Below are 276312 nucleotides of genomic sequence, written 5' to 3' on the forward strand. Positions count from 1 at the left end.
GAGCCTGTAAAATCAAAAGCAAGTTAGTTACTTCCTAGATACACTGGGGATACAGGCATTGGGTAAATACAGCTATTTCAAATGGGAGAAATTGGCCAAAAGAAAGGGGCTATAGGCCCCATGCAAGTCCAAAATCCAGCAGGGCAGTCAAATCTTAAATCTCCAAAATGATCTCCTTTGATTCTGTGTCTCACATCCAGGTCATGCTGATGCAAAAAGTGGGCTCCCGTGGCCGTGGCTTTGCAGGGTATAGCCACATCACTTGCCTGCTTTCATGAGCTGTCATTGAGCTTCTGGCTTTTCCAGGTGCACAGTGCAAGCTGTTGGTGGATCTACGATTCTGAGGTCTGGAGGACAGTGGCCCTCTTCTCACAGCTCCACTAGGCAGTGCCCCAGTAGGGACTCTTTGTTGGGGCTCTGATCCCACATTTCCCTTCTGCACAGCCACAGCAGAGGTTCTCCATGGGGGCCCTGCCCCTGCAGCAAACTTCTGCCTGGGCATCCAAGTGTTTCCATACATCCTCTGAAACCTAGGCAGAGGTTCCCAAATCTAAATTCTTGACTTCTGTGCACCCACAGGCTGAACACCATGTGGAAGCTGCCAAGGCTTGGGGCTTGCACCCTCTGAAACAACGGCCCAAGCTGTACCTTGGTTCCTTTTGGTCATGGCTGGAGTGGCTGGGACATGCTACTAAGCCCCTAGGCTGCACACAGCACAAGGATCCTGGGTCTGGCCCAAAAAACCATTTTTTTTCCTCCTAAATCTCTGGGCCTGTGATGAGAGGGACTGCTGCAAAGATCTCTGACATGCCCTGAAGACATTTTCCCCATTGTTTTAGTGATTAACATTCGGCTCCTTGTTACTTATGCAAATTTCTTCAGCAGGCTTGAATTTTTCCTCAGAAAATGGGATTTTATTTTCTATCACATTGTCAGGCTGCAAATTTTCCAAACTTTTATATTCTGTTTCCCTTTTAAAACTGAATGTCTTTAACAGCACCCAAGTCACCTCTTGAATGCTTTGCAGCTTAGAAATTTCTTCTACCAGATACCCTAAATCATCTCTCTCAAGTTCAAAGTTCCATAAATCTCTAGGACAGGGGAAAAATGCCACCAGTCTCTTTGCTAAAACATAACAAGAGTCACCTTTGCTCCAGTTCCCAACAAGTTCCTCTGCTCCATCTGAGACCACCTCAGCCTGGATTTCATTGTCCATATCATTATCAGCATTTTGGTCAAAGCCATTCAACAAGTCTCTCTGGAGTTCCAAACTTTCCCACATTTTCCTGTCTTCTTCTGAGCCCTCCAAACTGTTCCAACCCCTTCTTGTTACCCATTTCCAAAGTCACTTCCACATTTTCAGGTATCTTTTCAGCAGTGCCTCACTCTATTGGTACCAATTTACTGTATAAGTCCATTTTCATACTGCTGATAAAGACATACAAAGACTGGGCAATTTACAAAAGAAAGAGGTTTAATGGATTTACAGATCCATGTGGCTGGGGAGGCCCCACAATCATGGTGGAATTTGAAAGGCATGTCTCACATAGTGGCAGACAAGAAAAGAGGGTTCGTGCAGGGAAACTCTCCTTTATAAAACCATCAGATCTTGTGAGACTTACTCACTATCATGAGAAGAGTATGGGAAAGACATCTGTCCCCATGATTCAATTACCTCTCACTGGGTCCCTCCCACAACACATAGGAATTCAAGGTGAGATTTGCTTGGGGACATTGCCAAACCATATCACTCCTTCAGCCTGAAAAAGCCATTGATGTTTCTTCCCACTCATGAAAGCAGCCACATGGAGTACACCCGGCAAAGCTATTGGGGCACTGCTGCCTGAGGTCTTGAAACCCAGTCCTTGAACTAGTCCACAGAATGCAGGACATGAAGTTAAGGATTATTTTGGAGCTTTAAAATTTAATGTCATCCTTCCTGGGTTTTAGACTTGTGTGAGGCCTGTTACCCTTTTCTCTGGGCTGATTTATGCTTTTTGGAATAGGAATCTTTTACCCAATGCCTGTACAACCTTGGTATCTTGGAAGTAAATAACTTTTTTTTTTATTTTACGTGAACATAGCTGGAAGAGACTTGTCTCAGATGAAACTTTGGACTTTGGACTTTTGCTAGAACAAGTTAAGACTTTGGGGGATTGAAAAGGAATTATTATATCTTGCAATGTGAGGAGGACATTATTTCTAGGAGCCCAAGAACAGAGTGCTATAGTTTGGATGTTTGTTCTCTCAAATCTCATGGTGAAATTTGATGTCCACTGTTGGAGATGGGGCTTAATGGGAGGCTTTGAAGCCACAGAGGTGGATCCCTCATGAATAGATTAGTGCCCTCCCTGAGGCAAGTCGCAGGGATGGAAGTGAACTGCGGTGAGAACTGGTCATTAAAAATAACCTGGCACCTTGCTCCCTTCTCTCTTGCTTTCTCTCTCACCATATGAAGAGAGAATTTCTGCACATCTGGCTCCCCTTAGTCTTCTGCCATGAGTGGAAGCAGCCTGAAGCTTTCATCAGATGCCCAATCTTTCAGCCAGTGGAATTATGAGCAAAATAAACCTTTTTTTTCTTTATATACCCAGCCTCAGGTATTCTTTATAGCAACACAAATGGACTAAGACAAAGGTTAAAGACATTTTTAAAATTTAAACACCATTGACAACTTTTTTTTTTAATTTAAAACTAAATTTGAAGCATTTCTCTAGAGGGCAGAATTAGCCGGTAATTATGGTTGAGAGAATGATTCAGTGCCTTCTTGTTTAGTCCAGTACTATCACATTTTAGTTGCTGCTGTTGACACCTTGAGACAATCAAAAACAGAAAGTGGAAAAATACTTTATTAAAATTCCATCTTAAATTTCTTTCTCTGAAAGACATCCTGAGGTCATCAATGACTCTTGTATTTGAATATTTCCATCCAGCATCTAGAACATTAAATATACCAGGACTTCTAGCTATCTAAAATAATAATCCTTGTATTTCAGGCAGTATGGCTTAGAAGATAAGGAAGTGCATTCGATTTCAAAGTTACAATAATGTACAAGATAAATAGGATATTACTAGAGTTATAGCCTACAATGTAATTCATTATTTAGAACCACATAACATTTATTGTGAAATTTCCAAATTCTGTAATGATCAATTTATAAGGTATTGTCAGTATTATTGCATTATAGTAGTTTTCAAGGCTTAACTTTTATATTCCTAGAGTGCTCACTGTGTTGAATTCATTATAAAGACAATGTTCCAACATATATAAAGAAAAAGTAGAAGAGACAAGTCAACATACTGCCCTCATATTTTGGAACATTTTCTTGCAGTCTTAGCCTATTCCGTGCATTTACAGTTCTGTATCCTCCCTTAATACTAATTTAATTAGCTACTTCCATATTTTTTAATTTAAATTTTATTTTATTTTGTAATTTTAAAAACAAAGTTGAAAAATAGTCTTAGGAATACTTCAAACTGTTGGTTATTATATATTTCTGGTTATAAGTCTTTTTTTCATAAACAAAAAGTCTGAAAGAAGATTACACAAACATGGTAAAAAAAAAAAAAAAAACAGAAAAAACTGCTTTACTCACCATTACACACAGATAAAATTTATAAACTATGTCTCTGGATTCTTATTTATCTTTTCAGAAAGAAGCAATCTATAAACTATCCTTTCTTCTAGGAATGCTTTGACATTGACATTCCTGACCAGGTTTCTATGATGCATTGCTTCAGTATACTGATCCAGTATTAGATCCAATACTGATCTGATTTGTGTGGTCATTAGTAAGTCATACTGAATTACTATTTATAAGACAAATTTTCATTAACATGATAAAAATTAAGTTTCAACTGAGAATTAAAAAATGAATAAAAGAGAAAAATAAAGGATTAGATAATAAATACTACTTAATTCAACATGAATATTCATATTCAGTAAATTATGCTAAAATATTCATGTTAAATAAAATATGCTAAAATATTTATATTTAAAAATATGCTAAAATAAGGTCATTTCAAAGACATTAAAACAAACTGGCCTCCTAGAGTCATTCCAGACTGATGAGGAGAAGCTCATAGATCACTCATCATCCTTTGCTCAATGATAGCTTTGATTGATAGCATAAGATATCATCTTTGTATTTTATCTTGTTTAAATCTAAAGTCACACATCATAATATATTTCTATGTTAGCCACTTAGTGTAAGTAAAATAGTATATTTATGTTAGAGACTAAAAATTTATCATAACATCCCCCTAATCGGCATGCAATCCTTAAAGTGCGGCATCAACCTTATAAAGGGGAAAACGGATTACCTGCATACACATACGCGTACAAATATTCATACATCCACAAATTTGGATTCAGACTCATCTGAATTTTCAGCCTTGTGCTTTCCAGTCATACTGTTTCTTCTTTATATGAGAAGGCATAAGCATGAATATAACCATTCTTTTTGTGTTTGTTTTTGTTTTTAAACTCTTCTGTATCTAAGAGGTAAAAATAGATTCTTTTAAAAATCCCCTAATTAATAATAGTAATAACCAAGGTATGTACCCATGTGTAAGCAAATTATTGTAAGAAACTTCAGAATATTCTGTACCAATGTGTAAACATGTCATTGTAAGAAACTTCAAAATATTCTGAAGTAAACTTACAGTAACAACACCCATAAACTAATGTGTTCTGTGACAACTTAGAAAGCAATTCTTTTTCTGTGTGACATTTCATATAAACATGGTACCTTAATCCAAGTTTTATGATTTACTTACAATTATAATTTATTGACCAACATATTTTTTAAATAGACCATTTAATAACCGTATTACAATATGAATAATATCTAGAACATAAAAATATTCTGACTTTGGAGCTGGAGATCAGCCTGGTCAATATGGTGAAACTCCATCTCTACCAAAAATACAAAAATTAGCCAGTCATGGTGGTGGGCACCTGTAGTCCCAGCTACTTGGGAGGCTGAGGCAGGAGAATCACTTGAACCCAGGAGGCGGAGGTAGCAGTGAGCCAAGGTCGTACCACTGCACTCCTGCCTGAGCGACAGAGTGAGACTACACCTCAAAAAAAAAAAAAAATCATTCTGACTTTGAAATCTAATATTTTATGCCTTTGAATAATGCAGGAAAGTATTTAGAGTATAGATGATGAATTAACTAGTTGATAAGAGCAGTATACTAATGAGATTTTGGTTCCTTTACACTTCATTTAGTTTTGCATATCTTTTGCATATCTCAAAAATATACCCTTAAATCTTCAGACTGTGTGTCTTGGATTTCTATGTGTAATGTGCATGTGTATGTAGGTGTGTGAGAGACAGGAGTGAGCACACTGAATTAAGGTAAATGATCCTTATATCAAGAGCTATAAGTACATGTGTTTCTTACACTGGATTGATAGTACTGTTTATTTGAAAATGACATTTAACCATATTGCTTGTTAATTAAGTCACAACATTCTCTAAATCTAAAGTCTATTATGGTCTCCATTATATCATGTACAATTCTATAATTGATAAAATAATTTTAGTAGGTCTTTTCAGCAAATTTACCAGTGCTGATTCCAGGAATTAAACCTACTTATTCGATTGCTGTCCTGTGGCCTCAAAAAAAAAAAAAAAAAGTCACTAAACTGCAACGCATCTTACTAACTTGATATAATAAAAGCATCATATGTGTATCATAGAGCAGATATAGTAAAACAAAACATTCTTTTCCATTTTGGAAATTATTAAGAAACCAAATTTGATAGGTAGAGTGAATCCATGCGGAAAGCTCAGATAAAACAGTAAAACAATATAGATAGTGCTGCTCTGTAGAATTTTGATCCTGTTAAAATTTCTCTGCAGAATGTTACATAACTATCATCAATGACTGCTACACTGTTCACATTACAATAGCTACATTGTGTGACAAATGGAGAGTATATCTGTTTCAAGCATGCAATGTCCTATTAAAAGACTGATGCTTGGCCGTTATTCAGGCATCTCATTTCTCTCCTCAAAGTTAAAACACATATGTCATGATATTACTATTAATATTTCATGATTATACCACTACTTTTTCCTAATAAAATTATTTAGCATTTACTATGTCTAATTTTTACTTACCCAAAATTTATTTACACAAAATTTTATTTTGATGTTAATGTGATTAATCAAATACTATTTTGCTATGCCATCATTACTACTGATTACAGCATTTGCAAATATCTAAGGTAAGTCATTACAAGGAGGCCATTTTCAGGCATTTCTACTGTACCACAACGGTGGTGGGTTTTTGCTACCATAAATTTGTAATTTGTTAATGTAAACTAAAATATTTTAAGAGAACCCTTAAGTTCAATCTATATAAGCATGCTGATTTATAGTCAGTGAGCTATAGCAAAACAAGAAGCTAAGAGGCTTTAGAGAGAAGAGACTGGTGAGGTGGAAGTACATGGATGAGAAGAGCAGTAGAAAACCAAGATTTAACCAAGTTAAATCACAATCACGTGAATTTTTAATCTTAAAATCAATGTTCTTGAAACAGCAAACTGTAGAAAACGTTCTCTTTTCCACTAGGAAGTGCAAGAAATGGAGGAGGAAAAATGTTTACGAGTTACTGGGCACTCCTAATGAGAAGAAGATAATAGTGCTCCTTTTTTCTGCCTCTAGAGTAGAGGTGTTACCCATCACTATTGTCAAACCCTGTGGTCCAGTTTAATGAGTGCTCTCCTGAGTGGCTTTGATTAGCAAGATATTCTTTAAGTAAGTCTTCCTTCCTTTCTAGAGTATGATTCATGAGCTTTACAGAGAAGTTCATATGCTTATGAGAATTCCATGCAATAAATATGTGTGTGTGTGTGTGTGTGGAAAGGAACAAAGAATTGATGTTGGTGAGGAGGCAGTAGCCAAGTGAGCAAACACAAATAGAGATAATTAGTAACAATGAAAGATGAAATAATGACTACAGGATGAGTGGAGTTCATTAATTTTCCCTATTTCAGGCTTTAGCACCATTTAGCTGGAGAAAATATACATGGTTCAAATGACAGTAAAATATTTTAGTCTGTTTAAGATGCATTTATTCAACAACTATTTATTGTTTACCTATGGTATTTCAGGCATTGTGATCTCGGATAAACTTACTTTTCAAACTTTCTGATAAACATGAATTTTAGGACTTCCAAACATCCTGATAAACATGAATTTTAGCTCTTTTGCTTTTTTTTTGGAAACAGGGTCTTATACTGTTGCCTAGTGAGTGCAATGGTGTGATCACAGCTTACTGCATCCTGGAACTCCCCTGCTCATGCCCTTCTCCCACCAGCCTCCTCTGCTTTTTGTACTTAGTATCTTGTGAGTTCAATTTTTGAAAAATGTATAAAAGGTGGATGGAACGTTGTAATAAAAAAACACCCATGTAACTTAAAAATACACGAAGAAACTTTGAATTCAAATGTTTTACTTTGGAAATCAGACAGAGAAGCATTCCTACAGGGCTACATTTTCTCTTTGAAAGAACACCTGCTCAGCCCATTTGCCACACCTGAGAGATGCCTAGGCTATTTACATATCACGTTAACAATTTCAAAGATCTACAACCACCATAGGGATCAAAATTCTTTCCTGAGGCATTTTCTCAAAACAAGATCTATATTTACTAATTATTATGTAAGAAAATATTAATTGGGGAAGTAGTTGAAAGTATTGTAATTTCTCATCTAGTTTCTATGTGAGGTTCCAATATGAAAAACACATGAGTGGAAATTTGGAATAATTTTTACCAAGAAGAAAAAAATTGTCTTTACTGCAAAAATAATATAATATGAAAACAAAGATTATAACAATTATTACACATCATTTCATCTGTTGGCACCTAGGCCTTAATGCTTAAGAAGAAACACTTCAATAATTTTTGGTTGTTTATTTTTACTATTTTAAACAACTTTCTTTCAGATACTGTGATTAACAATGTTTTGGTTCAATAATCTTAATACTATGTTCAGAATTATTAGTTTAATATCAGCATAAGTTAGTTTATAATCAATACTCCAGGGGCAATTTTGTGGTCTTATGCAAAAAGTAAGATGATGAATGCATTTATGCTCTTTTCAACTTGGATTCTTTTTCCCAAAATTAGTAAAACTCTGTACTCTTCTTATTGCCTTAATTTGAGTAGATCAAATGGCAGTTACCCAGAGAATACCAGAGAATCCATAAAAGAAAAAGAGATAGGTACAATACACTCTCTCAAAAAAAAAATAGCTACACCTGGAGCTATAAAACTGGAACTAAATATTTTATAAGGAATATAAGAAAGACATCAACCTTTTTAGAAATATATCCAATAAAGACAATGCTTAAAACAAACTGAAGAATTACAAAAAACCACGTAGACTAAGAATTACGAAAATTTTTAAAACCAATATAGGACACAAACATTGAGAGACACAACAGAATAGCTAATGCATTTGGAAATCACAAGAAATAAACCCAGAATTGGTCAAAAAGAAGGCAACATCCCTACATATACTAGAACAAGTTTTACTGCAATTTCTTAGTAAAAAGGGAATCTGCAAACCCACTGTTACACATAATTATGTTCAGTTGATTGCAAAGTAAAATTTATAGTTTTCATTCCATAATGACTAAACATAAACATAATTCTTTATAGATTCCTAATAAAATAATCTTCCCAGGCATATTTGCAATGATGACCCCTGTGTTATTATTCTAGCCAAATTCTGGTGCCAGGAGTAGGAAGACAAAATAAGCAGATACTTCTCACAGGCTATTGTTTTTAACAAGGCTTATTTTTGTTTGGGTGCTCTACTTATTACATATGCATGCCTGATCTCTTGTGAAACTAAAGCCTTATAGGAATGTCAAGGTTAGAAGGGAGGCTCTGTAATTTTCCATTAGTCATCAGTTAGTAGATTCAAGCAGCAGAGAGTGTCTTTTGATAGGTTTACCTAGCTGGTGCCAAAGTCTGTTCAAATGTCCCCTAATGTTACTTACTTTTGTATTTGTGACTCAAAATACTACTGCCAAGGATTCTATGAGCTTTTCAAAACATTTCAATAAAAATAGGTTTGCAAATGCAATAGGAATGATTATATTAAGGAAAAAGTTCAAATAAATCTATAAACGAGTGGGGAAAAATGTACTTCCACGTAGATCATTAATTCTTAATAATGAGGATAATAAAAGTAAGACACTGATGATATACTATATACTTAACATTAGCTATGGGAAAATGATTAGCCAGTAAAAATACACAAAACACCAATCTGCACGATGAGCACATTCCGAGCAAAAGGTAGAGCAGAAATGAACCAAAATGGCAGGAAGAACAAGCCAGGAAAGTCGGAAGAAGAACAAGGATTACAGAATCCTGGCAAAGTGTTTACAGTTGGATTCTCTTGCAGAAGACATCAGTACCCACTTAAATGGCCATTTCGGCAAAACTCTGGCCCATATGCCTAGGGTCAGGCAGTGAAGGGGTAAAACCTACAACAGATGTGACCAGCTAAACAAAAGGGTACACTTGTGTGGAATTAATCCACCAAGTCTGCAGGACACAATTCTCATTTTTTTTTTCTAGTGTCTAACAGCATTCTCAAATTCCTTCTTTCAAGTATGTCATAGCTGCTATTATCATCTGATATCAGCTCTTTAAAGCTACTGCAACTTTGTCTGTTGGTTCCTAGGAATCAGTCTGTGTCTACTATCTGTTTCAAAATTTTGGATATCACACATGCCCATTTTCTGTCTTCTGAGTCTCTTTGTCCAATTATTCTTAAAATAAATCAGAAAATGACTAATAGTAAACATGAAAGAGAATTTAAGACAGATAACAACATTTTCATGATATTTACTACATGTATTCTATTTAAAAGTGATATCAAAATTATTTATGATCAGATCAAGCCAGGTATACAGGAGAAAATACAGCTACCCAAATATAGAGTCAAAGAGTCAAGTTCCATTAATTATTCACCCCTTTATTTTATTTTTCATAAAAGTGATTTATTTCAAATTATAGTAATATTAACATGTATTTCAAAGCCAACATATCATTTCTCTATTTTATGAAACGATATTGTGAAGATACTGCAATGAATGAGAAAGACACAAAGACACAAAAAGGGGCTTTAAAATTTACCCAGGTACTCAAGGTCAGAAGAGGCAATAGGCACAAATTCCAGGAAAACTGTTTGGGCAACAGAGATCAGAAAAGAAAGTAAAAAACCTAGGCAACATAGGCCAACCAAAGGCAAATCTTGTACACGATTAAAATTTAGAACCCAAGTCTGAATATTAATGGGAATTATAGGATACCAACATCAAATAGGGCCCTGAACTAATGAATTGGATTTGTAACTTTATTGTTTGAGGAAAAGAAAGTAAAGAGTTTTGAGCCTCATAAATGAAAAGCCAAGACAAATCAGAACCTCCATGCTGAAAGACAATGTAAGATAAAGAGAAAAAAATAGATTCTAATACTTTATCTAAGAACAAATTTTTAATAGTTTATTGAAGTGTAACTTACATATAATAAACTATGTATTTTAATTGATCAATTCAATGAGTTTGAGCAATTGCCCACAACCCTATAACTGTCACCCAAAACAAAATGAAGAATACTTATACAATCCCAGAAATTTCCCTTATGCTCATTTTCCTGTCAATTTCTACCTCTACCTGAGGAAACCACTTTCTGCTTTCTATAACCAAGTATTTATTTTGCCTTTTCTGGGAATTTGTATAAATAGAATCACATTATATGAATTCTTTGGCATCTAGATTTGTTTGCACAAAAAAAGTTCTTGAGATTTGTCCATGTTGCTTATACCAGTAGCTCCTTTTTATTGATGAATAGCATTCCATTATATAAATTACGAATGTGCAAATGTATGTCACCTTGCTTATCCCGTTGATGGATATTTGGTGTCTTTTTTTTCTCCAAGTTATGGCTAAGTATAAGGCTGCTATGAGTACTCATGTACAAATCTTTTTGTGGACATGTTTGATGTCCTTGTAGATCTCTGGGTCTAGAATGCATGTGTTTATAAGAACCTGCCAGTTCTCAGCCAGGTGCGGTGGCTCATGCCTATAATCCCAGCACTTTGGGAGGCTGAGACGGGTGGATCACCTGAGATCAGGAGTTCGAGACCAGCCTGGCCAACATGGTGAAACCCCGTCTCTACTAAAAAATACAAAAAAATTAGCCGGGCATGGTACTACTCAGGAGCCTGAGGCAGGAGAATTGCTTGAACCCAGGAGGCGGAGATTGCAGTGAACCAAGATCACGCCACTGCATTCCAGCCTGGGTGATAAGAGCAAAACTCCATCTCAAAAAAAGAAAAAAAAAAAGAAAGAAAGAAAGAAATTACCAGTTCTCTAAAGAATTGATTTTTACATCCCACTAGCAATACCTGAGTATTTTAAATTATTCCACACGTTTATCAATGAAATTTCCATGTACCCCATGCCCAGTTTCCCTATAACAGCTTACATTAGCAAGGTACATTTGTTACAATTAATGAACCAATAACGATACATTGGCCATACTTTATTCTGGTTCCCTTAGTCTGTACTTAATATACTCTTCCTGTTTCGGGATTCCATCCAAGAAGTATTATTACATTTAATTGTCATGTCTTCTTAGCCATGAAACTGTGACAGTTTCTCAGACTTCCACTCTTCCACTCTTTTTGACGACCCTCACAGTTTTGAAGAGTTCTGGTTATTTTGTAAAATAATTTGGTATTTTGTAAAATGTCCCTCACTTGGGATTTGTCTAATGTTTTCCTCATGACTAGATTGGGTGTGATGGTTAATTTTATATGTCAACTTGGGTGAGTCATGGTGCCCAAACGTATAATCAAACATTATTCTGGATGTTTCTGTGTGGTGTTGCTTGGATGAAGCTTATATTTAAATCAGTGGACTTTGAGTAAAGCAGATTGCCCTCCAATAATGTGGGTGGGCTTCATGCAATCAGTAGAAGGTCTGAATAGAACAGAAGTCTGCACCCCACAGCAACAGGGAATTCTGCTAACACATGGTTTTTGGACTTCAACTGTAACATTGGCTCTGAGTTTCCATCCTGACTGCCTTTGTACTGGAACTGCTACTCTTTCCTGAATCTCCAGCCTACCAGCCTCCCCCTTCAGATTTTGGACTCACCAAGCCTCCATAATCATGTGAGCCAATTTCTTAATATAAACCTCTCTCTCTATCTCTCATACACAGACACAGACACAGACACACACACACACACACACACACAGACACACACATTCTATTGGTCTATTTCTCTGGAGAATCCTAACCAATCTTAGGGAGGAAGACTCAGAAATCTTGGGGAGAATCCTAACCAGTCTTGGGGAGGAAGACTCAGGAAAAAAAAAGTGTCATTCTCATCACACTATATCTACGGTACATAATATAAACATGACTTATCCCTGTTGTCAACCTTGATTATCTGGCTGAGGTAGTATGGGTCAATTTCTAAACTGTGTTTACCATTTCCCCCCTTTCTATACTGTGTTCTTTGGAAGGAAATCACCATATGCAGCCCGCACTTAGGAAGTAGGGAGTTATGTTCTGCCTCCTTGAAGGTGTTATATTTACATAAATTATTTGGGGCCAGGTGCCGTGGCTCATGCCTGTAATTCCAGCAATTTGGGAGGCTAAGGTGGGAGGATCACTTGAGACCAGAAGTTTGAGACTGGCCTGTGCAACACAGTGAGACCTCACCTCCACACATACAAAAATAATTTTTTTAAAAATTAGCCAGGTGTGGTGACACACACCTGTGGTCCTAGCTACTCCAGAGGCTGAGGTGAGAGGATTACATGAGCCCAGGAGGTCAAGGTTGCAGTGAGCCGTGATCTTGCCACTGAACTACAGCCTGGGTGACAGAATGAGATCTTGACTCAAAAAAAAGTATATAAATATATATATATATATACATATATATATATATAAAAATATGTATATATATATATATTTGGAATTCTCCTACATAGGAGATTTGTCTATTTCCCCCCACTCATTTCCTCAGTCATTTATTCATATCAGTAAGAACTCATGGATGTGTATTTTATAATTTGGTTTATCATCCAATGCCACTTTATTTATATCAATATTATTGCTCAAAGTATACCAGTTTTGGCCATTGGGAGTTCTTTCCATTGCCTCCTGTGTCCCTTTGACAGACCCTCATTACTCTCAGTTTCTGTGAGTTGTGTGTATGCACTGAATTTGCTAATATTTTATTAACATATTTGCACCTCCATTTTCTTTTCTGATAATATATTTATCAGGTTATGATTTCAGGGTTATGCTGCTTCATAGAGCAAGTTAGGAAATGTTCCCTCCTCTATTTTTAAAAGGAGTTATTCATTTATTTAAGATTGGTTTTATTATACTTCTTCACTTAATGTTTGATATAATTCACTGGTAAAGCCATCTGAGATTGAGTTTTCTTTGTGAGAAAGTTACAATCACGAGTTCAATCTCCTTAATAAAAACAGGGTTGTGCAGATTTTTCTATTCCTTTGTCAATTGGGCAAGCTATATTTTTCAAGATATTCATTCATTTTTATCTAAGCTAATGAATTTACTAACACAAAACAGAGCTTCTCCACCTCAACATTATTGGCATTTGGGGCCAGGTAGGTCTTTGTTATGATAGGATAGTGTGTACTACAGGATGTTTAGCAGCTTCCTTGGCCTGTGTCCACAAGTTGTGTAGTAACTTTCCTCCCGGGTTGTGACAACCAAACTATTTCCAGATATTGCCAAATATCCCCCCTGGGAAAAATTACCCCCATTTGAGAGCTACTGTCATAAAGTTATTCATAATATCCCCTTGTTATGTCTTTAATGTTTGTAAGATTTGTAATGATGTCTCCTCTTCTTAAAATGATATTAGTAATTTGTGTTTTCTCCACTATTTCTTTGTTACGGGTTTGTTAATTTTTTCAAAGAACTGACTTTTGACTTTAATTTCTCTATCTTTTATTTCACTAATTTCTACTTTTATATTTACTATTTCATTTCTTCAAGTTGGATTTTATTTTGTCTTCTGTTTCTTAATGTAGACACTTAACTAGTTCACTGTAAACCTTCATTTTTTATTCTAGGCATTTAATGTTATAAATTTCCATTTTACTGGTAATTTGGGTGCTTCTAACAAATTTTGATAGACTTCTTATCATAGAGTTCAAAATATTTTTCATTTTACTTGTGATTTCTGTGACTCGTGGATTACTCAGAAGCAAAATACTTAATGTCTATATATTTTGGTATTTTCTAGATAATTTTCTGCCACTGATTTTTATTTTTGGCCATGGATCATATACTCTATGATTCTGATCTTTTGAAATTTATTGAGACTTCTTTTTTGTGTGCTGTCATCTGATTAGTTTATCTTGTTGGGTGTTCTTCGTGCAGTTGAAAAAAAATTGTGCTTTTTAGTTGATGGATATCATATTCTATTAACTCAATTATGTCAAGTTAGTGGAGAGTGTTAATGAAATCTAAATTTACCTGATTTTTATTATTCTATTAATTACTTATTATAGACTTGACTATTTCCCCCATTTAATTCTCTTAAGTATTTCTTTGTGTCTTATAATTGTTACATATTCTTAAATAATGAAGACTTTTATCATTATGAATGTGCTTCATATCTCTGGTAATACTATGTGTCTTGATGTCTTACTTTTCTGATATTAATATGGTCATATCTTTCCTATGCTTATTGTTTTCATGGTATATTTTCCCCATCCTTTTATTTTATGCATTTTTTTAAAAGTTTGCCTTCAGTCAGCCTGGGCAAAATAAAGAAGTCCTGTTTCTACAAAAAGTAAAATAATTAACTTGGCATAGTGACATGTGCCTGTAGTCCCAGGTACCTGAGAGGCTGAGGTGGGAGGATCACCTGAGCCCAGGGAGATCTAAGGTGCAGTAAGCCATGATTGTGCCACTGTGCTCCAGCCTGGACGACAGAGTAAAATCCCATCTCAGGAAAAAAAAAAAAGTTTGCCTTCAATAACAAATTACTACTTAAAAATGTAAGAAGGCTGCAACACTATAATTCTATTTACACTCTCTCCTATACAATATGGCTTCATTGCCATGTATTTTACTTCTAGATATGTTCTAAACCCAAAATATACAGTTATTAGTTCACTTTAGTCAATAATTTTTTAAATATATACGTCTCTATAGATAAATATGTAGAGATATGATATATGGGATACACATAGAATGAAGACAATACAAAATGTTTCTGTATGTTTATTTATGTATCAGGACTTCCATCTGGTGTCATTTCACATTAGCGTAAAGAGTTTCTAGACATTCTGCTGGAGGTGTTCTGGAATAAATTTGCTCAGCTTCTGTCTGTATGAAAATAGCTTTCTTTTGCTTTCAATTTTTTTTGCTAGACATTGAATTTAAATTGATATATTTTATGTTCTTAGACACTTCAAATATGCTATTCCATTTTCTATGGCCTCCATCACTTTTGATATAGAAATTAGTAGTGATATTATTATTGTTTCCCAGTATGTAATGTATATCTTTCTTAAGACTAATTTTAAGGGTTTTTTTATTTGCTGTTTCCCTAGGTTTAGTGTTCTTTAAATTTGTTTTTTGTTTTGTTTTGTTTTTAGGATTCACTGAATTTCTTGAATATATGGATTTACATATTCAGTCAGTTTTGGAGATTTCTAAGTTTTTATCTTTTCAATATTTCTTCTATCCCCTTTCTGCTCCTTGGATTCCAAGTACATATGTGCTAAATGATTTGATATTATCCTAAAGATATCAGATGCTCCCTTCCATTTGTCCTTGATTTTGCTCTTTATATTCAGTTTATATAATTTCTACTGACCGTCTCAAGTTTACAGGTTTTTTTCCCTCTGTTATGTCCAATTTGGTGATAATGCTAAAAAGTGAACTTTTTACTTCTAATATTTATTTCTAATATTTCAACTTGCTTTTTATAAATAGTTCCCATCTTTTTGCTAAAATTCCCTGTCTGTTCATGCATGTTTTCCATTTTTTATACAGATGCTTTAACATATCTATCAAAGTGATTTTAAAGTCTCTGCCAGATAATACCAAATCTGGGCCATTTCTGTATTTTCCCCTATTAATCATTTTCTCTCTTGACCATGGCTCACATTTTCTTGCTCCTTCATGTCTCATAATCTTTATTATATGCTAGATATTGTATAAAAGAAAACAGTAAATAACATGTACCTCAAAAAACATCTTGCCATTTTTTCTATCAAGATTATTGTTTGGAAGGCTGAATCAAATCTTTCAACAGTGAGTCAAAAACCCACATTCTGGGTTTTGTTGAAGTTTTGATTCAGTTTATTTACTATTGCTTTCAAATATGCTTGAGTTCTTGGCACTGGCAAAATCTCAAGATTAATGTGCACCTACTAGCTCATTCCACCAAACTATTCAATACTTTCTTAGCTCAAACACCTAGCTTCCAATATCTCCACAGGTTGTTCTGTTTACTCTCCAGTCTTGCCGGTCATTTCTGTGCCTCAGGAGAATCCTGGGCAGCCTGCCACCCTGCCTCCAGCCTTCACAGAGCTGCTGCAGTACACTGGTTAAAGGCCTAGAATCTGCAAAGAAATTTCTTCAGCATTCATGCCCTACCCCATGCCTTTAACATATGACATTTGAGCACTTAATGAAGACCTTTAGGAGAGAATTGGAGAGTGAGTGCACACTCGTTCTATCACTGGAACGACATGAGATTGTAATCTATCATCCTGGTCCACACACAGGGGTGTCATTCGGCAGGTCTCCCTTCGGCCCTGTTTATGGTGCATTCCTCCTTCTCCCACTGTTTTGTAGGTGATTAAAGCAACTCTAATTCTATTCTCTCTTAGGAAGCTCTCCTTATCTTTTGGATTTAAGTGTACTTAAATTTGCGTCCTCATTTCTTTGATAAGTTTTTTAAAAATGTTTAAAAAAAAAAAAACCTTCTCTAGCTTGTGTTTGTTGTGAAGAAACAGTCTTTTATAACATAAATCCTAATTGGACTCTGTGTTTTCCTTATTTTATATTCGGAACACCTCCTCAAGGATTTCTGGACCCAATTCTCCTCTTTTCAGCAGCAGTGATGATCACTTAGCAAAAGAGTGAAAATACCCTCTTTTCCCCCCCTAACCAGTTAACTTTACTCACCGTCATCACTTATCTTTGTGTAGTAAAAGTTGAGGACAGAATTCACTCTTCCAAATTTAATACAGATATTCATGCCACAGTGGTTAATAGCTGTAGCTTTGCAGTCAAAATATCCGAGTTCTAGTTGCTAGCTGTGTGGTCATGTGCAAGTCATAATACCTAGGATCCTCTATTTCCACTGTTTGAAATAAGATATGGGATAATAACAGAACCTAATCCATAGCATTTCTATAAAAATTAGATGATATAAACTACTTTACACAATGCCTGGCACAACAAATTCATTCATTGGCCAAGTGTTATTGAACTCCTAAAATTATTCTTACTAGAAATTATGATTATGACAAAAACCCTACAAAAGATGACTTGAATATTTGGGAAAGAAAGTTTTAACACATGGGAAAGATTAGCTCCATGCAGGTGTGAAGCAAGATGAATGAGACAGAGGAAATATAGAAGATCCTGCCTAAGAAGGAGTACAGAGACATAACCAAGAGTTTCAGATAGGTAAGTTATTTGCAGAAATTAATAAAGACCTCTGCTTTTAAAATAATTGGAATGACAAAGATGTGTCAATAGAGTCAGGAGTTTACTGCCTGTGAATGTAAGTCAGGTGGCACAGCGGGAAATGGTAGTTTTGCTAATGGTAGTTTTGCTATGTATCTGGGGCACTATCTCTGAAAATCAGCCAGACAAACTTCAATCTTTTCAATCCCTGGTTTCCAATGTAACCTATCCAGGTTTCTAACATAATCTGACCAGCATATCAGTGGAAGGGGGTGAGCTGAGAGAGACTTATATATTAACATTTGACAAATTATATGTTTCAAAATAATTATGTTCCTTTTCTGCTTATAATTTTTAACAGCTAATTTCTAGAAAAGTAATTTTTGCAAAATTTTTAGTTATGGCTGACTGCTATTAGGATTTGGGTGATTTACCATTAAAAGAGATAAAAGAGAATTGAAATGAGAGATAAGGCTGTTTTCAAGATTTAGTACAACCTAGAGAAATCCCTTAGCTTCAGCATCATACTAAATATAACCAGAAATCATTAAGAAAGAATGTTCTTCTATTCAAACTTATCCCAGACTGTTAAAATTACTGGCCTTTATATCTGATAGCACCTAGACCACTACTGAACTCGGAACTCAAGAAATCACTGTTAATCAAATAATTGGAAGCTTTTCAGAAAATTTTCCTTTCAAAATGTGCTTCAATGAAAAATAAGGCATAGGAACAAATGTACCAAACATTCAATATCTGTCTTTAAAGTACTTCCTTGTTATATGGATGATAAATTTGTAATCATAATATCTAATATTTACTGATTGCTCTGCAGGTATCAGCTCCCATCCATAACCCTTTGAGACAGACATTATTACTATCTTCATTTTGCAGATAATAAAAATTAGGTATAAAGAAGGCTAAGTATTTTGCCCACTCTTACAGAGATTTTGTATATCTCTGTCAGGCTGGGCTCATTTTCAGGCCATATGGCTCCCAAGGCTGTGTTCCCAACCCTGCTACTGAACTGCTTCTTACAGCAACATTCTCCCAGGAAGACTTATTCCTATGTGAATTCCAGGAATTTGGATAAGGAACTGTGCTATATGGCCAGCACGTTTTAAGTTAAATGATGAGGTTGAGAAAATACTAAATACTCCCTTAAGAATTAAAGAAAAAAGTAACTTTTTCACTTAAGAATAATATATATTACATTATAGAACCATTTGCCTATTTAACAATAATAAAGAAAAAACATCCATGCTCTCAAACTACAGGCAACTGTTTATATTTTGTATATTTCTTTCCATTTCAAGGCAGATATGTAATATATTTATATCTATATGTTATCTATATGTGAATATAGTTTACATCCTATTACAATACCTCATATCCTATACTTTGCATCCTGATTTTAATTTTATATCACTCCGCGTATAACAGCCTTATAAGATGGTTTTTACTGGCTTTATAAAAACTCAATAGATGGCTATTCCATAATTTTAAAAACTCAGTAATTCCAAGGGGAACATCATATCTCCACAGGTGGACTGTCAATAATTTTGAGAAAAATTTTCCCCCATGATTCTGATTTGTTTTAACCAACCTATTAATTTTGAAATTTCAAACAGTGTTAATGGAAGACACCCTGACCCTTCCCTTTGGAAAATATGGGCTAAATAAAAGCGGTTGAAAAATAATGATTTTATCAATGTCCCTTGTTGGACATTCAGTTTATTTAAATGGATACACCTCATACCCAAATCTTTTTAGAGTTCTCATTAGGTTTAGGATACTTCTGAAAGGGTGGAATTGCTGGACCAAACGATGTGAACATTTTAATAGTCTTGATACATACTGACTGTCTGCCAGAAAACTTAGGAGTTTTAAATCTCCGACAACATTGTATGAGAAAGCTCATTATCTCACATATGGATCTACAGTAATCCTCTTAAATTGTATATCGTTCTGACTTGTATTTCCTACTTTTACATAGCTTCATTTCCCAATTCCTGTTAGAATTCCCTGATTCTAACAGGATCACACTGATCCTGTTAGAAGAGAGAAATATATGACTCTCACTTCCTTGCTCCTGTGACTGTAAGAATGCCTACCATTCATTAAACGTTAAACTCTCCGCAGGAATGAGACTAGAGTGCCCTTAATATTATTACCGGCATCTCATTGATCCCTCAAAACGACTCCTTGTCGTTGTTCTTATCTTCTAAGTGAAATGACCTAGACGTTGGGGGAGGGCAGCCCCAACCCACAGCGAAGAGCTTAAGTACTGGGATCCGAGACGGGATTTCACACACCTGTAACTAGCACCAGAGTTAAGGGGTGGGGAGGGGCAGCGTGGGCAAAGCGAAACGAAACCGAGCAAAAACAAAAACTACGGCCTTGCCGCTTGCTGTCTCCTTCTAGTTGGCCAGTTTCTAAATTAAAATAGAGGTAGCTTTGCTGCTGTCAGCGGCGTGTGTACGGACCAGTTTATTCCATTCCTAAGGACCAGACTGTCAGCGACAACTCGCATTGCGTGAGCGAGGAGGCTGCTCAGCTGAAAGCTGAGGCAGATGGTGCACATTTATACCCTTTGCAAAAGGAAATGGTCTGATATGGGAAATAGGAGGAGCGACTGTTCCTAGGTAATTCGTGGCTACAGTGGACACTTTGAAGTCTGGGGGACGCGAAGGTAATGAAACCTGAAGAGCGCACAATCTCACACGATCGACGCCTCTGGGCTCAAACAGGAGGAAGAAGGACGCATGCGTCACGCGCACGCCAGGGGTGTCCCTCCGGGAGCGCTCTGCGCAGGCGCGGACGCAGGTTACAGCAGCGCTTGGCCTCTGCTGATGCCGTCGTTATCCTACCCCTCCCCCGTCCCAGCTCTACGGCGGCCGCGCGCTCCAGGCCGGTCGCTCCACCCCCCGGCTCCCGGGACTGTGGACTCCACGACCCTGTCCTCGGCCCTGTCCGCGCCGAAGCAGCCCGGGACTGCGCAGCGCCCCGCGTGCCGGTGAGCGACCCCGGACGTGCAGTCCCCAGGTCCCCTTCCGGAGCGAGGCTGAGCGGCTGCGCCGCGGCTTGAGCCGGGCCTGACAAGGAGGGGAGGCCGCTGGGGTGCTGGGCCAGCCGCAGGTACGGCGGCGGTCAGGGCTGGTGATCGAGTTGCTGTGTCGCCTCTAATGAGGCCCAGCCAGGGAACACTCGGCTTCGGCCCAAGCCCTACCTCTGGGTTGCCTCTAGGCCCTCACACCTTGAGCGCCAGGTGGCCCTCTTCCTTTTGCTGTTGATGAATGTTCTTGCCGTGGTGCCGGGATCTTATTTTGCAGCTTTACAGAGTAGGCTTTGTGCTAGGTGTTGTTTATGGAGCTTTTCAAAGGCGCTTGTTTCCTTAGTTCTCAAGCCCTTTTAGAACTAAAACCAGTGTCTACACAGAAGATCAGGAGCCATTTAAATTGGAGTGCTGTGATATATTTTTTCTCTCCAAACTGAGTCTGATATCCATGTTGACTTTCAGTAAACTAAGGAACCGCTATAATAAATAACACTGAGCCCACAGAGGTTGCAGAAGAGGGTCTAGCACCCCTTTTTTAAACCATTGAGTCTCCCAAGAATAAAAGTGGTTACACTTGTCAGTTCTCTAAGGAAAATCTAGTAGAGAAGGCAAGGGATTCCCAGTTTCTCACAGAGTCTGGCACTTGTCCAAACACCTACCCTAAAGCAGAATCGATCATGGCAGCTATTAGATTAGGACAGAAAACAGGCTCAAACGGAGAGCCACTTGAGTCTGCCTTTCTGTGTCTTTTTTCTCAACGCGCTCCAGTTAAGATGCAGCTTACAGCCTGGCTGTGTTGACTGAGATCCCAGAAAGAGTGCCCTTAAGGCCTTGCTGATAAGGCCCAATGATCCCAATTCATCTAGTGTTCCGCATAGACCCCAAGGTTACAGTGTGTGGGGACAGTGATGTTAAGTCTTCCCTATCCTACCTGTGGCTGACAGGTGTTGATTAAGACAATGATTTTTTAGAAGTCATAAATCATTTGTATTTTTGATGTGGGCAGTGATTTTTATAAATACATAGTTTTTTTTTTTTGAAAGAGTGAAAATCTCATTTTACATTTGTTTGCATACCATTTGTATAGTTTTTTAAATTCTGTTTATTTGAGTGACAGCAACAAGTGGATGGCATGCGAATTTTATTTATTTTTTTATCTTTGTATTTATTTTGTGTATATTCATGGAGTACAAGTGCCATTTGCTACATTGATACACAACATCCTGGTGAAGTCAGAGCCCTTAGTGCATCCAGCACTGGAGCAACACACATTGTACCCACCAAGCAGGCTCCTATCAGGCATGCCAGTTCTAGAAAGTAAAATTTTCTTCATACTCTAGGATGAACTGACTTACTTGGAATGTCTGTTTTGTTTAATCAAATAAGTGAGAATTTTTGAAAGAAATACTATCTGTCTGAATGTATGTAATCTATTTTTAGGAACCGCTAAAAGACATATCAAATTTAGAAGGAGTATAATTATGTTATTTTTCAGTTTTACTTTTTCACTTTATTTTTTCTCAGGATATAAGCAGGAAAATACCAGCAGGGTGTATTATATGACTGTTAAGTTCTTTTCAGCTTTAAAAGGGTATGACCTTAAGTATAAAGTTACTTCATTATCTACCTGCAGAAGTTATTTTTGTGTAGGCACTAGTACTAATTATTTATTTCTACTTAGATTTTTACATTTGTATTGTTATTTTGATACTCTTATCCTAAAATTTTTGAAGTTAGTGTTCTAAATTTTGCTGCTTTGTATTGGTAACTTATATTTAATATTTTGGAACATTGGCTTCATAATTTTAACTGTCAACTGTTGAATGAAAAAAAAACTGTGATTTTGGAATTTTGGGGCTTTTTATTGTTGTTGCGAGTGTTTAAATGTTTAAAGCAAGAAATTTAAGGATGGAAAAGAGTGGTGATTGTATTTATCACAAAGGTGCGTGAATTTTCAGAGGCTGAAACGTACTACTTTGAAGTTACTTGGTGATATACATCAAATACCTAGTTATCGTCTACCCAAAGCAATTTTTGCCTTTAGTGCTAACTAGTTAAAAGGTAGAATGTATTTTTATTTTATTTTAAGAAAAATGAAACCTGCATGTTTCTTTTCAGAGAACCTGCAGGTGTAGACTTTTGTCAAATGTTAATGTTTGAAAGCCCATTCTCATCATAAGCATGATAGGACATCATTTCACATTATTTGTTTAAAAAAACACTTCTGGACTCTAGTAAATGGCTCCTTTGTTTCAGACATTATTTTGATTGGATATAATCCTAATCCAAAAGGTATAATCCAAAAGGTAGTTTGAACATTCTCTTAATGTTTGTTCTGTAAACCAAAAATAAAATTCTGAGCCCCCCAACTAAGTGGAACCCGCTTCTCTGTCAAGGGCATTCCAAAGTAAACCTAAAAAGGTAGTTCAGGCCATGATGAAAAGGTGGGTGGAGGGGATTGAACATGCCCCGTTGTACCTTCCTCTCTTTGGAATTCAGGCACAACTGACCAGCATCAATTAAAACAGAGATTTGAAGACTAACAAGAGTCTCTTTGTAGCAATAAGATATCAAATCCCAACCTGACTCTAATATAGAATCACTCGACAGATAGCAGGCCCTGAGAGAAATTGAAATATCTTACCCCAAAATATATTTCTTTGAAATGGCCTTGCAAAGCTGTCTCTCGTGGGGAAGATCCACATTCTGTACAGAATCCCCTTTCCTTTCCAGATCTTTTCCTAATTCAGCAGCGATTTAACCAAGAGCCTGGAATATTTTAAGGAGTAATAAGAGACATTTACAAACTATTCTCTCTGAAGCCTGCTACCTGGAGGCATCATCTAGATAATCAGAACCTTGGCTTCCACATCCTCCTCCCTTGTCTTAACTACAAACATTTCTTTCTGCTGACTTCAACTCCTCAGGTAGAGTTTAACCGTTTCAACCAATTGCCATTAGGAAATCTTTAAATCCACCTATGCACCTATGACCTGGACACCCCCCAGCCTTCCACCCCTGCTTCAAAATGTCCTGCTTTTCTGGGCTGAATTAATGTATACCTTACATCTATTGATTTATGCCTCTGCCTGTAATTTCTGTCTCCAAAATGTATAATCAAGCTGTAACCCAACTACCTTGAGGACATTTTCTCAGGACCTGTTGAGACTGTGCCTCAGGCCTTGTTCACTCATTTTTGGCTCCGAATAAATCCCTTCAAATATTTTACAGAGTTTGACTGTTCCTTGACTGTTCTAAATTAATTAGTGTAAATATCTCAGAGTGTTCTTGAATGTACTTTTTTCCCTGAAGTTTACTGTAAGATTTTTATTTTTCTTTAGACATGGGAAAGTCTCTTTCTCATTTGCCTTTGCATTCAAGCAAAGAAGATGCTTATGATGGAGTCACATCTGAAAACATGAGGAATGGACTGGTTAATAGTGAAGTCCATAATGAAGATGGAAGAAATGGAGATGTCTCTCAGTTTCCATATGTGGAATTTACAGGAAGAGATAGTGTCACCTGCCCTACTTGTCAGGGAACAGGAAGAATTCCTAGGGGTATGTGTTATTGTATTGTTTTCCCTTTAAATGATTTTAGGTATTTGCTCAAGTATTATAAAAACTGTGGGTCTCAGGAACCACCTGTTTTAGAGGACTCTTAGAATTAAAGTTGAAACATCATATCAGTTACCTTCAGTCAAAAAGATGCAAAAGAAACAAATAAAGTATTAATTAAGGTTCCTAAAGCAGTAAAGAAAACCACCTCACTACCTCCAGTATTTTTTCATTCCCACCTGCTATTATAGCAGATATTCACTGTCTTGTAAATGAAAACTTTTAGTCCTATTTGGCATCTGTAGAGATGACATCATAGTTACTTGCTACTTTGCTATATCAGATGTTAGAAGCAATTTAAGTAATTTGTTGACCTATTTTTTTTTTTTTTTTAAGAGATGAGATCTCGCAATTGTTGGCCAGGCTGGTCTTGAACTCCTGTCCTCAAGCAATCCTCCCACCTCGGCTTCCCAGAGTGCTAGGATTATAGCAGTAAGCCACCATGCCCAGCCAGAGTTAATGTGTAAGGAAGCTTATTCTTTCATGTTATTTTTAAAATTTTATTTTTTTAATAATAAGGATGGAGTTTCCCCATGTTTCCCAGGATGATGTCGAATTCTTGGGCTCAAGCGATCATCCAGCCTTGGCCTCCCAAAGTGTTAGAATTACAGCTGTGAGCCACCACGCCTGGCCAACCTAATATTTTTAATTCATTATCTAAAGAAGAAGAATAAGCTGGCTGTGCCCTAATGAGTTAAAGAAACTCTGTGAAGAGGGATGGTACGTGAAAATGAGCCAAATTGAAAAAAAAAAATTGTTTGTGATATATCATAGGGGACGTCAGAAGGAAATAATCCCCTGTGTGCTGCTTGTAAGCTACTTTAGGAACAGTGGCAATAAGTAGAAATAATAAAGATACTTTATGCTGTTCTCATTATCTTCTTGGTGAAAGTTGATGTGTGACCCTGGAGATACCCAGAGGGAAGAAGGTCAAAGTATAAAGTATACTTTGTGTACCTTTTTAAGATGCTTAAAATGTATCTTAAAATGCTGTGGGTTTGAATTGAAGTTTACATTTGCGTTGGCCTTTGAGTATGATGGTTTTATTTTCACAAGGATAGTAGCTATTTAAGAATAAAATAATTATTGTAGTTGAAGGGATTAATGCACCAGGCTCAGGGGGTAGGGGAGTACTGTTTTAGCAGTCTGGTTACATTTTTGAGGTATGACCAGTAAACTTTTTTGGCCGCCTGGATACAGATTATGGAAAGTAGGAAATCAAGGATGACTCCAGAGTTTTTTTGGGGGGGTTTGTTTGAGCAACTGAAAGAATGTAGTAGCAATTTATTAAAATTGAAAAAAAAAAGATTATTTGAGTGTATATGTCACAGGAGAGTTCAGGAGCTCAAGTTTAGACATGGATATTTGGAGATGCCTATTTGACGTGGAAGTGGATATGTTCATTAGGCAGTTAGTTATCATAAGGGTCAGGAATTCAATTGCAGCGCCCAGCCTCAAGTTACCAATGTATAGATGACACTTAAAGCTCAGCTGGATGACAGCAGCAAGCTAGTCAGTGCAGATGGCAAAAATGAGACCCTAGCGAATCCTGAGACACTGTAGCATATCAAGGTCAGTGAAAGAATTAACAAAGGACCCTGAGAAAGAAAAGTTAGAATGAGAGGAGGAAATCATTGTGTGTGGTATCATGGAAGATAAGTGAAGAAAGTGTACCAAGGAGGAAAGAGTGACCAACTGTCATATGCTACTGATAGATTGGGTAGTGTGAAGACTGAGAACTGGCCATTGGATTTGGTTATATGGAGGCCACAGAAGAGTTTAAAAGAGCGGTTTTGGTAAAGACGTGTAGCATGTATAGAGTGGGCTCAAGAGTGCATAGGAGATGTTACATAGAGAGAAAATAGATTTTCTGAGGGGTTTGGCTCCATAGCAGAGAGAAGAGAGGTAGTCATTAGAAGGGGCTGTGAGGTCAGGAGAGGGATTTTTTTTTTTCTTTGTAAGATAGAGTGAATAATAGACAGTTGTATACTGATGAGAATTATCTGTAGAGAAAACATTGGTAATTCGGGAGATAAGAGAATTATTGGAGCAATGTTCTTGAATAGACAGAAGGGCAGATCTACTGCACAAGAACAAAGAGCTGCTCTTTTTTTCTATAAAAGGTAAGTTATAAGCACAGGTGGTTTATTCTTGGTAATAAAAGAGAAGGTAAAGTATGGACACAGAAGCAGGTAGGTGGATAGATCTGATAATAGAAGCTTGTAGAAATTATCTTCCATTTATCACATAATGAACTAAGAATGAGGATAGCGAAGAAGATATTAAAGATTTGAAGAGAGTTGAAGTTATAAAATTGTGGTCTTGGAGAGTCAGCTTGAGAGTATGAACTTGGGAAATGTAGTATGATTGTTGACATCATTAAGTGCTACTTGACATGAGTGATCAAAAATGAAACCAGTGAGTGTAGTTGTGTGTTTTTCTGTGTCCATGTTTAGCTCTGTTGATATATGCATAGGAGCCAGAGGGTTGGTTTTAACCAGGGTTGTAGTTTTAGCCAGATGAATACCACTAAACAAGGTGAGATATGTAAACACACAAAGATACAGATATCCATGTTATATGTATTTGTATAATTATATATGGGTGTGATGGGGGAGCACAGATGAGAGGAAGAGTATAGATGTGTCGGGGGAAATAACAGAAGCATTTTAGAAAGCTTTTAAAGAGAACTTGACTATCTGATACCTTAATAGTTAATATGATAAGCCAACTTCTAATAAGATTATAAAATTGGCATTTAAAGGTCCATTTATCCTTTAAACTTATGGATATAGCTCAACCCAAGAAAGAAATCACGGATTTTGAAGTGACTTTAACATGGATTGGGGTGAGACCTGAAAGGGCCCTGGAAGGCTCATTATGTAGGGGGCTCTTAAAGCTTGAGACTTCTACTTCAGAGGCCGGTTTTGGTTTTCAAGGGGGACAATGTCAGAAGCTCTGCAGTGATAGAGATGATAGAGGTTTCAGGAAAGGGCGATACCAATATGTTTCTTCTTTTATCATCCAGACAACCAAATCAGAGTCTTAATGGACACCAGTGAAGCTGAAGGAAGGCCTGGTAAATTTAGCTCTTCTGAAAGCTAGGACTTAGATTTTTTTTAGTGGAAGAAAAAGTAAGCCCTCATTTGTTATACTTTTTTTTTTTTTTTTTTAGCTAGACATTTACGTGTGAAAAAACACGCTGTCTTCTCTAGAACTTCTGCTGGATACTTTCTGAAGACTTAGCAATTTACTAAAGGAAAGAGATGAGTGCCAGATGATATTCTGGTCTTTCCAAACCAGATTGTGATGGGGAGCCATTATATTTTTAACTAATCATAGTAATTTCTGAACTTACTTCTTTCACATTTAGGGCAAGAAAACCAACTGGTGGCATTGATTCCATATAGTGATCAGAGATTAAGGCCAAGAAGAACGTAAGTGATTCTAAGAATATGGCAGTGTTTTATGTTTTATTTTTGTTTTTTGTATTTTTTCAAATTATGTATAATAACTAGTTAAAACTATTAAAAGAAAAAATGCTGTCACGTAGTTAAATTATGTCATCATATGCTTTGTATCCTTAAACAGACAAGAAAGGATTTTCTGGTTGGGGTAAGGTCTTGAAAGCAGTATGGTATCTTTATCTTCTCAAATCTATGGAAATAGATCTAGAATAGCAGTACAAACACACACACACATAAAATTTTCATTAAAAATTGGATAATAAGGTGTACTCCACAACCCCAGGATAAAAATTGGTATTTAAACATGGTGACAGCAGGGACCCCAACGGCCTTAGCAGCTGTGTGGAGGTTGTGAAGGAAAGCAAAAAGAGTTACTAAGGATCATATGAGCCCTGATACACAAAGCAAATACTTTGTCCCAAAAGAAGAGGACACCCAGCAAATATTTCCAAGAATAATCTGTAAAAATGACAAGATTTGCATGCTCTAGCTTGGAGAAAGTGCAAAAAGACCACAAGAGACCTGCTAAGTATCTTCGAGATCAGAAGGAACTGGACCATCCTAAATCCTCAGAGACGTTAGGAAATGTGGAAGCAAAAATTATTGCAAAAGGATACAAATACATATCCTCAAGAAAAAAGTTGAGTAGAATCCAATGTTTACAGGACAGGAGTTAGGAAGGAAGGAGAGAACAGATTGACATATTAGGGAGATCATCTCAAAACTGTGGAGATAAATATACATGGAGGCCATATTTTCAAATACTTTGTATATCAACAGAGGATGGAGCCCTTGAACAGTGAAGCTAGCAAAGCAACGCTGGCATATTCCATCACCGCAAATGAAACCTTTTCTTGAAAGTACAAAAGCTCTTTTCATTTAAACATGAGCACCTGGAAAGGATTGCAACAAAGCATTATACAAATATACTTTTTAAGAAGTTGAAGAAAGTAAGCTAAGCAAAATACTGACACTTTAATAAAGGCATGTGAAAAGAGCAGATGAACACTTTAACTTAATACTATAAAAGCTATAACAGGACAGCATAAGGCAGAAATTGAGAAGCTCAGAAATGAGATAACTAAACAATGGGAGTATGTGCAAAGAGAATTTACAGACCTCTGGAAAGAATTAGAAGAAAAACATTTCCACAAAACTGGAAGAACACAAGTACAAATACATTGGAAATACAGTCAGGGAAATAGAACATAAACGGGAGGAATGAAAACATCAACAACAAATTGTGTAAAGGATTTGAGAGAAAATGTCTAAAAGTCACATAAAGAAAACTAAACATGTATGTAATTGGAGCATCTGAAGAAGAAAACCAAAGGAATAGAACTGGACAAATGCAAAACATTAAATCAAGAACACAGGGACCTGCATATTGAAAAGACACCACAATCCTGAAAAAAATCAACCCAGGTTAGTGAAATTCTTGAACTTTAAGAAAACAACAAAACTCCTAAATACCTAGGCAAAAGGATCAATTAATTTATAAATGTTAGAAAATCAGATTGACATGCTGCTTCTTGACTACAGTGCCTCAAACGGATAAGCAATGGTGTGACATATTTAAATCAGGAAAATAAAACAAACCAAGGATTTTATAAACAGTCTGACCTTTTATTACAAAATGTATAGACAGATATGAATATGAAGGAAATTAGGATTAATCCCTTTATAACCTAAAAGTGGGAGAACTTTTTAAACTATGATTTTGAATGCAGAAAAGATAAATTTGACAGATGAACTTTTACAGGATGAAGACAAAACCTTAACTGAAGTCAAAATACAAATAGCAAACTAAGTAGTAAAGTTTACAAATCATATCACAGACAGAGGGCCAATATCCTTACTCTATAAAGAGCTTCAGAATTTGAGAAGAAAAAGGCCAACCTCCAAAGCAAAATAGAAGCTATGAACAGCTAGTTCACAAAAAAGAAATGCAAATGACCTTTAAACATTTGAAAAGATGTCCAATCTTGCTCATAATAGAAATGCAAATTAAAGCTACACTTAGATGCCATTTCTATCACAGTGGCAAAAATCCAAAATGTTGACAACATACTTTGTTGGCAGTAGTGACTGAAAACAAGTATATTCATTCCTTGCTAGTGAATGAAAATTTGGCATTATTTGCCAAATTACATCTGCATTTACTTTTTGGCTCAGAAATCCTACTTTGAAAAATTTATTCTCAGGATAGTTGTCAAATATAGTAAATGGTATTTGCGCAAATTATTTATTGTGCCAATGTTTGCAGAAGCAAACAACTGGAAACAATGTAAATACCAATAATAGAGGACTGATGGAATAAGATACTATGTGTACACAATGGTAAAATGGAAGGAGAACTATATTTTACCACAGTGTGATATTGACAATATGTTTTTCTTTGAAAACACCACACACTCAAACCCACACATATACACACAAAGAGACAAACAATGGGATGATAAACCAAATCTAATACAATTGGTTCACCTCTGAGTTTGGGAAGGAATTTGGAAGAGGGAGTGGATAAGCAAGTAAAGTGTGTGTGTGTGTGTGTGTGTGTCTGTATCTGTGTACATTTTTTTTACATAACTTAAAAGATGAAATCAAAAGTAACTGCCAAAAATTGAGACAAAAGGAAACATTATTCTAACTGTATATGAAGTTGGTGACACTAACAAAACTGAAATAATTATTTTAAGTGACTTGAAAACATTGTGCTGTGACTATAAATGTCGGGAGTTGTGTTCCAAATGGCAAAGAGAATCACAACAAATTTTAAACTGTACTTAATAGTTGCATTATTAGGAGTACCTTTGATGTAGTTTGGAAATTTTATACTTAAATAAGTTATTATGTAAATGCCTTAGGGAGCAAGAGTTTTAGCAATAAGACCAAAGAGATACAAAATCAAAGAAATTGAATTTTCCACTTTTGACCCAAATAGAATAATGCCTGAAATACCCCACCTGAAATCACTGTAAAACTGGACAAATATAGTAAACAATATTTTCAGACATTGGACATCAGCCAGCACAGGGCAGTGATTCCTGAGAAAGCAAAAACAAAGGAGATAAGCCCTATGATTGCACCAGCAAGCCCTGTGATTGTACCAGCTTACTGTCTGAGAAAGGTTCCAGCCTGCAGCACAAGGAAGGAACCAACCCAGGCAGAGCTCAGTGGTCTTCCTCAATGGAGATGGAACTGGGTGTCCAGAAAGCCAAAATGACTAGAGTTAGCAGGGCAGAGTACCAGAAGGTAGAGAGCTGGAGAGGGTGCTCTTAAGCCTGCAGCTGTGTCCTGATCAACATATATGTGTGAGGAACATACCTGAGGCTGAGGAAAGACCACCCAATAGGAGCAGAGAGAATAGTCCTCAGAGCTCACACAAGGCCAAGAACAGTTGTTGTTTCTCAATTTGTAATAAAATTATAATATTTTGGGAACAACTTTGGGTCTTTATTTCTTTACAAATTGAGTGATTTGTAAGATTATTAGAAAATTATATTTATCAATTGCTTTTGTCTGTATACTTTAGCTATGTCATTTAATCCTCAAACATGGATTTTAAAGAGGAAGAAAAGTAAATTGCATTAAATACTGCAGGTAGGAAATGGCAAAAATGGAATTCTAACTTGATTGCAGATATACCACACAACTTTCATAACTTCATTAGCACCTTATAACTCCCAGGATTTGGTTGCTATCACTAGAGCCATAAGAAAAATCATTACTAGTTAATTTTGTAATGGAGACATATATTTTGTCAGTAAACTAGCCAACTTTTCAATTTGGAATGAAATACTAGATGGAATGTTGTTTTATTGTCCCACCAGGTTCAGTAATGTTCGTTATGGCTACAAACGTGGTATACAGAGTAATTTAGAACATGATTCATTTATTCACAACTAGGACTGACTTATAAGCCCTAAGGACTAGATTATGATGGATTCACCCGCCCATAAGTAATTAAAAATAAAACGCTGAAGTGTAGAAAATCCAACAAAGTTCAGATTTTATTATGATGATGTTAAACACTTCTTATGCCTTTTTATGTATTTTGGTGTGTTATAGATACTATAAACGTGTTTAAATTTCCTATTAGGTAATCCAGTGGGGATCACTACCCCTACTCAGGTTGAGAGAGTCCAAAATGAGTGAGTGGGAACTGTTTTGATTGCTCAAGACAACAGCATGGACTTAGTAGCAGTGACTTAGCAAATTTGTGTTTGCTTGTATTATTTTGTTTTTTAATAAACCAGTTTGCTCTGTTCTTAACTTGGGCAACTTAAAACACTAAGAAATATTTATAAAATATCTGCAGGAGGCACTTTAATTGCTCTTGTAATACATACAAAGATTAAATCCATCAGAGCATTTAGAAAGGAAATGGTGGCGGAGAGTGGAAGAAACAATAAAATGGAAAATTTTTGTATAAGTAGATTGTAAGGAAAATAAGTAATTGTCATGCAAGACTCAAAAACAAAAAAAGGATGTTGTGGGCATCCAATAGAGGACTTGTATGTTAGAGAGAACAGGAAATAGTTATTTGAACTCTGGTTTTGAGGTTAACCTTGAAAAGAGGAAGTTTTTACCTACAAATTTTTCCTTGTCTTATACCTGCATGAAATATCTTTTCTTGATTAGAAAAAGAAATGTAACAACACCTTCAAAGCAGAGTTGATCAATGTAAAAAAAATCTTAAAAACTGAGTATGTAAGTACTTTGAGATGAGAATACTCAAAAAAAGACTAATTATAGTAAGAATCATTGATGAGCCATGTGGTTGTGTCATTTTTTTTTAATTTTAAAAATATGGAGGATGTGCAGGTTTGTTACATAGGTAAATGTGTGCCATGGTGGTTTATTGTACCCATCAACCCATCCCCTAGGTATTAAGCTCAGCATGATTAGCTATTTTTCCTAATGCTCTCCCTTCCCCATCATTATTATTTCTAAGATGGTTCTGATGAGCAGTCACTTTAGGGGATCATGTAATGGCAAAACTTAACATGTGAAAATTCTGCTTCAGTGAATTCAGAGGGAGTTTTGAAATGTGCGTTTGTATGAAGCTCCTCAGCTTGAATCTAATGTGAAAACTGCTCTGGCAGTCAAAAAAGTAAATGTTCTATTGTTTTTAAGCCCAAAATTTCAGTGTCCAAAAATGTGATTCCTTTTTTTTTTTTTTTTGGTACAGAGTCTCGCTCTCTCGTCCAGGCAGGAGTGCGGTGGTGCGATCTCAGTTCACTCCAACCTCTGCCTCCCGGGTTCAAACTATTCTCCTGCCTCAGCCTCCTGAGTAGCTGGGATTACAGGCGCACACCACCACACCTGGCTAATTTTTGTGTTTTTAGTAGAGATGGTTTTTCACTGTGTTGGTCAGGCTGGTCTCGAACTCCTGACCTCTTGATACGCCCGCCTCAGCCTCTCAAAGTGCTGGGATTACAGGCGTGAGCCACCGCATCCCGCCGATTTCATCTTTTAAAGAGAACATCTTAACACTTAATAGACTCAGACTCAACCATACCCAATACTTTCAGATGTGAAAATTTGGTAACATTTAGCATCTTATATATGTTGCTGCTGATATATGGGGGAAATTGAACATACCTTCTCTAATGTTGTGTTATATAATTTCTGATGCACATGTACTTAAATACCCTCTTTTCCTTTTCAGAAAGCTGTATGTGATGGCTTCTGTGTTTGTCTGTCTACTCCTTTCTGGATTGGCTGTGTTTTTCCTTTTCCCTCGCTCTATCGACGTGAAATACATTGGTGTAAAATCAGCCTATGTCAGTTATGATGTTCAGAAGCGTACAATTTATTTAAATATCACAGTGAGTATAAATTTATATGAAAAATGTTTAACTTCATTCTTTTATCCTATTAAGCAGCACCTTTGTCCCCATTGAGAAGAGATGTTTGTTAAATGTGACACTGGTCAGTGTGCTTTCTGTATGTCTTTTCTGTATTGACGTTCTCTACCATTTCTGGTTCTGCTAAAAATAGCAATAATAAATACTGGCAATTCTGTATATACAGAATGATTTAGCATTTGAAAATGTCTTTAGGAGGGTAAAATAAACTAAAAAAAGAAAAAAGGTATTACAATTTACTTTTCAGCATATGACTCTGAATAACTTCTAGCAAAGTGTTGACATAGTTGATTTGATAGATTTTATAAATGTAACATTTTGATTTCATTGTATTTGGGAAATACAGTTTTTGCCACGTTTAATAGACCATTCCTTTATCAGCTTTAAAGATGAAATACAGGTGACTGGTTTCTCTTTTGTAAATTAGCATATGTGAAAATGCCGTGTTTTTTTTTTTTTAATTATTAAGTTCTAGGGTACATGTGCACAGCATGCAGGTTTGTTACATATGTATACAGGTGCCATGTTGGTGTGCTGCACCCATTAACTCATCATTTACTTTAGGTATTTCTCCTAATGCTATCCCTCCCCCATCCCTCCACCTCACGACAGGCCTCGGTGTGTGATGTTCCCCTCCCTGTATCCAAGTATTCTCATTGTTCAATTCCCACCTATGAGTGAGAACACGTGGTGTTTGGTTTTCTGTCCTTGTGATAGTTTGCTTAGAATGATGGTTTCCAGCTTCATCCACGTCCCTACAAAGGACATGAACTCATCCTTTTTTATGGCTGTATAGTATTCCATGGTGTATATGTGCCACGTTTTCTTAATCCAGTCTATAATTGATGGACATTTCGGTTGTTTCCAAGTCTTTACTATTGTGAATAGTGCTGCAATAAACATAACGTGTTAATGTGTCTTTATAGCAGCATGATTTATAATCCTTTGGGTATATACCCAGTAATGGGATTGCTGGGTCAAATGGTATTTCTAGTTCTAGATCCTTGAAGAATCACCACACTGTCTTCCACAATGGTTGAACTAGTTTACAGTCCCTCCAACAGTGTAAAAGTGTTCCTATTTCTCCACATCCTCTCTACCATCTGTTGTTTCCTGAACTTTTTAATAATCGCCATTCTAATTGGTGTGAGATGATATCTCATTGTGGTTTTGATTTGCATTTTTCTGATGGCCAGTGATGATGAGCATTTTTTCATGTGTCTGTTGGCTGCATAAATGTCTTCTTTTGAGAAGTGTCCGTTCATATCCTTCGCCCACTTTTTGATGGGGTTGTTTGATTTTTTTAAGTTCTTTGTAGATCCTGGATATTAGCCATTTGTCAGATGGGTAGATAGCAAAAATTTTCTCCCATTCTTTAGGTTGCCTGTTCCCTCTGATGATAGTTTCTTTTGCTATGCAGAAGCTTTTTACTTTAATTAGATCACATTTGTCAATTTTGGCTTTTGTTGCCATTGCTTTTGGTGTTTTAGTCATGAAGTCCTTGCCCATGCCTACATCCTGAATGGTATTGCCTAGGTTTTCTTCTAGGGTTTTTATGGTTTTAGGTTTTTTAAATATTAGGTCTAACATTTAAGTCTTTACTCCATCTTGAGTTAATTTTTGTACAAGGTGTAAGGAAGGGATCCAGTTTCAGCTTTCTACTTATGACAAGCCAGTTTTCCCAGGACCATTTATTAAATAGGGAATCCTTTCCCCATTCTTGTTTTTGTCAGGTTTGTCAAAGATCAGATGGTTGTAGATGTGTGGTATTATTTCTGAGGGCTGTGTTCTGTTCCATTGGTCTGTATCTCTGTTTTGGTACCAGTACCATGCTGTTTTGGTTACTGTAGCCTTGTAGTATAGTTTGAAGTGATGCCTCCAGCTTTGTTCTTTTTGCAAACAATGTGTGTTTCTTAGGACATTGTTTTTGAAAGGACCGTGTAGCCTTGCCACTCATGAAAACAAAACAAACAAAAACCTTAGAGAGGTTTTCTACCTGTTTTACATGTTAACGTTTGTTTGAAAAGAGCACGGTTTGCTAACTATTGAATTAGGAAAAGGGATAATATTTATTGGCCAGCCATGAGATATATGTGAGTGACAGTGATCTGCCAGGAAGAGTGATAGTTGTTTTTTCTTGCAGAGGTTAATGGTGTGGTTAAGGTTGAGGTAGAGATGTCTGTGGTGGTGGTTGGAAAGAGGGAGGTTTGTCAGGACAGTGAGTGAAATGGAATGGTATGTTAAAGTGGAATCACTACTTAATTACAGAGAAAAAATGGATCCCGTGGATCCATTTATTCTTATTGCTTTCTGTCAAAAGTTGCCGGTTTAAGGGCTTTTTCTTTAAAAACAACAATATAGGAAAATATACGTATATGTGAATAAAACGTTTGTAACACAATGCTAATTGTAAATTGTTTTATGCAACTGGGGAATTGTTGGGTATTTTCTCACTTAGCCCTTTGGAACAAGGAACATATTTTCTTTTTTATACACTGTTTAAAACATTGGCCAGACTTTTTTTGGCCTACCTCCAAAGACTTTTTTCATGTCAAATAACATAAATATGTACTAATAAATAATAAAAAACCCTGTGATGTTTTCTTTTAAGTACCAGCAAGTATATTTAAATGTGAATATCATACTCTATTTTAAGTAATTATGCAGAAATTCTCACATTTTGGAATACTGCCACTTAAACTGAGACAGACTGAACATTAAATGAAAAATAAGATTATTTGGATGAACATTAACTAGATGACAATGAGATAAGAGGCTGAATTTTCTGTACATTATCTATAAGTATGTTGAAAATGGAACTGCTTTGCTTTCTTAAAATGATTAGTATATATTAGTAGTACTACTTTTTAGTAACATTTGTCTTTCTACTTATGAAAATATTTGTCATTATAAGACATTTGAGAACTATAATGTATAAAGATTTTTACTTCTGCTACCTAGGTCGAACTATTACCATATACATATATTTACGAACAATGCATATACATTTACAAATGTAATCATTCTCATGTGTAAAGGATACACACATTCATTCACATATATACAAATGCACATTTCAACTGAGGTCACAGTACATTTTCCCATGTTAAATGGTCTTGTGTAGTCTTTTACATGATCATATTATAATTAATTCAACCATTTTCTTAATGAATGTTTAATTTTACTATTACAAATATTAGGAAAACATCTTTGTGCTTAAACTTTGTTTCCATTTCAGGTTATTTCTTTAGGATAAATTCCTGAAAGTACATTTGCCAATTAAAGATCATAGGTAGTTTAGGGTCTTTGTTAACAATTATGGTGATCTCTTTTCATCTTTTAAATTAAATGGATTCTCACTACTCTGAGCAACAAATGTCTAACCTTTATTACTAAATTTTTATTTATTCTGTCTTATTTTTTCTTTGTCTTAATTCTCATAAGGATTTGTATTCTCAACCTGTATTACATCATTGATCCCTTAAATATTCTAATGAAACTGTGGACAGTACAGAAAAAGACATGTACCAGCATAATTTTGCATATACAAAGACTTCCAAGATTCTTCTAAATTTCAATCCTTGGTCTTATCAGAAGATCCATTGACCTCAAATTAACTATCTCTTTCCTATCATGTCTAGAAATGAAATTGACATGAACATTAAGAGCCAAATAGATAAAATGTTTATATATTTAAAGATTATTTTTACTGTGTTTGAGAACATTTTTGAAATTTCTTTACATTTGTGACTATACCAATGTAAATGACTCCATAAATGTAATCATATAATTGCTGACTCTAGCATATTCTTTCATCCTTTTTTTTACTAAAACTATTTTCTCTCCTTCAACTCATCCCATATTGCATCTTTTCATATCTTTCTACATATTCCTATTAACATTTATGTATACTCACATATTCAGCTTTATAAAAATCAGTATTTTTAAAAAATATTATTTAGTACTTATTTATGTGCATCTTGGTTTTCACATTTGTTAATACCTTGTAAAAATCTTTCCTAATTATCTGACTTAATTGATTCTTTTTGATGGCTTCATAATATTCCATATAAGGACTTAATATAATTTATTCTTTCTTTTTATGAATAGAATTCATTTTATTGTCAGGATTTTTTTTCCCATTCCAAATAACACTGTCATTAGCATCCTAATGTTTTTATTTCTGTGGAATCGGTGCTCAGAAGTAGGATTGCCCGATCAAAGTCTATACATAATTCTAATTTTAATGTATATAACTAAATTACTGATGAAATGGCTGTAACACTTCACATATTTGCTAGCAGTATGAAAATATACCCTTTTCCCATATCTGTGCCAGGAATAGAATTTGGTGCTTTCTATAAATTGTACTAGTTTGAGGAATTTAAAGCAATATTCCATTTTTACTTAAATAAACGTTTTCCTAACTATAAATGAATTTGAGCATTGTAAAATATTTTTGGCCATTTAGCTTTGTACCTTTTTGATTTGTTTATGTATGTCCTTTGTTCTTTTTTCATTTCCTGTTAGAGTTTTGTCTTTTTCTTTTCAATTTGTAAGGGCTCTTTGCATGTTATAGATTATAACCGATGCTTACAAATATTTCTTTTATTTATCATTTAGTGTCTATGGATTTTGTTTATGTTACCTTTTGGTATGACTGTTACAGATCTTTTATATATCTGTTATTTTTTATTTAACATTTTTAAATTTTTTAATGACTGTTTTCTACAGTAATTTGAGACAACAGTTGTAAATTAGAAATGTAGAAGGTGATCCCAGCTATTAGTTGTTACTTAAGCATGTGAATGATGCAACCACATTTCTCCCCAACCAACCAGACTTGAATCTAGCCCATTTCTTCTTCATAGTGAGCTGTTGTAAATCTCTACTAGTGTACAAGTTGAAATAGCAATTTCTTTTAAACAAAAAAGATTATTTTAGGTACTGTTGAACATTTTAAATGGTCATCTTTGTATTTAATAGAATAGGAAACAGCTTACTAATGTCCATATTCTGAAGCTATACATTTTGTTTTTTTTAAATACTGAATTATGTTTTTATTCTTGGCATATTACATACATAGTACTCGTGCATAAAACCAAATAATTGGTTTAATTTTCTTTGACATTTTGGTATTACTTTCTTTTTCTTAATAAATGAAGCATAGCTACAGCTGAAGTTACTTTAATTTTAAATACATATTTGTATATTTTTAGCTAACTTGTAAATTTTCTGTGTCCTTTTTTTGTAGAACACACTAAATATAACAAACAATAACTATTACTCTGTCGAAGTTGAAAACATCACTGCCCAAGTTCAATTTTCAAAAACAGTTATTGGAAAGGCACGCTTAAACAACATAACCATTATTGGTCCACTTGATATGAAACAAGTAAGAATCAATCATGAAATACTTTGTAAGAGTTAAATGAATGTCAGCTTTGTATATCATATAACTTGAAGGAGGTGGGGGATTTCCTCAAAAACTTGATTTAGAAATGTGTCTCTGCTGGGTACAGTGGCTCATGCCTGTGATCCCCGCACCTTGGGAGGCTGAGCTCAGTGGACTGCTTGAGCCCAGGAATTCGAGACCAGCCTGGGCAACATGGTGAAACCTCATCTCTACAAAAAAATACAAAAATGTGCTGAGTGTGGTAGTGTGCACCTCTCTTCCCACCTACTGGGGAGGCTGAGGTGGGAGGATCACTGGAGCCCAGTAGGTCGAGGCTCGCGAGCCGTGATCACACCGCCGTACTCCAAACTGGGTGACACAGTGAGATCCTGTCTCAAAAAAGAAAAAAAAGAAAAAGAAATGTGTCTTATACACATACAAGATGAAATCTTTGAGAATCAAGCTTGTAAAAGGAGAAAAATTTCTAATTATTTGAAGTTATGAAGTATATCTGAAATGTTTGATGTTTTGATCTTGTTCTCTATCGAATTTCTCCTTTTGCCTTTCAGATTGATTACACAGTACCTACCGTTATAGCAGAGGAAATGAGTTATATGTAGTAAGTTCTGATTTATAATAACTTTTTATTGTCAAATAATGAAGTGTATAAAATAAAGTATAAAGAGTATACATATTTTTTAATTTCCGTTATCAGTCAAAAAGAGTACATTATGTAGTATTCTGGCTTCTGGTCCTCTCTGTTCCTCTTTTTCAACATATATAATATTCATGTATATATACACATAAAATTTGTTTTTTTATTTATTTTTCAGAATTAGGGTTATACCATGTCACTTTATTTTTCATTACTATGTTACTGTGTTAAACTTGTTACTATGTTAAAATAATTATAAATTTTCATCATCTTTTGAATAAGCGTAGATACAGACTTTTAGGGTAAATAACAACCTAGTTATCAAAATTTCAGAAGATGAGCAAAATATATAAGTAATTTATAGCCTGCATTTAAACAACCCTGCAACTGCAGTGGCATGAATACATACATGTTTTTCGAGTAAGAAGTCATGAATATATCAGTCATTGTTTGAAGTATAGAAAATTCTCAACCAACAAATGCTTATTATATTTCTTAGCATCTCTGTTAGCTTTAAGATAGGAGGGAGAATTTTTAATTTATAATGTAGTAACTTGCATTTGTTCACATTTTAATTTCTTTAACAGTGATTTCTGTACTCTGATATCCATCAAAGTGCATAACATAGTACTCATGATGCAGTAAGTACAAATCTTTTTTGAAAGAGATTTTGCTTGTTAACATTTTGGATTTATAACATTGGCTTATAATATACACAACATCTTTATAAATGCCACCTCAGTTGGGTTTTAAGCCTTACAAGAGTGCTATGAGTAAATATCACCCACTTTAAAAATTACGAAATGGTTGTTCAGAGAAGTAGTGAAAGACTACGTGACTGCTAAGTAGTGAATCTGGATGTCACAAGAGTTCAGGAAAATGGAAAGGATACAGGGAACTGAGCCCCACATCCAATTCCTTACTCCCTTGACAAATAGTCATTAACAGTAATAAGAATATTATTGGTTTGTAAATTGGGTGTTATCTAAGCCAATAAAACATTGTTGATTATAGGTTTGGTGTTTTGACCATTAGCTGACATTTGATTAACCTTTTTTTCTATGATAAGAGAACCATGGTCACTTTTAAGCATATAATGAACTTTTATATTTTTAACAGAAGATAATTGTTTTAAAATATTACACTTATTATGTGTAATTATGTCTACAGGGCTCACTCAGCTATCCATTTTTGTTGTCTGTTGGGGAAATACTCCTTAAGAGGATTGTGTGCACAATATTAAGTTATCATTAATCAAATATTCTCTTCTGGGAGATAATTTTTATGTGTTAAAGTAGTCTCACTATGGAAAAACTTCTAATATAACTATTAAATGTCTCTCCTCACTTACATTATTTTTAGAGTTACTGTGACAACAACATACTTTGGCCACTCTGAACAGATATCCCAGGAGAGGTATCAGTATGTCGACTGTGGAAGAAACACAACTTATCAGTTGGGGCAGTCTGAATATTTAAATGTACTTCAGCCACAACAGTAAAAACTGGAAGAGATGGATTTAAAGAAGAAATATCTATTGATATTTCCTATACTCTCAATGAAGAGGTATTTCCTAATAGGAGACCTTAAATTGAACAAACCTAAAGTTTACACTTCTAAGAGTACAGTTAAAAGTATGTGGACCTGCAGTTCTTGTAACTCTCCACTCTGTGTTAATGATATATTTGTACTAGGATCTTTTACTTGAATCTAAATTTACTGGTTGATTTCCTTCTCCAGCCTATCCCCTACAGGGAAAAGCTGATACTTCCCCTATAGTACAATAAATAATTATTTAAAAGTCATAGCTCCAGTCACTACTGAAAACATAATTTTGGTGATAAACATAATTTGAGAAACTTAATTTCTGAATGTTTTTATAGAAAATTACTGAAAGTCTATTACTCATGGAAGACTTTTAAAGAATAACCTTTTTTCCTGTTTTATAAATTCCCATTGTTATATGGTAGTATTTCAGCTACACAATATTTTAGCTTTTAGCTAGACATTTATAGCTTTTCATTTGTTGAAATGGTAATCATCTGCATGTTTTTGTCACTTATTTCAGGTTAGTGATTGCCTAACACTTATAAGCCAAAATAATCTTTGCAAAATTCCATACCTAAAATTTTGAAAGCCCCTAATGTTTTCACACATCTTTCTGTATTAGTTATAGTTTTGTGAAATCTTTGTGTGATCTTCAAACATTATCATTTAATGTACAATACTGTAAATAAACTGTGCATGGCTTTTATACAGCTTTAGTAAATGTCAAATAAAGTGGTACAGACTCATTACAACAAGTTTCTCATAAAAATACAATAAATAGGAAAATGAAATTCAGAAACCCATAGACTGGGAATAGGTTCCAGTTACAGCTTGGATCTGGCATAAAATAAATTTGAAATAAAATATTTTGATGCTCCATTTTTTTATGTTGCTTTTCATACTAAAGAATGGTGTAGACATGTTTTGCAACTGTTAGGTACCCAGTTATCAATTTTATCAATGTTTTAGAGGAGGAAATTATTTTTTTGGTAGAAATTGTTCAAGAAATCCTTAATTGAATGTCATTAAATGATGGTGGCCAAAATAAAACCTATTTAGAAATTTAATCACTTTGCACATCACTTGGAATATGATGCCTCTAGTAGTTACTTTTTTATAGTTTTCTACTTTTGGTTTTATTTAAAATTGTTTTCAAATATAGATTATTGACTTATTCAACTTTGCTGTTTTATATTTTCAGTATCATTTTTCATTTTTTTTTTTTTTTGTCTTTTCACTTACCAAGTTCTAGGGACATTTAAAATATGTACTAAGTGTAGGAGTGGTTATGATACCAAAAAATGTAGCTGGGTTGAGATTAATTTCGTTCTGTTTTCTCATGACAGAAATCAGGTTTCCCTTTCCCCACCCCTAAGTGCCTAACTTAGGTCTGAAACAGCCTGTTTATTAGTCTGACTCTCTCAACCATAAAACATAAGCTTTATTTAATTCTGCCTTTAAACACACTCAGGTTTCCCCTTAATTTTCATATTATTTTCTGCAAGTTTTCTTGAGTATCTTCAATTCGTTGAATGTGGTTTTTGGTTTTTTTTTGTTTTAACACTAGTCTTCCCTTAATTCATTGCTAACTCAAGCCATCCTTACTATTAAACCCAAATCAGTCCTTTAAGTTCATTATGGCCTTTCTAGTATTTAAAAAAAAAAAAATCATTTTCATTTTTCTTCTGCTACGTTTCCTGACTACTACTGCATACTTCTCTGATACAGGTTCTGTTTGTATTTTTTATATCATTCTCATTTTCTCATTTGACATGATCTATGTCTATATATGATATAGGTCCCCTTTTGTCTCAAAATTTTTAATTATGTGACTTCAAAAATCACCTGTATCTGTAGTAGGGCTTCCAAATCTGCTTCTCCATATGTGACCAGTCACCTGTCTGCTTTCACATTTAGCTAGTGAACTACACATTTACTAAAATGTGTAAATTTTACACATTTAGTGACTGTGTAAAATAAAAAAAAAGTTATTTTATCATATCCTTTCTATTATGTTCCCATCCTGTCCTCATGTCCCATTTACTTTATTATCACCATTCATTTCTTCAAAATTATCTTTTAGATACGCTCATACAAAAATCAATCCTTGTTTTCTTGCTTGTGTCTTTTAACCTTGGAAAATTACATCGTGTAAATTAAACAGATTTTTCTGATGATCTGTGCTTCTTATATACTATTAGAGTGCATGATAGTATCTCCTGAAAAGGATGGAAAGTAGAAGCATTTGCTTTTAGTCACTTAATTTTGAATCTTTTTTCTTCATCTTTTGAATTAATTTTTTTTATTATATCTACTTTTAGTGGAGTTTGAGTCAGAAAAAAACAAGAATTTGAAACAAGTAAAAAGATAGAAGAGAAATAAAGATGGTATGTGACTACTTTCAGAGAGAGTTAAGTAACTGTCAGAATAAGCCTGGAACAAAACAGGCTGTAAATTAATAAAACTACAAACACACATTCAGGTGAAGCAGAAGTATAGCCATAAAACATCTAGAAAGAGTGAATGAGGCTTTTAGCTTTTCTTAGGTCAATGTCCAGTGTGCTTTTTTCCATGGGAATAGGATAGGTATTAATACGCTTTTCTAAACTGCTCTCAGACCTTATCCAGAGGACATGGTAAAGATATGTTACAGAAATTTTTCTGATACTTCCTGGAATAACTTTAAGTTACACCCTAGTAGACTGGTCATTCTAATAAAATCCAGTACTATAACAAACCTCTGTATGTTGATAGCACATTGGCCCTTTTTAGAGTTCTTTCCTATGTTTTTCTTACGTGATTTCCCACAGTTCCATGAGTCCAACAAAGGAGAGTGATAGGCTCCTTATCTTTTAGAAGAGGAAGGAAAGGCATGAAGAAGTTGAGGGACTGGCTGAAGATCACGTACTTACTAAGTAGTACAACTGGAGCAAGATCAAGTATCTCTGTCTCCCATATCTGTGTTCTATCATTTAAAATATATATTGGAAATCCCTGCTGACTCAGATTGGTATGATTAAAAATGAGAGGAAAGTTCAAATAGTTAGTAGTGACAAACTAATACTGCTGGACTAAGATTTTGGTAGCATTGTTTTCTAAAATATTTTAAATGGAGAATGAACACTTATAAAATGCTTTGGAACATAATCTTTAGCTTAATTTTCTGTTAAAATTTAGTACCCCTTCATCATTCCAATAAAGATAAGACTGATCCATTGTCTAAGGAAATTATTTATAAATAATAGAGATTAATTTATTTGAGATTTGAAATAAGAATAGTATGAAAATATTAGATACCACATAAATTGTTTGAAATTACTGAATAACCATCTTAAGTATGGAACATTTAAATGGCTATATTTTATTTGTGTACAGTTTTTCTGTGCCTTGTTAGGCCAGTGAAGCAATTATTTTCTCTAAGAAAATGACAATAAAATATAACACACTTCAGATTGTCTGATTTACAGTTTGGAAAGGACACCGCAATGTTCAAATAGGTAGGAGACCATCAAAAACACAATTAAAGTAACATATTAGGAGACTTGAAACTTCAGCCTAATAAATCCTTCATGGTTCTTAGCCTTATTATTGTGATATAATTCTAGATATTTTCTTGGAGGGCATGTGCCCAACTCTCCCGCACCCCATTTTGTTTGTCTTTTAAAGTTCTTAGAATAAACAGTTCTTTATATAATAATTATATTTTATTTAAGAAAATAGTTTGTTAGGTACTTTTTAAAAGATGTAAATTTTTAAATTTACAAATACATATGGGTCTTTGATAAGCAATAGGAATTGAATTACAAGTTACTAGGGTTATAAGCAAAAGGTTGCTTACCATAATGTCATTAGGTCACGATTTTTAGCTCACATCTGGAAGCAGCAACTACTTGGCTCAAGTACATATAAGAGTAATTAGTTTTATTCTCTCTTTTTTATAAAATCGGGTTTCAGATGAGATGTTTATCTTAGACTATTTTAGGGAAAAATTTTACATGTTTGAGATGGTGGAGTAAAAAGACTGTTAAACATTTCTTTTAAAAAATTATTTTTACATTACAACAATATATTTATGATGTGTTCAGATCAAAAATTTAACTTCTGTGTCCCAGATCTACTTTCAAAGTGAGATTTTCACTTGTCAGCTTAAATTTCTGACTAGAACTAACATTTGTGTATTTTTGTGCTTAGTCGGAATACAAATTTCACAGTGGATTTTTGAAGTTTGTCCTTAAATTGGATAAAATCAAGTGATTAAAGTTACTAAAGAGATAAAAATGGTAATTTCCATTTTTAAAAGTAATTTGGTTGTGTTTATAGTTATTTGTACAAGTATTTATCACAGACTCTAAATTGAAAAATGTAGTATGATCTATATTTGACCCTAAAAATGTTGGATTAATTTAACAAATATGGCAGATTTTTCATAACTAAGTCTTAAGTCTTCTAAAAGGAAGCTGTTACCCTTCTGTTTTTAATTACATTAATTGAAATGTGTTTTAAGAGATACAATTTCAGCATATTTTATATATTAAAAAACAAAAAAGGATTAGTATTGAGCCAGTGGCCAAAAGGTAATATTACTACCATGTAGACTGTTATAGTTCAAATTGTCCCACTTCACCCAGAATTTTAGAAACTAGAAGTCTGGGAGGTACTATATCAGCTGTAGTTGGGTAATTCCAAGTGCTGATAGTACTATTCATCTTTTTTATTATTGTGTCAGATGAAACAAATGCCAAGTTGCAAAATATGCAGATTTTTATTATATAATGGTTTTAGGCATAAATTATTAACAAGCCATGCCTTATGTGTTTCATCTTATATTTTTCTTTAGAACTAAACTATAACAGATTTTGGAAAATGATTTGACGTGCTTGCTCACTTGATTGACTTGGTCAGATATTTGAATGATGGTATTACCTAGATTCTAATCCTTGATTCTAGTTATATAATAAATAATATAGAATATGAAAATATGTTTGGGCATTTACTGTTTATATTATGTAGTAGCCTCCATCATGACACACTTACTACATTTATGAATTGAGCAGTTCTGTAATTGTAATTATTATTGCTGTTCATGTAACAAAACATGCTTATAATAGCAAACAAATAGAAATGCCCCCAAAATGCTATTTTTTTAATTCAGTTATAACTGTTACTCTTGTAGTTGTGTATGACGCAATAAAATTTGTAAAAAAATTTCAGCATGAAAAATAAAATTTGTATCACTTATGTATTTTGGCTATGCTTTTGAAATTTCCTTAACATAAACAAATCAGTGTAGATATTCAAAATCTTTTACCTTTAATCCTTTTCATCCTTATAGTCCTTACCTGAACTCTACTTTAGCATTATCTTTGATTTCTTTTTTTCATTCACTTAACTTCCAATCAGTACTCAAGCTTTATCCATTCTACCTCTGTAATGTCTCTGGAATTTATCTCATACGTGAAATTTCCCTTGATATTATAGACATACCTTGGATATATTGCAGGTTTGGTTCCACACCATATCGATAAAGTGATATAATCAAGCAAGTTACACACCTTTTTTTGGTTTCCCAGTGCATATGAAAGTTATGTTTACATCATACTGTAGTCTATTAAGTGTGCAATAGCATTATGTCGAAAAACACAATATATATGCCTTAATAAAAAATAGGCTGTGTGCAGTGGCTCACACCTGTAATCCCAGCACTTTCGGAGGCCAAGGTGGGAGGATCACCTGAGCCCAGAAGTTCAAGACCAAATTGGTCAACATGGCGAGACCCCATATAAAATATATACATACACACACACACACACACACACACACACACACACACACACTATTGCTAAAAAATGTTAACGATCATCTGAATGTTCAGAAGTTTATACTCCTTTTGCCGGCACAGGATCTTGTCTGGATGTTGTTTGCTGATAGATCCATGTAGTGGTTACTAAAGTTGGGGTGGCTATGGCAATTTCTTAAGACAACAATGAAGTTTATCACATCTATTGCCTTGTCCTTTCATGAAAGATGTCTCTAGCATGTGATGCTGTTTTGATAGCATTTTACCAATGGTAGGTCTTTTTTCAAAATTGGAGCCAGTCCTCTCAAACCCTGCCTCTGCTTTATCGACCATGTTTAAATAATTTTCTAAATTCTTTATTGTCATTTCAGCAGTGGTCTCAGCATCTTCACCAGGAGTAGATTCCAACTCAAGAAACCACTTTCTTAGCTCATTCATAAGAAACAATTCCTCATCTGTTCAAGTTTTGGCATCAAGTTGTAGCAATTCAGTCACATCTACAGACTCCATTGCTAAATTTTAGTTCTCTTGCTATTTCCACATCTGCTGTGACTTCCTTCACTGAAGTCATGAACCCCTCAAAATTATCCATGAGAGTTGAAATCAATTTCTTTCAAACTCCTGTTAATGTTCATATTTAGACCTCTTCCCCTGAATCACAAATGTTGTTAATGGCATCTAGAATGGCAAATCCTTTCTGGAAGGTTTCAATTTACTTTGCCCAGATCCATCAGAGGAATCACTACCTATGACAGCTATGGTCTTACAAAATGTATTTCTTATATAGTAAGATTCAAAAGTCAAATTTACTCCCTGATCCATGGCTGCAGAATGCACGTTGTGTTAAGAGGCATGAAAACAACATTAATCTATTTGTACATCATCAGAGCTGTTGGGTGACCAGGTACATTGTCAATGAGTAGTAATACTTTGAAAGGAATTTTTTTTTCCAAGCAGGTCTCAACAATGGGCTTAAAATATTCAGTGAACCGTGTTGTAAACAGATGTCATATTATCCAGACTGTTCCATTTATTGAACACAGGCAGAGTAGGTAAAAGTTTTAAGGGTCCTAGGATTTTCAGGATGGCAAATGAGCATTGGCTTCAACTTAAAGTCACCAGCTACATTCACCACTAAAGAGAGTCAGCCTGTCCTTTAAAGCTTTAAAGGCAAGCATTGACTTCTCTTTAGCTATGAAAGTTTTAGATGGCACCTTTTTGTAAAAGAAGGTTGTTTTATCTACATTGAAAATATATTGTTCATTGTAACCACTTTCATCAATGATCTTAGCTAGATATTCTGGGTAACTTACTGCAGGTTCTCCATCAGCACTTACTGCTTCACCTTGCACTTTTATATTATGGAAACAACTTATCTCCTTAAACATCATTAACCAACCTCTTGGTAGCTTCCAACTTTTCTTCAATAGCTTCCTCATCTCTCTCAGCCTTCATAGAATTGAAGCGTGTTAGGGCTTTGTTCAGGATTAGGCTTTCACTTAAGGCAATGTTGTGGCTGGTTTGATCTATTGAAACCACTAAAACATTCCCATATCGGCAATAAGGCTGTTTGATTTTCTTATCATTCATGTTTTCTGGAACACTTTTCAATTACTTACAGTAAGGAAATAGCACTTTTAATTTCCTTCAAGAACTTTTCCTTTGCCTTCACAACTTGTGCAAGAGACCTAGCTTTCAGCCTATCTTGACTTTCCAAGATTGTCCTTGGTGAGAAATGCTTGATTACTAGGTGTAATTATTTCTAGCTTTTGATTGAAAGTGAGAGATATGTGACTCTTCCTTTTACTTGAACAGTTAGAGGCTATTGTAGGATTATTAATTGGCCTAATTTCAATGTTATTTTGTCTCAAGGAGAGAGGGATGTGGGAACAGCTGGTTAGGAGAGCAGTCCGAACACACACTTTTTTTTATTACTTTCACTGCCTTACATGGGTATGGTTCATGCTGCCTCCAAATACTTACAAAAACATCAAAGATCACTGATTACAGATCATTAAAATAGGTTTAATAATAATGGAAACATTTGAAATATTGCAAAAATTACCAAAATGCGACAGAGACATGAAATGAGAACATGCTGTTGAAAAAAATGGCACTCATAGACTTGTTGGACACAGGATTGAAAGAAACCAATTCATCAAAACCACAATATCTGCAAAACGCAATAAGGTGATGCACAATAAAAGGAAGTATATCTGCACTTCCTTCTTTTTTACTGAAAAAGCCCAAGTTCTTACTCTGGTGTTGAGAACCTTTCATTAGCTGGCTACAATCTCAGTTCACAATCATTTCTTATTGCCCTTCAACAATGTCCTGACCAAATCGAGTTCTTTCTCATTGGGAACAGTTCATTCCTTTATCCCTTCGCTCATTCTGTTCCTTTTTTCTTAGAAAAATTATTTGCCCATGTTTTTTATCCCCCAATTCTATCTTTTTCAATGCCCACTTCGTGTCCAACCCCTCTCTACTTTCCCTCTAAACTTACTCAAACACTTGGTGAACTTTTTCTGAATGTTTTTTCTGAATGTTTACTTTTAAAGGAGTTGCCCAGTCACAAAGTTTGAGCCAAGTTTTTTTGTTTTAAACTTGTTTTAAACTTTTGTTTTCATCAACTTTTTTCAAACAATTTTTGTCAGCTTAGAGGTTGTGTTTTAATTACTATTTTTAAAATCTTGTATGAGGTAGTATGATTTGAAATTAGATGGAATGTGCCCAAAATTATCTCTGTAGAATAATATGGAAAAACGAAAATGAAAAGATGTATTACCTGAATGTGCTCCTCCTAGCCAGTTTCTCAAGGGAGAAGAATCATTAATAAGTTTGTGAGGCTTTTTTTTTTTTTCTGGTAGATTTCTGTTTCCTTGATCAGTGGTTTTTCAGAATTTTTTAAAGCTTGTGAAATACTTATTTGTAAATAGCATCTTATGAGGAACCTTGATATGTGACAAAACAGATGCTTTGATTTGAGAGCAGAAGACCTGCAGCCCCTGACTGCTCACCTTTCCAGGGACCCCTGAACATTGGCCTAGAGGGTAGTGTACAGTCACTTCTTCAGTGATAACTTACTGAGTGTGATTCAACAAAACTGCTTTGGTTTATGGGTGAAACATAATTTATAACTAGGCAAATGTCAGCTTAAATTTATATTTTCTAAATAGCACTGAAAATGACAATAGACAAATGTAATTTCTGATTTTTAAGAAATGATTTTCCATTTTAACATACATTTTAAATGTTTTGTCTTCAAAGGGAATCCTTAAAAATGATATATTGGAAACCACTGATTTCTTATTTTCATTTCATGAATTTCAGATTCATGAATGGAATATATTGATAATAGCATTTTTTAAGTTGCCCCAAAAAGATGAAATACAAATAATTTTAATCCCAAATCTATTTCAGACACCTAACTTTTTTTTTATTTTTTATACTTTAAGTTCTAGGATACATGTGCAGAACGTGCAGGTTTGTTACATAGGTATACACGTGCCATGTTGGTTTGCTGCACCCATCAACCCGTCATCTACATTAGATATTTCTACTAATGCTATCCCTCCCCTAGCCCCCTACCCCACAAAAGGCCCCAGTGTGTGATGTTCCCCTCCCTGTGTCCATCTGTTCTCATTGTTCAACTCCCACTTATGAGTGGCAACATGTGCTGTTTGGTTTTCTGTTCCTGTGTGTGTTTGCTGAGAATGATGGTTTCCAGCTTCATCCATATCCCTGAAAAGGACATGAACTCATCCTTTTTTATGGCTGCATAGTATTCCATGGTGTATATATGCCACATTTTCTTTATCCAGTCTATCATTGATGGACATTTGGGTTGGTTCCAAGTCTTTACTATTGTGAACAGTGCTGCAATAAACATATGTGTGTATGTGTCTTTACAGTAAAATGATTTATAATCTTTTGGGTATACACCCAGTAATGGGATTGCTGGGTCAAATGGTATTTCTGGTTCTAGATCCTTGAGGAATCACCACACTGTCTTCCACAATGGTTGCAATTTACACTCCCACCAACAGTGTGTAAAAGCTTCCTATTTCTCTACATTCTCTCCAGCATCTGTTGTTTCCTGACTTAATGATTGCCATTCTAACTGGCGTGAGATGGTTTCTCACTGTGGTTTTGATTTGCATTTCTGTAATGACCCGTGATGATGAGCTTTTTTTCATGTTTGTTGGCTGCATAAATGTCTTCTTTTGAGAAGTGTAAGGTACTTAATTCTTAAATTAAAAAAAAATACCCGGCCGGGCACGGTGGCTCACGCCTGTAATCCCAGCACTTTGGGAGGCCGAGGCGGGTGGATCATGAGGTCAAGAGATCGAGACCATCCTGGCTAACAAGGTGAAACCCCGTCTCTACTAAAAATACAAAAAATTAGCCGGGCGCGGTGGCGGGCGCCTGTAGTCCCAGCTACTCGGGAGGCTGAGGCAGGAGAATGGCGTGAACCCGGGAAGCGGGGCTTGCAGCGAGCCGAGATTGCGCCACTGCAGTCCGCAGTCCGGCCTGGGCGACAGAGCGAGACTCCGTCTCAAAAAAAAAAAAAAAAAAAAAAAAAAAATACCCTTCTTTAACAAAATCAAGTTTCAAGTTTTCTGCCTTGTTGATAACTTGTTAACATTTTTTTATTTTAGAATAAATCTAAACAGAGACCACACTGATATCTGTAACAACCTATGTAAAGTTAAGATTAAGGTTAAATCACATTTTTCACAGAGAGTGTTTTACTGAAATATAAACTTTTATGCATCTGATATTATCTAATTGTGTCCTTACTGGGTAACTTGTGTATTTTTCAAGTTAAAGGATTTCCTAAAAATGCTTATTTGAATATTTATGTCATTTGTCACACATACTTTCAAAACATAACCTTCTTCAACGAGTATCTTCTTTTCCTTCCTAAAATACTGTTAATAGCTGGCTATTTTGTAAGCCTGTATCTGGTTTAAAAAAAAGAAGTGAATATTTTCAATACTTATGAACCATAGAATTCTGTATTCTTTTCATAACTTTTAACTTTTCCATAGGACCTATCACTATGTAAAATATTATACATATCTACTGATTTATTTATTGCCTATGTACCTATACTAGAACATAGTAAACATGAGAACAGGGAATCTTGGTTATTAATTCCTGCAGGACTCAACTACTTATCACTCAAACATTTGTTCTTGAAAAGAACTTCGTATAACATCATTAGATTTTTACAGAATCTTTAAAAAAGCTTTAATATTTTCAAGGTTTTTTATTTATATAAATATTGTTACTTTACCACTAGTGATTTCAATAGTGGCATTGTCACATGATTCAAGAAGAGGAGGCCATTACATTACTGTTGTATTAAAAAGTCAGTTCAGGCTTAATATATATGACTACTATAAGTCAACCTCACATTTTAATGTATGAAGAAGATTGTATGAACGATCACATTAATTCATTTAAATAGTATGTATTTTGATACTAATTTTTAAGAAGAAATGTATCATTCTCATGGAAATAAAAGATAATTTGAAAAGCATGTTGTGCTATTTATATCAGGGAAAATTTGTTCAGCTCACACAAAGCCATACATTGACATATTTTTTAAAAATGCTGTAGTACTCTATAGTCTTTGAACTTACTTAATACCTGTTAAGAGATATAACAAACTGAAAAGTTATTTCAGGAGCTAATGTGTTCAATGGAATAAAGTTGATGTACTAAGTAATAGATAAAATGTTAAGAGTTTTCTCCGTGTCAGGCACTATAACAAGCATTCTTTAGGCATTTTTTTTTATAATATATACAGCCTTACGAGGTATGTACTATTGTACTATTGTTGCTATTTTCCTTTTTACAGTTTAAAAACTGAGGGTTAGTTCAACTTGGGGTTTAAACTTTGACTTGCTCTTTCAATCTAAAAACTAACTCATTAACAATGTTGGGAAAATGGTACATTGTTTTATTTTTGATCCACACTACTTAGGTTTTAACTTAGGCTGGATTTTATCATCATAAGACTTATTAAAGGCAAAATATTATGTAAGTAGTACCACAATCTCCCTTTATGAAATTATTATCATCTTTTTCCAAGTATATTTAAAGATCTAATTATGACACTTAGAATTGCAAGAACTCAAAATGGTGTGGTGATGGGTACCCAAAGTTTCAATCCAGTCAACTATAAGCAACAACTATACACACGGCATTGTGTTTGATTGTAGGGGATACAATGATGAAAGTATACAGTCTCAAACTCAAAATAAGACAGTTTACTGGCCAAAAATACACTGTTTCATCCCCTTTATCTCGCCTACACATTACCCTCTTCTATTTTTCATTATCTGTTACAGTACTACAATGGAGAACAGAGCTGCAGTACAACTATAGCATTTTGAGGGGCTGGGAGAACGGGATACAGGGTAAGGAAGATCATGAAGAGTCTAAGCAGAACTTTCCAGTCATTGTACTACAATGGGTTGCAGGCGTGCCAGCCCTCTGGTGGCCACATAAGTCCTGGAGTGGCTGGTCATCTCAGACTGGGAGCTTCCTCATTGGTTTGTCCTAATGGGCTGAGCAAATGTTTTCTGTGAATGGCATGAGGACAAATGTTGGGAAGCCCTGTACTCTAAGGAGGTGATAAAATAATCTCTCTTTGTTAATCCTATTAACTCTGACAGAAAGTACTTTGTGACATATTTCCTAAGCTTTGATTGGAATAGACTATACTATTATTTACTTAATTTTTCAAGTCAAATCCGGGTTTTAACTTAGATCTGCTTTTATCCTTTTATGACTTATTGAAGGTATATAATTTTTAAAACATAAATATTTATCTTAATTCAAACAATAGTAAGATAAAACTGACTTGCCTGAATGGTCATCTTATATACCAGTTATGAGTATACAGGCATACTGATTTCGGGAAAGCCAAAATGACTTTAGATAGGGTGCGTTTTTAAAGCAGCATGATTTTAGGTGCTGGAAGCATTGTTCAAATCCTTTTTTCACTTCTCAATTCTAGCAGTACAGTATTCAAGGACACCTGCTCTCAGTGGTAAGCATTTTTATTTACTTTATCTAGAGCTGTAGATAAAATACTGGCAGCAACCTGCCACTTTCAATTTTTTTACAAACTACCTATTTAAATGTTTAGACAGTTCATTCTAAGAGTATTCCAGTTGAGTTGAAGAGACATTTACCCAGTCCAGTTGGCTGTATCCAGAATTAACTGGGACTCAGACTAGTGTAAATATAACAGATATATCTTTCTTTATTTTGAAAGTCTAAGTTATTTTGTGGCTGAAAAGTTGAAACATTAAGGCAGCCCAGTAAACATTTCTGTTTATTCTTTTTATGAGCAGTATTTTCTATTTCATGTCATAGGTAATGTAATCATCTGATTATTTGGCCCACTTGATTTTTAGCTTACTCATAAGTTTATGATCTTATGATTAAGTTTTTTAAAAGAAAAGACTAACACAAACTCACCCTTTGTAATTCAATCCGTTTGTTTTAGAGATCAATTTTTAAACTTTTATTTTTGAGACAGGGTCTTGCTCTGTCACCTAGATTGGAGTACAGTGACACAATCACAGCTTACTGCAGCCTCAAACTCCCAGACTCAAGCAGTCCTCCCACTTCAGTTTCCCAAGTAGCTGGGACTACATGTATGTGCCACCATTCCTAGCTAATTTTTTTTTTTTTTTTTTTTTTTTTTTGTAGAGATGGGGTTTCACTATGTTACCGCAGCTCAAGCTGCAGGGCTCCAGTGGTCCTCCTGCCTCAGCCTCCTAAAGTGCTCAGATTATAGGCATTAGCCACTGTGCCCAACCAGATATCACTTTTAATCAAAGTGTACAAGTAGGAATTTATACTTGAACTCAAAATTAATGCAAATAAAATGCAATTTTTTTGAGATTAGAAAATATTTAAAAGATTTATATCAATCACTAATGACAAATGTGTGGAAGTGGTCTCAATTGTGTACTCTTTTGGTAGAAGGCTGACTATATCCTCACTGGAAAATAATTTTTCATTATCTCTCAATTTCAAATATACATGCCTCAACCAAACAACTTTTTTTAGGAATTTTTTATCTGAAATATTTGCATGAATAAATAGGCATTTCAAATTTTAACATATTAGATTGAACATATTCTACAGTATATATTCTTTACTCAAACTATTTTTTTTAAAAAAAGGAATACCTCTACCCTAAAACAACAAGAGGTATTTCCAATTGACTAGCAACTGAAAAAAGAAAAAGACAGGATTATATTAAAGAGAGAAGGTAATACATCGGACAACAGTATTCTAAAAGATGGAAACGAGGCTACATGCCTGTAAGGGTGGGGCTGGGAGGAGGAGAGAGCCCATGGGAAATGCCACAGTGGGATCATCTCTGGGCAAAACGACAGGAGTTATAGCAAACAAAATAACTCCAAAATATAGAAAGCAAAAAGTGATATTACAAACAGAAAATGATAAGTAAACCGTGTTAATAGGAGATTTACTTGTTCCTCTGAAACAAAAAGGTCAGAATATTGAAGATTTAAGTACAAAATTTAATGGTCTTTGATCCATTAGTTATGTATGGAGATGTTTAACCCAAACCAGAGTGCACGTTCTTTTCAAATACACATACAATTTTGTCAGACCATTGCTGTATACTGTTATATTACTATATCTTGCTAACATATGTTAATATAAATATATATACTAATATAAACTATATTACTATATACTATTGCATAAGTAACTTCCACTCGCTTGAATGTAATACAACTAGGAATAATAATAACATTGCATAAAGCTAGAAATTTAAAAGGTTTGTAACTCAAGACAAAGAGGACATTAAAATAGTTCATTTAGAACTAATTCAGGTCATTACATTTCAAAAACTTCAGATATAGCCAAGTGACAGACAGGAAAAAATATAGCCTAAATGCATTCGTTAGAAAATGAGAGAGATTGAAAATATCTAATCTATATTTCAACTCACAAAACTAGAAAAATTTTAAAAAGCAACAAAACTGTCCCACAAAAAAGAAAATTGTCCCCAGCAAAACCTGACAATAGAGAAAAGCCTATGATAATAAAGCAAAGATTACTAAAATTCGATTCCAAAAATCAGGACTTCTTTTTCTAGCATTGTGGTGGCGTAGATGTCTAGAAAGACCTTCTCAGCATGGAAACCCTAAAAACACTAGAAAAAATTCAATATATGCATACAGCTAGGCTGGTGAGAGAGAAACCTTTGAAGACCGTATATCACTTAGATTCAAATGACCAAGGTTACATATCAAAGAAAGTATGTCATGTATCACAGCCAAAAGACCACAAACAGAAAAAATAAATTATTCATACTTTCACAAAAATGGTGAAGGTGGGGGAATGAATAGGTGAGAATAAAATTAAATAAACCCCAGGTAGTTCCAAAGCCTCATTCAATTTCAGCATGCAGTTTAAAGCCTAGGCTCTTTAGGGATTAGGGAGTCCTTTCCATGAGGTCTAGAATTAGCTTCTCATTTTCTGGTGACCTATATGCTAATGAACAATTATTTTCTCTCAACACAAGCAAATAAAGATGGCTGCAATAATGCGCCATGTAACAGGGGAGAGATGGGAATTACACAAAATTACTACTGCATGGCACATATCAAGTATTACTGGGCCAGAACTACATGGAATCCTTACCCTAGAAGTGAATTGTGTTCTTTGTTTAGTCAAGTTGACAGTTCTAGTTCTACTCTCTGAGAAAGTCTCACTTTATTGTTCTCCACAGTCCCATCTGAGAGGATTTCTGGGTAGGGAATGGGTGGCCACAGATATGGATTATAAGGATAAAGAATGGGAAGGAAGAAAGGGTACCTCCTTTGTTTACACATATAGTATTTCAAGAGGAACAACTGAAAAACTGTTCAAACAGTTCATAAAGTATCTGAATTGAATATTAGCACACAAAAGTAACTTTCCGATATTACATTAATAACCAATTATAATAAAATACCAAAAAGTTCACTATAGTAGCAGTAGTAAAGTATTTCAAAATAAATCAAATAAGAAATGCATATAAATGGCCGGGTGTGGTGGCTCACGCCTGTAATCCCAGCACTTTGGGAGGCCGAGGCGAGTGTATCATGAGGTCAGGAGATCGAGACCATCCTGGCTAACACAGTGAAACCCCATCTCTACTAAAAAATACAAAAAATTAGCCAGGCGTGGTGGTGGGTGCCTGTAATCCCAGCTACTGGGGAGGCTGAGGCAGGAGAATGGCATGAACCTGGGAGGCAGAGCTTGCAGTGAGCTGACATCACGCCACTGCACTCCGACCTGGGTGACAGAGCGAGACTCCATCTCGAGAAAACAAAAAAAAAAGAAATGCATATAAATGTATATAACTTATAGAGAAATCAATAATAGTCAACTGTGAAATATAAAGATGTGAATACATAGAGAAAAAGACTGGTATAGACTGAATATATCCCTCCAAAATTCCTATGTTGAAACCCTAACCCTAAAGTGATATATTAGGATGTGGGGCCTTGGCGGGTAATTAGATCATAAGGTCAGAGCTCTACGAAATGAGATTAGTGCCCTTATAAAAGAGACTGCAGAGAGCTCCCTCATCCCTTCTGACGTGAGGACTCAACAAGAAGATGATGGGCTATGAACCAGGAAGCATGTCTTCACTAGACACTAGATCTGCCAGTTCTTTGATGTGGGACTTCTCAGCCTCCAGAATTGTGAGAAATAAATGTTTGTTGTGTTATAAACCATTCAGTTTATGGTATTTTATTATCACAGCCCAAGCTAAGACATATACCTTGATTATGAATGAGAAGATTCAATACAGTAAAGTCTCTTTCCAAAACAGGCTTAAACATTCAGTGGTATCCCAATAAAAATTCTAACAAAAAATTTTTATGGAAATTTTATGACAAGCTGATTCTGAAACTTCAAAGAATAAGGTACAAGACTAGCCAAGAAATTTTGAAAAATAAGCCAAAATTATAGTTTTGCAATACAAGGTACTAGATCATATTTTAAAGCTATAGAAATCAAAACAGCCTACTATTGACCAAGAAGTAGAAAAATAGTTTTTAGGGACTGAATACAGATTTATAAACCATCTCATTACTTTAAAACTGGCCTTTAAAACTGGCATAAATCCCTCCGTAAGAATTTTGGAGGCATATATTCAGTCTATACCTTTAAAAAGACCTACTATTTAATAAATGGTATCAGAATTCACTATTCATTTGGCAGAAAAAGTTAAATTTATGCCGCCTCACATTTTTTAATGAAAACAAATCCAGAGAGATTAATTATCTAAATTAGGGGTCAGACACTTTGACTCATGGGCTGGCTGCCCATTTTTGTAAATAAAGTTTTATTAGAACACAACCACCCCCATTTGTTTATGTATTGTCTATTTCACCTTTCATGCAACGGCAGCAGAGCTGAATTGTAACACAATGAAGACCATATGTACTGCAAATCCTGAAGTATTTACTCTTTGGCACTTTAAGAAAAAAACTTGTCCAACACTTGATGTACGCATTAAAGAATTACCATACGGCATTTTTAAAGGGGTAGAGAAAATAACAAGGAATTTTTTATGACTTGTGAATATACTAGTTGTTATTAGTTATGGTAGGCTAACTACTGTATCAAGTAATTCTGGCATCAGTGGTTTATCACAGTAAAAGTTTACTTCTCACTTGTGTCCTCGTCCTAAGCTGATTGCTCTTTTGCATCATAGTCTCTTAGGGGTGCAAGATTTTACCATTTCTTAAGACCATGAAGTCCTGGCCTACCTCCTCTGCTTGAGAGCATGAAGGATCTTGTGGGAGGATTTTTAGGTTCCATTTCCAGACTAGCACACACCATTTCTGCCCACATTCCACTAGAAAAAACTCAGTCAAACACCTCCAGCAAACTACCTAAAAAGCTAGGAAGGTAATCACATAATGGAGCCAAGAACTCTGCTCCATATACAGCTAATCTTAGGACCAACTGCTAGAATTGTAGTGGCTAGCCACCGACAAGCTCAACAATGTGCACAGCTGAAGAAACAACAAGACCACAGGTCCATGCCAGAATGAAGTGTCAGATGGGCACAATGTGATCCAAGTACTAGTTAGGACATGAAAAACGATTAGGAGTAAATCAGTGGCAGAGAGAAGGAACAGATAAAGTATCTGAAATAATAAAAGCCCGAATTTTTCCTAAGCAGAAGATTCTCAAATTGAAAGGACCCAGAGTATCAGAAAATATTAAAAACAAACAAACAATAAAAACCACTTTTTCCAAGTCTTTCCTAGGAGGAGGTTTATAAGGGAAGATTATGGGCAATAGATGTCCATTAGTGTGGATAAAGCCTCAACCACATTTTTATCCAGTTTTTCCATTCTTCTTTTTCCAGTTTTCCTTCCCATTACTGAACATGAACAGCAGTTTTTGTTTGAAACCCAGGAAGGAGGAATGAGATCAAGAAAAGTATTATAGAACCAGTAAGATTGACTGACTATGTGTGTCTGTATGTATGTATTTCAAGGACTTGGCTTACATGATTGTATAAGCAGGTCCATAAAAGAGACAATGAGGAAAGGACAACCATAAATGACTTGAACTCAACAGGCACAGATTGAACTGCTGTTTATGGCTGGAGTTTCTGCTCCTGAGAAAATCTTGGCCCAGCTTTTAAGACCTTTTAACAGATTCAGTCAGGCCCATCAAGATTATCCAGTATTATGTTTCTTCCTTAAAATCAACTGATTTGGGGCTTTAGTTACATTTTTCATATACCTTCATGTAATACCTAAATTAGTGTTTAATTAAATAACTGGGGACTGTAGCCTAGTCCAGTTGATCCAGCAATGAAACCATCACAATCTATAAATTGTCAATTTGGTACCCATTTATACCTCCTTAAGCCATATTTAATCTCTAAATATATATCATATTAAAATTAAACTTCCACATAACATGATAGACAACTTCTCCTATTCTATAACTTAATTCCTGAGATATAAATTTAATTATTAACACATCTTCTGTTATATGATAAGAAAACAACATAGAAAAGAAAAAAATACGTGATACACACATCCACACACAGTCTATCCTCATTATTTGTGGAGGGCAAATTTGCGAATTAGTCTTTTTGCTAATATTTATTTGCTACCCTCAGATCAAGACTTGCATTGCTTCTTGAGTCATTTTGAATATAAGCAGAGTGAAACACAATTTGCAGCCAAATTGGCTGCAAAAGGTGCACCCAATAGATGAGCAGGCTTCCAACTAAAGTGGAAAAAGGCAATGCTCTTCCTTCTCATTTCAGCCTTCATCCATAAACAAGTGTCATTTTTTACACAGTCTATTTAGTACATGTTTGTTCTTTTTGGGGGGTGATTTTGCTGTTTAAGATGACCCTAAGTGGGCCAATATTCAACATTCTTAAAGAAAAGAATTTTCAACCCAGAATTTCATATCTAGCCAAACTAAGCTTCATAAGCAAAGGAGAAATAAAATCCTTTACAGACAAGCAAATGCTGAGAGATTTTGTCACTGCCAGGCCTGCCCTACAAGGGTTCCTGAAGGAAGCACTAAATATGGAAAGGAAAACCCAGTACCAACCGCTGCAAAAACATACCAAATAGTAAAGACTATCAGTACTACGAAGAAACTGCATCAACTAATGGGCAAAATAACCAGCTAACATCATAATGACAGCATCAAATTCACACATAACAATATTAACCTTAAATGTAAATGGGCTAAATGCCCCAATAAAAAGTCAAAGACTGGCAAATTGGATAAAGAGTAAAGACTCATTGATGTGCTGTATTCAGGAGACCCATCTCACATGCAAAGACACACATAGGCTCAAAATAAAGTGATGGAGGAATATTTACCAAGCAAATGGAAAGCAAAAAAAAAAAAAAAAAAAAAACACACGGCTTGCAATTGTAGTCTCTGATAAAACAGGCTTTAAACCAACAAAGATCAAAAAAGACAGAAGGGCATTACATAATGGTAAAGGGATCAATGGAACAAGAAGAGCTAAATATCCTAAATATATATGCAACCAATACAGGAGAACTCAGATTCATAGAGTAAATTCTTAGAGACCTACAAAGAGACTTAGACTCCAATACAATAATCGTGGGAGACTTTAACACCCCACTGTCAATATTAGACAGATCAACAAGACAGAAAATTAACAAGGATATTCAGGACTTGAACTCAGCTCTCGACCAAGCAGAACTAATAGACATCCACAGAAATCTCCACCCCAAATCAACAGAAGATACATTCTTCTCAGCACCACATTGCACTTATTCTAAACTTAATTGGAAGTAAAACACTCCTTAGCAAATGCAAAAGAACGGAACTCATAACAAATTGTCTCTCAGACCACAGTGCAATCAAATTAGAACTCAGGATTAAGAAACTCACTCAAAACCACACAACTACATGGAAACTGAACAACCTGCTCCTGAATGACTTCTGGGTAAATAACAAACTTAAGGCAGAAATAAATAAGTTCTTCGAAACCAATGAGAACAAAGACATAATGTACCAGAATCTCCGGGACACAGCTAAAGCAGTGTTTAGAGGGAAATTTATAGCACTAAATGCCCACAGGAGAAAGCAATAAAGATCTAAAATCGACACCATAACATCACAATTGAAAGAACCAGAGAAGCAAGAGCAAACAAATTCAAAAACTGGCAGAAGACAAGAAATAACTAAGATCAGAGCAGAACTGAAAGAGATAGAGACATGAAAAACCCTTCAAAAAATCAATGAATGCAGGAGCTGTTTTTTTGAAAAGATTAACAAAATAGATAGATCACTAGCCAGAATAATGAAGAAGAAAACAGAGAAAAATCAAATAGCCACAATAAAAAGTGATAAAGGGGATATCACCACTGATTCCATGGAAACACAAACTACCATCAGAAAATATTATAAACACCTCTACTCAAATAAACTAGAAAATCTAGAAGAAATGGATAAATTCCTGGACACATACACCCTCCCAAGACTAAACCAGGAAGAAGCTGAGTCCCTGAATAGACCAATAACAAGTTCTGACATTGAGGCACTAATTTATAGCCTACCAACTAAAAAAAGCCCAGGACTAGACAAATTCACAGCTGAATTCTACTAGAGATTCAAAGAGGAGTTGGTACCATTCCTTCTGAAAGTATTCCAAACAATAGAAAAATAGGGACTCCTCCCTAACTCATTTTATGAGGTCAGCATCATCCTGATTCCAAAACCTAGCAGAGACACAACAAAAAAAGAAAATTTCGGGCCAATATCCCTGATGAACATCGATGTGAAAATCCTCAATGAAATTCCTGCAAACCAAATCCAGCAGCACATCAAAAAGCTTATCCACCACAATCAAGTCAGCCTCATCCCTGGGATACAAGGCTGGTTCAACATATGCAAATCAGTAAACATAACCCATCACATAAACAGAACCAATGACAAAAACCACATGATTATCTCAATAGATGCAGAAAAGGCCTTTGATAAAATAAACACCCCTTCATGCTAAAAATTCTCAATAAACTAGGTAGTGATGGAACGTATCTCAAAATAACAAGACCTATTCATGCCAAACCCACAGCCAATATCATACTGAATGGCCAAATGCTGGAAGCATTCCCTTTGAAAACTGGCACAAGACAAGGATGCGGTCTCTCACCCTTCCTATTCAAAATAATGTTGGAAATTCTGGCCAGGGCAATCAGGCAAGAGAAAGAAATAAAGGGTACTCAAGTAGGAAGAGAGGGAGACAAATTGTCTCTGTTTGCAGATGACATGATTGTATATTTAGAAAACCCCATCATCTCAGCCCAAAATCTCCTTAAGCTGATAAGCAACTTCAGCAAAGTCTCAGGATACAAAATAAACGTGCAAAAATCACAAGTGTTCCTATACACCAATAACCAAAAAAGAGCCCGCATGGCCAAGTCAATCCTAAGCAAAAAGAACAAAGCTGGGGGCATCATGCTACCTGACTTCAAACTGTACTACAAAGCTACAATAACCAAAACAGCATGGTACTGGTACCTAAACAGATATATAGACCAATGGAACAGAACAGAGGCCTCAGAAATAATGCCACACATCTACAACCATCTGATCTTTGACAAACCTGACAAAAGCAAGCAATGGAGAAAGGATTATCTATTTAATATATGGTGTTGGGAAAAGTGGCTAGCCATATGCAGAAAACTGAAACTGGACCCCTTCCTTACACCTTATACAAAAATTAACTCAAGATGGATTAAAGACTTAAACGTTAGACCTAAAACCATAAAAACCATAGAAGAAAACCTAGGCAATACCATTCAGGACACAGGCATGGGCAAAGACTTCATGACTAAAACACTCAAAGCAATGGCAACAAAAGCCAAAACTGACAAATGGGATCCAATTAAATTAAAGAGCTTCTGCACAGCAAAATAAACTATCATCAGAGTGAACAGGCAACCTGCAGAATGGGAGAAAACTTTTGCAATCTATCTATCTGACAAAGGGCTAATATCCAGAATCTATAACGAACTTAAACAAATTTGCAAGAAAAAAAAAACATCAAAAAGGGGACAAAGGATATGAACAGACACTTCTCAAAAGAAGACATTTATGCGGCCAACAAACATATGAAAAAAATCCCATCATCACTGGTCATTAGAGAAATGCAAGTCAAAACCACAAGAGATACCATCTCACACCAGTTAGAATGGCGATCATTAAAAAAATCAGGAAACAACAGATGCTGGAGAGGATGCGGAGAAACAGGAATGCTTTTACACTGTTGGTGGGAGTGTAAATTAGTTCAACCATCGTGGAAGACAGTGTGGTGATTCCTCAAGGATCTAGAACCAGAGAAATACCATTTGACCCAGCAATCCCATTACTGGGTGTATACCCAAAGGATTATAAATCATTTTACTATAAAAATACATGCACACGTATGTTTACTGAAGCACTATTCACAATAGGAAAGACTTGGAACAAACCCTAATGCCCATCAATGATAGACTGGATAAAGAAAATGTGGCACATATACACCATGGAATACTATGCAGCCATAAAAAAGAATGAGTTCATGTCCTTTGCAGGGACATGGATGAGGCTGGAAACCATCATTCTCAGCAAACTAACACAGGAACAGAAAACCAAACAGCACATGTTCTCACTCATAAGTGGGAGCTGAAAAATGAGAACACATGGACACAGGGAGGGGAACACCACACACTGGGGCCTGTTGGGGGTGGGGGGCTAGGGGAGGGATAGCATTAGTAGAAATACCTAATGTAGATGACAGGTTGATGAGTGCAGCAAACCACCATGACACATATACACCTATGTAACAAACCTGCACGTTCTGCACATGTATCCTAGAACTTAAAGTATAATTTAAAAAATGCCCCCTAGGCATGATGCTCAAGTGCTCTCTAGTGTTCCTAAGTACGAGACTGTGCTATGCCTTAAGAGAAAATACACATGCTTGAAAGGCTTCATTTTAGTATGAGTTATATGGGGAAAAGTAGTCCTGGTAATGTTCACTTCTCTAGTTTCAGCCTTATCAGAAGTCAGCTGTGCCTATACTTACCACCCCCATCCTTGCTTTTTGCTTTGTACTTTGTTTCTATTGCTTGCACATGTTATTTCACCTGTATCATAAGTGAAATCACAGCAAGTAGCAATAATAACTGAGAAAAAAATACTAGCAACGTATGTGACAAAGAGTTGTATTCTTTAAAACTGAAAAATCAGTAAGTGAAAAGCCCTTTCATTTTTAAAAACAATCTTTTCAGGTATAAAATCTCATCTGAGTTTAAATCAAAATTTCAATCTTTGAATTCAAAACTTAACCCTAGTGTCAGCTTAGGCCTTGGTGATGTTCACTTCTATATTTATCATGTAAGCAGTCTATGTTTGTTTTGCATAGAGATATTTAATAAGTCATTTAAAGGTTAGGTTCCACAAACAGTTTTCTTTTACTCAATGCAATATAACAATACAACATTCCTATTATGATATCTATTTTTAATATGAAGACAGTTTAATGTTTTATTCTCCATAGTAGCAAATGATTTTTATGGAATAAGAGTCTTACATATATTGGCTAGATGATTGACGATTATGGAAATCAAGTTGATATTGCTTTGTTAATCTTTACATGAAGTATGCTCATTTAAACAAATATATCATTTGTGAATTATATACAAACAATGTAATGTAGGTGAATTGTACTGACACTTTAAAGGTAAATATAGTGTTTGGATTTATGTGATCTCAAAGAACAAAGCAGCTATATGACTAACAAATCAGCTGCCCTTCGTGTGATGGCTTCTTTATGTGTTAGTCATCTATTTGGGACTCTCTTATGATTCTAATAGCACATTTTCTCATGAAGATAATGTCATGACTTCCTTGGATGGAAACTTCTAGTTGTCTCACAACATCTATTCTCCTTTTCTTTCTTAGAACCCTGTGTTTTAGGTGGGCCTATTGCCAATCAAAGATTACCTTTAGTAGCTCATCTTGTGGCTAGATATGGCATATGATTAAATCTAGGTCAATAATATGCAGGCGGAAGCATAATATGAGACTCATGAGTAGTGATGAAAGAAAAAGGGCCTGCTCTTATGTCAATCATCTTCTCTGTTGCCTCGAACCCAGACTTAATGATGGGATCTCTAACAGGTTTTTCAGACTATGAAGTAATTATAAACTTGGAAACAACACTGAAAGTGATGAAGCACATGATAGAATTCCCAGTCTTTGTGACACAGTGAAGCCTCTCTACTGGTTTTAGATTTCTTAGCTTCAGACATTTTTTAAGAAAGAGAAACTTCTATCACATTTAAGCAAATATTATGTTTGACATTTCTGTTATATGCAGCTGAATCTGACAGAATCCTAAATTTTCTTTCAAAGAAGATTAATAATTTTTAAAATACACATGTGCTCAATATATATCTGATACTGGCAGCATGTTAAAGAGGAGGAAGTGATCAGCTTATTCTAATGTAGTTGATGGTATCAAGTATAATGAATACTGAGAACCAACCACTGGATCTAGTAATGTGAAGATCATTGCTTGCTTTGAAAAGAACAGTTTTTAATAACTATTGACGAAAAAAGGAGACATGAAAGGAGCCAAAACACATTTGAAGTAGGTTTAACAGAGAATGGGAAGAAAGGATTTGCAGAAGAGGATCTACACAAGTCATTTAAATAATTTTGTTGCAAAAGTGATAAATAAAAGGAGAAAGCAACAGAGGAAATGGGATTAGAAGGTATTTTAAAAGAAAAAATAAAAGCATTGTTGCATGACCGTAGGTATGATCAAGGAAGAGAAGGAAATATTGCTAACGCAGAGCCTAGACCAACTGGGAGGGATGTGATATAGAGCCCAGAGGAGCAATCACTTCAAATGGGAACATGGATGGCTCATTTATAGGCCCAAGTGGGAAGGCAAAAGTTGTGAGTGGGAATGGTGGTAAGTGAGTACAAGTCGTGGTGGAAGACTATGCCACTTATGTATTGCTACAGTTTTTAAGAAATATAGGAAGCAAGGCCATTGGCTAAGAGTGATGATAGAGGAGATTTGGAGGTGTGAGAAGAGAGTCTTTTAAGGGGATGCTTCCCAAACTTAAATACACTATGCAGAAGAATCTCCTAGTATCTTGATAAAACTCAGGTTCGTATTCAGTAGGTCTAGGATGGGGTCTGAGATCTGTATTTCTCAGAATATCTAGGTAATATCAATAGTGTTGGCCCATGGGCTACACATGGAGTAGCAAAGTTCTATGAGAAATGAGAAAGTTGAGTGAATCAGGAAAGTACTGAGTGCGTAACAGCATTAAACATCTACTGGAGTTCATTGCTGTTAACTGAAAGTGAAACTAATCAGAATATTTGTGTGTTTTGTTCCAACTACTCTGGGCTTAAATGAGGCCAAATGTGGCTGGAAGTGAAAGTGAAAATGATGAAGGAAGAGAGATATGAGTCAAGGGTGTGTGCACTGGAGAGGTTATAATTGGTAAATTTAAGCTGGGTTAGGAGGGAGAAGTGTTACAGAGTGAATATATCCTGCCGCAACTCATTTGTTGAAGCTCTAACCCCCAGTGCAATGGAATTTAGAGGTAAGGCCTAAGGGAGATAATTAGAGCTAGATGGGGTCATGTAAGTGGGTCCCTCATGATGAGATTAGTGGCCTTATAAATAGAGTATGAGAGAGACCTCTCCTCTCTTTACCCAAAAAAAAAAAAAAAACAAAAAAAAAAAAAAAAAATATCAGTGCACCCAGAAAAGATCTTTGCACTGAGGAAAGATCACATGAGGACACAGCAAGAAGGCAGCTGCCTGCAATCCAAGAGACAGCTGTCACCAAAACCTGAATTGGCTGGCACTCTTGATCTTGGACTTCCCAGCCACTGGGACCATGAGAAAATACATTTCTGTTATTTAAGCCACCACACTTCGTTATGGCAGCTTGAGCAGACTAGTAACGAAGGAGACGGAACAACAAGAAGGTAAGGGTCAGTAAAAACAGATTCGTGAAAAAGGTGATGTTGAAATTTTTGTGATGAGGAGACTAGATAATGAGATTATAGTTGGGGAGGATACCAGGTACTGACAATGTCAAGGTCTAGGATGTGACCATGAGACTGAGTGGTTGAATTAGGGTGGAAGACAAGCTTTGGGGAAGAGGGGAGTTCAAGAAACAGAGGCGCCCACATTTAAAAGGACTATTCATGTTCTCATCAAAACCTGAAATAAAGAAGAGAATGACAGTGAGTCAGGGGCTAACAGTTATAGTGACTGATGTAACTGATGATACTTTCAAAGATGCAAGTTTCAAAGAGAAGAGGTAATAATGTGCTAGAAATGACAACAGTAGATACCTTTTGCTGAATGCCTTCTAATACAAGTTAAGCACTCTGTAGACATTGTGTCTGTTCATTCACAAATAACATCACCATTCACACCATTCATCACCATTCATAAATAAAGAATCTGAAGTTCAGAGAGGTTAATTAACTTTCCTAAGGTCACACAACTAGTAAGTGGATGTACTATGGTTTCAGAACCAATCAGTTTGAATCTAAAGGCCCCATGATGGATAAGCTGCTTATTTTAAAGTTTTTTTTCCTTAATAGTTTTTACATATCCAGAAGCAAAAGCAAGAAAACATTTTTCAACAGTTTCATCTCCTCAAAAATAAACAGAAACTAGAGCTAGAGCTAAAAGCCTATTTCTTTCTTCTTGTTATTCAAACCACACTCACTTCATACTACCTCATACACTTCAGTCTGTGATATGATACATAGTAGGTCTTCCAGACTTTAAAGTTTAATGTTCCACCTTTGTGATTTTTGTCATTTCTACTTACTTCCTAAACCCAAATTCTACCTGATTTAGCTTTCTCCTAGGGAATGATATCTATCATACCACAGTTTAGTGGGGAAATAATATTATTTTAAAATGCAGTGAAATATATAACTAGTAAAGTATACTTGTGTACAGAGAAAAATCAAGTTCTATCTCACTGGTAGCAAGCATATCAAATTTGGGGAAATTCAGGGATGGAGGCTATGGCATCGGGCTAGAAGTCAAAAGGCTAGAGTTCCGGACTAGCTCTTCCACTTATGGAGCTGTGCACTTGCAAAATATGCAGACTTTCAAAGCCTCTGGTCTCTGGAATGGATTTAGCACAATCTTGGCACATTGTATATTTTTCAATAAATATTAGCAAATATATCAATAATTTTCATGTCACCCACTGGTTACTTATAATCCCTCAAATATTTTGCCTCTTCTTTGTATCTCTGGAAGGAGATGAAATAGCCTTTCAACTACAGGTTTTCTAAAAGCTGGGTGTGCACTGTTTCTGCTATGCTACAAGAAGGTGAAACCATATAACTCAAAAGAAAGAGACAATCCTAAGAAAAATGAGTTAATTTCATAAACCTGAGTTGTAATTCTCAGATGCAGAATATTAAAAAGCCAACACTTTCTGTAAGAGCTTTCAGGACTCCAGGGGAAGCTTGATCTGTCTAATAAACTATAATGATAATAACCAAGCATACCTCACAGGGGTACTAAGCTTTAATGACTCAATACTCGTGGAACCTTTTGAGCACCTCCAATGTTATGTAAGCATAAATGAATAAGTAGGGACATTATATACCATTGTTATTTCTGCATTAAATTTATCTTGATAATTTCTTACAATATCTTATAAGGCAGGCACTGTATGAGACTAATACATGAACAAAGATATGAAAGAAATATAATATATAGTAGTGCTTTCCAATGAAATAATTATACTCTTATATTAGTGAAAGAGAATGGGGTCATTAATTGTACCTCTAAAAAGTCATTCCTCGATTGTAAAGAAGGCAAATGAGAATCTGGAATAGACACTTAAGATATAAATGTCTATAAAGAGTTTGAAAAAACACTTGCTATTTTTTTTTCCTATGGAAGAGACATCTAAGTTTTTAGATGCATTTTTTACACTGAAGAAATTTTAATGATTCTTTCACTGTTTAAGTTATAACTTCATAAAAATTTCATACATTTTTATATATCTTTCATCTTGCCTTTCTATCCTCTCCTCCATAGCATCTCTGTGCTATGATAGTACTTTAATGTCCTAGTTTAACAATAAATCCTCGCAACCCTATATATGTTTGTCATATTTTCCAAAACACACAACTGTAATTGTTATACTGTCCTGAATTTCAACTGAGGTAGCTAAGCATAGGATACAATGACACAAGCAATCTCTTCAACAAACTTTGGTGTAATACCTGGATCTCCATCAATGAAAGAGTCATTTTTGTCAGAAAATATCAACCTTTAAAATGGAAAATCCCCTGAAAGAATTCTACTGAGGAGACTGCTCTTCTCACCCTTGCCTTTTTTCTTCTACCTAGCTGACATCATTTTCCTCAAGACAAAGGGAGTTTGTAAGGGTGAGAGGAGAGAAAAAATAATCAGTCATCTCTTCATGAGGAGAGTAATTCTGGGTGTGACAATTCTGTACCAAGGTTTGAGCAGATTTCACTTCCTGAGACAGGACAGGGGATGTTGGGAGGTGGGAAGACATCAATACTAAATCCACATGCTTCCCATTCTTCCTAGGAGCAGACAAGATTGGCAATAAGCAGCAGAGTCACATGCCTCCAGTACCAAGATCATATTTTCCATTTACTGAATATTATTCTCAGTATTCTGGGTCAAGGTCCAGAACTTTCATGCACAGTTAATTGTATTTTACGTGTCAAACACCCTAAATTTTGTCCCTCCGGTAGCATTGTTATCAATAGAACTCAGACCTGGACCAGAAGGGGCTGTGCCTCAGCAGCTGCTAAAGCTGCCTTTCACCACATACTCCCCACAGGGCCAAGGACATGTGGCCACTCAGAGCCTGTGCTCCACCTTGTAGACCATGACATGGGTACCTGGGACTCTGGATGGCTGTTCCAAAAGCCCCAAGCCCACTTCCCAGCTCTGTGGGGCTCTTTCCTGAAGTATCTCTTTCTGCTGAGTTGCCGGCAGGGTGTGTCCAGGGTGAACCACAATGGTGTCAAGAAACAGCCGTGTGTTCTCATTGTTCAATTCCCACCTATGAGTGAGAACATGCAGTGTTTGGTTTTTTGTCCTTGTGAGTTTGCTGAGAATGATGGTTTCCAGCTTCATCCATGTCCCCACAAAGGACATGAACTCATCATTTTTTATGGCTGCATAGTATTCCATGGTGTATATGTGCCACATTTTCTTAATCCAGTCTATCATTGTTGGACATTTGGCTTGGTTCCAAGTGTTTGCTATTGTGAATAGTGCTGCAATAAACATACATGTGCTTGTGTCTTTATAGCAGCATGATTTATAATCCTTTGGGTGGGGGGGGGGAGGGGGGAGGGATAGCATTAGGAGATATACGTAATGTTAAATGATGAGTTAATGGGTGCAGCACACCAACATGGCATATGTATACATATGTAACTAACCTGAACGTTGTGCACATGTACCCTAAAGCTTAAAGTATAATTAAAAAAAAAAAGAAACAACCGTTAACAGAGATGTCCATTGTTCTTTGTTGTGAGGGTGTCCTGAGGGCACTGGAAGCCCCTCAAATGCAGGATGCTGCTGGGATGGTCAGAAGCAGCAGAAGAAAAGTGGATGGTGGAGTGGAGACAGCTAGAGGCAGGGGACCAGCTTCCACCATCACATTCAGTTGCAGACCAAAGGGTCTGAAAATTCTAAATGAGAATCTTGCCTTCCAGCCTAGCCTCGGCCTCCTTCTAAGATGTTTAAAGAAAAGCCTGGGACATAGGGCCTGAGGTCACTAAGTGGACAGAGGATTCCAGGCATGGACTGGGTGAGGTAAAGACAAACCTCAAAGCCACCAAGAAATTTCTCCCCTTCCCTGACTGAGCTACCTTGCCCCCACACTGTTTATGGCAGAAACAAAATTCAGAAATTATGCTATTCATGTTACTGTTCCTTTACACATATTTTAAAAGCTTTTTTCTTATAAAGCTGTATTCATTTGTATAAATGTACAAACTTTTTACAGTTTATCTTTCTTATTCCTTTTTTATATTTAGACAGGCTGGATCTGATTATGTAAGAAGCACTCATGGCTTTCCTGGGTATAAGATTTGGTATAAGGGTGAGAGAAAATTACTGATTATAATGAGTATATTTTTATTTTCATGCTACCATGCAAAAGGGGAATGAGAGATGGAGGAATATTATGCAGACTATGAAGTTTTCTTGAAATCGTACTTTAAGAAACATATATTAAAGTGCTTCTTTTTCCATTGTGAGCAAAGCACTGATCTATATATAAAATGGAAAAATGATTAAATTTGTAATCAGAAGTATGAATAGATAAGTGGCTATTATGTAGAAACCTATATTAAAGTATATTAAAAAATTATTGTAGAACTTTATCTTAGGCAATAGAATGGAAGAATTTTAGAAATAACCATTCATTTTATATGTGTAAGAAAGTTGAGACCCAGAGCCTCAGCCGAGGCCCCATAATTAATTAGCATGGCACTAGATTTCTAATTTAAGGAGTTTTTGCTGTAGTCTGTCACAAATAATGGATCCATCATTAAGACAAAATACCCAAAAAGCTACTTAATAATACCTATGGCTCTCCAACTATTTCTGTTGAACTAATGTAAACATTCCCCAGTCCCACGTCTCTACATTCCTGGTTTGTTATATAAGAATTGCTAATTATTGCTTGCTATTTGATTATTGCTTAATGGCTTACCTGGAATTGACTGACTAAGCCAATATTCTGCAAACCTAGGGAAAACTATGTATAAATGGTTAACTGAATAGTTATGGTCCTTAGCTCTTAATTTAAGGACTCCTTGGCTAAACAATGAAAGGATCACTGAATAACACATTTCATTTGAGGGAAATATTCATCAGAAGTCTTCATTCAACCCTAAAATTATGGGTGTTTTAGATCTGTGATCAGGATCACCAATCAAAACACCACTTCTCAGTGTTTGACTAGAACATTAGAGTATAAATGGTCTTGTATATACACGGCAGAAGTCTGATTTAGTTTTTAAAAATGTGAACAATGAAAAAATGGTTATAAAAATTACATTAACAATTTTAAAGAAATGCAAATTATATTTTGATACGTTTCTATTTTGTCTGTGCGACACAACTAAAAGTGGATTATGTTAGAGAAAATCAAACCTACATTGATTTTATTTGCATGAGAAAGGTATCTTTTCAAAAATTCAAATGTAACTTACATAAAGTGTTTAAATCTTAAATATATATCTCGATTATTTTTTATATGTTGACTTACTCATGTAACCACTTCCCAAATCAAGGTACAAGACATTCCAGACCCCTTCCTTGAAGATTCCCTTGTGCTCTTATCCAGACAATACTCTCCACCCCACCACACAATTCTGACTTTGGTCACCACATGTATTGGTCCATTCTTACGCTGCTATGAAGAAATACCCGAGACTGGGTAATTTATAAAGAAAAGAGGTTTAATTGACTCACAATTCCGCATGGCTAGGGGTGCCTCAGGAAACTTACAATTATGTTGGAAGGCGCCTTTCACAGGGTGGCAGGAGAGACAGTGAGTGCAAGCTGGGGAAATGCCAGATGCTTACAAAACCATCAGATCTTGTGAGACTCACTATCATGAAAACAGCATGGGGGAAACCAACACCATGATCCAGTTACCTCCACCTGGCCCCACCCTTATGGAGATTACAATTCAAGTGAGATTTTGGTGGGGACATGGAGCCAAACCATATCACCATATTAGTCTTGTTTCTTTTGGAACCTCCTGTAAATAGAGTCTTACATCAGGTACTATGTTGTGTCTCACTTATTTCACTCAACATTAACTCTGTAAGATTCATGCATGTTGTTGTGTGTATCAATAATCAGTTCTTTCTCACTGCTGTGCAGGAATTGGTAGGTTGACGTGTATAAGTAGGTTTAGCATTAGTAATGAATATCAAATATTTTTCTAAATTAATAAGGTAAAAGTTCTAGTTATTTCACATCCTCACTCATTCTTAATACTTTTGCTCATTTTCATTTTAGCCATTACCCACTGATGGGTAAGGAGTGACTTTAACTGGCATTTATCTGATAACTAATATTCTGAGGATCTTTTTATATATTCATTGGCTATTTTTCTATTCTCTTTTGGAAAGTGTTTAAATCTTTTACCCCCTTTTAAATGAATTTTTAAATTTAATATAAGTACTTCATTATATGTTCTCTATAAACCCATTATTGGGTATATATGTACTGCAAATATTTTCTCTCAGTTTGTGCTCACCTTTCATTGTCTGAATAATTTAATGAACAAAAAGTCTTATGTAAATAAAAGTCAATAGTTTAATGGTTATTATACAGATATGTTTTATCGTTTTCTTGGAGAATGTTGACTATTTTAGCTTTCAAATATAAGTCTTTGCCCCATCTTCAAAGTAGTTTTATGTGGTATAAAGGCCCATGTCCTTAAAAAAAATGCGTAATACAAATGACCCAACACCATTACTGAGAAGATGGTTATGTCTCCCTTGACTTGCAATTGAGTGCCCATGTTATTATATTGGTCTATTTTTGGACTAAATAAATCAGGTGCAGATGTTATTATATTGGTCTATTTTTGGACTACCTACACGTTTTTGTTTTTTTTTTTTTTTTGAGACGGAGTCTCACTCTGTCACCCAGGCTGGAGTACAGTGGCACCATCTTGGCTCACTGCAACCTCCACCTCCCGAGTTCAAGCAATTCTCCTGCCTCAGCCTCCCAAGTAGCTGAGATTACAGGTGCCCACCACCATTCCTGGCTAATTTTTGTATTTTTAGTAGAGACGGGGTTTCACCATGTTGGCCAGGCTAGTCTCGAACTCCTAACTCAGCCTCCCTAAGTGCTGGGATTACAGGCATGAGCCACCGCACCGGGCTTGAACTATGTATCCTTTTCACTGGTTTATTTGACTCTCCTTGCACCAATATTACAGTCTTAATTACTGTCTCTTTATAATAGGTCTTTGTATCTGTTAGTGTTGAGTTTTACAGCTGTGTTCTTCTTCAACATTACTGGACTCTTCTTATTCCCCTGCATACATTTTACTCTTCACACACATTTTAGAATAATCTTGATTTCCACTAAAAAAAATGCAGAATTTTTAAATGATATTGAATCTATAGACCAATTTAGGGAAGATTCACCTGTTAAAATATTTTCTTCCTATCCAGGATATCATCTGTATCTCTGCTTATTAGGTCTTTAACCTCTGTCAGTAATGTTTTCTATGTAATTCTAAACTCTGATCTTTGATTTTTTTTTTTTTTTTTTTTAACCTAGTGAAACTGCACTCTCTGGTAGGCTTCATTGCCTTGAGACTGCACTATCTGAATGGGCTCTATTTTCCTCAGTTGTTATACAGAAAATACCTGAGCAAGAAAGTTAGTGAATGTGGATACTTACCACATCTTCCCTTATCTCAAGAATTATAACTCTGTATGGTGGCCTCTTAGTGCCTGCAAATTATTGCTTTTTAAATTTAAAATATTTTTCCAGCTTGTATTGTATCCCAACATGAGCGAGTTTAAATCTGTTTCCAGCTACTTCAAAACAACCAGAACCAACCCTAAAATTTTAAAAGTAATTTTTACAAGAAAAATTGTATTTTAATATGTATTTTAACCAGTAGAATATTTTATCTACTTTTGCAATTTTTTGTTTTATTCTATAACTTTGTTCCCAAAAGACTGTAAGATATAATGGAATTGAAAATAAGAACAGTTTTTTTTTTTTTAATTCCTTCTTTCTTTTTTTTAATTCTTTTTTTTTTTTTTTTTTGAAAATGGGGTCTCTCTGTTTTGGCCAGGCCGGAGTGTGGTGGTACCATCTTGGCTCACTGCAACCTCCACCTCTTAGGCTCAAGCGATCCTCCCACCTCAGCCTCCTGAGTAGCTGGCACTATAGGCAAATGCCACCATACCTGGCTAATTTTTGCATGTTTTGGTAGAGATGGGGTTTCACCATGTTGCCCAGGTTGGTCTTGAACTCCTGAGCTCACATAATTTATCCATTTCAGCCTCTCAAAGTGCTGGGATTACAGGCATGAGCCACCATGCCCACCTAGAATCCAGTTTTTTAATGACAGTGCAGAATATCTGTTTTCTCTGATGTATAAGGTATTTATAGTAAGCGGCATTTTAAAAACTAGGTTTCCTTATGAAAGATTAATTCTACATGCTGAATACTTGATCCCAAACCAATGAAGTTCTTAATAAGATTGTTCGAGCTAGTCAGGGACCTAGCAGGATAAAAGAAAAAATGATACATTTAAATTAGGTAATTAGAGGAGTGTTTAACACAAGGGCTATTTACAAGTAGGTAGACATGGTGTAGAAAAACTACAAGAGTTAGTGCTATACTTGGACAAATAAATTACAGCACTAATACCACCCTTAGTAAAGAAGTGGCACAAAAATAGAGAGGGCTATTTTAAGAGGAATTCCTGACAAGAACTGAGATATTTAGTCAGGAGATTCATTCTTCCACGAAAAGGATGCCAGAAACGAAAAAACACATTCAGACCTCATTTTTCTCCCTTCGTTTATTCTCCTGCTGGAGCTTACCTTTTGGTCCAAATGAACAGGATGCCAAAGGAAAGGGAGCTTGTTGATGGAATTCATACAAGTTCAGTCTTCCAGAACACAGTGTAGGATGGAAATAAATAATGTTTCTGGTTGGGCAAACAGAAACTGTCTAGCACATCAGCGATAGGGTTTGTTTCTCCCCTAATAACCATTTCAAGTTGGACTTATTTTCTCAGAAAATAAATTCATAACACACATGCATAAATGCATGCATGTGTACATCTATCTATCTGTTACACCTCAGTTAAGTAAATTCCTAAAATCAAGTTTAATTTGAGACTATATTAACTACCTATGGAAGTAAACAGTTTTGTAAATTTGAAAATGGAAATTGCTGTTTACCTTATCTTGCACTTTCTAGCAGGTTCAAAGGCAAAGTTGTGAAGTAAGTCCTTTTCCTCCTCACTTTTGAACTCTTTCCACATTTTCTGTTTTATTAGACTATGAGAAGTTTAAGGCCTTAATGAAATGTAACTCCTCTCTATGGTACTCTACCCAACCTCTTAATATCTCAGGGAAAGACTTTCTATCCTACAATGATATCAATTAAACTAGAGTGACTTTCACAATACAAGTAACTGATACAGGATATATTGTATTTAAGAAGATGATTTCATAGGACAATAAATCCTCAAAGCCATAGTGATAATAATTTTATTGCAAAATGAATCACATAGTATCTTTTTGTTTACTCGAAGGGGAAGGTCCTAGTTTATGGTCCTTTTATACCTCTCTAACACTTTCTTATTCCCCTCTTCCCCCTTTAAATAGAGAGAGAGCATTCTGTAAACTCAGAATTATCATGATTGTAGTCCTGATAAACTGACATCTATTAATTAATAAAGGAGAGGCTGGGTGTGGTGGCTCACACCTGTAATCCCAGCACTTTGGGAGGCTGAGGTGGGCGGATCACCTGAGGTCGGCAGTTCAAGACCAGCCTGACCAACCTGGAGAAACCCTGTCTCTACTTAAAAAATACAAAATTAGCCAGGCATGGTGGTGCATGCCTGTAATCCCAGCTACTCAGGGCGGCTGAAGCAGAATTGCTTGAACTCAGGAGGCAGAGATTGCGTTGAGCCGAGATGGCACCATTGCACTCCAGCCTGGGCAACAAGAGCAAAACTCCATCTCAATCAATCAATAAATCAATCAATCAGTAAAGGAGAGAGTAAGATCTCATCTCAAAAAAAAAAAGTAGTTTTGAAATCCTTGCATTAATTTATTTACATTTACTCTCTATTAAGAGCAAATACTACCTGTTTAACACATATTGAAGTGATTTATTATATAACTTTATGTAATTTTTGTACATAAATTTCTAAAAGTAGAAAATATCAAGTCCATAATAGCATAAGCAGGACATATATAGGACAAACCTTATCCAGGTGGTAATTCTTAAGGTTTAAGGAAAATGGGCAATGTCTTTGTTTTTGTTCTCTGTTGTATTTTCTATTCTTTTAACAATGTGTGACACGGAGTAGATCATCAATAAACATATGTTGTGTGATTGAATTTTTAATTGGAATTTAAGACAGACTAGTAAAAAGAAATGTCTTTGGAAAGACACCTTCAAGCTATATCATGTAGGTCAATTCTAGTTTTGCCTACCCAAGAGGCTGAATCTACTGTTATGGAATGTGTTACTTGTCTTTCAAATTTCATCTTTGCTATGGTTTGAACGTTCCTGTTCCCTTTTGGGAAGTAATTAAGTCATGTGGGGTCAGCTCTGATGAATGGATTAGTACCCTTAGAAACGGGCTTGAGGAAACTAGCTAGGCCCTTTTTATCCCTTTGCTTTTTCCACCATGTGTGTGATGGCAGCGGTGGGCTGTATGGAGCTGCCATCATGCTGGCTTCAGCAGGGAGGTATGGGCAGTGGTGGCAGGAGTTGCTGCAGGAGCAGCGGTGGCAGCAGTGGGACCCCTATGTCCCACTTCCCCAAGGCAGCCAACTGTACCACCCCCATCCTTGCACAGCCAGGCAGGACCCGCTCACAGGCCCAGGGCCTCTGCCACAGCCTCAATCTTACTCCCCACTGCGTCCTGGGAGCCTGCGAGCACCTGGGCAAAGGTGCAACAGGGACTCGCAGGGCTGGCCTCAGGAACATAGGGTTCATTTGTGAGGGGTTGGCTGGGGCCACTGCACCACCTGCACCTCACCTGCCACCACTGCAAGGAAAATGCAGACAGGAGGCATGGATGGGGCTGCATGCTCCATGGAGCCAGTGGGAGCCGGGGACAAGCAGGAGCCCTGCCCCTTCCAAGCTGGCAGGGCAGAAGTTCCCCAGGTACAATTGCAACTGTCTAAGCCGGGGCTGCAACCTGGGCACCCCTGTGCTTTTGGAAGCCAGAAGCAGACAGGAGGCCTGCCCTCCCAGGCACAGTTGTGGCAGCCCAAGCCATAGCTGCACACCTAGGCACCTCTGCACTCTTGGTGGCCTGGGAAGACTCCCCATCCCACCACAGGCTCAGAAGTGCCTGCTCCCACTGTCCAGCTTCTCCCTGCTGTCAGCGCCCACTCTGATCAGACAGCAGAGTTGAGGCCAATTCTGGGTGATGTTGCAACCTAGCCAGGTATGTGCACACTTGGGGCAGTGATAACACGCCAGGCCCCTGCCGCCAGGCCCCTTCTGGACTTTGGGCACCAACAAGCCAGGGAGGGAGGCCAAGTGGTAGCTGAGGGCAGCTTGACCCTGGCCTGCAGGTGCCTCTCAGCATGAACAACCTGGGTGCCATGAACAGGAGCAGGAGGCAGACAGGCTCCTGTGTAGAAAGGGGTGGGTACCAATGAAGCGCCACCTTCAAACTGGGGAAGGCCTGAAGCGTGGGGGCCAGGCTGCTGGTCCCACAGACCTGAGTGGGAACTTGTGGCACATTTTGGGGACCTGCTCATGGCCGTCCATGGACCAATCAGCATGCACTTCATTCTCGCTGAGGCCCATAAAAGCCCCAGACCTCAGCCAGACTAGAAGACATGAGGAGATGACCAACTGCAGAGAGGAGCTACGCACTCTGCTGAGAGCAAAAGAGATGAGGGGATGACCAGCTGCATAGAGCAGCTACCCTCTCCCCTGAGAGCAGAAAAGATGACAGAACAACCAGCTGCAAAGAGCTGATACCCTCTCTGTTGAGGAAGAAGAGATGACAGGACGACCAGCGGTAGGGAGGAGCTACCCTCTCTGCTAGGAGCTGAACACTCATTGGGACACCCTGGCTACGGAGAGGAGCTACCCACTGCAGGTCTCCTCTGAGCTATTCTATTGCTCAGTAAAGCTCCTCCTCATCTTGCTCAACTTCTACTTGTCTGTGTACCTCATTCTTCTTGGATGCAAGACAAGAACTAGGCACCTGCCAAATGGCGGGGCTAAAAGAGCTGTAACATAAACTGGACTGAAACACACGCCTTACTCACAATGTTGCAGGTGACAAGAAGGAGAGAAGAGCTGCAGCCCTTAAGGGCCCAGACCTAGGAGCTCCCTAAGCCAAGGCTCTGACACCCTCTTTAGGGCTCTAAGGTTCTTGGCATCTCCAAGCATCTGGGTGCCACTGCATTCCCCAGTGTCAGCCAAGGAAGCTTCTTATGGTACACCTGGTCCAGCTGTGCTTCATAGGGAGCCAGCACCCATGCCAGTTCCTGGAACTGCCTGCCCCACCGCAGCCAGCATGTCTGGCTGTGCAGTGGCTGGACCCCACACTTGCTCACACACCCCTTGCTGCTCTGTGCCTGGCTTGCCCTTGGCACGTACGGTATCCAGGCCAGTAGTGTGAGCCAAGTGCAGCCTGCTGGGCCAAGTGGGTGGAATGAGCCCAGTAGGCCAGAGCAAAACTCAGAAAAAGGTGCTACTGGCCACAGAGGTTTCTGGCTGGTGAAGTGACACCCCAACGGTATTATAACATGAGGACACAGAATTCAAGGTGCCATCTTGAAGCAGAGGGAGCCGCTTTCACTCAACAATGAACCTACTGGCACCTTGATGTTCAGCTTCCCAGACTCCAGAACTGTGAGAAGTAAATTTCTATTCCTTGTAAGTTACTCAGTCTCAAGTATTTTGTTATAGCAGCACAAACGACTATGACAGTCTCATTATACAGGTTGAGCATCCCTAATCCAAAAACAGAAAATCTAAAATACTCCAAAATCCAAAACTTTTTGAGCATTGACGTGATACCACATGTGAAATATTCCACACCTTATCTCATGTGACAGGCCACAGTCAAAATGAAAGCACACAACACCCAGTTTGTTCAGTGTACCCAAGGTAGAAAAGATCCTCCCAGCCCACTTCTGCTGTGACGTATCTTTTCCATTCATGCCCAGATTCCCCCATGCAAGCGCATCCGAAAAGGGTAAGAAAATGGGACATGGGCAAGTCAGATGCACCAACAAGAGGTTCCCCATAATGCGCCACATGGGGCCAAGACCTATGTTCATTACTCACTGTGTGTGTTTTTTGTTGTTGTTTCTTCTCTGTTCTGTGGTATAAAGATGTTGTTGAAAATGTCAAAAATAAAAAGCTTGCAGATATTCCTATGTAACCGTGTTAAGAAGAAGAAGAAGAATGTATGTTTATCTACAGCACACAAAATTAAGCTATTGGAGAAACTGGACAGTGATTTAAATATAGATGTATTTTAAAAGTGTGGTGTTGGAATGACCACCACATATTACTTGAAGCAACAGAAAGATAAACAATTAAAATTCTGTGCTGCAAGTGATGAACAGAAGTTAATGAAAAATAGAAAATCACTGCCCAAATTTAAAACTGAAGATCTCAATGATGTATTGAAAGAGTGTATCCATCAGTGTTGCAGTGAACACATGCAACTTAATGGTATGCTGATCATAAGACAAGCAAAGATCTATCATGATAAACTGAAAATTTAAGGAAACTGAATATTCAGCAGGCTGGGTGCAGACATTTATGAAAAGACACAGCATTACATTTTTTAAGACTTGTGATGTTAAAGCATCTTCTGATCACAAAGTAGTAGAGAAATTCACTGATGAGTTTGCCGAAACATGATGAAAATCTGATGCCAGAACAAGTCTATAATGCTAATGAAACATTGCTGTTTTGGTGTTATTGCCCTAGAAATGGATATTGAAAGTGTTTTTAACATTGATAATGAGGCTCTAGTTCTTCACTCATTGACTGATTGTGAAGAGTCAAAATGGTTCCAAATCAAGGTAAGCATGATAGTATTGATGACCAAGATGATGTCGATACTGCAGGAAAAGTGGCTATAGATGACATGGTGAAAATGTATGATGGGCTTGTTGAAGGAGTAGAGCATCATGCATTCATAACAGAACAATAAATCATGTCTGTTTATAAAATCAAAAAAAAAAAAGACTACTCAGACAAAAACCATTGTTAATATGGCAGATGACTCTAGAGGAAATATTTTAAAACGTCATTCAGAAGAATGCCTCCTCATTCTACTTAAAAAAAAGTTGTACAGTAACCTTTCAATCAAAATACAGCATTATAGGTGGAGACCAAAATCCTACCATTGTTAGTTGTTGCTGTTGTTTAAGAGCTCATACGGGTATTTTTGGTATTTCTATTCCTCATAAATTACTCTGTCTCCATGTGCTGTTTATTTATTCTGAACACATTATTTTTCACTATACTAATGAGTGAATACATGTAAGAAAATGTGAATATTCTGCTGAGAATATAAATTCAGAGTCAGGAATGATGGTGATGCCAAACAGTCATAAATGGTTCACATGGGTGGCTGAGATAGTGACATTTTTGTTTTCTAATGGTTCAACATATACAAATTGTGTTTCATCCACAATATTATTTAGATTATTGTATGAAATGACCTTTAGGTTATGTGTAAATGGTCTATATGAAACATAAATATCATGTTTAGACTTGGGTCCCAACCCCAAGATATCTCATTGTGCATATGCAAATATTCCAAAATTTGAAACACTTTTGGTCCTGAGCATCTTGGACAAGGAATATTCAACCTGTATAACTAAAATTGTATTAAAATACAATAGTCCTCCCTTATCCACGTTTTCACTTTCCACAATTCAGTTACCCATGGTACAGTGCAGTAAGACATTTTGAGAGAGAGAAAGAGAAAGAGAAAAATGGCACACTCACATAGTTTTTATCACGGTATAGTGTTATAATTGTTCTATTTTATTACTGTTAATCTCCTACCGTGCCTAATTTACAAATTAAATTTAATCATAGGTACGTACATATAGGAAAAAAAACAGTATATATAAAGTTTGCTACCATGCACGGTTTCAGGCATCCACTGGAGGGCTTGGAATGTATTCCCTGCAAACAAGGGGGGACTATTGCATAGCAATTTTTTAAAAAATTTATTAATTCATAATATGTGTATATTTTATAGGGCACATATGATATTGTTACATGCATAGAAACTGTAATGATCAAATCAGGGCATGTAGGGTATCCATCGCCCTAAATATTTATCATTTCTATGTGTTGGGAACACTTCAAGTCCTCTTTTCTAGCTATTTTAAAACATGCAATACATTGATGTTAGTAGCTTCAGTCACCTTACTTTGCTAGGGAACATTGTGATTTATTCAATCTATATAACGGTATGTTTGTATCTATTAACCAACCTGTCTTTGTCTCTATCCCACCCCTACCCTGGTACACCTTTCCCTGCCTCTGGTAACTATTATTCTACTCTACCTCAACGAGATAAATATTTAAGCCCCCACATAAGAGTGAAAACATGCAATATTTGTCTTTCTGTGCCTGGCTTATCTCACTTAACAAAATGACCTCCTGCTCCATCCACATTGCTGCAAATGGCAAGATTTCATTTTTTTAATAGTTGAATAGTAATCCATTGTGTATATATAGCACATGTTATTTATTCATTCATCTGTTAAGTAATAAACTTAGGGAGATTCCATATTTTGGCTATTGTGAACAGTGCTGCAATGAACATGAGGGTGCCAGTATCCCTCTTATACACTGATTTCATTTTTTATTGGAATAAATACCCAGGAGTAGGGTTGCTGTATTGTATTGTAGTTCTATTTTTAGGTTTTTTTTGAGATATCTCCATACTATTTTCTACACATAATGGATGTTCTAATTCATATTTCCACCAACAGTATACAAGAGTTCCCTTTTCTCTGCACCCTTGCCAGCATCTGTTCTTTTTTAAATCTCTTTAATAATAGCCATTTTACCTGGGGTAAGTTAATATTTCATTGTGGTTTTGATTTGCATTTCTCTGGTGACTGGTGAAGTTGAATATTTTTTTCATATACCTATGGACAATTTGTATATCTTCTTTTGAGAAATGTCTATGTCCTTTGCCCACTTTTTAATGGAATTATTGCTACTTGTCAGATAAATAATTTGCAAATATTCTCTCCCACTCAACAGATTGTCTCTTTACTGTTTATTATTTCCTTTGCTGTGCAGAAGCATTTTAGTTTAATTTACTCCTATTTGTTTTTGCTTCCTGTACTTTTAGAGTCTTAGCCATAAAACCTTTGCCTAGACCAATGTCATGTAGTGTGTCCCCTGTGTTTTCTTCTAGTAGTTTTATAGTTTCAAGTCTTTTGTTCAGGTCTCTAGTCCATTTTGAGTTGATTTTTGTGTATGGTCCAAGATAAGGGTTTATTTTCATTCTTCTGCCTATAGATATCCACTTTTCCCAGCACCATTTATTAAAGAGAGTATTATTTCTCAAAAATATGCTCTTGCATTTGCCTATAAATGTGGATTTATTTCTGGATTCTCTATTCTATTCCATTGGTCTATGTTCCTGTTTTTATACTAATATCGTGCTATTTGGGCTACTAGATCCTTGTAACATATTTTAAATTCAGGTAGTATGATGCCTCCATCCAGCTTTGTTTTTTTGTTGTAGTTTTTTTGTTTTGCTCAGGATTGCTTTGGCTATTTGAGCTCTTCAATTTCATACAAGTTTTAATTTTTTTCTATTTCTATGAAAAATGACATTCCTATTTTGATAGAGATTGCATTGAATATGTAGATTGCTTTGGGTTGTATGGTGACTTTAACAACGTGAATTCTTTCAATCCATGAGCATTGGAATTTTTTCATTTATTTGTGTCCTCATCAATTTCTTTCATCAGCGTTTTATAGTTTTCCTTTAGATCTTTCATCTCCTTGGTTAGATTTATTCCTAGGTATTTTTTGTAGTTTTTATAAATGAGACTGCCCTCTTGATTTCTTTTTCAGCTATCTCATTATTACTGTATAGAAGTGCTATTCATTTTATATGTTGATTTTTGAATCCTTCAAATTACTGAATTTTAAAAATCAGATCCAAGAGTTTTTTGATGGAATCGTTTTTTCTAAATATATGATTATGCCATCTCCAAAGTGGGACAATTTGACTTTCTCTTTTCCACTTTAGATGCCTTTCACTTTTTTCTCTTGCCTTATTGCTCTAGCTAGGACTTCCAGTACTATGTAGGAGTGGTGAAAGTGAGCGTCCTTGTTTTGTTTTCATTCCTAGAGGAAAGGCTTTCAGCTTTTCCCACTTCGGTATAGTATTGGCTGTGGGTTTGTCTTATATGGGCTGTATTATATTGACATGTATTACTCCTATGCTCAGTTGGTTGAGTATTTTTAACATGAGGAAATGCTGAATTTTATCACATGCTTTTTCTGCATCTATTGAGATAATCATATGGTTTTTGTCCTTCATTCTGTTGATGTGATGTATCATGTTTATTGATATACATATGTTGAACCATCCTGGCATCTATAGAATAAATCCCACTTGATCATGGTGTATTAACTTTTTGATGGGATACTAGATTTGGTTTGCTAGTATTTTGTTGAAGATTTTTTGTATCTATATTCATCAGGGATACTTGCCTGTAGTTTTCTTTTTGTTGTTGTGTCCTTGTTTGGTTTAGTATCAGGGTAATGGTCTCATAGAATGAGTCAGGATGAATTCTTTTCTGCTTAGGTTTTGAAATAGTTTGAGGTGAACTATTAGTTTTTTTCACATAAGTTTAGTAGAATTTGGTAGCGAATACAGTCCTTGGCTCTTCTTTCTTGGAAGACTTATTACTGTTTTAATCTCATTACTCCTTTGGTCGGTTTCAGTTTTCTATTTCATTCTGATTGAATCTCGAAAATTTCAAATTGAATTTGAATTTTTTTTACTTTTGAGTGTAGACATTTATTACCATAAAATTTCCTCTTATACTACTTTTGCTGTATTCTATAGGTTTTGTAAGGTTGTGCTTCCATTTTCATTTGTTTCAAAAAGTTTTTATTTCCTTCTAAATTTTCTAAACCATTTTTCCAATGGTTGTTCAGCAGCATTTTATTTATTTATTTTTAGAGACAGGATCTCATTCAGTCACCTATGCTGGAGTGTAGTAATGTAATTGTGGCTCACTGCAGCCTCAAACTCCTGGGCTCAAGCAATCCTCCTGCTTCAGCCTACTGAGTAGCTGAGACTATAGGTGTGTGCCACTATCCCCAACAAATATTTTAATTTTTTTGTAGAGATAGGATCTCACTGTGTTTCTTACACTGGTCTCCAACTCCTGGACTCAGCTGATCCCTCCACTTCGGCCTCCCAAAGCACTGGGATTATAAGCATGACCCAACACACCCAGCCATAAGAATGTTATATAATTACCATGTATTTGTACAGTTTCCAAAGTTCTCCTGTTATTGATTCTAGTTTTATTCTACTGTGGTCTGAGAAGATACTTGGTATAATTTTAATTTTTTAAAATTTGTTGAGACTTGTTTTCTGTCCTAGAATATGATCTATCCTGAAGAATGTGCCATGTGCTGATGAGAAGGATGTGTATTCTGAAGCTATTAGATAAAATGTTCTATAGATGTCTGCTAGGTCTACTTTGTCTAATGTGTTGTTTAAATCCAATGGGTTTTTTCTTAAATTTTTTTATCTACGTGATCTAATGCTAAAAGTGGGATATCAAAGTCCCCAACTATTATTGTATTGGAGCTTATTTCTCCCTTTACTTCTAATAATGTTTGCTCTATGTATCTGTGTGTTCTCGTGTTGAATGCGTATATATTTAGAATTGTTATATTCTCTTGCTAAATTGATTTTTTATCATTATATTATGACCTCCTTTGTCTCTTTCTACTGTTTTTCACTTAAATGCTGTTTAATCTGATATGTTAATTACTCATACTTGCTTTTGGTTTCTATTTGCATAAACTATCCTTTTCCATCCCTTTCAGTCTCTATGTGTCTTCACAAATGAAGTGAGTTTCTTACAGGCAGCAAATAGTTGGATCACATTTTTTAGCCATTTAGCCATTTTTTATCTTTTTAGTGAAAAAATTAATCCATTTATATTCAAGATTATTGTTGGAATATGAGGACTTATTCCAGCCATTTTGTTAATTGTTTTCTGGTTCTTTTATATATCCTTTGTTCCTTTCATTCTTTTCTATTATCACTGTGACTTGGTGTTTTTCTGTAGTGGTAACATTTGAGACTTTTTTCTGCCTCATTTGCATGTTTGGCCTACTTGTGAATTTTATACTTTCATGTATCTTCATGATGGTACACATTGTAGGTAGATTTTGCTTCCAAGTGTAGAACCCCCTTTAACATTTTTTGTAGAGCTGGTCTAGTGAAAATTTTCCTCAGTTTCTACTTGTCTGGGAAAAACTATTTTTCCTTCATTTAGGAAGGATAACTTTTCTGGGTATAGTATTTTTGGCTGAAAGTTTTTTTTTGTTTCTTTTAAGCACTTTGAATATCATCCCATTCTCTCCTGTCCTATAAGTTTTCTGCTGAGAAATCCAGTGTTATTTGGATGGGGTTTTCTTTATATGTGACTGGATGCTTTAACCTTGCTGTTTTTAAAATTCTCTTTGACTTTTGACATTTTTATTATAATATGCCATGGATAAAACCTTTTTGGTTTGTATCTATTTGGATATCACTGAGCTTCCTGTAGGTAGATGCCTAAATCTCTTGCCAGACTTGGGAAGTTTTCAGGTATTATTTTATTAAACATGTTTTCTATGATTTGGGGGTTTCTCTTTACCTTTTGAAACTGTCTTCCAGTGCTGAAATTATTTCTTCTGCTTGATCAGGCAGGTTTCTGTCTCTGAGAAGCATGCAATTTGAATCCCTTTGTTCTGGGGTCAGCCTCCCAGTGTTCTGTACTGCCTATTCTCTGGGGTGCAGGACATTGTGTGTGCTAAAGTGCTGAAGACTGTTCCCTGTTCCTTTGCTGGGTCCAACTGGTGTTGCATTGCTGCAGCCACTCAGGTGAACATGATAGAATGCCAGTGGGACTCCAGGCATGGGAAGATGCAGGGACTATTGGGCCCCAGGGCAGAACGCAGTGTGGTAGCAGCTGGGCTCTCAAAATGGCACCATGTTGTAGTTGTTCAGGATTTTGAGGTGGTGTGGAACACAGAGTGAGCTCTCTCTCTGGATAAATGTCATTGTGCAGTCTTTCATCATCTCCCTATGCTAGTCTCAGGGCTTATAATGGTAAAAGAGCTTTCCTATGACTAGGGTTGCAGGAGTACATGGTGGGAATCTGGACTGCTGAAGATCTCTCACTTACTCTGTTTCCCTGAAGTGGGAAGCCTTTCAGCTCTCAGCTAATCCTGGCACAGCTGGCTTCCTTGCTTCCCTTTTCTTCTGTGTCTCAGATGTTTCCTGCCACTTCTCTGTTGAATCCTAGTGATCTTCTTGATTTTTGTTGTTTGTGAAAAATAGTGAGTGCCAGATGTCCTAGTCTGCCATCTTTAGGCCCCTTCCTATAGCAATTTTGAGGTTTGAGCTACTACTGAGGATGTTTTCATCCATTTTTTAATACTTTTTAAAGTTTTTGCAAGTAATGTCTTAACTGTTTTGCCATTTATTCATAGTTAAAAAATATGAATTACTTTATATTTTCAATACCCCTAAATTATTTTAATGAAGTTGATTTTCCCAAGGTAAATTACTGCATATTTTTCTTACATCTAAGCTTTTATTACTGAACCACAAAAATTAACAGGCTGTTGACTACAAAACTTATTTCTTATACTCATAATATGGTATAAAAATTTACCACACAATATGCTTATTTTATTTTTAATTAGGCATCAAAACATTTAAACTAGAGAGAAATTCCTCTACAAATCCTTAAAGATAAATAGGTTTTCAGGGCTTTATACAAATTTAGTAAATTAGTTTAAAAACTATTTAAAGGAAAAAAAATAGTCTATATTTTTTTAAAAGCCCTGTTAATATGGATGCTGTCAATGGAAATGTGGTTAAATGTCAAAAGTGATTTGAAGAAATAGGAAAAAAAGGTATTAGATCTGTAAAGGAGGAATTTCAGTAATCTATCTTGGATTTACAAGAGAAGAGGTATATATCCAAAGAAATTAAGTGTAGCAGGTATAGAGTTATAAATTCTAAAGTAATTTTCTGACTTGTATAACTCTTCTAGGTTGTTGGAGTAGAAAACAGAAATATAATTGTAACAAATCAGTCAGGGTCCTGGTAAGAAACACATATGTACTCAAGTTTGGTCATGAAGGGGAATTTATAGAATGACTCTTTACAACGGTGAAAGCATGGTTTAGAAAAAGCATCAAGGCATCATGCACCAGTCCTGTGGAAATAACAATGGAGTACCAATACTAGTCATAGGTTTAGAGAGGCCAGGGGAGGTAGCTAATGTGAGATCCAGAAGAAGCCATATATAGGAGGTTTCCTGATAGCGGACCAGACAACAAGATATGATGAAGCATAGAAAAATCTGAATGAATGGATATCTTGACATTATTCTCTTCCCTGACTGCAATCTACGGGCTTGGTCCAATGGGATGAAGCCAAAGCCTGCGGGCAAAGAAATCACAGATTTCCCCTGAGTTCAGCCTCTTGGGGCACAGAACTGGGTAGAGAAAGATAGAGCAGGTAACTGTAGAGACATGCAGAACATGTAAAGCATGTCACTGGAAACAAAACAAAAATGAATATCTCAAAAGAAGTACCCTCTCACAGGAATAATTTATTAAAAGTGTTCAAATAAAATATAAAATATTAATAGCTAAAGTGAGGTTTTAACGGGTTTAATTTACTTCATCACACATCTCTGATGTGTCTCACAAGTTTTTAAATACTATGGAAAAATTTAATCAGAAATATGAAAATTGCTTTAGAAAAAATTAACCTTCTTAATGACTATGTAATAAGCCATCAGACTTTAAAATGTTGCTGCATGGTAACTGGCTTGGCATGATTGTCAAAGTTCTGTGGGATTCAATATGAGTGCTGTGAAGTGAAATGAAAGGATATGGTGAAACAGAGTTTCTCAATTGATTTTAATAGCCTTTGAAATTAGAAATAGATGTTCTCTGACAAATAGCTTAACCTCAATTTTCAGTTGAAGTTTTCTTGCACTGTAGCTTTTCAAACAAGTTCTGATACTAAAGAAAAGTGAACTTTATATATGTAGCTTTATCTCTTGTTAATTATACGTTATCCCTAACCCATTTCCTAATTTTAAAAAAATCATATTCCAGAATAGTGGATATTGAAAAATAATTACAATTAAGATTCTTTAAATTTTGATTGCATTTAGAACTTGTGTTTCTGCAGTACTTTAAAATCCTGCACATCAATCCAGCATCACAGCACTGAATTCTTTCCTTATCAATGTGATAATTGATGTGTGGTTTATTATTAAAACAGTTTAAATGTGTACCTATGTAGCATAAAGTGGTGATTTATAGATTATCAAATTAATTATTTACATTAACTTTATATGTAATTATATATTATATAGTTATATAAAGATTATTATAATTAATTACTCTTGCTAGTTACAATTTTGGGTAAATTATCACTTTGTGCTAAGTAAAAATAAATACTGTCTACCTATGTAAATATATTTTTTGTAGCAAATACTTTTAGTTGCCTACTCAATATTTATTCTTTTTTGCTGCTTACTAACAAAACCTCAATTTTGTTTGTAGTAACAGTGTGTCCAACTATATAACTTAATTACTCTGGAGTAGATTTTAGTTTACAAATTCTTTCTCGTAAAACAAAAGTTGATGATTCCTTGGAACACTTTTGCTTTCCTAAAGAGGCACTGCTTTGTCCTCATTCTTCCTTCCTGAAACAGATGTAAGCCTGGATATAAGCAACTATCATAGGATCATGAGTCAGCCAGATTGAGAAAGGCAATTGAATGCTTAGATGATAGAGTAGAAAGAGTAGGAGCCCAGGCCACTGATTATATCACAGAACCACAGTATCACACCCAGACTCTCAACCTCTGAAATTGTTATGTCAGAAAAATTATTCCTATTTGTTAAGCTACAATTGTTAGGTTTTCTGCTATCATCAGCTGAATGCAATTTTAACATTACCATATAGATGCATATAATCTATAGATTATATGTGTTATATATAATGCAACTTTAACATTACCATATAGATGCATGTAATCTACCATCTATAGGTTATTGCATTATATATAATGCATATATTTTATATATTTATACATATTAAACTAGAGAGAAATTCCTCTATAAATCCTTAAAGAAAAATGAATTTTCAAGGCTTTATACAAATTTACAAATATATTCATATACAAATGTATATAAATATATTTTATAATATATATTTATATAAATACAAATATTTTATATAATACACATGTTTATATTTATAATAAATATATGATGTATATATAATCTCCATGTTTTGCATGCTTTCCAGACTTCACTGTGCATACAAAATACCTGAAGGTCTTGTTAAAAAATGTAGATCATGACTTAGTATGTCTTTGGCAGGACCTGGAATTCTGCATTTCTAACAAGCTGCATCAGGGGGTGTTAATTTATTGGCATTGTTATCTTACCATGTACACAAGAAAAATGGGCTCCAACTTCAAGGAAAAAATTAGATGTCAGGACAAGTATGAATTAAAAATTTTTAATTTTAATTTTAGATTAAACTTTTAAATTTTAATATAAAAAGAGGTTTTCCTCCCCTCCTGCTTTGTCAGAACATTTACCTTAGAAAACTTAGCAAATATAGGTACTTATTTTATATTTTCAAAATGTATATGAATCTTTTTAGAAACTGAATCAGGCTTTTGTGGACCTCATAACCTAGGAATAATCTTTCTCGAGGACCTGGCGCCACCTCTTTAAAATGTAACCATCAACGGAAACAGTCTTCCAAACTCCCAGTTTCGGGGGCACTGGGAGCCTAACTTAAGTGGGCCCCTTGCTCCAAGCTGTAAAACTACCTCCTGTAGTAAAGATATGAGAAGTTTTTTTCCCTCTAGAAAAAAAGCTAATTAGCTAATATAGACAGTCACACCAATTACCAGGTAAAGTTGGGAACTAAATGTGACAAATGGTGCTGTCAAGTCCTCTTGAGTCCTAGTTATTGCTTATCTTAAAAACATGTATAAAATTGGTTGTATCTGGTTGACTATATAAAGGGGTGAGCTTCCTTTCTGTCTTTGCAATCTATTTGTAGATTGCCTATGATGAGCATCACATTCTGTTTTAATACTTATTCAATAATAAAACTGTTTTATGTCTTTACTACCTCTGTAATAGAGATTTTGGGTTGGCAGAAGATTTTGTTTTTAATACATGTCTTCAACACTAGTAAAGAAATACAGTTGCTGGATGTCAGGGGTTTGGAGTAAAAATAGTTCATTCCAAGGGTATTTAGGTGGGACACTAATAGGATCTGGTATAGTACAATAATGCTCCATGTGAAATCCACTTCTGTTGCTGACTCTTTAGGGTGATGACTGGTCACAATAAAAATGAATTACAGCAAGATGTTCAATAGAACTAGACAATATTCATAATCTTCCTCTTCTATCACCCATCCTAGATTTCTTTCACATAGGTCATGCTTCAGCTGATTTTTGTGGCTTGCGTGGTGGAGCAAACTGTCAATTCTGAGGCCCTGAATGCCCTTGCTCTCTACAGGCAATGGTTGATGCAATTGTCCATTCACTATTATCACTAGGGCTGATGGAGCAACAAAAGATATCCAACAGAATGGTTTAGATTTCTGATATATTCTTTCCTGCCCCCATTATGCAGAAGTAACCTTATTTCTATCTATTATATGATAATCAAGCCCAATTACCCCTCCCAGTATAGTAACTCTTTGCATGCTGGTCTTCTGGTATCAAGAATCTAAAACGTCCAGGTGACAACCACAGCTAAAGAAAAACAAACCAACTTCTTCCTGTGTCCTCTGATAGAAGCTCTCCATCCCAAACACCTCCTCAAACTAGTAACTCTAATGCAGCAGAGGCTAAAATTTTGGGAGAATAACACACATTCCCTCAACTGAGCCAGTGGGAGTGATGATGAGAGAACCTACTGCTCCTCCCGTGCCTTGGACTCAGTCTCATACATTTTAACTTTTGAGAAAATAACACTATATAATGGCTTTTGGTTTAAAGTATATATTGCAACTTGAAGGACTGCATCCCAAACCCCAGCAATTCAGGGTATCATCCCCGGGCTAAAACCAGGCACTTACGAGGCCATTTCAAAACGTTTTCCGCCTGTCAGCTCTTGGGCTATCAGATATATAGTATGACCAATAGAGTTGATGGTCATACACTTTGTTGTCCCTCCTCTGCCATAAAATGGTCCTCAGTATCAGTTGCAGTTCAGCCCAATACCCAACAGTTTTTGAAAATTCTCAGTATTCCTCTTCCCTCAGTGTGTAATTGTCTGGGTACATATCACTCATCTGTGGGAGACCAGAATATTTCACCCCAAAAAATGAAAAATTGTTGGGCTGAAGACAATGGAGAAGAAGCAGATGCAGGAAAGCTCTCTGCTCTCCCTCTATTTGCCTAAAAGCAAGACATGGATTTAGAGACACAGAAGGTATCCTGCACCCTCTTCTACCAGGGAGAACAGAGGTTAACCACTGAAGACAATTTTAGACCCTTACCTCCTGGAGATGATACCAGAAGAATACATGCTGACAAGCTTTATTAACTAGCCTTTATCTGCTATTTAGTTACCTTCCCACAAGTTGTTAGAGAATCAAGGTCCTTTTCCTTTGTCTTGTCATTTCTCTAATAATTAACTATTCTTTGTCAAAGATGCTATATAAGCTGGAATTCAAAGCCACCTCTTTGAGAACTACTCCTTACCTAGGTGTCTTCCATTGTCTTTCATGGTGCCTTCCAGGAAATCTACATGCTAATAAATTTTTTTTCTCTTGCTAATCTGTCTTTTGTCATAGGGATTCATTTTAACTAAGAATCTATGGGGGCTAAAGAAAAAAAATTATGTTTCTTCCCCTACAAATATCTCTGGGGACCAGAAAGAAAACACTTATCAGACCTGTTGTGGTATTACGGGGATTTTCCTCAACAGCACCAAGGATCTCTTCCAATTGGGAATGAAAAATGAATTGGGTCTAGAAATTGAGTAATGGAATCAGTGATTTCTCCACTGTACCAGCTGACGTCAGTCTTCTGTTCACCTTGATATTTTGGGGTTATATAAGTCAAGAAGTATTCTTATTGGCTGCTTCTCCATCTTGTTCACAGGTCACTATAGTATATTAGCCTTACTTCTAATTGTCAGCATGTGCATTCCCTTGTCAGAGGAAGTTTTCTAGCTGTTCGCTACCCACATAGACTGAAATACCAGGAAAATAATATTTTCCTTTCAGTTCCCTCAAATATCCCTCTAACATGACTGATGGGAGTTTGTAGATAAATGCTATTGCTCCCTCAGAGTTTAGGTAAGTTTGAGGTGCGAGTCCAACACTGTGAGACAACACTGCAGTTGACAACAGTAAACTTCTTAGTTGACTTTCTTTCCTTCTTTGGCTCATTTATCCACTACCCTGTAAGTGCTAACCTAAGACCATCTTTTGGTATACTAGTTGCACTCAAATCCTTGTTTCAGGGTGTACTTAGGGTGGGGAGAAATAAAATTAAGACAGGTGATGCCAAAAGTGAATCCTTGGATGAGATAATGGAATTGAATTACTCACCAGCTAACTGCCAACAGAGTCTCATTGCTAGTGGTAAATAGAATCATTCCCTGGTATGTTGTAGTTCAGTTTCTACTGAATGTGTATTGCTTTTGCATCATCTTCAATTTGAGAACCTGAACCACCGTAAGTTGCGGACCATCTATATAATGAATTAAGTTCATCAGAATTTTAGAAATAAAAAACTAATGTTGTTTGTGTTGTGCCTCTTGTTTCGTTGTTAACAAAGAATGTTGGTTGTTACCTCAATTTAGTGAATATTTAGGTATCTGAACACCAACTAGTTCTTGTGCTAGGTTTAACAACATTTGTTACCCACCCCTAGCATTGGTGCACTATTTTTTAACATAATTTTATGTTACTTTATACTATTTCTGTGAGTTGTATAGAAAAATATCATAAACATGTTATAGTAGAATAGTCATAAGATTCCATAATCACTGGTGTGCTAGTATTTATTTTATACCATAAATTTGATGGGTCAAATATATTATCCTTTATATGTGACTAGAAACACTATTGGATCCTACTGTAAAGTCCCCAAATTGAGGCGAGTTTTAAATAATTTTGAATCTAAGCACATTCATAGAAACTGAGCTTCTATCACATTAATTATGTATCATGTGTAAAAGAAGTTACTCTGAATTTGTTATCTTTATTACTTTACATTTATTGCCTATTAGTGTATATATAACACATTTAGCATGCATACATTTTAAAGTACATATAATACAGATTACACTTACTTTTTTTAGTCATTTCCTTCATTTTAAGAATCCCTCTTGTTTTCTCAATATAGCCATGTTTTAAATTATTAAAGCAGTTCATGAATGTCAATTTATGACTTGAGAAGTTTATTTAAAGTTCAAAAGACCATTTTGAGGGATCATAAACAGATAAACAGTAACCCAGAAATGCCTTTTTCCTTTTTTTTTTTTTTTTTGAGAGAGAGCGAGATAGGGTCTCACTGTGTTGCCCAGGCTGTAGTGCAGTGGCCCTATCTCGGCTCACAGCTCACTGCAAACTCCACCTCCCAAGTAGCTGGGAGCCTCCCGAGTAGCTGGGATTACAGGCACATGCCACTATGCCCAGCTAATTCTTGTATTTTTTTGTGGAGATGGGGTTTCGCCATGTTGGCTAGGGTGGTCTCAAACTCCTGAACTCAAGCAATCAGCCCACCTCGGTCTCTCAAAGTGCTGGGATTACATTACAGGCATGAGCCACCGTGCCTAGTCAACTTTTTCAAATTTAGTTCATTAACTTTTAAAAAAAAAAATTGTGACAGTCTCACTCTGTCACTAGGCTGGAGTGCAGCAGTGCAATCTTGGCTGACTGCAACCTCTGCCTGCCAGGTTCAAGGGATTCTCCTGCCTCAGCCTCCCGAGTAGCTGGGATTATAAGCGTATACCACCACACCCGGCTAATTTCTTATATTTTTGGTAAAGACAGGGTTTCACTGTTTTGGCCAGGCTGGTCTTGAGCTCCAGTCCTCAAGTGATCTGCTCACCTTGGCCTCACAAAGTGCTGGGATTACAGGCATGAGCCACCGCACCCGCCCAACATTTCTTAATCTGTGAAATTAGCCTTATACTCCAAATTTCTGACATATTTAGTATAAAACTGAATATGTTTCTTGACTATTTACTTTTTATCTATTTGATAAGTTCTTACACAATGTCTTTCAAGGAACATTCAGAAGACAGAAGACTAAATGACATTGACACAACTGGCTTTTTCTTATGACAATATGAATATGAGTCAGAAATATATGTGATAGACAAATTATCCTTTTTGATATTATTCTCTTTTGAATGCTTTAATATATACAGTAAATCAATTGACTTGTTTCAACTTATTAAGTGAAAATTTTGATTAAAGTTGTATTTAATGATGCTGAAAGACTGCATGTTTTTTTCCCTCTTGCTTTCTATGTATAATTATCAATGTGTATTCATCATTTCTGACTCTGTGTGTATAGAGCAGATTCACCTGACAGCAATAATTTAAGCATACTCTATGGTCTAAGAAGAGTGTTGGTTCAGAGTTCTGAGCCAAGGAACCCAGGAGCAGCCAATCTAGAGGCTTACTCTATGAAGGACACCTGAACCGCTGGTCCATTTTGTGGACTGCAGGATATGCAAGGAATTAAGAGGCCCTTTGTTTTGAGCTAGATGTGGATGTTGCTAGGTAGAGGGTGCTAAGTGAAAATTGCCATGTAAACTGCATGCTGCAAACAGTAGCGGTCTTCCTGTCTAGCCCACCACTCCTTGACTGCCCCATACGTAAGTCCTCCATAAACCCTATGTCTTTGTTCTTTGGGTCTGGGTCTCCTCTGTCCTCTTGGACATAGTGCCATCCCCATTGGAGTCAGTAGGGGTTAGTCACAACCGTGTGATGTTTAATTCATACTCATATATGGTTTTCTGTATTTATCAATTAAATATATTTATAAAGAAACTAAATATTAAAAACATTCTTTTAATCACCAGTGGAAATAAAAAGTGAAAAAGAGCTATTAAAACACATTTCAAAGCTAACTATTAAGGTTACAATTTTTAATATAAAGATACTGCTTTTAAATGTAAAATTCAATGAATTTATGCAAAAAATTTTCAAAGCTTAAAAGAAAAATTTAACAAAAGTTATGTTCATATTAGAAAGGACAGCATAAATTTAACAAAAATAACTGTCATAAGTTTCTGAGAACTTTTCTAGGATTTTGAAACCTAACTCATCAGATAGGGCTTCAAAATACAGAGCTTTGTATATGAAGTAGAAATTTATCCTGTAGATGAAGGGAACATCTGGGCAGACTCAGATGAAAACAGAATGCCACAATCAGCTTATAATACAAGCCAATTCAAATGGAAAGAGGCTATTCTCAAAAAAGAAAACCCATTTTGAGAATAAAGGAACATACTCAAAACCTACAATTTATTCTTAATGATGCCTCATTTTTCATTTGCTTTATAGCAGCCTTCTACCCCGGGGCAAAGACTGACAGACTATTCCTTAGTACCTTAATTTTAGCTGTCCCCTTAACTATGACTCTGGGGCTGAAATACATAAACAGGGCAATAAATCAGAAGGAACAAAGAACCTTTAAGACTATAAGGCAGTGGGAGGAAGGAAAGTATGTTGAACAATTCCCTTTACATGTGTCCTTAATAATTGATAACAGGTGTCTAGTTTACTGAGTCCAGTTACACATTTTTTAGACAGATCTATTGTTTATGTTGTTCCCTGTCTAAGCAATACAGAGAGTGCTGTTTCACATTCCCTTCGTGTTATAATCTAGTCAATTCACTTAAAATTAGAATAAATTGCATTTGGTTTTAGAAATATTCATATTTGCCATTTCCTCTGCACATTGAAAATATATAATTTTGTTGGTTTAAAGTGTTGAGGCTCAAAAACTGAAACCACCTTTGCAAAAATTATACAGAAAATTATGACAGTGAAATAGGTCTGACTTAACTGACTTCATCTTGCTTCTAACCTCTAACTGTCCTTGTTCATTCCTGGGTGTAGGCCGAACTAACTTTGGGAGGGACTTAGTTTATAGTTTAACTTTGAAATGACAATAACAGCTTTTTCTCAAAACAAATCCCCTTCCTGCCTGGGGATTAAACTGCCTTTGCAGGACTAACAAATTAGCTACAAGATTAGAAGTTATGGTTTAGGACTCATGCAGCTAGAGGCTGCAAGATTTTGAACCTTTCCAAATTGCTCGTGGGGGTAACATCACTATTGTTAAACCTAAGATTAGTGCTTGAGATCTTTTGCAGACACTGCATTAGATGGATAAGCTGGCATCACTCAGATTGCTAACTGTCTCAACTTGTCTTGCGACCCCCACCCAGGAATCAACTTATCAGAAGAGGACAGCATTGACTCCCTATGATTTCATCAATGACCTGACCAATCAGCACTCCCTACTTTCCATCCCCCTACACACCAAATTATCCTTTAAAACCCTGATCCCTGAGTTTTTGGAAGACTGATTTGTGTTGGGTGATGTACCAGAGCCCCAGCAATGGAAAGTGACTGGCTCGCAGATAGTAAAAAGAATTTACCCACAATGGTATAGTTTTGGAAAGGAAAGTTTTATTGAAAGAAAGAAAAGAAAGAAAGAAAGAACACTGCAGAAGAGTGCAGCAGGGCATCTCAGCAAGAGAGGAGTAAGTGTGTCACAGTGGATTTTTACTTAGCAGTATTTTACGGACCTTAAAGTGGGATCTTAAGGGTAATTTAGACCATATCAGCAGCCATGTAGATCATGATAAATGATTACACTTGTAGACATTTTGGTGTCTCGATGATAGCAATAGGAGACAGTTAAATTCCTAGGCAGACGAACAGGTCCCTGTTGAACCCTGATCTTCAAGCCAAAGACAGCCTGATGCCTGAAAACTGAGCTTCCAGTTCCAGGTAGAGTACATGACCAGAGTAAGAACCTCCTCGATGTCTTTTAGCCAATCGAATGGTGCTTTTTCCAGGCCTGCCCACGAACCAATCAGCATGCACTCCCCAATTCTGAGCCCATAAAAGCCCTAGACTCAGCCTCACAGGTGACTACCTGCTTTTGGGCCCCCTCTCACACACAGAGGTACCCACTTCTGTTCCCCTCTCATGTCAAGAACTTTCCTGTCACTCAGTAAAATTCTTCTCAGCCTTGCTCACTCTCTGCTGTCTGCATACCTCATTCCTCTTCATCATGGGGAAAGAACCTAGAACCTACCAAGTTGTGGGTGTGAAAAGAGCTATAACATGCACTCCCACTCACCAACCTATGGGAGTGAAAAAAACTGCTGGGTGCCATACGCCCCCATTCACTGAACTTCAGGCAGTGGGACTGAATGAGCTGTGACACACCCCCATTCACTGAGCCGCAGGCAGCAGGACCGAAGGAGCTGTGATATGGCCCCATTCCCTGAGCTGCAGGCCACAGGAACAAGAGTAAGCTGTAACACTTCTTGGGGACTCAGACCTCGGGACTCCCTGGGCGAGAGCTGTAACACCCCTTGGGGCTCTATGGTTGTTGGCATATCCAAATTTGGGGCACCACCATGTTCCTCTCATCCAGATGCCGGTGCCCAAGGTGGAAGCTGGTCACAGCCTGCCCAGTCCAGCCACAGGCTGAATGTGGATCTCATGGCGGGCACAAGATCTGAGCCATTGCATGAGCCAAGCTCAGCCTCCAGGGCTGAGTGGGTGGAGTGAGCCCAGTGGGCCTCAGTGAGGCTTCAGGAAGAGGTCACAGCAGCTGCAGAGATTTCCGGCTGGCAGAGCAGCACTGAAAAACATCCTGTAACATTTCCAGGGGCTCATCTGGGATTGGCAGAAGGGTGAATAAGAGTGGACCTCTTTCACTTTCATTCCAAGGCTTCTTGTATGGAGATTTTTTTTTTTCCAAAAACAGATGAGGCATTGGGCCTCTGTTAGCCAGTTAAGAGTGAATGGCATGTCTTCAGAGGACAGGCTTGCTGGGGAGGGGTTTGTCAATCACCCATCGCCCTTGGGTGTTGGGAATGTTGGCTTTGCTTCAATCCAGTTTTCTTCATGGAGGTCTAGCCATTGCATGGAATTGGAAGGAAGTTCTGGGGCAATTATCTGGCTGAGGCTATACTTTGATGTTACCCAAAAGGCCACTGGACTGACTCCAGTCACCAACATCCCATTAGGGTGTTGGTGTTAGGACCTCCAGTCTTTTCTATGGCATTATCCTTCTTTCTTTCATGGCTTTAGTGGCTTTTATCTTTTCTTTATATATTAATACAATGTTAAGGGTGTTGTTGCAAAGCACAGAGATAATATAAGTGGGTAGAATGTGCATTTGGCTTAGTCATCAGGAGCGTAATTCAGAACAATGTGTTTTCTGTCTATTCTTAGAAGCAAGGAGGATGTAATGATTGAGAGTTTTCTTTCCCCTGTTGAGGAAACCCATTAGCATAGGGCAAGAGGCTACTTTCCCCCAGGCACCTTCCCTCCCCTGCATTTAAGGTTTTTATTTTTTCCCACCATGTCAGTAGTCAATATAGTCCTGTGAATACAGGGAGCTTTTCTATGTGAGGGATTAATTTTTTCCTTTTGGGAGACATCTTATTAGGCCCCAATTCCTGGGACTCGCTTTCTGTCCCTTGTTTGAGGAGCATCTGGTTTTACAGCTTCACTTTAACATCACTCCAGTATATTTTCCAAGCTTTGGAGTCCTGAGGGACCCAGAGGCAGTCAACAGCAGAAGACTAGAGTGCAGCGCAAGCGAGCACGACTACTGCTGCTGACTACTCCTTACCATTTCATGGGTGAAGAACTTGCTCACATTCATAGCACAGATGGGGTCTAGCAAACCCAAAGGTTACCGACAGCAGAAGGCTAGGGCACAGCATAGGTAAGTGCGACTACCCCTACTAACTATGCATTCCCACTTCATTGGTAGAGGTCACACTTGTATTCATGCATGGCACCTATAGAAGCTGCCACAACTCAGGGAAGGAAAGGGTGGCACCTATAGAGGTTGCCAAGACTTGGGGAAGGAAAGGACACTTTTTTTTTTTCCTCACATGCCCTGGGTTTTCACTGAAAGAGAGAAAGGAGCTAAGGGATGCCTTTTACCCTCTCTTTCAAATGGGTAACAAACCATTTTCAGCCTGTACTCCTTTTGAGTGCATCCTGAATCACTGGGAGTCCTTTGACCCTCAGATTAAAAAAATGCCTTATGTTCCTTTGCACTAGGGCCTAGCTGGGTTATAAGTTGCAAAGGGCAATTCCAAACCCCGGAGGTGCCTCCAGCTGGGGAGTCAGCTAAAGCCTTTAACCCAATATTTTTCCTCACCTCTTAGTTGTAGTTCAGGAGACCTCATGTTTACTCAAGACTTTTAAATCATACCTGAAAGCCCAACTCCTCTGCTGAGTATGGATATATTAGCTCATATGGGAACCACCATCCTTATGGCTCTGGGACAGACTCTTTGTCTCCTCCTAGTGGAGACCAACGTTAACCCAGAAGTTTGGGCAACTCAAGGGAAAATTGGCAGAGCCACAACTGCCATGCCAGTCTGGATCCATCTTAAGGACCCTACCTTCTTCCCTAATCAGAGATAATATCCCTAAAACCAGAAATTAGAAATGGGCTAGAAGCCACCATTGATAACTTGAGGATGCAGGGCTTCTTCAAACCCTGAAACAACCCTTTTAATACCCCAGTACTGGAGGTACGTTAACCCAACAGAGAGTGGAGACTGGTCCAGGACCTCTGCCTCGTTAATGAGGCTGTGGTTTGAATTCACCTGGTGGTTCCCAAACCCCTATACCCTGCTTACTCAAATACCTAAGGGAATTAATGGTTCACAGTCTATGACATAAAGGATGTCTTTTTATGCATACTGTTACACCCCAACTCCCAATATTAGTTTGCATTCAAGGATCCATTCAACCAGACCACTCAGCTAACCTATGCAGTGTTACCTCAGGGATTGTGAGACAGCCCCCACTTGTTTGAGCAGGAGTTGTCAAAGTATCTCTGAGTTCTTTTATTCTCAGGTTAAAGTTTTACAATATGTAGATCACATTTTCCTTTGTGCCCCAGCTGAGGAAATCTCTGAGGAGGATAATAAGGCTTTTCTTAATTTTCTGGCTAACAGAGGATATAAGGTCTCAAAATCTTAAGGCTCAGCTCTCTCAGACTTCAGTGAAGTACCTAGGTCTAGTCTTGTTAGAGGGGACCAGGGCAGTAGGGGAATAAAGAATTAAGCCCATCTCCTCCTTTACCCTCCTCAAAACCCTCAAGCAACTGAAGGGATTCTTGGGCATTACAGGATTCTGCAGATTATAGATACCTGGGTATGGAGAAGTAGCTCATTCCTTATATCACCTATTAGGGAGACCCAGGCAGCTAAGACTCACTCCCTAATTTGGGAACAAGAGACTAAAAGGGCCTTTGACCAATTCAAAGAAGCCTTGCTTGAGGCACCTGTCCTTAGTCTTCCCATAGGAGAGACTTAATCTTTATGTATCACAAAGGAAGGAAATGGCCCTGAGAGTTCTAACCTGGGCCTGAGGTTCAGCCCAGCAGCACATAGGCTACTTAAACAAGGAGCTTGGTTTGGTAGCTAAAGGATGGCCAGCCTACCTCTGGGCAGTTGCAGCAGTAGACTTGCTGGTACCAAAGGCTACTAAGTTAACCATGGGAAATAACATAACGATTTATACCCACGTAATGTGGCAGGACTGCTGTCTCCTAAGGAGAGTCTCTGGCAAATGGACAACTGCCTCCTCAAATATCAAGCTCTGCTATTAGAGGGATCTGAAGTCCAGTTAAGAACCTGTCCATCCCTAAACCCAGCCACCTTCCTCCCAAAGGAAGCTGGGGAGCTTGAATATGACTGCAAACAGACAGTAGCACAAACCTATGTGGCCAAGGAGTACCTCAAAGAAACCCCCTTAGAGAACTCAGACTGGACTCTCTTTACGAACAGAAGTTCTTTTGTAGAACAAGGGATCCATAAAGGAGGGTATGCAATAGCCTGAATGACACTGCTGAGAGCGTGCCTGTCCTCAGGCACAAGTGCTCAACTAGCTGAGCTAATTGCCCTCCTGAGGGCACTTGAATTAAGCAAAGGGAAAGCAGTTAACATTTATGCTGAATCTAAGCATGCTTTCCTAGTCCTCCATGCCCATGCCACTATCTGGAAAGAGATGGATTTCCTCACAGCAAATGGGTCTTCCATTAAATACCATCAGGAAATTAACAGACTATTATTCTCAGTTTTCCTCCCATGGGAAGTGGCAGTAACACATTTTAAAGGCCACCAAAAAGGGATGAATGAAATAGCTGAAGGAAATAAGTTGGCAGACCAAGCAGCTAAATTGGCAGTGAGAGGGCCCCAGATATCTGATCCACTTGAGGTCCCTCTGATCTGGGAGGGCTCCACAAGAGAAACAAAACCTCAATATTCTCCTGTGGAAATAGAATAGGCCACCTCTCAGGGATACGCCTTTCAGTCCTCAGGATAGCTACAATCAGAAGATGGCAAACTTCACCTTCTTCAGCTTCCAGCCAATGGAAAGTTCTTAAAATCTTTCACAAGCCTTCTACCTAGGTAAGGATAAAACATATCATTGGCCTAGAGGTTGTTCTCAGGTAAAAATCTGCTAAAAATAGTGAAATAGGTCATTAATGCTTGTGAGACTTGCCTTAAAAATAATCTCAATTGACAGCTTCTCCCCCCTGGAACCCAAGAATGGGAGGCTACCCAGGGGAAGACTGGAAGATGAATTTCACCCATATGCCAAAGATAAGGGACATCCAGTACTTCCTGGTATGGGTAGATACCATCATTAACTGGATAGAAGCATTTTTATGTTGAGCAGAGAAAGCCTATGAGGTGATGAAAGTACTAATTAATGAGATAATTCCCCACTTTGGACTCCCAATGTACCTCCAGAGTGATAATAGTCCCTTGTTCAAGGTAGCTGTAAGCCAGGAGTCTCAAAGGCACTAGGCATACAATACCATCTTCACTGTGCCTGGAGACAACAATCCTCAGGAAAGGTATAGAACACTAATGATACTATCAAAAGGCACTTCAGAAAACTGTCTCTCAAGACACTCATCTCCCTGGATTACTTTTCTTTCCAGAAATGTTCCTTTGAAGCTGGGTTTAATCCCCTTCAAAAAGATATATAGATGGCCTTTTCTCATTAATGATTTCTTGCTAGACCAAGAAACCTCTGGTTTGATTAAATATGTAACTTCTTTGGCCCATTTCCAACAGGAACTAAAACTGTCGGAAGCCCAACCTCATGAACTAGGGCTACTTCTGTTCAACCCATGGGACTTAGTTCTGATCAAGGCACTTCCTTCCTTTTCTCTCTCTCTACGCCCATGTTGGGAGGGATCTTACACTGTACTTCTTTCTACTCCTTCAGCAGTGAAAGTCACTGGAATAGATTCTTGGATTCATTATACTTGAGTAAAGACCTTGGAAAGTGACTTTCCTCTGTTGACCCAGAGGAGCACCCGAAGCACCAGTGTGAAGAAATTGGAGACCTCAAGCTAAAGATCACAAAACATAAGTGTCACTAACATTTTATGGATATCCTCTTTATAGTCTCACCTATGCTTGCTGTTCTTGCCTTCATTCTATTCCTCACCATAAGGCATCTTTGCCAAAAATCCCTTAATCCTGAAAGCCCATGGCATTATCTACTCCCCTAAACAGCTATCTCTTTTCTGAAGTTTAGCTTCCCTACCCCCATTAAAGACTTACTTTCACCAGGGTGAAACAGCTCTGATCAAAACATTGTTTTCAGAATGATTAGTATAATACTCATATTTGATCCATGCATACTTAACCTCCTTTTAAAATTTGTTTCTTCTTACCTAGAGACCATCAAACTCCAAATGGTCATGGAAATAGAGCCTCAGATGATGGCTCTTTTTACCGGGAACCCATAGGTAGACCTCTGAGAGACATCTAACTGCTGTTTTCCCAAAACAATGCCCCTGTCAGCATGAAGCAGTTAGACCTGTCACCATCCCTGTAATAATGTCAGTTAGACGTACCTCTTCAGAGGGGGGATTGATAGTGACAGTAAACAGTCAAATTCCTAGCCAGAAAGGGTCGTGTCCCCAGTGAAACCTGACCTTAGAGCCAAGGACAGTCTAAAGCCTGAAAACTGAGCTTCCTGTTCCAGGTAGAGTTCACAACCAGAGTGAGGACTTCCTTGATGCCCTTTAGCCAATTGAATGCTGCTTCTTCCAGGCCCACCCATGGATCAATCAGCATGCACTTTCTCATAAAAGCCTTGGACTCAGCCTCACAGGTGGCAACCCACTTTTTGTTCCCTTCTCACACAGAGGGCTACCCACTTCTGGGCCCCTCTCATGTCGAGAGCTTTTCTGTCACTCAATAAAATTATCTGCCTTGCTCACTCTCCAGTGTCCACGTACTTCATTCCTCTTCATCACGGGACAAGAACCTAGAATCCACTGAACAGTGGGTGCGAAAAGAGCTGTAACATACACTCCTGCTTGCTGAGCTACGGGAGTGAAAAAACCGCTGAGTGCCACATGCCCTCATTCTCCAACCTGCAGTGGCAAATCCAAATGAGCTGTGACATGTCCCCCTTTACTGAGCTGTGAGCAGTGGGACTGAATGTGCTGTGACATGCCCGTTTGCCAAGCTGCAGGAATGAGAGACAGCTGTAACACTTCTTGGGGCCTTGGACCTTGGAGCTTGGGAGTCCCTGGGCAAGATCTGTAGCATTCCTCAGGGCTGTGCAGTTGCTGGCATCTTTGAGATTTCAGTTGCTACTGCATTCCCCTCATCCAGATGCTGGTGCCCAAGGTGGAAGCTGGTGGTGGTATGACCGTTCCAGCTGCAGGCTGAGTGTGGATCCCATGGCAGGTGTGGGATCTGGGGCGGGGAACAAACCAAGTGCAGCCTGCTAGGCTGAGTGGGCAGAGTGAGCCTGGTGGGTCCAAGCAAGGCCCAAGGCAGAGGTCATGGTGGCCACAGAGATTTCCAGCTGGCAAAAGCAGCACTGAAAGAATCCTGTAACACTAATGTCAGCAAGGGTTGCATTATGAGTCTCAACATACATGCATTCCAGAGATGAATAGAAATTCTGGTTACTTATAAATTCTTGAGAAAGAAGCCTGGTACCAGCTGCTGGCTTTAGATAATAGGGAAGTCTAATTACTTCTAAATTTTTCAGATAAGGAGTTTGACTTTGGATGGTCTGCTTGATGGGCACTAGGCGATTTTTGTCCTCCTAAATTTGAGTAATAAAACTAATTTGGCCTTCAGTACAGCTAGCTCTGAGTGAATTAAACTCATTCTCTATTGCAATTTTCTGGTCTTGATAAATCAGCTGTGTCTAGGCAGTGGGCAAGGAGAACCCGTTGGATAGTTACAAAACCAATACCCCAAAATATGATGTTTTGGCATGTTGAACTGAAGAAACCTCAAGGCCTCTCTGACCTCCCCCATTATTTAATCAATCTGCCCCATGTTAGTGATATTCAGTGAAACTTCAGGGGGCCAAAGGCCATGGCCCCCACAAAAGCAAAGCTTCATTTAAACACTATCTTTTCAAAAGAAATACATTGGTGCTGTAGCCAATAATACCCTGAATTTAAAGTTTCTCCTTAAATTTAAAACTTCTAAGACAAGCTTAATTTACCAACTCCAAAACATAGGTACTAAAACTTTTTAGTCTCTTGGATTGTTAGAGTCCAGATCTTAACTGGATTTTTTTTTCTTTCCCGATTTAAATGTTCTACAATTTAATAGCTGAACTATGTTTTATATGTGATGAAATATTGATGATAATTTAAGACACCTTCAACCTAAGAACTAGAAACATGACTATTAAACAATTGTCACATCAGCATTTATGATTTTATTTCTGGTCATTTTATTTATTTAAAAGCACAGTGAGGTCAGAAGGAAAGCTCAAGAATGGGGAGCAGGGTACAGTGGATTTTGGAGTGTGAAGGAAATAAAAAATTTTACCCCAAAATATATTAATTTGGCATATTTTTAAGTGGCCCTGCAAAGCTGTCTTCTGTGGGGGAAATTTGCATTTGTAGATGTGCAGAGAATCTACATTAATGCAGCCAGCCCGTCTCTTATTCAGATTAACTGAGAAAGATTAACTGAGTCTGAAACATTCAAAAGTCTGAAAAAGACTCTTACCATCTATTCTCTCCAAGGGCTGCTGCCTGTGAAGCAAAGCTTCATCTATATAACAACGCCACCTTTACTAGCTAAGCTTCCTGTTTCCTCCCTCCCAGAATCTGTCTTGCCACTAAGACCTGATTTACCAGCATAACCTGTTTTGGGTCATGTTCTGAGCCCACATTCCTTCTGCAACCTCAAGATGATGCATAAGCATCTGTACCACACTGGGGGTAAAATCTTCATTCTGAAGTCTCCTATGCATACATATTACATAAATTTATATGCCCTTTTTTTTTATTATTAATCTGCCCTTTGCAAGTTGGTTTTTTTCAGCAAACCTCCAGAGGGCCAAGGGTGAAGCCATCTTTACAAAAATTATAACGGAGGAAATTATGACAATGAAAGAGATCAGACCTAACCAACTCCATCTTGCTTCTAACCTTTAAGCTGTCCTTGTTCGTTCCTGGGCATAGGCTGAACTAACCTTTAACTCTGAAACAAAAATGATACTAGCCCTTTCTTTAAAAAAAAAAAAAAAAAAAAAAAAAAAAAAAAAAACCTTCTTGTCTGAGGACCAGTCTGCCTTTGTAGGACTAATAAATTAGCTACAAGATTAGAAATTAAGGTTTAGGGGTCACGCAGCCTCCAGCTACAACAGTCTGAACATCCCCAAATTGCCCCTGGGAACAACATCACTATTGTAAATCCTAAGATCAGTGCTTGAGATATTTTGCAGACCCTGCACTTGATGGATCACCTGACACCACCCAGAAGGGTAATGTAGTTCATCCAGTTCTATGATCCCACCCTGGGACAGAAGACAGCAAGGAAAACTCACTTCGACCCCTATAATTCTATCTCCAGCCTGAGCAGTTGGCATGCCCCACTTCCTGAGCCCCTACCCGCCAAATTATCCTTAAAAACTCTGATTCCCTAGTGCTTGGGGAGACCAATTTGAATAGTAATAAAACTCTGGTCTCCCACACAGCCAGCTCTGCGTGAACTACTCTTTCTCCATTACAATTCCCCTGTCTTGATAAATCAGCTCTGTCTAGGCACTGGGCAAAGTGAACCTGTTGGGTGGTTATAAGGGTTCCCCTTGGTCCCTACAGTTGGAAAAATTGACCTAGTTATTTGCCATTTCTCATCAAAATGATTGTTAAGTAAAATTTATAGAAAGCTATTATTTGAACTGGGCTTCTGCACTACGCCCAACAGGCCAAACCAAAATGAAGTTACTTATGCCAAAATGAAGTTATTTATGCCGAAGTTCAAAGCCACCAAGCCAAAACTAAGTTGTTTATCAGATCTTTCAAGAAATCAGGAGAGAGATTATAGCTGCAGGGGACAGGGGAAAACCTTCCCTTCACCCTCTGAAGTTTCACTGAAAAGTCAACTTACAAAAAACAAATTGAAGAAAAAGCATACAGATTTGTTAGCAATCATACAAGGGAGAACTACAATGTAATTACCCTACCCTGGAATGGTGTTCAGATGTTTTTATAACATCTTGAGGTTACAGAAAGAATAAGGGCTTGGATTGCTCGCAAAACAGGTTAAGGTGGTGATACAGTTTGGCTCTATGTCCCCACCCAAATCTCATCTTGTAGCTTCCATAATTCCCATGTGTTGTGGGAAGGACTTGGTGGGAGATAATTGAATTATGAGGGTGGGTCTTTCCCATGCTATTCTCATGATAGTGGATAAATCTCACAAGATCTGATGGTTTTAAAAATGGGAGCTTTCCTGCACAAGCTCTCTTTCTCTTTGCCTGCTGCTATCCATGTAAGACGTGACTTGCTCCTCTTTGCTGTCTGCCATTATTGTGAGGCCTCCCCAGTCACGTGGAACTGTAAGATGATTAAAAATCTTTTTCTTCCCAGTCTCGGGTATGTCTTTAACAGCAGCATGCAAATGGACTAATACAGGTGGTAAAGCAGGATATGAGAGGGGGAGAAGAGGAGGCCTGTCTAACAAAGATAGTCTTGCTATGTAAATGAAACCTACCCTCTCTGAGGATAGCAGCCCTCAGAGAGAATAGATAGTAAATGCTTTTAAAAACCTTTAAAGGTGTTGAACTCTCAGTTAATTTTTCCTTGATCCAGACAAGGAGAGGCCTCAGAGAAAACCTGGGCTCACTAATGTAGATATTCTACAGATGCAAATCTCTCCTACAAAAGATAACCCTTCAGGGTTATGTCAGTTTGCTCTCTCTCTGAACAGCCATCTCAAAATATGTCAAAGAAATCTATTTTGGGGTAAAATATTTTTATTTCCATCATAGCAGAATCTCCAAACAGGCCAGTTTTAGCCAGCATGATAAGGAAGTAACCTTTACAAGGAAAGCAATTTCAAAACACCAATTGTCTTTTTGTTCTCTGTTTCTGCTATCTTTAGCACTTTTCTGTCTATAAAGCCAAATAACTTTGCTCAGTTCATCAGGACATTCATTTTATTTTATCGAATAATGTGTTGTCTGATTCTAAAATTGCAAATAAAAGCCAATTAGGATATTTAAACTAAGTTTATTGTAATTTTGTCTTTTGACAGTATCTGGTTACCAGAAGAAGGGGACCCAAAATGCTGCTGAAAATTTATGAGACTTATTGAGGAACACAGGAGAGCCTCCATTGACCCCTTCATGGATCCCCTTTCTTCCTTATGGACCGCTACATGCTGCAACTTCATTTTGGATCAGACTCTGTTCTTCTTGCATTGAGTGTTCCCCCAACCCAGATCTTTTTGGCCTTTGAATCCAGGCTTAGATTGTGCTGTAAAAGAGAGTACCAACCTTGGGGTGTGTGGTTGACAAGTCACCGATAAGAGTGAAAGTCACAACAGAAACAGGATTGGGTTCTGTAGGGAGGCCTCAGGTGTTTGACTAAGTCAGGCAGAAACTAGCAGTAAATGGCAATTACCGCCGGAAGTATGAACTTTGGCTTTTGAAAGTTTTCAGAAATGTGTTTTTTTCTTGCATGCTTAGGTAGAGAAAAATTATTAGCTATGTTGGTCAAGGCAATCTCAGAGCCAAAGACACAAACTTGACTGGTGGGCATGCTAGTGGCAGCAAATTTGTGCAGGTCTGGAGCAACCTCAATTCTTGCTTCATCAGAAGAAAGAATTCAACTGAAGGGGCATAAGGCAGAAAAAGAGACTGAGGCAACTTTCAGAGCAGGAGTGCAAGTTTATTAAAAAGCTTTAGAGCAGGAAAGAAAGGAAAGTACATTTGGAAGAGATTCAAGTGGGCAGTGTGAAGGCAAGTTCCCCATTTAAACTTGATCCTAAGACTTTTATGTGCTGGCCCACTTCTGACCTCTTGCATCCCTTTCCCTACATTCTTTCTGAAGGGTGAGCTGCCCACATGTGCAGTGCCCTCCTTATGCTTGGGAGGTGAGCATGCACAGTGTGTTTAGGAAGTTATATGCATGCCCACCTGGGTTTTCCCTTTTCTGGTGGAATGCCCCCAGAAAGCCATACTCTGCTATTTTGTCTCTTAATGCGCATGCCTGAGCTCACTTGGCCAATTCCTGAGATTTTATTGGAAGCTGATTACCAATGTCAAGTGTTTTTATCTGTTTGGGAAATTGCTTCTCCCTGCTGCCTGCAATTAATTATCACTTTAGTTTGAAAACTGTCAACCATCAGGAAGTTGCTTCTCCCTGGCACTGGCTGCCAATTATCATTTTTAGAGAGCTACTGTGATAGCTGCTGAATGGTCACCTGATGATTGCCTGACGTTCCTGGTGGGGATAGGGGTGGGGGTGGGTGGAACCGTCTCCTGCCACGCTCATACCTGACTAATTACCAGTAACAGGCATGGAATAGGCACCTAAGAGGTATTGGAGCAGTCACCACCAAAATAAGACTCCCATGGTCACAAAAATGGGTTAGTTGATGTAGGTCACCCATCAGCTTCAAGAAAACTTTGCGCAATGAGGTACTCTGTGAAAGTATTAGAATACACAATGCTCTGGTCTTTTCATCATAGGATTTTATCTCTGCTCTGATTGACCCAAGGGCCAGAATAAAAACAAGATCCTTAATTTCTAAAGAACTGACCACTCCACTTTCCAGCTATGCCTGCTTTTTATACGTATAAATATTAGGCACTGGTAGCCTCAAATTTTTAAAGGCAAAATCTTTTTTAAGATAATGGAGAATTACAATGGCCATTATATAGAACCTCCCAGATGAAGAATACTGTACTTTAAAAAGTGCACTTAAAAATGAGGGGTACCAAATTAGGCTTACCCAGGGATTCCTATTGATGTGTGGAAGCCTCTAGAAAGATTTCAGTACAATTTTTATTGCATCTTTTAAAAGACTTGTTTACAAAAGGCAATTAAAAAGCTTAAGAGACTAATTGATTTAAAAAATTGAATCTGTCAACCTTTAGCATAGTTACTATTCCTCCCTAAAGGAATAAAGAAAGCTAAATAAAAAGTAATTTTGGCCCTCATGTAAAGAAGGTTTTCTTCCTTTTCAGAGTTATCCATGTGGAGTCCAGGCATAGAAAATGCTTGTTTGCCCTATTCATTAATGGAGCCCACCCTAAATAAACTGAGTAATCTAGAATCTAAGTTCTGGATTACTGAATCTAGAATTTAGAATTCTGTTTTAAAAGCAGAAGATTCTGTTTCCTAAAACAGAAACTGTTAGAGTAGGTAGCTAGGCAGACATGTGCAGGGCAAGAGAGGCCTTCCCCTGACAGGAATGTCAGGGGGCCATCAGGTGATCAGACAGCTTGTTCAACTGTCTTTCTAAAATAATAATTGGTCGCACCTGGTGCCAGGAAAGGGCAGTCTCACAATAGAAAACACCTGAACCTGGTGAGCAGCAGCTTCCTGGTAAGATCTTAGGAGTTGGGTAAGTGGGCTCAAGTATCCACACTAAGAGGCAAAATGGTAGAGTTTAACTGCTACATGACCTTCCTCTAGGAACCCTCAGCTGGTAAAGGAAAACCACCTCAAATGAGCATACGCACAACTTCAGGAAACACTGTGCATGCTGCCCCTCCCAAGTGCTAGCAGGCAACTGTGCACATGGACAACCCAGCCCAAGGTAGAATCAAGGGAGAAGAAACAAACCCTGGAACCATGCCAATGTATAAAACCCCCAAGTCAAGGGTTGGACAAGGCACTTGGATCACTTAAATTGACCGCTTGGCCCTTTTCCAAGGGCACTTCATATCCTTTTGTTTCTGCTCTAAAACTTTTTAGTAAACTTTCATTCCTGCTCCAAAACTTGTCTTGGTTTCTCCCTCTACCTTAGGCCCCTCAGTTGAATTCTTTCCTCCAAGGAGGCAAGAATCCAGTTGCTACACATGCATATGTATTTGCTGCAACTAACATACTTTGGTGTTGTGACTCAGATACGTTACCTAGTTGTAAGATCTCTCTCTGCCTTGCCTCCTTTGCCTGGAGTTATTCAATCCCCATATGAGGTTTCCTTCTCCCCCTTTGCTCTCCTGCTTACTAACCAACCCTCAGGATGATTTCTGTCAGTCACAGTGGCTCTACTTCCCCTGGCTGATCTCTCAGCTCACCCTGACAGTGACTCACAGGAGTAGAAAGAACCTTGGAGTCTGCACTGAGTACACCTGAGACACTCATGGCCCTGCTGGACAGGAGGCTCATGAGAATGGTAGGTCTAAAGCCTAACACTGTGCAACGTCTGGGGTTTCCTCTGATTTATCAACTAAAATAAACTCTTTCCAAAAAACCTGCACTGCGTATTCTCCTGTTTTCTCTGTGTATATTTTGAAATGGGCTTGAAAACCCACAAGGCTATTCACCTTAGGGACAAGTCTGCCTATTCTCTGCTTTCACTTTACGTGCCTTATGACTTCCTTCTCTGCCTGAAACATACACTGTTATTCATGGTGTAGCTCGTGCTGTGTTTGTGCAGCAGCAAAGAAACAGGCTCTCTTAAGGATGTCTTTTGGCTCACTGCCAGGAAAGACATTAATTGGAACCCTGGCTCTGCCAGCTCCTTATGATTCACCATATATCTTTTGTCCCTGTTATTCTTCAGGGCCAAGTTTTTTTGGCTTTTGGTGAAATTTGTCTGCCTTCATAGGATCTCCGTCTGTGGCCATTTAAGGACCCCACCTACTTGCTTTTTTTGAGCCAGCACCCCTTTGGGAGGAGGGAAAATTATTCCTTTGCCATTTGCGAGCCCTTATCCCAAGCCCCAAGTCATTCAGAATTTCCTCCTTTATGTCAAGAGGGCAAATCAACATTGCCCTCTCGAATCCAAGGGATGCTGTTTTTGTGAGTGTATGGAAGCTTTCTATGAGTATTCTTCTTGCTTTCTCCCACTTCCTCCTGCAGCAGAGGAATTGTCCTGTCTGTTTAAGCATTTGTCTTCTGCATGTTACTCCAACAGGACATGGAACCTCAAATACAAATTTTCCTCCATTTCTCTAATTACCTCCACATCTTTCTCAACACTCGACTTGTAAGGGAAAAAGGCTTCTTAAATGAGCACGTACATAACTTCAGTAAACACACTGCACATGTGTCCCCTCCCAAGTGCTGGCAGGCCACTGCACATGCAAACAGCCCACTCCAAGAAAGAATCAGGAGAGAAGAAAAACAAATAACAGAAACATGACAATGTATAAAACCCCAAGTCAAAGATTGGACAAGGCACCTGGACAGCTCAAGTTGCCCACTTGGCCCTCTTCCAAGTATACTTTACTTCCTTTTGTTCCTGCTCTAAAACTTTTTAATAAATTTTCACTCCTGCTCTAAAATTTGCCATTCTTGCTCTGCCTTATGCACCTGGGTAGAATTCTTTTCTCTAAGAAGGCAAGAATCAAGTTGCTGCAGACCCGTATGGATGCACCACTGCTAACAAAACCAAGTTAAACAGAACACCTATGGAACTAAATTAGGCTCAAAAATGTAACTTTTTAACATTTAGCTATTTTGAAACTCTTTTGAAAAAAAGATATATCTATGAAGGAAAATGAGCAGAAATTCTTACAATGGGGGAGAGCATTGGTCTAAGCAAACCTCACCTTTGACCATTTTATTTTAACTGTGCTTCCTACCTATACTTTTCTTTGTCTAGGCAAATAATGGCATTTAGGCCGGAAATTTAACTTATGTGCCTTTGAGATGTAAATTTTCTAACTTGTTCTATATAAGATCTTTATCTTTAGAAATGCAAACTTAGGAAACTTTTTACATAGTTATTAAAAATGGAATGAATATAATCGACAGTAATGGGGTTAAAACAGAGGTCAAATCTACCAAAGATTGTATGGAACAGAGGGACCCCCAGCTTGTCCCCTGAAATCACACTTCCCAAGCCAGTCTACTCTCTTTATACTAGTTTGGAGAAATTTACAAAGCCAAAGGGCACAGATTACAGTGAGCAACCTAGATAAGAATTGCTTAGGGCAATAATCAAGTAGTTCATTCAAGAAAGGGAAACATCTTCCTTAACTCCTCATCTGCAATGGGTATAACAGTCATTATACCTGTTGCAAAAAAATTACACCTGAGAAAATTATGACAGTGAGAGAAATATGACATGCTTGACTCTAACTTGTCTTTAGTCTCATATGTTGGCTGTCTTCACTCATTCCTTGGGATGGGCCAAACTTTGGAGGTAATTCAGTTTATAGTTGAAATAATAGCCCTTTTGAAAATCAAAACTCTCCTTGTAAAACTAATGAAAGGCCACCAAGTTAGGATGAGAGGGGTTTGAATTCTAAATAACTTCCAGCCATTATTCTAGAGGTCATAAGATTTCCAACTTACCCAATTACTCTTGAAGACAACATCACTATTATAGAACCTAAGATTGGCCTTTTGAGATGTCTCTTCAGGTTTTTGCACTTCTGACAACAAGATGGCCCCACCTGGACCTGCCAACCAGTCCTGTGCCCCACAACCAGGAACTGACTCAGCATAAAAGGACAGTTTTTGACTCCCTATGATTTCATCCCCAAGCCAACCAATCAGCACTCCCAACTCACTGGCCCCCAACCCACCAAATTATTCTTAAAAACTCTGATCTCTCAGAGAGACTGATTTGAGTAATAAAACTCCAGTCTCCCATACAGCTGGCTCTGCATGAATTGAGCTCTTTATTGCAATTTCCCTGTCTCAATTAATCGGCTCTGTCTAGGCAGCAGGCAAGGAGAACCCATTGGGTGATACAGTCAAGGATGAGAGAGATTCTTAGAGTAAATAATTTTTGAAAAGACTGAAAGAATGGTTTGTGACAAGGTCTTTATGAGTGTGCCAAAGTCTCCTCTCCCATGATGAAGTTAATCTTCCCTGGTTACTGGAATTCCCTGGGGAGAGAATTAATGACAATAGAGTTTTTTTTTTGGAGGATTTCTCTTTTGGCAGATGAGAGAAATTCAGAAAGCCCCACCCTGCATTTTACTATTTTTCAAGTGCCTTTAGTTCGAATTACAAGCATATCTCAGAGACATTGTGTACTCAGTTCTACGCTATAGAAATAAAGCAAGTATCACAAGAACATGAGTTACACAATTTTTTGGTTATGCAGTGTATATAAGTTATATTTATACTGTACTATAGTCTATTAATTATGCAATATCATTATTTCTAGAAATACAATGTACATTCCTTAATTTAAAAATACTTTATTGCTAAAAAATGTTAGCTATCATCTGAGCCTTCAGCAAGTCAATCTTTGCTGTTAGAGGGTCCTGCCTTGACGATGATGGATGCTCACTGATCAAGGTGGTAGTAGCTAAAGGTAAGAACAGAGACCCCACTTAGGGGTTTGCCAGCCCCCCACCAACCCCAAGAAAATAACCACATGAAAATAAAGGAAAATTCTTGCTTTCCAAGGAAATTCCAGCTAGCCTTGAGAATTAAAGAACCCAATAAGGAAGAAGATATTAATAGCTTAAACAAGCTATTTAGTTTATAATTTGTTTATAGCTTTTGGGAAGAACTATTATTTAAACTACAAAGTAAGTAGCTTAAACAAGTCACCCAAGCAAGTCAACGTCTCAGAGTGTTTTGGTTCTCTAGAGAAACTAAAAGATACATTCGTTCTTGAGTTATTTTTCAGAAATCAGGATGTTCAGCAGATGGAAAATGATGACCGCTGTCACCTAGATCTCAGATAAAAGAGAACTGAGGACTGGACTCTGGCTGCCAGTCTTTGTTCTGAGTTTCTCCTTGAGGGACCTGGAAAGAGTCACACCTTCAAGCCATTATTCTTACTAACCTGGTTGCTCTGACCCAGTAAATTATGGCTTGTTCTCCTGGCCTGACTCTGGCATGGCACCCTATAATGATTAACAGTTTCCCCTATCTTAACTAACCTATGTTAAGCCCAAACCTTCACATTTCTTTCCGTCAACCACAAGTTTTTGAACAAAGCCTTGCTTCCTTAATTGCAAATCAAAGAATCTCTGAATCTTCCTATAATCTGTAAGCCCCTGCTTCAAGAAATCCTACTTTTTGGGACCAAACCAATGTATAACCTTCATGTATTATGATTTTGCCTATTACTTCTGCTCTCCTGAAATGTGCACCTGCCTAATAAACTCTTACTTGTAAGCCATCAGAAACTTCTTCTTAAGCATTAACTGCCTGTCCTTCTTGCTTGGCACCCTGCAATAAATGCCCATCTTTCTCTAGCTGCAAACGTTGGTATCATTTGGCTTTCTGGTGCCAGGCAAGCAAATACAAGTTCAGTTCAATAAGAAAGATTGGTATGGCTGTGGAAATAAGGCAACAGTGAAGTTTGCCGGTTCGATTGACCATTTCATGCACTTATTTCTCTGTAGCATATGCTCCTGTTTGACAGCATTTTACCTATAGCAGAACTTCTTCCCAAATTGGAGTCAAGCCTCTCAAACTCTGCCTCTGCTTTGTTAACGAAGGTGTTGTAATATTCTATATCTTGTTATTTCAATAATGTTTACATCATCTTTACCAGGAGTAGATTCCCTCTCAAGAAGCCACTTTCTTTGCTCATCCTTAAAGAGCAACTCCTTTTTTTTTCTTTTTTTTGAGATGGAGTCTCACTCTGTCGCCCAAGCTACAGTGCAGTGGCACAATCCCAGCTCACTGCAACCTCCACCTCCCAGGTTCAAGTGATTCTCCTGCTTCAGCCTCCCAAGTAGCTGGGATTACAGGCACACGCCACCATGCCCAGCTAATTCTTGTATTTTTAGTAGAGACGAGGTTTCACCGTGTTGGTCAGGCTGGTCTCAAACTCCCGACCTCGTGATCCACCTGCCTCGGCCTCCCAAAGTGCTGGGATTACAGGTGTAATCCCAACTCCTGTACCAGGCCAACTCCTTTGGTTTTTTATAAGTTTTATCATGAAATTGCTGCAAGTCAGTCACATCTTCGGGTTCCACTTCTAATTCTAATTATCTTGAGTGGATTTAGAACAACTTTTAAGAGCCCTAGGATTTTAAGGAAGGATAAGGAGGATTGGCTTCAACTTAAAGTCACCAGCTGCATTAGCTCCTAAGAAGAGAGTAAGCCTATCCTCTGAAGCTGTGAAGCCAAGCACTGACTTCTCCTCTTTAGCTGTGAAAGTCCTAGATGGCATCTATTTTTAATAGAAGACTGTTTAATCAACATTGAAAATCTCTTGTTTAGTATAGCCACCTTCATGAATGAAATTAACTAGATCTTCTAGATAACTAGATACAGCTTCTATATCAGGGCTTGCTACTTAACCTTGTACTTTTATGCTATGGAAACAGCTTCTTTTCTTCAACATCATAAACCAACCTCTGCTACCTTGAAACATCTCATTTTCAGCTTCTTCACCTCTCTCAGCCTTCATAGAATGAAAGAGAGTTAGGGTATTGCTCTGCAGGGAATGTTAAAGCAGGTTTTATCTTCTATCTAGACTACTAAAACTTTCTTCACATCAGCAAATAAGGCTATGTAATTTTCCCGTATGTGTTTACTGGAGTGGCACTTTTAATTTTCTTTAAAAACGTCCCGTGCATTCACAACTTAACTGTTTGGCACAAAAGGTCTAGCTTTTGGTCTATCCCAGCTTTCAACATGGCTTTCTCACTAAGCTTAATCATTTCTAGCTTTTGATTTAAGGTAAGATACGTACAACTCTTTCTTTCATTGAACATTAGAGGCCATTTTAGGGTTATTAATTGGCCTAATTTCAATATTACTGTGTCTCAGGGAAGAGGGAGGCCTGAGAAAAGGAGGAGATGAGGGAACTGCCTGTTGTGGCAGGAGTCAGAACTGACAAAATTTATGGATTAAATTTGCCATCTTATATTAGTGCAATTTGTGGAACTCCAAAACAACTACAATAGTAACATCAAAGATCACTGATTGCAGATCAACATAACAGATATAATAATTGTTTGAAATATTCCAAGAATTACCAAAATGTGACACAGAAACATGAACTAAGCATATGCTGTTGGAAAAATTGTTGCTGATAGATTTGTTTGATTCAGGGTTACCACAAACCTTCAATTTGTAAAAAACACAGTATTTGTAAAGTTCTGTAAAGTATGATAAAATGAGGTATGCTCAAAAATCAATCTACCAAAATGACATATTTTGCATAGCATTTTCCAAACTTCAATGGCTAGTTTTGTTGAAGAAGCAATTCAAGCATAATTGTTAACAACAAGTAAATTAGGTTAATATAAATGGGATAAAAGTTTATAAATAAAGTTGTCATAGTGGCAAACATCTTTTTCAATAACTTGAAATCTTAAAGTTATGCTAATATATGTAATAGATATTCATGAAATACTCAAGTCATTTCTAAATTAAACTGAAATATTAATTGCTGAATCTAAGTTTAAAGTATACATCTTTTGGCATCTTGCTTTTATGTGATACAGAGAAGCTAAACATGTCTCAGTTTGAAAACATGAAAAAATTATGAGGAAAGATACGGATTTTTATGGCTTTTAAAATTTTAAATATTGCTGGTTCTTTTAACATTTTGTTTTTCAGATTTAAGGAAACTTTTAAAAAAGCTATCTATAGCTTATAGCAATTTGGTAAGGTATACCCTTGTGATCAAAAATTGAAACGTTTACTTTTTCCTATCTAATCCCTCCAAAATCCAGAAACTATTCATGAGTATTCTTATTTTATGGCAATATATGTTCATAAATTCAAAAAAATATGCTTTTATAATAAAATACAATTGGTAATATTGACTATATTTCCAAGCCTTGGACTGGGATGCCATATTTCAGAATGTACATAGAACGAATCTATAGGTACTGCAGGAAAAGTCTCAAGTATGCATTGGCTTGGCTTTCTAGCCTCAAGAGGTCTTTAAAAGTCCAGCCTGATATTGCTTATCAAAAGTTTAGCAAAGCAAACTTGGAAAAAATAAAAGGGCTATGTTTTCAATTGCTATTCTTGGTGCACTTAAATAGGCCAATTTTCATGAGACTAGACTTATTTTGCAAACAAAATTAGTCTTACTCGGATTATCTTTGGTGTAAGTGGGGGCGTCGCTGTTAAGAGAAAAATTATATTGATGAAGAAAGACTATAGTGAACCTGTTATTAGATTGCAGCCGTGCTTATTGTTTGAGTTTTTTTTATCTACCTGTAGACTAGAGTGGATCCTGAATTCTGTTTTCCTCCAATATCTAGCTACATCCAATATCTGACTATATTTCCTCCAATATCTGGTTACAACCCTACAAGAACTGCTCTGTTCCTGAAGCCCTATAAATTGAGTTTGGACAACTTGATGTAAATTTCAAGGACAGATCTCATGTTTGATGTGTGAGCTACACAGATAATTTAACAATAACCAGAGACATTCAACCTGTAAACCAGGATGAGAAGTTGATGACTTCATGTTGTGGACAGCTTTTCCCAAGACATGTTGAGACCAAAACCCAAAATTATGGTGACTGAGAGCAGCATTGATGACCTAAGTTTCATCACACTCTCAGTGAGAGTGTGACAAAAAGGGAGGAAGTTTTAAGTGAAATCTATGGAAGGTAGATTGGGTGCAGTGGCTCACACCTATAATCCCAGCAGAGAATCGCTTGAGCCCAGGAGTTCAAGACCAGCCTAGGCAACATAGGGAGGCCTCGTCTTTACAAAAAATAATTAGCCAGGCATTGTGTCTTTTATCTGTGGTCCCACCTTATCAGGAGACTGAGGCAAAAGGATTGCTTAAGCCCAGGAGTTTGAGGCTGCAATGAGCCATGATCACACCACTGCATTTTAGTCTGGGCAACAGAAGGAGATCCTGTCTCTAAAAAAGTAAATACATAAAATAAAATTATAGAAGGCCATTTGGTTTGGACTGAGCTTCTACACTAGTCCCTTACGCTGAAGTTCCACTAAGCCAAAACTAAGTTGTTTATCTGACCTTTCAAGAAGTCAGGAGAGTGAGAGATAATAGCCAAATCCACAAACAAGCCAGTTTTAGCTGTGATATAAGAAAGTCCCTCTGTTTAACCTTTATAAGGAAAATAAATTTGAAATGACCAATGACTTTTTATTCTGTTTCTGCTTTCCTCAGCCCCTTTCTGTCTATAAAGCCAACCTCTCTGCTCTTTCAACCATACTTACATACATATTAATATTATAGTAATTGCATGTAAATAAACAATTAAACTGTATGGAAAAGTAGTGTATTCATCTGTTTTCACATGTACTGCTATACCTGAGACTGGGTAATTTATTTAAAAAAGAGGTTTAATTGGCTCACAGTCCTGCAGGCTGTACAGGAAGCATAGCACCTTCTGGGAAGGCCTCAGGAAACTTTCAGTCACAGTGAAAGGCAAGGGAGAGCCACCACTTCACATGGCCGGAGCAGGAGGAAGACAGAAAGCAGGGAGGTGCTATACACGTTCAAACAACCAGATCTCTATTATAAGAACAGCACTAGGGAGATGGAGCTAAACCATTAGAAGCGGCCCCCATTGTCCAATCGCCTCCCACCAGGCCCCACTTCCAGCACTGGGGATTATATTTCAATATGAGATTTGGGTGGGGACATAGATTCAAACCATATTAAGTAGCAATGCTTTTTTGTGATTATTATCCAACTCTATGTAAGGGAAATTAATATATTCACTCAAAAATTCACTTTTTTTTCCTGTCTGTATTTTTTCCTTTTCTGAAAGCTTTTGATCACATTATGTCAATCTATACACTTTTTTCCTTTTTGTAATCAGATTCCACATCTTCAATCAACAATACCCATTCTGTTACCAGATGTGCTATGTCTAAAGAGAATTGCTCTGCCTCTCTTACTTAGAGTAGAAAAGAATTCATTTATTAATCTTTAACACTTCCGAAGCAATTTCACATAGAATACTCAGTGATGATGAGCATGGCAATATTCAGAAGAACCAAAATTTATTTATTTATTTATTTATGAATTGGTCTTGATTCTTCAGAATTCTATTTCATCTTGGTTGAGGTAAAATACCCTTTGTATCTTTCATATATCAAAGAATAAATCCCAGCTTCACAAAGAAGTAAAATGCTAACTATTAAAATGCAAGTGTTCTGCTAAGACAGGGAGAGAGAAGGGACTAAACACCCTGATGCCTTTCTCCCCCTGACCTTAGATTTGCTGCTGCTGACTCCTTTTGTACTGTCCCCATTAGGGAGTCTAGAAGAGGCACTCTATAAAGATCAATATGCAGGGCACAGCATCAGGGAGAAAGTGGGCATGTGCATTCAAATGGCTAACCACCAGTGCAGATGGGTTAAACAGCAGATTAGACACAACTTAAAAAGATAGTGTCTGAAGAAATTGTCCAGTAGCACAGAGAGAGAAGGATTTAGACAATAGGAAAGATTAGTGAATTGACATGAAGATTGGAATGAACGAATGTTTTATATTTCTAAGGAGCATTCTAGAGGACAGAATACAAATAATGGGGGTGGTGGGCAATATTAAAGGAGATTATAATAAAAGTAACAATTATTCAATAATAATGGTGAACACATACATAGTATTTACAATGTGCCATGGCACTGGACATAACTAATTTAATCTTTATAACAAACCTATGAATAGGTATGGTATGAATTCACAGATACAGGAAACACAATAATTATAGAGCATATAAATAATTGATATGCAGATGCCTTGAAGTCAAACTATAGAAAATCAAACAAAAAAAGAATGGAAAATAGCTACAACAAAAGGTGGTAACAATGATTACACTGACAACAGAAATTTTCAACTGTAGACAATGGAATAATCACTTGGATATATAGGAATAAAGAACCATTGACCTAGAATTAGGTATCCAGCAAAACTATTTTCAAATATGAAAGAATAATAGTAAGATTTTAAGATAAAACAAAGTTATGATCATCAATAAACTTTAACTAAAGGAGTTTCAAAATGGGTATACTTAAGGAGGAAGAAAAGTAATTCCGCAAAGTCAAGGGTCAGGAAAGAATGGTGAGAAAATTGGACAACAACCAGCCATCCCATTACTGGGTATATACCCAAAGGACTATAAATCATGCTGCTATAAAGACACATGCATACGTATGTTTATTGCAGCATTCATTATTCACAATAGCAAAGACTTGGAACCAACCCAAATGTCCAACAATGATAGACTGGATTAAGAAAATGTGGCACATATACACCATGGAATACTATGCAGCCATAAAAAATGATGAGTTCATGTCCTTTGTAGGGACATGGATGAAATTGGAAATCATCATTCTCAGTAAACTATCGCAAGAACAAAAAACCAAACACCGCATATTCTCACTCATAGGTGGGAATTGAACAATGAGATCACATGGACACAGGAAGGGGAATATCACACTCTGGGGACTGTTGTGGGGTGGGGGGAGGGGGGAGGGGGAAGGGATAGCATTGGGAGATATAACTAATGCTAGATGACAAGTTAGTGGGTGCAGCACACCAGCATGGCACATGCATACGTATGTAACTAACCTGCACAATGTGCACGTGTACCCTAAAAGTATAATAAAAAAAAATTAAAAAAAAAAATAGATGGTACAATTGACCCTTAAGCAAAAATAAAAAAAAAAAAAGAAAATTGGACAACACTTAACTAAATTTAAGCAAATATTGTCTGTATAAAGTAATAGCAATAGTTTCTAATTTAGGATATAAATTATAACAATAGGATGCAACTTACAAGAGAGTTGAGAGGAGTTAAACTGGTGAATCATATATTTGAAATGAAGATCAACAGTGATTTACATTTAGTTTCTTAGTTATGAGAATTTCAAGGGTAATAACCAAAAGCCAGTTAAAGAAAAAAGATGAACCAAGAATCAAACAAACGTAACATCTCTATCAATCCAAAATAAAGCAAGAAAGGAGAAAAAAATAGCAAAAGAAAAGCAACACAAAACAAAATGTTGCAAATAAGTCAAAATGTATTTTTAACCACAATAATTTAATTATTTTCAGTTGAAATATAGAATGCTCAGAATACAATAACCCAAAGTAAGGTGTGTTGGTGTGCTAAGCACATTGAACAGAAAGGCTTCAGAAGGACCTCAGAAGGAAGGTCTCTCTGACCTTCTCCCATCCTCCTATCTCCAGCCCATCTTCATTCACCTGAGCAATTCATAGAAATCAGACTTCCTTTTCTTCAAAGTGAATCATTGAAACTAGAACTCTTCTCCCCACACACAAACCATAAAACCCAGAAGGGTCATTCACACTTCTCATTTCTCCCTTGAAGATCCTCATTTCAGAGGAGTGCTGTCCAATACTCAGAAGAAATGCTACACAGAGAGCTTAAGAATCTGAACAGACAGGACTTGTTGAGTTTCCCCCTTCAGTTACCATTAGATTATACCCTTTTATATTAGATGAAACCCTTTTATCCAGTTACATTTCTACATGCCTGTTCATTTTTCATGGAACCTAAATATAAAAATAGACAGTTGTCCTTGGGTCTTTGGGTCTTCATTTCTGAAGTCTCCTGTGTCATGTAAAACTTTGATTAAATAAAGTTATTATGCTTTTCTCTTGTTAACCTGTCTGGTTATAGGAATATTGGCTGTGACTTTTATGATTGGTAAGGATAGGTATTATATCTTTCCACCCTAGTATTTACAAAGGAATTTCAGGTTGAAATTGAATTTATGTGGTACACATAAAACCTAAGATAGACAGGCTGAAAGTACAGTAGAAAAAGATTAGAAAAATATTTTATTTAAAAAACAGGGTAGCTATAGCAATATCAATCAAAATAACCTTTAAGCAAAAGTATTATTAGGAATAAAGAGGTCAGAACATTTATTGATTTAGAAACAGCTATACAATGTTAAATGCATGCCAACCATTGTTGTAGGCACACAAGCAGGCTTATAAGTATTAACTTATTTAGTTCTCATTTCAATTTTATTAGGTAGGTATTATTTCTATTTACCTTTCCATCTTTTCAAACAAGGCAATGGATGAAGGAAGCTTAAGCAATTTGCTCAGTCACACAGTCAATGAGGAGAGAAATCTGGACTCAATCCAGAAAGCAATCTGGCTCCAGGGTCCTTGAACTTAACCACTATGCAATGCTGTCTAAGAGGCTTAGCTAGCATACTATAAACTTGTATGCACCCAATTTAATGGCCTCAAGCATAGAAAGAAAAATTTGATAAAACTACAGGGAAAAGTAGACAAATATAAAATAATAAAGACATAGTTCAACATATTTTAAATTACTACAAGCTTAGGCAAGCAAAAAATTTGCAGGATAAAGAATTAAAGAAGTCCTAACCAGAGGAATCCAACAAGAGAAAGAAAGAGCATGCAAATTAGAAAGAAGTCAAATTATTTTTTGCAGATAATATGATCTTATATTTTAAACCCAAAGACTCCATTAAAAAAAATACTATTAGAACTGTTAAACAAATTCAGTAATGTTGCAGGATACAAAAATTAACATAAAAATCTGTAGTACCTCTATATGCCAACAGTGAACAATCTGAAATAGAAATTAAGAAAGTAGTCATATTTATAATGTTATAAATAAAATACCTAGAAATAAACTTAACCAAAGAAGTGAAAGCGCTCTATATTGAAAACTATAAAACACCGATGAACAAAATCAAAGAGAACACCAAAAAAGGGGAAAGATATTCCATGGATTAGAAGAATCAATACTGTTAAAATGTCCCTACTACCACAAACAAGTTATAGATTCAATGCAATCCCCATCAAAATACCAATGGCATTCTTAAAAAATAGAAAAAATAATTCTAAAATTTATATGGGACCACAATAGACCCAGAATAGTCAAAGCTATTGGCAAACAGGTGTATGAAAATGTGATCAGCATCATCGAGCATCAGAGAAATGCAAATCAAAACTACAATGAGATATCATCTCACCCCAGTTAAAACGCCTTTTATCCAAAAGACAGTCGATAATGAATGCTGATGACAAGGTGAAGAAAAAGGAACCTTTGTATACTGTTGGTAGGAATGTAAATTAATACAACCACTATTGAGAACAGTTTAAGCAGAATAACCATTCCTATGTTTATTATTGTAACACTGTTCACGATAGCCAAGATTAAGAAGCAACCTAAGTCTCCATTAACAGATGAATGAAGAAAATATGGCACATGTACACAATGGAGTACTATTCAGTCTTAACAAATGAGACCCTATCATTTGCAACAACGTGGATGGAACTGGAGGTCATTATGTTAAGTGAAATAAGCCAGGCACAGAAAGATAAACGTTGCATGTTCTCACTTATTTGTAGGAGCTAAAATTCAAAACAATTAAACTTATTGAGACAGAGAGTAGAATGATGGTTACCAGAAACTGGGGAAGGTAATGGGGGTGGGGGGTAGGCAGGGATGTTTATGAGTACAAAACTATAGTTAGATAGTATGAATAAGATCTAGTATTTGATAGCACAACAGAGTACAGTCAACAATTTATCATGCATTTAAAAATAACTAAAAGAATATAATTGGATTGTTTATAACACAAAGAAAGGATAAAAACTTGAGGTGATGGATACCCTATTTACCCTGATATGATTATTACACATTATGAAACCTGTATAAGTCTCTCATGTACCCTATAAACATATACATCTACTATGTACCCACAAAAATTAAAAGAATTAGTGACACAATTTAAAGTTCCAATATAACAGAAATTAATACATTGTGCATCCTTTAAGAGAACTATAAAAGGCAAGGATAATGTATTGGTTATGTACTGCTGATGAACAAATTACTGCAGAAGGTAGTAGCTTAGAACAACACACATTTATTATCTCACAATTCCTCTGGGTCAAGAACTCAGGATTGGTTTAACTGAGTGCCTCTGGCTCAAGATCTCTCATGAGCTTGCAGTGAGGGTGTCGGCTGTGGTCTTTTCTAAGATAAGACCTGGGTATGATCCACTAGAAAGTTACTCATGTGGTTGTTGACCCGATTTTATTCTCTCAGGGCTGTTTAGACTGAGGGCCTCATTTCTCCTGCCTGTTGGCTAGAAGGCTCCCTCAGTCCCTTGCCTTGTGGGCCTTTTATAGGACAACTTCAAACTTACATCATGGCAACTGGTTTTCCGTAGAGCAAGCAAGAGAAAGAGGGAGTGAAAGTGAGAAGGAGAGAGAGAGAGGAAGAAAGAGAGAGAGACGAAAGCTACAATTATTTTATAACCTAATATCAGCAGTGGCATTCACTACTTTTGTTTCATTGTATTTGTTAGAAGTGAATCACTTCTAACAAGTCTAGTTCACTCTGTAGGGAAGTAGATTACATAAGGGTGTCAATACTGGAAAGTGGGGGTCATTTAGGACCATCTTAGAGGTTGCCTAGCACAGGTGATTAACATAAAATACAGCAGGATTATAATAAAAGCAAAGAAGTCATCAGTACAATTGTATTGGCTTTGGCATATTTCTGAATTAGATGATTGAATTGTGGGTGTCCATTTTGTTATGCTTTATAAGTTTACAGATATAGTACTCTTTTCTTTTGTATATATAAAAATCACATAATTTTTTCAAAAAATAAGGTAGTCACCATCTTCTAAAATAAAACAAATCTCTAGCTATATGAGACTGACCTCTCGATAACTCCAGTTTTTACTGAAAATTAACCATTGCATTTCATCTGATTTGTGAGTTGTTGGGAAAGTTGCATCATTCCCTGTGCACCTCAAATTACCTATATGAACTGAACAGTGCATTTTAATTCTATCTTTAAAATAAAATGTTCATTAATTCAATTTGAACTCTCAAACTCAGTCCTTTAAAAGTTTCAGAATTTGTACATAAAAGACACTCTACAAACTTACAAGTAGGAAACATTATTTTATGGTATATTTGCTCCCACAAATTTAGGCAAATGTGAGCTTTTTGCTTGAATTATTCAAGTCTAAACTCTGCCATAAATGTAACCTGTAAATATTTAAACTAATGCAAACAAAAGAACTTGGTTTTATCATTTTGATATGTAGTATCTCTCTGCCCCACCACCCCCTTGTCTGGTGTTATCAGAAATACAGTTTGATAACATGAATCAAGCTAATAACATTAGCTTATGACTGATTACCTGTACAGTTTGGCCTGATACAAAAATTCTGCGTAATTAATTTTAATCTTACAATAACACTGGTGGGACTGTAGACCATTTCCCTTAATTTAAATACATAATTTGCAACTTGAATACATCTGCAATAATGAAATGTCAGAATCTTTTACTCTGAAAAGAGCATAACTATAAATACAACTAAAATTTTATACACATAACTTTTTTTATTAATTTTATTGCCCCTCTTGAATTAAGAAAAATAATGCAATGATTCTTTAATTTTCAACTCATATTATTCTTAAAGTCCCTAAATTGGTATTTCCAAAAAGCTGCATTAAGGCTAATTGAAGATTCTGCAAAAGATACATTATGAAACTAAGATAACTATAAAAATGTTAAGTAGTACAAATACATATAAAGTAATATATAAAATCTACTTAAATCACCCCTTACCTCCCAATCCCACTCCCCTGAGGTAACAAATCTTAATTATTTGGTATCAGTCTTTTTATACATTTTCTATAATACTAAAAACTTATGTGTATTCACATATATGTGTGGGGGCCAAAGGCTCTTGGAAGATTCTCTGAAAAATCAACTCACAAAAGGCAGATTTATAGAAGAAAAAGCATACAAATTTATTTAACATGTATACATGGGAGCTTTCAGAAGACTCAAGGATACAGAAGAAATTGTCAATGTTTATGTTTAGGTTATGGATAGCCATGTAGAAACATGATCGGACAAAAAGGGCAAGATATAATGATAATGGGCTGAGTGGGGAAACTCTGGCTGTCTAGATTCTTCTGAGCATGCATTCCCTCCTTGGTGTGAGGAAGAGCCCTCTCTAGAATGGGGGTCTCATGATCTACAGTCAAACAAGGTATGTCAGACAATTTCTTTATGGCCAGTTTTTACACAGAAAGGCAAGGGAAAAATAGAGTAATATTATTAGGTTTTATGACTAGCTTTGGAGAAAAGGGGCTCTGATTTCTGTGACCTGCCTTGGGGAAGAGAGATTCTAGTTTTTATGGCTAGCCTCCAGGGAGAACACGACTGAGAGACAGGGGAACAGGAAAAGGTCAGAAAAAAACTTTTGCTCTGAGGCTGCTGCGGAGGCCTTCATTTTAAAATACTGTTTTCTGAGCCCCATCATATGAAAACATATGCATTTTTAAATTGGAGTATACTATATTTATTGTCTGGAAATATTTCTCTCATCTTTTCATCTAACATAGTCATCTTCATACAATATAAGATATAGCTCTACATTAATGATTGTTTTATTGGCTATATAGAAATCTCATGGCTTGAAATATAATGATATAACTATTTTTCTATTAATGATCACTTAACATTTTATTATTTTATAATTGTTAATTTATCACATATAATTTATTTTTAAATTTTAATATTAAAAACCATGCTACAATAAATGTTTTTGGAGATAGAATTTTACTCTAAGCATTGTCTCTCTTAAATGGCTATTTCTAAATTTCCACTGATCGGTCTCCTTTTATAGCACTGCTCTTAAAGGGGAAATAACTCAAGTTTGGTCCTCAAAGGTTACACATCTTGATTTTAATTTGTATTTGTTAATCTAATTCAATTATTGTTCAATATTAGCTGAAGTATTCAGGCCAACTTCAACTCAAATGAGCAACTTAAAAATAAGAAAAAAGCTAAGAAGGTGGATGTTATGTGTTCTCACCATAAATACAACTATATGAAGTAATGCATTCACTAGTTAGCTAGATTTAACCATTTCACAACATATATATACTACAAATCGTGTTATACATGGCAAATACATATACTTTTATGTCAATTAAAAATAAATTTGAGAAAAAAGAAATAAAGTTGATTGTATAGTTTATCTATTTCAGAACAAAAACTGTAATATGGGAGTTTAAGCATGTTTACTTTCTCTGACAGTTTGGTAGGTATAATAAAAAATTTACCTTGTTTTTTTAAAAAATAAGTAGCAGTCATTTTAATTAATTGCAATGTGGCTTTTAAAAAGAGCTTGAGGCCTAATTAGTTAAAATCTTACATGTGTATTTTCAGCATGAGTGTTCTATTAGAAGCTAAAAACTGGTTACTCATTTATTTTTAACCATGCTCATCATTTTAGTATTCCCTGATGGTGGGGAAATCTAACATTCTTTTTCTAGCAAGTTGTCTCACTGCTGCTTACTAACAGGTACTGGCAGAGCCTGTAATCTGCCTACCCACAAAGGTTAGAAATGAATTTTGGCATTTTGGTGGACACTCAATATTTACCCACTTGGAAGACAACAATAGTGCTCAAAACAATGAGATATATAAATTTCCTTGTTCGGTTTAACGGTGGCTGGAAGATAAGTCACTCAAGCAGTGCTGACAGGTATTACTCTGTCTGAGATCTCTGTTCTCTCATTTGAGAAGAAAAAACAACAAATTCCTTGTCACCCTCTTCCTTTCTAGTGCAAATCTAAGACTGGAAGTTTTTTTGAACATATTATGCATCAGGACTTGATCATTAACTGGAAACTACCTTCTGTCCTCTCTAGTTCATTGCTCCTCTTGGTTCAGCCCTATGGATCTAGAAAAATCTCACCCTTGCTCCACACACAGAGCCAGGCAGACAGCCCAGAGACAACCCTCAAAGTGAGCAATTTAGGTTTTGTTCTGGTAGCACAAAATTCCATTTCCTCTAGTTATTTTTTCTTTTATAGAAATGAAAATAAAATAAAAGTATATTTTTCAAAATATTTGCCTGTGATTTATGTAAGTACCCACATGTTAAACCAAACTCTGTTGCTGCCTTGCAATATTTTCCTGGATTGAACCAGCCAGTATCCTTCAAGTCTTCTATGTAGGCCAATCACTATTAGAAATGAGTGGTCAGAATATATTTGTCTGTAATGTTTAATTTACTTCATCTGTAATGCTGCAGCCGGGGTATTTTATGGCATTACACTGGAAATGGCTTGACTCTTTGATATGGGGAGATAGATCTCAGGTCAAAACCCAAGGAATAATTGATTATTTTCACAAGAAGAGGGTTGAAAACTAATATCCTCCCCTCCTACAGTCCTCAGAAAATATCAGCCAGCAGTGAGAATGCATCATCAGAGAATGCTGATGTAATAGGCAGACAGATCAGGGAGATGAAGTATCACACAGTCACCATCTCCATTAACTAATGTAGGAGGAAGCATCAAAGTTGTCCACAAAAAATAATTGACAGGTCTTGGTGCCTAAAGACACATACACAAGCCGTAAGAATTTCCTTTCATTTAGTAATCAGAGCCCTCAACAAAGAAAGGAACCTCTTAGCTTGGGCAGCATTAAAACAAAACACTGAAGGAAGTACAGATGATTATCTTGAGATCTTAGACGAAACCAAACTAGACCCTAACAATATCGCTTGACCATATTATCGAGGATTATAACCAATTCCTTGGTGAGGAAGATTAAAGTTTGATAATAGAATCTACTTTATATACATTGTATCTATACCTATTTGTCTAATCTATCATCACCTGTATATCATCTATGAAATTAGAAAATAAATTGGGATAATTCTCACTATAATGTGTATGTCCAGTAAGTTTCATTATTGTTCTTAAGCTCATAGTGTCTCTAATCAAAGACTCTCTAGATACAGTCATGTCCAGATATATAGTTGGGAGAAATCCACTTACTTCAGACAAACTTATGGTTTTTGTCTGAAGAAGCATATTTAAGAAAACATTATCCCTTACAAAGACTTTATTTTCTGTCAGGGTGTGCTACATATTGACTTACTATTTCTCAGTGACAGGGGAAAAGGCATAATCTTGAAATATTTGAAAGTACTGGCTATCTTCACAGTTTTTTTCCAAGTTCAATGTATACAGGAAGTAAAAAATGTTTTCTGCCCAACCTAATATTACTCAGAGAAATTTTAATCTCAGACGGATTCAGTTAAGTCACCAAATCTTCGAAGGAAAGTAGTATCTTTTACAAGCACAATGAGAATTTTTAACTGCTCTCAGACAAGTGGCTATAATTATTGGAGATTATCAGGTATAACTAAGACTCTAGGCTCACAGGAAAAACTGATGTCATATTAATTATGAAGAATTTTATTTTTGAAAAATGTCATGTTTGCCTTAAATATTTAATATTTTCTCTTATCAAAATGTGTTACCTGGGAACTGAGGATCTAGCACCATCTGCAGGCAAAATAAGCTAATTTCATCTGGCAGTAGAAACAATTTTACAGAAGTTTAAAACAGGTTAAAATTCTTTCAACAATGATGTATAAGTCTGTCCTTACAATAAAAAAATAAATTGGAATGCCACCTGCTTTGTCCTCCGTTTCTTTTATTTTCTCAAAGCATCTGCAGTGGCCGTTGATAAGAGTACTGTAGTCTCTGAACTGGTATGCTTAAGACTACAATACTCTTGCCAGGAAGGGCCCCATTTTGATCAGCGGGGGAGGTACATCGGCTATGGCCCACAGTATTTTTAAAGGCCCACAAAAATGTTTCATGTCTTTTAAAATCAGTATTAAAAAACTTTTAGGTCAAATAAACTATTTTAATATATGATATTAACGTATTCATCTTTATATCAACCCAGTTATAAAATATACTTTTTGATATTTTTAAATGGAGAGAGGGGTCTGTGAAGACAAAAGTGCCGAGGGCCCACTAAGTTCAAAAGGGTCTTTTTTGGAGGCTGATGGCTAGAGTCCAAAGAACTACACAGGTGAATACGGAGGGGAATCAACTTAACCCTGGTTAACTACTTAGAACACAGCTTGGCACGCATTCAGCTCTCAATTTGAGTCATTATATGCCAGCTACCTTTAGCCTTCTTAGTCTGGTTCTCACTACTTGTATGCCAGAGCTTATTTAAAGTTCATGTTTGCATATTTTGTTTTTAATCTCACATCTTAATTAGTGCTTTTTAAAGTTAATCAGTGAACAAAATTACCAACATATAGTAATCATTGGAAAACTCTAAAATCCAAACAGAGAAGTCTTCCTGTCATTTCTTCAGCTGGTATGACTGATTCATCTTTAGCAACAACAAAAAATAACAAAATGCATGTGTTGGGGATTTAGATAACAACCATTGTGAAAAATTATTTGCAATTATATTAGCCCATTTTCACACCACTCTGAAGAACTACGTGAGACTGGCTAATTTATAAAGAAAGAGGTTTAACTGACTCACAGTTCCATATGGCTGAGAGGACTCGGGAAACTTAAAATCATGACGAAAGGCGGAGGAGAAGCAAGCACGTTCTTCACACAGCAGCAGGAGAGGACGGGGTGGGGGAAGTGCCACACTTTTAAACCATTCGATCTCGTGAGAACTCACTCACTATGACGAGAACATCATGGGGAAACCACCTTCATGATCCAACCACCTTCTACCAAGTCCCTCCCTCGACAAGTGGGGATTACAATTTGAGATGAAATTTGGATAGGGACACACACAGAGCCACAGCATATCAATAATAATCTCATTTTAAATTTAAAATTACACAGTACTCTTATGATGTAAATATTTTTTATCCCCATTTTACAAATGAGGGAATTCACGTATAGAAGGAGGTAAAGTTCTCTGTGCGAGTACACACAACTGTGGTGAGTTAGAGCCAGGATCTGGGATCGAATTAAAATCCAGGTGCACCTGACTCTGAAGCCTCACAGCAATGTGTCCTGCAGCTGTCCTGCCTCCAGTTCTATTTCTACATGGTGCTCTTCGCAGACACCTCTCCACATACAAATGTATATCCACAGCTAGAACAAAACAAACTGGTAATTCTCAAATTCTTCTTGAAGTGAGTTTTTTTCAAAATATTTTTGTCCAACAAATAAATTAAATACCTCATTTTAACAGGCATATTTTTATTAACCCATAATGTGGATTGAAAAGCGGAAAGAAATATCTTTAATAAATTATCAAGTGATCTTGAGCCATTAAACATTCTTGGCTTTTTCTAAAAATAGATGATAGCATGTAGTTAATAGGCCTTGGTGTCAGATATGCATTCAAATACAATCACGGCAAAGTGTAAGCAGCAGGGTATTTAGGAAACAATTGGAGTTCTCTAGGCTTTGGTGTTGTCATCTGTAAAATAGAGAGAAATCTTTTCTCTCAAAAACTTGATTGTCTGAAAGATTGTTAATTAAAATCCCTAGCATCACGCTCAATACATTTTGGTTTTCTTTCTTCTAATTATCCCCACTTAATTTATTTAATTGATAATCACATAATTGATCTACTTCCACTCAGGAAAGCACTTCTGATTTTTATGGTGTGCTATTGAATAATTATGAAAATAAAGTGGATGCTGAGTGAAGAGGTTATCATACCTAGCAGTCTTTTGACAGAAATATTTGTCCATAGTAGTTTTAGTTTACCTGCCTTCAATAAATAAAGCAAAAATTGAAAATCTTTGACAACCAAGCTCTGAGAACTTTCTGAATTTAGAACTGTTGCCTTCCCAACTCAGAACATGAATGATATGGTTTGGCTGTGTCCCTATCCAAATCTCATCTTGAATTGTAGCTCCCATAACTCCCTTGTGTTATGGGAGGGATCCAGTGGGAGATAATTGAATCATGGGGATGATTTCCCCCATACTGTTCTCATGGTAGTGAATACGTCTCAAGAGATCTGGTAGTTTTATAAGGGGAAACCCCTTTCACTTGGGTCTCATTCTCTTGTCTCCCGCCATGTGAGACACCTTTGGTCATGACTGTGACACCTCCTCAGCCACGTGGAACTGTGAGTCCATTAAACCTCTTTCTTTTGTAAATTGCCCAGTCTTAGGTACGTCTTTATCAGCAGTGTGAAAATGAACTAATATAATGAGCTTCACCATAACTTAGCAAACAGCCAATTCCATCTGCCATGATTCTGCTGGCCCTGATCTGGGCTGATTGCCTAGGGATGGTCACTGGTTCACGCCCATCCAGTGGTACCAATTTCTGTGAGATTTTTCTCAGCCAAGACTTTTGAACTAAATGTCATGTCTTCTAGTCAATGGGTGGCAGTAATTGGAACAGAAAGATCATCACATTGATCTGCTGGCTACATTGAATCCTGAGGAAAATCAATAAAGAACAGCAATGGGCAAAGAGAATTAAAGATTTACAGAGAGGCCAAGAAGAGACAATCCATGCAGGTCCAGAAAGAGAAAAGAATGAGTCTCTTGATTGCTTCCTGGCTCCCATTAAACCCAGCCTCACTTCTTGTCTTGAATGCTGTATCTTTTTAATTAACCACCATGTCTATTGAGTTGAATCAAAGGAAGAAAAAAAAAAACCTTAACTCGATGGCTCCCACCTGGAAAAGGGGAGGCAGTTTCCACTAAAGTGGGGCTGTTAGAAAAAAGATAGAAAATTAGGAAAACTGAGGGTAGTTTCCCACTCTTCATTGCCAGGGATAGGTAGCAATCCAACATATCTGTCTGCTGCAAACTTGTCCTGGCCATTACAAGCCATGACTGTTTAAAGGAAATAGAGTGTCAAGGATGCTGCCCATATTTTCAACATCATCAAAGAGTTTAAGTGTTACATGATGAGGTCCTTGTGAGGCAAACTGAAAACTGGAGGAAATAAACTTGACAAGAATTGTAAACAGGTCAGTTTGTGCAGCCTGTTTTCTGAAATTAAGGGCTGAGTTCTGTGAAAAATAGAAGTCATCTGAGAATAAGTCTTATTTCTTATTCAACATTACATATTAGTGATTTTAGCACACTTGCTTTACTGCTGTTTATAAATATCTCATCTACTTCATCAGAGAAGGAAAATGTATTAAGACTTAAGCAATTTTTTTAAGAGATGGGGTCTACGTTGCCCAGGCTAGAATGCAGTAGCGATTCATCAGTATTCACAGGTAGAATACTCACTCAATACAGACTTTCAACTCCTGGGCTCAAGTGATCCTCTTGCCTCAGCCTCCCAAGTAGCTGAGATTACAGGTACAGAAAACTGCAACCACCTGACTTATGCAATCTTTAGGAATTTTGTCAGACTTTTTTTTCTACAAACAAGAATTGAGTTGATATTTCCAGTATCTTTTGCAAATAGTGATTGAGGAAACATCAGCTGCAGATAAACATTGATTAACAAGCTCCACTTAGATTCCCTACTTTGCTTTCTGTGAACAAATAGCCATTCTTCTCTTTTAAAAATAGCAGAATCTTATAATGTTTATTATTTATTTCTTATTTACAGTTAATAACATTTTAGATACGCAGTACAGTATATCTTCTTTTAGGTTTTCTGTATTGTATTTCTCCCCCTATTTGACATGTTGTTTAATATTTAGGCCACTGCACCTCATTTTAGAAGTAACTGGCATGCATATTATAAGTCATAAACAAATTATTAAGTGGCATAAAGGCAAAATTTTATATTAATTTGATTAATATAAATATGCTTGGTTTAAACTGTAGCACGTAAGTCCATCAAAAATTACATAATTGTGATGGATTTTTTATAAAATTGAAAAAATACATACAATATGTCTATATTGTCATTATGGGTTCCAAATATCCCCAAATAGTTTTAACCTGAAATTTTAAATACTATCGTGTATTTCATTTCAATGTTAGCATGAATAAACACAAAACAGTCAAATATATTAACTAAGCAAAGTCTATAGTCTGAATTCTTTATAAGAATTCAGTGTGAATAGACACTACACTCTAGCCTGGGCAACATAGCAAGACCTTATTCCTAATAAATAAATAAAATTATAAGATAAATATTGAAAGTTACACATTTTCAAGTACTTTTGCTTAATTTTTAAACACTCATTATTTTCAAAGTATTTTCCAAATAGACTGTGAATAAAGTATGTTTAAATTAATTGATGTGAAATATCACCAAGACATAAGCCAAAAATTAAATCTCTTGCCATCAATTTATCAAATTACTTGCTTTTCTAAACTCACATTATATTCTAAACATTACTTTCATTTCCATGAGTCATTAGCTTTCATAAGGACGATTTTACATAAAATTTGTAAACCACAGCATTTCTTCATTATTAACATATACAGGTCCATTAAGTCAATTATAAATGGATAGTGTATTGATTAATATTTTAATTTTATTGAGATTCTTGATGTAGATCTAAAAAATGTTTATGAAAAATTTAATGTACACTCATGCATCACTTAATGAAGGGTATATGTTCTGAGAAATGCATCATTAGGCAATTGTGTCTTTGTACTAACCTCGTAGAATGTATTTACACAAACTTAGGTGGTATAGCCTACTACACCTGCGCTGTATGGTACAGCCTACTGCTCCTAGGCTACAAATCTTTACAACATGTTACTGTATTCGAATACTGTAGATAATTGTAGCACAATGGTAAGTATTTGTAGATCTAAACATGGAAAAGGTACAGAAAAATATGGTAATATAGTCTCAGGGGACTACCATCATATATACAGTTTGTGATTAGCTGAAACGTCATTCATTATGTCGTGCATGACTGCATTAGTTTAGGTATCTCAGAAAAAGTCTTTAAGCAATTATTACTTTTCAACCATAAAAAGTTTATATTGAAAATCAATTTAATAAGACTATTGATAAAATTGCTATGTGGTTGTGATATTTTGAAATATATATTTGGTTTTCATCCCATTCCTGATATATACTCCTAAAATCATTATAATGTCCAAAGTGATAAGAGTCTTTTTGTATGCTAATGAGTTGACCAATGGCTGGGGACTCCTGGATAGCCAGGTCATAGGAGGCCGGTCATAGGAAAGACCAAGATAGCTTTAAGCATTTCAGCCCAGCCCCTCCAACCTCCAGGGAAGGCGAGAGGCTGAAGGTTAAGTCAATCACCAATGGATAATGATTCACTCAATCATGCCTACGTAATGAAGTCACCATAAAAGCCCAAGGACAATGTTCAGATGAGCTTTCAGATAGCTGAATACACAGAGGTTCCTGGAGAGGGCATAGAACCTCTGCACCCCTTCCCACATGCTTTGCCCTACACATCTCTTCACCTGTGTCCTTTGTTACATCCTTTATAATAAAGCAGTAAACGTGTTTCACTGTGTTCTGTGAGCCGTTCTAGCAAATTAATCAAGCCTGAGAGGAGGAGATAGTGGGAACTCTAATTTATAGCTGGCCAGTCAGAAGCACAGGTAAAACAACCTCGGGCATGTGATTGGCATCTGAAGGGGTAAGTCTGAGGAATTGGGGGACAGTGACCTCAACCTGTGGCATCTGATGCTACTACAGGTAGATAGTGTCAGAACTGCATTGAATTAAGAGGACATCCAGCTGATGTTTGCTGCAGAATTGATTAGTTATTGGGGAGAACTCCCCCACAAACTTCTTGGTGACCAGATGTCACAGAAACCTTCTGTGTTGATTGTTGTGTTGTGAGAATATACTGGGAAGAAACTGAATTTGTTTTCTTCTCATACAATTGTATATTAAGCAAAGTTGTCAAACTGATATAAAAATGTATCTATTTTCATAGTATTTTAATTCCAATTACTAAGTTTAAAAAGTATTCATTTGTATCTACAATGCTATTTTCACAAAAGCTGAAGAATATTTGTACAATACTCTTATTTTCACAAAAGCTGAAGAATTTAAGTATACACTAAGTGTTAACATTTATTTTGCATTTATATTTCTGAATTTCTGGTAACATAAAACATAGTGAAGCATCTTATTGTTGATGAAAAGAGTCAAACTGTGTAAAATATTTGAAGATATTTATTCGGAGCAAAATGAGTCATCATGGCCTGTGACATGGCCCCAGGAGATGCTGAGAACACGTGCCCAAGGATGTCGGGCTACAGCTGGGTTTTATATGTTTTAGGGAGACATAATAGGTGGATTCAAGAATTTTCTGATTGGCAATTGGTTTATCTAAAGACCCAGAATCAACAGAAGGGAGTGTCTGGGTTAAAATAAGGGGTTGTGGAGACCAGGGGGTTCTTACTATGCAGATGAGGCTTCCAGGTAGGAGGCTTCAGAGAGAAGAGATTGCAAATGTTTCCTATCAGGCTTAAAAAGGTGCCAAACTCTTAGTTTATTCTCTCCTGGATCAGGAAAAAGACCTGGAAAAGGGTGGGATTCTCTACAGAATGTAGATTTTCCCCAAAAGAGACAGCTTTGCGGGGACATTTCAAAATATGTCAAAAAATATATTTTAGGGTAAAATAATTTCTTTCAGGGCCTGTTATCTGTCATGTTGCTATCTTATTGCTACAAAAAGTCTGCTTTGTTATTCTTAAGGTCTCTGTTTTGATGTTAATGCTGATGGGTTGTGCCTGAATTACAAAGGGATGAGGGTATAATGAGGCATGTCCGATCATCCATTCCCATGATGTCCTGAACCAATGTTTCAGGTTTACTTTGGAATTCAATTACTCGAGAAGAGTTCTTTCCATTGTTTGGGAGGCTTTAAATTTTATTTTTGGTTTATATTATGTTCTCCTAAGTAATCTATTAAAACTACCTTTTAGTAAATATAAAATGATAAATTAAAAACTCTTTAATTCTGACATTGGATGTTAATACTTAAAGAGTCCTTAGCATATGTAGCAATACTTTTATTCTGATTGCGTCTTACTTTATCTTACAGGTTAGATATGGCTTAGGAATGCTCAATCTTTCTACTTAAAAGAAAAAAAATGAGCCTTTGTAAATGTATATGATTTAAGATGGTCATGTTCAAATTAAAATAACTTGTTTTCTGAAAGTCAAATGAAATGTCTGAGGTAAAATATGAGATAGCAGGAAAAAGGAAACTTTATAACCCCAGGTAACTTGCAATTATTTGGGTCTCTGAGGCAAATCTTTTAATTATATGTGTATTCCTTGTTGTTGTTACCCACTTCCCCAACTATTCATGTATTGTAATTTAACTTTGTTTTTATTAAGCATCCAGATACACTTTTCTTGTGATATCTGTAGAAGGATTTGGTTTTGTGATCATCTCTCTCGATTCATATACCAAAATGGATCATGGTACAGAAAAAATGGAAAGATGGAAGAGCAATCAGATGCAGACCTTTTAGCATGTCTGGTGTTTGTTTTCTCACTTTTGGGCCCAGGACACCACTGCCACTTTTTGTAAGGCTGGGAATTACATTTTTCAGAATCCACTTACCTGTGTGGTTCTGGGTCAGAGTTTGCCAATGAGAAAAATTTGCTGGAGAGTCAGAAGAAGGAAATGAAGAGGAAGCCATCAGTCTTTTCAGAGGTGTTTGCAGCTTGATGCTTGGAAAGATGAAATTCACAGTGGCTTTCTAGCAAAATTTTGAGAATAATCCACTTTGCCTGAGACAGTTGGTGGTAGTTTTTAAAGATTCTCAAGTATTATAGCAGCTCCGGGAAAGCCTCTGAAAAGAACCTGCTTGGAGCTTTGGGCTAACGTCTTCATTATTACCTACTCTGATCAGCGGTGGCTTTCCTAACCTGTAGCTCCCAACCCTCATTCCCCATTCTTCAAATACTTACTTCTGTGAGCCCCTCGTTCTGCATTAAGCATCATTTATTAGGATGATATCAAGTGGCTTCCATTAGGCTGACTGACTCCTAATGATGCAGACATAGTCACAGTTAGGGCTGAGAAAATATTCAGTTTATTAAATATTGTGAATGGGTGGAATATCAGATACATCATCTCAATATGTAAATATCCTATCCCATCTCAACATCAAATTTAGATTACCTGGATTTCTTCTTTGCTTTTCTCTATGATTACAACAGAGATCATTATGTATTTTATTAGTTTCTTCAGTCTTTAAGATATTTTTTGAATGATGTTCAAATAAACTCCAAGTTATCTCCAACTTTTTCTGAACAAAATATTTCCATTCTTAAGATACAGGCTTGTAATTCATATACTTGATGCTACTCAATGGCGTCTTATCTGTAGTAGGAAGAAGGAAATTGTGTTTCAATGAATAGTATAAAATCATTTAACCCTTACTCATTATTTGTTGCCTCCTTCCCTCTGACATGATACGTAAAGCTCTTTTGGTTCTGTTTGCCACTAGACTCAATACTGTTTTCATAAAATTGAAATCAAATCAAGATCATACTTAAGGTCCAAGCTGTCATAACCAAATGGAGCTTGCATACTAGGTGATTCCATCGTGGCAAAATGTTACACTTTAGAAACATCCATGCCCAATAAAACTAATTAATGTTTTGATATCCCTCAGGAAAAAACCACTGATACTCATAACACATTGCAGTGTTTCTCTGAAGTGTCTTTCCCCATCCTTTTCTTTCTCCACCTCTTTCTATTCCTCTATTGGATGTAATTAGTTACAAACTCTTACATAGTGCTTGTTATGTCCCAGGCACCACTCTAGGTACTTCACATATATTAACATATTTAATCCTTACAATAAGCCTAACATTAGGTGCTACTATTAATGCCATATTGCAGATGAGAAAACTGAGACTGAGGGGGTTAAACTTGCCTGAAATCACAGAGCAAATAAGTGGCAGGGTCAGAGTGAGTGCACTCAGCCACAAGCAGGAGGTTATGATGCTTCTCAAAGCCTTTTATCAACCCACCCTCTTTAGCACCTTTTTCTTCCTTTACTTATTTTCCCTTTCTCTGTGTTTCTTGTCTCTAGCCAGTAATTCTTTTTCATTGAAATTCTAGCAATGCAATCAGTAAGCTCCATTTCTTTTTTTTACCCACTATCTCAGGTTGCCTGAGGAAGAGCCAGGAGGTAGTTAGCCAGTCTGAACCCTCCTTTGGGGAAGGTAGGGAAGAGGGGAGCAAGGGATGGAGTTGGAGAAGGTTCTATGGATACCCATGGATGGTGATTGCTTTTTTCCCCACTAAAGAGAAATTTATGTTTTAACCTATGTGTGGGAGACAAAGAAATATCGAAAGCAAGTAAAGAAAAAAAAGACACCAGTGATCAACAGAATAAAGCCAGAATGAGATTGAAGTTAGAAGCTTGGGAGAGCAGGTTACAGTAGAACAGGACATATTGTCCTCATGCTTAGCCTTTTATGCCCTTTTCCTTCCCCATGGCCTTCTGGCATTTTTTCCCCTTAGTGTGATTTTAAATGCATTCTTAGAAGCAGCATTAATGGGGATAAAGATGATTTGCTATTGATCATATGAGGAAGGATTCAGATGGCAAATAAATACATAAAATAGAATATAGAGCAGCCACCTAGTTTAGTACTGTCAAAGTGGAGTTAAAAAGCTTTAGAGGTCATAGGGTTTTCTGTGCCATAAAAATCTCACATCAAATCAAATCAAATAATATATACTTAGGCTGCCTTCAAACCCAAGGAAGCTCAAGCTTTTATTTTTATTTTTCTCAAACAATATTTAATCAAATAAGTACTCAATAACTTTTGCTTTCCAGTTTTCAAACCATAGCCCTATTATGATCTGGTTATTTTCACAATGGGGGCCAATCCTACAGGATGACACCAGTGCTCGGAGAAAACTATACATATATCCATTTTGTCTCCAAGCCAAATTGATCCATATCAAGCTTCAAGAAGAAAATTTCTAATCAGTTGTCAAATTCTGGTACTCCAGCATACTTTTATATTCATGACCCTGGGGCATTTTGAAGTGCTAAATAGCATATAATGACTTTTTAAATTACAACTCCTACATATTAACTTTAAGACATTTTTGAGAGGTTTGCTGCATTTGTCTGTATGTTTGTATGAGAGAGAGAGAGATTATTAGAACTACCCTTGTGTGTATAGGAATTAGGACTGAAATAACATCTCGGCTGTTGATATTTGGAAATTTAAGATTAGAGACAAAACACAATGCAGTTTAATCCTATATGAAGAAATAAGATCACAGAAACTTTTTAAATATATGTTTTATAGCACTGGCCCTACAAATAAGTGTCTTGAATCTATATTGTGGAACATTTGCTGTCTCAACTACAGTGTCATGAAATACTGCGTTACATTGGACAGTTGTATCTATACATTGAAATTCCTTAAATACACATCAAAATTTTATATAATAACTCTACCAAAACACAAAAATGATACAATTTTTAATTTTAGAGGCAAATAAATGCTTTTTTTATTTTGGAAATAATAAAAAAACATTAATTAGTAACAATTACTAAGTAGAAGAGATATGCAAATGTCAATGTCTAATATTTATTTTCTCTTTAAACTCTGAAATACCTGTATTTTCTTCTCACATTTGACTCCAGAGTATTCAGTGCGGCAGGAACACACATTGGGAAATATGCATCTGCCTCCATAAAGACATTTTGGGTTGCAAATTGCTGCAATACACAAATTTTTACAATGACCATCCTTTGACATGAAATGCTTGTGGCATATTCTATCCTAGTGGTCTGGGGCTATCTGGTGATTGGACACCAATGCAGTCATAAGAATCTATTAATGAACCATCAATGAATGGATCTAATCTATGTACTCTTGTCTTTCAGAGCACACGCACACATCAAAAACAAAGCACCCAAAATTCAAACAACACTTTTGGAATTCTATAAAGATATTATTAAAAGAAACAAAAATTTCATTGGCTACATTTTGAAGTATTTGAAATATATCTCTTTTTTTTTCTAGAGGAGCTGAAGTCATTAACAGAAGATAGCATCTATAATTTACTTTTTAACATTAAGCAAAAATTTAAAAGAGACAACCCAGTACTGGCTAGTGTATGGAAAATTTGACAATTTTTATACTATCATTGGAAGTTTAATGTGAAATAACTACTGAAAATTTCTGAAAGATACTCATGCTGTCTATATCATACATTTCTTACTTGAAATCTTTCCCAAGGCAATTAAAAATACCTACATCTATCTCAATATCTCAATATCTCAATCTATTTATCATCTACCTGTAGAAAGAAAATACTTATAATACTTAATAATAACTTGTAAATAACTAAAATGTTAAACATAAGAGGGGAAGTAAAGGGAATTTTTGTAGTATTTATATTATGGAACTTAATATATTGCTTTAAATTTTGTTTTTAAACAACATAAATTCTTTCAAACAATATTGAGTGAAAATGAGCGTACCACAAAATTATATATAATAGTTATTTTTATAGGACAAATACTGCTTCAATATCACATACTTGAAGCTTACACATTCAAGAATAATTTGTCCTTTAAGATAAATGCAACATTGACAGGGTTGTTTTCATCAGGCTGCTGTATACAATTGGGCAGGTTGTGAAATCCACGAGGGCTCCACAGCTGAGAAAGCACCATTCACATGATACATATCATAGATTTGAATTTTTATTACAACAATTTTCCAACAGATGGTAGTAACATATTTTGTTTAAGAAATATCATTATATTAAGACAATTTCTCAATAGTTTGAAATAAAGAATTTGAAGTAGGATGACTTTTAAATTCACATAAAAATGCTGCAGGATGCAGAAACAGGGTGCACAGCTTCAGGCTGTGCTCAGACAACCTCAATCTGCAACCACTGAAGCATATTTCCCCATTAATATGCTTTTAACATCTTCTCATCCTTCTCTCTTATGGTCCGCATAGAGCTTACTCCAGAACAAGCACCCAAGTTGAGGTTGCTAACTTTTTTTTTCTAGCATTTTATCACATCTAAATTCCAATTGGAATTATCAATATTTGAGCATACATATCTTATGTAAATACCAGCACTTAATAGTACTTTCATATATTTTTCTAGGATAAGAAATGTATACATTACAATAGCAATTACTAATAAATTAGGGTCTAAGAGTCACAAAAACTACATGCAAAATTTCTGATGCATGGAAACAAGGGTATGGTTCATAAGACATTGAAATGGAGGGTACATTATTTCTAGTAAAAAGGCATGATCATAATAAATCTGTGTAATTTCAGTTTACAATACACTTGGCCACCAATTTTTAAATTATGTAATTATTAATCATTTGGAAATATTTTGAGGGATTTGCAGTTTTTCCCATTAAGTTAATCATTGTTAATATTTTAACATCTTTTTTCAAGTTTCCACAAAAAATTTCAAAATTGCATGAAATTTGATCTTCCTCTACATCTTAAGATTTCATCTATGTAGAAATTTATAACTAATACTGGATGGAGATATACTAAAACTCTAAAAAAGCAACCGAAATTAATTCTAGATGGTGAAATTTAGAGTGACTATTTTTTTTTTCTTTTTTTACTTTTTTTTTGAGACGGAGTCTCGCTCTGTCGCCCAGGCCGGAGTGCAGTGGCGCGATCTCTGCTCACTGCAAGCTCTGCCTCCAGGGTTCACGCCATTCTCCTGCCTCAGACTCCTGAGTAGCTGGGACTACAGGCGCCTGCCACCACGCCTGGCTAATTTTTTGTATTTTTAGTAGAGACGGGGTTTCACCGTGTTAGCCAGGATGGTCTCGATCTCCTGACCTGGTGATCCGCTGGCCTTGGCCTCCCAAAGTGCTGGGATTACAGGCGTGAGCCACTGCACCCGGCCTAGAGTGATTAATTTTTAATACATTTTCATATTTTCTAAGGTATCCATGATACATATGTATTTATCTTATAATATGAAATAATATTTAAACTTCTATATATCAATACCTTCTTTGGCCCACCTGGGGAAACTTTATTGGTAATCCACAGACCATAATTTGAAATTATCTCTTCACACAAACTATTAATATATTATACTACACTTTTTTCTTTTAAATGGATATAAAATTTAGGAAGTTTTTGTTTTATATCTAAAATCATTTTTTAAAAAGGATCAGCATGCTGGAGTTTTTTCCCCCTTATGGACTTGTCCTAAAGCTATACTTTAATTATTATAACAGATTCCAATTCAGAACATATAGTAGGAAAAACATCCTGTGGGCTTACGTATTTGACACCGCACTCCTTCCCAGGAGGAAGGACAATGGCATATGCTGGGCGCAATGCATTCACCACCGTTTTTACATTTCTGCAAGCAGATAGCTGCCAATCGAAATATAAACAAGTTAAAATTTTAAATTACTAGTCAAATCCTATCCATAACCCACAAAACTTTTCATTAGAGAGAAAAAAAGAAATAGTTACAAGTAAGTGATTAAAGAAATTTTTCCCTAATATTTTATCAAGAACATTTTTGAATGTCACTACATATTCTTGGAAAATGTGACCTTAACAGTTGCAAAATGTTCCATTGTTTGAATGCGTCGTGATTTAACTTTTCTCCAGTTGTTGGACATCTATGTTGCTTCTCATTTTTTCATTTTGATCAAAACATTCTAGTAGCAGCTAATTTAAAACAATTTATAGAAAGGAAAAAAATGAAACATTTGAATAAAGACAGCCACCCTCAGGAGCTAACCAGCCTGAGTGGCACTGTTATCTTCTCTTGGAAAGGTCAGAACTGGATGGTTTGAGGTGGGGCCAAGAAGTCAGTAATTTTTAAAACCTTTCCCCAACCCCAACTTCAGGACTTAAGGACTTGTTATTTTTTCTGGCAAGTGCAGTAGAAAAACTGAAAAATACAAGATATCCTCTTCTGCTAACCTGAAAGAATGAGTTCAGAAGAGTAAAAACTCTTTGTGTTTCAAAGAGGTATCTCCTAAAGCAAGAATAAATATGCAAAAATTTTAAAAAGACCAAGCAAACAAAAGTGAAAAAAATGCTCTGTTTTAAACTCTGCTTTACATTCCCATGAAGGACGAAAGCTTCAGTGTTTTAAGAGTATTCCTCTTACGTGTGTTGCATCGTTTCCCACTCCAACCAGAAGGACAAGAGCAAGTGCTTGGTCCCACACATTTTCCTCCATTCATGCACGTAGGATCACAGATGCCTTAAGGTAAAAGCATGAAAAGTCAGCCCTTAAATTCAACAGTTTTGTCTTGGCTTTAGCTGTAGTTGACAAATACATTTAGTGATGTCTTACTTTTTTGGAATCTCCTACCAGTGTATCCTTCACGACAGACGCACACATTATTTCTCATGCAGTGGCCACCATTCTTACAGGGAGGGTGACAGAAAGCTAAAAGAACACATGGCAGCAATCTGTGAATATTACACATCCCATTACTACATATGATACATTGCATCATGTGCTTGTCATCAATGAGGACATAAGGCAGAGAAATGTGCTATTAAAATAAAAGATCACTCATTAAACCTGTCCTTTCTAAATCATGAAATGCAATGCTTATACCTATAAGCTACTAGTGGGTTAGCACAATTTGAAATATATTGGTTAAGTGTTCATAACAAATTGAGTCTTTCATATTACAATGAATATATTATAAACCTTATGTTTCACTATACAATAAAGCATGGAATGATCTAGACAAAACCCAGAAAATAAGTCAAAACGTAGCTCAAAATAAGAATGTGCCTGTTCTTGTGGAAATTAGACAAATCTCAACAATTTTCCACATATTTAAAAAGCACTTTTAAATTAGCTTTCGAGTACTTACTGAGGTTATGAAGGCACAGCTTTATATGTGACTTATTCCAGAGAATGCTTGGTAAAAATATTTTTAACAATAAATCCTTGGTTTTGTTAAGAATATTTGTTAGATAATTTTGAATATATCTTACTGGTAGTTCCTATTTGTATAATTCTGTTTTATGAAATTCAGAGTAACGTTAATATGTATTAATTTTATGAGATGGTTATGATTACTTCATGTTTCTTCCATATATGGAAATTAAATGCAGGCATTTCTTTTAAGTAATACACAGGCAAGCCTGTCCAGAAAATTTAAAATTTAATTTCTTCCTAAATAATAATTAAATAAATGTTAGTTTGTATTTTAAAAATAAATTTCAAATTAACTGGTATTAATAACAGGACTAGTGTGGACTGACGCCCTGTTTGAATTACTAGCTGCTTTCTTTATTTCCAAACACTGTAAGAAAAATTCTACTGTTTTCAAATGGATTTTAAATGGAAATAATATAGAACTTTATAGTAATAATATAACTGAAAGCTTTTAGCAAACAGATAATTTCCAGTATTTTAGGCTGAAGTTTTTTTTGGTTCATGCTTGAGTCTACTGTTATTTCTCTGACATTTTATTGATACTTTTTATTGGTAGAGAAATGTTCTTACATTTTCTGCTCCCTATCCTTCATACAATTTAAGATTATTATTATTTATTAGAAAATATATATTCTTTCTACTACAAAAACTCCATATAAAATGCCTGTGGTTAGGAATTTGAAACGTAAAAAAGCTCCACAAATTGTTTATGATGCGTAATCTTGCTATAATTAATCATCCACAAAAACTTGAAGTGTAGAAATAAATTATTTATACAAAAAAGCATACATACTTAAAATAATATATACAAAGGGCATACAATTTAAGGGTGGCCATGTCTACCCATAGTCTCACATTAGGAAAACGAGGTTTATGAGAAAATCCACCCTCCACATATATTTATGAGATCTATAGGCCTCATTCTGTCACCAAATCCTGAAGTGGGCTAAGTAATTGGATTCACTCTCCATGTGAAATCCAAGAGGTGAAGCAAATTGGAAGGTGTATTTAAATATCTCTCCAGCCATACATCCTAAGCCTTGCTTACTAGTTTAGTAGTTTAACTTTTTTGTGATGTTTCTAGCTCAATTTCTATCTTCCTCTTTTAAAATTCTATAGTGCACATAGTATATGTTTTTCATATGATTTTACATTCCACCTAATTTTATTCAATCACTTTCAATGTGTGTGCCATCTTCCCTTCCCACCATTTAGGCTCACAACAAGATGAGATCTAATAAGAATTACATGTCATAGCAACTGTCTAGATCATACTTGAAAGCCAGAAAGTCTGAGGCATGGAGCCTTCAAGTAAATACCAGCAAGAAAGCTGTGGAGGCAAGCTCATTGTAAAACCTACTCTCTCCCCACAATGATAATCTGTTTTCTGGCCCTTAAAGCATGGAATACGTTCAATAGATAATTTTTAATTCAGTTTAATAATTGAGAGATTTCTTCCTTTATCCACTTATACAACTGGCATATACATTTTAGAGAACTTTTCTTACTTCATCTTACAACTACTTCAAGTAGCATGAAAGATGTAACGTTTTCATTTCCTTCCTTACATTCTCCATTCAAAACTACATATATAACTCTTTAGCATGGATTTAACCATAGTCTTCTAGTTTTCAAGATTTCCCTTAACTTAGTCTTTACTTCTTTCTGTTTCTCAAACTGCTTCTTCAAAGGAATACGAATTACAGGAACTCATTCGCTATGCCCGTATATCCTGTGTTAGCGGGATGACTTCTTTTCTGCTTTATTTCCATCCTAAGAATCCTAGCCAACATCCAAAATAAAAGAAATAGAATTGCAAATCAAAGTGCATCGTGGCAAGGAAAACCTAAATTTTAGGAATTAAATTATGGAAATACTCTGACATGTTCTATAGTAAAAATCTACTCTACATTTTTAATAAACTCGAAAATATGAAGATGTAGAAAATACACATTACATATTATTGGTTGACATTAATTCATACCCTCAAGACATCCCCATTATTCCGAAAATAACCTGCAATATTAACTATATGAGGGAAAGTGTTAAAATACTAAGCCCATGAAAGAGAAAAACAATGCATTTTTATGTCTCTGTATCTTCTTGCGTAGCGCTGTGCACAGGTGATTCTTCATAAATGTTTAATGAAACTAAGGTGAAAAGAGATTATGGGATAATAGTGGACAGTAGATTGACCATAAATCAAACATTTTTGCTGTGTAGGCAACAAAAATGACACAATTTCATTATAACAGACTACAAGAGAACTTTGCTTATCTGTTTCATACCTTGGGCCTACAAAGCTGCACAGAGAGATGCCAAGGTATGAGCTTCAATATATCGAGTAAATATAACCGTTTTACATAATAACTTTGATATATTTTTGTAAGCTAGTAATTTGGTGGGCATACTTGAAACATCGCAAGAATTCTGGGGAAAAAATCGCATCTTTCCCTTTGAAACTTGTCTCATGTTTACTCAGAGCTCTGTTGATATCTAACTTTCCATTTGCCCTTTTTACATACAAAGAAAGAATAATTACCATTCTGACAGTGTTCCCCAAAGAATCCATTTGGACAGAGGCAAGTATTTGGCTTATTACACGAACCACCATTGAGGCAGACAGGGTCGCACAAAGCTAATAAACAGCAGGAGGAAAAGAGAACATAAAAGTTTTATTATTTAAAAAATGAAAGCTGCACAGAAGTGCAAAATGGTGCATAATGAAATATTTTATTTTTACTGCAAGTAAAGCCCATAATGTATAATTAATTAGACTTTGCCAAACATAAGAGGAATGAAATTACTGGATAATCGCTTTGAAAGTATGTTCATTAAGTTTACAAATAACACTAAGCTTAGAAAAGCTAGAAAGGGAGCTGGAATTTAAAGTGGCGGTGTTTGTCCAAGATGACGGTGCTCCTGCTCTATCAAGAATGTAGAGGCTATGATTAGAATTCAGAATGCCTTCACTAAGCTAGAAGAAACGATTGCAAGTTAAGAGAAGACAATTCAATTCAACAGTGTTAACAGGATGGTTTGTAATCTGTTCAAATACATGTAGCCATGCACACCTCTTTATCGCCTTCCCAATTAAAATGAGAACACTGCACTCAAGTCCTAGCACACTCAAAAACATTCTTTGTTTTTGCTTCTTTATTTTTGTTTTGCTTTGAAAGACATCCCCAATTTTATTTTTCACCCTAGATCCTACCCATTCACCAACATCTACTACAAATACTATTTTCTTCCTCACTCCACTTGCCAAAATTAATTTCTTCCTTCTCTGCTTCTAAGGAACTGTGTTTCAATAACATTACTTATCATAACTCAACTTGTATCATAGTCTTTTTTATAATTTTATAATTTTATAATTCTGTCACTAACAATATGCGACTTGAAATGAGGGCAAAAATCAAGTGGATCCTTGTTTCCATTTGCATCATGCTTCACAAATAATTGGCCAGCTATAAACATTGAATTACACTTTCATTGAGAAAAAGTCATTAGATTATAATGAATTAGATCAAACATAGATAACTGCAAACATTGCTGCCAAAGAAACAAGCTTACGCCGGGCGCAGTGGCTCACGCTTGTAATCCCAGTACTTTGAGAGGCTGAGGCAGGCGGATCACGAGGTCAGGAGTTTGAGACCAGTCTGACCAACATGGTGAAACCCCGTCTCTACTAAAAATACAAAAATTAGCTAGGCATGGTGGCATGCTCCTGTAATCCCAGCTACTCGGGAGGCTGAGGCAGGAGAATCACTTGAACCTGGGAGGCAGAAGTTACAGTGAGCCAAGATCGCCCCACTGCACTCCAGCCTGGGCGACAGAGTGAGACTCTGTCTAAATGAAAAAAAAAAGCCTAATACTGTGATAAATAAATGGAATAACATGAAGGGTATCCACTTAATTCAGAATTGCTTAGATATTTAATGAAATAGGATGTTTGTATTGCGATGAAAAACTTAAAAGAAACCTAGAAGATTCAACACGTTTCTCTTCACCACAAGGTAGGTGAATGAGGGAAATATAAAAGCAAAAAAAGTATTGGTTGGTTAAGATAACAGTAAAGCTGTAAGACACCATACGGTTCAACATAAAAACAAAGGGAATGAAGATGAAAGAGTTTTAAAAATCTGTCTGAAATAACAACTTCATACCTATCTACCTGTCTTGTCAGGTCAGTTTTATGTTTCTTAGGTGCACGTCTTCAGGACATTGGCATATTTTAACTTTTAATTGACATGTTCATTGAAAATATTTCCAATTTTACCTGTACTACAGGTGGGTCCATACCAGCCAGGTTTGCACTGGCAAATATCTGGTGTAAGACACTGGCCTCCATTTTCACAGTGCCTGTTACAAACCACTGAGATCATAGAATAAAGAGAAAAGAAAGATTAGGCTTGGAGTAGTCATATTGTTGGTTATTATCTAGCTAGCTCATAACTGCTAATCACATCTGCTAATTAATAAGATTGCAGAGAAAGATAAAATACAATTTATATTCGGGTTTCAAATGCTTTCTGATTCTCATATTCAGTTATTTTATTTTATTTTTGGTTAATAGAGAGGGAAAAAATAGAAAACCATTGAGCCAAGTGATAAACAAGACTTGGCTATTTGGGAAAATTATTAGTTATTGATGAAAGCAATCATAGACATAAATTTAAAAAGAAATTTATATGCAATTTAACAGATTTGAATTCCTGTTTTCTCAAAGAAAGACCATGAATAGCATCATATCTTAGTACTGGCCACTGTGGTTGATATCAGTGCTATGCAAGATGGTAACTGTTGTCATCAATCATCAATGTGTGTTCTTTTTATTTTTTTCCTGGGATAAATCTATTTTATTTATTTATTTATTTATTTTCCATTTTCTATTATTATGATTATTATTATTATTATTATACTTCAAGTTTTAGGGTACATGTGCACAATGTGCAGGTTAGTTACATATGTATACATGTGCCATGCTGGTGTGCTGCACCCATCAACTCGTCATTTAGCATTAGGTATATCTCCTAATGCCATCCCTCCCCCATCCCCCCACCCCACAACAGTCCCCAGAGTGTGATGTTCCCCTTCCTGTGTCCATGTGATCCCATTGTTCAATTCCCACCTATGAGTGAGAACATGCGGTGTTTGGTTTTTTGTCCTTGCGATAGTTTACAAGAACTATCACAATGTGTGTTCTTTACGTAGAGTTTGGGTTCATTTCACGTAGCATTAAGGCCATCAACTATTCAAAGAAGCAGTTTCATTATATCAGACATCAGGAGAGCTTTGCTTACTTGTTTCACACCTTGGTCCTACAAAACCATAAGGACAAGTGCAGAGATTCCCAGCCAAGCATGTGCCACCATGTTGACAAGGTGGGTTACAATGTTCTGCAGAAACAGATTATGTTATTATGTCAGTTCTTAATTTTTAAAAAGTCAGTTTATATTTATAAAGCACTGTCACAATAAAATCTTGTTGTAAGAGTAATTTATAATACATTAAGCTCTCTTTTACTACAAAACTTAGTTCTGTGGGACTGACTATATTAATTCACACTGGAAACACTTACAAATCAACAGCATGCTTTGATTAATAAAACGTTTTGTTAACTGGAAGAAAATATAGGACCTTGGCCTTCTTCTGAAAAGTGAGATTTGAACTTACTTATTCCTGCCTTACAAATAGAGCTTTTCTATAGTTCCATAGTTATTTTCATATGCTATTTTTATTGAATGTTTCTATTAGTTCACCCTAAATTTACTTTAATTTGTTAATTTGTAGCTTGCTTTGCCATAAAAACATTTAACATGGCTCTCAGCTTATCCATAATTATATGCACCATCTACCAAACTACCTTTTCACATATTATTTTAAAATAAACAACTTATTTCTTTAAAGTATCATCCACTTTAGGAATGCTATTTCATAAATTTTCCGCTTAAGATTTAAACCAAAGCAATGCAATTATATGGCTACAGATGTATTTTTACAAATTCACTTTTTAGGTTTCTTCTTACTACTTTACATTTTCTAGTTATTTGGCATTTAACACTTTATTTGAACCATATTTGGTAGATCATTCAATAGCTGTCTTTGCTTGAAGCTAAAACATTTGTAGATATATAGTACCTTATAACTAAACCTCAAATCATTTCAGAGGGTAATTTTACCAATAACAAATAAGCTATTGCCCCTTGAATCTCTGATTTCAGAAATTTAATTCTTTAGAATCTTTGAATAAATTATATTTAATAAGTATTTTAAAATGTAGAGTCCTATACCAGCTTTGATAAGAATATTTTAATATATACACAGTAAAACTGAATTGTCTTGTAAAATGGTTTTTAAAGAAAATTATGCTATATTTTAGGCCTTATATTTGATTTTTAATTTGAATTATCACCTTCATCACAGGTTGCTCCACCATGTCCTGGAAGACACTGACAAATGTTAGGCTTAATACATTTTCCATGGTTTTTGCAATCAGGGTCACAAAGAGCTGTATAAAATAAAGCCCAAGTTTTAGACATATCAATTACCAAATACAATTTATCATGCAAACTAATGAATGATGTTACCTACCAGTTTGGCAGTTAGAACCAATGTAACCAGGTTTACATTTGCAGATGTTTGGGGCAACACACTCCCTACTTTTTCCACATGGATATTTACAAATGGCTAAAAAAAAATCAAAGAAAAAAAGGTTGATTGCTAAAACAGAACATACATATTGCTCAGAGACTTAGTTATGATAGAAGCAAAAGTCTCTGAAGTTTGAATAGTTAACTAATAGTCCCTCTAGATAATACTGAGAACGTAAGAATACTCCAACAACTCTCTTGCTTAAGTTTAGTCTCAAACAAGCCAAAACACAAACAAAGCAAAACAGTAACACAACAGTAACACAAGACAGCTTCTATGTTGCCAAAGCCAAAAAGTTGATTTTCATCAGAGAAAACAATGTTAATAATTGTGAGAAGATAGAAACAATGCCTTTAAAATTAAAGTGATATATAACTTGCTGTAATCTCGAAAGAGTTGGAAAGATTACAGAGAAACCTAGTTCATGCAAATAAGCAAATATGCCAGAATTAGTATTTGAAGTGCCAAATGCCCACCGTGAGCTGAAAAGAATACAGACCACAATGTTAATCAGATCTATATTGACATCTTTTATCTGTTTAGCTGATTAATGCTGGGAAATTCAGTGGGCACTCCAAAACTCTGTTTTCTCATCTGTATAATGGGAAAAATAATACCCAATTTGTGGGGTTCATGTGGATAATATGACACAGTTGATACAAAATGTTTCCACAGACCCTGGAACACAGAAAGTACTCAAATATATTTGTAATATATATTATATAGTTGTAATACTCTATAATATTAACATGATTTTAATAAATAACTCAGCAGACCCACTTTTGTTCTTTCAAAATGTGATGAGAATACAGTATAAATGATCAATAAATAAAATAAACGGAAATAAGTGAACTAAGCAGAATAAATAGAAATTAGTATATGGAAAAGCATATCTTTTTAATAACTTAAACTTGAATTAGATAATTTTCTTTGTATCTTCTGAAGAGTTTCATACTACCTCTGCAATTGATACCATCTCCATAATACCCAAAGGGGCAGCGTCCACATTGGAAGTGACCATCTGAGCTTGGCACACAGGAAACACCAAGAAAACAAGGCTAGCCAGCACAAGGTGATATTTTGGTTGATCCAAACTTTTCTGGCAAAATAGCAATTGCTTTTGTAATAGATGACACAAACTCATCTTCATACTGTGTGTAACCTTGGGAAGACCTGCTAATTTGAGAATATACCCTCCTGTCTCTGTTTGGATGGTGTTCTGGATATCATCATTTGCTTTGCCATGGGTGTTGTTTGGGTTCCTGCTTAAAGAGCTACTGTTCTTCACAGAAACTTCCAACTCACCCAGACTGAGATTTGTACTGAGACTACGATCCACATGTTCAATATCTGATATCTGATGGGAAATAGGCTTTACTGAATTATCCATTTGGGCTGTAATTAATTTCAGTGATGAGCGGGAGATGTTGTTAGTTGTGCTCAGTAACTTTTTGATAGTAGCGGGAGTAGGAGTAAATCTTGTACTAATTAGTGAATATTCTGTTGATGGTGGCTGAAAATTTATAGCTACACAACCAAAAAATAAAAAACGTTAGTCAATAGCATTTATAAATAGTCTTCTCTACCTGAAATATTTTACATTAAGTAATTCATTCCTTCATTTAGTATCTACACATGTCTAACATTGTAGTAGGAGCTGTGTACTAACAAGAAATCATGACACTGTTTCTGCCTTCAAGGAGCTTATAATCTTTTGGGGTACACAAGATAACCCAGAATGTTAAATAGTATAAAAGTCAAAGTACAATAATTTATTTCATTAAGATTTTGAAATGGCTAACAAACACCTGTTGATCACCTCATACACATGAGCCTCAAAACAAAGGAAAGCACAGCCCCTATGCCTGAGCAATTTAGAATATTGTCAAGGATAGAGACATGTGAGCCATTCACTATGAAACAATCATTGAGAACTACTACAAGAGTGATAAATATAAAATGAAACCTACAGAAACACAGAAGAGTAAGTAATTTTCCCTATAAAGAAGACAGGAACTAAATGTATAAGCAAAAATTGGGAAATTATATAAATGCTATTTTATATGAGAGGCAAAGAACCACAGGTCTAATAATTTTACAAATGTGATAAAATCAGATTTTATGTCCCCATCTTTCTTGACTGCTCAGCTAGAAATTAAAACATTTTTACACATCTTTTTGGCGGGGGCGGGGGGGATCATTATTTATTTCACCTGCCAAAATACTTCATTTCCTTATTGCACTTTTTTACTTCTTTGGTATGGAAAAATCTAACGGGTTTTAGAGTATGAACACATTTTAAGCAGTGATTAGATACGTTTTTCTTGTTATGCTTTCTATTGCAAATTTAGGATTTGATTTTGCACTGTCTTCATGCAAAGCTCTTCTCAAAGGTCTTAAAATATAAAAAACACTTAATGCTTCTCAAAGCATTAAGATTTTATGTAAATCAAACCAAAACCAGAAAAAGACAGAAGAAAATGAACCAAAAACAACAAAAATAATCCTTAACATAGTTGGCAACAAGTGCAATGAAAGATTTTTGAAAAATGTGAGGACTTCGTGAAACATAAAAAGCATATGGGTTCAGACTAATAGAAACAAGAGTGCACCAAATATAGCCCCAAACATAAATAAGGGCAGTGAGGTAAGCACAGTTGTGTCAAAAAATACAGCAAAAGTGCCCTGGACTAGCAGTCCCCAGAAGAACTGCTTTAGATGATCTGGGCCAAGTCAGTGTCCCATTCCCTCAGCCTCTGTACACAGAAGGGACTCCTTCCAGAACCAAATTGTTTTAAGTGAACCTTCTCCTTAGGAGAGTTTTTATTGTCAGAATTGGAGAAAGAAGCAGAGAAGAACTGAAACTCCAGATTACAAAAATTACCATTAAAGAAAGTAAGAAAAGAGCATATGTTAGCAAATGTATGTTAGTAAAGCACATTTTTTCTTTTGAAATGTAATGATTCAATGTTCCTATGAAGGTATATATCAGAGATATCATAAAAATTACAAAATACAAGAATCATGAGAAGATATTGGCCTTACAGATACTAAAATGTAGTATAAAGCCACACTAATCAAAAACAATGTATTATTGGCATAAAAAAGACTATTAGAAAATAATAACATAACAGAAAGCTCAGAAATATATCTCAACATATAAGGGACTTTAAATAAAATATATGATATTTAATCGTGAAAATGGCCATACTGCCCAAGGTAATTTATAGATTCAATGCCATCCCCATCAAGCTACCAACGACTTTCTTCACAGAATTGGAAAAAACTACTTTAAAGTTCATATGGAACCAAAAAAGAGCCCACATCGCCAAGTCAATCCTAAGCCAAAAGAACAAAGCTGGAGGCATCACACTACCTGACTTCAAACTATACTACAAGGCTACAGTAACCAAAACAGCATGGCACTGGTACCAAAACAGAGATATAGATCAATAGAACAGAACAGAACCCTCAGAAATAACGCCGCGTATCTACAACTATCTGATCTTTGACAAACCTGACAAAAACAAGCAATGGGGAAAGGATTCCCTACTTAATAAATGGTGCTGGGAAAACTGGCTAGCCATATGTGGAAAGCTGAAACTGGATCCCTTCCTTACACCTTATACAAAAATCAATTCAAGATGGATTGAAGACTTAAACGTTAGACCTAAAACCATAAAAACCCTAGAAGAAAACCTAGGCAATACCATTCAGGACACAGGCATGGGCAAGGACTTCATGTCTAAAACACCAAAAGCAATGGCAACACAAAGCCAAAATTGACAAATGGGATCTAATTAAACTAAAGAGCTTCTGCACAGCAAAAGAAACTACCATCAGAGTGAACAGGCAACCTACAAAATGGGAGAAAATTTTTGCAACCTATTCATCTGACAAAGGGCTAATATCCAGAATCTACAATGAACTCAAACAAATTTACAAGAAAAAAACAAACAACCCCATCAAAAAGTGGTTGAAGGACATGAACAGACACTTCTCAAAAGAAGACATTTATGCAGCCAAAAAATACATGAAAAAATGCTCATCATCACTGGCCATCAGAGAAATGCAAATCAAAACCACAGTGAGATACCATCTCACACCAGTTAGAATGGCAATCATTAAAAAGTCAGGAAACAACAGGTACTGGAGAGGATGTGGAGAAATAGGAACACTTTTATATTGTTGGTGGGACTGTAAACTAGTTCAACCATTGTGGAAGTCAGTGTGGCGATTCCTCAGGGATCTAGAACTAGAAATACCATTTGACCCAGCCATCCCATTACTGGGTATATACCCAAAGGACTATAAATCAGGCTGCTATAAAGACACATGCACATGTATGTTTATTGTGGCATTATTCACAATAGCAAAGACTTGGAACCAACCCAAATGTCCAACAACGATAGACTGGATTAAGAAAATGTGGCACATATACACCATGGAATACTATGCAGCCATAAAAAATGATGAGTTCATGTCCTTTGTAGGGACATGGATGAAACTGGAAATCATCATTCTCAGTAAACTATCGCAAGAACAAAAAACCAAACACCACATATTCTCACTCATAGGTGGGAACTGAACAATGAGAACACATGGACACAAGAAGGGGAACATTACACTCTGGGGCCTGTTGTGCGGTGCGGGGAGAGGGGAGGGATAGCATTGGGAGATATACTTAATGCTAGATGACGAGTTAGTGGGTGCAGCGCACCAGCATGGCACATGTATACATATGTAACTAACCTACACATTGTGCACATGTACCCTAAAACTTAAAGTATAATAATCATAATAATAAATAAATAAATAAATAAATAAAATATATGATATTTAAATTCAATGTGACTTATCTTATAAATGATACTACATAATTGCCATTCATCTGGAAGAAAAAAAGTATTGGACCTCTTCTTCATATAATAAAATAACAAATTTCAAATGAATTAAAAACTAAATGTAAAATATAAAATAATAAATGTTCTAAAAGAGACTATGAGTTCATATTTATAATTTAAACTTTGAGAGATCCTTAAAGAGAAGCTATAAATAAAAGATTTAAAAATATATTTATTTGATTACATAAAATCTTAATGCTTTCATATAAAAAGACAACACAGATAAAGGCAAACCACAGAGATAAACACAATAATTTAAGTACCTATTATGTATAGGATCAGAATATATGAAGTGGCCAGAATATATAAAGTACTCCTACAAATCAATAAAAAAGGCAAGCAAAAGGATATCAATTAGCACAAAAACAAATCTAAATGATTATTTGAAAAAAGAAACCCAAATAAATAGATAACCTTTGGCAACTTCTATCTAGGAAAAATCAAAAACCATAACAGTGGAAAGATACAACTAAACAACTTTGGAGATGAGAAAAGTAAAATAGCTATACATAAGAAGACAATTTTAAATTATACAAGAATACTACATGTAATTGTATACAAGAATTTGAAATCTAAATGTGACAAATGATTTTCTGGCAAAATAAAAATGATGAAATTGACTCAAGAGGAGGCACAAACATTGATGGAAATAGAAAAACAATCTAAAATTACTCCCCAAAATAATGCTAGGACAGACAATCTAATGAAAAATTTTACCAAATAATTAAGGAAAGGGTATTTTCAAAACTGCTGCAATGCACAAAAAGAGATGAAAAGTATTATAAATGTTTTATTAAAGTGGCATAATCATATAGTCAATATATTTGTGACATATAAAAATTTAAATGAAATACTAGCAAATCAAAGGTAGCAGTGCATTTATGGAAAAATATATCAGGATTAGACTTGTACCTATTAATATAATTATATAATTGCATAAACACATAATATGGAAAATATAAAATAATGTTGAAATATAATATGCATTAATTACTGATTTTAAATATTGTGAGAAAATTAGTCTAAGGAAACTTTGTTAACTACAATTATAGCAAGTAATAAATGATGCTGAAAAAGCGTTTGATAAATAACATTTAAAACCCACTCCCAATTTAAAACTAGGAATTCTGAAAAAGCAACTAATAAAAGGAAAATTCATCAATTGGATAAATGGTATCTAGCAGAAACTGCAGTGATATCATAGTGAAACATGAGAAGAATTCCCATACCATTAACAAAGCTCTCCCTTCACTACAGGCTTTGTACTAGAGGTACACTACACTACAATGAGAGCGTAAGTTTGAGACCCTGGTCTCTTCAGTTAGATTGCTCAGGCTCAACTCTCTCTCCTGTAATTTAAAACTCCATAATCTGAACACATTACTTAAGCCTTCTATGTTTCTGTTTAATGATCTGTAAAATAGAAGTAATAACAGTTACTGTAAATAGCTATTATGAGGATTGAATGAGGTAAGATACAAAAAATGTCTGCCTAGTGCCGGCACATTATAAGTATAAATTAAATCTCACTATTAAGACAAGAAAGTAAATAAGAATAGCAGACAAAACCCCCTATTTGCAAAAAACAATTATTGTCTGCCTGTAAAATCAAGAAAGAGAATCCACTATAAACCGTAGTGTACATCAGAGTATTCAGTAAGGTGACAACACCGGAACAATAAGAAAGTCAAGACACATTTCCTATGTTCCAGGAATCAAAAATGTCTTGAGAGATATCCCATTCACAATAACAGTTGATGTTACAGAATGCAGAGGCATAAAGAAAGCCAATGTGAAATGTACAAGAACTTTATGAAGACAATCACAGAATGATTAAACCAAATGAGGGCTATTAAGAAAGCACTATGACACAGGAAAGGCCTTGTGAAATAGTGAACTTCTTATCACATTTAGGGTTTGAGCAGATACTGGATGACCAGTTTCCAGGGATTTATAAAATATAAGTTTGAAATAGTCCCTTCCAACCATAAGCTTCTCCGAAATCACTTTAAATGATGCTTTGTTCATTAGAGGACATAAACGCATTTTTTCTAAAATATAAGCCAGATGATTGAATAGATTAGCAAGAGAAAGGATAAATTTTAAACCGCATCATATAACCTTTAGGTGATCTTTCTAAAAATAAAAATACCTGAGGAATAAATATGTTGGTCTTCTAGAAAACAAGTAAGAGGAATTACTTGTCATTAGATTTTAACTATGACCATTACTTACTGAAGGCATTTCCACTTGTTGGCTTAACATGCCTCTTTCTCCCTTGGGCATTTTTATCATCCTCTTCTTTATTTACACTTTTATCAGATCTTGTGAGAACCACAGTTTGTGTAGTAAATTGATTTACAAACTGTGTTTCAACTGTAAATGAGAACAAGGAAAACAGATTAGACTTAAACTATTAGACAACCAAAGCACCACAAATAAGAATATACAATACAAACGCCACTTGGATTAAACTCTGCAAATTAGACTGAATAACTCACTTAAATGTCATCTCTTCTGCACACTTTTCTGGTATGGACTGAATTGTGTTCCCCTAAAATTCATATGTTAAATCCCTACTCCTACATGTGAACATGTTTGGAGACAGGGTCTTTAAGGGGGTAAATAAGATAAAATGAGATCATAAGAGTGGCACCCTAATCCAATAGGACTGGTGTGCTCACGAAAACAGGAAGAGATACCACACATGCAGGGAAGACCTGGTGAGAACATAGCCAGTCTGCAAACCAGAGATATCTCACCACAAACCAACCCTACTCGCACCTTAATCTTGAACTTTCAGCATTCAGAACTGTGAGAAAATAAATTTCTGTTGTTTATGCCCCTCAATCTGTTATAGCAGCCCAAGCTAACGTACCTTCCTTCAGTTGAATTCACCCACCCGATCAATTTTGCCCATTTGGGTTCTCCCACAGAACTTTGCCCTTCATGCTATTGATTCTTATGTGCCCCACTAGTTAGCAATAACCTCAAGAATAACTGTGCTTTATTCATGTTGCTATCCATTGACTCTGGTACCTATCATAAAACTAAGAAAACACCACCAACAACCAAAAGTCCTTTTGTATTAATAAGCCCCTTCCTACAATACACAAATGACTCTGACAATGTTAAGAAACATATTTAGTCACTCATGTGTAAGGGGATTTGGTTCAACTTGTTTTTCTCTTAAATGCCACTGAATGAAGTTTTTATTGAAGAAATGGGTCTGTTTGGGAAAGAAAACGGCTAGATCACTTATTACAATGGAAGGTGTGAATATTAGGGATGGGATATTCAGGAGTAAATGTGAGAAGCAGAAGTAGAGAATTCCCCTTACCATCCTATACTGTGTTGCTCATATCTGTGGGGCTGGGCAGGCTCAGCCCAATTTGAAGCACAAGATGCTGCTGCTTCCTTAGTACATAATTGTCATCAAAAAGGGTCCCATTCACTTAATTAAACCAAAGGTATGGATCTTCAACACTGTCTTCTATAACTTAGTTTTTTCTCTTTTAATCTTTTAAAATGTTGATGCCCACCAATTTTTTTTGTCCATTTTCCTCTAAATCTAAGGGTTTTCCTGGACAATTCTATGACATAGCTGATTATTCTAAGATTTATATTTTCAACTTAATCCTCCTTTCTGAGCTTACATGGATATTCCATAGTAACCCTAGTTTCTGTGCATCCAAACTGAATTCATTATAATTCCCCTCCAAAAAAACTTGTTCTTCCATTACGTTGCTTGTGTGTCTTAGTCAGCTTGAGCTGCCATAACAGAATACCACAGACTGCGGGGCTTAAACAACAGAAATTATCTTGCCATTCTGGAGGCTCAATGATCCAAGACCAAAGTGATCAAACTAGCTGACTGAGTTTTTGGTGAGGGCTCTCTTCCTGGCTTGAAGACGGCCACTTTCTTGCTCTGTCTATACATCACAAGCTCTCTGGTGTCTCTTCATATAAGGATACTAATTCTGTGGGATCAGGGCTCCACCCTTATAACCTCATTTAACCTTAATTACTTCCTTTCTCCAAATATAGCCACACTGGGAGTTAGGGCTTCAACATATAAATTTTGGGGGGACGCAGTTCTATCCACAGCAATGCAAATGCAAATTCTACACACCCATTCACTAAAATCAAACACTTAAAACTTAATGAATCTCTTTCTCTCATCATGCTAAAACCAATCACTGGCCAAGTACAATCAACTTGCTTCTTTATTATCCCTTTCATCATTACCTCATCTTCATCTTAGGTTAATATATCTTCATCTTTTTTCCTATATATTTGAAGTATTTTCTTAACTCTTCTTCCCACCTTCAGATTTACACAGTTCCCTACCCACAAGTGGTCCATCCTACACACTGCTCCTTAAACTATCTCACATGTAAACTGTATTGTCTTTCTCTCCCACTTCAAAATTTTAAGAGAGTCTCCATGGTTTTTATGTGGTCTTGCTACTGCTTACCTCTCTAGCTCCAACTCTTGTAGCAGCTCCCCTTTCTTCCTATATTCCAGGCACACTGAACTATTCACAGTGGCTGGCTGCCCAAGGAGTGCTGTGATGTTGCCTGCTTCTGTCCCTTTGCTCCTGCTGTTGGTTTTGCCTGGAATGCCTTTCTCTCTCTTGATCTATCAGATTCAGTTCTCATGTGTCTAGTATAGTCTAGTCGCTTCCTTTTTTAAAACTTTTTCATTATTTCTCCAGGTAGATAAGATTCCCTGTGTAGTATTCCTACTAGCCCTTTTGTGATTTCTATCAAAAGACACAGAACACTTTATTATACTCTGTAATTACTAGTCATATTCCCTGCTGTTACACTCTACCTATTAAGTCAGAAAACATGTCTTATATATTTTTGCATCCTTTGTATCTAGTTCAATGCATGACACTTAATGCATTTACACTAAATAAATACATGAGTCAAAAACAGAAACTATGCTATTAAAAAATAATTAACTGCAGCAAAAAAAATCTCATAGCAGAAAATAGAAACTTTTACCATGGCATATTTTTCCATCCCCATAAAATCCTTCTGGACATGAACCACAATGATAGGAACCAAAGGTATTCAGGCATGCTACTCCCTCAAAGCAAGGCTTGGAGTCACACTCATCAACATCTTCCTGGCAATTTTTGCCTGTATAAAATATAGATCAAGAGCTCAGATTATTTAATTTGAAAAACATCGTATGTCCAATTGTCTTATTATATAACTTCTACTTTTTATGTCTGTCCTTCTAACCCCAAAAGAGCTGCTATGCATTATGAGGACAGAAGTATGCTGTTTTTAAAACTTACTGTATAATCAAATATAAAGTCACTAATTACATTCAATTTAATATTAAACCAGACCTTTCAAGTACATACGATTTTGTTTTTGTAAATAAGATGAGTTAAGAACTCCATTAATAGTTAAGGCAAAAAGCTTCATATTACAGCAGTAATTTGAACTTTGTTTAAAAAGTCAGTAATTTTTAAAAGTTATTTAGGATGGTTGTCTGTTTAGCTTAAGGACAAATTGTTTAGTCTAGTTATAAAAATTCATGAAAGTTGTTTGTGTTAGGAAAGTCAGTCCGTCCTTAATCAAAGTTTTTGAGTTGATGTGGTGCTCTTTGAAATGCTTAACAACTCATCTGAACGAGTAAATTCAGTCATACGTGGATGGTAGCCTTTATTATACTAAAATTTATGAGGCAATCAACATTTGAATTCTTTCAAATAGAGTCTACAGTGAAGTAGAAAAGAGATCTACATTCATAGTTCCCAATGATAAAATTTTTGTTTTAAAATGCTGAAGAGGTCAGACCTGTAATCCCAGTACTTCGGGAGGCTGAGATGGGCGGATCACGAGGTCAGGAGATTGAGACCATGCTGGCCAACATGGTGAAACCCCATCTCTACTAAAAATACAAAAAAATTAGCCGGGCTGGTGGCGGGCGCCTGTAGTCCCAGCCACTCGGGAGGCTGAGGCAAGAGAATGGCGTGAACCCAGGAGGCGGAGCTTGCAGTGAGCTGAGACGGCGCCACTGCACTCCAGCCTGGGCGACAGAGTGAAACTCCGTCTCAAAAAAAAAAAAAAGTGCTGAAGAAAATTAGAAGACACATAAATATTCTGCTCAGTTCTACTGTATTGTTAAAATGGGTATCTTCAAGAAAAATATCAGCTCATTAACTATATATTTACTTATTTAATATTTACATCTATTAAATGTACAGAAAATATTCATATGAGTTTTTAAAAAGCTGCGGGAAATTAAAGGTTGGCAGTCATATATTTATTTCCGTAATCACACATTTTAGGGCAATTAATGAGTTAGTAAATATGCTAACATTTCATTTGATTTCAACTTCTTACCATGATATTTCTAAGTCAACGAATTATCAGTAAAACCTCTCTTAAGTGATAACTTTTGTATTTTCTCTGGCATAATTCCTTTATTTTTCCATATTATATCTTAATAGTAATACATTTTAATACACTTCTCCCTACCAAATACAGGTAGGAATGTTTAGGAACCTGCAAAACAGGTTCCTACATTGCTATAACAGTTATAAAAATTGGCAAAAATGTAATAGTGCATGGAACTTGCAATTTACAAAAACAAGGGATATGGATAGTAATTATATTTGTAATAACTTTTATTAAAATTGTAAAGATGTGTACTAAAATCTTTAGGACCACACATTTGCTTAAGTAATCTGTAGATATGTGTTTCAAGGAGCTTTTCTTTCTAATTTGTTATGAGGAGCAAAATCTTACCTTTGAGCTCAGGTGGACAATCACAGGAATAACTGTGAAAACCACTAATATAGCTGCCAAGACCACAAGGGTTGGATTGGCACCCACTAATGTCCACTTCACAAAGGCTGCCATGGAAGCCAGGCAAGCAGACACACAGGTACACTCCACTCCCTGGAGAAAAGTTCCTATCAGATACACATGATCCACCATTCAAGCAATCACAAGACTTCACAGTCACCTACAAAACAAAAAAAAAGGAAATGTCTTATTTTTCAATAAAATTATCTTCAGTTTATGCCCCAGAAATCATGACAGTCATGTATGTTTATGTACAAGTATGACCAAATCACTTATATTTGATATATATACACACACACACAAATGTAATATAAAATTGTATTAAAAATAGTTTAATAAGGCAATTACGCCCACTCCCAGGTGCATAACCACAATATAATACTAAGGATAACTTTTCTAAAAAAAAAGTTACAAGATGATCAATTTCTGTCATGCAAGTAGAACAACTTAAAAAATCATTAAAGTGGAAAGCAGTTAATCACCTGGGTTATTCACAAATCTAGAGAGCAAATGATCTCCCGAATTACTGGGTTAATATGGCATAGAACGCAGCTGCTCTTACAATATTACTTCAGTGTAAAAGCGTGTTCCAAGTTTCAAATGAGCAAAGGACATATAAAGGGTTTCTAAGTATTAAGTGCTCATGACTGACATAATCAAAAGAAAAGTCAATAAAGAAAGGAATTATAGTTGCCAATTATTTATCTCAAGTTGTATTTATAATCTTGATTTCTAATTCAACATCTCAGGTCCTTTCACTTGATGGAAGAGGGTATAATTATCAATCTTAGATTAATCACACATCTTTCATGAAGGTGGAGCTGAAGGAGTTCTTTATTCTTGTCATAGTGAAGTGCCAAATAAAACAGTATAGAAATTATTAATTTAGATCTGTGCTTCTAGGCTTGAGACTCTCTCTAAGGTTTTAAATTCTTACAAAGAATAGTCAAAGTTTCGGCAGTTTAATTTTCCATACAATGTTTAATAACTTTGTTGCTCTTTACAACTAGCAATATGGCTTGTATTTTAAATTCAAATAAAGTTGTTAAAATTGCAAAAGAATCCAGTGGCACTTATGTAATTATAAAGATTACCTCAATCGTGACTCTAGTTTCAGCATCGCAGTCATCATTAAGGCGTACAGTAATTTGTTGGGTAGTTAGTAAATCTGTTTTCCACATAAAAAGCCCTGCAGAGGAAACACTTGCCCCTTCAGGACCAGAGTCCAACGTAAAATGGATGTCAGAACCTTCTGGATCGAAGGCCACGAACTGATACTCAAAGTTTTCACCATAAAATGTCTGTAATTTGTCTTGCAATGCTTGAATCACTGGGGGCTGGTTGTCTGTAATAGAGAAAACACTTAACTTTATACCCGTGTAGAAAAAGGAATGAAGTGTACTTCTGAGAGCTCCCACAGAGATATGCATTTTGATAAAGACTGAACTCTGCTAAAAGGTCTATTAGCTGCTTTCATTTTTTTTTTTAACATTCTGAGTAAGTTCAATTCCATTCTTAGACACATGAAAGTAACTGACAGGTGCAAGACCTCAGGCATTATTATGAAAGTATGAAATCACTTTGGATACAGCACAGAATATATAAATACCCATGCACTGGCCACACTGGATGCTGCACCTCTTCTGTCTTACTTCTTGGTGTTGACTGCCTCACTACTCTCTCTCTCTCTGGCTGTGGATCCTTTGCACTCTGTTTCTTTAAGCCTCACTTTCTCCCTCTACTCCCTTTCTCTATTCCTCCCTCACTGCCCATGACTGCTCCGTTTCTTTGGCTCCTTTGAACGTTTCTCGCTGTACTTGCCTCCCCAGCTATAATACGTGGAAGCCATTAGTCATACTCATCTTCTGATCCTCAGAGGTTCTTCCAGTGGCTGAGTGCACACACTAAAAAAGAGGCTATTTCAGGATGGGCATGGTGGCTCACACCTGTAATCCCAGTACTTTGGGAAGCCAAGGCAGGAGGATCACTTGAGGTCAGGAGTTCCAGACCAGCCTGGCCAACATGGTGAAACCCTGTCTCTACTAAAAATAAAAATTAGCAGGCATGGTGGTGGGTACCTGTAATTCCAGCTACTTGGGAGGCTGAAGCAGGAGAATTGCTTGAACCCGGGAGGTGGAGCTTGCAGTGAGCTGAGATCGTGCCACTGCGCTCCAGCCTGGGAGACAGAATGAGATTCTGTCTCAAAAAATAAAAGGTGGGGGGGGCTATTTTAGAGGACAGGCAGAGTTCCCTTTACACTCATGAAACAACTGAAAATCTCTTTTTATATTGTCTTATATTAAAAAATGTCTACCTTTCCAGCCCACTGGCTTAACAGTTGGAACAAATAGCCCCATTACATTGTACTGAGCACAAAAATTCTGCTTGCATCCACAAAGCACTAATGCCCCGAGATTGTAGCTCTGACTCCTGTTCTGCCCCTGCATATCCTTACACAAGCAGCCTAACTTATTGATCTTAATTTCCTCATCCTCAATATGAGAGATTTAAAAGACATGACATTTTTATGACCCTTTATGACTTTGAACACTATGAGACTATAATGAATCAATCAGTCAAACTATAGCCATTGACAAAACAGAGGCACCAATTCAGAAGTTGTATTGTATTTTCATCTCTTGCACTACATTTTTCCTCAAATTTCCATTGTCTTCCCACAGCATTCCATGAGTCTTAAACCTAAGCAGTGAATCATCTGGCAAATGTAATGAAACACAGTAATGAAATATGCACATACAATTATAATGATATTACACAGCATTGTATAAATATAAAGCTGTATGACTTCCTTAAATAAAATTACATGGGGCCAGGGAATAATTGTGTCCTATTGTCTCTAATAATGTCTCATCTCCCTGTGAGGGAAGAGAATTTGGACACCTATATGGAACCAACATAGCTCTATTTATGAAAGTGAGGAAGTTATATGGTACATGACTATAATTTGGGGTATTGTTTGAAACAAAGTATCTCAAAATTATCTGTACCCAATATTATACTCATGACATCACACAACAGTAGTACTGGAAGGCACTTTATAGATTACTGAGTCCAGATACCTTGTTTAACAAGTGCTGAATCCATGGCCTTTGAGCTTAAATGGTTAATAACTTCAGAAAACTGAACAGAGGTAAGGCTAAGCATAGGAAATTGTGTGTAGCTGAGTTAATAATTCTCATTTCTTCCATTAATAAATCACAAATCCTTTCCTAATCAAATATTAAAATAAATATCCTATACCCTCAACGTAAATTTTGCAGTTAGGAGAGATGCTAAATTAAACACAGAGGTCATTCATCTTAAACACATTTACGTAACTTCTGGCTGAAAACCACTTTTAAAATGTCTTGTATAGGAAATATTTGGATTAATAAAGAGTAACTTACTTTCTAAAAATGACCAAGTAAATCTTGAAATTTTGGGTCTACAAATCAAACAAGGGCTGGTTGGATTTTTGTCTCCTTCAACATAGCAGAGTCCATCAATAATGCAAACATTTTCCTAATGGAAAATTTTTAAAAAAGAAAACATCAAAGTACAGCGTGTAGAAAAAAAAAAGTACATAGAAGGATGGCAGTGTATGTATTGATGATTCCAACGAAAGCACATACATCTATTTTGATACTTCATAATCGTAAGTGCATATGAGGAAACAAATTACCTGAATACGTAAATGTCTACAAAACTGATCAATTTGGAGGTAATAAAAGTACACATAAGTTTTATCTTTACAAAGTTATAGCTTATAATTTATAAATAACATGGGAGAAAATCTCTCTTTTGGTATTTTTCACTGCTAAACTCATCCTAGGAGTGCTTTATTCATAAAGAAATAAAACCAACTTCTTTTTTTTCCTCCACAATTTATAAAATCACATTAGGTTATAGCTATTTTCCATTTCCCTAGCAGCCCACTGTGTTCTGTGAACACAGCCAACTAGACCAGATCTTTGGCATAATTATATCCACACTTGATAATGGATATCATTACACCAAACATTTGAAAGAGATGCTGATAAGCACAGAAAGAACATTAAATGTAGAAAGTATTCTTAGGGAGAGAATTGAATGTTATTCAGGAAATATAAACTTAGCTCATTTTACAAAATCTCCTTTAATATCACTTGGAAAATTGCACAAAAGTTAGAGCAAAATAGCTCCAGGAGGAGAAAACAATCTTGAATAATAATATTTTTAAAGTACTTATGAATATATGGAAATGGAATATTTGGGAAAAATAAAAATCAAACAATCTCTCAAAACCAGAGATTTGATCTGATGACTAATCTCAAGAAAATAAATTTTAAACTTAGAAAAAATAATACTTTAAAATTTTCATGTACATAAATATTATTTGTATGCACCTCAGCTTTGAGGAGTCAAGTGTCTCTTAAGTCAGCAGTTCACATGTGAGACAGCCCTTCTGATAAATACGGAAGGCTGGATATAGACTAAGAAGAAGTTGTGACTTCACCTCAGCTCAGGCTGCACTGCTGTTCTGTAATCCATCAAGTGGCAGGTATTTACATGCTCCAATAAAATTAGTTGCCAGGAAATACTCCCCATAAAAATACTAACTTTATACATTTTACAAATTTTAACCAAATGTATGTCACTTGATGCAAAGAAGAGTAGGTAACGTAAGATCTCTTATTGGAAAGTCATTATTACTACTGAAAAAACAATGTAGGTAGGAGTGAAGTAGTAAATAATTTAGTCTGGACTTCCTCTTACAATTTTTTAGAAGTAATCTGCCATTTCAAAATGTTAAAGGTAGGAACCTCTTCGTTGCAGGCAGAGTAACAATTTCAGTTAACTTATATAAACTTGAGGAAGGCTTTTCTCTATTAGTTTTTCTGGTATAAAAGTGAAAAAACTACAATTAATGTGCCCACAGCATAGGAAATGAAAATACCTATGATGTAAATGTGAAAATACATGAAAAAAATACATACCTTTATAGTACATGAGTCATTTTTATAGAGACCACAAACTTGGCAAGCACCATCATATATGACCGTTATTTTGGGATTACTGAATTTATAACCATCATTAGATACCTGTAACATAATAGTTCTATAATAAGATGATTTGTTCTAAATGTTCTAAATTCATTATGAAATGTTAAGTATTTACTTTGTTTATAAATATGAAGATGTCTTTTTATTTTTTACCTTCAACTGCCACTTCCCAGTTGGTTTCCCACCCACCAGATCCATGGTATCAAACTGCTGAACATCAGTGGGCAGCTGACAATCAACAGCTCTGCTATTGTGGAAAACAGTCTGTGTATAGATGGGTTCTCCAGGCATCCATTCACTGCTATTATACTGAAGACATAGTGAGAAAAAAATTAACCTCTGTTAAATTATGGAAATATTTTGTTAGTAAATTACATATAATGAAAACATAAATTTTAAAATATATGCCTAGTATAATGTAATATATAACAGGGAAACAAAAGTCACATTGGGAGTGAGTTTTATTCAGAATAACGAAAAACATATATATGTTAATATGATGCAAATTGCTCCCAATGAATCATGCATTTCTTGGCGGTTCAAATCAAAGAAGTTACCAATATTGGTCATATACAATGGATCACTATGTAACGACTTTTGTAGCAAAACACACTTGACTATATAGATGACACACAGTGGATTGATTTTCTGCCCAGAAATTCCTTCATTTCTCCTGCAAAAGCTTCCATCACCTCATCTACTTGAAACTGTCCTTTCTGCCCCCTACACAATTCCCACAGGGTCTCTCATATTCCTATATGACCAATCTCCCTGACTATGCTTGACTGGTGCAGGGGCGGACCTAAGCTAGGCCAATATTTCAATACTCATGATATTTTAACTTTGTACCAATGGAGATGTCATGTCAGTTGGCCTCTGATGGCTTGAGTTGCAAGACACAAAACTATGGAGTGGTTGGTGGCCATTTTTTCACTATGGAGAGAAAGCCAGTATATAGTGAAACAGGAAAATGAAGCCCACAAACAAAAGCCAAATTGAGACAAACATACACACACACACACACACACACACATAAAAATGCACACATACTGAGTCTTCATGGTGTTCAAGTCCCAAGTTCAAGATTTTTCTTGAGAATTCAGCTACTTTCTTATTCTTGATTCTCTAAGAAATATACTATCCTCATAATAAATATTTTTGCTCAAGTTAGTTTATTAGTAATTTGAAACTAAATAAACTCTACTTAGTTCACTCTACTTAATAACTCAGTGACACATTATGCTTAAGCTACACTTTTAGTATTGTTTTTCAGTATGAAAATGCACTGGTCCCAAAAGAAGAGAAGCCAGCATAATGTTCCAGGTACGGATAACTACGTAGGAAACCAAAAGCTATATTTTGCTGTCAAAATTTAGATTTAGATTTTTCTTTGAAACTTATTACTGTCAAATGTTTTCAACCACTCAGAATTTGTCATAGAGCATGCTGATGCTTCAATATTGTGGGTCAGCAGGAAAGGGAAAGGAAAACATGATCACCCTAATCTGCAGCTAACAGAAATTACGTTTTTGAAGATTTGATGATTGAAAGAGTGAGCTGCAAATCTCCATATTTAAGGGAGTATGGAGAGTCTAGCCTAGCAGATCTACCAGTGGTTTCCCTCTTGTAGAAGAAGAATGATGATTTCTCAGAGTAGTCATGATATCTACACTTAGGTGAATGTACAGTCTCGGTTTCTTGTGCAGAAAGAAAGCTCCAGCTAATGACTGGCAATATAGAGATTATTCCCAACTTTCTATTTCAAGGGGCCTACCCAAAATGAGGAATATACAGTGTTCTATTTCCTTTTCATTCATCAATATTTTGTGAGTATATATTATGTGCTGAAAATATCTCAGTGAAAAAAGATCACAAAGAAAATGACAGACAATATATAATTGTATTATTGCATTAAAAGAGACTCAAATAAGATATAATACAAAAGGAGTTATTAAGTCTAACTAACTAGCACAGTCAAAGAAGCCTTCAAAAAAGCAAACACTTCTCTTCCTGAAAATAAAAAGGGAGACTGCTATTTGGACACTGGGAGCAGAAGTGGAAAGAGTGCAATTCACATGAATGGAGGGAATAGTGTATGAAAAAGACAGGGATGCATGGAACAGCATAAACAGGAAGTTCAAGCCTACAAATATAGACAAGAGCTAAATCATAATGTGCCATCCATTTCTTGGTTAACATCCTGTATTTAATCCTATAAATCAGCAACCTTAAAATTGGATTTTGTAGAGTCTTGACTGCTTTGGGGGAGGAAGTGAAAGAAATGCTTAAGTGGTTGAATCTCTAGCTAAAGACTTGCTTAAAACTACTAATACAAAAGTAGAAAAAAGCATGTAAAATATGTTACACTTTATATTAAAAAAAGAGTTTCTATCCATTTTTTGTACCAAAGAAATATAGTAAGGATTAACCAGAAAATGATGACAGTAGAAACATACTTTAATGAAAAGAAGGAGTGATGGAAAGCAGATGACAGGGATGACAAGAAAGTAACAATTCTATGTGCATACCTTTGTATAGCTTCAACTCTTAGAACTATAATATTTCATATACCCTCCAAATAATTAAATAATTATAATCAACCAGAGTGTGGAAGAAACTCAAAATGGAAGACAAATATTTTTAAAACCTAGTTGTATTATAAATAAAACAGATAACCACTCTAAACAGAGTGGAAAATAGTTAATCTAACTCACTTTGGAAAGCAGTATCTGCCTTTATATTGTGACCTTGTTTCATGAATTTGTTTTTTTACAGAGGAAAGGCTTAGAATTTCTGAAACTGACTTACATATACATTTAGATTGAGAAACCAGGTAAATATATTGTGGATCATGAGAGCCAGTTTTCACTTGTAAAGAAAAGAGTTACAAATAAGGAAAGGAGAAGGCTAGAATGAACCTTATGGCACTGCACTGAAATCAGAAGTATCAGTATCAACTCACAGAGATGACAGATAGATAAACCGATAGATAGGTAGTTACGTGTGTGTATAAGTGTACATACATAGATTTTCTAACTGTATCCATTAAAAGGGCCAAGAAGGATTAACTACCCTGTAACAAGAAGCACACCTTGCACCCAAGTCTTGGATTTTAAATGACCCTCTTTGATAAATGGAACTACAGTCTTTAGAGAAACAGTTGATTCTAGAGTTGGGGTAGGAAAAATATGAGTCTGGAATATCATATGATGCCAGAATGTGATAAATTGTTCAAAAAATTATGGGAGCAAGTTAAAAGGACGTGTGAACGAATTTGTAATAGTTCCCAATGGTCAAAGCTAGAATAATTTAAACAGCCAAATAAAGAATGATAGCATTGAGTTATAATTCATGAAATAAGTTTCCATTAGTCTACACTGGCATGAGTAAATAAATGAATAAATAAATTGGAAACAAGGAACAGCTCTTCCTTTCAGTAGAATTCCAGATAATATGTGTAGAAGAAATGATGGAAATAGAAAATCACCACTGGTAAATACCATAGTCATAATTGCTACAAGCAAAAATTATAGTTGGATGCTAAAATTAGGAAGAAAATGTTTGAGGAGCTATCATATATTTGCATAATCTAAAAGTGTCTCCCTACAACGTATTTATTAGTTAAAAAGGGAAAAACAGGGAGCTTAAAGTGAAGATACATGGCAAAAACCCCTTAAGTAAGTGATCAAAATTTACATTGCCCGTGATTAGATACATTGCATCATGAAAGGATGCACTAAAAATTGTACAACATGGCATGACCTCAATCTAACCATAAAAAAGGAACATTCCACAAAATAACTGGCCAGTGCTCTTCGAAAGAACCAAGTGTGCAAAAGATGAAGAAAGATGGAGCACCGTCACAATATTCAAAAGAGCCAAGTGTGCAAAAGATAAAGAAAGATGGAGCACTGTCACAATACGAAAGAGACTGAAGAAACATGACAAAATGCAGTATAAAATCTTAAATTAGATCCTGAATCAGGAAAAGGACCATTATTAGTTGGACAACTGGTAAATTTACAGAACAAGGTCTGTAAATTTGTTAATAGTATTGTATCGAGGTGAATTTTCTGATTTGAATAATTATTTTATGAATATGGTTTATAAATAAGATATTAACTTTATGAGAAACTGGGTGAAGAATTACTGGAAACTGCATTATTTTTACAATTTTTCTGTGAGTATCAAGTTATTCCAAAATAAAAGTTTTTAAAAATTACTTCGTAAAATGGGAAGTCATTAAGGATTTTGCATGACCTGATTTCCAAAATGCTAGATTTTAAAGAGGAACCCAATCTTCGAAGGGAACTGAAATTTGAACTAAGAAGGTGAGCAGGAATCGATTCACGTTGACTGAACATGTAATAGGGGAGCTAGGAGAAGACATTAGCTTAGTGGCAGGGCGAGCACATTCCACACAAAGTGAATGCAAGGCTTTGAGCAGGGCCCATGTTCGTAGGGTTGGGGATCCTAAAATAGTGGCACATTAAACAGACTTGACTGGAGGTATGAATTAAAGGCTAGAAGAGCCTTTAAAACCCAGCACTGGGCAAGACTGGCGCTAGGAGAGACAGACTTAACTTCAGCACAATGTAAAATAAAGACGGATATGCACTCTAATTTTAGTTTGGGCAAGTGAACATCTTTCTTTCTATAGTTTTTGATTTGGTTTGGCTCTGTGTCTCCGCCCAAATCTCATCTCGAATTGTAATCCCCAGGGATCGAGGGAGGGACATAGTGGGAGTTGACTGGATCATGAGGGCAGTTTCTCCCATGCTGCTCTCATGATAGTAAGGAAATTCTCATGAGATCTCGATGGTTTAAAAGTGGCAGCGTCCCTCTTAACTCCCTCTCACCTGCCACCTTGTGAAGAAGGTGCCTCCGTCTGCCTTCTGCCATGATTTTATGTTTCCTGGGGTCTTCCCAGCCATGTGGAACTGTGAGCCAATTAAACCTGTTTTCTTTATAAATTACCTAGTCTCAGGTAGTATCTTTATAGCACTGTGAAAATGGACTAATACAGTTCTGTATAGTGTGTTAGAGGATTCCAGATTTTACTCTGTATTTATCAGAAGTTTGCAGGAAGTGGCAGGTAGTATGAGAGTAAATCACAACAAACAATGCATCTGAAGGTAAGTACAAGATGTGCTTTCCAAGAGAATATAAATCTACAAAATTCGCTCCTGGCACATCACTTAGTTTTCATGTGATGTCATATGATTTATTCTGCCATGACTATTACAATGTCTATTCTCTTAAGTGATATTAAAATTACTTACATGTACCTTTCTATTTTGTCTTATTACTTCATTGGGATTAAAATATTTCATGACTTACTTAGAAAGCCTCCACCCATAAAATCCTGAAGTTAGCATACTTGTGTTTAACTACTTGATAAAGACACATACAAACCTATTTCCTCCTGTAAATTCTCAATCTCAGAATCACATTTGGCTTCATTAATTTAGAGAAAAAGTAAGAAGAATATTATAATGTGGTTTGCTGTCTTAAGTTTTCAGCTTACCTACATATACTTTTGAAATTCATAGAGTCATCCTTAAAATAAAATTTCCATGTGAATAAAGACAAGGAAGACCATTTAAATAATCATCAAAAATAAGGTATAAGTTGATATACTAACGTTCAAACTGATCATGTCTGTTTCTGTGGCCTTTAGAAAGATAAATACTATTTTTTAAAGGTGAGTCTTTTCTGTCTAAAATCCATAGTAAGGAAAATATAAAGAATAAATGCAATTAGTCCTCATTTTTTGATTTGTAAAAGGGAAATGTTCATATCCAGTTGATGCAAGATGTCTTGGCTAAAAACAATGTCTCTTCTTTATGTTTTTACATTTCAAGAAATACAGAGGCTTACATAAATCAAGCTTGATATTCTTTTAGCTTTTTAATATAAGTGAAAACAGTGAGCCGATACTTCAATAAAAAGTTTATAAGATATTTTAATAAAGTTAACAAAGAAGCGTCAACATTATGTAACTTAATCATTTTCCTGTTCAGCTCTCTAGATATAATATCGTTTGGATTTATGTTGCTAATTGATAGACCGAATTAATCCAAGATAATATTAATCTGAGTATCTCATACACTCTATTGTTTCTGAACTCTATAATTAACATACCTGTAGCTTAGTAACTTCACATTTAATTGAAGGTAATTCTTTGAAGCCTTTGCCAAAAACTCTCACCATCATACAATTATATTTTTGAACATCACAGAATCCAGCATTCCCAAGCTCTGTAATTTCAGGAGCTTTGTCTTTGGAAAAAAAATATAACAAATACTACATATTTTACTTAATTTCAGAAAAAAAAACTAATTATTTCCAAGCCCCAAATTAAAAGCATATGGAAAATAATATTTTAAAGTATACCTAAAATGCTGCTTACAACACTAATTAAGCCATTAAATGTTAAGAGTAATCTGGTATTAGAAGAGGTATCTACCATCAAACCAATAATAATATTACAAACACTACCAGTCCTAAAATCACAGGTTTCACTAATGTTTAATAATATTTTATATCAATTAAGGACAAATATTAAGAAATTACCACTACAATAAAGTACATTTTGGTTTTGCCATTTTGGCTTGTGCCATATAGCTGGGTTATAGAAAAAAATATTTCTGTAATAAAATATAGTAGTTAGTAATGCAATGTATTAAAATTTCAAAATGTCATCTGTATCAGTAACATCTGGTTGTCAAAATGGGTATATGCAGTGTGTAAAAATTATTAAACCCCTTGCCTAACTACTGGGAAAACCTAAGTGAATACAACTCTACTAGCAGTAGGGTAGAAAATCACGTGTATTCAGAACCTTAAAAATCTTGATGAAAATTTTTTTTAAAGCCTGGGTTACTTCAGTCCATACTTTCACAAATTCAACAAATGTTTAGTAATTTTTATTTATCTGTTGCTATTCTAGGTACTGGGGATGTAGTAATGAACAAAACAAAAGTTTCTGCCTTCATGTAATTTGCATTCTAGATGGGAGGATTAAAAAAAAAATAAAAAGATAAATATAAATTATATTACATAATTGTTTTCAGGAATATAGAAAAAATTATATTAACTATATTAAGAGAGATTAAGACCATGGAATTGTGTAAGAAAAACAAGTCTATTTTGAATGACCACAGAGGATTTTCTGATAGTATGACATTTGAACAGAGAAGTAAAGAAAGTAAGTCATAAAGATCTGTGGTGGGAGAATCCTCCGGTGAGAGGGAGCAGTGAGTGCAAAGACCCTGAGGTGGAAGCAGGCCTGGCTCCTTTGAGGAACAGCAAAGCTGCCAGTGTGGCTGAAAAGCAGTGAGCTGGGAGAAGAATGCTAGATGAATTCAGTGAGAGAGGAACCTCAGACTACCTAGGGTCTTCTACGCCATGGTAGGGATTGTGGACTTTACTCTGAAGGAGATGGAGAGCCATTCGAGCTATATAAACACAGGAGCAATATGATCTCACTCACATTTCAGTGGGGTCACCTGCTGCACAGAAATTTAGTTTTGGGAGAATCTACGATAATCTGAGGGGGAAATAATGGTGGCTTGGACTATGGTTGTAGCAGGGAAAGAAATGAAATGCTTTGAAGCTGGAGCTGGATTTGCTGCTAATGAATTAAACTTGAGGCATGAAGGAAAAGGACAGGCAAAAATGACTACAAGTTTTTAATGTGAGGAATTTACTAAGAAGGAAAAGGCTGTAGGTGGAAAAGAGCAAGATGGTAAGAATGGGAGGGAAATCAGGAGTTACTGGTTTACTTATTAAAGGAAACAAAACTTTTTACAGTTTCTTTGTCTAACATATTAAGAGAAAATATACTGTATAGATAGATGCATTAGAGAAAAAGAGTTTTAAGCAAATCAGTATAATTAGCCAAACTATATAAACACAGTGCTTTAAAAATACTAAATTTGAGTTCTGGGAAAATAATGATTCCCTATAGGTAGAGGGCCCAGTTGTGTGTAAAGGCCCTGAGGTTAAATGATCTTGGCATTTTCAAAGGACAGCTCAGAGGAGCTGGAGTGGAACAACAGGGTGACAGTAGCAGGGAATGAGTTTAGAGAGCCACTGAGTGCCAGATCACACTGTGCCTTCTAGGCTGTTATAAGTTACTTTGGCTTTTACTCCAAATAAGATGAGATGCTGTTGGAAAGTTAGTAATGTGTTCATTAATATGATTTGGAGGTTTTCTCTATAAAATCTGAATAAACACTGTTAGGATACTGAGGGTGAAATAAAGATCAAACACATTTTTATAATGAAATATCACATGCAATATCAAACTTTGAGAGTACTTACTTACCATAGGAATCACTGCAGTCATAGGAACTAAAGCTTGGGGAACACGCACACCCCCATTCCATGCACTGCCCATTGCCGCTGCATAAATTGGGGCATTTTAATACTGAGAGAATGTCTTCAATTGATGTGCCATACTCTTCTGTGTTATATTTCCCCTCCTCCACAATCCTCTTTTCACATTCATTTTCTAAAAGGGCCACACCTGCTTCTGCCCAACTAAGATCATCTTTTAACAGAACATCCTTCACACACATCTCTATAACACTGTCTAATCTCTTGCCAAGAAAAGCAAGACACAGCCTTCCTATGCTGGAGTTGGCTAGAGTCTCCTGACAGAGGGTCAAGGTGCTATACTCGGTGAGGCCAGAGGGAGTGGGCCAAGAGGGGAAAAACTCTTGCTGTACATCCTCAGCATGGTCCTCTGGGAAAAAATAAGTAAGTTCTTCCAGATCCGTTTGGCTGAGACTCGGGAAAGCAAACAAAGGAGGAAACTCATGAAAGTTCTGCCGTTTCCATCTGTTTTGTCGATTGTACCTCATTTCTTGGCTGTGGCTTCCCCGGCCTTGTGTATATTTCTTATTGGCCAAATATTGTAGTGAATCTTCTTTCTCATTTCCAGGATGTTTTTGTACATTTAAGCCGAGTTTAGTCAGGTTTATGTGTTTTTTTTCTTGCAGAAATAAATTTAGATTATATTCTTCTGGAGATGTATGCTTGTTTATCTCTCTGACAAGAGTGTCTGAATTAATATATTCGGAGGTGACATCTAGTTCTGGTATCAAAGAAGATAAGCTGACATGATTGAGGTCTTTGCAACCCAAGGCAATTTCTGATCGAGAAACACTGTCCAGATCTTCGGAAGACGGATACGCTGCAGTGTCCAATGAACAGCTACAATAGGATGGCTTTCCAGGTGATGTCATAGAAACTGGCAGTGTGTCAGACATGCTTTTTCCTGGTAAAATCCTTCCAGATGGAAAACAGGAAAGAATAGTAATTTTGTACATAAACATTTGTTTCCTAATATGTGTTGCAAAAAAGCAGAGTGTTGAGCCACCACCCGTTTTAAGTCTAATATTAATATAATCGCAAGTGGAAAAATAGTGTCTTACCTCCATTCATTAATAAAAGCAACATAATTGTTAAAATTTTGATCAATTTGCATCCCATTTTTGTCATGGAAATCATTTTCCGGATTTTCATCAAAGGTTCCACAAAGTCCCAGAGTGTTTCTGTAATCTACACTAGGGGCTCTGATCGTTAGACTCATGCCCCATTCACCAAGATCAGCACGGATAAATGCCCCAGAAGAAAACCAGATCTGAAAAACAGAAATAAATACAGAAATAAAAGATGTTGAAGCAATATTCAACCTGGATTAAGAAAAATCTATTATTTAAAAAATAAGAAATAGTTATTCCCTCAATATAAAAAAAGAATAAAATACTGATTTTCTTGACTACAACTTTCCTCTTAACATTCTATGTCAAAATATGGGTTTTTGCATTTTGCTGACCTGAAATTTGATTACCATACTGATCTTTTTATTGAAATATATTGCTTGCAACTTCTTTAAATAATTTAAACAAAAATAAGATAATTTATACAATTAATACATTACAAATATTGAGGAGGATGTTTGCCAAGTAATGTTTCTGATAATAATTATTTAATACAGAATTAGATTGCCAAATAATTAATTTACACAGATGAATATAATTTCAGAGGAGTACATGTTCCCGCAGCTAATTAGCATTCTCTAGTTGCCAGTAGACAAACAGAATCAGAAGCTAAATTATAACTAGAAGGTAGCTTGGGGAGTTGGCAATCTGAGCAAGGAGAGTTTGCTGAATGACCCTAGTAGCCTGTGCAATCTAACTGTGAACCATCTCTCCCATCACAGGAATATCACCTCTTCCAGACCAGCCACTTTGATGTACTGTGTATGTGGAGAAGCTATCTCTTCTAAAAATCACTGAAGATACACAACTGTGTTTGCTCTTCTGGTTGTTTTTCCCCTTTTAATTTTCTTAAAATTTAAAAATAACTCTTTTTTTCTCTTTTTACAAAAATGGTCTGTGTTAGTTACATTAAATTATTTTAAAAACAAATTTTACTTTCCAAACCAACTTAAGGTAGCTAATATTAAGATCTTTGTGCAAATTCCTCAAAAGCCTCTTTTATATTTTGGGCATATCTTCGCCTGTCAATAAACACACTCACCTACTCCAGCATTTTCATGACTACAAAGTATTCTACTATATGACATCATTATATTTAGAGTTTTAGTTAAACCTGTTTATTGATCACCACTTAACTATGACTTTTTCATCTTACAAGGAAAGATACAATAAACATCACTGGGGGTATGCACATCCTTAACTATTTTTTTTTACAATAAATTTCCAGAAGTAAAATTTCTTGGCAAAATGCACACATAGGTGCAGGTTATATATGATATATATGTTCCCTGGAAAGACTGTTACTAAATGTACTATCTCTACGCTTCCTGATATTGTATGAAAGATGTTCAACCTTTATTTATCTATTTGACTGCTAACGAGGTTAAAGTTTTCATATTTTTGTTGGTTTTTGTACTTTTGAACATATCAGATTTCTTTTGTGAAAAGGTTTTTTTATATTATTTGCTCATTTTAATCGGAGTGCTGATTATACATTAGTGATGCATGAGTATTTTCTATCTGACCTGTTTTATACGTAGCAAATATTTTCCTAATTTTTGATTTGCATTTTGGTTTTCAGTGATGGAATTCAAATATATAACATATTTTCAAAAATGATTTTTCACTTCAGTAAATATTATACAAACAGAAACTTAAATTTTTAATACTTTTATTTAAATTTAAATTTGATTTACTTGGAATTACTTGTTTGAAAGATGAATGGAAGGTGGCTATGACCTGAAAATACAAATAGTTTACTCACAGATATGAAGTATAATCTTTAAAAAAATATTAGCCTGCCAGGAGTAAAGGAAAAAGAATTAAAAATATTAGTGAATATATAATCTTAGGTTTGTTTCCTGACTTCATATTCTATTACACTTATCTACCACTGTATTCATTTCAAAAACTGGTTGATTATTCCTAAATATTTGTTCTTAATTATGTCTGTCATCTCTGTCTAATATACTATTTATTACACGTTGTTAAAAGTAATTTTAATGAATAATCCACCAAGTTGTCATGCTGAAATGTTAAATAAGGCAGTTTAGATTTTACATGGTTTTAATGATGTTGTGTCTATTTGTGTGTGGTGAGAAAAATGTATTCCCTCTAAGATGATGGTTAATATAAATGCTATTTTCTTAAACAAACTAATGTTGAAAAATGATAGCTCCTAATTTAATAGAGATGTTTATCTGAAAGGAGAAAAAGGAAAAATACTTTCAATGTTAAAGAATCATACATACTGTGACTTTTCTTCCTAAGTAAGATTCACTTATCTTGATATTCCTGGTTACATCTTGGCTTTTTATGAACAAATATGGTTGTGATTCACGTAGCTGACCATTGCACATATCAAAAGTAACTATATCACCTCCTTCCTGGGCAACAAACCCACAATTACATGACACTGGATAGTGAAGGCTTCTGCAGTCCCACTGACGTACATGGACTTCAAAATCACGTGACATACTCTTATAAAGCACAAATGTTCCAGTCTTGAAATTATCATATACCCTATCATTAACAAAAGGCAATTGCATTAAAAAATCGTGTAAAATATCACAATAGTATGTTATTGATTTGCAACAGCTTTATGTATCACGATCATTTTGTTGTATGCACTGAAGGAAACAAAGTAGTCATAAACACCTCAATCTCTCCCACTACTCCTTTCTTCCCTTTCACCACTCCAGTCAAGCTGCTCTCCTTGAGCAGGGCAGGCTGGCTCAATGGTCTTCTCCCCGTATGTGTATGCACGTGACCATCTCCCTCATCTTTGAGTACTTGTTAAATGTCACCCTCACCAAATGGCTTTTCGTAACCACTCTATTTTAATATAAATTCCAACCCCTCTTTTCAGCCTTCCCTTTCCACCCAATTTAGTTTTCTTCACAGCAAGTATCTTCCTCAGATACACTTTATATTTTACTTATTAAATGTGTTTATATCTCTCTTCCCCTTTGCAAAAGCCAGCTCCATGAGGGTAGAGAGTGTTTGTTTTGTTCACTGCCATACCCCCAGTACTTAGAACTTGGCTTTTCACCTAGTTGTTGCGTAATTAATCTTGTTGAATTGTCAGATTACATTCATCACTACTACACTTTCTCGAAATTTTTCCACTAAAATGTCTAAGCTTTTAGTTATAACCGTAAAGGATTCTTGCCCGTTAGATCAGTTCCTTCAGGTTCTTAACACCTGTTGACACCATTGGAGTATAACTCTCTTATAGAACAGTCTCTATATATTGAATAATTTTACTGACAATTATCATATTACAATTTTTTAAGCAAACCACAACCATTTGCATCATGAAAAAAATGTTGATGCAACACTAAGACATTCTTATCATTTTCCTTACAGACATCTCAGAACCATGAATCTCCCAGAACGATATAACTGAGTTTAAATCTTTCTATACAGGTATTGATAACAAAATAGTTTAGATTACTTTTTGGTCTTTTGCCTATTTTACTTTAAATTCCAGAGGCAAATATCCAGGTATCCATAATAGTTATAATAGTTTTTTTCCTGAGTATTCTTGTCAAGACTTAGGAGTAATTAGTTTTAAAAATAATTCTAATATGTTTAATCATTTTGCCTAAACTTAAAGATTGTTTTATTATCATATGGAAATGCTATAAACATCTTTAGAGTAAATAATTTAATCATTATTAAAAATTTAAAGAGTCTAGCAAAAAAGATTCTCTGCATTTGTAATAATATTTATTTTTACAAGTTCAGCCTTGCAGATAATCCATGTTTTTTACTAAGAATTAGATTTTAAGGCAAAAAATTCTACACAAATAAACTAGTATCTTGAAACAAGCCAGTAATGCCTTTCTGTCTAATTTCAGTGACTAGGACTAAAAAATTATAAAACAATACACTGTTTAAAATAAAACAACAAAATCAAAGCAAACAAAACTACTAAAAGAAGAAACTTTCAGAAAATTACCTGCCATCAAATGTAATTATATGTGGGTCAGTAAATGTATAGCAGTAAGCAGTTGGGACATCCTTTACTTTGATCTTAAAAGCAAAGATATTTTTGGTAAATATTACCATTAATTATATTTAGTGATATATAAAAAATTGCTTAGCAATCTCAACAAACTTTCAATTAATTATTGTTTTTATCATAGTTATTGAAAATTGAATCATTTAAAAACTAATTTACCAAAAAATTTTTTACATAAAAAGTTTATAAGACATAATGATAAAATACACATTTCTTCTTAAAGCTTCACTTGCAGTATTAGTGTTGTAATTTGTCAACCTGGATGCTGTCTGGAATGTAGTTGTTCCACAGGAAATCCTCATTAACTATTGGTTGCACTACAATGTTTGAGACTCTATCTCCATCTCGAGAAAAATCTGTGACAGCAGTGTAGTACACAAAAGTGTGGCTACAGGTTCCATTAGCACAGGAAGATGTCTGGAGAAGGTCCACATGACAGGAAGACAGTGCCAAATTTAAGCCTAGGTGCTCTCTACCTATTTAATGAAAAAATAGGTTTAAAAATTTCCAAGAGAATATACTAACCAAAGCATGTAATAAATTAATTAACATGAAACACTGAATTGTAAGATTATTCTCAAATTATTTTCTCTTTCTTAAAACATATGGTTGCAAATTTTGTCTAAATTAAGCCAAAGCTATTGAATCTACCTGATTTTTACAAAGAATTAATCAACTATAATATATACATATGTACACATAAATACATATTACAATTTTCAATTAGGTTATAAACCTGTATGCAACTGAAGGAAATTCAAAAAGAATAGATAAAATTTATTCTTTTACATATTACATATATTATAATTTTACATATTATATATACTAACATGATTTTTTCTGTCTAAGATTTGTAACGTGGGCCCAGATACTTCTGTAATATTTCTTAGCATATGTGTTCATGTTCCATCCATTGTTGAATAGTAGCAATGGCTTTTAATTATTGATAAAGGGCTTATCATCTCAAAAAATAGACAAATCACAACAAATGAAGATGATCTCACAACAGTAACAAGCTATCTTCTTTCACCTCCCAAATGTCCCAATATATTCACAACCTTGAGATGCTCCCTCGCTTCGATAACAAAGAAAAAATAATTTGGAAAGGAAATGGTAACAAAAAAAGAGAAAAGAACTCCAGGAATTTGTATAACTAAACAAAAAGAACAGATTTGCCCCCAAAATTGGTCAGAGAGGAAGTATGCTATCATATCCAATTAATGATTCCAAAGTCCTCCTAAGAATCTAAAAGGAAAAAAGTTGTTAAAAAATGTTCTATCTTCTTTTCTTCCATACAGATTTTTTAGGTATGAAGTTATATTAATCAGATATAGGCATACTGAACTATTTTTTTAGAAATATATACTTTTCCCATGCACATAAAAAATAACAGAAACATTCAAACTCTTAACCAACTCTCTAAGGTGAATACAGAATATTTCTAGCTTAGATATAGCCCATAACATCCATTCCTCAAGCCAATACATGAGGGGTTGTTCTCTTTAAGCCTGTGAATAGCAGCATAGTCTGTTTAGAAATACACTCAGACACCAACTGGTTCCCTATGAAAGTAAAGATTTAATGCTACTGTACTTAAAGAGGACAAGATGAGGGGTATCCAGAATGAAATCCAGAATTTTTTCTTCAACAAACAAAAGCCATTTTTAATTCTCAGAGAATAAGAACATGCATGCAAACTTCTAAAATGTAGAAATATATTTAGGCTATTATTATATTATTTTAGCAATGCTTGCCTTGTTGAAAGAATTGAAAGCATGAAAATATATTTTAAAGTATACCTGTAACTGAAGAAAATCTTTGACTAACATGATTTTGGAAAACATCAATAACATCATCCTCTTTCTGTTCTCTCCATAAACTATAGTAATATTTGCATAATACACTTTTCAGAGCTAACTTGAAGTAGAATTGTGTCAAATAGTCCGAGAGAGGGTATAATGTAATATGTCTAGGCTGTAATTAAAAATACAATGTTGCTCGTGGTGCTCCTGAAATCTGAGCGAGTAGGTAGGTATTACTGAGCCTGCTTACTGTTAACAATCCTAAGATGACCTCTCTTAATTCCTCTATCTCTTTAGCCATCTCTTTTCTTGAGTGCATCATTCCAAATGATTCTCTTTCTCTCTCTCTCTCTCCTGGCTTTTTTATCTTCTTGTTTCTCTGATTTAATTATTTATAATATGGACATGAAGGTCTATAGATACCTTGTGTTTGGTATATTTACTAAAGACAATGTAATGTTCTACGGTGAAAATGTATGTGGTATGCCAATGAAATTGTAATCTCTCTTAAAGGTTATATTTTATGTATCTGTAACTTGCTTTGATCTCTACATCAGGGGCTCAGTGGGAAAAAGAACATAATCAAGCCAATCACTGCTATGCATGGTTTGTCCTCGCATATTCTATCTTGTTATGTGGGAGGATTTCTTCACTCTATCCATTGACACATATGTGGCCATGTATCACAACATCCATATAATCAGTAATTGAAATAGAAGAATTTTAAGACACAAGATCCCAAACATAAACGTACGTTAGGGAGAGAAACTTGAAGGATGCATTATGAGATCTATATTTCATAAGCTTGAACTTTTAACGTAACTTATCAAATGTCTCTCATTGGGGATGATTTGAAAAATCTTAAAGAGCAGTTTTTCCCTCGTTTTCTGTAAACTAAGCAAACAGAGGAATAAACAGGAGAATGAGAAAAAAATAGGAGAAAAAAAGAGGAGCGAGAGGAAAAAGATGATGACGAAGAGGAGATTATTCACTATTTTTTTTCTTTTTTTAAAATGTATGCTTTCAGCCAAGAAGAAGAAATGTGAATTGCTTTGGCAATCGTCAGTTTGGCCGAGTATTAGTAATATGATTGGGCTAAAATTTGATGTCAACATGCAACATGATTTATTATATGAGTACACTCCAGTGACTTTTCCTACAGGAAAAAAAAGCATTATTGTTTGCAATCTAATAATAAGATAAAATAAAGTTAGTATATTACCTTGACCAATAGTTTTCAGTTTTAATGAGATTTTGCATTCTTGATCAAGCTCACTAAATTCAGAACAAATAATAGGAACTGTGCTTTCTATCCTCAGGTAGTATTCTTTCCCATCCTCTGATATAGTGCTCAATTCAGGCTGTAGCTGGTATAAGAAAATACGTAGAAAAATTATGTTAAAATATAATTTATTTCTAAGGCACAGTTTTGAAAGGGCATTTTCTCAACAGCACATATTTTACTAAATAATAACTTAAGCCCTAGAATGTTTTAACTAAGCAAGACCATTAAAATCAAACTTATACAAATACAAGCAGCACACACAGGAGTACATGGAGCTGCTGTACTGCTCTGAGTTTGACTCACTTTGGTTCCCCAACACATTTGGCAAATCATATCCAAGCCTGCCTCAATGATTCTGGTTCTGTGGTGAGCACTGGAAAGCGAAGAAGAAAGAAATATTTCTATTTTCTTCCACTTTATTGCTAATGTTTACTGACACACCAACAGAAGACTCTGGTTTTTCTTAGGGATTAATACCACCATCTCAATTAGAAATTTAAGTACTTTTAATACATAAATCAAATTATTGTTGTCACCTGAAATATCTCCACACTTAGCTTATTTCTCAGCATCTGATTTCCAGAGTTGAACTTCCTGAGAACTGGTGCAACCCAGGACTGGCCCTATCTTCATTCACAGGCCAAACCTTTTTTGAGGCAGGAATGTTTCCATGCAGTCTCGAGTCTTGGCTAGCTCTCAAAACAGATGATTCTTAATACTGAATATTCTCCCTGTTAGCCTAATCAGAAAGGGTACAAGGGTGGGGGTGCTGACTATTGACCCCTGACACTGTCTGCTGAGTGCTAACCAATGTAAACCAAAATGTTCCTGTGTTCTCAAAGCTTGACCTCTGCTTCCCCTCACGCTGTAGTTATGCAATTCTGACAAAGTGGTCCACTCTTCTCACTTCTTTTCCTGGTTCCTACTGTGTGTACATGGACTTTATTCATAAACAGGGTTTATCCTGGTCCTGAGTCCTATTCTCACAATCTTACCATTTATCTCATCTTGTCCTTGAACGAGAAATGAATCCAGGTCAAACTCGAGTCCTGTGGGTGAGACCTTCCAGGTTCACCGTGCTTGCCTGCCTGGACCGTTTGATATTGCCCCCACTTCTTCCACTGCTTATTAATTCCCTGTCATCTCTGCTCATCTGCTAGAATAGCTCTTCAGTTCTTGGATCCTATTGCCACCAGCAACAACCAAATCTCCTCCTCTGTTTAGCTAGCTCAATCTTTGCAGTCCATAAAACTCATAGCTCTGGGTCAATTCTACTCTAGTCAGAGACTCTACTACTTGGCCTGGTATCTGTCTTCCAAAATGCATGATAACTAAATATTACTAGGCTAACTTTCGTTACACGATGGAATGAATTAGAGGAATAGACCTTCTGCTTTACTCTAATTTGAGCTATTTCTTTAAAAAATGAAGGTACATCTCAACTTTAGTTAACAAGACCCCTCAAACTTTGTTGCGCATTAGAATTACTGGGGCTTTTCTTCAAATATGGGGACTCATGGGTCTCAACATTCCGATTCAGTCTGTGATGAGGTACAGAAACCAGCATGGACAGATCACAGTTTGGGAAACATAGTTCCAGAGGAATAATCTTTCTGATGCATCCCCACTGCTGCGTACCTTAAAGCCTGCAAAAAATTCTTGGCTTTCGATGGCTACACTTTGTACATGAGGATTCTCCAAGAAAAAGACAGAAGCGCTGCAGAATATCTATGGATATAATTAAAAAATAATCACTTAGAAATTCAATTTTGGAGAAAACGTGTAAATTATCACTTTTAAAATCCTAAATTTAATTCTTCATAGATAGTATATAAAGATAATAAAAGAATTAAATAATTTAAAAGCTTACTTGATATTTCAGAAAAATTCCATCATTATAAAATATGACGTATTCAAACCTCAACATAAAGTATAGTAGGCTTTGTATTTAGGATGTTTTTAAAAAGTACTTAAGGCCGGGTGCGGTGGCTCACGCCTGTAATCCCAGCACTTTGGGAGGCCGAGGCGGGCGGATCACGAGGTCAAGAAATCAAGACCATCTGGCCAACATTGTGAAACCCCGTCTCTACTGAAAATACAAAAATTAGCTGCGTGTGGGTGTGGTGGCGGGCGCCTGTAGTCCCAGCTACTCAGGAGGCTGAGGCAGGAGAATCGCTTGAACCTGAGAGGCGGAGGTTGCAGTGAGCAACCTCCGAGATCGCGCCACTGCACTCCAGCCTGGCGACAGAGTGAGACTCCGCCTCAAAAAAAAAAGAAAAGTAATTAAAAAGTGACATCGTCATTTAAAAAATTAAAACATTTTTTCTAGAATAAACGTATATAATTTTAAAACCTGAGAGGGACATATATGTGTAAGAACTTAAAGTATAATAAATATATATATAAAAAAGGATTAATAATAATCAGCAAATTACTAAAATGATATATTCATATATAGTCACTAAGATCACTGACTCCTCCAGTTATCACGAGAATTAGCACAATTGCAAGGAAAAAAAAACAAAAAGAAAAATATTAGGGCTTTATACTCTGGGGACAAAATCTATTTTTTGGATATGATGTTTAAAAATCGTGTTTGAAAATCAATACATTCATGAAAATAAAATGCAACTGTTTTTTAACATACCCTGTCTCCAAGTCTGAGATTTATGCCATCAAGTTCTAAAAGAGAGAATGCCTGAACTGTGGTCTCTTGTGTCAGCTCCTCTTTGACTTCTTGAGAAGAAAGCCTAGACCAAGCTATGTGAAATCCCACTGAGTTTTTTGTAGCGGGAACATCAAAAGAACACCTACAGAAAAGCCTGGACTCAATCAACTCCACCAGAACCTCTGGCCTTCCTGCAGGTGGAGGTGGCAATGAGGCAGCCAGCTGACCTGGGGAGAAAATGCATAATTTGTAACTGGGAATCTTAGACAATGGAGACTGGCTTATGGAAAAAGCACTCAAAGACTATAACTCTGTGGTTTATCTTAAGAAAAAGCAAGCTAAATTTAGAAAAATGATTATTTCTAGCAATCAACAAAGTAATACTTTCATATTCTGGCCCATAATCACACAAATATTGATAGCCAAGCAACGTTATCAGCTCAAGCTTATATTAATGCAGGTTGAATATCTGCCTTTGAAAAGTCTAGCTCTTGAAAAGAAATTTGCATTCTTTGAAGCACTTATCTTTTCTAAAAGATGGAACAAACAAAATTAAGGTTTAGTACATTATAATTCCTTGTTATAATGAGAAATAGCCACAAGAATGTAAAATCAAATTACTTTCTCTCTTACTGTTACAGTTTTCTCTTATAACTCAACTTATCATTACTCTGGGCTGAAAGAGTTATTCATTGCAGAGGTGATTATACTATCTTAGTGAAATATCTTATTCCTTTCATTTTTCTGAGGTTAAAGAAATTTGAAGTTTCCTCTAAGAACTCACAGGAAAATTTTATATCATTTTGAACTCTGGGCATTTGCAAAATCAAATCTGGGGATCTGAAAGTTTTCTGGATAAGTTTTTTGTTTAGTTTTGTTCTGTTTTAGAAAGAGGAAAAATATCTGAGTGGTAAATTTTTAAAAGAAGATTTTAAAATGTTCTAAAATAATTTGTCTATTTTATAAATATGCTAATTTTAGGAAAATCACAAAATAATCTTTCAGCCTTGCCATGTAGATTTTGGAAAATTCTGGAAAGACCTTGAAACCTTTTCTGTGGAGAAAATGTACTTTTAGATATTTTACAGTGTTATTTTGTTATAGTCCCAATGACAAATGAATTATTTTCAAATTTACCTAGTTAACAAATATTTTGCTAAGCATTTTAAACATTAGACCAAATCAGTATATTCGAACTTGAAGGAAATAATAAACTACTTTTGAATATATATTTGATTTTAAATATTATATATCTGAGTAAAAATTTATCCTTAAATAAACTAGGAAAAGGACATTTAGTTTAAAACAGGGAAAAGCTATCTATGGAAATGATTATTAAGAATAAGAGAAGACAAATGACTGAAAAAAATAATTCATGATGATTAAAATGTTTGAATCAATACTTTAAATTGAGAACTATCTGGGCAGATTGATCATTGCTTGCAACAGTATAGATGAAACAAAATTTGTTATATTTAAAGAAAAAGGTTTAGAAACAACAGATAAATTATGTCTACTTAGAAAATCAAAATTAGTATTCCTTTGTCAATTGTAATATTAGTATGTATTAAATATATTAATACATTTTCCATTTTACCATGAAGCTTTATTGACTTTTGACTCAATACTTTCATTTGGTGTTGCTTCCCCAAATTGTGTGCAATTTGCATAGCAGAGTTTTTTTTAATTAATTGCATAAATGTTCTAAAGAGCATAATAAGTAGGTGAAATTTATTATTTATTCAAGAGGAAAAAGTGATTTTGCTACAATACATATACAGTATAGAGAATTTATATCTATTATGCAGAGTAGTCAAATAATTACATTTTATGTTTACTGCTGCTATTATGAATATTGTTTTATTACTTTGTGAACTTAAATCACAGGGCTTAATTAAACTGACCTCCACATACAGTAATAGCTTGTGTAAAATATACAAAAAAAAGGGCTAGAAAAAAACCATTTGGAATAGGGCATGAAATAGAGCATGAAAATTCAATTCAGAGTGATAAATTTTGAGGATTATTATAAAACTCTTTTTAAAATACCAAGCATAATCATTTCTAGGCCTGATATTTGAACATTATATGATCTATCCTGATTTATTTTATGTATTTATGGCTTGTTCCACCATATAAAACACCTCTGTTAATTAAATTAATTATATGTCAACAGTCTCTCATGCATTTCAGTTATCCTATTTGGCTAACAAAATATGATAAGGCTAATAATCCCATAAAAGGCTAATATTTCAATAAATAATTTCAATTTCTGCCCATCATGTAGGCAGATGACATACATTTTATCACTTAGATAATCTACTTAGAGTAATTTATTTTAAGGCATATTATAGTAGGAGGATTTCTTAATATTTGAAAAAACTTTAAAATATTTAAAAAATAGAAAATAAAAAGTATACATTGAAAGGAAGAGAAAAATTTTAATCACTATCAACATCATTGATGTTTGTCTTTCAAGATTTATTTGACATAAATACAATCGTTCCCTTAAAAAAAAAAAGGCATTGTTGTATTGTATAATGTACTTCTATACTTTAATGGTGTTTGCAAAATATTTTGTCAGTGTTTATGTATCAGAAATATTGACTCAATCAGCCAATCAGCAGTTACTGGATGTTTGCAGGTTTCTTAAAACATTATTAGACAAATTCTGTTATAAATATTGTGTTCGCACACTTCCCTAAATAGTTCTCTAAGACATATTTTTGAAAGTAGAATTGTTAGGTACAAACACACATGGAGTTTTAAGAATGTTGATATGAACTGCCAAATTTTCTTATGAAAGATTCTACTAATACACACACGTTTGCCTAACTCTCTGTACCTCACCCAACTCGAGGACTATTTCTTAAAGGCACGATAAAGTTATTTTTATTTTTGATAGCTACCAGACTTTGGTTATATCAAATATCAATATAATTCAACATCCAAAGCTGCAGAATATAATTATCTGTTGAAATAGTCTAGTTTATAAAAACACTATTAAAAAAGCAAAATATGATACTTACGAACACAATCACCTCCTGTTTCAGTTTCATCAGAACCACATGGGTGTAATCGTGCATCAGAAATAGCTGCCAAGGGTTAAGGTTTGTATAATTATTCAGCTGGGCATGAAGATATACATCTACATATATCCAAGATGACAATTTATTGAAGGATGATTTAATACAGACTAAGACTTTCTTAATTCTTCTCTTATTTCATAACATTTTTTTCCTTTTAAGGGTGAGATCAAATGAAAAGATAAGGCATCATATTTCAAAACAATCAAAGCTTTAATATCTTATTTTCTAAGTACAAATCTGCATTTTTAAATAGTGAGACACTGACAACATCAAATGCTGACAAGGATGTGGAGCAACAGGTGCTGGTGAGAATTCAAAATGGTACAGCTATTTTGGAGAACAGTTTAGTGGTTTCTTACAGAACTAAACATACTCTTAGCATATGACATAGAAATCATGCTCCTCTATGTTTACCCAAAGGAGCTGAAAACTTATTTCCATAGAAAAACCTGCACATGGAAGTTTATAGCAACTTTATTCATAATTGCCCAAACTTGCAAGCAACCATGATGTTCTTCAGTAGGTAAATGGATATGCTGTTGTACATATAGACAGCATGGAATATTATTCAGCCTTAAAAAGAATTGAGCTATCAAGCCACAAAAAGACATGTAGGAAACTTAAATGAGTATTAAGTGAAAGAAGCCAATCTGAAAAGGCTACCTACTAAGTGATTCCAACTATATGAAATCTAGGAAAAAACAACACTATGGAGACAGTAAAAAGAGCTGTGGTTGTCTGGGGTTGAGAGGAGGGAGGGGTGAACAGGCAGAGCATAGGCAATTTTTAGGGTAGTGAAACTAGTCTGTATGTTCCTATCATAGTGGATACACGTTATGAGAAATTTGTCCAAACCCATAGAATTTACAACACCTAGAGCGGACCGTAATGTAAACTATAGACTAGGTGATAATGGTGTGTCAATGTAGGTCATCAATTATAACAAATGTAGCACTCTGGTGGGGGACGTCGACAATGGGGTTGGGGGACTATGCATGTGGGAGATTTACAGAGTATATGTGAAATCTATAATAATAGTGAAACACACTATAATCTCCAGAAATGTATACAACAGTTGGTTTTATGCCAGTTCCTTGGTAATCAATTCCCCATACTCATTTACAGGATTATACCACCAATGAGCCAAGGACAGAGATGGTAATACTTAACAACCCAATGTTCTAAATACAGTTAACTGGCACAAGAGCAACTATCTAAACAAAGGTAGGCTCATCAGATTGCTTCTTGAAAGAATTTAGTATTTAAACTAAAAGACACGAAGTTGGAAGCTTTAGGGGATATAGTATACATTTTTAACTTCTCATAGGCTACATAGGCTAACTTTAATTGATATGATGCTACTTCACATGTAGTATAAGGACCTAACTAGCTTGCTAAGTAGAAATACAAAAAATATAACACATATTCATATTTCCATAGAGTCTTCTAAATAAATAATATTTCAAATATATAAACTTTTTTAGAATTGCTTTGATTACAATTATGATCTTGAATTAATATTTTTTCTTGACTTCTAGAAGGCTCTAGGGATATATAGATTGTGTAAATATATACACATATATATGAATTCTGTGAGAATCAAAACGTCTTCATGAGACTATGATATTAAAGTGAAATTTTGCCCTCTACTATTTGCTGTTTTGGTGATTTTAAAATTAAATATTATGACTCCTAGCTAGATAGGGGCTATTGGTTGTAGACAGCAATACGTCCAAGTAAAAAATGACATTTCACAGACTGCCTTCGAAGATAGAGATGATCCTGGGAATTCTTCTAAAGTAGTTATGATAAGAAGGCTTTTTCCAAATAAGCTCCTTAAAAGGGAGTAAATTTCAGTTAGCAGAAGCTCTCTTTCACCTTTTGAACTTTCTCTTTTATCCTGTCTAAATGCAGATAAAGAGGCTAAAACTGGAGCTTCATCCTGTCACCATGAAGGAAAAGATTAGTGACTTTCAGAGACCTCAGCCTGACATTGTAAAGTGGCCAAATTGCCATCAGCAGAGAACACCTGCTCCAGATATTTGTTCAGTAAGAAAAAGAAACTCTTAAGTAGATTAAGTGACTGTCATTTTTGTTTGCTATCTATGCAGTCTAATTTAAGTTCTAAACGGTATTCCAAGGCAAGCTTCTATCGGCAAGCCAGAGAGAATAATTCATGCATATGTTTGATTAACAGACATTAAGAGTAAAAAAATAACAATTGTCTCCCAGAATTCCTTCTCCCTAATTACTTAGAGGACTTGAATATGGAGATTATGAGGTACTTTTGAGTGTTCTGGGTTAGGAAATCAAGTGGATGATAGTGACATTAACAAAACAGAAAATATTTTAAATTTGGAAGGGATGTCATAAAATGCAAATTTTAAATATTATGTTTTTAAATTCAGTGTAAAAAATATTTGTGGTGAAGTGATTATTTGTATTTTATGTTATTCCCTGGTGTGAAAGTTTTGTTTTCTTTTTTATTAGTTGTCAATGTTTCTTAAACTAATATAGATAAATGATGGGTTTTTCCATGAAACACAGAATTTTCCACAAATATTTGGTAATATTATAGGAAGATGTATAAAAATTAAATACTTTTTATGACAAGAGTGCCAAAAAATATTTTTAAAATATTTCAAAAACTCTTGTCTTGGCCACCCAATGAGATTGATGCATCTCTCTGGATTTTCTCCTTCCTAATGAATGCCACTAGCTATACTAAACTGAGCAGATGCTGCCCTTTCTTAGTAAACAGACTGCCAGTTTTAGCTGGACAGCAGCTGTGTACAGAATGTGAAGGTTTACCAGCTCACTCCCTCAGGATAATTCTCCATAGACTTCTCATTGCACACAGAACAAAACGCAGAGCTCCCTAAATGATCAGGCCTTGCGCTTTCAAACCCCCATCTTGTTATGTTCTCCCTCACTCATTGAGATCTAATATTTCTGTCTGGCTTTCACTCTTGTGAGTACAACATACTCTTATTGCCTTAGGGCCTGCTGCTTGCTGCAGCTGCTGTTTGAGATGTTCTTCCCCTTGCTTTCTGTCTGACCAAGGACAGTTTAACCTCCAGCTCTCAGCATCAGTGCCCTTTTGTTAGACGTTTCGCTGGTGACGCTTCATTATATATTTCATCCTCTCTCACCTTCAGTATTCTCTTCTACAGTATTTTTTAATATTTTCATTCATCAATTGCAATTTATAATTGCATGAATACTCTGTGCCATGTGGGCAGGGACCACATTTGTTTTGGTCACCCCTCTGTACTAAGGAGATGCTGTGTTGATTAGAAAATAAGCATAACTCCAGCAGTACATATGTGTGAAATGATTAGTGCGTTATTATTATACTTGTGGAATACTGCCAATAAATACCTATTTGAATTAATAAATTTTATAAGTTTATTATTTTGATCTTATTATAATAATAAACAATAATTTAGCCTTATTTCTTTTTTAAAGATAGAACTACTGCCTTGCAGTTAATGATAAAGTAAATCTAAACAATTCAATTTTCCATAAATGTAGTATGTATTTCAAAACACTGAAATAAAATTATATGTTGAGAACATTGTCTTAGTTTCTATAATCATGTAAAGTAGACAATAATGCATTATTTGCTTTGAGATTATGGCCAATAATGATATATTACATCAACTTTAGATGTCATTTGGAAATAAAACAGTAGTTAAAAACAGAATGTGAAATTGGAGTGTGTGTCATTGTTTTTATGAAAAAAGATTGCATTACAGACTCAGCAAAAAATTAACCATAGGAGAAAACTTATTGTAATTATTATTTTTGCTGACATTAAGAGAGATTTCTGAGAATGCTAGAAATTTAAAGGAATCAATTTTTCTAATAATACTGGTTTAAATTCCAAAGCTATGACGAGCAAAATAATTTTTGAGATTGGGTATTTTATATATATGTGTATATATACATATTTATGTATATTTATGTGTATACACACACACACACATATATATATAAATATATTGGTTTATTAAAACCTAAAACTATGTTTCCTTTTAACTACTATAATAACCAACTAAGTGATTTTACTTGTTTGCTATAATTGTGTGATTTGGGGTCGGCTAGCTTGGGGAGTCTAACAACCTCAGTAATAAAATGTTCATGAGTGTTACCCATATAATCATCATTGTTGCTCAATCAAGTGTTCATCTGCTTTGATAACACTGTCTAAAAGAGTGTCTCCCGGAACTTTCAGTGTCCTATATATGGTTGAACCCAGGTAACTAAATTGGGGTTTGAGATTCACAAAAAGGTCGCAAAAATAATAGAGAATTTGCACTTATCAATCTTCCACAAATGTTAACATATTACAAAGCCATGATATATTTGTCAAAACTAGGAGATTTACCTTAGGAGTGCACTCTCAAATAAATAAACTGAAGACTGTACTCAGATTTTACGAATCTGAATTTTTCAATTTTCCCAATCAGGATATCCCATTGCATTATTCATTATTTTCTAATCTGTGACTGTTTTTTATTCTTTCCTGGTTTTTCATAATTTTGACATTTTTGAACAGTACTATTCAGGTATTTTGTTAGTGTGTTCTTTAATTTGAGTTTATATAAACTTTCTCATTATTAGACTAGGATTATGCTTTTGGGGGAAGAGTACTACAAAAGAGAAGTGCTCTTATTATTACATGTTATCAGGAGACATGTGATGTCAACATGCGTTATCACTAGTAAAGTTAACTGCAATCACTTGATTAATATAATGTCTGCCAGGTTTCTCCACTGTAAAATTAGTAGATTTTTTTTTTCCTTATCATACCCAATTATTTGGAAACAACTCAAATGCAGCCAACAACCAAAATGAGGGAAGTTATTCAAAATCTTTTAGGTGAAGTAGTAGCAACAATAATTTGTAATTCTTTAAAGACGCTTCGTTTCCTTGCCTCTATTTAATTATCTACTCATACATTTATAAAGTAAGAACTTAGGGATATTTACTTTAATCTTTGAATCATATTCAGTTTATTTTTAGATATTGTCTGAAGCATTCCACTAGAATGTAAGTTTCATGAAGGCAGAGATCTCATTTATCTTGCTCATCACCGTAACTCTGAGGCCTTAAATAATTTCTGGCACAGGATAAACATTCAATAAATATTGGTGAATGAAAGATGAAATAATATAAAATGTATATTTTTATGATAACTTTTACTCACCCTTCTTCATCCTTTAATTAAAACAGGAATGGACTTGAGGAAACCAAAGAATTTTTAACACACTCAATCATTATGTCCAGTGGAAAAATGTGAGATGTCTGTTTTGATGCTTTCACGTGTGGGGGGACTTTACAATCTTGGCAAAGAACCCTAAAGAAATTTGACCAATGTAAACAGAAATTTAGCTTCAATCTAGCAATAATGGTAGACTGAGTATCTTACTGAGATTTGCACTAACTCAATACAACCTATCCAGAGAATGGTACGAATGGCAGAGTTCCATGAATAACAGTCATGTGAATTACTGGTGTTTTCTTACCTTCCGCACAGTAGCCCATACATCCCTGAGTTGGTTGTAGTAAGTATACAGAAAAGTTCCCACAGTTTCTTACAGACACTGGGATTTGAAAGAGACAGCAGTCTTTTGTAGTGCTGAACAAAAACTGCCATGTTGCACAAGCTGTCAATTGCTTGATCTCCCCAGGAGATGGCAGTGTTTCTGAATCTCTCAGAGACAGCCAGATGGGGGCCTGAGTTCCACAATGGTTCATCTTTTGCAGGAGAGAAAACAAAAGTTGAAAATTCAGTTTATTTTCATCCATTGTAGATATATCAACTTTGCATTTTATTCTAATCAAGCCTTAAAATATCATTAATCATTAAAAAAATTATGGCTTGTACCTGTTCTATACAAGGAAAAGTAGTTTTAAGGAATACTAAATTTAAGGGTACACATCTCATAATTAATATACTCATTCAATTACACATTCAATGTAAATATTAATACATTTATTCCATTCATTACATTTGTATTGTAAACAAGGGAAATTAGATCTCAGATACCTTACTAAAATAGCTGATACATTCTAAAATAAGACAAGTCAATCTGAAGTTATGTTAACACATAACACAAAGATAAACTGATCTTGGAAAACTCTTGCAAAATTGCTTGAAATAGTATGCACAAGAAGTTAATGCATAGTTCAGGAGGCAATAAAATCGGGGAGAAGGAAGGTATTGTTCAAAATCTGGTGATGGAAAAATTGTTTAGTAAGTTAGAAATAATACAGTTTGGTGGGGTGCGGTGGCGCATGCCTGCAATCCCAGCACTTTGGGAGGCTGAGGTGGGCGGATTGCCTGAGGTCAGGAGATCGAGACTATCCTGGCTAACATGGTGAAACCCTGTCTCTACCAAAAACACAAAAGAATTAGCCGGGTGTGGTGGCGTGCGCCTGTAATCCCAGCTACTCAGGAGGCTGAGGCAGAGGAATTGCTTGAACCAGGGAGGTGGAGGCTGCAGTGAGCTGAGATCGCACCACTGCACTCCAGCCTGGGCGACAGAGCGAGACTCCATCTCAAAAAAAAAAAAAAGAAAGAAAGAAAGTTTAAACCTCACTTGAAGTCATTTATCAAAATCCTTTTCAGATAAAAAATAGAATTAAATAGAAAAATAACCCAGGAAAAATAAGAAGAAACTATGTATGACTTGGGAAGAACCAGGGCCCTTACTAAATGCATGATCTTGGACAAGGCACTCAACATCCTTCTCTTTTATATTAGGTGGAAGTGGTACCCACCTCAAAGTGCCATAGTGAGGTATAGATAAAGTAATGTATATAATGCAACTTCTACATAGTAATGGCTAAAAAATCGTTAGCCAGGTTATAATTCTTGTTATTATTTCTATGCTTCAAAGCAAAGGAAAAACATAAAGGAAATATTGATATATGTGATTGAATTATAATTTTTAAAATATAAAAGTTAAATAATAAAATTATATGTAAATAGTACTATATTGTGTTATATTTATGTATAATTATACTATATTTGTTATTTTATTTTAACCATGTAATATTATCCATTTAAAAACTCTAAGACTACAAATGGGCAAAATGTACAAATAGGTAATTCACAAAAGAAACACAAATGCCTAATAAATACATGAGAATATTCAGTATTGCAAAAGGTATGTTTATGTACTGCTATTGGAATTAAAAATTATCACTATGTTTTAAATGAACAACTATATGTATCAAAAGCCTCAAAAAGACTTTAACCATTACTAATTTAACTTATAAAAATCAATCTTACTAAAGACACTAAAATTAAAACAATAATTACATGTACATTCGTCAATTGCAGAATTACTTATTATAGCAAAATCCTGAATGTCCACACATATGGTGATGGTTTAAATAAATATGATACATGTATGACATAATATTATTTTCAAAAATTATGAAAATGAATTTATAATAATAGGAAAATGATAATGCTATAACTGTAACTGAAAAAGAATAGCATGTTTTTCAATTGAACATATAACATGAACATTACGAAATATAAATAAGATAAAACAATAGCAAAATGTTAATAACAGTAGTTATGACTGTGTGGATAGATTATGAAGAAATGTTGTTCCATTCCTGTTCTTTATTTCCTAAGCTTTATGTAATGCATAAGCATTATTTAAAACATTACAAATAGTAATTTATGTAAGTCCACGTGTATTAACCTGTAGAGAAAAAAAATCTATTGATTTTCTGGTTGAATACTTTAAAGCCTTAGTACAAAAAAGGAATGAGAGGGTGGGGATAGGGAACACTTCCTCCTGGAGCACAGCCTGCTCAGGTTAGCTGATCTCCAGGAAAACAGCCAAGGAAACTGTTTCACCTACACATTCGTGTGAGGTTCTAGAAACAATTATAGCTAAATCAGCCTTAAGAGAAAAACACAAATATTTTTAAATGTGGTGAAGTTCCTCCAATTTTCTCAAGCTTTTCTTTTAAATTCTGAATTTTTTTTAGTTCTTTACAAATGAAGTGTCACAAAAGCGACTAATGAGCAAATAAACAAAAAAGAGATAATGAGACTTAGCCACAATGCCACACATTAAAATTAAACACTGTTAAAATTTCAATGTCTTTCCAGAGATCTTTTTACATTAGTGCTTAAAAAGGAAAATGATTCCTGTGTCTGCAGTATTTATAAAATGTGAATAACAATAAGGAAAACAAGCCTTTTGCTAAGACATAATCTTATATGATGTGATCTCTCTCCAGGGGCCAATGGTAGTTGCATGACCTCTAGGTTAAAAGAAAATCGACTTTAAGAATGAACTCACACCCAAAAAGTGTATAATTATATAGGGTAAAATTGTGAGTGATGATGAACACGTTAGTAATTTGGGAAGCATGACACAGACATATGTCTTCAATAATACAATGCCTCTATTAGCTACCTATCACAACTGAACACCTATTTATGCAGAACTCACTTGGGAAACCAGTCAGCTGAGAAAGATTGTGATAAGGGAGAAGATCAGGTACATGACTTTGGTCATGTGACTCATGCTTAGTGTCTGTGTCCACATCTTTATAATGAAGTAACACTAGCTACCTAAAAGCATCACTGAGAGAACTAGTGAGTTTACATATGCAATAATGTCCGCAAGTGCAGGGAATTTATAAGCTGCAAAATAAACGTCAGATTAAAACCCTTCTTACCATTTTGATCATATAACTTAGGATGCTGAGTTAATGGGCTTAGTGTTTTGACAGATTTAGACTTAGTCTCATTCCTTAGATCATGTGGATAAAAATGTGGTATCAATAATAAGAGTTGAACTGACAGGATAACTGGTCGAAGTATGATAAGTAGAAATAATGTCTATTTCATGACAGTATCATTAGATGAATGGGGACTATGAACGAATTAGGGGAACTTGCATTTGAAAATCATGCCAAGGATAAGTAGAATTGTCAATAGAAATTCAGAGTGGCTTGGATAAGTAATGCAAGATAGCTGAGGGACAACCCAAGAAATCACACTTTATGTTTTTTCTTCTGCTTATTTTTTGAAGCATTTTGGAAGAAAATGTATTTGTCAAATGAAATAAGAATGAAAGAAGCCACTTGGGCTAGTTCACTATACAAGACAATGCTATGATCACAATCATATCGTGTTGTAAAAAGAGTGAACGTTACGTAAAGTTAAGTTGCAAAAAAAAAAAAAACACATCCGATGTGAGTTCATGTACAAAACCTTTTTAATTTTGTCCATTTAAACCTGATGTGTTTGAAAGACATACACTTACATATTCACAAGTATAAAGAAAAAAAGGTATGCTGGCTGCACAAATTTGGGGATTGAGGAGAGAGATTCAGTGAGATAAGGCCATATGCCTCCAGAGTATTGAATGTCCTGCAGGTACACTGTCTTTCAATTGTGATCAGAAAATACCTGGAGATTTCACTGCCAGGCTGAGTTCTTATTAGTCTTAGAATAGGAGGTGCTGAGCCCGTAAGTTTTACTCCATCAGTTAAGAAATGAAGTGACAGGTAACAACTGACAAAAACAAGCACTTTAGACACACAGTATTTTACTATTTGCAGGTAATACAGCTAAGCACCTGAGCCCTGGAGAACGACTGCCTGTATTCAAAACTCAGCTTTTTGACCTGCTACCTGTGACTGTAAGAGCACTATGCCTAAGAATATATGTTTTCTGCACTGTTTGATGGAAATGATGATAGATTGTATGCTACAGTTGTAAACTTTTATACAAGATATTGTCGGTGAAAGTGTTTCTGGACTGCATGGAGCATAACACTAACAATTACTATTATTATTAGACTAGGTAATGTGGGAATAGTCTTTCAGATTAACTCAATACAAAATTAAAACAACATTTTAGCATGAGAAATAAGCTGGTGGTAAAAAGATACAATTCTCATATGAAAAACACATAAGGAAAATAACATGCAGTACTTAGGGAGTTGACATACCTCAACACATTTGGTTGGCATCTCGGCAGGTCTGTCAAGGATGAGAAATCTATACCATCCAGGGGAGAGGGAATGGTCACATATTAGGTCTTGAACAGCTGACTGCTGGAGGTGCCATGAGTCAAAACGGACACTTCTATAAGGACTCCGAAGAAACTGGTGTCCCCCAGGAGAGCACTCCTGAGCTAGTATGGAAAGACAGGTGTTTTTATGTAATGTGTTTTGTTTGTTGACATAGTTCGGTCCTCAATTAAAATTGATTCCCAAAACAAAAAATAAAGCAAATAAACTCACTATTGCACATAAAGACCCTCTGAAATGTCAGGGTCTCTTAGTAAGTCATAAATGACTTAACTAACTTGCATGTTTCATAAATGCGATAAACAAATCAACAAAACTCTTTAGAATGTACTTTTGAAACACTTAAGCTTTAAGAACTTTATTTTCATTTAATTCGAACAACCAATAGAGCTGGCTGCTCTTGAGTTAGGATGTCAAGTCACAGGACCTACAAGGATTTCTCTTGGGCCTGGTCCTCTGGATTTGAATATCACCATTATTTCTCTACAACCAGTTTCTCCCAAAGTAGCCACATGCCTAAAAAATTCTATTTCTGCCAAATCATGGAATGCAACAAACTGAACTAATCTTTTAATGCTAACTCAACAGGTGTAAAGTGCTTTCAAACTAAAGTTTACTGCATTCTTGGATGCAGAAAAACATTAAAAATTTTAAAGTTATTTTCCAAAGTTTTGGAAGTATGCCTACTAAGCACAGGAAAACGAATGGGATGGAGGGGAGCAGGTTTGAAGGGGAAACAAGAAAAGCCCATGGCGAAAGGGAGAATTATTTAGTCTTTTTTAGGAAACCTTTTATCTGAGTAGTCTTTGGCCTGGAAGATACTTTTTCCATGAAATCCACAGAGGCCGAACAAAAAGCTCCACTTTCCAGCACTAAAAGTGGACAGAAGAGCAGGCAGTGAAACAGTTATCCTAAAATGCAACTCTTGTTTGAGGCTCCTGTGCTCCCAAATTACCCAAATAATAAGCACCACAAGGAACTGTCTGTATTTGAATACCAGAGTATCTTGTTGGCACAGTTGATAGAAAATCTTCAAATACTTATATTATATTTATTGATGGAAAACACTGTAATAAAGATGGCATCTATGAAATAGAAAGGTGAAAGAAACAATTCAGTCACTAAAAATACCTCATCGTGGAAAAACCTTATCTAACTAAAAAATTATCAAATACTTATTATATAATTTTAAATTACAGAAGTGTTTATAAATCAAAATCAATTTCTCAACTTTAATAAGGAGAACAAAAAATCAGAGATACTAATTTACAAGTGGATCTCACAAGTGTAGCCTACGAAAAATAAGTCATTATAATTAGAATTATATTTCTGCTTTTTATTTTGTTTGTAGTTATGGCAATTAAACTATACAAAGATATTATTTTCCAAATGATCTCTCTACAGAATTTTTTTTAGTACAAGATATTGGAAGTCAACACAAAAGGCTCCTCTTTCTTTTGTCTCTAAATCTTCCATAGTTGTTAACTTCCCAAAAGGCTCCGATGTCAACACAAAGTAAGTATTTTATAAAATATGTGTAGATAGGAGTCAAGGGATGTGCTATCATTTCATCTAATTTTAGAATATCTCTAATATCCTTCAAAACAAGGACATTGCACCTGGTTAGAATCTTTTAAAAAAGAGACTTTGAAAGATATTCCTAATAAGGTGTGCATAAATTATTAAAATGTTTTCTCTGATCTCTTTTCTACAACAGAATTTCGTCTTGGGAAAAAAATCAATAACTCCATCTTTATTTTGTGTAGTATTCCTCCTTACTCAGCACCTTTGTAGTTCTTACATTTCTTCTGGTTTAGCTGCTTTGATAATTGTTTCCTAATACAAAGCCGAAAATGTAAGATGTGTAAAAGAAATCACTACTTGACATCAACGACATTACAGAATTGTGTAATATTTAACTCAAAATTTTATTTATTTACTTTTACTCAATATTTATCTTATAAGATAATTTTAAATTCATATATTTTATATCTATTATTTCATAACTTTTTTCTAAAAATCTACTTACCTCATTTACAGTGTTCAAGGACTATATAGAAAGTTTAGAAATCTTATTAGCAATAATCAAGCCACATTTTCAAAATTTTATTCCAACCTTAGCTCTAGAATGCATGATACAGTTAAGTGAGGATTATATTGATGGCTTGGGCTCTCATTTGAGGATCTGAGGACTACGTTCAACAAATACTAAAAGAATAGCTCTACAAGCCCATCTCATTCATCAGTCAAGTTCATAGCATGATATACAGAGCTTTCTGGCAAACTGACAATATAACTTTTCCCCTCAAAAAAAGTAGATATAAAATATACATTAAAATGTATACTTCCATTTATCCTTCTTCCTGATATTATTTAAGAAAGTTGGGTAATATATAATAGAATTTACAGTACTTGAATTTCATATACTTTGGAAGAATGTGTCAAGTTAGAAATAATAGATCCACAGTGATAGCATATGCAAATAATTTCCTTTTTTTATTTCTATATATGAGGTAACCTGTAATAGATTATTTTCCAGTTTAATGTAATGACCAACCTGCATTAGATTATTTTCCAGTTTAATGTAATGACCAAGACTAGAATTCTCCAAAATTCAGAACTGGTTAATAAACAATATATTAAGAAGCCAAATAAATCATTTTATTTTTAAGAGATAAACATGCATAACCCTTGGTGACAGGTACTTCATAATAACTGAGTTTGCAATTATAAAATCTTCTGTATATTATCCTACAGGAATTCCTACAGGAATTTCAAGTATTTTTTTAGTCTTTAAAATCTTATAACTTCTTCAAAGATTTGAGAAAGAGAAAAACCACTTTTGATCCCCAAATGTAATGAGAAATAAAAACTAATTTAGTTTCTGACATTCAAAATAGAATTTTGTTGGAAAACCATTCCATACTCATGGATTAGAAGAATCCATTGTCTGCCAGATGTGGTGACTCACGCCTATAATTCCAGCACTTTGGCAGGCCAAGAGGCCAAGGCAGGTGGATCACCTGAGGCCAGGAGTTGGAGACCAGCCTGACCAACAAGGAGAAACCCCATCTCTACTTAAAAAAAAAAAAAAAATACAAAAATACAAAATCAGCCAGGTGTTGTGGTGCATGCCTGTAATCCCAACTACTCGGGAGGCTGAGGCAGGAGAATCACTTGAACCCAGGAGATGGAAGTTGCAGTTGGCCAAGGTCATGCCATTACACTCCAGCCTGGGCAACAAGAGTGAAACTCTGTCTCAAAAATAAAATCAAACAAACAAAAAAGAATCAATGTCATAAAAATGGCCATATGCCCTAAGCAATCTAAAGAATCAAGACTATTTCTATGAAACTACCAATGTTGTTTTTTACAAAATTAGAAAAAAAAAACTATTCTAAAATTCATATAGAGCCAAAAAAGTGTCCCAATAGCAAAAGCAATCTTAGGCAAAAAGAATAAAGCCTGAGGCATTACATTACCCAACTTCATACTATATTATAAGGCTACAGTAACTAAACATCATAGTAGTCATTCAAAAACAGACACACAGACCAATGGAACAGAATAGAGAACCCAAAAATAAAGCCACACACCTACAGCCATCTGATCTTTGTCAAAGTCAACAAAAATTAGCAATGGGAAAAGGACTCCCTATTCAATAAATGGTCCTTGGATAACTGGCTAGCCATAGGCAGAAGAATGAAACTGTACCCCTACTTTTCACCATATGCAAAAATTAACTTAAGATGGATTAAAGATTTAAATGTAAGACCTCAAACTTTAAAAATCCTAGGAAAAAACCCTAGGAAGTACCTTTCTGGACATGGGCCTTGGCAAAGAACTTATGACTAAGTTCTCAAAAGCAGTTGCAAAAAACCTAAAAATTAACAAGTTCAACCTCATTAAAGAGTTTCTCCACAGCAAAATAAACTATCAATAGAGTAAACAGACAACCTACAGAATGGGAGAAAATATTCACAAACTACGCATCTGAAAAAGGTCTAATATCCAGAATCTATAAGGAACTTAAATATTTCAACGAGAAAAAACAACCCCATTGAAAAGTGGGCAAAAGACATGAACAGATGCCTCTCAAAAGATGACATACAAATGGCCAACAAACATGAGAAAATGCTCAACATCACTAATCATCAAAGAAACGCAAATCAAAACCACAATGAGGTATCATCTTACACCAGTCCGAATCACTATTATTAAAAAGTCAAAAAACAACAGATGTCACTGACGCTGTGGGGAAAAGGGAACATTTATACACTGTTGGTGGGAATGTAAATTAAATCAGTCACTATGAAAAGCAGTTTGGAGATTTCTCAAAGAACTGAAAAAAGAACTATCATTCAACCTAGCAATCCCATTATGGGTATATACCCAGGGAAAATGAATTATTCTACCAAAAACACACATGTACTGGTACGTTCATCCCAGCAGTATTCACAGTAGCAAAGACATGGAATCAGCCATGGTGCCCATCAACAGTAGATTGGATAAAGAAAATGTAGTATACCTGAAACTGGTCCAATTGTCCCACAGAACTGATCTTTATGGTTTCTTTTGAATAAATATAGAAATTGACCCTCCCAGTCTTAAAACTTCAGAAAGTTTACAACTGTCTTATCTGAGTTCCTTTCTCAGGAAACCATCAGGCCTCCCAGATGGTATCAAGGAACTGAAACTTACCAGATTACCACATCTGGAAAATGAGATTCCAAACCCCTACCCATCATGATTGCTTAACTGATCATCAGCTTCCTGTTGACCAACTCATCTTCCTTATTCCTCCCTAATTCCTGTATTCCTACATGTAGCTATATTTCTTCCCTGCTATATAAACCCAATTTTAATCAGTCAGAGAGATGGATTTGAGACTGATCTTCCATCTCCTCAGCTGGAGCACCCTATAAAGCCCTCTTGCCTAGCAATACTCATTGTTTCAGTGATTGGCTTTTTGTGCAGGATGTAGACTAAACCCCTGGCATTTCAGTAATACATATACACCATGCAGCACTATGAAGCCATAAAAAAGACTAAAACGTGTCCTTGGCAGCAACATGGATGCAAACGGAGGCCATTATCCTAAACAAATTAATGCAGAAACAGAAAACCAAATACTGCATGTTCTCGCTTATAAGGGCAAGCTAAACATTGGGTACCCACAGACATAAAGATGGGAACAATAGACACTAGGGACTACTGAAGGGGGAAGGAAGGAAGAGGGTAAGGGTTGAAAAACTACCTATTGGGTACTATACTCACTATCTGGGTGACAATATCATCCATACCTCAAACCTCAGCATCATGCGATGTACCTTTGTAACAAACCTGCACATGTACTCCTTGAGAATCTAAAATAAAAGTTGAGATTTTTTTTAAAAAAAATAGAATTTCAGGTTCTTCAGCAACACAAATGGTTGAAAAGCAAGGGAAAATAGAGTGACTAGTTTGCTAAATCACTTTACATTGGCTTTCTTTACGTATCAAAAGACAAACTGAGGTCCTCTTCTGCACACAATTAGATTGAAAGTAAAAGGGCAGAAAATAATATATTCTACAAGCAGCAACCAAAAGAAAGGTGGTGTGGCTGTACTACTATCAAACAAAGAAGAACTTGAAACATAAACGTCTTACCAGAGACAAGAGGGACACTTTATAATGATAAAAGGGTCAATCCGTGAGGAAGATAAAGCAATTGTAAACATAACTGAACCTAATAACAGAGCACTGAAATATGTGAAGCAAAATGCAGCAGAAACGCAGGGAAAAAATACACATTTTAACAATAATATTTGGAATCTTTAATATCCCACTTTCAATATCAATTTTAAAAACAGGCAGCATAATATAAATTAGAACAACAATATAAACCAACTTGACCTAGCAGACATCTATAAACACTATTCCTAAAAATATCAGAATATAAATTTTCCCCAAGTGCACATGGAATATTCGCCAAAATAGACAATCCGCTAGACAATAAAACAAGCCTTGATAAATTTAAACAGAAAGCTGGGCATGGTGGTATGTTCCTATAAACCCAGCTACTAGGGAGGTTGACGTGGGAGAATTGCTTAAGCCCAGGAGTTCAAATCCAGCCTAGGCAACATAGTAAGATCCTATTTCTAAAAATAAAATAACATAAAATAAAAATTGAAATTCAAAAAGATGAAATTCATATAAAGTATGTTCTGTGATTACAATGGAATGAAATTAGAACTCAATAACAATGAAATTTAAAAAACTTTACAAATATGTGGAAATTAAACAACCGAAATAATCACTGAGTCAAAGAATAAATGAAAAAGAAAATTAGAAAATACTTGAAGAAATGTTAAAATGAAGACACAATATAGCAAAATGTATGGAAGGCTGCTAAAGTAATTCTTAGAGGGACATGTATAGACAGGAATATGCCTATAGTATAGGAGAAAAAGATGAACATCAAGTTAACCTTGCACCTTAAGACACTGTAAAAATAAGAGCATTCTAAACCTAAAGGAAGCAGAAGGAAGGAAATTTTAAAGATTGGATATAAAATTGATGGAACTGAGTATAGAAAAACAATAGAGAAAAATCAGTGAAACCAAAAGCTGGTTCTTTGAAAGAATCAACAAAACTGACGGACCTCTAACTAGATTTATGGAGAAAAGAAGAGAGAAGATTCAAATGACAAGAAGCAGGAATGAAATAGGGGACACTACTGAAAACCTTATTAAGGAATACTATGACTGCTATATGCCAATAATTATAGATAACTTAGATGAGATTGACAAATTTCTAAAAAGACAGGAGCTGCAAAACCAACTCAAGAAGAAAAATACAATCCAAATAGATTTATAACAAGTAAAAATATCAAATCAGTCAAAAAACTACCCACAAAGAAAAGACCTGGCCCAGATGGCATCAATGCTAAATTCTACCAAACATTTCAAAAAGAATTACCACCAATTTGTCTCAAACACTTTCAAAAAATAGAAGAAGATGGAACACTTTCCACCTCATTGTACGAGCCCGGTATTATAGCCCATTATCCTGGCTACCCCGACAGGAAAGCCAGAAATATATATAACAAGAAAAGCTGACTATAAACCAATACATCTCTGGAATATGAGTGAAAAAATTTTCAGCAAACAGAATCCAGGAACATAAAGCATACATATAGAAAAATTATGACCAAGTGAGATTTATTCCAGGAAAACAAGGTTGGTTTAATAACTAAAATCGAATTACTATAATAAACCACATAGATAGCATAAAAGCTGAAATCCACATGTTCATCTCAACAGACACAGGGAAAGCATTTTTAAAAATCCAACACCTTTTCATGATAAAAACACTCAACAAACTAGGAATAGAAGGAAGTTTCCTCAACTTGATAAAGGATATATACGAAAATCCCATAGCTTACATTTTATGTGATGAAGAAAGACTAGATGCTTTCCTATAAAATCAGGAATAAGACAAGTATGTCTACTCTCACCTTTTCAATGCCACATTGTACTTTAGAATAGCTAATTCTACCCAGGGGGATTAACCAAAATAAATAAATAAAAGATATCCAGATTGGAAAGGAATAAGTAATACCATCTCCATATAGAAAATTCTAAGGAATCAACTAAAAAAACTAAAGTATAGTAGCCCCTCAGTATCCACAGGGGATTATTTCCACGACCCACAGAATGGGAGAAAATAATTGCAAATCACATATCCAATAAGAAAATTATATCTGGAATATGCAAATAACTTATACAACTCAATAAGAAAAAGGCCAAGTACTCATTTTTTAAAATGGCAAGATCTGAGTATTTCTCTGAAGAGAATAAGCAAATTTCTCATAAGGGCATTAAAATGCTTGACATCATTAGCCATTAGGAAAATGACAATCAAACTACAATGAAATACCACTTCACAACCACGAGGATAGGTAGAATCCAAATCTCAGTTAATAAAAAGTGTTGATGGAAACATGAAGAAGTTAGAAGCTTTACACACTGTTGCAGAAATACAAAACAGCACAGCCACTTTGGAAAACATCCTGGCTGTTCCTTAAGTAGTTAATCACAGAGTTACCCTATGACCCGGTATTTCCACTCCTAGGCATATATCTCGGAGAAATGAAAACATACATCCAAACAAAACTTGTACCTCGGTGCTTTATAGCAACATTATTTATAATAGTCAAAAGGTGGAAACAACTCAAATGTTCATCAACAAATGAATGTACATACAAAATATAGTATATCCACACAATGGAACATTATTCTATCTTAAAAAGGAATGAAATACTGGTACATGCTACAAGATGAATGAACCTTGATAATACTGTGCTAGATGAAGTAAGCCAGTCACAAAAGACAACCTATTATATGATTCAGTTTACATAAAATATCCAGAATAGGCAAATGCAATGAGACAGAAAGTAGATTAGTAATTCCTTATCGCTGGGGAGAAAGGGAGGGTGATAGCCGGCATGCGGCATGATAGCCCAGGGTATAGTATTTCTTTCTGATTGATAAATATGTTCTAAAATTGACTGTGGTCATCGCTGCATATACCTGTAAATATACTCTGAATATACACATATCTGTGAAAATGAAAAACCATAGAGTCGCACACTTTGAGTGATTTGTATGGTATATGAACATCTTAATAAAGCTATTTGAAAAAAAGAAGTCTCAATAAATGCATTTTCCATTTACCTCGTCTTCTAGTTTTACTCCATTAAACATAAAGAACTTGACAATGTTACCAATGTTATGAACTTAAAACCTGGTAATGGGTAATATTTGTCTTCAGCAGAGAGATTACAAAGCTATTATATAGAGGCAAAAAAGGGTTATGCGGTCTATAGTAAACATGAAATCATCTTCCTTTATAAACATTGGTCATTTTTTTCCTGGAAATATTTATCTAACTGTAATGAACAGATATATGTTATTACATGTATTTTTTAAAGTTATTCATAAAGATTTAGTAACGCTGTAAGCAAACCAAAGAAGGACCAGAAAAAATATCATTGCAGAAAATAATAAATTTGATTTTAGTATTTTATTTTTAAGTTTTGTATAGGATAGTGTTTGTATTCCCCTTATACAAAGCAAACTTACATCAGTAAAATGAGTTAAGATCAAAAAATGATAAGACAAAACTATACCCTGGACTGCTATAAATGTTGTACATAATGTTTTTTCAAGCTGCAGATGGTTGAACACAGATCAGACTTTTTCTGAAAAACGTAAGGAAACTTGCAATATAAGAACAAGTCACCTTTCATTAATATTCCTATCTGTATGAACACAAAAAACAAGCAAAAAGGGCTAATGAAAGTAGTTTTGGTTTAACTTCACTGTATTTTAAACTAAATGTTCTTTGTCATGGATTAAAGAAGTAGGAGGGGAGTATTCGCTCCACAGAGATCTCTTTTACAGTGCCAAAACTGATTCTAACATATATATACAAAAACCATAATACAGTATAATACGGATATACAAAACTTAACTTGGTGATTTATTGTAGGGATAAAATGTTCACCAATGAATTATTTCTGAGGGTCCGGTTGGAGGTGGAATTCGTGCAGTATGGAATTCAACTCTGTTCTGAGAATTCAGGTCCACTTGCGGCTAGCATACCTTGCAGATCCGGCGAAAGTTTCTTACAGTAAATTACAATGACCTCAAAGAGCAGGATAACAGCAGGAAACAACCAAAAACAGAACCAAGGGTCGTAGAGTAAGAGGAGGCAACAACCGCATGTGCGCAAAAGAAAAGTGTAGAGTTTTCAAGCTGGAAATTGACCTTTTCAAAGACAGCAGAGGGACAGAGAGGAGGCGGGTGAGGAACAAACATCGCTTGCTGCCTTAAAACGCACAGGGACGCTCCCCAAGTCGTCCAAAAAGTCTAGCCTAGTCCCTCTACCGCCCACGCGGCGCCACTGCGCGCCCACCCCCGCGCGCCCTACCTCGCTTACCTTCCCCCCAGGCCAGGAACATCAGCGCGATCACCAGCACGCAGGCTCCGCCAGGCATCGCTGCTTCCGCAGGTGGGGCGAAAGGCGTCGCAGAGCCCGGGCCGCGGGTGCCAGGAGGATGGGGCCACAGCAGCCCCTCGGGCCTCCTTTCTTGGATTTTCTCAGTCTGTTGCTGCTTGGAACAGGGAAGCTCCGCGTCCTCGTTCTGGGGTGCACCCAGTCCTTTCGTGGGATAGAGCCTTCGCGTAATCCGTCTGCGACTCCTCCCTTCCCATTTTGGCTGCTGGCTGACCTGAAAGCCACGCCCAACCTGTCCCCATAGCCCAGCGTGTACCGGCAGTGGCTCCGCCGCCTTGGATGTCACCGTGCAGTCGCACAGCCAGGAGTCAAGCTACAGGGATGTAGCTCTCCGCCCGCTGCGTCTTGCTGTTCTAACAGAGGCTGTATGAAAACTTGGTAATCCTAGAAACTGCTCAGATGGACCTCGCATAAAAGAAGCCTCACAAGGTTCCGTTGGAAGGGGAAGTTTCCCATGATTGTATCTGCAGACGGATTCCTAACTGCGTAATGGGCGCTACTGGTTTGCACCCCAAGGCGAAGGCGCTGAAAATGCTCCTGTCACCTTAGATCTCAGTGATGAACGACAGGAGGAGGAGTAGACACTAACGTTGCAACAGTAGATGCCTTTTCTTCTGCCTCTGTGACAGGTTTTCAGAAGTGGAAAGGACCGCATTTAGACACTAGCCAAACCATGAGGTTTGTCACCTGTATTTGCCAGTGATTCCCAGAGCTCTTACAGTTGTCCCAGGACGCTTTAGCACATGGCCACACGACTCCCAAGGTTGACCTGGGAGTTATTAGAAGATCAGAGGGCTCTAATGTCTTCCCCCAACCTCGTTTTTGTTTTGTTTTGTTTTGTTCGAGACAAGGTCTCACTCTGTCACCCAGGCTGGAGTGCAGTGGCACAGTCACAGCTCGCTGGAGCCTTGAACTCCTGGCGTCAAGCGATCTTCCCCCTCAGTCTCCCAAAATGCTGGGATTACAGGCGTGAGCCACCGTGCCAGGTCTAAGGTCTTCAGAAGTGTGGTTGCCTCTGCAGAGGAACAGGGTCCTTTTTTCAACTGATTCTACATCTTTTTATGTCTGAAAATGAAACCTCACTGTCCTAGTTTTTCCCTGGCTGTCTCATTCCTTGAGTCTCCCATCCATCACCTTGCACTTGGTTCTCACAGAGCCTTTACCTGAAGAGGATAGTTTGGGGGTCCAAGTGGGCACCAAGGTTCCACCCACAAATTTGGAGGTTCAAGGTTGGCCTAGGCATGGTGGTGGAAACAGGAGGTGTCCAAATGCATAAACAAGTATTTTTTTAATTTCATATAATTCTTTATTTTTAATTTGAAAGGTAAATTACCATTTAAAATTTTAAAGCTTATCATCTCCATAGTAAAAATATTAACCCATATTGGAAATAATTTCTTTTTGGTACACAATACTTGTGTGTAGCCATCTTTCAAATGCAGCAAGGGCACCCAATTTTCTGGATTAAAAATAAAATATTACTTTTTGGTGGACGGTAGACAGGTGATTTTTATCTTAAGGCTTAAGTATGGAAGGGCAATATAATGTAGGCACAATGAAAACCCAGAGATTTCTTAGTGTACAGTTAAGTCTTTTGTTTCCGCTTAAAAAATTCTAATAAAACAGACAAGAAATTAAATGTCAGTTTTCTCAATCTATTTGTGAAATCACCAGGAACAAAGTAATTTGATGTGAATCAAATCATAGCAGGACTTTTGTGAATTTATTTTCTAGCAGTATCTATACAAATGTAGTAAACTTTTATACTTTCTTGGAGGACAACATTACTTATCTGACTTCCATCAAAATACAATTTCAGGTATCGTGGGCCTTATTTTTTTCTTCAGTTTTTGATTGTTTATGAGTTTATGAGTTTACAATAAACTTGTGCCAAAACCCAACTTCCCTCCATGTGACTAAAGATGGAAAAAACTAAAAGCAACTTAAGAATTTTTTTTCAAGTCTCAGTAACCTGGCTTGGATCTGCAAGAATGTATCAATTAAATGCTGGTTATATCACGCCTGTAATCCCAGTGCTTTGGGAGGTCGAGGCAGGCGGATCACCTGAGGTCAGGAGTTCAAGACCAGCCTGGCCAACATGGTGAAACCCCATCTCTACTAAAAATACAAAACATTAGATGGGCGTGGTGGCGTTCGCCTGTAGTCCCATCTACTCGGGAGGCTGAGGCAGGAGAATCGTTTGAGCCCAGGAGGCAGAGGTTGCAGTGAGCCAAGATAGCTCCTCTGTACTCCAGCCTGGGCGACAGAGCAAGATTCCATCTCAAAAAAAAAAAAAAAAAAAAAAAAAATTAGTTATAGAACTGTATGGAAAACAAAAAGTAATGAAAATGTTTTAATCTATGTCTCGTGAAGTTAATCAAAAATTGGTATAAGATTCTTTTTTATATTTTTGAACATTAAAAACAATGGATGCATGGTACCCCGCAATATAGAGACTGACAGCACTTGTAAAATGCAGTAAATATCACTGAGACAAATAATAAGAATGTCAGAGGGAAGAAGAAATGAAGCCAAGTGCTAATAAGTACAATATAGCTTAAATTAAAAGATTAACAGGAGAAAATTTTCAAATGATAATTTTCTAGGAAAAGGAGATAACTCAGTTTTTGTCAGGTTAATTTACAAAGTGATGGGCTTGAGTGAAAAAAAATACCAAATTCAAGGGGCAGAAAAACCCAGTGATTAAGTCCACAAATCCTAGGTTAAAAACACCTGGGCTGTAATTCTAGATCTGCTACCTATTTATCAGAAGTGTAACCTTGAACAGCACACTCAACTCCTCTTAACCTCATTTTTCTGTACAATAGAAATGACAATAATAGTACCCCATAGACTTAAAGAATCAAAAGTGTATGTGCATGCCTGTGTGTGGCTGGGAGCGTGGAAGAGCATCTGGAGAAAGAGCACTCAGAATAGCATTTGGTCCAAAGTAGCTATTATGGTCGAATGTAACAGTTTACTGTTATTAGAACTAGGGTAATATTCTACATAATTATACTTTCTCTTATGTCTTATTATATAAAGGTGCATCATTTCTTGGCACTACTCTATTACAGTGTCTGCACAGTTTGGAGTAACCTTCCTGGAAAATACATATTTATGTAACATATGAATTCCTCATCCCATGTTTTACTAAATGAGTGAGCCCTTTTCCAGAAATGTAAAATTGATAGGATTGCTTCTGGGGTTTACTTGAGCTGAACACAAGTACACTCAGAAGCAGAGGCTAAAACATACAGCAGGTCCTTGGTCATTTTGTTTAACGTTATTTTGTTATAACACTGATGGAAAAAATCGATTTCCAGCAGAGGCCAATGTCTATGTGGAATTGGCACGTTCTTTCCATGTCTATGTGGGTCTTCTCTGGGTACTCCCGTTTCCCTCCACTTCTCAACTCTCTGTGTGTTGGGTGAATTGGCATGTCTACATAGGCCCTGCTTGAGTGATTGTGGTTGGGTATGTGAGCGCGCCCTGCGGTAGGATGGCTTCCTGAAGAGAGCTGGTTTACACCTCATGCCCTGAGCTCCTGGTGTAGGATCTGGCCACCTGTGATCCTGAACTGGAGTAAGGAGGTAAATAATTATCTTGTTTTCATTAATCTTTACTCAATGTATGTATAGTTTATTTTACTGTTTAATATTAGAAGTATTTTGGTCTTTTTTTAGAAGTTGGTGATGTTTTTGTGACCAGAAATATGGTATAGTAATTTAACTCATGTTGATATCAATTTGTCTGTAGTAAAACTGGTTTCATTACATGTTGTTTCACTTTACATCGCAGTTTTCAATAACCTATGGACACCGTTGAGGACTCATTGAATGTGGCTATAAGTGTGGTCAAGTAATGAAAACTGATCAGCTGAGGGAGGAAAAAGACAAAAGTGGATGACCAAAATGAAGGTGAGGTGAGAAACAACATGTGAGAATAGAGAAACAGAGAAAAGCACTCATACACGTCCACACGTGCACACACACACAAAAAGACAGAGAGGAAGAGAGACAGACAGACAGTGACAGAAAGAGAGATATGCTAATTCCTGATGGCTTTCCACTCAACAGCTCCAGAATCTTTCGAGGACTGCCTATGTTTCCTGTTTTGGATTAGGAAAATGTGGCACATATACACCATGGAATACTACACAGCCATAAAAAATGATGAGTTCATGTCCTTTGTAGGGACATGGATGAAACTGGAAACCATCATTCTCAGCGAACTATCGCAAGGATAAAAAACCAAACACCGCATGTTCTCACTCATAGGTGGGAACCGAACAATGAGAACACGTGGACACAGGAAGGGGAACATCACACTCCGGGGACTGTTGTGGGGTGGGGGTAGGGGGGAGGGATAGCCTTAGGAGATATACCTAATGCTAATGATGAGTTAATGGGTGCAGCACACCAACATGGCACATGTATACATATGTAACAAACCTGCACATTGTGCACATGTACCCTAAAACTTAAAGTATAATAATAATAAAATGTAAAAAATTAATTAATTAATTAAAAAATAAACAACAAATTTAAAAAAAAAAAAGAGATACCCCCAATACACTGCCTATAAATTAAGGTTAAGTGACTTTGAATTTGTTTTGCTGTTGTTGTTTATAAACAAAAGAATATTGTCTAAAACCTGTTTGAAAATATAAACTGTATAAATTATTAAATATTTGGTTGTGCTTATGCATTTGCCAGAAGAAACAGAAAAATGCACTTGAGATTTGTATTGAAACCTTACAGTGGTTTGTTTAGGAGGAAATGGACTCATCATTTGACCACATAGAAGCTATCCAATCAAAAAGTTTCAGGGAAAAGTATGGTGTGTTCATTGCAGAATGAAAGAAAATCAGCAGTTAAGCTGATTTTGTTATGACAAGCTCAATATGTTTCACAAGAAGATTATTCAGTGCTAGAAAGTCTAGAATACCATTGGCTTTTCCTTCCAACTAGCCAGATGACCACCTATAAATGATTAATAACTTCATTGTAGACAGTTATAGAGATTGTAACTGAAAATAGCTACAGAAAAGACAAAGATTCAGTGGTACTGAAGCCCAATAAGTAATATTTGCCAAATATACCCCATCTCTAATTCTCATTCATAGGCTGAACTTCCTGTCTTATAGTTTCTTTCCTTTTTCTGCATTTAAAAGTTCCTTCTTTTTAAAAGTGTTGAAAATGAATGAGAAAAAGCTGGATAGGAATGAAGAGAGAACCAATTTTGTTTCATTAAACATAGTAATAAAGAAAAACAGTTGATAGTTGAAAAGAGAATGCCCTAAAATCTGCATTACAAAAATGTTTTACCTGTGATATATCTGCTTCATACTGATCAAGAATTAGGGGGGAAAAATGTAATTTTTAAAGGAAAGGAATTAAAGCAATCACTTATTTAGTTATTCCTAGAAAGCCCCTTTAAACCTGGTTCCTCTTTTAGTCTTCCCTGTTTTGGAAAATGGCACTATTGAGTATCCCTCGTCACCAACTAGGAAAAAGGCATGAGGCTCCTCCCTTCTCTCTCATTCATGACTCCTCCTTTGTATTCAATCCATGAATAAGGAGTCCAAAGAAATCTCACACTCACCTGTTGTTCTGTGTCTTCTCTGCCACTCTGCTGGTCAAGCCTCCCCATGACTTACGTGGATCACTGCAGAAAATACCACATTTTTTCTCTGAGCTTCACTCAGGCCCCATTCAATCTACATCTCTGCCATATAATACCGGGATGAGCTTTCAAACTGTAAATCACACCATGTCCCTGCCCTAAAACCTTTCACTGGCCTCCCATAGATAATGGGTAAAAATACCAGAGGACTGTTACCTGCAACAGCTAGCCCCTGCCTACCTGTTCAAACTCAAATACATTGCTTTTCTCCCACTCCCACTCTCCCTCCTCAGCTCTCATATGTGCTATACTTCAACTCACTAGCCTTGTGAACGTTCCTAAAAGTTCCTAAAAGAAGGCAACCATTGCCCCTGGAAGGACTGATTGTTTATCCTACAGGTCTCAGCTGAATTTCGCCTCCTGAACACCCTGTTTAAATTGGCTCCTTACCCCAGGTCATTCTCTAGCGTTACACTATTTGTTTCCATTTTAGAACTTAAACTAAATATTTAATCTGTATCCTTGCTTATTGTCTGTTTTTTTGTTTTTGTTTTTGTTTTCTTACTAGAATATAAGGTCTATACAGATAGTGGTCATGGTTCTTTTACTCACCTCGCAGTATCCGTGACATGAACGAATCTAAGATTAGTATTTTTAAGGATAGAGTTCTAACAATGTCCATATTAAAAGAAGAAATGAAACTCTGACTCTAATTTTACTGTACTTTAAATTAAATATCAATTCAACAGAAACACGCCAATTGACTTGGTTAGAAAATTAGTATTCAGGATACATTTACTATCTTAGATGGTGGTTCTTAGTCCTTCAAACACTATGTTAGATTCTGATTGCCATTTTAACTAATTACCACAAATTTTGTAGCTTCAAACAACACAATTTTTTACTTGTTTATTTTATCATATTACCTTATATATCTGGAAGTCAGAAGTATGAAATGGGTTTCTTTTTTCTTTACTTTGTTGATTATTTGTCGTTTATTTTGTTTTATTATTTCCTACTTTTATTTTTTCTCAGCATTGAGGTATAATTGATGAATAAAAATTGTTTATGCTGTTTGTTTGACTACCATCTCCCCATTTGTACATGATATTTCTATAAACATGTACATTGTGAAATGATTACAGAATCAAGTTAATTAACATATGTATCACCTCACATAGTGAACCTTTGTGTGTGGTGGGAACACTTAAGATCTACTTTCTTAGCAAATTTTAAGTATACAGTATAGTATGTTAGTATATTAACTATAGTCACCATGCTCCCCAGAATTTATTCATCCTGTGTAACTGAAACTTTGTACCCTTTGACTAATAGCACCCATTTCCTCCACCCCAACAACCCCTAGCAACCATTATTCTACACTCTGCTTCTGAGTTTAACTGATGTTTTCAGATTCCACATATAAGTGAGATCATGCAATATATTTTTTTCTCTGCCTGGCTTATTTCACTTAGCATAATGTCTTCTGGGTTCATTCATGTTGTCACAAATAATAGGATTTCCTTCTTTGTTAAGGCTGAAAAATATTTCACTGTATATATATGTATATACACATCATATTTTTAAAATTTATTCTTCTGTTGATGGACACAGGTTAATTCCGTATCTTCACTATTTTGAATAATGCTGCAATTAACAGGGGAGTAAATATCTCTTTAAGATACTGATTTCATTTCTTTTGGTTATATAACCAGTAGTGAGATTGCTGGATCATGTGGTAGGTCTATTTTTAATTTTTTGAGGAACCTCCATGCTGTTTTTTATAATGGCTGTACCAATTTAAATTCCAACCAATAGTATACAAGGGCTTTCTTTTCTCTGCATTCTTGCCAACACGTTTTATGTTTTGTCTTTTTGATGATAGCCTTTCTAACTGATGTGAGGTGAAATCTCTTTGTGAATTGGATTTGCCTTTCCCTGATGATTATTTGATGTTGGGCATTTTTTCATACATATATTGGCCATTTGGATGTCATCTTTTGAGAAATGTCTATCCAGATCCTTTGCCCATTTTTTAATTGGGTTATTTCTTCTATTGCTATTGAGTTCCTTATGTTTAATATATTTTAGATACTAACCCCTTATCAGATGAGTGGTTTGCAAATATTTTCTCTCATTTTTTCAGGTTGATTCTTTGCCGATTGTTTCCTTTGCTGTACAGAAGCTTTTTAGTTCAATGTAATCTTATTTGTCTATTTTTGCTTTTTATGCCTTGCAAAAATGAACAAATTACTTTTTGAAGTCATAGGCAAAAAATTATTGCTCAGACCAAGTGAAATAAGCCAGACACAAAAAGAAAAATTCTGAATGATCTCACTTATATGTCATATCTTAAAAAAATAAAGAGAGGATAAAACAGTAGTTATTAGGGGCAGAGGAGAGGGGAGCATAAGGAGATGTGCAGATCAAAGAATACAAAGTTGCAGGTATGTAGGATGAACTGTAGGGGTCTAATGTACAACATAAGTTCTGTTGTTAATAATACTGATGTCTTCAGGATTTTTGTTGAAAGAGCAAATTTTAAGTGCCCTTGCCACAAAAAAAAAAAGGTAAACTTGGGCCAGGCACGGTGGCTCTTGCCTGTAATCCCAGCACTTTGGGAGGCCGAGCTGGGCAGATCACGAGGTCAGGAGATCAAGACCATCCTAGCTAACATGGTGAAACCCTGTCTCTACTAAAAATACAAAAACTAGCTGGACATGGTGGCAGGCACCTGTAATCCCAGCTACTCGGGAGGCTGAGGCAGGAGAACCTGGGAGGCAGAGGTTGCAGTGAGTGGAGATGGTACCACCGCACTCCAGCCTGAGAGACAAAGTGAGACTCCATCTCAAAAAAAAAAAAAAAGTAAACTTCTGAGATGATGAATGTGTTAAATTGCTTAATTATAGTAACCATTTCACTATGTATATGCATATCTAAGCATAGTGTTGTACACCTTAAATATATACAATAAGAAAGAAACTTTTCCTCTATATTTTGTTCTAGTAGTTTAAGGTCTTAAATCTTTAATTCATTTTGAGTTGATTTTGTGTATAGTGTGAGATAAGGGTCCAATTTTATTCTTCTTCATGTGGATATTCAGTTTTCCCAAGATCGTTTATTAAGGTACTATACCTTCCCATTGTGTGTTCTTGAGACCTTTGTCAAAGATGAAGTGACTGTAAATGGTGGATTTATTTCTGGGCTGTCTATTCTGTTCCAATGGTCTATATGTCTGTTTCTATGCTAATACCATACTGTTTTGAATACTATAGCTTTATAATGTATTTTGAAGGTAAGCAGTGTGATGCTTCCAGCTTTGTTCCTCTTGCTCAAGATTCCTTTGGCTATTGGGAGTTTTTTGTGGTTCCACATAAATTTTAGAATTGCTTTTTTTCTATTTCTGTGAAAGATACCATTGGAATTTTGATAAGGATTGCATTGAATCTGTAGATTGCTTTGGGTATTATGAATATTTTTTAAATATTAATTTTTCTAATTCATGAACATGGTATATCTTCACATTTATTTCTATCTTCTTTAATTTCTTTCATCAATATTTTATAGTTCTAAGCATATAAGTATTTCACATCCTTGACTAAATTTATTTCTAAGTATTTTATTTTTTGATGCTATTGTAAATGGGATTTTTAAAAAATTTTTTCATACTTTATTGGTGTATAGAAACACAACTGATTTTTGTTTGTTAATTTTATATCTTGCAATTTTATGGAATTCATTTATTAGTTCTAACAGTTTTTTAGTAGAGGCTTTAGGTTTTTTATATAAAATGTGTCATCTGCAAACAGATAATTTTACTTATTTTTTATTTGGATGCACTTTATTTCTTTTTCTTAATTGTTTTGGCTATCAATACATATTGAATATAAATGATTGAAGTCAATTTCACTGGGCTAAAATCAAGGTGTTAACATGCCTGCATTTCTTCGGAAGGCTCCCGGGAACAAATTCCTTTCTTTGCCTGTTCCAGCTTCTAGAGGCCTCCTGCTTTCCTTGGTTCATAACTCCTTCCTTCATCTTTAAAACCAGCTACATAGTATCGTCTCTCCTCCCTGACCTCTGTTTTATTCCTTAAATCACTCTTGGACTCTGATCCTCCTTTTTCTCTCTTATAAGGAAACTTGGGTTTATACTGTGCTTATCTGGATAATCCAGGATAATCTTCCCGTCTCAAATTCTTAACTTAGTCACATCAGCAAAGTTCCTTTACCATGTAAAATAACGTATTCACAAACTCCTGGGATTTACACCTTGACATATTGGGGACTAGGAGGTTGTTATTTGGTCTACCACAGCTGGGATTTCAAAACCTCAGCTATCTACCACAAACACATTAATGTACTAGTATTTAGCTAGCTCAAAAAGTAGAAACATAAATTTTATTTATCAGGAAAAAAATTAATAGAAACCTTTAATGCATTGTTTTCACACCAGCAAAATAAGAGAATTGTACTATATAATTGCAATAGGCTCTTTTTACTATAAAATTGGAGTATTTGAATGTGGAAAAATAAACCCAATGATACCAAATGTTTTGCAGAAGACTAAGAAATTACTTTTCAGATGTTTTGTTTTTGACATTTTTATTTAATAAAAGCAATTTTTAAATGGCTCTCTTAATAAAGAAATTAACTTATTTCAACTTAATATTTTCCACATTGTGATTTTAAAATGAGATTGGAATACTAAAGTTCCTTTGAATGTAGATGGAAAAGATGTATATTTCCCTTTCAACAGCCATCTCTATGTATACTAGAAAGTAACACTGTTTGCATCTGAAGTATACATTAGAAAATACCTTTGAAATCAAAGTTTCTGGCTAGTGTCATGGCTTTATTTGAATGTTATTTACTCTTCTACAAGCCTTAAATAAAACATTGTAGCAGGTGGTAAAGCTATGTGACATTTCTGTTTTGTTTATATGATTTATGTATTCATCACTTTCTAAATCACAAAGCATTATGAATCTCATAATTATAACTTGTAATATAATGGATAGTTTGCAACTAGAAATGGATAGTTATAGTTACAAAACAATCTCATAAATATAAGCATATTTAATTTTGTCCTGCTGACCCAAAAACCCACCCTAATTCAATTTGAAATGAGCCAGATATTTTAGAATATACAACCTCATTTTTTTAAAGTTCTGTTGAGATGTAGTTTACATAAAATAAAATTTACCCGTTTTTGGTGTATTACTCGATGAATTTTAGTATACTTACAGAGCTGACCACACATGACCACAATTTAATTTTAGAACATTTTTGGCTGGGCCTGGTGGCTCATACCTGTAATCATAGCGCTTTGGGAGACAGAGGTGGGCAGATCACTTGAGCCCAAGAGTTCGAGATCAGCCTGGGCAACAAGACAAAACTCTGCTTCTACAAAAAATACAAAAATTAGCCGGGCATGGTGCCATGTGCCTGTAGTCCCAGCTACTTGGGAGGCTGAGGTTGGAGGATCATCTGAAACTGGGAGGTCGAGGTTGCAGCGAGCCCAAATTGTGCCACTGCACTCCAGCCCAGGCAACAAAGCAAAAGCCTGTCTCAAATGAAAAAAAAAAAAAGGAACATTTTCAGCACTAAAAATAAACCTCATGCCAACTTGTAATTATTCCCCATTCCACCCTCCAATCCTACGCAACAAATAATCTTTCTCTATATATTGGCCTCTTTTTTGGACATTCCATATAGATGGAATCATACATGTTCTTTTGTGTCTGGCTTCTTTCACTTTTTGAGATTGTCTGTGTTATAGATTTATCAGTGCTTTATTTCTTTTTATTGGTAAGTAATATTTTGCTGTATGGTTAGATCACATTTTGTTCATTCATTAGTTAATGAAAATATTGAGTTCTTTCTACTTTTTGGTCATTATGAATAATGCTGATATAAACATTTAAATGTAAGTCTTTGTGTGAACCTATATGTTTATTATTTTGGGTAGATTTCTAGAAGTGAAGTGACTGTGTCATCTGAAAAATCTTTCCTTAATTGTTTAAGAAACTTCCAGCCAGTTGTGGTGGCTCACATCTGTAATCCCAGCACTTTGGGAGGCCTAGGCAGGCAGATCACTTGAGGTCAGGAGTTCGAGACCAGTCTGGCCAACATGGTGAAACCCTGTCTCTCCTAAAAGTATAAAAATTAGCCGGGCATGGTGGCACATGCCTGTAGTTCCAGCTACTTGGGAGGCTGAGGCAGGAGAATCGCTTGAACCCAAGAGATGGAGGTTGCAGTGAGCCCAGATGACGCCACTGCACTCCAGCCTGGGTGACAGAGCAAGACTCCATCTCAAAACAAAAACAAAAACAAAAACAAAAAAAACTTCCATAGTGTACTCCAAACAAACTTGTTTTAATATGGAAAAAAATTTTGCATATCATACATTTGTTCTCAGCTTCTAAGTATTCTTTTCCAAAATAAAAATTCCTCAGAAATGGTTTTATTAAAACATTAGGTATTGTTTTTTTCCCACTATTTAATTTTGAAACTGTATTAGCTAAAATGTTATATTAAGTATTTTTTAAAAAACTGATTACCTCAAAAATATCAATGCACTCCATTTGATGTTTTTTGTTTTCTTTGTTTTTTTTTAATTGTTTGATTGATACATAATAGATGGACGTATTTGGAGTACATATGATATTTTGACATGTCACATAACGCATAGTAATCAAATCAGGGAAACTGGGGTATCCATTACCTTAAATATTTGTCTGTCTTTATGCTGGAATATACTACTATTATTCTCTACTAGCTATTTTGAGTAGGCTATTGTTAACTATAATCACTCTATTAATTTATCAAACACTAGGTACATTCTTCTATCTGCCTGCATGGTTTGTTTGTTTGTTTGTTTGTTTGTTTTGAGACAGAATCTCCCTCTGTCACCCAGGCTGGAGTGAAGTGGCACAATCTCAGCTCACTGCAGCCTCTGCCTCCCAAGTTCAAGCAATTATCCTGCGTCAGTCTCCGGAGTAGCTGGGATTACACTATCTGCCTGCATTTTTGTATCCATTAATCAACCCCTCTTTATTCACTCCCCCGCTCTACCATTCTCAGCCTCTGGTAACCACCAAAATATCCTCTACCTTCATGAGATCCACTTTCTTAGCTCTCCCGTATTAGTGAGAACATACGATAGTTGTCTTTATGTTATTTCATTTAACATAATGACCTCCAGTTCCATCCATGTTGCTGCAAGTGACAAGATTTTATTCTTTTCCTGGCTGAATAGTACTCCATAATGTATATATACCATATTTTCTTTATCTATTCATCCAGTAATGGGTACTTTAGGTTGATTCCAAATATTGGCTATTGTGAATTTTTGGCTACAATAAACCTGAGAATAAAAATATATCTTCAAAATATAAATTTCCTTTCTTTGGCATGTATATCCAGTAGTGGGCTTGCTGAATCATATGGAAGTTCTGTTTTTAGCTTTTTGAGGAGTTTGTATCCTGTTTTCCATAGTGGTTGTACTAATTTACATTGCCACCAACAGTATATGAGTTCTCCTTTTCTCTCCATTCTTGCCAGTATTTATTATTCTTTGTCTCTTTGATAATAGCCATTCTTACTGGGGTGAGATGATATCTAATTTTTTTAAATTTACATTTCTCTGATGATTAGTGTTGTTGAGCATTTTTTCATATTCCTGTGGGCCATCTGTATGTCTTCTTTTGAGAAATGTCTACTTAGGGTTTTTTTTGTGCCCATTTTTTAATCAGACTTTGGTATTTTTTTGCTGTTTAGTTCCTTATATTTTCTGGTTATTAATCTTTAGTCAGATAGATAGTTTGCAAATATTTTCTCTCATTCTGTAGGTTTTCTCTTCACTTTATTGTTTCCTTTGCTATGCCGAAGATTTTTAGCTTGATGCGATCAAGCATTTTTTCTATTTTTCTATTTTTCCTATATTGCCTGGGCTTTTGAGGTCTTATTTGTATTTTTCTCTTTCCTCAGCTTGCCTGGGCTTTTGAGGTCTTATTTGTATTTTTCTCTTTCCTCAGCTTGCCTGGACTTTTGAGGTCTTCCTTAAAAAATATTTACCCAGAGCATTGTCCTTGAGTATTTTATCAATGTTTTCTGCTAGCAGTTTTATAGTTTCAAGTCTTAGATTTAAGTATTTAATCCATTTGATTTCATTTTTGTATATGGTAGGAGATAAAGGTCTGGTTTCATTCTTCTGCATATGGCTATCCAGTTTTGCTAACACCATTTATTGAAGAGGTTGTCCTCTCCCCAATGTATGCTCTTGGCACCTTTGTCAAAAATGAGTGGAATGTAATGTAAATGTATGGATATTTTTCTGGGTTCTCTATTCTGTTTCATTGGTCTATGTATCTGTTTTAATGCCAGTATCATGCTGTTTTGGTTACTATAGCTTTGTAGTATCTTTTGAAGTCAGGTAATGTGACGCCTCCCACTTTGTTCTTTATGTTCAGGATTGCTTTGGCTATCTGGTGTCTTTTGTGGTTCCATTTGATATTACATGAAATAAAGTTAAGTGAAATATCTTAAAGATTTCTGTTAGCGTAAAATTTGAATGACATATCTTGAAGTTAATCTCTAATATATTCTAAAACTCTTATAAATATTGCACCTGAATATCTTGCCAAAATTGCTGATATTTCTATTTTTCTACATGAATGATTTGCCTATTAGCAACCCTTTCAGACTTCTCATACTGCTTATAACACTAAATGGAAAACCAAAGGCTTTAGCGTGTTTAATTAAATTCCTGGATTTCCTAATATTTAGTGCATATATGTGAATTCTCATTAGATGAAAAAAAATTACTGGACTGGCAAACCTGAATTCAAGATTGGGATCTAGTACTTTAAAAACTAGATAACTTCAGGCAAGTTATTTAACAACTCATAAAATTTATTTCTTGATTAGTAAAGTAAGGCTCATAATCAATTAATACCAAAATAGAGAAGTGTTCAAGATTATCTAATTGATGGCCATACTCACCTCTGTAACATAATATTTTGAATCTAATATTGTGAATCTGTTGACCCCACATGATGCACAGGAAGGCATTTGGCATTGAGATTCTACCCAATGAAAGGCTTTAAGACAGATGCTGATTCTCTGAACCCAATATATCCTCACATTTGGAGAATGTGAAATCTCAACATGAAAAGTCACCTTCCAGGACCCCATTGCTAGGAGGGCTACTGCACTATACTGAAGAGACTGAACAATGTGAGGAAGTTCAGTGCAGTGGTTACAATCACAAGTCCTGAAATCAGACTTTTGTTTTGACAGCTGGCTCTGTCACTTTTCACCCAGTTAACTCTGGGCAAGATACTTGATTTACATTTGACTTCTTTATTTATGTCTAAAATAGTTAATAACAGTGCTTGTCTAATAAATGTATGTTGTGGATTAAACCCAACAACACACATGAAGTTGTAGCATGTACAGCATGAGGAACTTGTCCAATAAATGGCTGAAGCTTCTGTTATTGTTATTATCTATCATGTACCTATCAATGAAAACCCATTAACTCAGTATATATTTTCATTGTAGCCCCAAGAAAATGAAATTATAAGAAATGTTCAGGAAACTTAGAGATGGCATATGGCCTTTACGAATTCTCTCCCTTTCTCACTCTCTCTTCTCTCTCTCACTCTCACTGTCATTCTCTGGTTTTTTGTTTTTTGTTTTCTCTCTCTCTGTCTCTGTTTCCCTCTCTCCTGTTTTCTCCTACTCACCTCTTATAATTTAGCCAATACATCACCTTTAGCAAACTATCCTGAACACAAAGCCTGGGTAAAAGCCCCCCTCCTATCATATGCTCTTATGACTCCCTACCTTTTTACATTGATGCCCAAGTGTAAATGTGACATTAAGCATGATATGAAAGCTATTAATATCTGAAAAATGAAAATATACTGGTACCTATCATTGGTGTGGTGTAAACATTAAATAAAATTATAAATATATGCAACATATATTTATGTATAATACTTAGCATAATGTCTGTCAAATACTGAATGGTTAACAGAGATACTTTCTGTATATTTCTGTATTATTTACAAGCACAGTGACTGAAATATCCTGTTCAGTTGTTTGTGACAGAGCAAATATACCAACTAGAAATATGAGATCTAAATGGTCGTAATCACCATGCTAGTCATCACTTAGCCCTAGCAAGTCTAAATACTTAGTTCCAAACTGAGCCAGAACCATTGATCTATGGGTACTGCCCAACTTTTTCTCTATGTTTGGCAAACTTTTTCTCCAAAGGACCAGATAGTAAATATTTTAAGCTCTGTAGACACTATAGTCTCTGTTGGGACTATTTTACTCTGTCATTGTACAGGAAACACAGTCATAGCCAATATATAAATGACTGGGTATGGCTGTTACAATAAAACTATTCTCAAAAACAGACAGCAGTCAATTTTACCTGTGAGCCATAGTTTGCAGATCCTGCATGGATCCCTGAAAGATTACTTGTATTGTTATCTACTTGCCTTCCATAGCAAATTTTCTTCCTTAATTTCCAAATACATGATTTTTTTAAATTGAAACTCATTTCAAACCTACCTTAATATTGCATTTTCTAATCTGCCTAATAAAAATACAAAAAAAATCTGTATCTGAATCCAAGTTACCTATTTTAGAGCTGGAAAAGTCATCTAGATTAATTTTAAGATTAGGAATAATCTATGTAAAGAAAAGTGTATGTATCAAAGGCTTTGCCAGCTCTGCAGAAACAAGTTTGAGAAATGGCTGGAGGGTAGGATGGATATCTAGATGTCCACAGAGGCAAGTTAGGGGACAAATGTGTGTCAATGGTTTGGTGCAAGGCAGCTGGGAGAGGTGGGGATTATGGCATGAAGAATGCATTGGCCATATAAAGGGAACAGCTGCTACCACCCGCTGATTGTTGTACTGACAGAATTTGGGTCTATTTTGCCAGATAATCTTTTTTTAATAAAAGCCAAAACATTTTTTTCTTTTTGAATTTTAATGTTTTACATTTGTGAAAAACTCCAATTGTGAAATTTGGCAATTAGTTCAAAACAAAGAAAAAAGAAATGTTCAGACCTAAGAAGCAACTCTAGGGAGCAGCTGCCAATTAGCAACCTCTGCTCAAGATCAAAGTCCTCATTTTATTGGTAAGAGATGAAAGAACAGAAATTGTCATTTATTTCTGCTGTTGTTATTGTTGTTTTCTATTTCAATAGGTTTTTGAGGAACAGGTGGTCTTTGGTTACATGAATAAGTTATTTAGTGGTGATTTCTGAGATTTTGGTGCACCCATCACCTGAGGAGTGTACACTGTACCCAATGTGTAGTCTTTTTTTCTCTCATTCCCCTCCCACCCTTTCCCTCACGTCCCCCAAATCCATTGTATCATTCTTATACCATTGTGTCCTCACAGCTTAGCTCCCACTTATGAGTGAGAACATACAGTGTTTGGTTTTCCATTCCTGAGTTACTTCACTTAGAATAATGGTCTCCAAAGAAATTGTCATTTCTTTTTTTTTTTTTTTTTTTTTTTGAGACGGAGTCTCGCTCTGTCGCCCAGGCTGGAGTGCAGTGGCGCGATCTCGGCTCACTGCAAGCTCCGCCTCCCGGGTTCACGCCATTCTCCTGCCTCAGCCTCCCGAGTAGCTGGGACTACAGGCGCCCGCTACCACACCCGGCTAATTTTTTGTATTTTTAGTAGAGACGGGGTTTCACCTTGTTAGCCAGGATGGTCTCGATCTCCTGACCTCGTGATCCGCCCGCCTCGGCCTCCCAAAGTGCTGGGATTACAGGCGTGAGCCACCGCGCCCGGCCAGAAATTGTCATTTCTTGAGTAAGGCTGCCATTTGATCTCTGACCCCATTGTCGAAATGCACTTTCACTAGCACATCGTCTTCGATTTTGGAAGAAAACTGGGCTAATTACGTAGCAATTATGGGTGCTGACTTTGTGTTGGGCAGACCTCGTCTGGAAATGTCAGCTCTGGACCCTGTTATGTCTCAGCTTCCTCACTTGTAACATAAGAGAAATGAATGCAAACCTCATAGGGCAGTGGTCAGGATTAAATGGAATAATGAATGAAAAGCACTTAGCCCAGTTCCTGGCATACGGTAATCACCTGATAAATAGAGCTATTATTAAATTTTAGTTTGGAATTAAAATGTTGATATGAGGTAGGGAGAAAAATGCAGGTCTAATTAGCTTCAATGGGTAAGTGTGACCATGCACATGTATGTATTGTGTCTTTCTGAGTCTATAGAATAAATATCTCCAAAAATTTTCACATAAATCAGAACTGTTTCTAAAATTTTTTAGCTTGCAATTAAGAAAAAATAACAATATGAGTTTCTGTAGAAGTGTCCAAGGATGAGATTGTAGCTCTCCATGTGAAATCAAATCATATAGGAGTGCCTATCTGCCAGGTGAGCATGAAACATTTTGTATCTCAGTTTCACCTTTAATATTCTGACACAACCTGGATGAGGAAGAAACTATAACTCAAAATAAGCACAGAGACAAACATAATTTACTATAAAATGAAACCAAACAAAATTGTCATGTTGAGGAAACATGCAGGTTCTTGTAAATTGTCATGTTGAGCAACAGCTTTAATGATAGACTTCGAATAAAATGAAGCCTTTGTAAAGACCTCTTTCTTCTCCTTTAACTACCAAAGAAGATTCCTAGTCTTGCACTAGGGAACTGAGTTTCCTGTTCATTATATTTTCAGAACCACAAATTGTTTCTATTGAATAATAGTTTCAACTCCAGGCTGTCATGGAAAAGCCTATGTCACTAACACACTATAATAAAAGGATTTTGTAGATGATAGAGGATATTATCTGAATTAAATGAAGAAAGGTTTCAAAAGAATATAAATTATTATGTTCAGATTTCATTTCTTAAAATCAAATGTATAGCACACTATATAGAGGCAGGATATGAACAAGAAGATTCCTGGGAGTACTAGCAGGAAAAAAATCTTTTTAATAGTTCTCTTTAAACCCCAATTCCAAACAGTGATCAGTTCTTATAAATCAGTATGACCTATTGCTAATGATAATCTCTAAAAGCAATAGAGTAGGTGCCAAATTGGACACACAGTTAAATTTTTACCTCCCTTAATTGCATTAAAATTTCAAATAAATTGAAATATTAATATTTTTATATTTTGTTTACTTATACAGGCCATGATTTGTTCAGTACTGTAACTGAGACAGAGATGATAATGCATGAGTCACTTAAAAATAGTGAGAAAGCTGTGTTAGTCAAAGTTCTTGCAGGAAACAAACACTGTGATATTATAAGTAGAAAGGGATTTAATAGAAGGATTGAATGATCATGAAGTTATTGCAAGGGCTGAGAAACATAATGTAATCTGGGTCCCAGGCATTTCAGAGCAGAAAGATCTGACCTGATACGAGAGCTACTACCTCTGCCCTTGTCAGGAATGTGATGAAATTCTCAATGCCCCTGCAGACAGACACTCACACAGCTCTCAGTGGCTATAACATTGGTGAATGGAAAATGGAACAGAATCTGGCCACCACCCTTACTAAAATACCTCTAGACATACATGAAACTGAAGACGGGGCACTGGAATGGAGCACTGCTACAGAAAACCTACTTTTCCATAGTCTTTTCTGTATGGACACATAAGAAGATGAACATGGCTTCACATGTGCCTCTCAAATTCCACATGAGTAAGTCAAATGGTGGGAATCCAATTTGCACCTGGAATACTACCTAGAGCAGGTAGTAGACGCAAAGCATTTCATTGTTTTAGCAGCTGTGGTACACGAGAGGAGAATAGCAGGAAGTTGGAATGAAAGCTGAATGCCATCTGACAATATCCAAGACAAAGTTAAGGAGCCAGCTAATCCCCTGAACAAAATATTAGCCATACCCAATAATCCTTCTGTGGCCCCCCCCTTATTTCATTTGTCTCTTTGTTCCTTCTGCTAATTAATCCTTTTTTCCCCAGCAATGTTCTTTGTGTCCTCAGTAACCCCATACTATAACTGAGCTCATTTACCCTCAAACTCTTCGTTGAATCCTTACTCTACGCTCTTGTCTTGTCTCTGTATGGCCACACTGCTTACGAGGAAAGCACTCAGCGTTGCAGTTTTAAGGAAAGCATTTGTTAGACCAAATTTGAAAAGTTACAGTGTCAGCATTCTCCTGAATTTTCAATGTCTCTCTTATTAAATTTTCCCTTTAAAATATCCTGATTCCCAACTCTGATGATCATGAGAACTAAACACACTTTTTACCCCCTCTCATTACTGACTTTCTGCCTACTTACATTTGTTGAGGACTTCAGCATCTGGACCACAGGTTTCTGTCCTTGAACCTGAAATATCTCTGAGTTATTTACATAGATTGTGAAAGACATTTTTATATTGCTGAATTCATCGTCTTTTCATTCTCCAACTTTAGTGACTCACCACTACTCTATTTCAACACATTCCAATATCAAATTTCTTCTTGATGAGTTGACATTTTAATCAATTCATAATATCTTTCTTTGTAGCTTGTAACGTATTTTTGTTTTATAACCATTTTGTCTGATAGTGATACGGCTCCGTTGTCTGGGGAAACACCCAGGGTCCTTGGTTTCACACCAAGAAAATTAGCAATATGGACACACGTGGAGTGCATTAAGGAGCAGAAAGTTTAATAGGCAAGAGAGAAGAGAACAGCTCCCCTGTACAGAGGGATGAGGGTTCCGAATAGAATAACCCTGCCTGCCAGCAGAAAGCTGGCGGTCATACTGGGAGGCGCGAGAAGGTGGTGTCTGATTTGCATAGGGCCCAGGGGATTGATTTGACCAAGTGTGTGATTCATGTAGCCAGCAAAAAGCTGGCCCACCCACCCTAACCTTTTAATATGTAAATGTGGCTACCTGGCTGGTCGCCGTGATACCCATACACGTGGCCTCTGCTTGGCTGGCCACCATGATGTCCGCACCCTTGATAACAAAGAAAAAGTAGCCGAACCACCATATTGGGTGAACCTGGCTCTTAGCCACCTGCATTTACATATGCAAGCCTGTGGCTTGCATATCAATGCTTGCAAGTCTGTTTTTCCAGGTTGCTTTCTGTTAGGAAAGAAATGTTTTTGGGGCTGATATTTTTATTAAGAGAAAAAGCCTTACCGAGGACTTTTTACCCTTTCTAGCTGCCTAAAATAATTTCTTAATATTCCTGTAATAATAGTATAACCATTCCAGATCTCTTTTGGTTAATAATTGCATGAAACATCTTTTTAACATCCTTTCACTTTCAACCTATTTGTTTCTTTGAATGTAAAAATGAGTCACGTGTAGATAGCATATAGTTACCTCCATTTTAAAATTCACTCCATCAATCTCTGCTTTTAATAAGAGAGTTTAATCTTTTTACATTTAAAGTAATTACTGATCAGGAGAAACTTTCTTCTGATATTTTGCTATTTGTTTTCTATTTATTTAATATACTAAATTCCCCCATTACCACCTACTTGTTGTATGTAACTGGTTTTTTTTTAGCATACTGTTGTGACTTTCTTGTTAATTTTCTATATATTTTGAAATTATTTTCTTAGTGACTACCCTGGAAATTACAATTAAATTCCTAAACTTATAAAAATCTATACTTAATTAAGACCAAGTTTCAATAGTACACAAAATTCTGCCTCTATACAGTCCATTTCTCCTCTTTTATGTAGTTGTTACAATTACACCTATATAGATTTCTGCCAATTTGCAAATGTATAATTATTATTTTAAGTGTTTTAAAACATACAAAAAGAAACATACAAACCAAAATTACAAAACATTATCTTTGGTATTTATCTATATAGTTACCTTTACTAGTGTTTTTTATTTCTTCATGTTGCTTTTTTACTGTCTAGTATTCTTTCATTTCCACCCAAAGGACTCCCTTTAGCGTTTTTTATAGGGTAAGTCTACTACTGACATACTCCAACTTTTGTTTATTTGGCAATGACTGAATTTTCCATCATTTTTGAAAGGTATTTTCCCAGATGTAGGATTAATGGTTAAATTTTTTTTTCTTTCAGCACTTTGAATAAGTATTCCATTGCCACTGCCTATGGCCTCCATAATTTCTGCTGACAAATTGGCTATTAACCTTGTTGAGGATCCCTTGTACATGATGAATTGCTTCTGCCTTGCTGCTTTCAAGATTCCTTATCTGTGACTTTGGGCAATTTAACTACAATATGTTATAGTGTAGATCTCTGTGTTCATCCTTCTTGGAGTTCATTGAGCCTCTTGGATGTATATATTTGTATCTTTCATCAAATTTGGAAAGTTTGGCCAATATTTTTTCTAACCTTATTTTTGCCTCTTTCTTTCTCTCCTCTCTTTCTGATACTCCCATCATTTGTATGTTGGTGCATTCAATGATATCCCAAAAGTATCTTAGGCTCAACAGTTTTTCTTCATTTTTTAATCTGTTTCTAATACTATATAATTTTAATTTACCTATCTTCATGTCTACTGATTATTTGTTATTCCTACTGAAATCTGTAATTCAAACTCTGTAGTGAATTTTTTTTATTTCAGTTATTTTATTCTCATCCTAGAATATCTCTTTGGTCCTTCTTCAGAAATTTTGGTCTCCTTATTAACAATCTCATTTTCTTCATAAATTATTTTTCCAATTTCTTTTTTTATTATTATACTTTAAGTTCTAGGGTACATGTGCACAACATGCAAATTTGTTACATAGGTATACATGTGCCATGTTGGTTTGCAGCACCCATCAACTTGTCATTTACATTAGGTATTTCTCCTAATGCTATCCCTCCTCCAGCCCCCAATCCCCCAACAGGTCCTTGTGTGTGACGTTCCCCGCCCTGTGTCCAAGTGTCCTCATTGTTCAATTCCCACCTAGAATGAGAACATGCAGTGTTTGGTTTTCTGTCCTTGTGACAGTTTGCTCAGCATGATGGTTTCCAGCTTCATCCATGTCCCTGCAAAGAATATGAACTCATTCTTTTTTATGACTGCATAGTATTCCGCGGTATATATGTGCCACATTTTCTTAATCCAGTCTATCATTGATGCACATTTGGGTTGGTTCCAAGTCTTTGCTATTGTGAATAGTGCCACAATAAACACATGTGTGCATGTGTCTTTACAGTAGCATGATTTATAATCCTTTGGGTATATACCCAGTAATGGGATCACTGCGTCAAATGGTATTTCTAGTTCTAGATCCTTGAGGAATCACCACACTGTCTTCCACAATTTACACTCCCACCAACAATGTAAAAGCATTCCTATTTTTCCACAACCTCACCAACATCTGTTGTTTCCTAACTTTTTAATGACTGGTGTGAGATGGTATCTCATTGTGCTTTTGATTTGCATTTCTCTGATGACCAGTGATGATGAGCATTTTTTCTTGTGTCTGTTGGCTGCATAAATGTCTTCTTTTGAGAAGTGTCTGTTCATATCCTTTGCCCACTTTTTGATGGGGTTGTTTGTTTGTTTCTTGTAAATTTGTTTAAGTTCTTTGTAGATTCTGGATATTAGCCCTTTGTGAGATGGGTAGATTGCAAAGATTTTCTCCCATTCTGTAGGATGCCTGTTCACTCTGATGGTAGTTTCTTTTGCTGTGCAGAAGCTCTTTGGTTTAATTAGATCCCTTGTGTCTATTCTGGCTTTTGTTATCATTGCTTTTGGTATTTTAGTCATGAAGTCCTTGCCCATGCCTATGTCCTGAATGGTATTGCCTAGGTTTTCTTCTAGGGTTTTTATGGTTTTAGTTCTAACATTTAAGTCTTTAATCTATCTTGAATTAATTTTTGTATAAGGCGTAAGGAAGGAATCCAGTTTCACCTTTGTATATATGGCTAGCCAGTTTACCCAGTACCATTTATTAAACAGGGAATCCTTTCCCCATTTCTTGTTTTTGTCAGGTTTGTCAAAGATCAGATGGTTGTAGATGTGTGGTGTTATTTCTGAGGCCTCTGTTCTGTTCCATTGGTCTATATATCTGTTTTGGTACTAGTACCATGCTGTTTTGGTTACTGTAGCCTTGTAGTATAGTTTCTTTTTGTTTTTGTTTTTGTTTTTTGAGACAGAGTCTTGCTCTGTCACCCAGGCTGGAGTGCAGTGGCATGATCTCGGCTCACTACAAGCTCTGCCTCCCAGGTTGACGCCCTTCTGCCTCAGCCTCCCAAGTAGCTGGGACCAAAGGCACCCGCCACCATGCCCAGTAATTTTTTGTATCTTTAGTAGAGACAGGATTTCACCATGTTAGCCAGGATGGTCTTGATCTCCTGACCTCATGATCCACCTGCCTCGGCCTCCCACAGTGCTGGGATTACAGGCATGAGACACCAAGCACAGCTGCCTTGTAGTATAGTTTGAAGTCAGGTACTGTGATGTCTCCAGCTTTGTTCTTTTTGTTTAGGATTGTCTTGGCAATGAGGGCTCCTTTTTGGTTCCATATGAACTTTAGTTTTTTCCAATTCTGTGAAGAAAGTCATTGGTAGCTTGATGGGGATGGCATTGAATCTATAAATTACCTTGGGCAGTATGGCCATTTTCACAATATTGATTCTTCCTATCCATGAGCGTGGAGTGTTCTTCCATTTTTTGTGTCCTCTCTTATTTCCTTGAGCAGTGGTTTGTAGTTCTCCTTGAAGAGGTCCTTCACATCCCTTGTAAGTGGTATTCCTCGGTATTTTATTCTCTTTATAGCAATTGTGAATGGGAGTTCACTCATGATTTGGCTCTCTGTTTCTGTTCTTGGTGTATAGGAATGCCTGTGATTTTTGCACATTGATTTTGTATCCTGAGACTTTGCTGAAGTTGCTTATCAGCTTAAGGAGATTTTGAGCTGAGACAATGGGGTTTTCTAAATATACAATCATGTCATCTGCAAACAGGGACAACTTGACTTCCTGTTTTCCTATTTGAATACCCTTTATTTCTTTCTCTTGCCTGATTGCCCTGGCCAGAACTTCCAACACTATGTTGAATAGGAGTGGTGAGAGAGGGCATCCCTGTCTTGTGCTGGTTTTCAAAGGGAATGCTTGCAGTTTTTGCCCCATTCAGTATGATATTAGCTGTGAGTTTATCATAAATAGCTCTTATTATTTCGAGATACATTCCTTCAATACCTAGTTTATTGGGAGTTTTTAGCATGAATGGCTGTTGAATTTTGTCGAAGGCCTTTTCTGCATCTGTTGAGACAATCATGTGGGTGTTGTCATAGGTTCTGTTTATGTGATGGATTACATTTATTGATTTGCATATGTTGAACCAGGCTTGCATCCCAGGGATGAAGCCCACTTGATCATGGTGGATAAACTTTTTGATGTGCTGCTGGATTCAGTTTGCCAGTATTTTATTGAGGATTTTTGCATTGATGTTCATCAGGGATATTGGTCTAAAATTCTCTTTTTTTTGTTGTGTCTCTGCCAGGCTTGGTATCAGGATGATGCTGTCCTCATAAAATGAGTTAGGAAGGATTCCCTCTTTTTCTATTGATTGGAATAGTTTCAGAAGGAATGGTACCAGCTCCTCTTTGTACCTCTGATAGAATTCGGCTGTGAATCCGTCTGGCCCTGGACTTTTTTTGGTTGGTAGGCTATTAATTATTCAGAGCCTGTTATTGGTCTATTCAGAGATTCCACTTCTTCCTGGTTTACTCTTGGGAGGGCGTATGTGTCCAGGAATGTATCCATTTCTTCTATATCTTCTGGTTTATTTGTGTAGAGGTGTTTATAGTATTCTCTGATGGTAGTTTGTATTTCTGTGGGATCAGTGGTGATATCCCCTTTATCATTTTGTATTATGTCTATTTGATTCTTACCTCTTCTGCTTCTTTATGAGTCTTGCTAGTGGTCTATCTATTTTGTCGATCTTTTCTTAAAACCAGCTCCTGGATTCATTGATTTTTGAAGGGTTTTTTTGTGTCTCTGTCTCCTTCAGTTCTGCTCTGATCTTAGTTATTTCTTGCCTTCTGCTAGCTTTTGAATTTGTTTACTCTTGCTTCTCTAGTTCTTTTAATTGTGATGTTAGGGTGTCGATTTTAGATTTTTCCTGCTTTCTCTTGTGGGCATTTAGTGCTATAAATTTCCCTCGACACACTGCTGTAAAAGTGTCCCAGAGATTCTGGTATGTTGTGTCTTTATTCTCATTGGTTTCAAAGAACATCTTTATTTCAGCCTTCATTTCGTTATTTACCCAGTAGTCATTCAGGAGCAGGTTGTTCAGATTTCATGTAGTTGTCCAGTTTTTAGTGAGTTTCTCAATCCTGAGTTCTAATTTGATTGCACTGTGGTCTGAGAGACAGTTTGTTATAATTTCTTTTCTTTTACATTTGCTGAGGGGTGCTTTACTTCCAATTATGTGGTCAATTTTAGAATAAGAGTGATGTGGTGCTGAGAAGAATGTACATTTTGTTGATTTGGGGTGGAGAGTTCTATAGATGTCTATTAGGTCTGCTTGGTGCAGAGCTGAGTTCAAGTCCTGGATATGCTTGTTAATCTTCTGTCTTGTTGATCTGTCTAATATTGACAGTGGGGTGTTAAAAGTCTCCCATTACTATTGCGTGGGAGCTTAAGTCTCTTTGTAGGTCTTTAAGGACTTGCTTTATGAATCTGGGTGCTCCAGTATTGGGTGCACATATATTTAGGATAGTTAGCTCTTCTTGTTGAATTGATCCCTTTACCATTATGTAATGGCCTGCTTTGTTTCTTTTGATCTTTGTTGGTTTAAAGTCTGTTTTATCAGAGACTAGGATTGCAACCCCTGCTTTTTTTTGCTGTCCATTCACTTGGTAGGTCTTTCTCCATCCCTTTATTTTGAGCCTATGTGTGTCTCTGCATATGAGATGGGTCTCCTGAATACAGCATACTGATGGGTCTTGACTCTTTATCCAATTTGCCAGTCTGTGTCTTTTAATTGGAGCATTGAGCCCATTTACATTTAAGGGTAATATAGCTATGTGTGAATTTGATCCTGTCATTTTGATGTTCGCTGGGTATTTTGCCTATTAGTTGATGCAGTTTCTTCCTAGTATCGATGGTCTTTACAATTTGGCATGCTTTTGCAGTGGCTGGTACCGGTTGTTCCTTTCTATGTTTAGTGCTTCCTTCAGGAGTTCATGTGAGGCAGGCCTGGTGGTGACAAAATCTCTTAGCATTTGCTTGTCTAAAGGATTTTATTTCTCCTTCACTTATGAAGCTTAGTTTGGCTGGATAAGAAATTCTGGGTTGAAAATTCTTTTCTTTAAGAATGTTGAATATTGGCCCCCACTGTCTTCTGGCTTGTAGAGTTTTTGCAGAGAGATCCACTGTTAGTCTGATGGGCTTCCCTTTGTGAGTAACCTGATCTATCTCTCTGGCATCCCTTAACATTTTTTCCTTCATTTCAACCTTAGTGAATCTGACAATTATGTGTCTTGGGGTTGCTCTTCTCAAGGAGTATCTTTGTGATGTTCTCTGTATTTCCTGAACTTGAATGTTGTCCTGTCTTACTAGGTTGGGGAAGTTCTCCTGGAGAATATTCTGAAGAGTGTTTTCCAACTTGGTTCCATTCTCCTGGTCACTTTCAGGTACACCAATCAAATGTAGACTTGGTCTTTTCACATAGTCCCATATTTCTTGGAGGCTTTGTCCATTTCTTTTCACTCTTTTTTCTCTAATCTTGTCTTCTCATTTTATTTCATTAATTTGATCTTCAATCACTGATACCCTTTCTTCCACTTGATCAAATCAGCTATTGAAGCTTGTGCACGTGTCATGAAGTTCTTATGCCATGGTTTTCAGCTCCAACAGGTCATTTAAGGTCTTCTCTACACTGTTTATTCTAGTTAGCCATTCATCTAACCTTTTTTCAAGGTTTTCAGCTTTATTGTGATGGGTTAGAACATGCTCCTTTAGCTCGGAGAAGTTTGTTATTACCAACCTTCTGAAGCCTACTTCTGTCGACTGGTCAAAGTCATTCTCCATCCAGCTTTGTTGTGTTGCTGGTGAGGAGCTGCAATCCTTTGGAGAAGAATAGGTGCTCTGGTTTTTGGACTTTTCAGCTTTTCTCCTCTGGTTTCTCCCCATCTTTGTGGTTTTATCTACCTTTCATCTTTGATGTTGGTGACGTACAGGTGGAGTTTTGGTGTAGATGTCCTTTTTGTTGATGTTGATGCTATTCCTGTTTGTTAGTTTTCCTTCTAACACATTCCCTTAGCTGCAGGTCTGTTGGAGTTTACTGGAGGTCCACTCCAGACCCTGTTTGCCTGGGTACCACCAGCAGAGGCTGCAGAACAGCAAATATTGCAGAACAGCAGATATTGCTGTCTGAATCTTCCTCTGGAAGCTTTGTCCCAGAGGGGCACCCACCTGTATGAGGTGTCTGTTGGCTCCTACTGGGAGGTGTCTCCCAGTTAGGCTACATGGGGGTTAGGGACCCATTTGAGCAGGTAGTCCGTCTGTTCTCAGAGCTCAAATGCCATGCTGGGAGAATCACCACTCTCTTCAGAGCTGTCAGACAGGGACATTTAAATCTGCAGAAGTTTCTGCTGCCTTTGGTTCAGCTATGCCCTGCCCACAGATGTGGAGTCTATAGAGGCAGTAGGCCTTGCTGAATTGCGGTGGGATCTGCCCAGTCTGAGCTTCCCGGCCGCTTTGTTTACCTACTCAGGCCTCAGCAATGGCAGATGCCCCTCCCCCAGCCAGGCTGCAGCCTTGCAGGTTGATCTCAGACTGCTGTGCTAACAATTAGCAAGGCTCTGTGGGAGTGGGACTCACCAAGCCAGGCAGAGGAGAGAATTTCCTGGTCTGCCGCTTGCTAAGACCACCGTAAAAGTGCAGTATTTGGGCAGAAGTGTGCCGTTTTTCCAGGTACACTCTGTCACGGCTTCCCTTGGCTAGGAAAGGGACATCCCCCTACCCTTTGTGCTTCCCAGGTGAGGTGACGCCCTGCCATGCTTTGGCTCGCCCTCTGTGGGCTGCACCCACTGTCCAACCAGTCCCAGTGAGATGAACCAGGTAACGCAGTTGGACATGCAGAAATCACCCATCTTCTGTGTTGAACATGCTGGGAGCTGCAGACTGGAGCAGTTCCTATTCGGCCATCTTGGAACAGAACCCCAATTTCTTTTTATATGGTTTTCTTTAACAATTTTAGCATATTTAAGACAGTTTTATTTAAAGTTTTTGTCAAGTAAGTCCAATGTCTGTGCTTCATCAGGGATAGAAATCAGATTCTTTCTAATTTCTCCAATTAATGGGCCATATTTTCTTATTTCTTTGTATTCTTTATAAATTTTTGTTGAAAACTAGACATTTTGAATATTACAATGTGTTAACTATAGAAATCAGGTTCTTTCTATTCCTCATGTTGGATCTGTAGTTTTCTGAGAGTTGTGATTATTTATCCAGTGACTTATCTGTACTGTTTTTGTATGGTTTATATTCTTTGTTATGTATGGTTTCAGGAATCTCTGTTCTTTTTGCCTGTGGTTAACTAGTGTTTTTAAGAGATTTTCCTGAAGTCCTGGGGAAAAAAAAGAAGAAGAAGGACAAAACAAGATAAAAGAAAGAAAAAATAATAAGGAAAAAAATTCTTCCAGGCTTTATAGATTGGCTCTGTGTTGGGGCAATGCTTCAATGGTTGGCCAGGCCTTCACAATGCTTCCTTATATTTCACTTCTTGCTTGCTCTGAGACTAAATTTCAGCCAGAGGTGAAGGTCTTCTCGGGTCTCTTCTGAGCATCCTTTTTCCCTGGGAATGTATGTGGCTTTACAGACTCCACAGTATACTGGCACTTTTCAATGCCCTAATTTTCCCCAAATAACTCTTTCCACATTTTTCCCCCAGGTTTTTAGAGTCTCTATTATTTGTGTCAACTGAACTCTCTCACCCCAGATGGCATGAAGTTTTTTCATTTGATTTATAATGTTATTGAGGAATGTACTCTGCTCAGCCATTTTTCTGCCCTAAGAGACTTCTGAGTTGCACAAAACAAAGGTGAATACCTTGAGTCTGTCCTCCAGGAAGCTACACGACAGGACAAAACTACCAAACAAAGTAATAATATTTATGTTTAAGAATAAGTTCTACTACTCTGCCCTTTCCGGAACCAGGAACCAGGGTCTTTTATTGAGAATGCAGTCTGCTGGCTTCAAAACTGTCATTGAGTCGGGGTAGGTGGGAGGCAAGGGCAAGTAAAAATAATGCAAAGCTTTTGTGCTTTTTTTAAGTTGGCTTTTTCTAGAATCAGCATTTGCTAGGTTGCTGTAAAACAAGAAACCATATGTTTTAATACATTTTTTTAAAGAGTTCTGTGACACAGTTATAATAATTAAAAGGGCAACTGTTTCCTTAGTTTCTCCTAATTTTCCTTTACCTAAACTTTGTCTTTACATTATCGTATGTTCCATTCACTCTCAAATGTACCTATTGTTCTTACCCACCAGCTCATACATAAGTATCTCCTCCAGTCCTGATCTTTTTCCTGAGCTTCATATTCATACCATCAACAAATGAACACAAAATGACCAAGATTCAACTCATAGCATACCACCTGTAATCTACACATCTGGCCATTGTCTGGATTGTGTCTAAGGTTTAGCCTCCACTCCTAATACTTCCTGCTTTGTACATCCGCATAATGAAAACTAAACTTTACTCTTGTCTCAATACATTTGTTTTTATTTCATCATGCTGAAATTTTATCTGTTTATCTCATCCAATATACTATAAGCCATTCATATGTGATTACCCAGTACCTAACTCAATATTCAATATTGATAATAAATATTGATGAACTGTATTAACTAATGAAAATTGTAATACTCCAGTCATATCCATAGGTGGCAGTAAGCTCCTAAAATTATGAGGAAAGTGGTCTGTGTCTAAACATAATTAATCACAGAAGTTAAAATGTTAAAATGACCTGGTTTAACTTATATTTTGGTCTTTTCATGCATACCAACTGCATAAGCTTTCACTTTTCAGAAATATTAAGCAAGGAGAAGAGAATACAATCTATTAAACTAGGAGCTCTTTGAAATGTTTTTCTACCTTAATTGCTCAGTTTTCAGACTCACCTATGACACTTCCTCACTCCTTTCAGCCTTCTCATTTGAGTATAAACTCAGTGCCAATTTTATCTAGAAGAAACTGATATGAAGAGTTTTCAGCCAACATTTAAAGCAAAATACAAGTTCAGTTTAAATAATTTGAATTTCTATTTTTCCTAATTCTTTGGATATTCTATAACAAGTGTACAAAGCAATATGAGATTTTTAAAGATGATCTTGTTTTGATAATGAACAAGTTATTTTAATATAAATTCAGCAGTTTCCTCTGGAATCCATTTTGCTACAATACTACAAGTATGCCTATATAGATATACCCTGTAAGTAACAACTAGTTTATAAAATGAAATGTCACATCACCAAATTATCTGAGACCGTATTTTTCCACTTAAGTTATCAAATAACAATAAGACATCCATATTCCATCTGGGTTTACTAATTTATCAAGGCCTACTGAAAATTCCTATTTCTGAAAAAAATCTTCCTATGTACTTTAAAATTAATATTCTCTGGACTTCAAAATTATTTTCCAAACAATGGGCTTTGTTATCTACTCACAGATGCATTCTGGGATTAGTGTATGAGTTGCAGATGATTTTCCTCATAAAAGATTTTATATGTAGCCTCTGGATCTGGCTTCTATATATTTGTTTGGTAGTTCCTGAGCAAATCTGTGAAGTTGGTTTAATATATTTTTGGTATCTTAACTCTTTATCTTGACAAGGGACACTCTGCCTACCCCATATGTTTTATTCAATCATGCTATATTGCTTTTCCTTAAGTATACCTTAATTAATTTCTAAGAAGTTATTTATTATACCACTAATGTATCATATCATAATCAAGAATAATTTAAAATCAATAACAAAAATGAACACAAGATTTCTATGGCTCTTATTTCCCATATGTATTAGTCTGTTTTCACAGTGCTATAAGGAACTACCTGAGAATGGGTAATTTATAAAGAAAAAAGGGGCCTGGTGGAGTGGCTCACGCCTGTAATCCCAACACTTTGGGAGGCCAAGGCGGGTGGATCACCTGAAGTTAGCGGTTCAAGACCAGCCTGGCCAACATAAATCCCATCTCTACCAAAAATACAAAAAATTAGTGGGGCATGGTGGTGGACACCTGTAATCTCAGCTACTCTGGAGGCTGAGTCAGGAGAATCTCTTGGACCAGGGAGGCGGAGGTTGCAGTGAGCTGAGATCACACCATTGCACGGAAGCCTGGGCAACAGGAGCAAAACTCCATCTCAAAAGAAAAAAAAAAAAGAAAGAAAAAAGGTTTAATTGACTCACAGATCCACATGGCTGGGGAGGCCTCAGGAAACTAACAGTCGTGGTGGAAGGTGAAAGGAAAGCAAGGCATGTCTTACATGGTGGCAGGAGAGACAGAGAGTGCAGGGGGAACTGCCAAACACTTTTAAGCCATCAGATCTCATGAGAACTCACTCACTATCATGAGAACAGCAAGGGGAAAACTGCCTCCATGATCCAATAACCTCCCACCAGGTCCCTCCTTCAACATGTGGAGATTACAATTCAAGATGAGATTTGGGTGGGGACACAGAGCCAAACCATATCACCGGGTAACCAATTATTGCCACAAGATATAATTTACCTTCTATTCTCAGATGCTGATTTACCAAGGAAGGTGATCACACTTCCCAAAACACTCTCTTGTCACCTTAGGCCTCAGGGAAGAAAGATAGGAGGAGGAAATACATATTAATGTTGCAACAATAGGATCTCTTTTCCTCTGCCTCTATGACAGGTTTCAGAAATGGAAGACAGAGAACACTTTATACAAACACATGTGGTTAATAATGGTCTATATACTGGTGATTGCAAAATCTTGTTCAGTGCTAACCACTACCCTGAGTCAAGACCTATAGATCCAAATGCTCATTGAGCAGCTGCCTCCTAAACCTCAGGAAACCAATGTGTTCCCTCAGGACTTCTATACCATTCACACACCCACTTCAACATTTCTCTTCATGATCTCCTGTTTCAGAAATCATTCCTTTATTTCCACTGAAACAGAAGCCTGGAAGACATCTTTGACCCTCTCTACTTCATCCCTGTAGCCATTCAGCTTTTAAAACGTGTCCTTTTCCCTAATATCACTGCAGTCTATTCACTTTTTTGCCTTCTCTGACAATACATTATCGTATATGACTATTGCATCTCACCAGGCTGATGAGGACACTAACTCGCCTTCTTCTCTTTATTTGTGCTCTCTCACCTCTTTAAGCTCTTTCAGTGGCTCCACAGGTAACCTACAGGAGTCTACAGCGTTAGCTACTCTTTAACCTTATTTCTCTTTAAGTCTCCTACTCCAATACAACCCTCCAGTCACAGTAAACAACTTGAGATTATGGACACTGACCAATCCCTCTTGTACTTCCTCACAATATTGGATCTCTGGTCTCAAGTATTTCTCTTCTTCACCTTTACCTGGCTTTCTCCTATCTAAGCTTAAGCCTCAGCTGTAACACCTTATTCTCCTTAGAATTTTCTTAACCTACTAAGAAGGATTCTCACAGCAACTGTCCTTAACATTCTCACAGCTCTTTTACCCACTGCATTAAAAATCCCCCTTTTCCTGTCTAATCCACCGAACTGTGAGGTCTGTGAAGATGACTGTTTCTGAGTCAACGTTATCCTCAGGGTTGGCTGAATGCCTGAGACACCATTGATACTCAACACAAACTTGCCTGATTTAATTGAATCTAGCAAAACTATGAATTTTACTTATGTGGAATGATAGGTCCGTGTCCTCAGCGGACAAAATTATTCAGCAGATTCAAAAGGGAGCTAGGAATAAAGTCCAGGCCAGAGCTCCAGCAGTCAGAGCTGCCTGTGTGGCACCAGCTGCGAGACCTGGCTTCAGATGCATGAGGGCGCCAAACTGCCTGCTAAAAAGCGGAACTGCTTTGTCCTCTCAGTTAAATTGTTCCCTTCAAATACTTACTAAACAAAGAGAAAATCTAGTTAATACATATGATCTTTCCAAATTGGCTCTAATTGCCTCTAGGCACTGTTAGGCATAGAAAATTTTCTATAGTTAAATGCATTTTCAAGAGTCTGGTTGTTTCAAGTCACGGTGTAGTTTATTCCAGACTACACTTTCTCATCATTGCACTATTTCAGTAATACCACCTGGTCATGTAAAATCTCAATTATGGTTTCAGTAGTAGTGGAAAAATTAATTCTATTAAAATGCTTAGATGATCTAATTCTGAAGGGTTCAGTTAGAGCTTAAGTATACATGAATATATGAAGAAGAGTTGAAGTAAATATGAAGGTATGATATTTTGTGGGAATAAAACAACATTTTAAAGTCACTTTCCTATAATAATCTATAAAATTTGTGCTAATTAAATCTTAATAAGTTTGCTATGATATGGGTGGGGAGTACTGAACATGCCAGATTGTTAAACATATCAAAAATATGAAAGAAATATTTCAAAATAATGGAGGGTAGCTATTCCCATGAGCTTATAAATCATATTAGAAAGCAATAATTACTTTAAAATTAGGTGTAAATAGCCTTAAATACATAGGGGAATTTGGAAAGCAAGAAATAAAACTTCTCGAATAATTGGAAACATGAGTTATCTCATAAACTATATTGGGATAAATGGCTAAACATTTGAGAAGGAAATAATGCTGAATTTCTAATTTATTTCTTACACAAAACAGAGCAAGATCAAAACCTCAAATACAAAAAAGTAAAATAATAAAAATAACACAAAGAAATTTTTTTAATTGTTAGATTCAGAAGATCTTTCCAAGTCAAAAATTAAGCCCGAGCCAGGCACGGTTGGTCACACATATAATCCCAAAACTTTGGGAGGTTGAGGTGGGAGGCTTGCTTGAGGCCAAGAGTTCCAAGACTAGCCAAGGCAACACAGTGAAACCTCATCTCCTCAAAAATCAAAACAAAACAAAAAATTAGCCAAGTGTGATGGTGCACACCTGTAGTTCCAGCTGTTTAGGAGGGTGAGGTAAATATTCCAGGCTTGAGCCTGGAAGTTGAGGCTGCAGTGAGCTGAGACTGTGCCACTGCACTTTAACCTGGACATCAAAGTGAGACCCTGTCTAAAAAATAAAGAAATAAAATGAAGTCCAAAGTCCAAAAGAGAATATTGTCACAGTGCAAAATTTGGAAACATTTAAATATCAAACAACATCATAAATAATATTACAAAGGTCAGAAAGAAAAAACAAAATAAGAAACAAACGCTTGCAAAATGTCTATTCCCCAAAATTCACCTATGAATTTAGAGCTAATCTAATAAAAATACTAGTAAGTTCAACTGAGGATGTATTTATAGTTTATTTTTTTGTTTGTTATTTGTGTGTGTGTTGTGTATTATTTTACCTCAATGCCAATCAGTATTGAGGTAAAAATGAAGTTACTTTAATAGATGGCTTATTGCAATTCATAGCATATAGAAACTGTTTCTAATGTTTTAGATGTCTCCACCTGGTCATGTAAAACTTCAATTATGGTTTAAACAGTAGTGGGTCAGTTAATTAAATTAAAATACAATACTTACATGATTTAATTTTAATAAGTTCCCGGAATTGATATTATATATTTAAAAATTAGATTAAAGCTATCTATATTTTGGAAACTATTTTAGGAATTAAAATAATATAAAATTTCAAATGTACCATCAAGTAACATATTCAACTAAAAGACATGAGTCAGAATTATTTTAAAGAGAGAAAACACATCAGATGTCCTGTTCTACCTGTGGATGTTCAGGGGTTTGCTGCTTTAAACCTAAATCAAACCTGCACATCTCCCTGCTTCCCTGAGCCCTCACAGCTCACCCCTCCTACTGCCTTGGGGTTTTGAGGATGCAGGGGATGCCCTGACCCTCTAGGGCCACTGCCCTGGGCTGCATACAGAAGAGTACGCTCTAAGAGGTCACCTGCAAAAAGCTGGATTTCAGACTCTAACTCAGCCATTTTTGCTTATTATGATCATTTGACTTTCTTAGATCATTGAGCTTTCTCTCAGTTGACAGAGTTGCCAAGCAACTCTCTTGAGCTATTTTTTCAACCTTGATGAAGGAAATGATGTTTTCCAATTGTTTCTCTAAGTCTTTGGCCATCATTCTGTAGAAGTCAATGTTTAGATATTTGCATATACCTCGGGACGTTTCTATTTCTAAGCAGTTAATTCCCTTCTCTATTGATTTTCTGCAAAGTTGCATTTCATGTTCTTGATGTAGTTCAAGCAGTGTCTGGTGCTTTAGCTAAAGCTTTTGAATCTAGCTTTCAAACTGTGTATTGTCAACACTGTGTTTACTGTGCTTAGAGAATTTTGACTGGAACTACAAGTGCTTCCTACATTTGATTTTATTCACATAACCTTTTAAATATTCTTTTTTTTGTCTCAAGTTTTTTTAAAAGGAAATATTTAACAGTATTGATGAGTTTCTTCCTGTTGGCTTGAGACTGATACTCTTGGTCTTCATTTTCTGACGTACTGTTTTAGTCTGGTTCCTTTTGTCTCATTCATATAATCTTCTCTTCACACTTTAGCACAGTTTAGACAGAGATTTTAACTAGCTCTACTTATCATTTACAACCTGTTCTCTTATGTGCTAAAGTTTGCAAGCATTTCTTTCTGCTCCTTCAGTTCTTACACTCTTTCTTGTCATTCACATGCAGGGAACAAGCACCTTTAGGCTTTCCTATAACTGTACATTTTTATCAAAGTTATAGTTATGCCCTTCTGATGTTGTTCTGCATACAGGCTTCGGAGATGCATATATTGTTGGCCTCAATCACGGAACTGGTAGAATTCTGATGTCTCTTTGAGTGACTATATCTGTCCTTGAAAATGAGCCATCATCACTCTATTAAATGACATTTTAGAGGCCTTTCCCGCTTGTTCTTTGTCAAGGTCTACTGTATCTTCCAGTGAAAATGTGGACCTGGTTCACATCTTTATTAAGTGCTGACAAACACAAAATTTCAAAAGTTCAGAGGACTAGTCTCCATTGCAGGTGACTTGAGGGCTTCAAAGGCATGTATATTCGGTCTAATCTTTAAACCGACATGATTGTATTCTTCAACTTGGGCAGAAAATCTTTTAGCTAGCTCGCATTCCTTCAATGTACATCAGCAATATACTATAAAAACAACCAAAGTTGCATATACCAAGATTTTCAAGGGAAGATTAATCCAGACAACATCATCAGAACACTGCAGATGCTCCAGGACTAGCCAGAAGGACATTTTTCTGGTGATGGCAGGTTCTCCATGGCTCTGTGTGGGCACTGCAGCTCTGCCTCTGACCAACAACTGGTGAACCATAACTGCCTGTCTGGAATATTGTTAGCGTTCTACCTCAAACCAAGCCAAGTACCTGGCATCAGCACCAACCATCAGTGGAGTTGAAATTAAAAAGAAGCTTGTGTTATAAACTAGTGCTCATGAATTTTGGTCCAGTTACTGCCAAAATAGAAAGGGTTATTATTTGTATAGTACATTGTGTGGATGGAAAGAGCTGAATACCGCTAGAACAGATTAAACAGATTAGCCCGTGAGCTGTGACCAGAGGCTACACCTGATCCTACAGAACCCAAGAGATCCAGTCAGCACCATGTCACAACCCATGCTCCATACATGAGCTTTTCAAGATATAATTGTAGGGCAGACTGCAGTAGTGGATTCATGTGCCCATGTCCCTGGGTAAGGCTCTTTCTTCTCTGGATTTTGAAAGTTCCTTCTACAAGATGTAGATGCCTCATCCATCCTGTTTACTAAGATCATAGCAATTTCCCTCCTCTGGGAGGAATCACCTTCCTTCCTTTGTGTTTTGCCAGACACTGAGGAATGAAAGCCTTCAGCAAAAGTATTACCTTGCTTGGGTTTCAATTGTAAGAATTTGGGAGAAATCAGCCAGACCTGAAATGTCTTCACATTTCATGGATTTCCAGTGTTGCCAACTTGTCTCGGTACAATCCAGCAGTTCAGAGTGCGGGAGACTCTATTACGTGTGACCTAGTGACTCAAGATCCTTCCATCATTTGAATCTATCATCTTCAGCAATGGCTGTGTGAATCTCAGAGTGACCTGGGGATAGTTTCCGAACCACCTAGCCATCTTCAGATTTGGGGCTGCATTTGGGGAGGGAGCAATTTTATTTTCTTTCTTTCAGTCACAGTCCCCAGTCCCTTTTGGCCTACACTTGAGACTTTGCTATAAACAACTCCATTCACTTTTTTGCCACGAACAACTCCATTCTGCTTTTTCCTTGGAAAGAAAAGGGCTCTTCTTTTGTTTGTAATACACTTTATATTTTAAATCCATAACTATTTTAAAAAATTAAAAAACAAAAACATTGTTCAGGCCAAAGAAACAGCACTATAAGACAACTGCCAATCAGCAACTTCTGCTGAAGAGGTTCTAGATGAGGGAATGGAGGATCAGAAATCTTCATGACTTCAGTAAGTCTGGCATAGTTTCTGTGACCTCAGTGTCCAAATGATAGTTCAATAATACAGCGATTTCTGATTTGAGATGTCTGATCTGATTGTGCAGAAATTAAGAGCTTAGACTTGATGGCTGGGAGGACCTTTCCAGAGTCTTAGTTGTAGGTCCCAATGTGTCTTTGCTCCCTTATTTCTAACATAAGGGTATAAATATATATGTCTTAGGGTTATGGTGAGGGTGAAATGGGATAGCGAATGAAAACCACTATCCCCATTCCTGCATGTAGTAATCACTTGATAAATTGAGCTATTACTAAATTTTAGATAGGAATGAAAATTTAAATGTGAGCTAGTGGGAAAAGAAAGTACAGGCCTAATCAGCTTCATTGGATAAGCATGACTAGGCACTGCATGCTTTTCTCCATGGGCCTAAAGAAGAAACCTCTCCAGTTTTATAGCATGAATCAGAAATATGTGCTTCGGCATTATTTTGCAATAAATACAAATAAACAAACAAGCCCATGGATTTACATAGATCTTTCAAAAGAGGGGTGGAATAAGACTGTAGCTCTTGTTAACAACATTGTTAACACTGAACATCCAAGTGCACAAGTCATACAGGAGAGTGTCTTTGTCAGTTGACAAGTGAAACATTACACATCTCGGTTCATCCAGAAAGTTTGATGTTTGCCTCATGTAGTAGAAACTGCAGAGGTGGGCTCCCCATAGATGAAGCCTGACAAGGATTAGTTGGAAGGGACAGTGCCCCTATCATCCCTGCCCACACATCCTTAACTGTCTTATCTCCAGTGCTTGATTGTCCATGAAAATGACCGTGATTCTCAGAAGGTGTTCCTGCTACCTTCGGTCTCAGTGAGAAAGGTGGGAGGGAGAAGACTTTAATGTTGCAACAGCAGCATCCTTCTTTCTCTGCAGCATTCACAGGATTTTAGAAATGAAAGGAGCAACTTGACTCTATCCAACTTGTGTAATCAGTCACCACTTATATGATGATGTTTCCAGAGCTCTCAGCTCAAACCTCTCTCCTAACTTCATACTTGTAGATTGAAATTCTTATTGAAGAGCTGCCCCCTGGTCTCTCAGACCACAATATGTCCAACCCTGGGCATATGTCCAACCCTGCACCATTCACACACCTGCTTGAAAAACTTCCCTTCATAATTTTCTATTGCAGGAATAATTCCCTCATTTCTCTTAAACTGGAAATCTTCAAGTCATCCTTGCCTCTTTTCATTGCAGCTCTCACTGTCTGGCAGTCCCCAAAACCTCTGTGCTCCCTTAACATCATTCAATTCCATTCATTTTCTTCCCTTCTGATACTGCATGATTAGGCCACCATAGCCTCTCATCTAGTTTACAAACAGTCTAAATTATTTTCTTGCTTTTGCCCACATTCCTGTTGAAAAGCTGCTAATTCATCCCCATTGCCCTTTGCATAAGCCCCATGCCCAAAAACTACAAGACTCTTCAGAGTGGTCCCATCTCCATTTTTGTCATTTTTTCCCACAAGAATATACCACTTTTCCCACACTCAACAACTTTCAGTTATCTAATCTGGTCAAGCTCTTCCTCATATTTTTATATAGTGCTTCCCAGGCCAGAAGGCTTTCTGTTCCTTACCTTTTACCTGACTATCACCTACTCAGGCTTAACTCTCGGCTGACATATTAGTTTTTCCAGTGTTTTCTTGACCCACCAACAAGGACTCCCATAGCACCATATACCTAACATTTTCAGCTCTTACCTCTAACGACTGCATGAAAATTCCCCATTTCCCCGTGTCTTTACTCCACTGAATAATGAGAGGTCCTTGAAGATAAAGATTATGTTTAGTCAAGATGTTATTCCCAGGGAATGGCTCAGTAACTGAGTCATTGATGACCCTAAAAAAAAAATTGGTCTGATAAAGTTGAATCTGCTAAAACTCTGAATTGTGTTGATAAGGAATACAAAGGTGTGAATGGATACAGTTATTCAGTAGGTTGTAGTGGAGTTAGAAATAAGGCCCATGATTGGTCCTAGTAGATAGAGTTGCTTCTGCAACCCCCTAAGCTGAGAGACCAAGCTTAAAAACTCAGCCACTTTGTTCTCCAATTTTTTCTCTCAAATGTTTAAAACAAACAAGAGTTGGTAGTGATGAATACATTTATGAAATAGATTTTGGTCATGGTTTCACAAATGTATACATACCTCCAAATTAATCAAGTCATATACATTTTTTTAAAATCCAGCTTTTTGCCTGCTAATCATAAGTCATACATCAACAAAATGGCTTTGAAAAAGGAGAAAAGCTAAGTTGATATACAGTTATTGCCAAATGGCTCTATCAATTAAAAAATAATAATTAAACAAGTTCCCAAGAATTTGTCTATTGTTTTTCAACTCACACTACAATCTATTGCATATTAAACTTGCTTAGCAGGACACAACTCAGTGGTATTATGTCTATACTACAGAATATCAGATGCTAAAAAGGTACTATAGACCATCCACCTTAATCCATTCACTTGACAGTTTAGAGAATTGTGATTCATTCATACTTCTTTCTGTAACTACAATGTATTGCACTGTGAGGTCAAATGTATCAGATGTCCTCATACTGCTGTTTCTTTGTTTATCCTATTTCTTCTTCCTAAGATACCTTTCCCAGGATTTCTTACTGACAAGACCATTTAATGAAACAACAGAAATAAATCCAGTGTTGAAGAAGTTATAAATTCCATGCCAAAAGAAGTGGTCTCCACAGAGTCACATTCATTGCTCTCTATGCCCCCTTATTGTTGGACCCATTAATCTTCATTCATGCTTGCACGGTGATTGCCAAGCTGTATTTTAATAAACTTTAACATGACTCTCTCCAACATAAAAAATGATTTATTTCTTGCAAATATATAAAAGTAATACTGACAGCTTGTGTTCAAAAAGAAATACTGTTGAACAGACAGTCCTAGAGCTACAAAGCAAATATGGAACTTTTATAAGTATTAATCTCAGTTGCACTCTGCTAAGTAAAACTAGATAGACTTAAATGGCTACGTGCTGTTTGATTCTATTTCTGTGTCACTGTTGCGATGGCAATACTATCGGGTCAGAGAATAGATGATTAGTTGCCAGGAGCTGGGAGTAGGAGATATGTTGAGTCCAAATGGGCAAAGAGGGACATTTTGGGGTAATATATGTGTATCTTTTTTGCACAGTTAAGTACACACTGTTTATGTTTATGAACACTCTCAGAACTGTATACCAAGAGGATATATTTATTGTATGAAAATTATTGTATGTTAAAAGAAAAAAACAAAAATAAATAGACAGCAGCCACATTGATGATTCATACCCATAAACCAGAATCTTACTTCTGCTTAAACTATCCAGCCCTGCAAGGGTGAGGGCATTGGAGAAATTTGCTACCAATACTCTTTCTTTTGACTATGTTGCTGTAACAGAGAGATCTCTGTGGACTCAAATAGGCATTGCATAATTCTGCTTTACTTCTAGTTATGTACGTAGGTAATAATCTATGACATGAAAAGGTTTATGTAAAAAAATCTAACTCACAAATAACTTTATTCTTAAATCTCAGACTATAAAAAATATATCCCAAATCTCTAGAGATATAGACTAAATAAATGGTAAATTCTGAGATAACACATAACTCTAAAATTTGAGACACTCACAGAATTAAGTAAAATTAGAGAGGAGCAACTGAAATGTCAGTATGTTATTTACCATCTGAAATAGCGAAGTGAGAAATGTAGTACCATGCTTTTATTTCTAATGAGTCTACAAAAGAACAGAAATAGGGGAGGACACTAAAAAAAGAAATATATTGCTACCATAATAAAATAATATAAAAATGTGAATATTCTATAAATATATCTGTGTGTGTGTGTGTGTGTGCAGGTGTGTGTTTGACATAGGAGTTTGTGGAACACAGAAGAGTGCTTGGTTTTTGTGGACATGTTGCTTTAGTATTTTCTAGGTGCTGAGAACTCTATTTAGTGACCAGCCTTCGTCAGGGTGTGGGGCTCTGCTCTTCTTGTCTTGCTCATCATGGATGTGTATATCCCCTAAGTCTAGGCAGAAATACAATATCACCTTTGAGTAATGTATCCAGTGCCCCACTTGCTGCTACTTTATAGTCATGTGGGGCACTGGATACATTACTATAAGGTGATATTATTATGTTTCTGTCTAGACTTACCCTACATTCACTCTTTAAAACACTCTGACCATATATCTATCTTTTTCTTCCTCTTTAATTCTAAAGGAATCTGCTTCAGGTATGCCCATGTGTCTTTGGGTTTGTGTCAGGTGACAGACAAAGGGGGATTTACTGTTCTCATCATCTTTCTCTCAAAAGTATTTTTATTTGCCCTCCAATTTTTCTGTCTCATCCAGGATTTAAAATTTCCAAAGTAAAGAGCCAGAATATACTTTAAGAAAGTCTGTTCTCATTCTTTTAATAGCCATTTTATCAGGGATTATACAAACAGCCTAAAGAAAGGAAAGATAGGGAGAAAAGAAAACAAAAATAGACTAGATTATCAAAATATTGTATTTTTAGAATTATGACAAAATGTCTAAAAACAAGCCTAAAAATAAATGTATGGTACATGAAGAAAATTCTAATGAATATAGAAAAGTCTTAATATAATTTTTTATTTGTATTTATTATAATATAAAATAATAATATAAATAATATATAATTATATAATAAATAAGTAATTATTTGTTTATTCAATACATATATTTGAATATTATAATATTCTATATTATATTATGTTACAATACATATTTTTGAATATTATAATATTCCATATTATACTATAATATATTACAATACATAATTGAATATTTCAACAAATATATAAACATATCCATTTGAACAATATATAAATATATTACATATTGTGTATCACATATTATATTATGTATTATTATAATATATTATATTATGTATTATATTATATTATGTATTATGATGTATAATATATAACATAATTATAATTATGATATGTATTATAATATATAAAATATGCAAATGTGTATTATAAATATAAATACATGCACATGTAAATATAAATGCATGTACAAAAATAAGAAAAATGAGAATGAAGACAGACTATATGACATACAGGACATAATAACATGACCAAATATTCAAATTTTGGGAGATTTAGAAAGAGAAGAGATGATCAAAGACATAGAAAATCTCTTTATCAAATAGAAAAACATGCTCCTGAATAAACATTGGAGTCAATGGAGAAATTAAAATGGAAATCAAAAGTATTTTGGAACAAATGAAAATGAAAACATGACATACCAAATTCTGTGGAATACAGCAAAGTAATATTAAAAGTTTATAGCAATAAATGCCTACATCAAGAGTGGAAAGATTTCAAATAAACAACCTAACAATGCAAGAACGAGTCACACCTAAAATTAGTATAAGAAGATAAATAATAAAGATAAGAGGAGAACTAAATGAAATAGAGACTGAAAAAATTTACCAAGAAGTGTATTTTTAAAAAATTGACTTTTGGAAAAGATAAGCAAAAACAATAAACCATTAGCTATTAAAAACAAGAGAAAAAGAGAGATGATCCAAATAAATGAAATCAGGAACAATAAAAGGAGACTTTACAACTGATACCACAGAAATACAAAGTATTATTGGAGACTATTAAGAACATCTATACACTAACAAATAGAAAAACCTAGAGGAAATTAATAAATTCCTAGAACATGCAACTTACAAAGGTTGAACCATGAAGAAATAGAAACCCTGAATGGACCAATAACAAGTAACAAGGATTCAATCAGTAATAAAAATCTCCCAACAAAGAAAAGCCCTGGATTGCTTTACTGTTGAATTTTACCAACATATGAGGAAGAATTAACACCAATTCTCAAACTTTTTTTAAAAAATGGAATAGGTGGAAATTTTTTAACTCATTCTATAAGGCCAGCACTACTCTGATAGCAAAACCAGACAAAAACATCACAACAATAGTAACAAAACCACAGGCCAATATCCCTAATAAACATAGATGCAAAAACCCTCAAAAAAGAATACTAGCAAACCAAATCTAACAACACATCAAAAAGATAACATATAATTATCAAATGGGATTTCTCTTGAGGGCACCAGGATGGTTCAATATATGCAAATCAATAAATGTGATACATTACATCAACAGAGTGAAGGACAAAAACTATATGTGTATCTCAATAGATGCATAAAAAGTATTTGTTAAAATTTAACATTCTTCAGGATGAAAACTCTCAACAAATTAGCCGTAGGAGACACTTACCTCAACATAATGAAGGCCATGTATGACAAACCAACAGCTAACATTGTACTGAATGGGAAAGAACTGAAAGCCTTTTTTCTAAGAACTGGAACAAGAGAAAGATGCCTACTTTTACCAGTCTTAATCAGCATAGTACTAGAAGTCCTAGCCAGAGCAATTAAGAAAGAGAAATACAGGGCATCCAAATTGGAAAAGAGTAAGTCAAATTGCCCCCACTTTGCAGATGACACGTTCTTGTATTTTGAAAAACCTAAAGGCTCCACCACAAAATTCTTAGAACTTTTAATGAAATAAGAAAAGTTTCAGGATAGAAAATCAACTTACAAAATTCAGTAGGATTTCTATACATGAACAACAAACTAGCTGAAAAAAAAAAAAGAAAGCAATTCCATCTAAAATAGTTACAAAAGTATAAAATACCTAGAATAAATTTAACCAAGGTGGTGAAAGAGTTCTACAATGAAACCTACAAAACATCAACGAAGGAAATTAAATGCTGAGCAAACAAATGATAAGGCAACCCATGCTCACACGTTATAATAATTGATAAGGTTAAAATGACCATGCTACCTAATACAATCTACAGATTCAATGTAATCCCTGTCAAAATACCAGTGACACTCTTCACAGAAATAGAAAATAAAAATCCTAGTATATGTATGGAATCACAAAAAGACCCCAAACTGCCAAACTAATACTGCTCAAAAAGAACAAATAAATCTGGAGGCATCACACTACTTGACTTTAAAATATACTATAAAGCTATAGTAACCAAAACATCATAATATTGGTATAAAAACAGATACATCAACCAGTAGAACAGAATAGAGAACCCAGAAGTAAAACCACATGTTTATAGCCAACTGATTTTCAACAAAGGCACTGAGAACATAGATCGGAGAAAGAAATCCTCTTCAATAAATGGTGCTGGAAAACTGGACATCCTTATGCAGAAGGATGAAATGACCTCTATCTCTCGTGATATACAAAAATCTACTCAAAGTGAATCAAGAACCTAAATACAAGATCCAAAACTGTAAAACTGCTAAAAGAAAACTTAGAGAAAATGCTTCAGGACATTGGTCTGGGCAGAAATTTTATGGGTAAGAGGATAAGACCTCAAAATGACAGGCAACAAAAGCAAAAATAGACAAATGTAATATATCAAACTAAAAAGCTCTGCAAAGCTAAAGAAACAATCAACAGAGTGAAGAGACAACCTGTAGAATGGAAGAAAATATTTGCAAACTATTCATCTAACAAGGGACTGATATTCAGAATATACAAGGCACTCAAATAACAGAAAAAAACAAACAAAACCAAAACACAAATAATCTGACTAAAAAATGGGCAAATGATTAGTGACATGGTTTGGATGTTTGCCTCCTCCAAATCTCATGTTGAAATGTGATTCTCAATGTAAGAATGGGGTCTGGTGGGAGGTGATTGGCTCATGAAGGTGGATTCCTCATGAATGGTTTAGCATCATCCTCTTGATGATACATGAGTTCCTGTCCAGTTAGTTCACATGAGATCTGGTTGTTTAAAAAAGTGTACCACTTCCCCTTCACTCTCTCTTGCTCCCACTCTCACCATGTGACACATTGGCTCTCCTTCACCTTATGCCTTGATTATAAGATTCCTAAAGCCCTCACTGGAAGCAGATGCAGGCACTATTCTTTGTGTACAGACTGAAGAAACATGAGCCAATTAAACTTCTTTCCTTTATAAATTACCAAGTCTCAGGTATTTCTTTATAGCAATGCAAGAATGGACTAATACAGAAAATTGGTACCAGGGAGTAGGGCATTGCTATAAAGACAGGTAAAGGTATGGAGGTGGCTTGGGAACTGGGTAACGAGCAGACGTTGCGAGAGTTTGAAGGTCTCAGAAGACAGGAAGATGGGGGAAAGTTTGAGACTTCTTAGAGACTGGTTAAATAATTGTGACCAAAATGCTAATAGAGATATATGGACAGTGAAGTCCAGGCTGACAAGGTCTCAGGTGGAAATGAAGAAGTTTTTGGGAACTGGAGTAAAAGTCACTTGTGTTACATGCTAGCAAATAACTTAGCTGCATTGTGTTCATGTCCTAGGGATCTGTGGCACTTTGAAGTTGTGACTGATTACTTAGGGTATCTGGTGGAATAAATTTCTAAGCAGCAAAGCATTGAAGAGGTACCCTGGCTGCTTCTAACGGCCTAGGATCAGATATAGAAGCAAATAAATGACTTAAGGTTGGAACTTATATTTAATAGGGAAATAGAGTGTAAAAGTTTGGAAAATTTGCAGCATGACCCTGTGGTAGAGAAAGAATCCAAGCGGGCTGTGGAGCAACCACTTGCTAGAGAGATTAGCATAACTAAAAAGGAGCCAGCTGTGAATATCCAAGATAATGGGGGAAAAGTCCCAAAGGCATTTTAGAAATATCTGAGGCAGCACCCCCCATGATAGTCCCAGAGGCCTAGAGGCAAATAATGGTTTGGGGGGCCAGGTTTAAGACTCTGCTTCCCTGCACAGCCTTGGGACACTGCTCCCTATATCTGAGCGTCTCTGGCTCCAGCATCAGCTCACAGGGTCCCAGGTACAGCTTGACCCAGGTACAGCTCGACCCAGGTACAGCTCTGGACAGTGCAAACCATAAGTCTTGGTGGTTTCCATGTAGTGTTAAGTCTGCAGATGCTCAGAATGCAAGCATGAAAGAGGCCTGGCAGCCTAGTAGATACTCTGCTAGGGTAGTGCCAGGGGAAATGTGGAGTTGGAGCCCTCACACAAAGTTCCCACTGGAGCACTGCCTAGTGGAGCTGTAAGAAGGGAGCCACTGCCCTCCAGACCCCATAATGATAGATCCACTGGCAGCTTGTACCCTGCCCCTGGAAAAGCCACAGGCATTCCACTCCAATCCATAAGAGTAGCTATGAGCTGCTATGAGCTATGTCCAGGGAAGTCAAAGGTGATTTAATCAATGCCTTAGTTGGTTTCATACTGCATGGAGCTTATTGCTCCTTTCTTTTGGCCTATTTCTTCCTTTTGGAATGGACATGTATACCCAATGCCTGTGCAACCATTGTATCTTTGAAGTAAATAACTTGTTTTTGATTTTACAGGCTCCTAGGTAGAAGGAACTTGGTCTTGAGTCTCAGACAAGACTTTGGACTTTGGACTTTGTGTTGACACTGGAATGAGTTAAGACTTTGGGGGACTCTTGGGAAGGGATGATTGTAATTTACAATGTGAGAAGGACAGGAGATTTGGGGTGTCAGAGGTGGAATGATATGGTTTGAATGATTGTCCCTTCCAAATGTCTTGTTGAAATGTGACCTCCAATGTTGGAGGTGGGGTCTAGTTAGATCATGGAGGTGGATCCCTCATGAATGGATTGATGCCCTCCCTATTGTAATGAGTGAGTTCCTGCTCTGTTAGCTCACATGAGTGCCAGTTGTTTAAAGGAGCCTGGCTCCTCTTCCTCATTGTCTCTTGCTCCTGCTCTCTTCATGTGACATGCCTGTTTCCGCTTTGCCTTTCACCATGATTGCAAGGCTCTTAATGCCCTCATCAGAAGTAGATGCCAGTGCTGTGCTTCTTGTACAGCCTGCAGAACCATGAGCCAATTAAACTTTTCTGTTTATAAATTATCCAGCCTAAGGCATTTCTTTATGGCAATGCAAGGGGACTAGTACAATCAGAGTAGACATTTCTCAAAAGAACACATGCAAATAGCCAACAGATATATTTTTAAAATGCTCAACATCAGTAATCATCAGGGAAATGCAAATCAAAATCACAAGGAGCTATCATCTTACTCTAGCTAGAATGGCTATTATCAAAAGGACAAAAAAAATTCTGTTGAGGATGTAGAGAAAATGGAATCCTTATACATGATTTTTCGGAATGTAAATTAGTATAACCACTACAAAAAACAGTATGAAAGCTTACCAAATAATTAAAAATAGAACTACTATACTATCCACCAATATCACTGCTGAGAATTTATTCAAAAGAAAGGAAATCTTCGGCAAAGTCTCAGGATACAAAATCTATGTACAAAAATCACAAGCATTCTTATACACCAATAACAGACAAACACAGAGCCAAATCATGAGTGAACTCCCATTCACAATTGCTTCAAAGAGAATAAAATACCTAGGAATCCAACTTACAAGGGACGTGAGGGACCTCTTCAAGGAGAACTACAAACCACTGCTCACAGAAATTAAAGAGGATACAAACAAATGGAAGAACATTCCATGCTCATGGGTAGGAAGAATCAATATCGTGAAAATGGCCATACTGCCCAAGGTAATTTATAGATTCAATGCCATCCCCATCAAGCTACTAATCACTTTCTTCACAGAATTGGAAAAAACTATTTTAAAGTTCACATGGAACCAAAAAAGAGCCCACATCGCCAAGTCAATCCTAAGCCAAAAGAACAAAGCTGGAGGCATCACGCTACCTGACTTCAAACTATACTACAAGGCTACAGTAACCAAAACAGCAAGGTACTGGTACCAAAACAGAGATACAGATCAATGGAACAGAACAGAGCCCTCAGAAATAATGCCGCATATCTACAACTATCTGATCTTTGACAAACCTGAGAAAAACAAGCAATGGGGAAAGGATTCCCTATTTAATAAATGGTGCTGGGAAAACTGGCTAGCCATATGTAGAAAGCTGAAACTGGATCCCTTCCTTACACCTTATACAAAAATTAACTCAAGATGGATTAAAGACTTAAACGTTAGACCTAAAACCATAAAAACCCTAGAAGAAAACCTAGGCTTTACCATTCAGGACATAGGCATGGGCAAGGACTTCATGTCTAAAACACCGAAAGCAGTGGCAACAAAAGCCAAAATTGACAAATGGGATCTAATTAAACTAAAGAGCTTCTGCAAAGCAAAAGAAACTACCATCAGAGTGAACAGGCAACATACAAAATGGGAGAAAATTTTCGCAACCTACTCATCTGACAAAGGGCTAATATCCAGAATCTACAATGAACTCAAACAAATTTACAAGAAAAAAACAAACAACCCCATCAAAAAGTGGGCGAAGGACATGAACAGACACTTCTCAAAAGAAGACATTTATGCAGCCAAAAAAACACATGAAAAAATGCTCACCATCACTGGCCATCAGAGAAGTGCAAATCAAAACCACAATGAGATACCATTTCACACCAGTTAGAATGGCAATCATTAAAAAGTCAGGAAACAACAGGTGCTGGAGAGGATGTGGAGAAATAGGAACACTTTTACACTGTTGGTGGGACTGTAAACCCTTAGGTACATTCAAGGAACTTAAAGAATAGAGAATAGATATACTTTTAGACATGTTACATAGTATTAAGATATGCACTTATTTAATATTTATTTTCTTTGGATACATATCTAGAATTATTGGGTCCAAGGTATGCCCTTATTTTTAGAACACATGCTTAGAATAATTATAGATATACAGATACATTGTAAAGTTAAGACAAAGTAGTCCTGTACACCCCACACCCAGTTTCCTCTATTATTAGTGTCTTACATTAGTATGGTGCATATGCCCCAATTTATAAACCAATATTGACACATTATTATGAACAATAGTAGATATATTGTTCATATTTTATTTGTTATAATCTATAATGTCCTTTGTCTGTTAGAAGATTCTATCTGGGTTACCACATTATATTTACATTACATTTTTTCTTCATGTCTCCTTAAGCTTCTCTTAGCTGTGATAGTTTCTCAGCTTTTTTTTCCCTTGTTTTGTTTTTATTTTTGTTTTGAAGACTCTACCAGTTTTGTCGCGTACTGGTCAGGTATTTTTTAGAATATCTCTCAGTTGGGATTTATTTGATGGTTTTCTCATGATTAGATTGGAATCATGGGTTTGGGAGAAAAAGATTCCATAGGCACAGCTTGGGCGACAGAGAGAGACTCTGTCTCAAAAAAAAAAAATCCATAGACAAAGAGAAACAGATGCTTTATTGTACTTAAGTAAAGTCCTGGAAGTTGTGATATTTTTGGCATTAGGATATTAAATTTTATGCATATATATATATATAAGGTATCATATAAAGAAGAAAGAACACATTATCAGTTTCAATCAACTTTGAATCAAATTTGGAATCTTATACTTTACAACCTGGATAATTTTGGACATGTTATTAATAGTTCACAACCTTTTCTTCTGGATTTTTGAAATAAGGCTCATAGTCCAATGACTATCTAGCTAGAGAGGCTTTCAAGATTCTCTAATTTATTGCCACATTCACTTTGTGACATCCCAATTGTTTTAAACCCATTGACACTGGTTGCATCTGATTGGACCAGGAATCCTCAACTGGTTCATGTGAAGAGACCTGGCACCACAATTCTGCCCCATGGCATGTATTAGTCAGCTCAGGCTGCCATAGCAATATGCCATCACCTGGGTGGCTTAAGCAACAAAAACATATGTTCTCCCAGTTCTGGAGGCTAGAAGTTCAAGATCAAGGCGCTGACATGGTTGGGTTCTTTGCAAGGCTCTCTTTCTGACTTCCAGAAGGCCACTTTCTTCTATGTCCTCATATGGCAGAGATTCATTCTCTCTCTCTCTCTTTCTCTCTCTCTCTCTCTCCCTCCCTCTCTCTCCCTTCCTCTTCTTATGAGGCCTGTTCTGTCAGCTTAGGGTCCCACCCTTATTTCACTCACCTAACCTTAATTACCTGCTAAAGACTCTACTTCAGGTATAGTAACACTGGGGGTTAGGGCTTCAACTTATGAATTTTGGAGGAACACAGTTCAGTTCATAGCAGGCAGTTCCAAGACAGATTCTGATTCTCTAAACCCATTACCTCCTCACCTTTGAATTATTTGAATTCAAAAAATGAAAAGTCAGCTGATTGAGGGATTAGTTTCAGCCAGGTCACTATTGCACTGAGAGCTACAGCATTATACTAAAGAAGAAACAATATGAGGCAGTTCTGTGCAGTGGTTAAGGCCACTTAACCTGGATTCAAAACGACTTGTTTTGAAAATTGGCTCTGCCACTTACCAACTAGGTAATTCTGGGCAAGTTACTTAACTTGTCTTTGCCTCTCTATTTCTGTAAAATAGGGATAATAATAGTATTGCCTCATAATGTTATTGTGTGGATGAAATAGACAACATATGTGCAGCTTTAGCAAACCTGGCATGTAAAATGTGCTCAATAAAGAGTTGAGGCTTTTGTTATTGTTAGTATTGTTATTCCTCACGTGGTCTATCAATGGACTCTCATTAACCGAGCAAATTCATTTAGTGCAGCCAGAAATGAATTACACATTACTCTGTGAAATGGTCATGGAGTAAAAAACTGCCTATGGCCTTTGTATACCACCCTTTCTCTTGTTTTTTGTTTTTTGTTTTTCTGGTTAACTCTTCTTCACCCACTAAGAGTTATCTAATATATCACATCTAGCAAACTTACCTGTCCTCAATGGCTTCCATGGCTTCCTAATTTCAGTATTAAGAACTGAGGCTCTTGACATTGTTTGTGTTAGTTTTAACGTGACTTTAAGCATGTTACACAAAGTATCCAAGCACCAATTTCTCCTTCAGAAAATGGGACACAATTTTCTGTCACTGAGGCAGTATAAAATTTAAATAAATAATGTACATACAATAATGAGCATGATGCCTAGTGAGTACTCAATAATTAACAGAGATTCTTAGATTAGATACTAATCTTGCTGTGTCATTATTACCTGCACAATGATTGAAATATTCTATTCATTTGTTTGTGACACAGTAAATATGTGAATTAGAATATAAGATCTAAGATGGCAAACTACATCATCTTAGCCAAGGATCTCTAAATCTTAACTTCCCCAATTGAGCTAGAAGCATTTTGCTCTATAGGTTCTGCCTAGCTTTTGCTCTAGGCTTGTCATTTTTTTCTATAAATGGTCACACAGTAAACATTTTTGGTGTTACTAGCCAGTCTTTTGCACAGAATATTTCTCTCTGCAATGTGAAGCCAAAGCAGCTATAGGCAATCTGTGACCAAATGGGTACAGCTGTGTTCCAATACAACCTTATTTACATACATAGAACACTGTTGTATTTGGCATGCCAGCCATAGTTTGCTGACAGATTCCTTGCAGATTACACTATAATTATCTATGACTGTTTTCCCTCATTTTCAACTATATGATCTTATTTTTCACTATGTTGAAACTCCTGCCACATCTCTATTTTAGAACTTCTGTGTGTTCTAATCTGTACAATAATAAACCAGAGTAATATAATATTCCAATTATAACTGAATGAAAAATGAGTTTTTGTTAGAACTGGAGATACCTTCTCAGTGATTTTGAAGATTTTTTAATATAAAAAAATTCCAAGAAAAGTGGGTCTCCTCATTTTGGTGAAGATGGAATGAGAGTCCTGGAGCCCCACCCCCAGATTCTGGGACAGCTGCCAACTGGCAATCATACCCAGTAAGTAGGGCTGACTTAGCCCAAGAAGGTATTTCCCGGTTAAAAAAAACAGGCAATTATGTGAAACTAATAGAGCTTAGAATCTTTGAAGAATCTGATGGTGCATTGCCCTTGCCTACACTTCTCTGGCCTGGCAGTCCTCATAGTTTATTTCCTACATGTAGTTGTGTCATTTTGTCAGTAAAGCAGCACTTGGCACCATTAAAACCAAAATGTTAAATTTATTTTATACCAGATATAATGTTAATTTTGTACATAAAACTCTACTTTGCAAACTGAGATTCAATAGTAACATCCTATTCAAAAAAACATGCTTTGGCTGGGCGCGGTGCCTCACGCCTATAATCCCAACATTTTCGGAAGCCCAGGCAGATGGATCACCTGAGGCCAGGAGTTCAAGACCAGCCTAGCCAAGATAACAAAACTCTGTCTCTACTAAAAATAAAAATAAAAATAATTTTAAAAAAAAGAAAAAAAGAAATACAAAAATTAGTGGGGCAAGGTGGCTCCTGCCTGTAGTCCCAGCTACTCGGGAAACAGGCAGGAGAATCACTTCAAGCTGGGAGGCAGAGAGTGCAGTGAGCAGAGATCATGCCACTGCACTCCAGCACTCCATCTCAAACAAAACCAAACAAACAAACAAATAAACAAAAAAAACATGTTTTTTTCTTACTTGCAGGTTTTATCTCTATAATTGAAAAAATAAAACTCAAGGGGGAAGGCATAAATACCAGTTAATACTGATCTTATATTCTACAGTTGATTGTATGAGGCATATTAACTCCCAAAACTTAATACTATGCTCATTATACTACTATTAGTTAATGTTATATATTCTAGTGAATATATTATTTTTATATATTCTATAGTTTAAGTTCAGTGGAAATCAGAAAACCTGATGCATTGTTTTATGCTGGTATTTTGTCTTTTTCTCCACAAGCACACATGTGATTTTATTAAATTCTTCTTCCCTTTTTATTTTTTTATTTTTGAGATGGAGTCCCCCTCTGTCATCCAGGCTGGATGGAGTGCAGTGGTGCAATCTCGACTCACTGCAACCTCCTCCTTCCAGGTTCAAGCAATTCTCCTGCCTCAGCCTCCCAAGTAACTGCGACTACAGGCATGTGCTACCACGCCCAGCTAATTTTTGTATTTTTAGCAGAGACAGGGTTTCACCATGTTGGCCAGGCTAGTCTCGAACTTCTGACCCCAAGTGATCCGCCCACCTTGGCCTCCCAAAGTGCTGGGATTACAGGTGTGAGCCACCAAGGCCAGCCTAAATTTTCTTAAGGATCCTGAGACATAGGAACAAATAATTTAAAATTTCAGCTCAGTGCCATTAAGAGCTCTTGTTTTACCCTTATAAACCATTTTCTGGTAGATTACTCGCTCATTTGACTCCTAATTAATATGCTGTTAACTTCTCTGTCCATTGCTCTTTTTTCACTTTGTCTACATCGTTTCTTGCATGATTCATTCTGTCCCATGGCCTATTTATTATTCTTACCCACCAAATCATAAATGTGTATCCCCAGTCCTGATCTTCTAACTGAGCCTAAGATCCATATAACCAACCTCTGAACCCAGCATGTCCAGGACTTCACATATACCACCCACAGCACACACAGTTTTCCATGATTTGAGCTTTGTAAATTCTCAGACTCTACTCCTCACACTTCCTGTTTCACACTTATATATCATTAAAACTGAACTCCACTCCTACCTCATTATACATTTGTGTTAACTTCAGGGTATTAAAATTATATCCAACTTTATCTTACCTACTAAGCTATGAACTCATTGAGTTCAATAATTCATTAACTCCAAAGCTTTATTTATTTATGAAGATCCAATACCTAACTTGGTGTTTAATAATGATAATGAATATTGTTTGAGTTGAACCGAACTAAAATACATCAAACTCAAGCCTCCTCTGATATCCACAGTTATCTAGCTCACTGGTGGATGTTAGGGTGTGTTGGTGCAAATTGTAATACTCTATTCTTATCCATAGGTGGCAGCAAGCCCCTAAAATTAGGGGGAAAATGGGCTGTGCATAGATAGGAGGATATCTATATCTATCCAAAAATACTAAGCAAGGGAAGAAAATACAATCTATTAACTTGGGAGCTCCTTAAGTGAGTGTTTCTGTCTTAATTACTCAATATCCCCAGGGTCCCTACATACCTCATTGTCTCACTCCTTCCAGACTTTTGTAAGTGCCGTTGTGTTGGTCTCTACATCTGTTTGCTGGTAGCTGAGAATAACAATGAAGTTGATTAAATTTGGTTTTGGTAATATATTTTTCTCTGGACAAACCTCTCTCTTGGCTGTTCCCGAAGTACCTATCACCCATTCTATACGGCTTTTCCTGAATTATTTTTCAATTTATTTCTAATACATGTTAATTATTTTTTACATATTATTACATAGGATGTATTATCTATATATGTCCTATGAAGTATTTGTACCATAATACAGAATACTCTAAAAAAAAATGACAAAAGTTACCAAATTCTTTCCATTCTTCTATTTCCTAGGTAACCAATCCTTACCACGTGACATGCATCCTTCTCCATATTTATACACACTCATAAAAAGTGCACACACACACACACACACACACAGGAATTTGAGGTGGTTTTGGTTCATTTTTTAAAAAATGAGCTAGTGTTGTCTTAATTTGTGTAAAATAGTTTTCTACCTTAAAACAGATACTATACATTCCTCCGGGTTCATATGTGTACATCTAACTTATTTTTAATAGATACAAAGTATTCCACAACCACAATCCAATCAACATTTTATTCTTTATAGATAAACAAGTTAATACCAGTTTCTGAGAGCCCCCTCCCTCAGAGTTTCATCACACAGATACTTTACAATTTATCTGGAGAAATTGTCTTTAAGAAAAAAAAATGGTCTTTTTCTCTCTGTGGAAATCATATATAAACAGAGACTCCAAAGCATTTTTTATTTTTAATTGTGTTGATATTGCCAAATAAGTTTCTGGAATGCAATAATAATTAATATTCCCATAAACATGATCAGGAGTAAACCCACAGCTAACATCATACTCAATGGGGAAAGACTGAAAGCTTTCTCCATAACCCATTTATGCCTGAGGTTGCAACTTTTTGAATTTTTGCAATCAGACCTTGACAATAACCTTGAGCAGTTGGATATAAATTATTCCCATATGCTTAGTGTTCCGATAATGGGACACTAGGCATAAATGGTTTTAAGCTCAAGAACATAACAAGAATGTCTGCTTTCACCATTGCTATTCATTATTGTACTAGTAGTTCTAGCCAGTACAATTAGATAAGAAAAGGCATCCAAATTGGAAAGGATTAAGTAAAACTATCTCTATTTACATATAACATGATCCTGCATATAGAAAATCCCAAAAAAAATCACAAGAAAGCTATTAGAGCTAAGAAATGTGGTTAGCAATGTTGAACAATATCAATAAACGACGAAAATCAATTTTGTTCCTATAATATTTGCAGTGAACAATGCAAAAAGGAAATTAATAAAGCAATTTCATTTACAATAGCATTTAAATAATAATATACATATTTAGGAAATAAATTTAACCAAAATTTGCAAAACTTTTGTTTTATAGTTTACTTGAAAACTATAAAGCATTGTTGAAACAAATTTTGAAAAAACTGAATAAATGGAGCAACAACTCATGCTCATAGGTAAGAAGACTTAATATTGTTAAAACATTAACTCTATCCAAAGTGATCTACAGGTTCAATGCAATCCCTATCCAAACTGCCACAGCTTTTTAGCAGAAGTGGAAAAGATGATCCTCAAATTCATATGAATTGCAAGAGGCTTTGAACAGTCAAAACATTTGTTAAAAACAAAACCATAGTTGACCCACACTACCTGCTTGTTATGGACTGCAGGTTTGTGTCCCCTTAAATCATTTTTTGTTGAAACCTAACCCTCAATGGTATGAAATTAAGAAGTGGGGCCTTTGGGAGGTAATGAGATTTAGATGAGATCTGCTTTTAAAAAGAGAAAGAGGGCCGGGCACGGTGGCTCATGCCTGTAATCCCAGCACTTTGGGAGGCCGAGGCAGGCAGATCACCAGGTCAGGAGTTCGAGACCAGACTGGCCAATGTGGTGAAACCCTGTCTCTAGTAAAAACACAAAAATTAGCCAGGTGTGGTGGTGACTGCCTGTAGTCCCAGCTACTCAGGAGGCTGAGGCAGAAGAATCGCTTGAACCCGAGAAGAGGAGCTTGCAGTGAGCCGAGATCATGCCACTGCACTCCAGCCTGGGTGGGAGAGCGAGACTCTGTCTTAAAAAAAAAAAAAAAAAAAAAGAAAGAGACTAGAGTTCACTTTCTGTCCACCACATGAAAATATGGCAAGAGGATAACTATCTGTAAGCCAGGAAGAGGTCCCTCATCAGTACCCAGCCATTCTGGCACTTTAATTTTGGACTTCTCAACGTCCAGAAGTCTGAGAAATAAATTTATATTGTTAAAGTCACTCAGTCTATGGTATTTTTGTCATAGCAGCCTGAATGACTAAACACTGCCCAAACTGATTAAAATGCTGGTTTTATTACAAAACTAAATAATCAAAACAGTGTGGCACTGGCATAAGGATAGACACATAAATGAATGAAATAGAATTCAGAATCCAAAAATAAACTCATACACCTATGGTCAATTGATTTTTAACAAAGACCACACATCTGATCTTTGACAAACCTGACAAAAACAAGCAATAGGGAAAGGATCTCCTATTCGATAAATGGTGCTGGGAAAACTGACTAGCCATATGCAGAAAACTGAAAATGGACCCCTTTATTACACCTTATACAAAAATTAACTCAAGATGGATTAAAGACTTAAGTGTAAAACCCAAAACCATAAAAACCCTAGAAGAAAACCTAGGCAATACCATTCAGGACATAGGCATGGGCAAAGACTTCATGATCAAAATGCCAAAAGCAATTGCAACAGAAGTCAAAATTGACAGATGGGATCTAATTAAACTGAAGAGCTTCTGCACAGCAAAAGAAACTATTATCAGAGTGAACAGACAACCTCCAGAATGGGAGAAAATTTTTGCAATCTACCCATCTGACAAAGGTCTAATATCCATGACTTACTATAAAGACACATGCACACATATGTTTATTCCAGCACTATTTACAATAGCAAAGTCATAGAACCAACCCAAATGCCCATCAATGACAGACTGGATAAAGAAAATGTTGTACATATACACCATGGAATACTATGCAGTCATAAAAAGGAATGAGTTCATGTCCTTTGCAGGGACATGGATGAAACCGGAAGCCATCATCCTCAGCAAACTAACACAGCACAGAAAACCAAACACCACATGTTTTCACTCATAAGTACGAGTTGAACAATGAGAACATATGGACACAGGGAGGGGAACAATACACACCAGGGTCTGTTGGGGGCTGGGGGACAAGAGCAGGAAACTTAGAGGACAGGTCAACAGGTGCAGCAACCACCATGGCACACGTATACCTATGTAACAAAGCTGCAAACTCTGCACATGTATCCCAGAACTTAAAGTAAAATAAATAAATAAACAAACAAAGACACCAAGTCTAGTCAATAGGAGAAGAATAGTCACTTCAAGAAATGGTGCTGGGCAATTGAATTTCTACATGTCAAGGAATAAAGTTGAACCCCTTTCCCCATATTGTGTGCAAAAATTAACTAAAAAGTGGGTTAATGACCTAAATATAAGAGTTAAAGCTATAAAACTCATAGAATAAAATTTGGATTTGACAATGAGTTCTTAGATATGAGACCAAAAAAACACAAATAACAACAACAGAAAAGACAGGATGGACTTCATCAGTATTAAAAACTTTGTGACTCAATGAGTATTATCAAGAAAGTGAAAAGACAATCTACAGAATGGGAAAATATATTTGGAAATTATATATATGATGAGCTTAATATCAAAAACATACAAAGAACTTCTACAACTCAACAACAAAAAGATAACCTAATTACAAAATGGGAAAAAGCTGAAATAAACATTGTTCCAAAGAAGATATACAAATGGCCAATAAGCACATAAAAAGATCCTCAACATTGTTAGTTATTAGGAAAACACCAATCAAAAGTGTAATTATACATAGATATAGACATAATAGCAACCATAGCTATACCACTTATTATTTATCATCTACCTTTCTGTCACTATTGCTTATACCTCATATTCTATATAAATGAAGAGCTTCAATTGCTTTTTATGGCTGAATAATATTCCATTAAAGTATACATATTACATTTTTAATTTAATTTTTTTATTTCAAATAGCTTTTGGGGTACAAGTGGTTTTGGGTTACATGGATGAATTACAGGGTGGGAAATTCTGAGGCTGAGATTTTAATGCATCCATCACCCGTCACATTGTAGCCAATATGTAGTTTTTTATCCCTCACCAACTCTCCTCTATCCCCCTTTTGAGTCTCCAAAGTCCATTATATCACCCTGTATGCCTTTGCCTATTCATAGCTCAGCTGTCACTTATAAGTGAGAACATACGGTGTTTGGTTTTCCATTCCTGAGTTACTTCACTTTAAATAATGGCCTACAGCTCCATCTAAGCTGCTGCAAAAGACATAATTTCATTGCTTTTTATGGCTGAGTAGTATTCCATGGTGTATATATACCACATTTTCTTTATCCACTCATTGGTCAATGGGCATTTAAGTTGGTTCCAGATCTTTGCAGTTATGAATTGAGCTGCAATAAACATATGCGTGCATGTGTCTTTTTCATATCATGACTTCCTTTCTTTTGGGTAAATACCCAATAGTGGGAATGCCAGATTAAATGGCAGGTCTAATTTTAGTTCTTTAAGTAATTGCCATACTGTTTTCCATAGAGGTTGTACTAATTTACATTCCCACCAGCAGTGTATAAGTGTCACCCTTTCACTGTATCCACACCAACATCTATTGTTTTTCGACTATTTTATAGCGACCATTCTTGAAGGAGTAAGATGATACCTCATTGTGGTTTAATTTTCATTTCCCTGATCATTAGTGATGTTGAGCATTTTTTCATATGTTTTTTGGCCATTTGTATATCTTCTTCTGAAAATGTCTATTCATGTCATTTGCCCAATTTTTAATGAGATTATTTGTTTTTTATTTTCATGATTTGTTTGAGTTTCTTATAGGTTCTGGATACTAGTCCCTTGTCAGATGCACAATTTGCAAATGATTTCCTCCCATTCTGTGGCTTGACTATTTACTCTGATGATTTTTTTTTTTTTTTTTTTTTTTTGCTGTGCAGAAGCTTTTTAATTAATCAGATCTCATTTATTTATTTTGTTTTAGTTGCATTTGCTTTTGAGATCTTAGTCATGAATTCTTTACCCAGGCCAATGTTCAGAAGGTTATCTTCTAGAATTTTTGTGGTTTCAGATCTTAGATGGTAAGTCTTTTATCCATCTTGTGTTGATTTTTGAATAAAGTGAGAGATAGGGATCCAGTTTTATTCTTCTACATGTAGCCAGTTTTTCCAGCACCATTTATTAAATAGGTTATCTGTTTCTCAACTTATGTTTTCTTATGCTTTGTCAAAGATCAGTTGGTTGTAAGTATTTGGCTTTACTTCTGGGTTCTGTATTCTGTTTCACTGGTCTATATGCCTGCTTTTATATGAGTACCATGCTGTTTTGGTAGTAGCCTGCAATATTAAGTTAGGAGGCAAGACTTGACTCTGGAGGGAGGGCTCAGATACCAGACCAAAATGGAGGACTAGATAAAACAAGGCTGGGGCAGAAGCAGCTTTTCATAGCACAGGCCCATCAGTGTGCTGTGTCAGTTTACCATTGCCACAGCAACACCTGGAAGTTACTGCCCCTTTCCACAGCAAAAACCCAACAACCCAGATGTTTCCAACTTTTTCCTAGAAATTTCTGTATAAACCATCCTTTAATTTTCATATAAGTAAAACTGGGTATAAATATGAGTGCAGAGCTGCCTCTGAGCTGCTATTCTGAGCATACTGTCTACAGGGCAGCCCTGCTCCTCAAGGAGCAGTACCTCTGTTGCTGCTGTACACTACCGCTTCAATAAAAGTTCAACACCACTGGCTCACCCTTGAATTCTTCCCTGGGAGAAGCCAAGAACCCTCCCAGGCTAATTCCCAGTTCTGGGGTTTGCCTGTCCTGCATCAGTATGATTTGAAGTCCAGTAATGTGAAGCCTCAAGATTTGTCCTTTCTGCTTAGGATTGCTTTGGCTATTTGAGGTTTTTCTTGGTGCCATTTGAATTTTATGATTGTTTTCTCAAATTCTATGAAAAATAATGTTAGTATTTTGATGGGAATTGCATTGAATCTGTAGATTGCTTTGGAAAGTGTGGTCATTTTCACAATATTGAGTCTTCCAATCCATGAACTTGGGGTGTGTTTCCATTCGTTTGTGTCATCTATGATTTCTTTCAGTAGTGTTTCGTAGTTTCCCTTTGTAGAGACCTGTCACTTCCTTGGACATGCTTATTCCTAGGTATTTTATTTTCTTTTTGCAGCTGTTGTAAAAGGTTGAGTTCTTGATTTGATTCTCAGTTTGGGCATTGTTAATATTCTTAATGGAATAATATTTCATTAATGTATACATATTACATTTTGTTTATTCATTCATCTGTTGATGGCAACTTGGAATGTTTCCATCTTTTGACTAATTTGAATAATGCTATAATGAACACTGGCATACAAGAATGTATATCTATATATTCATCTACCTATCTATCTAATTTGGATTCAATGAGAAAATAAGGTATGTGTGGCATGAACAGCCCCTCTTCCTAATCTTATACTCCTTTTGCTAATCTTATACTCCTTATACTCCCCAAGCTCCCAAGTCTATTCCCACCACCAGAAGCAAAAAGCTAGTCTTCTGGTGGAACAGCGAGTCTGTGAAACAGCAAGGCATGTTCCACAAAATTGTTCTACCAAAAGTTGGGTCTGATTTCTAGTTGATTCAACATCTCAGTTGTTTAACAGTTTGCCAAATTGTTATTGTCAAAGCTACTTGTTAGTAATTCAAGGAATTAAATTTTTGTGTAATCAGGCCACAAGTACCCATACTGTTACTTCTGATTTATTTTCTTTATAGGTGCAGTCTATGAAAAACCTTGGTGCCTATTCTTTTTTTCCTAAGCTTACCACAAAATCACAAAGCATAAAGGAATTCTCATAATAAGTAGCCTACAAAACCTAGAGAGTAAAGCAGCCAGGGAGAAGAAAAAAGGAGTCGACTAAAGGTGAAGTTCAAGGATAATGATGGAGTTGGAGAATTACAGTAACAAGATGTTAATGAGCATGTGTCTTCTCTAAAGGAAGAGAGAAACATTTTATGCTGTTAAAAATCAAATAAAGTCTTGTTTATATCTGCCAGTGTCTACAGTAATAATGGCTATATATCATTCATTATATTATGTCAAAGTATCCATTTTAATTTAATTTAATTCAGTCAGTAAACATTTACTGAGACTATGGTATCCTAGGATCTTATGAATTTCAGAAATTTATGGTCTATAGAGTTATGCCATAAGTTTCTTCCAGCTCCTTTTATACTTGAAAGAATAATGAGGTTCAGTAATAACATAGTATCAACATTAAGAGCAACAGCCATAGCAACAACGAAACAATTCTCAGGAAGGCTTTTCCTTAGACTATTTGGAAAAACAAATTAGAAAATTTTTTTTTATTTTATTAAATCAGCATTAGGTTCTTGTTTCTAATATATGCCTCAACAACTGCCAAACATTTTACTAAGAAATAATTACCTAATGCAGCGATATTACCTTTCATGGGTTTACATATATAATTTGAATAGTCATAATTTTATTTCATTATTTAATGGCATTACTGTATTAGTAATGTTTATGTCATAAAATCAAAATGTTATTACTAAAAAATACAATAAATTCCAAGAACTTTAAATTATAATGAATAAGAAGAAAACAGGTTTGTGTTTGTGTGTGTACATTTGTATGTGTGCCAATGTCAGTTTACAGCTGTAAATACTTTTTAAAAAGACAAAGCATGTAACTTACAGACCTGACATCTGATTCTCATGTGACTCACTCTGATTTATTGTGTGCCATATGGCTTATTTCACCATATTTTTAATTCTGGCATGCTATGAAACACCTTTATTAATTATATTATAGAAAAACAGTCCCTCATTCATGTGAAAATAGAAAATATTTTGTTTCACCTACAGGCCCCACAAAAAGACTAA

At 36.0% G+C, this 276312-nt stretch overlaps 2 protein-coding genes, 2 long non-coding RNA genes and 1 pseudogene across 8 annotated transcripts, besides 15 other annotated features; 2 read left to right on the plus strand and 3 right to left on the minus strand.

Annotated features, from left to right (window-relative positions):
* Positions 20028-20177: an enhancer, noted in NCBI's record as "active region_25662". NCBI's record gives its function as "activates an Ori minimal core promoter by ATAC-STARR-seq in GM12878 lymphoblastoid cells {active_cell/tissue: GM12878}" and the evidence as "EXISTENCE:reporter gene assay evidence [ECO:0000049][PMID:35858748]".
* Positions 20311-20829: an enhancer, noted in NCBI's record as "H3K27ac hESC enhancer chr7:12250602-12251120 (GRCh37/hg19 assembly coordinates)". NCBI's record gives its function as "activates a minimal SCP1, AML or CMV promoter by ChIP-STARR-seq in primed H9 embryonic stem cells {active_cell/tissue: H9 hESC(primed)}" and the evidence as "EXISTENCE:reporter gene assay evidence [ECO:0000049][PMID:30033119]".
* Positions 20311-21346: a biological region, named in NCBI's record as "H3K27ac hESC enhancers GRCh37_chr7:12250602-12251120 and GRCh37_chr7:12251121-12251637".
* Positions 20388-20437: an enhancer, noted in NCBI's record as "active region_25663". NCBI's record gives its function as "activates an Ori minimal core promoter by ATAC-STARR-seq in GM12878 lymphoblastoid cells {active_cell/tissue: GM12878}" and the evidence as "EXISTENCE:reporter gene assay evidence [ECO:0000049][PMID:35858748]".
* Positions 20618-20927: a silencer, noted in NCBI's record as "silent region_17977". NCBI's record gives its function as "represses an Ori minimal core promoter by ATAC-STARR-seq in GM12878 lymphoblastoid cells {active_cell/tissue: GM12878}" and the evidence as "EXISTENCE:reporter gene assay evidence [ECO:0000049][PMID:35858748]".
* TMEM106B (transmembrane protein 106B) lies at positions 20629-52702 on the plus strand. 2 transcript variants are annotated; one of them, NM_018374.4, is made up of 9 exons: positions 20629-20760; positions 23536-23729; positions 24144-24362; positions 27793-27856; positions 33561-33720; positions 39014-39154; positions 39724-39773; positions 40397-40450; positions 41172-52702. In NM_018374.4, exons 3-9 carry the CDS (start codon positions 24146-24148, stop codon positions 41308-41310), a joined length of 825 nt encoding a protein of 274 aa, NP_060844.2. In that variant the 5' UTR covers positions 20629-20760; positions 23536-23729; positions 24144-24145; the 3' UTR covers positions 41311-52702. The 2 variants fall into 2 exon arrangements, with proteins under 2 accessions (NP_060844.2, NP_001127704.1); NM_001134232.2 differs by lacking the exon at positions 23536-23729.
* Positions 20830-21346: an enhancer, noted in NCBI's record as "H3K27ac hESC enhancer chr7:12251121-12251637 (GRCh37/hg19 assembly coordinates)". NCBI's record gives its function as "activates a minimal SCP1, AML or CMV promoter by ChIP-STARR-seq in primed H9 embryonic stem cells {active_cell/tissue: H9 hESC(primed)}" and the evidence as "EXISTENCE:reporter gene assay evidence [ECO:0000049][PMID:30033119]".
* Positions 32345-32545: a silencer, noted in NCBI's record as "peak6387 fragment used in MPRA reporter construct". NCBI's record gives its function as "represses an SCP1 promoter by STARR-seq MPRAs in K562 erythroleukemia cells {active_cell/tissue: K562}" and the evidence as "EXISTENCE:reporter gene assay evidence [ECO:0000049][PMID:32103011]".
* Positions 114884-115084: a silencer, noted in NCBI's record as "peak6388 fragment used in MPRA reporter construct". NCBI's record gives its function as "represses an SCP1 promoter by STARR-seq MPRAs in K562 erythroleukemia cells {active_cell/tissue: K562}" and the evidence as "EXISTENCE:reporter gene assay evidence [ECO:0000049][PMID:32103011]".
* Positions 117425-117625: a silencer, noted in NCBI's record as "peak6389 fragment used in MPRA reporter construct". NCBI's record gives its function as "represses an SCP1 promoter by STARR-seq MPRAs in K562 erythroleukemia cells {active_cell/tissue: K562}" and the evidence as "EXISTENCE:reporter gene assay evidence [ECO:0000049][PMID:32103011]".
* Positions 138333-139224: an enhancer, noted in NCBI's record as "OCT4-NANOG hESC enhancer chr7:12368624-12369515 (GRCh37/hg19 assembly coordinates)". NCBI's record gives its function as "activates a minimal SCP1, AML or CMV promoter by ChIP-STARR-seq in naive H9 embryonic stem cells {active_cell/tissue: H9 hESC(naive)}" and the evidence as "EXISTENCE:reporter gene assay evidence [ECO:0000049][PMID:30033119]".
* On the minus strand, positions 140220-213200 carry VWDE (von Willebrand factor D and EGF domains). 4 transcript variants are annotated; one of them, NR_144534.2, is made up of 30 exons: positions 212994-213200; positions 202929-203113; positions 198462-198693; positions 192871-192936; positions 189821-190068; positions 188812-188901; positions 187111-187255; positions 184345-184562; positions 184024-184097; positions 182312-182582; positions 179991-180199; positions 178880-179844; positions 176692-176828; positions 170701-170856; positions 170482-170586; positions 168913-169027; positions 166600-166850; positions 165446-165665; positions 163150-163822; positions 160908-161048; positions 153709-153804; positions 153530-153625; positions 152418-152513; positions 151394-151489; positions 149657-149752; positions 146512-146607; positions 146323-146418; positions 145476-145571; positions 142800-142903; positions 140220-140532 (listed from the first exon to the last, which is right to left on the minus strand). NR_144534.2 is itself a non-coding variant. In NM_001135924.3 (29 exons), the coding sequence occupies exons 1-29, from the start codon at positions 213049-213051 to the stop codon at positions 140518-140520; spliced, it is 4773 nt and encodes a 1590-aa protein (NP_001129396.1). In that variant the 5' UTR covers positions 213052-213200; the 3' UTR covers positions 140220-140517. The 4 variants fall into 4 exon arrangements, 3 of the variants coding, with proteins under 3 accessions (NP_001129396.1, NP_001333902.1, NP_001333901.1); NM_001135924.3 differs by lacking the exon at positions 163150-163822; NM_001346973.2 differs by lacking the exons at positions 163150-163822; positions 182312-182582; positions 184024-184097; positions 198462-198693 and adding an exon at positions 198143-198292.
* Positions 212488-213055: an enhancer, noted in NCBI's record as "H3K27ac hESC enhancer chr7:12442779-12443346 (GRCh37/hg19 assembly coordinates)". NCBI's record gives its function as "activates a minimal SCP1, AML or CMV promoter by ChIP-STARR-seq in primed H9 embryonic stem cells {active_cell/tissue: H9 hESC(primed)}" and the evidence as "EXISTENCE:reporter gene assay evidence [ECO:0000049][PMID:30033119]".
* Positions 212758-213052: a silencer, noted in NCBI's record as "tiled region #11821; HepG2 Repressive non-DNase unmatched - State 4:PromP, and K562 Repressive DNase matched - State 1:Tss". NCBI's record gives its function as "represses a minimal TATA promoter and a strong SV40 promoter by Sharpr-MPRA in HepG2 and K562 cells {active_cell/tissue: HepG2 | K562}" and the evidence as "EXISTENCE:reporter gene assay evidence [ECO:0000049][PMID:27701403]".
* Positions 212946-212995: a silencer, noted in NCBI's record as "silent region_17978". NCBI's record gives its function as "represses an Ori minimal core promoter by ATAC-STARR-seq in GM12878 lymphoblastoid cells {active_cell/tissue: GM12878}" and the evidence as "EXISTENCE:reporter gene assay evidence [ECO:0000049][PMID:35858748]".
* Positions 213056-213621: an enhancer, noted in NCBI's record as "H3K27ac hESC enhancer chr7:12443347-12443912 (GRCh37/hg19 assembly coordinates)". NCBI's record gives its function as "activates a minimal SCP1, AML or CMV promoter by ChIP-STARR-seq in naive H9 embryonic stem cells {active_cell/tissue: H9 hESC(naive)}" and the evidence as "EXISTENCE:reporter gene assay evidence [ECO:0000049][PMID:30033119]".
* Positions 213933-214122: a silencer, noted in NCBI's record as "fragment chr7:12444224-12444413 (GRCh37/hg19 assembly coordinates)". NCBI's record gives its function as "represses an EF-1alpha promoter that drives an FKBP-Casp9 reporter gene in an ReSE screen in phorbol 12-myristate 13-acetate-treated (for megakaryocytic differentiation) K562 erythroleukemia cells {active_cell/tissue: K562(+PMA)}" and the evidence as "EXISTENCE:reporter gene assay evidence [ECO:0000049][PMID:32094911]".
* Positions 215473-217761, plus strand: LOC105375154 (uncharacterized). The gene is made up of 3 exons (XR_927035.4): positions 215473-216664; positions 216873-216991; positions 217151-217761. It is a non-coding gene; the product is annotated as an uncharacterized LOC105375154 (long non-coding RNA).
* Positions 217762-242730: 24969 nt separating this feature from the next.
* LOC105375155 (uncharacterized) lies at positions 242731-253134 on the minus strand. Its single transcript, XR_927036.2, has 3 exons — positions 253006-253134; positions 243791-243863; positions 242731-242975 (listed from the first exon to the last, which is right to left on the minus strand). It is a non-coding gene; the product is annotated as an uncharacterized LOC105375155 (long non-coding RNA).
* Positions 248754-249745, minus strand: LOC100419641 (CTAGE family member 5, ER export factor; annotated as a pseudogene).
* Positions 253135-276312: the final 23178 nt, after the last annotated feature.

The sequence above is a fragment of the Homo sapiens genome, chromosome 7, assembly GCF_000001405.40.
Source record: "Homo sapiens chromosome 7, GRCh38.p14 Primary Assembly".
Taxonomy (NCBI): domain Eukaryota; kingdom Metazoa; phylum Chordata; class Mammalia; order Primates; family Hominidae; genus Homo; species Homo sapiens.

Bases quoted from the DNA above. Each gene is read 5' to 3' on its own strand.
- TMEM106B (NM_018374.4), top strand. From the start codon at position 24,146: ATGGGAAAGTCTCTTTCTCATTTGCCTTTGCATTCAAGCAAAGAAGAT. The intron at 24,363-27,792 runs GTATGTGTTATT...TTTCACATTTAG, and splicing joins AACAGGAAGAATTCCTAGGG to GGCAAGAAAACCAACTGGTG. The intron at 39,155-39,723 runs GTAAGAATCAAT...TTTGCCTTTCAG, and splicing joins GTCCACTTGATATGAAACAA to ATTGATTACACAGTACCTAC.
- VWDE (NM_001135924.3), bottom strand. From the start codon at position 213,051: ATGCCTGGCGGAGCCTGCGTGCTGGTGATCGCGCTGATGTTCCTGGCC. The intron at 176,829-178,879 runs GTAAGTAAGTAC...TTTTTTCCAAAG, and splicing joins TGACTGCAGTGATTCCTATG to ACAAAGCTCCTGAAATTACA. The intron at 166,851-168,912 runs GTAAGTTACTCT...TCTCTATTACAG, and splicing joins TACTTGGTCATTTTTAGAAA to ACAACCAGCCCCCAGTGATT.